Source organism: Hypomesus nipponensis, chromosome 11, assembly GCF_054491055.1.
Source record: "Hypomesus nipponensis isolate SF chromosome 11, ASM5449105v1, whole genome shotgun sequence".
Taxonomy (NCBI): Eukaryota; Metazoa; Chordata; class Actinopteri; order Osmeriformes; family Osmeridae; genus Hypomesus; species Hypomesus nipponensis.
The window spans coordinates 16826655-17099260 of NC_140371.1; the positions used below are offsets into that span (position 1 = coordinate 16826655).

General features: G+C 42.6%; 36 protein-coding genes and 1 long non-coding RNA gene across 60 annotated transcripts; 19 read left to right on the plus strand and 18 right to left on the minus strand.

Annotated features, from left to right (window-relative positions):
* The first annotated feature begins 1139 nt into the window (after positions 1–1139).
* On the plus strand, positions 1140–17532 carry ret (ret proto-oncogene receptor tyrosine kinase). 2 transcript variants are annotated; one of them, XM_084709547.1, is made up of 20 exons: positions 1140–1527; positions 9883–10122; positions 10500–10805; positions 10910–11148; positions 11251–11437; positions 11550–11749; positions 11948–12230; positions 12434–12565; positions 12657–12767; positions 12927–13040; positions 13142–13398; positions 13495–13642; positions 13824–13931; positions 14016–14230; positions 14312–14434; positions 14525–14595; positions 14699–14836; positions 14996–15095; positions 15456–15603; positions 16655–17532. In XM_084709547.1, exons 1-20 carry the CDS (start codon positions 1464–1466, stop codon positions 16810–16812), a joined length of 3342 nt encoding a protein of 1113 aa, XP_084565673.1. In that variant the 5' UTR covers positions 1140–1463; the 3' UTR covers positions 16813–17532. The 2 variants fall into 2 exon arrangements, with proteins under 2 accessions (XP_084565673.1, XP_084565674.1); XM_084709548.1 differs by having other exon boundaries at positions 12437–12565.
* A 441-nt stretch (positions 17533–17973) lies between these two features.
* csgalnact2 (chondroitin sulfate N-acetylgalactosaminyltransferase 2) lies at positions 17974–23180 on the plus strand. 2 transcript variants are annotated; one of them, XM_084709784.1, is made up of 8 exons: positions 17974–18167; positions 18809–19785; positions 20041–20257; positions 20697–20798; positions 20971–21149; positions 21284–21378; positions 21469–21550; positions 21686–23180. In XM_084709784.1, the coding sequence occupies exons 2-8, from the start codon at positions 19134–19136 to the stop codon at positions 21976–21978; spliced, it is 1620 nt and encodes a 539-aa protein (XP_084565910.1). In that variant the 5' UTR covers positions 17974–18167; positions 18809–19133; the 3' UTR covers positions 21979–23180. The 2 variants fall into 2 exon arrangements, with proteins under 2 accessions (XP_084565910.1, XP_084565912.1); XM_084709786.1 differs by having other exon boundaries at positions 18981–19785.
* On the minus strand, positions 22906–29087 carry sec23ip (SEC23 interacting protein). The gene is made up of 18 exons (XM_084709783.1): positions 28817–29087; positions 27929–28422; positions 27596–27803; positions 27244–27437; positions 26988–27077; positions 26774–26894; positions 26567–26656; positions 26297–26438; positions 25977–26185; positions 25777–25886; positions 25489–25659; positions 25280–25375; positions 25005–25166; positions 24699–24854; positions 24453–24555; positions 24139–24324; positions 23806–23980; positions 22906–23676 (listed from the first exon to the last, which is right to left on the minus strand). Exons 1-18 carry the CDS (start codon positions 28947–28949, stop codon positions 23598–23600), a joined length of 2919 nt encoding a protein of 972 aa, XP_084565909.1. The 5' UTR covers positions 28950–29087; the 3' UTR covers positions 22906–23597.
* A 474-nt stretch (positions 29088–29561) lies between these two features.
* Positions 29562–34903, plus strand: mcmbp (minichromosome maintenance complex binding protein). Of its 2 annotated transcripts, XM_084709681.1 has the most exons (17): positions 29562–29748; positions 30285–30370; positions 30520–30660; positions 31058–31099; positions 31455–31544; positions 31668–31797; positions 31902–32041; positions 32151–32248; positions 32356–32528; positions 32644–32767; positions 32882–32999; positions 33101–33266; positions 33489–33622; positions 33901–33981; positions 34203–34367; positions 34467–34555; positions 34702–34903. In XM_084709681.1, exons 1-17 carry the CDS (start codon positions 29688–29690, stop codon positions 34826–34828), a joined length of 1965 nt encoding a protein of 654 aa, XP_084565807.1. In that variant the 5' UTR covers positions 29562–29687; the 3' UTR covers positions 34829–34903. The 2 variants fall into 2 exon arrangements, with proteins under 2 accessions (XP_084565807.1, XP_084565808.1); XM_084709682.1 differs by lacking the exon at positions 33901–33981.
* A 357-nt stretch (positions 34904–35260) lies between these two features.
* On the minus strand, positions 35261–46485 carry inpp5f (inositol polyphosphate-5-phosphatase F). Its single transcript, XM_084709680.1, has 20 exons — positions 45986–46485; positions 44665–44745; positions 44174–44310; positions 43290–43418; positions 42930–43097; positions 42775–42831; positions 42115–42313; positions 41735–41914; positions 41536–41603; positions 41318–41442; positions 41078–41155; positions 40874–40994; positions 40640–40768; positions 40339–40456; positions 39841–40039; positions 39660–39731; positions 39497–39570; positions 39191–39319; positions 39002–39089; positions 35261–38876 (listed from the first exon to the last, which is right to left on the minus strand). The coding sequence occupies exons 1-20, from the start codon at positions 46080–46082 to the stop codon at positions 37748–37750; spliced, it is 3378 nt and encodes a 1125-aa protein (XP_084565806.1). The 5' UTR covers positions 46083–46485; the 3' UTR covers positions 35261–37747.
* Positions 46486–46737: 252 nt separating this feature from the next.
* bag3 (BCL2 associated athanogene 3) lies at positions 46738–52190 on the minus strand. Its single transcript, XM_084709216.1, has 4 exons — positions 51993–52190; positions 49856–50194; positions 49386–49727; positions 46738–48796 (listed from the first exon to the last, which is right to left on the minus strand). The coding sequence occupies exons 1-4, from the start codon at positions 52155–52157 to the stop codon at positions 47771–47773; spliced, it is 1872 nt and encodes a 623-aa protein (XP_084565342.1). The 5' UTR covers positions 52158–52190; the 3' UTR covers positions 46738–47770.
* Positions 52191–52312: 122 nt separating this feature from the next.
* Positions 52313–59075, plus strand: tial1 (TIA1 cytotoxic granule-associated RNA binding protein-like 1). 2 transcript variants are annotated; one of them, XM_084709217.1, is made up of 13 exons: positions 52325–52859; positions 53377–53473; positions 53680–53829; positions 53965–54019; positions 54224–54311; positions 55431–55506; positions 55805–55913; positions 56000–56095; positions 56436–56520; positions 56718–56841; positions 56948–57090; positions 57462–57500; positions 57665–59075. In XM_084709217.1, the coding sequence occupies exons 1-13, from the start codon at positions 52825–52827 to the stop codon at positions 57780–57782; spliced, it is 1215 nt and encodes a 404-aa protein (XP_084565343.1). In that variant the 5' UTR covers positions 52325–52824; the 3' UTR covers positions 57783–59075. The 2 variants fall into 2 exon arrangements, with proteins under 2 accessions (XP_084565344.1, XP_084565343.1); XM_084709218.1 differs by lacking the exon at positions 57462–57500 and having other exon boundaries at positions 52313–52859.
* A 602-nt stretch (positions 59076–59677) lies between these two features.
* pkd2l1 (polycystic kidney disease 2-like 1) lies at positions 59678–65134 on the minus strand. Its single transcript, XM_084710020.1, has 15 exons — positions 64855–65134; positions 64443–64556; positions 63586–63713; positions 63120–63373; positions 62784–63008; positions 62466–62694; positions 62200–62370; positions 61930–62111; positions 61719–61839; positions 61537–61635; positions 61234–61355; positions 61036–61153; positions 60806–60918; positions 60253–60373; positions 59678–60154 (listed from the first exon to the last, which is right to left on the minus strand). The coding sequence occupies exons 1-15, from the start codon at positions 65132–65134 to the stop codon at positions 59993–59995; spliced, it is 2439 nt and encodes an 812-aa protein (XP_084566146.1). The 3' UTR covers positions 59678–59992.
* Positions 65135–68048: 2914 nt separating this feature from the next.
* Positions 68049–68477, minus strand: atoh7 (atonal bHLH transcription factor 7). The gene has a single exon (XM_084666985.1). The coding sequence runs from the start codon at positions 68475–68477 to the stop codon at positions 68049–68051; it is 429 nt and encodes a 142-aa protein (XP_084523111.1).
* Positions 68478–71142: 2665 nt separating this feature from the next.
* On the minus strand, positions 71143–86174 carry mypn (myopalladin). Its single transcript, XM_084709731.1, is given in 22 exon segments — positions 71143–72590; positions 72701–72834; positions 72924–73089; positions 73217–73424; positions 73507–73636; positions 73821–73903; positions 73994–74143; positions 74269–74490; positions 75636–75713; positions 76245–76386; positions 76489–76774; positions 76777–77975; positions 78649–79357; positions 79457–79573; positions 80003–80026; positions 80297–80438; positions 80578–80652; positions 80754–81207; positions 81328–81379; positions 81466–81641; positions 83835–84995; positions 85946–86174. Coding segments are annotated over 21 exon segments (5886 nt in total). The 5' UTR covers position 84995; positions 85946–86174; the 3' UTR covers positions 71143–72411.
* Positions 86175–86562: 388 nt separating this feature from the next.
* Positions 86563–90532, minus strand: cacul1 (CDK2 associated cullin domain 1). The gene is made up of 8 exons (XM_084708773.1): positions 90095–90532; positions 89759–89885; positions 89195–89297; positions 88992–89087; positions 88668–88770; positions 88473–88562; positions 88238–88376; positions 86563–88071 (listed from the first exon to the last, which is right to left on the minus strand). Exons 1-8 carry the CDS (start codon positions 90393–90395, stop codon positions 88029–88031), a joined length of 1002 nt encoding a protein of 333 aa, XP_084564899.1. The 5' UTR covers positions 90396–90532; the 3' UTR covers positions 86563–88028.
* A 169-nt stretch (positions 90533–90701) lies between these two features.
* On the minus strand, positions 90702–96054 carry sirt1 (sirtuin 1). The gene is given in 10 exon segments (XM_084667026.1): positions 90702–91934; positions 92170–92700; positions 93171–93354; positions 93454–93533; positions 93622–93769; positions 93870–94022; positions 94118–94356; positions 94487–94609; positions 95018–95232; positions 95234–96054. Coding segments are annotated over 10 exon segments (2181 nt in total). The 5' UTR covers positions 95425–96054; the 3' UTR covers positions 90702–91617.
* Positions 96055–96129: 75 nt separating this feature from the next.
* On the plus strand, positions 96130–97858 carry dnajc12 (DnaJ (Hsp40) homolog, subfamily C, member 12). Its single transcript, XM_084667030.1, has 5 exons — positions 96130–96342; positions 96524–96602; positions 96786–96925; positions 97049–97187; positions 97354–97858. Exons 1-5 carry the CDS (start codon positions 96268–96270, stop codon positions 97434–97436), a joined length of 516 nt encoding a protein of 171 aa, XP_084523156.1. The 5' UTR covers positions 96130–96267; the 3' UTR covers positions 97437–97858.
* Positions 97859–98031: 173 nt separating this feature from the next.
* On the plus strand, positions 98032–99373 carry cox5b2 (cytochrome c oxidase subunit 5B2). The gene is made up of 4 exons (XM_084667031.1): positions 98032–98205; positions 98678–98748; positions 98944–99043; positions 99158–99373. Exons 1-4 carry the CDS (start codon positions 98109–98111, stop codon positions 99268–99270), a joined length of 381 nt encoding a protein of 126 aa, XP_084523157.1. The 5' UTR covers positions 98032–98108; the 3' UTR covers positions 99271–99373.
* A 61-nt stretch (positions 99374–99434) lies between these two features.
* On the minus strand, positions 99435–107618 carry herc4 (HECT and RLD domain containing E3 ubiquitin protein ligase 4). The gene is made up of 24 exons (XM_084667025.1): positions 107387–107618; positions 106299–106566; positions 106012–106171; positions 105788–105864; positions 105471–105692; positions 105174–105265; positions 104929–105059; positions 104687–104847; positions 104505–104581; positions 104195–104310; positions 104048–104107; positions 103734–103845; positions 103460–103649; positions 102579–102751; positions 102362–102481; positions 102066–102164; positions 101803–101970; positions 101562–101705; positions 101261–101427; positions 101068–101134; positions 100893–100975; positions 100516–100699; positions 100273–100375; positions 99435–100182 (listed from the first exon to the last, which is right to left on the minus strand). Exons 2-24 carry the CDS (start codon positions 106522–106524, stop codon positions 99974–99976), a joined length of 3141 nt encoding a protein of 1046 aa, XP_084523151.1. The 5' UTR covers positions 106525–106566; positions 107387–107618; the 3' UTR covers positions 99435–99973.
* LOC146268415 (uncharacterized) lies at positions 106773–109562 on the plus strand. Its single transcript, XR_014724654.1, has 5 exons — positions 106773–107410; positions 107986–108106; positions 108338–108391; positions 108723–108803; positions 108903–109562. It is a non-coding gene; the product is annotated as an uncharacterized LOC146268415 (long non-coding RNA).
* Positions 109563–109919: 357 nt separating this feature from the next.
* Positions 109920–111190, minus strand: LOC146268416 (androgen-dependent TFPI-regulating protein). Its single transcript, XM_084667028.1, is given in 7 exon segments — positions 109920–110079; positions 110178–110293; positions 110432–110453; positions 110455–110518; positions 110521–110530; positions 110624–110743; positions 111002–111190. Coding segments are annotated over 7 exon segments (645 nt in total). The 5' UTR covers positions 111155–111190.
* An 84-nt stretch (positions 111191–111274) lies between these two features.
* LOC146268417 (amine sulfotransferase-like) lies at positions 111275–113248 on the minus strand. Its single transcript, XM_084667027.1, has 6 exons — positions 113049–113248; positions 112699–112904; positions 112474–112600; positions 112270–112364; positions 111941–112121; positions 111275–111794 (listed from the first exon to the last, which is right to left on the minus strand). Exons 1-6 carry the CDS (start codon positions 113200–113202, stop codon positions 111682–111684), a joined length of 876 nt encoding a protein of 291 aa, XP_084523153.1. The 5' UTR covers positions 113203–113248; the 3' UTR covers positions 111275–111681.
* Positions 113249–114763: 1515 nt separating this feature from the next.
* On the minus strand, positions 114764–122454 carry sack1ha (scaffolding CK1 anchoring protein Ha). The gene is made up of 6 exons (XM_084709903.1): positions 121974–122454; positions 120704–121165; positions 120298–120462; positions 119908–120032; positions 115456–119815; positions 114764–115346 (listed from the first exon to the last, which is right to left on the minus strand). Exons 2-6 carry the CDS (start codon positions 121157–121159, stop codon positions 115335–115337), a joined length of 5118 nt encoding a protein of 1705 aa, XP_084566029.1. The 5' UTR covers positions 121160–121165; positions 121974–122454; the 3' UTR covers positions 114764–115334.
* A 128-nt stretch (positions 122455–122582) lies between these two features.
* LOC146268419 (IQ motif and ankyrin repeat domain-containing protein 1-like) lies at positions 122583–127294 on the plus strand. Of its 4 annotated transcripts, none has more exons than XM_084709904.1 (14): positions 122585–122717; positions 123013–123138; positions 123921–124060; positions 124172–124336; positions 124419–124610; positions 124700–124825; positions 124921–125060; positions 125325–125421; positions 125519–125611; positions 125707–125815; positions 125957–126053; positions 126351–126485; positions 126594–126722; positions 126982–127294. In XM_084709904.1, exons 1-14 carry the CDS (start codon positions 122636–122638, stop codon positions 127154–127156), a joined length of 1806 nt encoding a protein of 601 aa, XP_084566030.1. In that variant the 5' UTR covers positions 122585–122635; the 3' UTR covers positions 127157–127294. The 4 variants fall into 4 exon arrangements, with proteins under 4 accessions (XP_084566033.1, XP_084566030.1, XP_084566031.1 ...); XM_084709905.1 differs by having other exon boundaries at positions 125367–125421; XM_084709906.1 differs by having other exon boundaries at positions 123013–123090.
* Positions 127295–127559: 265 nt separating this feature from the next.
* Positions 127560–132266, plus strand: mlh1 (mutL homolog 1, colon cancer, nonpolyposis type 2 (E. coli)). The gene is made up of 19 exons (XM_084708902.1): positions 127560–127893; positions 128173–128263; positions 128357–128455; positions 128556–128629; positions 128716–128788; positions 128900–128991; positions 129078–129120; positions 129236–129324; positions 129427–129539; positions 129638–129731; positions 129815–129968; positions 130104–130429; positions 130542–130672; positions 130780–130888; positions 130986–131049; positions 131147–131311; positions 131402–131494; positions 131588–131701; positions 131866–132266. The coding sequence occupies exons 1-19, from the start codon at positions 127787–127789 to the stop codon at positions 132019–132021; spliced, it is 2187 nt and encodes a 728-aa protein (XP_084565028.1). The 5' UTR covers positions 127560–127786; the 3' UTR covers positions 132022–132266.
* Positions 132263–149960, minus strand: lrrfip2 (leucine rich repeat (in FLII) interacting protein 2). Of its 9 annotated transcripts, XM_084708900.1 has the most exons (28): positions 149548–149956; positions 148209–148363; positions 143857–143943; positions 143390–143440; positions 142707–142769; positions 142542–142589; positions 142326–142403; positions 141885–142037; positions 141667–141738; positions 141474–141557; positions 140727–140783; positions 140245–140295; positions 140032–140088; positions 139485–139556; positions 139165–139278; positions 138690–138731; positions 138303–138434; positions 137704–137775; positions 136479–136649; positions 136276–136368; positions 135753–135845; positions 134844–134945; positions 134383–134515; positions 134223–134272; positions 133981–134101; positions 133761–133840; positions 133466–133570; positions 132263–133271 (listed from the first exon to the last, which is right to left on the minus strand). In XM_084708900.1, the coding sequence occupies exons 2-28, from the start codon at positions 148296–148298 to the stop codon at positions 133161–133163; spliced, it is 2382 nt and encodes a 793-aa protein (XP_084565026.1). In that variant the 5' UTR covers positions 148299–148363; positions 149548–149956; the 3' UTR covers positions 132263–133160. The 9 variants fall into 9 exon arrangements, with proteins under 9 accessions (XP_084565026.1, XP_084565020.1, XP_084565019.1 ...); XM_084708894.1 differs by having other exon boundaries at positions 140032–140295; positions 149553–149957; XM_084708893.1 differs by having other exon boundaries at positions 140032–140295; positions 149548–149957.
* Positions 149961–150445: 485 nt separating this feature from the next.
* kifbp (kinesin family binding protein) lies at positions 150446–154169 on the plus strand. Its single transcript, XM_084708772.1, has 8 exons — positions 150446–151133; positions 151261–151359; positions 151481–151560; positions 151847–152030; positions 152119–152212; positions 152318–152430; positions 152553–153106; positions 153259–154169. Exons 1-8 carry the CDS (start codon positions 150681–150683, stop codon positions 153578–153580), a joined length of 1899 nt encoding a protein of 632 aa, XP_084564898.1. The 5' UTR covers positions 150446–150680; the 3' UTR covers positions 153581–154169.
* Positions 154170–158071: 3902 nt separating this feature from the next.
* srgn (serglycin) lies at positions 158072–162119 on the plus strand. Its single transcript, XM_084709751.1, has 3 exons — positions 158072–158271; positions 159032–159182; positions 160278–162119. The coding sequence occupies exons 1-3, from the start codon at positions 158199–158201 to the stop codon at positions 160690–160692; spliced, it is 639 nt and encodes a 212-aa protein (XP_084565877.1). The 5' UTR covers positions 158072–158198; the 3' UTR covers positions 160693–162119.
* A 156-nt stretch (positions 162120–162275) lies between these two features.
* Positions 162276–166661, plus strand: vps26a (VPS26, retromer complex component A). Its single transcript, XM_084709750.1, has 9 exons — positions 162276–162424; positions 163074–163223; positions 163482–163557; positions 164016–164172; positions 164279–164443; positions 164586–164692; positions 164793–164861; positions 165071–165213; positions 165430–166661. Exons 1-9 carry the CDS (start codon positions 162422–162424, stop codon positions 165541–165543), a joined length of 984 nt encoding a protein of 327 aa, XP_084565876.1. The 5' UTR covers positions 162276–162421; the 3' UTR covers positions 165544–166661.
* Positions 166662–167149: 488 nt separating this feature from the next.
* supv3l1 (SUV3-like helicase) lies at positions 167150–172678 on the plus strand. Its single transcript, XM_084709287.1, has 15 exons — positions 167150–167562; positions 167746–167823; positions 167919–168026; positions 168129–168243; positions 168406–168574; positions 168897–169008; positions 169197–169274; positions 169574–169665; positions 169779–169959; positions 170054–170147; positions 170317–170536; positions 170773–170853; positions 170975–171151; positions 171604–171752; positions 171952–172678. The coding sequence occupies exons 1-15, from the start codon at positions 167280–167282 to the stop codon at positions 172331–172333; spliced, it is 2319 nt and encodes a 772-aa protein (XP_084565413.1). The 5' UTR covers positions 167150–167279; the 3' UTR covers positions 172334–172678.
* A 597-nt stretch (positions 172679–173275) lies between these two features.
* hkdc1 (hexokinase domain containing 1) lies at positions 173276–180764 on the plus strand. Of its 2 annotated transcripts, XM_084709285.1 has the most exons (18): positions 173277–173582; positions 174566–174728; positions 174846–174997; positions 175123–175242; positions 175514–175609; positions 175732–175831; positions 176123–176306; positions 176451–176606; positions 176765–176998; positions 177220–177527; positions 177752–177900; positions 178018–178137; positions 178238–178333; positions 178419–178518; positions 178824–179007; positions 179119–179274; positions 179405–179638; positions 179854–180764. In XM_084709285.1, the coding sequence occupies exons 1-18, from the start codon at positions 173520–173522 to the stop codon at positions 179990–179992; spliced, it is 2754 nt and encodes a 917-aa protein (XP_084565411.1). In that variant the 5' UTR covers positions 173277–173519; the 3' UTR covers positions 179993–180764. The 2 variants fall into 2 exon arrangements, with proteins under 2 accessions (XP_084565410.1, XP_084565411.1); XM_084709284.1 differs by having other exon boundaries at positions 173276–173582; positions 176123–176606.
* A 2635-nt stretch (positions 180765–183399) lies between these two features.
* Positions 183400–193604, plus strand: LOC146268427 (hexokinase-1-like). Its single transcript, XM_084709286.1, has 18 exons — positions 183400–183645; positions 185920–186082; positions 187759–187907; positions 188055–188174; positions 188326–188421; positions 188623–188722; positions 188840–189023; positions 189156–189311; positions 189432–189665; positions 189933–190237; positions 190807–190955; positions 191147–191266; positions 191424–191519; positions 191604–191703; positions 191969–192152; positions 192280–192435; positions 192563–192796; positions 193030–193604. Exons 1-18 carry the CDS (start codon positions 183583–183585, stop codon positions 193175–193177), a joined length of 2757 nt encoding a protein of 918 aa, XP_084565412.1. The 5' UTR covers positions 183400–183582; the 3' UTR covers positions 193178–193604.
* Positions 193605–195669: 2065 nt separating this feature from the next.
* Positions 195670–198687, minus strand: tacr2 (tachykinin receptor 2). The gene is made up of 5 exons (XM_084709446.1): positions 198293–198687; positions 197006–197200; positions 196372–196522; positions 196014–196210; positions 195670–195868 (listed from the first exon to the last, which is right to left on the minus strand). Exons 1-5 carry the CDS (start codon positions 198685–198687, stop codon positions 195670–195672), a joined length of 1137 nt encoding a protein of 378 aa, XP_084565572.1.
* Positions 198688–199529: 842 nt separating this feature from the next.
* tspan15 (tetraspanin 15) lies at positions 199530–211117 on the plus strand. Its single transcript, XM_084709727.1, has 8 exons — positions 199530–199669; positions 202998–203183; positions 203701–203775; positions 204279–204374; positions 207211–207324; positions 208931–208981; positions 209150–209266; positions 209518–211117. Exons 1-8 carry the CDS (start codon positions 199586–199588, stop codon positions 209674–209676), a joined length of 882 nt encoding a protein of 293 aa, XP_084565853.1. The 5' UTR covers positions 199530–199585; the 3' UTR covers positions 209677–211117.
* Positions 211118–216709: 5592 nt separating this feature from the next.
* rufy2 (RUN and FYVE domain containing 2) lies at positions 216710–227586 on the plus strand. Of its 2 annotated transcripts, XM_084709596.1 has the most exons (19): positions 216710–216979; positions 217559–217700; positions 219387–219560; positions 219741–219858; positions 220477–220578; positions 220735–220858; positions 221154–221218; positions 221352–221417; positions 221512–221581; positions 221744–221845; positions 222007–222123; positions 222756–222923; positions 223307–223404; positions 224765–224884; positions 225105–225234; positions 225490–225584; positions 225700–225748; positions 225917–225997; positions 226107–227586. In XM_084709596.1, exons 2-19 carry the CDS (start codon positions 217625–217627, stop codon positions 226248–226250), a joined length of 1899 nt encoding a protein of 632 aa, XP_084565722.1. In that variant the 5' UTR covers positions 216710–216979; positions 217559–217624; the 3' UTR covers positions 226251–227586. The 2 variants fall into 2 exon arrangements, with proteins under 2 accessions (XP_084565722.1, XP_084565721.1); XM_084709595.1 differs by lacking the exons at positions 216710–216979; positions 217559–217700 and adding an exon at positions 217924–218502 and having other exon boundaries at positions 226107–227579.
* Positions 227587–227645: 59 nt separating this feature from the next.
* hnrnph3 (heterogeneous nuclear ribonucleoprotein H3 (2H9)) lies at positions 227646–231938 on the minus strand. Of its 3 annotated transcripts, none has more exons than XM_084709601.1 (11): positions 231852–231938; positions 231025–231132; positions 230756–230911; positions 230412–230555; positions 229441–229579; positions 228812–229002; positions 228620–228712; positions 228379–228491; positions 228155–228290; positions 227996–228052; positions 227646–227919 (listed from the first exon to the last, which is right to left on the minus strand). In XM_084709601.1, the coding sequence occupies exons 2-11, from the start codon at positions 231110–231112 to the stop codon at positions 227843–227845; spliced, it is 1194 nt and encodes a 397-aa protein (XP_084565727.1). In that variant the 5' UTR covers positions 231113–231132; positions 231852–231938; the 3' UTR covers positions 227646–227842. The 3 variants fall into 3 exon arrangements, with proteins under 3 accessions (XP_084565727.1, XP_084565729.1, XP_084565728.1); XM_084709603.1 differs by having other exon boundaries at positions 231025–231128; positions 231852–231930; XM_084709602.1 differs by having other exon boundaries at positions 231811–231912.
* Positions 231939–232166: 228 nt separating this feature from the next.
* On the plus strand, positions 232167–234736 carry LOC146268432 (phenazine biosynthesis-like domain-containing protein). The gene is made up of 9 exons (XM_084709604.1): positions 232167–232327; positions 232526–232625; positions 232797–232895; positions 233094–233203; positions 233294–233323; positions 233401–233489; positions 233567–233742; positions 233910–233972; positions 234155–234736. The coding sequence occupies exons 1-9, from the start codon at positions 232244–232246 to the stop codon at positions 234265–234267; spliced, it is 864 nt and encodes a 287-aa protein (XP_084565730.1). The 5' UTR covers positions 232167–232243; the 3' UTR covers positions 234268–234736.
* On the minus strand, positions 234722–242564 carry dna2 (DNA replication helicase/nuclease 2). Of its 2 annotated transcripts, XM_084709591.1 has the most exons (24): positions 242421–242564; positions 241945–242004; positions 240727–241826; positions 240452–240625; positions 240157–240340; positions 239851–239999; positions 239635–239766; positions 239261–239489; positions 239035–239152; positions 238753–238909; positions 238444–238638; positions 238057–238293; positions 237851–237964; positions 237518–237627; positions 237213–237322; positions 236853–237074; positions 236572–236765; positions 236386–236475; positions 236065–236272; positions 235752–235841; positions 235480–235662; positions 235154–235300; positions 234976–235049; positions 234722–234861 (listed from the first exon to the last, which is right to left on the minus strand). In XM_084709591.1, the coding sequence occupies exons 1-23, from the start codon at positions 242448–242450 to the stop codon at positions 234996–234998; spliced, it is 4287 nt and encodes a 1428-aa protein (XP_084565717.1). In that variant the 5' UTR covers positions 242451–242564; the 3' UTR covers positions 234722–234861; positions 234976–234995. The 2 variants fall into 2 exon arrangements, with proteins under 2 accessions (XP_084565717.1, XP_084565718.1); XM_084709592.1 differs by lacking the exons at positions 241945–242004; positions 242421–242564 and having other exon boundaries at positions 240727–241170; positions 241308–241565.
* Positions 242565–242727: 163 nt separating this feature from the next.
* LOC146268434 (uncharacterized) lies at positions 242728–244996 on the plus strand. Its single transcript, XM_084709605.1, has 9 exons — positions 242728–242886; positions 243446–243513; positions 243623–243670; positions 243878–243942; positions 244043–244080; positions 244179–244258; positions 244375–244437; positions 244542–244592; positions 244691–244996. The coding sequence occupies exons 1-9, from the start codon at positions 242811–242813 to the stop codon at positions 244742–244744; spliced, it is 543 nt and encodes a 180-aa protein (XP_084565731.1). The 5' UTR covers positions 242728–242810; the 3' UTR covers positions 244745–244996.
* Positions 244997–245537: 541 nt separating this feature from the next.
* ppm1g (protein phosphatase, Mg2+/Mn2+ dependent, 1G) lies at positions 245538–249764 on the minus strand. Of its 3 annotated transcripts, none has more exons than XM_084709600.1 (11): positions 249575–249764; positions 249054–249187; positions 248655–248724; positions 248443–248528; positions 248224–248353; positions 247556–248067; positions 247304–247426; positions 246891–247125; positions 246546–246675; positions 246361–246460; positions 245538–246154 (listed from the first exon to the last, which is right to left on the minus strand). In XM_084709600.1, the coding sequence occupies exons 2-11, from the start codon at positions 249162–249164 to the stop codon at positions 245966–245968; spliced, it is 1686 nt and encodes a 561-aa protein (XP_084565726.1). In that variant the 5' UTR covers positions 249165–249187; positions 249575–249764; the 3' UTR covers positions 245538–245965. The 3 variants fall into 3 exon arrangements, with proteins under 3 accessions (XP_084565726.1, XP_084565725.1, XP_084565723.1); XM_084709599.1 differs by lacking the exon at positions 249575–249764 and adding an exon at positions 249514–249573; XM_084709597.1 differs by lacking the exon at positions 249575–249764 and having other exon boundaries at positions 249054–249485.
* Positions 249765–261619: 11855 nt separating this feature from the next.
* fam120b (family with sequence similarity 120 member B) lies at positions 261620–269646 on the minus strand. Of its 2 annotated transcripts, XM_084709593.1 has the most exons (9): positions 268249–269646; positions 267922–268102; positions 267617–267721; positions 267279–267451; positions 266581–266673; positions 264161–264367; positions 263947–264055; positions 262324–262609; positions 261620–262187 (listed from the first exon to the last, which is right to left on the minus strand). In XM_084709593.1, exons 1-9 carry the CDS (start codon positions 269263–269265, stop codon positions 262139–262141), a joined length of 2220 nt encoding a protein of 739 aa, XP_084565719.1. In that variant the 5' UTR covers positions 269266–269646; the 3' UTR covers positions 261620–262138. The 2 variants fall into 2 exon arrangements, with proteins under 2 accessions (XP_084565719.1, XP_084565720.1); XM_084709594.1 differs by lacking the exon at positions 261620–262187 and having other exon boundaries at positions 262462–262604.
* Positions 269647–272606: the final 2960 nt, after the last annotated feature.

A 272606-nucleotide genomic window follows, 5' to 3' on the forward strand; every position in this document is an offset into this window, starting at 1 on the left:
GAATGTGGGTTTGACAACCCAGTGCCCCAATGGAGATGGGGCCCTCGAAAAGCTTGGAATGAAAATGTGTTGAATGAAAAAACAGAAAAAAACAAAATGGGGGAGGGGCAAAGTCCAATATCTTCATGGGGCCACCCATTCTTAGCGGCGCCCCAGTGTGCAACTTCTGTGTAAGGAATATATATTGGTCCCTTTCAACTCGATACAGTACCTCCAATTATCTAAGACCTTTACACATGAGAGCAAACCATCAATGTTTCTTAAATCTGAAATATTGATATGCTAACAAAGAATATCTGGTTGATTGTATGTCTTATAGTTGTAATAGTTGTTGATTGCTCTAACTTCCCATGAGTGCTCTGGTGTTTCGCTACCCACACTGACATTGATTGTAGTGATTGTTGTGTGATTGACTGGTGCTCTGCCCTGAGGGCAGAGTAATGCATCACTCCAAAGAAGCCAAGATAATCAGCCGGCCTGGGAGGGTTCCCACACTTAGAGGCAGCCTTCAACCCTGCGAGCACTCCCCAGTCTGAGGATAACCACTGGTCTTGGTCACACACACTGCAGACAAAGCACAGCTTCTAGTCACAAGCACAGGCTAGAAAAGAAGAGTCATTTTGGGTTTCATTAAAGTTGTTGCTCTACATGGTAGTTATAATAATTTGATACTAGAGTGACAATATGCCTCTTGGTTGTGAGAGATTAGGTCTACACCCCTATCTTTTGGAACACCAGTATTCACCAACTGAGTTGGACATTGCACCCTATGGCTAGCCATAGCTGCTGCCTAGATCTTGGCGTCAGTTCAGTTGTGCCAGTTGGAGTACACGGTGGATGTGGTGCTTTAATATCAGTTCTTTATTGATGCAACATTGTTTCATAAGATCTATTACATGAAATCTAAATTGCCTTGACTTGAAACGAAGTATTACTTTTTGAATTATACATTTCAGTGCTATTGGCCAATGTTATTTTTTAATACTGTAGAACATTCTATCGTTGTAAGGAATTGTCCCAATAAAGTAGGAGGTACAATAAAGTCTATTGGCCACAGGATTACTGAGAACGACGAAATATTGACTATCTTTTAAATAGTTACGATGTCCAGAAATTGCAATCCGTAAATCTCTGTCAAATGATAACGATGTGACTCTTTATATTAAATACTTTTTAGTTTTTTTGTTTCCTGGAGATGGTATCGTGCTTGTACTGCTCCAGGTGGACCGGAAAATACATCGCAGCATATTAGCCTGATTTGATCCTCCCCCAGAACATCGCTACAGTCGGTCAAGCAGCAAAAGCTGCAGAGACCAGCCCATCAATGGGACGCTCTCAGTGAGTACTTCATCGGCTGCTCTGAGCTGCGTACGGGGAACTGATCGTTTACTCTGGCTGTATTTTGTATCTATAGGGACGGTTTTGCTTATTCAAACTGAAACTTTTACTTATGGTTGGTGATTATGGGGCCAACGTGTGGTTTCTTACTGGGAAACATCGTTTTCATCTTCCTGTTGGGATGTAAAGGTAAGGGGCAATTAACTTCAATTAAGCTTTATAGCGTTTATTAGGCTACATACCCCTCCCATATTACTATTATAGCAGAAACAACGTTTAAACGATTGCTGAAAGTCTGCAGTAGTCTATTTGAAGAACACAATGTCTAAATTATCTTTAAATTAACTGAATCTGTTCGTAATCGACTTATTTATCGTTGATCAATTGCAAGACGTGCGCAAAAGTTGATGTATTTAAAAAGTTTAAATTAGAACCCGATATGTGCTTCTATTTATATATTATTTTGATCTATATAATTTGTTGCTATTGCCGTCAAGGACTGTAACCTGTGGGCTGTGTGTAAATGAACTTTTGAAACAATTTTTCACCCATGTTTCTGTTTTCATCTTTTGAGCGATAGCCTACTAGACTAATTTTCCCATGCAGTGTGATCCCACTTAAATCGCTGTATAGCCGTAGTTACAAAAGTTCTGAAGATTTAAGCAAATGAAGTCATCCCTTTAGCCTATTTTGTCATCACGATTTGCTTCAAACATTTATTGTTTACATTTTGGGGGTTCTGAAAAGCCCTGCGTGGTGTAGCCTAAATACAATGGTAAATACTAGGCCCATATAGTACGAAAACGTTGCCCTCATACATCATGCTATGCATGGCATGGCGCATGGTCTCCCAGAGTGAAATGCATGCAGCTATATCATAATATTATAATCCCATTTTCAATCCTGCTACCCAACTGAACCAACACTCTCGCCTCAAACAGACTATATTTAAAGCTTAACTCATGGCCTACGTGTGAGTGAATCTCAATGTGAGGTCTGTGAAACGGGATGGCCGTTCAAATATAGACCATTGTGTAAAATGTTGGGATTCTTGACACCCTATATCTATTTCTAGTCAGGCTATTACAGTTAGAAGCACAGGTATAGGCTACTCTGGCTATTCAATTTGTTTTCGTGTTTTGACGTCCGTGTCCGTTAATCGTTACAGTGTTTTGAATTGAATACATATTTGGTCATTGGAAGGTCAAGCACCTAGAGTCTATCAGTAAATAATGATGTACAGTGCACATTTTAATACTTTTGGTATGTTCTTTGGTTGGTTTTAATTGTAAAATCAGTAGGCATTTTGAGTGTTGTTTTATCAAAAAAAATTGTAGTTGCCTTAATCAGCAGATTAACATGCGATGGTAAATCGTGGCAAAATGATTTTAAGGAGCTGGATTTTGCCTATTTACTATAGTCCAAATGCATCGTCATAAAATTGTCACAAATAGTAGTTCCCAACCGGAAGACGTCCACAAATGTATCTCAATTTGCGTGTATATTGATTTATTGTTTATTGATGTTGAGCACCATCTTGATCATGGTGTAATACAGAGGTGCTGAAATCCATGTCCGGTATTAGTACGATGGTATTAGTACGATGGATGCATGTTCTTCACCTGCGGATCTGTGGAAAACAAAAGCTCTTCGCGCTCTGCAAGTCTGGGGGCAGGTGTGCGGCAGGTGGGTCTGTCTCTGAGCAAACATACAGTGTTTGTTTTCTTGTAGGGAAATATTGCCTGTTAAACAACAGAAGGCACTGTTCTGGCAACACATTAAGCTTTAACCCCTCTCTCAAAAGACAATCAATTCATTTTTTTTGTGTAAAATTGGTGCTGTACAATACAGTTTGATGATATTCATATCTAAGTGAGTTTGCATTTCTTTTAGTTTGTCAATATATAATGCTTTCTCTATCTTGAGAATTTTTTCTTTCTCTGATGACCGAATTTGTATATGACAAATGATGATGTAACAGACCAATATATCTTCCCAAGCAAACTTTGGAAACGTTCCCTTTTCCTCAAAATATAACCAGCCATCATTAGTTACCACCATTATGGTTATGTTACCAAACAACAATGACCTTAAAAGACATTCACCATAACACCTTCACAAAATATTCTACCCTCTTGTATGAGGTTAATTGAATATTACTTGACCCAAAAGTACTTATTGTAAAATCTATCTGTTTGGATTTCTCAGTAATTCTCAATAAGTTGTAAGTTCTCACTCAGAATCTTCTGTGGAACTTGTATACAATTTATACAAATAAAAAACACGTTCTAAGTATTGTTTTGATACACTGAAGAATCTAGTGGTCCCACATAGCAAATTACTGGTAATCTACATGGTGAGTCCTGCTGAGGTAATCACACAAAGGAAATTGAAGATCAATGCTTGTGTAACGCCCATCTGTGTTGAAATGGTGCCTGCACGGAAGTACATGCTCAGCAGAGTGCAGGGGGAGATGTCAGTGAAGATACCTCATAAAAAAAATTCTGTAACACAGCTTGAATAAAGAGTAAATAGTATGTGTTAAATGTCCGATCATGATTGGGAAGGATCCATATCGTGTGAATTTGTGTAAATGCAAGCATATAGGTTAAGTCAAATCAACCATGTCGATACAATGAAGGATGCATCTTAATCTGTTTATGATCAGATGTCATATGCAAAGATTGTATAACCGGTTTTGTGTGCTACTATTAACGTGCTCTCCCTTTTCTAACCATAGTAAAGACCTATAGCTGTTTTATTGTTTTATATGAAATGAAATCCCAGTATTTGCTCAACGTAAATAAGGATCCTTGTTGTGACATTTAAATTTAAAGTAACACTAGCTATCTAGGGCACCAAAGTCAAACGGTTGAGTTTGGAATTTGGGATTCCTATGTTTAGTTCTTCAGTAACTCATATTGCGTGTTCAGATTTTAATACTACAATTTCAAGATGAAACCAATATTTTGATGTTCATTCAAAATGCACATGAGGTTCAAAGTTCAGCTAGGGTTACCTCAGTTGACCCTTCCTTTTGCTATGATGAATATAGCCTATTCCATTTAGGACACCTACTATGCACATGTCCTTAGCACTACATGAATATATATGGATCTGTCCTTGTATCCATTTATTTTGTATCTACTTTATCATCTGCAGGAGCACAAGGAGAAAAGGATGTTTTTATGTAAAAGCATTGATCTGTGGACATGCTACCATGACCCTGTTTTTGTATTGATGACCCTGTCATGCCCTCTGACCTTGGAAACCTTAACCTGATTGGTAATTGCCAGTGATCGCCTTCACATCCTTGAGGATGCTGTGTTAGCAATCGCTTTAGCTGGCTCTCTTCCTTGCATTAGCGCAATCATTTTCATCAGCATCCATTGCTTTTGAGAAGGACCAGACCAATAAATCTCATTTGATACATGGTGCTATTTGATTTAAGCCCTTATTACATTATATGATTTAGTTAAGCTTGTGTCTTGGGTTGCTCACAGTTATATTATAAATCTTCTCAATTCTCCACTCTTGCTGTCACTAAGTTTCTTTTAGTGTAATTGAAAACACCACAGGCATACAGTTATTTCTAAGAGTGTTTACCGTTTCTGTTTTATTTTACTTGTGTAGCTTAGTCTATATATTTCACATGGGATCATTTGTTAAAGTAGGGCACTATAGCAACAACTAAAATATTCTAAATTTCCACTTGTTACGGTTTTACTGATGATTTCTAGATCCAGGTCTTGCCTGTTCAGCCTTAGGGTCAGTAAGTCCAGAACATCCATATGTTGAACCTTATCACACAGGCACACCAGAAACTTAATGTGATTCCACTTTTTGCTGTTGTAAAATGGATAAGCTTATAGCCATGAGCAAATACATCCAAAAAGCCTGAGTAATTCAGAGGGACTAAATGACTCCTTTGTCTCAAGGACGGACACCTTGGAGGATATTTAATTGGCTGACTGACTGTCCTCTAAGCCCAGCCTCAGAGTCTGTAAAGCTGTTTCTCCTCTATATGTTGCCATACAAGAGCAACAGTAGAAAATTACCTTCCCAACCGTCTTCTCTGATCCCCTTGTCAGGAAAGGGTCACATTCCCCTTCCATGCATGGGCAGAATCTAATTTGCTTTGGTGGAAGGACAAGGAGACATTGATTGAAATTGTGTCCTCAGGGCATTTAGTGCTCTTTTTTTCACGTGGGTCTTGACAAGTTATTTTCCAGTGGCCAGTGATGCATGCTGTGTTTGACCGATCATTTACAGCAATGAACAATACAAAGACTCGGCTCGTTATGCCTCTCTCACGTTCAGACTGCAAGTCAGAGATGGGTGTTGGAAGGTCTTGATGTCATCATGTCCTTACAGTGGCTGTTTGACCCTTTGGACTATTGAGATTGCTGTAAATGTGGTGTTTACTTATTTAGGGGGAAATGCAGTTATATGAGTAAAAAATAATCATAAATTATTGTAACTTTTTACTGTTAACCTCTAAGAAAGATAATACATTCAGAAGCTTAATTATAAAGGTCAGATTGTCAGGAATATGGAAGCGGTGTCTCTGTGTTTATCCTGACACAAAATCTGGGAGAAGATAAGTTATTTAGGAAAAGGTTAATCAGCAGAAATGATCTTTGCTTAACTCTGATCATGCATACTTCCTGTTTGAATTCACCAAGTTTACGGCAGCAGTGATGTGTATCAGAACATTTAACGACAGTGGTCTAATGATTATGACATCAAACTCCATCTGCTGTGCTGTGTGATGTGTTGTTCAATTTTTTATGTCCAAGTCGTTCCCATGTGAATTCTTAAACTGAATTTGCAGTTCCACCGAACCCCTAAGGAGATGTTATATTAGATTTCTTGATGACTAATGAACATGGTACATTGCTTTTCGGCTCTTGTAATCTCTGAAAGATAATTGGATTACATTATGGGAATAATTGATTATTATGTTACGGTATGTATCATGGTTTGAGTGATCCACCTGGAGTCCATCTTCATACAGTATTCCAAGCAAACACATTCTATGTAAGGAACCAACTTACTAACTACTTATTGTTATTAGAATTAGGAAGTATTAATATTTGTATTATTATTATTAGTAGTAGTTGATGTTAACATGATTACTATTTAAATGAGTATTAGTAATATTATAGTTTCTATCATATTAAGGATTTGTTTGATTGGTTTTATTTGTTTGATTTTGTCATTATTTATCATGCCACAGACGCTCAACTCTTAACCATTTTTATTAACAATAAAACCAAAAAGCATCATCATTGCATGACAAAGCAATCTTGCACGCTGACAATTCAAACTAGCAATGCAAGATTTAAAAACAAGGTAATCAATAATAACTTGCATCAATTGATTTGCAGCCTTTTAGTTAATTGAATCATTGCAGAGAGCCTTAGTAATGATTCTCATAACTATTTCATCTTTGGGAACAGAGTGATCATTGCAGCTTTCAGAGTGATTATGACAGTTTCATTTGAACTTGATATGAGTGGCAAAAATGTCCCTTACTTGTGTTTGTTCACTGTGTGTGAATGGATTAATTATTCTTGTGAACCATAATAAAGTAAATAGAGTTGAGTTCCTGGTTATTTCTGTACTGTGCACAATGTAAAGTAAGCCCTATTTTCTGTGCTCATTAATGATTGTACATGTGCAAGGGTTAGGGTAAGGGTGCGTCTAGTCTATCTCATCAATTAAAAACAATCAGCCTGACTGTTGATTAGAACTGATATTGATTGGTCAGCTGCCAGATATTCCCCTGCCCAACCGGTCGTTACTGGGGACAGATGCATGAAGCATTAACCTTGAAAGGGCACAGGCTTTGTCCTCCCTCAGAACTCATTCCCAATCTCAAGACCACTGCCAGCTGCCAGCCACAACAAGGCTACTGCAGCAGTGAGGTCGGGTATCGTTGCCATTGAAGGACTTGTTGTGGATTTTCAATAAGGAATTCTAGGTGGGAGATCTGGCTCCAGTGTTTGTCTCCAGTTGTGTTGTCAGACAGATTAGTAAATAGGGAAGAGAAACTACTGAGGCTCACTCCAGGACATGAGCTCATAGATGGTAAATCTCTCCAGTGATGTGCATGGTGAGCTAATTGAGTTCCAGTCTTTGTCCTCCTGGATGGCGGATAGGACGTCCCACTCAGTCAGCTCAGACAAATCCTAAGGCCCTCTAAATAACAACACGCAGCCATGTTTTCTGGTTTTGTTTATATCCTGGATTATTTTCTTTCCACTTTGTTTTCAAAGGATTTTTTTTAAAGTTTATAAGACTTCAAAAATGTCAAGGAATCCTCCCACATACTCTTCCCTCGTCTCTTTAAACTGAAATCAATAAACAGATTTCATTAGACTTTGGCAGCCATTGCCCTTGACATGGTTATAAGAGGTCACAGTCATGATCACATCTGTCACTATATGAGTAACATTTAACATTTCTTAAGTTCAGTTATCAAAGTGCTGCATTTAGGAGAAGTCATGAGTCATTCAAGAAAGACCTTCATAGAATTACAGAGCAAAGACTGGTTTGCTTAGAGTCTTGCTTAATCCATTCGATTAATTTGTTTAGATATAAACTGCTTACCCTCTGTTGGCTTGAGTCCTGGAAATAAATTGAATTTTGAATTATACAAATGAATTGTATAGCATACAATTCACTGTGGCAAGCTTGAAGGCAAAGTCAGGCTTTACTTGTAATACCACCGGTACCACAGATTTAAAGTGTCACACTAGATCCTAGTCCAGATACAGTGGTCATCTACACTCTGCTAAAGCTTTGAATTAACATGAATGTATGCTAAGAATGTTTAGAGGTAATACTAGCACTGAGTCCAAATGTTTTAAGACCTTAATACAATCTGTGGGAAATGGTATTTAGTCATCATTGTTTTATCGTACTGACAGTATCATGTGTCCTGAACTGGATCCTTTCCTGGTGGTCTGCTTCATATCATTGATCTGGTGATAGAGATATGTCTCCCTCTGATGGTCACTGAATGTTGCTGGGAGCAAGCAGGATGATAATTGATTATTAATGCATCTAAGCAGTTAATGAAGGTAACATCTTGTCATACATTTTGCTTACATTTAACTGCAATGATATTGTGCTTTACGATGGATTTACTGAAGACCTTGCAAGATATCAATTTATATTAACAATTTTAAACTAAGATATATCTAAAAATTTTGTTTTGTTGAATTGCAAAGCAAGGCATCTTAAACTCTCTGAGCAGTGTTCTGTATCTTGATCCATTAGTCTATTTTCAAGCACACAGGATGTAATGAAATAGCTATGTTTATGCAAAGATTTAGGAAGTGGATAGTGTTCACCTATCTAATTTGAGAGAATGAAATAGAATCCATTTGCCTGAATGGAATTTTGAATGGATTTAGCAAACTAACTGAGTTCTGTTTTTGTCTCAGAAAGGTTTTAATAAAGGGGGTTATAACTTTTTTGAGTGTATATCCTTCAGGAAGACAGGTCACATTTTATCCATCCATCCAACCTCCTGTCATCCATGAGCAACTAAATTAAATCAATGTCTGAAACCAGAGCCGGGGCTTCAACTGCACCAACAGAAATAGAAAATCTAGTTTCACTGTCTGCTAATAACATTAGTACATTCCCTAAATGGCCAACCACCGACGACGGACAGGAACACAACAGGGATATAATTACAACACACACATCTCCATTTTCCTGTAAAACATGCAGCCTTCTTTTGCGCTTCATAGATTAGCTCCCACCCCCATAACCCCATCAGGTAATGATTCATTCTTCACAGTATCATGTTTTACCCCATAATTAAACATCCCAAGGTGAAGCCAAGGAGAAATGGAAACCACATCTCATTGACCATATGAGAAATTCATTAAAAGTGCTGTGTTGGTGTCATTTGAGACCATTTTCAATTTCCGTGGACTGGCAAGTGTCATATATTTCAATAAACCAAATTCTAAACCTGCTGTTTGTTTTGTATAAGTAACTGGAATCCAGTCACCTGATTGCATCAACGTTTTTGTCATATGACAGGTATTGTTGCCTAATTAGAAAATCTAAATAGAGACTCCAGATAATGAATATGCACACCATCGGTCAGCTCAGCATAATGTAACAATGAAAGCTTCTAGCAAGGCTCAAACAATTATTAGAAGTATGGATGGCATGATGTGAATTAAATCAGGATGTGTGAGCGGAGGTAAAGAAGGACTTGTGATGTGAGGCAACAAGTTCCCAATCTGATTTGTTTCCTTCATCAGACAGCAAGTTTCAATCTACAGAGGAAAAAACTTTGTAAAAAGCATTGTACCATTGTTTATTTACTACAGTCTGCACTGTACTTTCTACCATAGCTCCATTCTTGAATAGTTCCAGAGATCTTTAGAGCAAACTATGTTTAGTTATGTGAAATAACATGTGTTTACTCTCTCTTGGAAAGCACTTTGAATAAATGCGTCTGCTAAATGCATAAATGTAAATGTTTACCTGTGTACTTTCTTAATCTCTTTACAGGATCTGCAGGTCTATACTTCCCGCAGAAATCATATTCAGAGACCATTTACGTAGGGCAGGCTGCAGGGACACCTGTACTCCAGGTCCACTCCATGCCGGAAAGTGACTCTGAGAGGCCCCACTTCCACTTGTGCCGGACCATGAAGGCTCCATACTATAGCACATGGTTCCACATGGATGAGACCACAGGAGTTCTGTCCATGAATAAAACCCTGGAATGGAATGATTTTGACTCTCACTGTAAGTTAAAGATAGAATCTTAGAAAATCTTCTTTCTCATGGATTGTCGATCATTTTGATAAGTGTCATTGTGTGACTATGTAGACTACTCAATACCATTGTGCATGCTGTCTTTCGGTTGTTTATTTAACTGCTTAGTGTTTCAGTACTATTAACAAGTCTCTATTAAAATATGACATATACGCTAGAATTGATAAGCTGCTTTACCTTTGGCATACAAATAATGCTGTTGCGTGAAAGTGATATGTCATTTTAAGAAATCTGCATTCTGGGCAATAATGTAATTGAAAAGAGTAGGAAGGGCTTTGTCATCAAGAAAAGCACTGTGTGAGATTAAAATTGGGCTTTGGTCTTGTTATGGCTGTGTCTCTCATCAGATAAGAGCTCTGTGTCAGTGAGGAAGCTGACCCTGAGTGTCGCAACCCCCAAACCCATAGCAACCCCCAAACCTGACCATGGGCTCCGTTGTTACGGTCAGTTAACTGTCAAGATCATCCTGACCTTTGTCAACGCCACAGTGCCCCTTTGTGGCCAAACCAAGATGGAAAAGCTGTGCTTCCCTGACCACAACCTAAACCTCCACATCAAAGAGAACAGATTCCCAGGGGCTCTTCTTCAACTCAGGCCCCTTTCCAGGCTCAACATCTGCCCCAACTACACCATCTCCTACAGCGTTGAATCAGGTCAGCCATGCTTCTATCTACATTGTTTACGAGTCATTATTAGTCATCCTGCTGTTACAATGCTGATTCTCAGGTTGGAATCCCTCTCCCTTTTTGGGCTGCAGAGGTCCCAGCACCGTTTGCTGTCAATGACAACACCACTGAGTTGTTGGTGACCGCTCCGTTGGACCGTGAGGAGAGGGAGATGTATCGTCTGGTGCTCGTCTGCGTGGTCCAGACCGAGGAGAACCTCAGCAAGCATTTTGTTCCACTTCTGGTTAGCATCTACGACGAAGATGACAATGCACCATATTTAAATGGCACAGACACAGATGATATCGTGATCGAATTCAATCGCATTGAGGTGAGTTTGTATGCTGCACTTTGGAACGTTTAAGAAACATCCTATTCGAATTGTATCTCTTATATGTCTTAAAAATTTTGCATTTTCACTTTGGTTTTGCAGGGAGGAGTTTTCGGCAACTTAACTGTATATGATCGAGACACAACGGCTAGTTACCCGAAAGACCATAATCAAAATTGGTTGGTTGGTACTATGTTGACAAATGACGCAGAAGCATTCACTGTAGAACATACCTTCAGAGAAGAAAAGAGCATTTTTGGCAACGTTCGAGGGACCGTTCATGAGTACAGTGAGTAATTCCAATAAATTCCATAGTGACACGATGTGATAAAATGATATCAACCGTGCATTAGTGTGATATTGAATAAACCACACTTGCTCCTTTTTCTGTCGGTATCCAGGGCTTAAACTCAATCGGAGCTTGTCTGTGACAGAGAATCGTACCTTCCAGCTTCTCTATCTGGTCAATGACACCACCTACCCTGGTCCTGATGGAACAGTGATGCTGCATTACAACATCACCATCATACCCGTTCCAATCCGCTTCACCAATGTCACCTATCTTTTCCCACTGACACGCAGATCCTCTGTTTATGCCCAGGTATCTGATGTTCCACACCACAACTATGGAAATATATTTAGCATTCGAGGCTAGAATTAATTTTTACGTTTTGAGGGTTTCTTTTTGACATTACAGTAGCCACCCCCAAAATAATTTGAATTTTCCAAGATATTAAATTAACCCTTTCAATCTGATCGTTTCTCTTTCTCTAACAATTTATGTTACATCTCTTTTCAGGTTGGTAGAGTGTGTGTGGACAACTGCCTGAAGTTTCAGGGCATCAATGTCACGTACCGGCTAGAGATAGCAGAGAAGAATGTTTCTGCTGACATGCAGGCCTGTTATGCCGCCATTAACATAGCCCAAAGCCTGAGGGATGTGTCGGGAGTGCTGTATGTGAATGACTCTGAGGCACTGCGCCGACCAGAGTGCCAGGACCTCCAATACACTGTGGTTGCCCAGGAGCAGCAGAAACAACTGCAGGCCAGCACTCAAATACTTATAGTACTCGATGGAGAAGGTACGTGTACAGGATGGCAATAATAAAGACTGCAGCTGTTGTGAGTTGCCAATTACATTACACTTAAAGGATGAGAATATCTGTTTTCGGTTGCTGTGTTTGTATTTATGCCTTTTGATAGCCGAGTTGAACGCTTCAGTGATGGTGATTCACACAGTACACACATTCACTGTACAGTCTGTAATGAGGTTTGTATTTTGTAGCAGACAGGCAGTCTCTACAGGACCAGCGCTCACTGTCTTGTGCAGAAGGAAGACAGCGAGGGGACTGCGAGGCAATCAGAGGTCTGGGCGCCACCACAGGGAGGTGCCAGTGGAGACAGGGCACAGAAAAAGGTATATCATACGTGGTTCAAGAAAGCTCCTGATAGCTTTTCCACTGGTTAATGTCAAAAACTAAATCAAATCATTTTTGCCTTTACCTCAGGAATATCAGAGAGTTATTCCACCTGCTCTCCAGACCTTCATACCTGTCCTGATGGCTTATGTGATGCTATTGAGAGCAAGGACATGTCGATATGTCCACAGGACTGCACTGGTAAGAAACAACTGAAGGCCATGAATAAATGTCTTCTAATTTGACTTTTTGTGAGATAAGTATTTCTTGTTCGTGCCTATAGACATCTTAAGTAAAGCCAAGAAGAAAATAATGTAAACCATGAATTTGAATTCTGTGCATGTTTGTGTCTTCACAAAGGTGAACCTGTAATCGGAGGTCATGAAAAAGGCTTGATGTTTGGCATCAAAGCTGGCTATGGAACCTGCTACTGCTACTCTGAGAAATGCTATTGTGAGAAAGACGATGTTGAAGGTAAGTTCACCACATTCAAACCCCGTCTTCTTTTACAGTCCACACAGCCTATCCCAAAACTCCTCTTCCTGATACTCCTCTCTCTGCCTTGTCTTTCTCAGAGGCCATATGTGACGATATGTGTAAGACCATCATCGCCACTGCCGTGCTGCTCTCCTTCATAGTCTCCATCCTCCTCTCCTCCTACTTCATCCATCGTTACCATAAGAACTCTCCCAAGCCGCCTATAGCCTCAGCTGAGATGACCTTCCGTCGGCCGGCCCAGTCTTACCCTATCAGTTACTCTGCTAACAATGTACGACGCGGCTCTCTGGACTCCATGGAGAACCAAGTGGCCATTGACACATTCAAAATACCTGTAAGCTTTAAACAAATGGGTCAGTTCTAAAACTAGGTGGACAATACAAGGAATGAGAACTAGGCTCTAAAACGTGTTTCTCTATTGTTTTAACAGGAGGATCCCAAGTGGGAATTCCCTCGTAAAAACCTGGTGCTGGGTAAAACCTTAGGAGAAGGGGAGTTTGGGAAAGTTGTCAAGGCGACTGCTTTCCGTCTCAAAGGAAAGGCTGGTTACACCACAGTGGCTGTGAAAATGCTTAAAGGTAAAATGAAGCAGACAGAGTGCAGACAGACTGGGAAGTAATAATATGGCTGACTTTTTGTACACTGAGTACAATAGCAACTGCACATGCTGCAATACCTTATATTCATCACTTTTTGCCCCCCAAAAATTAACACTGTATATTTCCATGTATATTTGTCAATCCTTCCTGTTTTTCACAGAACATGCCTCACATAGCGAGCTCCGTGATCTGCTGTCAGAATTCACTTTACTGAAGCAAGTTAACCATCCACACGTCATAAAGATGTATGGCGCTTGCAGTCAGGATGGTAAGGCATAATTTTCCTCCTCTATGACTACCTGCGTGTTTTTCATCTGAGTGTATTCTGAAAAGGCTGTGATTCCCCACCCAGGACCGTTGTACCTGATTGTGGAGTATGCAAAGTATGGATCCCTACGCAACTTCCTCCGTGAGAGTAGAAAAGTCGGGCCCAGCTACATGAGCGGCGATGCCAACCGCAACTCCAGCTACCTGGAGAACCCAGACGAGAGGGCACTTACTATGGGCGACCTGATCTCCTTCGCCTGGCAGATTTCCAGGGGTATGCAGTACTTGGCGGAGATGAAGGTATAGTCACTACCTTAATTGAAAATTAACCTGAAAATCCTTTGGCTCCAAAAAATGTAATTGAGTACTGTTGTCCTACAGCTTGTCCACAGGGACCTCGCTGCAAGAAACGTCTTGGTTGCAGAGGGGCGTAAGATGAAGATTTCCGACTTTGGCTTGTCCCGAGATGTCTATGAAGAAGACTCATATGTTAAGAGGAGCAAGGTAAGGCAAAAAATGCTCAGAAAGCCATTCTGAAATCGGAATTGTAATCTATGTACTAGGAACAAAGCTGATTTGTTATATTCTTTTTAGGGTCGAATCCCAGTCAAATGGATGGCAATAGAGTCCTTGTTTGATCACATTTACACAACACAAAGTGATGTGTAAGTAGTTTGTACCATCCACTTAAACTTGGGAATGCACACTTTATCCCTAACCTTAACCGTTAAAAGTCATACTTATATGAGTTCCTTTACCTCCTCCAAGCTGGTCCTTTGGTGTGCTGCTGTGGGAGATAGTAACACTGGGTGGAAACCCTTACCCAGGTATTGCCCCTGAACGCCTCTTTAACCTCCTCAAAACGGGCTACAGGATGGAGAAACCAGAGAACTGCACAGATGAAATGTAAGTTTACTTTCATTTTGCCCATTTTTTTGTAGCATGCGTTCCTGTTTACTCTTGCACTAATTTTATTGAAAATGTGGACAATACAATATTTGGAGGTTATGATGATGATTATAAAACGATTCCATCTTCAACCATGGGCTGCATGTGTCTTTGCAGGTATAATCTGATGCTCCGATGCTGGAAACAAGAGTCAGACAAGAGGCCAGTGTTTTCAGACATCAGCAAAGAACTTGAAAAGATGATGGTGAAAAGCCGGGTAGGTTCAAACAAAAAAAGATAATTGATCTTGTTCTGTCGTCAATAGTAATTCACTAATTATACGGCACTTACAGACTCTTATTCTTAATTACATACACTCTCTCATACTCTGTATGTCCAACATAATTCATGTATAGACAACATTCTCATGTTCCCATGTCCTTAGACTGCACACACATATAATTAGCAAGGATGGGCTTGTGTTACGGTTTTGAATAAGGGCCAATTGAAGTACCGTGTGTCATATAATTAGAAATCCAATCAAAGCTATCTCTTGTGGTTATTTTTGTCTGTACTTGCCACACCTCTCTCTTTGTCTGGTGATTAGCTTAATCAGATGTTGATCTCCTGTTGCCAGGATTACCTGGACCTGGCAGCATCAACACCAGCTGATGCCCTGCTGTACGACGACGCCCTCTCTGAAGAGGACACGCCTCTAGTGGACTGTAATAACGCCCCTCTCCCTCGAACCCTTCCCTCCACATGGATTGAAAACAAGCTATATGGTAGAATTTCCCATGCATTTACTAGATTTTAGAGACAGGACACAAAAGCTCTCTTTTTGGCAAGCTGTGATTGGCTTTCCTTAGACAAATGTGTGTGTGTCTGTGATCTAGGCATGATTCTCTGACATCTGAAAATCTCACATTTCTTAGAAAATGAGAGAATCAGTGAAAAAGAGGATCTTGTGTTTGAATTTATTTGGACCTGCTTCTGATGTACAGTACCCGAAAGATGACAAAAAAAACATACATCTGTAAATATAAAACATTCCTATACTTATATTTTATTCTATATAGCCAGTTGGATAACTCATTTAGGAATGAAGTTCGCTTTTCATTACACATTTCAACAGTCCCAACTTTTTATTTTAAAAATAATGCAACATTTGAAACAGGTCCTTGCTGAATAAATTACTATTTATAATTTGGTTTGGATTCCAAACTTCTTACTTATCTGAATTTGATGTGAAATGATCTGATTCCTCAATGTTGAACAGAGAAACAGTAAGGCTTTTGAATCAAACTCTCTGGTGATATTGATAATAGAGAGAATCAACTTTGTAAATATGTTTCCCCTGGGCCTTCCTACCAAATATTCGAGCTCTTGATAACATAAAACGTATTTAGCAATATGATGGCTGTCAGTGACGTAGTTAATTACCAGGTAAAAACTGTGACACATTGTCCATGTTGTTTATTGTTTGATGCAATCTACATCTGCTTCAACAACATTGATGGTGCATAAGCCAAGGATACCATTGACAGATCACAACATTCAGTAATGTACCAGTTGTTGTTGTTGTTGTTTTCATTTTTGACACCTCATAGCTCATATAATTTTCATAGCAGGAATAATCAGCATCTGTCTCATCTGCAAAACGGATTGATCATCGCTACTTACAATTTTCCATTGGTATCACATTAGTCTGGAGTTCCATTATAAAATGGTCTTTTGGCAAACATGACCAAAACAGAGTTTCTTTTGAGAGCCTTACTGTCTGCACTCTACATTTCATTTACTCCGTGCAGAAAAATGATATGTTCTCATTTTTAGGCATGTCATACCCGAACTGGCCTGAGAAGAGCCCGGTACCTCTCAACAGACTTGATGCCACTAACCCAGTCTTTACAAGATATGCCAATGATAGTGTTTATGCAAACTGGATGGCGTTGCCTTCACCCGCAAAAAATGTGGACAAGCTTGATAGTTAAAAGCAAATCAACATTGTAGAAAATATTCCTAATTGGGTAGATGTGTATATTTATATAAAAACTGTACATACACAATCTGATGCTAAAGTTGGTTACCTTTTATTTCTGTTGCACGGGTAATTCAAATCCAAGAAAACTGGGGATAATAAAGTCTTTTTGCTGCAAAATGGCTATACAGCATTGACCATGCTTCAAGCAGCTATTTGGTATGTTGATCATTACCTCAAGGTCATGTTGGCCAAATTGTATCATTGCATGACTATATACTGTACCAGGTTGTATGTCAATGTAATTGTCTTTCAAGTGCCTGTGCTGCTTCTAATAGCCTCCAATTATTAGTGTACGACTGTGAAGATCTTGTACCATCCTCGGAATTAAAGGGCACATCTTTACCATCACCAGTCGTAGATCTCTGGAGATGATTGACAAAGAGACAACATTGAGTTTAAACATCTGAACATCTGTAAAGTTTCTACTTAATATAATATTGTTCTTTAAAATGTAAACATTGCATTTGTTGTGTTACCCAACAGTTCCAACTATACTTGCCAAAGAAAATAAGACAACCATGTTGAATTAAATAATTCTCAACACAAAAATATCAAATAGTGTTACTGTACGAAGGACATAATACTAAATGTAGAATGTGGCATGTCCAGTGTAAAACTGCAGTTCACCTTATGATTCAATGTAATGGCAATCTTTGTGCAAAAATTATAGTTCAGCAAATACATTTGTGTTAAAAATTGTTATGATTTTGTTGCAGTCAATAAACAATGAAATATATACAGTCTGTTTACACATAACAGGCTTAATTGCATTTTTCTTCCTCAATGATTACATTGGTTTACACAAGCAAGCAAAAAATTGCAAATTACTCTTAGAATATTGAGCTATGGGAAAGTAGAGCACTAAACCTTAAATCTACCTTAAACCTTAAATTTTAACATTGACAAAGCACCAAAATATTCGTGGGAAGTGTGTTCAATAGTTTTTATAAACACGGACTGGGGAGCCAAAATGAACTTTAGGTATTGGATCAGTTATCTTTCATCTCAGTAGCCTTGACTGCTCATATTTGAGTGCGGCACTTGCTGGTATTTAAATCCAATGTACACACAGTACGAGAGTCTGCTCAAAGATATATAAAGAGCTATGGCGCTTTTATAAAACTGTTTTTAAATACTGTCTTATACACACAATGTCAAAAGAAAAAGGTATTTCTAGTTGTTGCTTCTTTTTTGTACTAACTAAACAAACAGTACGGGGTTTTTTCATCTGGGTAAAGTGGATCTAGATACAGTCTGTACTCCGTGGCATTTACATGAAGATGAGAGAAGGGGCATCTCTTCCTGGTGAGTTAGCCTGCTAGCTATGGCAAAATAATTTAAACCAACCGATTGAAACATATCGAGACAAATACAAAACTTTCATAATTGTAGCTCTGGCTGTGTTTCTGTCACTCCTCAGTTATTTCGCCTAACGTTTGCACATTTTCGCACTCGATAATTTAATCAACAGAAGAGTAGAGCTAGTTAGGTGGCTAGCTTCGGGCACAAAGCCGGCTGGCTAGTGTTTATCGCTAGGCTAGCTAGGGACTGTAGCTGGGTATTTTTCTGGAATTGAGCTGGCGATGAACCACCATAGTATTTGCAGGCTAACTAGCTAAAATAGTGACAATGTATATGATTCCACATTAGACAGCATCCCTAATCTGTAAACCCTAAAGATAGCTAGCTATAAAAGAGTCTCCGATTTTGGAGTGTTAGCCTAGGCTAGCAAAGCTATCTGACAGAAGTTGTTGTCATTGGGTCTGATTCAGTTCATGCAGCGCATCACTTGAGCCGAGTTAACTAAGTTACTGACCTGTATTTAAGTTAAATGTATTGCTGTATTGCACTGTATTGCATTAACATTTTTGTAGTATTTGAATGAGTCAGTGTCTTGCATCGTACAACTCATTGCCAACTATTTCGCCTTTGTTTTCTGTTCCTAGTCAAATTTTATAGGGTGTCAATCCTAACTAAGTAAGGCAAAGAATGTTTGCTTCTGTAAACGACATTTGATCAACAACTCACTCGAATTGCTTCTCACCAACCAAAATGGGCAGAATGAAATGAAATGACATTCACTTTTTATAGTGATCAATCTGGCTTTCTCTGTTCAAGGATATATTGTCTGCCACATTAGTATGTTTGGCTAAACATACTATTTATGAGGACTTGATGCATTACAACAAGGGTGAACTGTCATTCTTGGGGAGGTTTAGCAGAATTTGAAGAAAATGAAGACGTCCCACACTTAGATCTGATGAAAGCGTGATGCCCAGGCGAAGGTTAACTCTGCAGGGCCGGGCACGCTGGCTGCTCCTTGGTCTCTTCCTGCTCCTGGTGCTGTTGTTGTTTGCCTACCTGCTTGAGTGCACCCCCCCAGCAGACGTCAGCCTGATGCTACCTGGCCTGGGTGCCGAGCCCTATAGTAAGGAGTACTGCCAAGCTCTGCTGCAGGAGCAAGAGGAGCACCATGTCAGCCGCACCACCAGCCTCAAGCGTCAGATTGCCCAGCTCAAGCAGGAGCTCCAGGAGATGAGTGAGAAGCTGAAGGTGCTGCAGGACAGGAAGGAGCTCCCTGGGATACAGGGGTTGGCTGACAACAAGGACCAAGAGCCTGGAGACCTCCTGGAATACCTCCATTCTCAAATTGACAAGGCAGAGGTGAACACGGGTGCGCGCTTGCCCAGTGAGTACGCTCTTGTCCCTTTTGAGAGCTTCACCTCCACCAAGGTGTATCAGCTGGAGATGGGGCTGACGCGGCACCCAGAGGAGAAGCCTGTTCGTAAGGATCGCAGAGATGAGCTAGTTGAGGTCATAGAAGCAGCTCTGGATGTCATTAACAACCCAGATGAGGAGGATGGCCAGGAGGATGAAGCACCCATGCAGAGGCAGACCTACACAGAGAACCACTTCACCGAGGGTAAGAAGGACCCTGACCATGTGTGAATCTGTTACTGAAAAGTAGCTGTTATAAGGGCATATTTGTGGAATGCTTGACGTTCAAGTTCAAGTAGCTTTATTGTCAATTTCTTCACGCCAAGACATAAAAAGGAATCGATAGAACGTTGCCCACTCTCCCACAGTGAAACATATAAAGTGCACCGGCACCACAGATAAGACAAGACGACCAGACGTAATCTTTTGTCCATTTTGACTTATTCTGATATTCGTGCAGGGCTATACAGGACTGAACGGGACAAAGGCACGCTCTATGAACTCTACTTTGCAAAAGAGGATTCCAGCAGCTTCCGGCACATCACTCTTTTCCGTCCATTTGGTCCTTTGATGAAGGTCAGGAGCACATCTGTGGAGACATCAGGGATCATAATCAACATAATTGTGCCACTGGCAGGCAGAACAGAAACCTTCTCACAGTTCCTACACAACTTCAGGTGTGATTGATATATCATTTTCATTATATTTTAAAAATATGTATGTATTCCATAAATTATACTATTGATTATTTTCATATATTTACCAAGCCTGATTGGTTAATAGGTTGACATATATTGTATTGCCTGTTAAAAATAGATAGAATAGATGTACCTAAAGATACATTGAAGGCAGAATTGGCAAGTTTTTGGACCAACATCATTGTATTTGGTCTGAATAGTGTCCAATCATTTTTGCCGGTCCGACCTTAATTATTGGTCATGTTTATTACAGTCTTGCGACACCAACAGATTTGTGTAATTTTAGTTTCAATAGTTTCTATCAGGATGTGAAGTTATTTTAGTATTTTAGCAAATGTGACAAAAAGTGCTTCTCAACAACATTGCCTACCCTGCCTTTAAGTATGACTTTTTTAAAGGCTACTCTTTTTTTTTGCAGGGAAGTTTGTATCCAACATGATAGACAAGTGCATCTGACCGTGGTTTACTTTGGACGGGAGGGCTTACAAGAGGTTAAGTCCTCTTTAGAAAAGATGTCCAGGTTTGTTCTCATATTCTGAATTATTTCACATCCAAACACATTCTACCTGCTCTTTCAATTTATCACATTGTACAAATGGTTCTCAAAAATCTCTGTATCCATAGTCTCCTGGATATATGTGACAGCTGTTCCTCCTTGATTTGTTAACATTGTTATTTCATTTCTTCACCAGGGAGGAGGACTTCTCTAACTACACCCTCATCCCAGTGGACGAGGAGTTTTCCAGGGGCAGAGGTCTTGACATTGGAGCCCATGCCTGGAAGAAGGGTGATGTGTTGATGTTCTTCTGTGACGTGGATATCTACTTCACACTGGAGTTCCTCAACACTTGCCGTCTGAACTCTGCTCCAAGTAGGTCTATGAAATTATGTGTATATATATTTTTTTTAATATAGTGGTCTTCTGATGCTTGTACAATATTGGTTGTGATGGTATATGTGTTATGACAAACTAAACTTTCTTTTTTCTCTTGTTTTATTTTGTAGACAAGAAAGTATTTTATCCAGTGGTTTTCAGTTTGTACAATCCTGCCATAGTTTATGGAAATTTGGAACTAGCCCCCCCTATTGAAAACCAGCTTGTGAGTACAAAATACACTTTTTAATGTATAAGTATTTGTTTTTTTTGCCTGGTGTTTATGTATCCAATGACAAGCTGCCTTTTTATGCAGATTCATAAGAAAGATGCTGGTTTCTGGAGAGACTTTGGCTTTGGAATGACATGCCAATACCGCTCAGACTTCCTCAACATTGGTAAGCCATGTTGATAAGCTCAGTAAAGCTCAGACAGTTTCATAATATACAGTAGGTAGTATTGAATATTTCATCTGAGAAAGCAATTAGTCAGGCAGCTACAATAGAGAACTTGATGTGTGATTTGCTTTCCAGGCGGTTTTGATCTTGAAGTGAAAGGTTGGGGTGTGGAAGACGTCCACTTGTACAGGAAATACCTTCGAAGCGACTTAATTGTGATGCGAACACCGGTATCAGGTCTATTTCACTTGTGGCATGAGAAGCAGTGTGCAGATGAGTTGACACCAGAGCAGTATCGCATGTGCATTCAGTCCAAAGCCATGAACGAGGCCTCACACTCCCACCTGGGCATGCTGGTGTTCCGAGAGGAGATTGAGAATCACCTTCGCAAGCAGGCCTTCAAGACTCAGATCAAAGCAGATGACTGAACCGGTTTGTTTCCAACGTGGATGTCTTTGTCCCTTTGTGCAACTTACAGTCCAGTCGCTGATGTTTTAGAAGACATCAGAATGGCAGTACTAAATATGGTTAATTATTAAAATGCACTATAGAAAAAAGCTGTTTACACAAAAACCTCCAGTTATTTGTTATAGTTTAGCTGAAGACACAGATGAATGTACTAAAATGTACAGTTACATTGATAAATGTGAAAAATCTAAGTGATAGACCTGAATAGCACTATCTGCATTAACATCAAAAGACTAAACATCTGTAAAGTTTGGACTAAACTATCAGGCGGTGGTCCAACCAAACTAAGGATTGGGTCCCTGTAAAAAATGTTTTAAAAAAGTTTGTTGTCCCATGCCAGTCTCAAGCCATATTTTATTTTTTATTCACAGGAAACCTGGGTTTAAATGATGATAAAAAGGGATCTTTTTTATATTAGCACAGGCTTTATGGAAAGGGACAATCAGTCAATGTTTTCTGCTACTGCTTGGAATGTGATAAAATAAATAGAAATCTGCTAAAAAGCATACAGTCCATAAATATTCCTAATTTATATTCATCTCCAAAGAAAATGATTCCTAGAGCTGGGTTGAACCATTCATGATTGAGCCATTAAATGACAATTGCGCTGTGGTAAATCCAGGATTATTAACACATGTACATAACTTTTCTGTGTACATAATTCTAATGGTTTATGTTTTTATAATACAATACGTGTGCCTACTAGCTGGGTGTGGGGATATGAAAGATGAGATTATACTCTATACCTCTTTGAGGTTGATGTCATTGATTAAAATTAATGACAATACATAGAGCAGCATTCACAACTGAAAATAGTACATGTTGGTCCTGATCATTTCTGCTAAGAAAAACATTGCTGGAAAGAGATATTTACACTTGCAAGAATGTGACCTTACCAGATAGCTCTTTATTTTGTTAAATGTCTTCAAAAACTAAAGATGAACATTATTACAAATGGATAAGTTACGGTTGCATTTTTTTGTACACAAATATGCCAGTTTTGTTGCATTTCTGTTCCTTGTTCTGTTAAACATTGCCCTTCCAACTATTTTACCCTGCTGCATGGTTCTGTAGTCTAGATTTTATTTTTTTATTTTTTAAGAATTCTGTTTTTAACTGAGCTCTACTCAACACCAATACAATAAAAAGACTTAACAACTGATGTGAAAGTAAACTATTTATTTTGACTTATTTCACCATAAAATGTATAGTAGTATTTGAATTCCTTCTGTCACACAATTGTTTAAATTCTCTCAATGTCTCAGTTGGATCCATATACTGTACATTGCAGTAAATCTCAAGCAAGCTTCACCAGTTCGATAATTTAATTCTATAAAATGTAACTAGTGGTCTTAGAATCCACTAATCTGCCAAAAGAAATTCTTAATTTAAGACAAATGGCATAATACAAGTGTATTTATCATAATACAATTGACTACAAGAAATATATAGAAAATAAAAGAATACTAACAGAAAAGGTATGTATCAAATCAAAGAGCTGACAATGCTGATAGGGGCTGTAGGGGGGCTTCTGATTAATATTTGCAGGTTTCTTTTCCACTCCAGCCAGTCCATTTCCTCAGTGCATATGTTCTGGCTGTATTCCCATGGTCTTGTAGATCTCTTTGAGAATAAGAAGAGCTGTGTCCTCTGACTCCCTGGAAGAATATAAATATCATATATCATTAATTTGGGGTTACATTTACAAGTACTTTATGTTGAGAAAGATCTTCGCTAAAAGCCAAATTGAAGGACAATGGCAAAGGAAAATGGAACTGCCCACATACCAGTAGCACAGATGACTCTGAAGGGCGAACAGGTACTCGTTGAAGCTTTCAATTGGCTTCTCCTGTAGAACGTAGTCAATGCGATTTCCTGCGTTCAACATTCCTATCTTCACCTGTGGCTCCTCCTCCCGCAGGGGCTCAGGACTCTCCACCATCTTGGATTCTGTGACAAACCCTAAGGGGGTATTTACAGTTTCACAATCATATACATTAACATTTATACTTCAACAATAAATGCCAACAAGGGGGTATTTTTGGTTCCAGTTCAATTCAATAAAGTATATGCCATTGTATCAATGACACTCCACCTCAAGTGTCAATGAGAAAACTCACCCTGCTGCACCTGCTTCTCCTCCTCCTCTTTGATCTGATTGGCCACCATGGCTAGTTCAGCCTGTAGCTGGGCAGAAGATGTGTGAGCCCGGGCAAAGTCATTAAGCGTCTGCCAGGCACTCTTCAGGGAGCTAATGAAGCCGTGCTTCAAATCTGAGCCCATACGAGTCAGGCTTTCCTTCAGCTCTGCAACAGACAACAGACCCCCCTTGTTAGACCCTCCTGTAACATGATGCAATGCACCTTCTGATCAGGACATGGGTCAGGAAATTCACATTCAGCAGGATTAAAGTCTTTATTGTAGATGCCCATACCAAGATGAAGTCTCTTTCTCCCTTTGTGATGTGGGATGAGAACAGGCTTCAAATCCAAGTCTGGCATTATCATGGGCTCCATCCTGTATGCAACTGGGTCCAACTAAAGCAGAGGACAACTTTGTTGTTATATCAAATGTTTTTGTGATTTAGAAATACAAGTAAATGCTTTTTGACTTGGGCATGTCATGAATAAGCACAATCACATTCCTCCAAGGGCAAATAGAGTCAGATGGGTTCACAAACCGGATGGTAGATGTTGAAGAAGCCTTTGCAGGTGGGCAGCTGGTAAGTCTCTTCGATCTTCTCCAGCCCTCGGACTGTCAGGAACATTCCTATTGGAGATCCCAAAGCAAAGAAATTCTCTGGCTCAAAGTCCAGAGAGTGGTACACCACAGATACCTAAGCAGTGGAAGGGTGACAACGATATTGTTATTGTCATTGCAAAGGTATAATACCATTTTACAACAATGTAAAATGTTTAAAGTGATTATTTATGTAATAAGTTGCATCAGTTTCCACTGATGTGCCCAAAAATGGGAGGTGGTTTACCTGTCCAGTGCCAACTTCAAAGTAGTTGTAATCCACATGGATAGAGGAGACAGTACCGCCTACAGGAAGTTTCATAGCGCTTGGTTCTGGGAGGGGCCCCGATACTTGAGTGGCAACAACCTCCTGACTGGCTACCTTTACTTCCTCCTTCTCTTGTGCTGCCTGGTGTGTGGCCAACAAATAGGTGACAAACAAGAGAGGAGACATCTTCATGTTAAACTGGTTTTGGTTTGGCGGCTTCACTGAGGAGTTTTCAGAGAAGGCTGTTAACTAACCTGCTTATTCGCCTTTTCCTTCACAAATTTGGCTATTTTCTTCCGTGGTCCCAGGGGAATGCCCATCTCTTTAAGATCATCAACTGTACACATCAGCTTGATATGAGGGAGAAAAAGATGATAAGTCAATAAATCCCTGGTGCCTTGACATTCAGTGTCCTATCAATGTTCAATATAGGCCATGTGATTACAAGCAAGGGGGTTCTTACAAAAGACTCAATGTCTATCTTCTCCTGTTCAAAGGTACTCTGGTAGTCACATAACCCCAGGTGCTCCAGCACAGTGGAGAGATCTTCAAGCTCTTCTGACTCTTCTTTAGGCACCTCCTCCACAACAGGTGGGATAGCAGCACTATTAGCCTGGGAGATGGGGCCAGACACCTGATTTGAGAGTAAGATTGGAAATTAAAGTTGTACTTTAATTGAAACAAACTTTTTTTATCACAATTTATGAAGGTGATTGTTTTCCGTTGTTGAGTGATGGCTATGAACTCTCACCTGTTGTCTGTCTGCCAGGATGCCTCCATTAGAGGTGGGCATGGTTGTCATCCCTTGCAGGGGTGAGCAATTCTTCTGATTAGAGAGCAAGTCAAATAGTATAAGAGAACCTGGACATAACAAGGACATAAAACAATATTCAATACAAATGATTCTCATTCATTTTCAAAGCCTGAATAAAGGTTGACACCAAGACTAACCCAAGCTGTGTCCAGACACTGAAACACCTCCTTTGAAATCTGGATTTCTCTGCATGAACAGGGCATAAATCCTATTAATCTCCTGGGCAACTGTGTCCATTATGGTCTGGCAGTAGGTTGGGCTGTTGTAGAACAATACGTCTAACAGGGTCTCATTAGTAAAATGACGCAAGCGTCCTGTACTGGGCAGGGTGATCTTCTTTATCCTCCTGAAAAAGGAAGAATAATCATGTAGAGGGTCAAAACATTAGTAAATCTGCCAATCCTGAAAGAGAATTGGTTTCACACAGTCATGAACCATGGCTCTGTGTGTCCGTCACCTGTCCACCCCTGTGGCGTCTCCATGCAGCGCTGTATGCCACTGGACAGGAAGGAACTCCACCCTGCTGATGACATGCTCATCCTGGGCTTTCTTAAAGTGACTCTGCAACAACTTCAGGGACACACTACGGAAATCGTCCACTGACGAGACAAGAATGAATGACAATGGATTTCAGAACATGATTCAATCCTACTTGACAGATAAGACATCTATAAGTATGATTTGGCTCTTGGGAATTTAAGACAACAGGTGAAAACAAGCTACATACCACACTCCACCATGCTCCTGAACCTCAGATCACACACTGGACCGATACCATGGACCATGAAGACAAGATGATCCACCTGTGGCATCTCTCCTGGAGTTGGCAAACATAGATGTAGAAGTACTTTAATAGGATGTATTTTATTCATTTTTTTATGTGTGCTTTAATTCATAACATTAAATTAGTGAGAGAAATAATATTATGAGTTACCATCAGGTACTTCATCATGGTCATCATCGATGCCCCTCTTGACCACTCTAGGTCTGGTCTGTCCATCCTGGGTCGTGCCCCACTCATCCGGCATGGCGGAGGGTTGAAACTGAACTATAACCTAAGAGACAGAAAGATAGGGAACCACTGGTAACTATGGACACACAGTACTCCACTAAATTAACACATAAATGTCAAGAACAACGCCAGTTACCTTAGGATTGTGCATGACAATGGTTTCCCCAGATGGGAACTCCAGCCGTCGATGCCACTGGTTGGTGGACACAGCTTTCTTATATTCTCCCTGGATAGAAGACAGATTATCACTCAAAGAAAATCACAGCAATCACCAAGTCAGGTCAGTCATCTCTCAGGACAAACTTCCCCCACGTACAGCAAAGCGTTCACCAGCACTGTCTGCATTTGCTTAGTACTGACAGCTTATCAGAGGTAATGTTGACGGGACAAACCTCTAGCTTGTCGCTGAACTCCTCTGAGTAAGGAATGAAGCGGCTGTCCGTGTCTCCCTTGTAGAACCAGGTGCAGCGCCGGACCTCGGTCGGCTCCTCCTCCCAGTAGACAGCGGTCCGGATGCGGTCATACAGCTGTACGTCATAGCGACCGCCGTCTGTGCACACCATCACGCTCTCAGGGTCTGGTTGGACTGGAAGAAAAATAAATAACTTTTACACATTAAGTAACATCAAATCAATCAAATTAAACATTTTGGCTACTTTAGACCGGTTTCATTTGATAGGAATCCTGATGAATGCAAATGATCCAAGTCAGATTGCAGTAATATGTCATCATGTGCCTCCAAACCTGAGTTATAAATCTCCTCCAGCTGAATAGAGTCGAGGATACTAAAGGGAAGCCAAACACTTTTAGATTCCACTTGTTTGCAGAAGAACCAATGAGGCTGGACAGGCTCGTAGACGTTGTAGTTGTATTGCATCATGGGGTTGGCAGGGACTAATGCTCCAGAAGTGGTAGGGGCAAGAGGGGGTGTCTGCATCAGTGTGGTAGGAGGCTAGAAGAAAAATAACACAGATTTAGACTCAACTTGACTACAAGCATCTTCCTCAGAGCTATTTACCATGCACGGCGTCAAATAGATAAACAATGCCAACAGCTCAAAAGAGATGGATTGTCTACCTTAGAATATGTGGAGGGCATCGTTTGGAACGTTTGAGCTGGAGAGCCAATAGAGTAGGGATTTTGTTGTGGTGGAAAAGGCTGGGACTGAACCTCTGGCCCTGCAACATAGGGCTTCGCCCTGCTACTGATGGGGTTGTGGCGGTAAGGATTGTAGCTTTGTTGACTGGGCTGGGGAGGAGGAGGGGTCACTGTACTAGGGGGAGGAGTGTATCGTCCCATTGGGTTCTGGTAAACCCCACCACCAAACTGTGGCACCGGGTTGGTTTGAGGTGCAGGAGTTGGAACCATGGAACCACTGGGTACAGAGATTGGACCTGATGTTGATGGGGCTACTGAGAGTGCCGGGGGTGGGCATGGCTGATGCCCAATTGAGGCAAATGGGTCGCTGTTGGTGACAGTATTAGAGAAGTAGTTAAAAGTGGCGGGGGCAGGGGCATTTCCAGAGGTCTGTCCAAGAAAGCTGTCTTCTTCTCCTACATCTGTTGAGTCATCTAGAAAAGAAAGACATCAGACAAACGTGACATACATTAGTTAGCTGCATGTATTTTTATTTGTCATCTCAGCACTTACATTTAACATGCACTCATAAGTTGCTCACATGTATTCTTATTACGTACAAATATTTTTCCTGCTACTGGGCTACTATAATTCACACATTTCTCGGCCCTGTTCACTATCTAAGGTTACAAAGGTATTTGGATAATTAGATATGGTGAAATGACACCAAAACAGAGACACGGTCTACTCGGAGTTAATGATAAGCCAGCCATAAGCGACAACTGACATGTCAAATGAACTGTTTTGGTTGTTCAACTAGCAAGCTGACTTAGCTGCAAGCTAGGTTGCTAACTTTGGCCAATGAATACCCTATTTGCCTTATCTTACCTCCCGATAACACGACTGGACCAGAGGCCTGGCTGACAGGTATAAACGGCAGATTAAAATTAAACTCTGGTGCCGTAGTAAACAGTAAATTTGAGCTGGAATTGGCCACATTGTTGGTTTTCCTATCAGCCATTTTCAGCCAAATTACACGTAGCCAAGCTTATCCCACTGCCGGAGCAGTCATTAGTTCACAACCCGGATATGGGAGGAAAGTTTCGTTCCTGCGTTCAAGAGTATCCACTGATTTGTAAACATGATGATAGCTCTGCTGAACTAGTACTAGTACGTGGCTTAGGCCTACTGTACACCGGTTGTGTTGAAACATACGAAAAAGCACAGTGCTGCTGCCCCTGCTGGTGTGGAGAACTATTAGCAAAAAAGTAGCAGAAAAAATCTACTAAAAGCAAATTGTCGTAGAACTTTATTAAGTTGGTAATATTACATATGATACAATCTCACAAAAAATCTGGTCTAGTTCAAAAGAATCACACCCCGACTGTGCAAGATATAAAGCAGTTTCTCAGCCGGGGTAGTCAGGGTACATTTGACTTTGGTGCTTTCCCTTCAAATATATTTTTATTGGTACAACGTTCATGTTAAATATATTGAATATTTGAATCTAACAACATGACACAACCAAGGACACATAATCTTCTTTGTTATTGTGTGCACATTTTCCTGAGCTTTTCGTGTTGAATATGATGACGTACAGTGAAAGTTTCGCCTAAGTTCTCATGACGTAATTTTCCCGCCACAGAGTGGTCCTGCCTTGACAGTCAAATTGGACAAAGTTGGTGTCTGACTAGCTAACTCTATAATTTTACGTTGTTGTGACACTTATTTTACCGATTAATCATACTGATTCTGCCTAATGATGCCTTCTACTCATGACTGGATAAACAACCCAATGGGTGTTGTCGAAGGCATGTTTGGTAAGAAACAAACGAAACGCTGAAAGCTAAAATTGATAGTTAGCTAGCTAGCTAGAACAGCATGCGCTGGCTGGCTGTGCTACTCTTCCTCTTCTCGGCTAGATTAGGGTCTGGTTCAGAAACTTTGTTCGATATGATGATTTCAAACCATCAAAACGTACATTATTTTAGAACAATACAACTTTATTGTTCACACATGTTGTTAGACTAGTTCTTTTTATCACAATGCCCAGTTAGCAAGCTAGCTGACCCACCAACACAGCAATGTTTTAAGACTGTTATTTGGATAATTGTAGATCGTACTGTAAACGTTTGCAAACTCTTGTCACGTTATGAAGCCAGATTGGAAAACGTTAACCTTTTTATTTGGAGTGACCCTGTTCGCGTCCAGAGTGACAATGACACTTCAAATGTTTCACTTTCCATTTAATCTGAATGCAGCTAGTGAGTGTTACTGTCAGTCAGCTTCACCCACGGTGAGATACCACAGATCCTATGTTTCTATATTTGTGACTATATCATTTGTTACTTTACAGCCCAGAGAAACTCAAACCCCCAATGGGGTTCAAAAGTTGTGGAGTATTTCAAAGACAAGCTGAAAGAAAAAGAGGCCCATACCTGGGTAAGGTCATGCCCTAACACAAATGTTATTGTTTTCAACCAGATTAACATGCCATTGAATTTGCTGTGCATTACAAATATGTAATGGCTATGCCTCCCTTTTTGAACTATTGTAACATGTTACTATCCATTTCTTATTCCTCCATATAGGTTCCCTCATTGAATGATGTCCCTCTGCATTACCTGAAACCTGACAGTCTGGTGAAATTCCGTTGTTTAATCCAAGACATGTTTGACCCAGAGTTCTATATGGGGGTGTATGAGACTGTTGAGCCCTCTAACAATGCCAAAGTAAGTATTTCTGACAGTTCTATTTCTAGAGTAAATACATTTACATCACATTCACATTTATGCATTTAGCAGGCGCTTTTATCCAAAGCGACTTCCAAGAGAGAGCTTTACAAAAGAGCATAGGTCACTGATCATAACAATGAGGTAGCCCCAAACATTGCAAGCAGCCAAAACATGAAAAGTGCAACAGTGAACCTGTAGAAGAACAATCAACAGTAAAATATTTCACAGCGAGTTCAAAAAGTTTAAATCCGTTATAACGAGCCAACAAGAACAACAAGTCTCTCAATAATACGTCAACATGAAATGCATTGCTGACAAAAAAGGACTTGCATTACTGTAGATAATTGAAATGAACATGCAAGACATATTTTACATGAAAAATGTTTTACTTCAGGTTTTGAAATGTGGAAAGTATAAAGATGTTACAGAGTGTGGGGTAAGTCCATTATACTTTTATTTTGTTGATTTGTTAATTTTACAATTACAATTTGTTAATTGTACTGCTTTGTTCTACTATTGAATGTAATACAACAATGTGATGCTATTATATTATATATTATTATATCAGTATATATTATATAATCAGGAGAGCTCCTGTGTGCACGGCATTGCTGTTTGTGGCATTTCAGTTATTGGCACTATCCTCCTGTTTCCCCTCACCACTGTGCGGCCTTGGGCAGTTGCGCGCTCCTCCTTTCCTGAGCCATTGGAGGGGGCGTAACAACGACATAGTACCTGTTGACTTAAAATACTAAAATGACTTTCTTAACCTGTGCTGTGTGTTTTTAAAGGTGGATTTGAATTCCAGAAACAATGTGACTTCCGAGAGACAGACCTTCTATTGTGTCCCTGTCCCAGGAGAAAGCCAATGGGCAAAAGATATATCCTTTCGATTTGATGTAATCAAAACACTTCCTAAACTGTGTTTTTATTTTACAGGTGATTGATTATTTGGTACGAATTGCTAGGTGGCCATTATATTGAGTTTCCCTTAACTGTCACACAGTTATGCCTGCTCTAGCCAAGCAAGAGTGGTCCCTTCCACCTCTTACGTCCCCAGCAGACAAAAGCGCAGCTACGAAGAGGATGATGACATGGACACACAACCCCAGAAGCAAAGGGAATCACACATTGGTACAGAAGATTTTCAAGCATACATTGAGATGAAGATTTACTAGGTACTTGGCACCGAAGAAGACCGTTTGACTTGTGTGAACGCGTCTCCATTCCTTCTGCAGAGCACCATGGCAACGGGGATTCCAAAAGGCAGGAGACGGAGGCCCCCGCCAACCAGACCACAACCCCGTCAGACTGCTCCTCTCATCTGGATCTCAACTTCCCGTTGCCAGGGGAGAGGGGCCCAGCCTGTCTAGTGAAGGTAGTACATCTTCCTGTAGGGTCCTGTCGACGCTTTCTCCCCAGTGTTTCTGTGGCCCAGGCAACCGATTCACATCGGTATTTATGTGGTACTACTCATGGATTTCCAGGTCTACGAGGAGTCGGACAGCTTCAAACTGAATGACACGATTGAGGTTTATGGGATCCTCTCCATGAGTCCTGTCCTGAGCGGGGTGCCAGAGGAAAAGTAAGGGTCTTCTTTTAGAATACATCCCTGTCCCACACAGTTGTCCTGTCGTGTGTATATTTTTTATGTTTGTTGGATTGATGTTGCACGTCGCTGTTTATAAAAAGAGACCTGGCCTCATCGTTGCTGGACCCTGTGGAGAGTATGGAGACCGTAGAGGAGCAGCGAGCCCACAGCCCACCTGCATCACTGGTGCCTCGCCTCCACATGCTCTTTGCCAAACGTCTGCAACACAACAACCCTCTGCTGCCCTCTGCACCTCTGGAAGACAACAGCACAGGTAAGACCACCCACCTAGTTAGCATATACATTGTCTATTTTTATTGCTATAGTGTAAAAGCGTAGATGTATATAGCCGTAATGTGTCGGGTCTAATTTAGGCCTCTCTCTTTCAGTTTTCTCATCGTTCCTAAGCGAGATGACCTCGGTGAGAGCTGAGCTGCAGGCATACTTGACTCACATCCTCCTGGGAGATGGACTGGCCGCAGAGTACCTTATACTGCATCTCATATCCAGTGTGTGAGTGGACCAGGCCATCTTTAATCCTTAGCCATGTGTATCCTCCACAACCATAGACTTTGTATATTCTTTTTACCCCAAAGCTAAATGTTCTTCATATTGGTTTCTTATTAGGTATAGCAGGAGGGATGTTCTTCCTCTGGGCAAATTCAGCTTGAATCTGAGTGGCTGTCCAACCACCTCTCCGTACACAGAGAAACTGTATACAATCATCCAACAGCTCGTCCCTTGTGTGAGTCAACATCCGTTGTGTCTTCTGTTGTTTTGAGTTAGTTTGGTCTTCCAAATCAGTGTGCTAACGTATTTTGTTTTTCCATTCCATCCCCTCGGCAGTCGTATCGTTTATGTATGAGCCTACAGAACATGAACAGACTGCGACTGGTGCCTAGGAAAGACTATGTGGCCAACAGGCTGGTGAGTGGAGCGCTGCAGTTGTCAAACAACACCTCCCTCTACCTTGATGAGACGCAGCTGGAGCAGGGGCAACTAGACACCTCAGGTGAGCGCTCCAGGACCCGTGGGTCGGCACTGTGGAGCAGACGCCTTGAAATCTTTCTGAAACGGACTCCGATTTACATCATATAGATGTGGCATTAGGAATGCACATGGTGGGCCTTTTTTTGTTTTGCTTGTTTGCTAATGGCAGTGGTTGAACATTAACTTCAGTGTCATTTAAACATTGCTAATAATTTTATATTGACTTTTGTATGTCCTGCTGTAGGTGTACGCAACGTCACTGCCCTAGGGAACCTAATATCCTGGCAGAAGGTTGATTATGACTTCAACTACCACCAGATGGAATTCCCCTGCAATATTAACGTGCTCATCTCGTCAGAAGGCCGCTCACTGCTACCGGTGAGAACATGGGGCCCTGTGAACACAAGAGGGCGCAGGATTGCGACACCCCTGCAAAGTAGAGGCCGTGTTTGGTTTCAGCCAGGGCCCTCAGGAGACGGACACTCACAGTGGGTTGTTTCCATTCAGTGTCATGCTGCTGTCTCACTTCCCATTGGTCCCTGGTAGCTGTCCGCGTGGTCTGGCTTTAGACTTGCCTTCACTTTGTTGCGAACAGCCTGAGGAATGCGGCGTGTGCTATTCCTGTGTGCTGGTCTAATGTGTTGCCATGGGCGCAGCTGTGCCGTAGGGACAATCCAGGGAGAGGCGTCAGAATAGGCCGCCTGTTTGGCTGCAGTGAAGGACAGTGTGGAATAAAGGTCTCAGGGCAGATCAAAAGTTCAGTTCCCCTTTGCATAAGTATATGAAACAGGATCCAAATCTTATACAGACACATTGTTGACAGAGTAGCTGCCATAGTTAGTAACTCAATTTAGGAAACGTACTTCTGAAACGAGACAGACTGGACCACTATGTTGCCTGAGTTTATTTATATTTCTCTTTTTCTCCTCTGGTTGCCATGTAAACCCCCCTCCAACAGTCGGACTGCCAGGTGCATCTACAACCCCAGGTGACCCCATCCAACATGGAGGAGTACTTCAGTACCTTCCTGTTGGCTCAGATGTCATCTCAGCTCAACAGGTACCGTGTGTACCTGACTGTGGCACGAACCCTGGACTACAGCATCTCTGATGAGGTCACCAAGGTGAGACACTGTGCATAGTGATCTAGAAGGAGTAACATGGTCACTACTCGGTACATATGCATGTTGGTGAAATCTTTCTACTGATCTTGTGTTGCCCAGGCAGTCGAGGATGACTTTGTAGACATGCGCAAAGATGACCCTCAGAGTATCTCAGCTGAAGACCTGCACAGGCTGCTTGTTGTGGCAAGGTGGGATTACTCAACATTTGTCAAATGTTTGGTTTTAGAATAGTAATGGTAATGATACCAATGAAAAATCACAATCAAAGGATTGTTGCAGCTTTTAATTGGAAGTTTTTGTTTTAAAGTAGCTCACTCTGGTCAATGTTCTTCAGGTTGCTGTCTCTCAGTTTGGGACAGACCACCCTTTCAAGAGACTGCTGGATGAGAGCCAAGCACTTAGAGGTGCTCCGAACAAGTAGGACTGAACAGCAGAAGAGTGTCAATGGCAATGAGCCTTAATCTGGAAACCTGGAGTAACATTTTGATACAAAGAACAAAATCTTGCAATAAACTTGTTTTTTTTTCCATGTATAAGATGGTTATTGGTCTCTTTAAAAATATATGTATTTTGCTGTACCTGTGATGATTTGATGATTAACATGGTCTTTGTAGAGGTAGAGCTGGGAAAAGGAAAGTGAAAGAAAAATTATTACCTAGCCAGTGATAACTTGATATCTCAATGCTTCTGCATATCAGAGAATGGTTTATGGTGCTGTGTTTTACATTGGTCTCCTGGAGGTTATAATACATAGTGATGTGTCTCTAACTGATGTAAAACCATAACAGGATGTGGACAGTAAAATAGGAAGCTCGTCATTGCAACCTCCTAGACCATAACATGCACTTACATTCTATTTGTTTTGGAAAGGAAACAAGCTTCACAGGTGTGAATAAGAATAAATAGTATTTTATTATTCAATAAAAGTTTAGTACAACATGAGAACATGACGATAGTTATTTGGTAGGTGAACTACAACCACAGACGTTTAGACAACATGATACTATGTTGGAAAATGTGCTTAAATGCTGTGCAATCATGTATAGAGGTTAATCACATGAGAATGACAAACATAACTGTACATATAAGAGCAGGATCCACATTGGTAAAAGGTGAGGTAAACCATTGATGCAAAATGAGATGTGGTTTCAAAAGCACTTGGTGTAAAAACAAAAGACGCAAACCAAAACCCTCTGAGAATATGTAAGAACATACTGTATAAAAGGCCTTTTGCATATGGAAAAAAAAAGAAATATACCCCTCTACCAACATCACAATCCCTATCTTAAAAGGAATGTTTTATACTTAAGACTTTATTTATTTTTTACAGTATGTACCTAATTCTAGTAACAATAGTTTATACTCTGTTTGAGAACTGACCCAGTGCATTTATTCCTGAATAGAATAAAACAAGAACTCTTTCCCAAGTAATGTAACTATTGCGCTATACCCATCATATTAAACCTTTGGCAGTGCCAGACAAGTTCAGCAGGTTTCAGAAACTGAGGAGCCAGACAATGTGCAATTTAGCACCATACCGGACATGCTACAGTCTCACTCTAACGTCTACCTCCAGAACAGTTTAGAATGCAGCTATCCCAGCCTCAACATGGTGGTACAATAGCTACTGTACACAATTAACTGTTGAAAAGAGAGGCATTATCTGTATATAAAAACAAAAAAAGTGCAGAGTAGTTAGACTTTATCTTGGGATATTCCTGATTAGATATTAGGACAACTCTGATGCACACAATCTTATTATATTCTTTTTAGGGCATCATCAGTATATGGACACAACAAGAGGTCTTGTTAAAAGTTTCATGAAATTAGCACTTACCTTAACTCAATCCTGCTGGTGTGAACCTTTAACAACCCTGAATTTGCCTCTAAATCTGACCAACCACCAAAAGGTTCAGTTCTTCAACAACTAGACAGAGCAAAGCAATGTTTTTGGGAGTCAAAAAGTCATGTTACATCTTACATGTACAGTTTCGTTTTTACAGTTGCAGACCTATTAGAAAGGACTCACACCAAATCCCCTCCACTCAACAAACATGTTCACACCACACAACACCCCACCACACCACACACGCACCTTGTATTCCTTACAGTCTTGATCATTTTTGAGCATGTCATTTACATGTATGGCTGGAGGACGGAATATCCCAAGTTAAAGCACACAATACTATGAACAGGAACTTGTGTACAGTACATATGCAGATGAAACAAACAATATAACTATTTTTAAAAGGTGAATTCCTTTTAAAAAGGTAGATTTGCCATACTGCAAATACCTGATATACAACATCTCCCGCTTAGATTTCCTGTTAAGGCAAGTATGCTTCAGAATCAGGGAGTGTATAAAGCATCGAACAGTGTTAGGACGGGCTAATTGCATATATTTAATATGCGACTGTCTCCTCTTCCTTAAACACATGACTGTATAATTCTGGACTATTTGAGTGCTTGACGGTCAAATATAGCATCAGAAACAGTGCAAACATTTGTAGGAGAATCATATAGGTTCCATGAACAAAGCCAACAAGGATTTCTGTGGTTATCGAGATAGAGCTGACATTGAGAGTATTGGGGTTAGAACTGGGGTTTTGTATCAATAAAAAGGAATCATACCCCTTTACCTTAAGCACAAATACAGCATCCACTCATGTCGCATCACTACGATCAAAAACCAAAGCATAAGATCACCCATGTCCATAAATATGTTTGTCAATGGATATATGCTACTCAGGGAACAGATATAGATACTTACAATACATACAATACTTACTGTACATATCAAACAGTATACCTATCTTACTGAACTTCTAATGTTGTAATTCATTCTTAAATGGTATGTTTCCTACATTGGGAAGGATTACACCTGACAATATCCATTCTACTATTCAGTATCCTGTTTGTTTTCTTATTAGGGTAATATCAAACATTAAGCTGCCCTTCTGAAATATAGATACGAATTTGGTCAGACTTTTCCACTAGTTTTAACAGAGCTATAACAATGCCTATATCACAAAAGCCAATAGGTGCATTGCACATAATGTGATTGCATACTTTACATGTAAATTAAGAACTTGTCTCTCAACATATGCTTGAAATAATCTGCCTCGACTAACTCAGTTCAAACTGACAGGCTAGCATGCAAATGTATTGGGGAAACCAATTCAAAAGACTTTGAATGACATTGTCATATTAAACTATGGGACTTATTCACACAAGACTCTGTAAACATTGGTCAGATGTACTACAGGGGAATTGGGGTTCTTAGCATACCGGTGGGCCCCTTGTGCAAGCATATGCTACTGCTACTGTACTATAAATCACATACAACAAAAAAAGAACTGCTAGAGGCTACAAGGGAAGAGCTAGATCTGGATGATCCGGGTCTGGCACTGTGTAAACATTGCCTTCAGCTCATTTTCTTGGGTCTCATTGACAGCCTCCGGCTCAGGGCTCTTCTGGACCTTTGCCACGGCAAAGTTGATGCCTTGGGTTAGTCCAGCCTGGGTAAGGCTGGCCACCTGCACCATGGAGCTCTTAATCTTGGCGAAGGGGGACACCACCCGACTGCCATTGCTGTCAGCAGGCGAAGGACCCAAGCTGCCTTCCACATGTGAGCCCAGGCTCCTCTGGGAGCCACCCGAGGCAGCAGAGTAGGGCTTCTGGACAGTCAGGTGGTTTGGGCCAGAAGCAGGGGGCTGCACGTCAAGTTGGGACGGCCTGGGAAGCTGGGGCTCCTGCTGCTGGTTGTGGCCTGGCTGCCCTTGTGGGGCTCCAGGGCCCTTCCTGTGCGGAGGCACCAGTGGGTTCTGCGTAGGTGCCACGACTACATGTTCCTCTCCAAATACCTCGACAGGTTTGGTCTGAGCATCCTGTACAAACTGGTGGCAGTAGGCATCGATTGGGGTTCCAAAGTCAATGAGAATAGCCTCCTCAGCTTCTGAAGCAGCTCCGGGGGACTGGTCGTCAGGACTGGTTTTAGCCTCCTGCTTATTGTCACAACCAGTGACCCTGATAACGGAGGGGACATTGAGCTCCACACTGCCAATGGACTGGGAGCGGCTGCCTAAGCGTGGGGCTGATGCTACAATGCCACAGCTGGGCAACACATAGTCCACGTTCTCCAAGGAGCCGAGGGGCGGAGGGTGCTCCGGGTCCGAGTTATAAGAGTCGGAGTCTGAGGAGATCTCAGAGTGGTCGTCACACAGGTTCTTGAGCGCTCCAGTACCAGGGTTGCTGTCTGATGTCTCCAGACTACTGTCGGACTTCCAAAGGTTCACATGCATAGTAGGCTTCAAGAAGTTGACTTTGACATCAGGCTTGGAGAACGTGCCCAGCTTGCCAAGGGCCCTGGTCTGCTTCACCTTCTGGTTGAGGGAGGAGAACTTGTTGAGCAGGAAGCTTTTGCCCTGAGCTAGACCAGAGCTGCCCAGGACTTGGTCGGTAGTTTTTGTCTGCATACCCATGATGTCCTCATGAGGTTTACTGTGCCGCCTGAAACAAATCAAGTTTTAAGCTAGCATTATAGACCCAACTTGTGAAAAAGATTAAATGAGCCAATGGAGATCAATATGCAGTGTACTGTAGGTATGACGTGATTATATAACCATTACAATCACCTCTCCAGTTTCTTTTCAACCACCTGCAGGTCAAGTCCGATTGCTTCTTTAGTTATACGAAGCATCTCAGCTATGCACTGCAATGTGTCTGAAAAAGAACCAAAAGGAAAGCGACAATGAGTCAAAACTGAATCTTTATCATGCATGTTACTCATCCTAGTCCGGTGTCTAAAATCATCTCCACTTTACCTTTCCCGTCGTCCTCAGGGTTCCGTGTGACTGCCCTCAGTGTATGGAAGTACCCGCTTGTCTCTTCGTTCCTGTAGTGCAGGCGCATACAGCAGAACTTTGGCTTTCCAAACAGAGTGGGCTCTGGGCCTGCAAGAAAATACGGGACGCAAAGTTGTAATGGCTGTATCAATAGTCCGAAAAATAAAACCATAACAAAAAATTGAGTGACGTAGTCTGAATGTCCTGGTCTCCAGAACACTGGAGCCTAGGCTCCTCTCTTCCTCTCCTCTCGCTCATTTCTAGGTATCATGGCACCATCTTTACCTATTTCAATCTTTTCCAATCCTTCTAAGTTGAGGCGCTGGTACTGGTTCACTTTGTCTGCTTCATCATCATAGCTGTAATGAAGCAAATTAACCAAAATCGAAGTCACTAAGAAAGTCAACAATGGTTGACAATAGTACATTTATTAATACATTTAACTTACTAAGCGACATAATAAGCATTGTTGGATAGCAGAAGAAGAACATCCTGATCTTTGTTGGTGGCATCAATGAGGCTGAAAAACAGAGGAAAATAAGTCAACACTTTGAATGCAGATTCTACATCGTCGCTCACAGATGCAGTGGAGGTGAGCTATCATGTTGCTGACGGACAGCTACACTGACCTCATGTCACAGTCGACGAGGGCCCAGCCCCCATGAAATTTCTCGTCGTCAGGTAGCAGCAGCTGCATATAGGTCTGCAGCAGGAGGCTGACCTGCTCCTGAGCTCCCCTCTGGTTCTCCTTCTCCTTCTCCTCGTGCTCCTTCTCCTTGCTGAAGATGGAGTACAGGTCCTCGGTTACTGGTAATCCCATCATCAGATCTGTAGGCAGAGAAGCACAAGACAGGTTAATGAGAAGGTGTTTTGTTGAGGAGGGTTAATCGAGTTGTTACACAGTGGGAGTTGTATGTGAGTCAGATGGCTGAGCGGTTAGGGAATCGGGCTAGTAATCAGAAGGGTGCCGGATTGATTCCCGGCCGTGCAAAATGACGTTGTGTCCTTGGGCAAGGCACTTCACCGTACTTGCCTCGGGGGGAATGTCCCTGTACTTACTGTAAGTCGCTCTGGATAAGAGCATCGGCTAAATGACTAAATGTAAATGTATGTATATTTGCCCTTACCAATGACTGCTTGTCTGTATGCATCCCTGAAGCGGTTTAGATAGTAGCGGTTAGCCGAGTTCACCCCATCTTTCATCACACCAGCTAGCTTTCTCTCCCCCGTCCTGGTAAAGTCCCCCTTTAGAGGATTACAGAAATTATGTTGATGAGCATCCTTGGAATTTTGGAAGACTTTGAGAAGCAACTCCCTCTATATCTGACCCTGTTAAAATGGATCATTTCCAAGGTGTCAATAAAACATTCCACATTATCTGTACAGGTTCCACTATATTTAAATCAGATTACTTCCTAATCCTGTTACCTTGAGGGCAGCAGTACCGGCATACTGTCTGCTGATGGTGTCTCCGTTGTTGGCCCACATGACCTGGTAAATCCTGTAACACTTGAGGGGCAGGGGCTGCTCTGGAGGCATCACACCCAGTTTCTTGAGCTAATTGGACCAAGAGAAACATACAGAGGCACAGTGTCAAAGGCACAGAATTAAATATTTCACTTAGAACATCCCTCCTGTCTTAAATGTCTGATAGAACCTCACCTGTTGTTCCATCACTGCACGGGCAATTGCCGCCTGGACCACATTGGTCCTGTCCAGGCAATCCATACAGTTGACCCTGAAGATGCCCTCTTGCTTGCAGATGACTCCTGCCTGGTCCACCCTAGGAGAGGAATAAGAACTTTCACTTAGATGAGTGAATTATCATCTCATCTTTCTATGGAGTGATGTTTCTAATACACTTACCAGCCCCATTTCATGTCTATGATTAAATCAGAGATGGCATCTGTCAATGTTTGCACGTTTTCAAACTTCATACCTCGACTGAGTAGAAAAAAAAACACAAGAAAACAGCTCACTAAAGGAGTTCACACAACATTCATAGTGAAATTCATACTTTACATTTAGAATTATAACTTCCTTTTTCAAGGCATCGTTACTGCAGTCCAGAGTTGTTTTAGTGTGAATGTGCTGGGTATTACTTACCAGTGCTCATGGAAGTCAAAAGAGACGTATGTGAGGTTAGGGTTGTTGTATAGCAGAACTTGTTTGAGATATGCATCGCCAATTATCTTCTCACGTCCGCTTTGGTCCACTAAATTAACTATGACCTGCAAAGATCAAGAAATAAATACAGTTATCAAACTATCTTTACATCATTAGCGAGTGCAATTGCCAAATCAATTTCCTCAGACGCATCTCACCTGCTTCTGGTAAAGTCTGAGCTGTTCGTCAAAGTGAGCAGCAAAGAAAGGAATGGTCTCCTTCTCTCCTGAAAGGTCAGACAAACTTTGTAAGCATCACTTGCAGACAAAATGACCAAGCAACTGTGTGTATAACCTCGGGAGTCATGTTTCATGCCGAGGACAGTAAGGTGTAGAGGATCATGTAGGTCATATTGACCTTTCTCCAGTCGAGGCCTGGGGTTATAGCGGTAGCCTGCTTGGCTCCAGAACACAGGCACAGATCCACGGCTCTGGACGAAGGACAGAGTGTGACTGTGCACATGGATCAGCTGCTCCGTCTCCACGAAATTAGCCACGTGACCGTCTGTGTCCACACCTCTCCGTTTGTAGCGCATCCCTGTGGGAGAAGTAACAGATATTACTGTGGACCGTACAGAACAAGTTACACTTTTACTTTAAGTAAGCTTAAGAGAAAATAGATTTGATCCGTTATATAATGGATCAAACTCTTTCATCAGGGAAATCATATTTTTTTCAAACCAAATTAGATTCACTTCCAAGACCATGCTGACATGCTGTGTGTCCATGAGACTTTACCTGCGCGATGGCGGCTACGTCGGGAGATGAGAGCGACAGTGAATCGAGGATGAATGTCGTCCACGCAGGTGAGCTCTTGAGGCGGGGTCTCCGGGCTGCTCCTCTCCTCGTCTGAACTGTCATTGTAGTTCACCACCAGCTCCTCCACCTGCACAAACCCCTGGATGATGGGCATCACCCAGAAGTCCACTTCTGGGACCTGCAACACCATAAATATTTCATAGTAATAAACTCAAAAAAACGATTTTAAAACTTTACATTTTTTATATACAATAGTTTCCCCCAATTACATTTTTCCTACAACACAAAAAATATGGGTAAATCAATAAAATAATGTAATTTGACATAGATTCGGGAGGACAAGTCTATCAATATGTGGCCAGAAACTGGTCAATAATGCAATGTGAAAGCACAGTCATTTGTCTGTGATGGTTGTGTCCCAGGGCATTTTCAAAATGTTCAGATAGATATTTCTAGATTGGCAGGAGCTCTAACTGCCACCGTAACTCATCATGACCATCTGTCATCACGTGCCTGACTGTTTTCACACATTTCTGTTTACAAACCAAGCAAAATCATTTGTCCATACTGGCAACTCAGAAACAAATGTTACTATACAACGTATCAATACCATGAACATTTTTGTGAAAAGTCAATTACCTGGAGGTCGATAAGCTCCTGGATCATGTGTTTGTTCCAGAAAAATCGGTCATCCACCTAGCAGAAGAGAATAAATAGAATCAGCTAGACATGTTTGATGAGTCATTGGGGCGGGGTTTCATTTTGTGCTACTTCTCTTTTCAGCAATCCCTGACCTGTTTCCATAATGGCAGGTTGGATTTGTCTGAGTCTCCCTGTCGCTGTACAGTGTTTGTAAGGTCATAGGTCCTGCTGTAGTAAAAGGAGTCGGAGTCCATGAAGACCTTGTAGAGCTCATCCAGGAGCCGCCTCTCCAGACGCTCCTTCTCCTTGTTTTCCTTCACCTGTAAGGCAGGGGAATACTGGGTGGGAAAGGGTGGGCCAAAATTTGGCAGGATGGGCAATGTTCAAAAAGAAAAGCCGGTAATTTCGAAAAGCAACTTACACAGGAAAAGAAAAAAAGGTAGACTGAACATATTTTACCAAACAAAAGACATAATACATATATTATATATAATATTGGAAACTACAGGTACCTTTTTCTTAATGGGCTGACCAACATTGGATTTGATTTGACTCAGAGTTTTCATCAGGAACTTGGACTCATCTGGAGACTGGGCAAGCTTTTCTGACTTGTCGATTCCAAAATGATGCTTCTTGCAAAGCTAAAAGACAAGTTCGCATTTTCCAAGAAAATGTCAGCATGTATGTTGCCTCATGGGAAATAAAGGTAATCTGTAACTAATATCCAAGTTTGACTTTTGATTTATTACAAATATATTCCTCTATATAGTGTGAACTATATAAAAAACGTATAGAGAATTCCAAGAGGGACATGCCTGTGAATTCACAATGCATAAGCTAGTCTATGAATGCTACATGAATTGGATTCATTTATTGCTACACGCAACATAAATACAGTAAAAACATTAGTACATTGATACATGTTTTACTATCTACCACATTGGCTACTCGACACCTATCCAAGACAGCGATATCATTTAATGTTGAGAGGAGAACGTGTTGGTTCTAAAACATACCCGAATATGACTAGGCTACACTACACATCTTTTCTCTGGAATAGCATTACTTACTTGAAAATCACTTCTTAATCCATGAAGCTCACCTGTAAGACTGACATCTTAGTCATACTCTGATTCCTATCAGATCATTTGGCAAAACATGGACTAGTCCCTGACAATTCTCCCAGATAAAGGGACTGAAGGAAATGGGAAACAATTCTGAAGCCAAATTCATTCACACCAGTCTATTATCAGAGACAATTCGCTGTTAATATAACTGACATGGTCTACAAGGGTTAGGACCAATCAAGACAGTACAAGCTGATCAATGTTTAAACTATGTATTCTACTCCATAAATCTCCCACATATAGTTGGAGATATAAACACTTTGGCTCACCTCAAGTTCAAGATCCAGGGGCTCTTCCTCAGACAGAGGAATGACAGCTATCTTTAAGATCTTGTAGACTTTGTGGTTTCCTGGCAATTGGCCAACCAGGGCTTTCTGGCGGATTAGTACCAGACCCAGAGGAAGATCTGACAACAGGATTTGGGAGAAAAATGAGTCGTGGTCCCACACATGAAGTTCCATGCATTCCACAGGGTGACTTCACCAGCTGCTTACTTAGATTCCGTTTGGCAAGTTGTGCACTCAAAACCTGGGTCAGTTACATTGTCTACCAAAAACAATTTATTTCAAAATTAACACTCTGTTAGAATAACAACTACAACAGGAACCACATGAAACAATCACAACAATTAACATAGATTCTAGCTTAAAAACTAGACTCTGACTGCTGTCTCCAGCTATAGTCCTACACTGATCTGAAAATAGGCTTATATCACTCACTGGCACATCCGTGTTCCATACAGTTAGAGTATCTCACATACCTGTGTGAAGCTGTATTTTTCCAATGATGCCCTCCACCAGGCCCAAGCAAACCGGGTTCCAGGCTAACAACAGGTCTGTTGCTAAAATTAAGAAATAGAACCATCTTTTTAATTTAAGAACAATAACGGAATAACTTTTCTAATTACTATTCATGTGGGAAGAAACCCGCTAATGACAAATGATTGATGGTTAATTGAGTAGTATTATAAATTGAGTCAACAGGATAGACTGGACTTTGACAACCCATCTGATGCTCACATGCTCAGTACCTTGCTTATGAAAATGTTGATTCAAAATGTGTTTAAAGAAACAATGTCAGGGGTGTGTACCAACATGCAGGAGTGGGAAACTATGTGAGTGAGGGTGTAGAGCATTTCTGTAGGCAACCTCAGACAATAGGCTAACTCTTCCTGTTCCATGGAACAAGAGAACTGAATGTACAAGACAGGTCTTGGCTTTGGAACCCTATCAGGGAGGGGGCTCAGGGACTGGGAGTACATGGTCTGAGAAAATACCCCACATAACCCACTTTGTTTATGTTACAGATACAGCTGGGGACAACATAGCGACATAGTTGCCTGTTGAATAAGGGGATAATATAGTGGAAATTCCTCAAGTGCTACTTAGGCCCAGTGTGAGGGAGTAGTGGAAATCCTTTTCCAATTAAATAATGGAACAGTGGTGCAACCCAAACCTGTTCAGGCTGGCTGCACACCCATGTGACTCCAGCCCACAGCTAGCCAACAGGATAGCTCATTCATACAGTCCGAGACAGCTCCCTAACCAACTGCTTTTGCTCACAACAAAAATACTAGAGCTAGCTTTACTAGGACAGTTGGCTGTGCCCAGAATTTCTCAAGCTTAGTGCCTGGTACAGTCAGGAAAGTGGGAAGGCCTTTCAAGCACTGATTTCTCCTCTTTGTCAGCAGCACAAGAAAACATTTATCCTTACACGATCACCAGCAAGACATGGGTTGACTTACTTGACGGTTATATGACAGCCTAGTTATTGTTTACAGGAAACTGATATAGATCTACTGAAACATATACAAAGCAGCTACTGTAAACGAGCTAAGATGGGAAATCTACCCTCAGTCCTAACCTGTAACGTTACACTTCATCTTCTTAGCTACAACTTATCAATTACACTGTTACTATAGCTGCTAGTAGCGGATAAGTATGTTCGTGGATAATTTCTGCATGAAACCACAAAAAGAAAGGGAGTGCTAACACTTCCAGTAAACGGCAACATAATTTCTCGATGGTCGCATGTTATCAACGGTATTTGAATACAGTTAGATGGCAGCAAGTTGCACTTACCCGGTCTGACGTTCATGGTCCCATCTTTTCGGCTACACCACAGAGCATGATCACCACTTTGAAGAATGTAATGGTCTTTAGCCTGAAACAACTCCATTATGTCATAGAACGGTAATTATTTGCTAAAGCAAACGTTAGCTAGCCAGCTAGCTAGCTAGTCCAACTCGTGTAGCGAGGAAATATTTGAGAAATAGTCCCAGCCACCAGGTGAGGTCTCAATACCAACAAGAAGCTAGCTGTCTAGCTTTATGTTATTGTTATCCTGCCACTGAGTATCTACAACTATCTGGCTCCGTTAGCTTTCGTTCTTTATATATCAGATTTAGTATTCCATTCCAATGACATGTCGTTGTAAGTACATGACTCCAGTTCTTAAATGTGCGAAAATGTCAGTCGCTAGCTAACCATTTCCAAGTCGACCGACCGACTGTCAATTTCCTGCAGAAACAATCACACGTGACCACAGTCGTCATTCATGGTAATGTTCCACTTCCAGACGATCCAAGCTCCTTTCTCACGCTGACTCTCAGACACACTGCTACATACATCGAGACATATCCAGAATTCAGAACATTTGCAGTATGCATATTTCAGTTTCTCGCTGAACAGCCAGAACTGTCAGCCAATATAGGTAAAATAATCAAATGTCTAGATAGGTTGTGTCATAACAGAGGGAAAATTATGTGCAATTAGTAAGCTATGTTATGTAGATGAACTTCATGAATGCAGTGCTTTATAATTCACTCGAAAGACAATGTCAAATAAATTTTATTTGCAACCAACGTGACTTCAACAATCTGTGACACTGAAACAACCTGCAACTCACAAGCTGTGATATAACAAATATATTTCATTTTACATTCTCAAACCTTTTTAACTGTGACTCGTAATTAGCAGCAGTTGCTGGTATAATCTCACATTTTGTGAGATATACAGCTCACATCCATTTCTGTCATTATTGTAACCTTCATAACTCTCGATTTCAAAATACAACCATTGACTAGAAATAAACATATAACTATCATGGCTTGTTAAAACAAGTTAACAAAGCAATAATCATTCCAATAATAATGTAAATTATTTTAAACAGAGTAGAGATACTTTGAATTTGTTTGAAATATTATTGGAATAGTTATTTACTTTTAAGAATGGCAAAATAAGTCCCAACACCGTAAAGCTGTAACTGATTAGCAATTACAAATTTGTTAGGAATTGAAACAGGCAATTTAAAAGAATGGAGTGGAAATTATACTTTTTTGGCACTTGCCATCTGAGGCATAATGGCTTTCCCTGTTTGACCTACCTATTAGTCTTAATGTATTTGAGATAAATACTGCAAGTACAGCAATCAATTTAAAATAAGAGGGCAATATTTGACATCATGTATAAGCCCTTTCTTGAACAGATTACAGACCAGTATCTTTCTCAAATAATGTTAAAAAGCTTTACACATTACATGGTTGAAAGGCAACTACATCATACACATACAAAATATCGACTGTTATTATCACTTCATCAATCAAGGCCTCTTGTTTAATGTTCTTTCTGGGTGACCTCTGTCTCTAACAACTTGAAGACAAAGATCATGTAGCAAGGACATTGGTGCACAGCACAAAAATGGTAGAAACACTGGCTTAACATCACTTAATACATGATTTCACTCAGTTATCACATAAGGGGTGAATGCCAGAAAATACAAATACTGTTAATTAACATGCAAAATTCACTGATATCTGCAGTAAAATTGATGACTGTGGGGTTGTTATGGTCTATTTCATAATGTCACTATGATACTCCCTGGCCATCCCTAGACATCTCCACATTGGCTTGGCTGATCATGCTAGGCTCCCTTTTCTGCAGTGGGTTGTCACCCTCCGTTGAAGACTCACTGGTTGGCACAGCTGGCCGCTCATCCAGTTGCTCAAGTTCGTCCAAGATGTTTTGGACCTTCCGGACTCCATCACGTCGAGCTTGCCGCACATCTAGCCGTCCCTCTGGGTCTACTGAGTCCAATGCTAAAAGCTCTTTGGTCAACATCTCCTCCAACAGTAAGTACTTTTTATCATTCTTCTTCCCTTCGAAACATCTCACATCTTGCTCCAGTTTTGCCACTCTTTCTACTATCTGCTGTACCTTAGCCAAACCTGGGTGCCTTGGAGCTTGAGCGTCTGCCTCATCAGCTTTAGAACCAGGATCCTCTTGTACAGAATCCTCGGGTTCGGATTTTGGAGGAATCTGCACTGTGATGTTTGATGTTTGCTGTGACTGCTGAGGTTGTGTTTGTTGGGGTTGTTCCTGTTGCTGAGGTTGGGACACCTGCTGTGGTTGTTGAGGCTGCTGTGGCAGTGGGTATTGTTGGGACTGTGGAGGCTGTTGGGACTGTGGAGGCTGTTGGGACTGTGGAGGCTGTTGGGACTGTGGAGGCTGTTGGGACTGTGGAGGCTGTTGGGACTGTGGAGGCTGTTGGGACTGTGGAGGCTGTTGGGACTGTGGAGGCTGTTGGGGCTGTTGGAACTGTGGAGGCTGTTGGAACTGTGGAGGCTGTTGGAACTGTGGAGGCTGTTGGAACTGTGGAGGCTGTTGGAACTGTGGAGGCTGTTGGAACTGTGGAGACTGTTGGAACTGTGGAGACTGTTGGAACTGTGGAGACTGTTGGAACTGTGGAAGCTGTTGAGGTTGCTGTGGCTTTGGTGCATCAGGCTCTCTCTGCACATGCTGTGAAAAAATAAGGTTCTCGGGTCTTGGCATGTTGCTTTGCTCCTCCTGCTCCACTTTGTGAGGTGATTCCCTCTGTTGGACATGGTGTTGCACCTGGGGATCATAAGAGGAATGCATTTAAAATGACTGGTTCTCCACGTACGCATCTTTCACACACTAAGGCAGAAAATACTTTGAGTTAAGTTGCATTAAGCCATTATCTGTTCATACGCTTTTGAACTAGGTCAAAGTGGGGCCTCTGATTCACTATTTCAGTAGGGCCTTCCATGCTCCGAGCTTCACTGTAGCCTCTGGGGGTCAGTTTTATATACTGTGATGGTGGACACCTCCATAGTATTGGCTGTTTAGTAAATATGCTTGTATTGAGTTTGGTGTCCTGTTTAAAGCATAGAAACTATTCTCAATTATGTTGGAGATTTGTTATTAACCGTTTAGCAATCAAGGTTACAGGTAAAGTATATGCACTTTTGTAGTTGGAATCAGATATTATCAAGTCAATTTCTCTACCATCAAATCAAACAGTCCTTCAGTCGGGGACGAGCAAACTCAATTGTCCACCTACACTATAAACTTGTATTTAGCAGTTAGGTCATAGTTGTAACACCCTATTAAATTAAACCAGGCCAAAGTATAGCAACCAGTATTATCATCAATTAACAGATGTAATAATGAGATTAATTACCTGTGGCCTTTCTCCCATAAACTGTGCTATAATTGGAGACTGACTTCTCATGTGGGGAGGGAGGTGGATTGGGGCAGCCTCACGGTGCTGGGACACTATACTTGGAGAGGCCCGATCCCGTGGGGGGGGTGTAGACCCACGATGACCGCTCCACTCCTCTGGTTGTAGGCGGTGGAAAGGTGTCTGGTGCTCAGAGAAAGGCAAGCGTTGGGAGTAGATTGAGGAGTTGACTGGGGATTGTTGACCAACAGCTCCCTCGTGGATCACTGGGATGGGGATATAACCTGTCTGAAGGCTGGTGCTGCTGGGCCTCGAAGACTGGTGGAAGGGGGCATTATGAATCTGTGGGGAAAAAAAAGACATATTGCTACTGAGGAATTGCAGCTACAGTTTTAGAAATAGGCTAAATTATGGTTTGAAGCACTAAATTCCAAATATGAATACTCCCATTTTCTGCTCTGAAATCTCACCTCAGGTCCTTGTGAAACAGGAGAACATGCTTTGCAGGGCTCTGGGGGGCAGCTCTCTGAAGGGCCCAACAATGGAGATCTAGGTCGGCAGTGAAGTGTAGGAGCAGGGGAAGGTGTCTGTCCTTCTGCCCGAACATTCTGTGAAGAGGCTGGTTGGATGTAGGAATAACATGATGGCTGATGTTGCTGTCGGAGATCTACACCCTCATGGAAGATAGGGATGGGTATATAACCCTGGCGAAGTGTGGGGTGCTTCATCTCCCTTAAATATGTTTTCTGTGTCTCCTGGGGACTTGGCTCTTGAGGAACAGAGGGGCCATTCTGAGATAACTGGCTGACCTGAAAAATACATGGAAAAGAGCTGGTTAGGGAATTGATTATACAGGACGAAACAGTAGCCTAAGCAATGTTGCAAGGCTGTAATTCCCTGACAGGAGCTCTAAAAAAATGAAAGGAAAGAACTGCTTTCACATCTGTCTTAAAACTAAGGAGCTGATTCACATCCAGGGATACTGCAAAATTAAATGGTTCACAAAACGCTGAAGCAAATTGTTTCAGTCTATTCTGGCAGCCTGAAAGCATTAGTTAGATATGTGAAATATCCCTGAGAGATGTTAAAAACATCACCTCTCTGACCACTTGAGGGAGGAAACTACTCAGTACAATTCAAAAATAAAGCTGTTTTATAATTCTAATTATTCAAATTCTAATTATTAACATAGTGTAAGGGACAGAACTAAATTCAAATGTAGGAAACCACTTTTTGTCCATCTTATCTGCATCTCTATATTTATTGATCTAGTGTTACAGGTTGCTGTAAAATCAAAAGTAAGCTGGACAAGTCACTGGCACCAAAATATCACCTAATTCAGTGAAGCCTACATCCAATATAGGCATATACTTGCAACACTAATATACCAATTAATTAGTTAACAGGTGAATTAATGTAACTGGAAAGACTGCCCTTACACTGACTTCCTTTGTTGTCTTGTGTTTTCACACAGTTCAAGTGTTGATTGTAGCAGTAACAGAGTAGCACAACTGGGATAACGTGAAGTTACGTTTAAGAAACCAGACTACATGAAAAAAGCAGCTTCGACAGATACAAATACATAAATCACCTATCCTCATCATTCTAGCGGAGTTTTCCAAATATATGTCATAAATAAATGAGAATACAGCATAAACGTATAGCCTAATCCATGGTAACCATATAAAAAAATAGAGAGAATAGCCTAATATATACAATTAGGTTGTAAAATAATTAATTAATTATTATAACTCATTAAGGTGTTCTTCATTCAAACTTTTTAAGCAAATATAACAACTTGAACGACCCTTTGCCCTCTACCATTTTAGCATGGACGCTTCACTGCCAGCATTGCACCAATTTTATCCCCCGACAGCTGTCTTTCCAGCAGATTCTCCGTTACACCAAGTTTGGACAACAGCAACCATGTTGATCTTTCTAAAGGGAGATGCCAACTGGCAGACTCACCTACCCCCTCAAGATTTAGCCTACGTTTTACAGTATTTCAAAGAAAATACTAAATCACACCAATATGACTCATATCTAACTCAACTAATATCCTTAGCGCAGCCCCCCCCCCCCCCCCCCCCGCTGAAACCCCTTGTAAGGAAAAGTTTTAGCAACGAGGTATAAAGATGAGATGAACAAACATGGTTGGCGTGGCCTAAAGGCTTTAAATAAACCTTATGAAGGTGTCCAAATCTCACAGGCATGGCAATACATGACTGCAGTGCGTCAACTACAATCCAGTAACGGTTAGATCATAACACAAGAATCTAACTGGCAAGCTATTAGTTAACCATTATTATAAAGTGGGGCGGGGGTGCTCGGAAAACATACCATTGCGTTGGAAGATCAACTGGCAATAGTTTGTTCAAATATAATAAAAATACACAGTTTTCTATCAAAAAGGCTACACTGTGTAGCTGCAAGTAAGGCAATAACATTAGGCTACCGTTACCTACTTGGTCGTAGTGTGAGATATCATAACCAGCACTATCAGACCACTGGCTGTCAAACGCTGTCATAACATTAGCAGGTTTCACAGTCTTACATTAAACATTGATACAGTTAAAGCTAGATTACTTGAGTGAGGGGCTACTTTACCTTTTTGAGATCGTGTCTTGGGTCATTCCATGTTGTTTTGCGATTATTGTGATCCACAAAAAAAGGCCACCCTGTCTGTGGGTCAATTTTTATTTCCCATCCAAGCGGTAGAGGGTCGTCATTTGACATTGTTGCCAGCGGTGAGTGCGTCTTCATGCTGTTCATTCTACCCGCTCCTTAGTACTGTGCCATTTTATACAGAAGGGGACCCTTTAAAGATTCCTTGCGGTGACGTATGAAAAGGGGCTGGAAGTTTCTCGAAATAGCACGGTCAACGTGGAAAAAGCTCTAAGTGACATGTGTTTCACCCTATACATGGAAAGTTCCAGGTCCTTCTTGTAACATGTTACAATGTTTCACAAAATAACTCTTTGGAATGCAGCTAAACTACAATTTAATTAATGTATTATTGTATTATGAATGTATTATTAAGCTATTTCGCAAATGGCCATGGTATTTTGTGGTGGTCCGTAAAAATCTTGTATCGTGTCAACAGACGTTTCGTTTATAAGACGTGCACCAAAACCGCTTCGAATCTAAGGCCACAATATCGTCCTGCACAATACCTACACGCTTTACCCATTTCATAACTTGTATATCCGATGTTACTGGAATGTGTTTTGTAGACTTATTATAATAGTAATAGTGTAGTAACTCCAAATTCCAGACATTGTACATGCGCAATGGCACTTTCACGTTCGTCATATCTTCCCTACCTGATTTGCGCCATTTTCTACTAGCTGGCTGGACTAGCTTCTAAGAAATAATTAATACCAGGATCACCTAGCTAGTTGTTATTAGCAGAATAGTCGACACAGCTGAATATCTCTGCATGAGCATGGAAGACGAAAGCCATCCCAAAACTCTGTAAGTAATGCTTACAAAACTGTTGTCAGTGTCACGGAACCAGCTGGCTAGCTAGCTAGCAAACTAGCTAGTATATCACCCTGCAATGTTCTTGGAATATTAGTAGCTAACCCAAGTAACTAGCTAGCTAATCTAGCAAGCTAGGTTGCCATGCGAGTCAAACGAACCAGTCAGAGCCACACACGCTAGCCTGCTACTATCGGAATTATATATTTATAGGGAAATGTACCCCTAGCCTCAGCTTTACCTATCTAACCAGCTACTAGGGTAATTTCGAACAAAGCATCACTCGTTCTCTTGTTACAAATGCCAACGACATTAGCTTGTCATCTTGGTCTTGTTGCTGGAACTAGCCAGTGTGGCTAGCACCAAGACAGACGGCCACTACAATAGCGGAACAAAGTACACCTCACTTAGCATATATTTATTGCTACCCTACCTGTACGTACTTTCTATGTCATAAACTGATCAAAAAATCACACCTAATTCATTCCACCCGCTTTTGTTTCTCTCTTAGATATGTTGGCAACCTTTCCAGAGATGTAACAGAAATTCTGATACTCCAACTCTTCACTCAGATAGGCCCTTGCAAAAGTTGTAAAATGATCACTGAGGTAAGAAAATCAGTTTGTCATGTCAAATATGTAAACTAACTGCCTTTTGTTTTGGATTTCACGGTCATTAAAAACCATTATCTTGCACTACTGTAATTGTATGTTGTTTCTTACATTTGATCAAGACCTGGGACATGATAAAATTGAACACGCAGAAGTGATCATGTTTTGGGCTATAATATATTTTCCTGGCTTTTTTTTCTCAGCAACCCGATAGCAGGAGGATGAATTCTTCTGTCGGGTTTTCCGTTTTGCAGCAAACAAGTAACGATCCGTATTGTTTTGTGGAGTTCTACGAACATAGAGACGCTGCTGCTGCTCTGGCAGCCATGAATGGGAGGAAAATATTAGGAAAGGTAATATATATATATATATTTATTATGAAATACAAATGTAAGAAGGTGTTACACTTTCTAACACCTGCCTCATTACTCCTAAAATATCTATTGGCCATAGACTTTGATTATGTGAAATATTTTTTCTTCTTCCAGGAAGTGAAGGTCAATTGGGCCACCACTCCAAGTAGCCAAAAGAAGGACACATCCAGTAAGTGTCCTATGCCCTAGTCATTGTTGGCCAGTACTAAACCTCCAGACCTATTCATACAACTTATGGAGGCCGTTAGTTATATAGATTTGCCAAATGCAAGCAAGTGTTATTAAGTGCCATTACTGTAATTTGTCAAATTCACTCAGAAATGCAAGTGTGCTTTAGCACTAATGGTTAACAAATTTGTATTGGTCATTTCAGATCATTTCCATGTTTTTGTGGGTGATCTGAGCCCTGAGATCACCACGGAGGATGTCAAAGCCGCATTTGCACCTTTTGGGAAAATCTCGTAAGTTTTAAATGGGAAGACTTAACTTGAATTTGCTCATTAATATGTTTTTCTACCTACAGTAATGCAGGACTTTTTACAAGATGTACAGGAGAATATAAAAGCAGTTTTGGTAAAGAGAAATTAGGCATTAGATGACACATTTGGATAAATCACATTGTAATTTTTTCACCAGACATCTTTATTTTGCTATTGATATATTTAGGAAATGGTAAGTACTTTTTAATGTGCAATTTGCAGTGGCAGAACAAGCTTGTGTGTAAATGAAAAGCTTTCAGCTTCTGAAGTTTTGAGTAAGTAAAGTAATAGCACTCTGGTTATTTTACAGAAATGCTCATAGGATTGGACAGGAGCTTGAAGGCTAACAGCAAGGAACAGTGCACACCTGAAACTCAGATGTAGTTTTTTTTTCCTCATCTATTTATTCTGTTTCTTCCATTTATTGCAGATAATTTGTGATGACATAACTTATTAATACACTCCAGTTTCCGAGTATTCCTTTCAAGATTTAGCCAATGTAAATTGTCTCATTTTGGTTTGCTTAGTATTGTTGATAGCTTAATGCTCCTTTCCTAAAGTTCTGAAAATTTTCAATTTTTCAAAATTTGCAGCTCCCCAAACTCCATATTGGTGGTAAAGAATTGACCAGGAAAAATAACGAAATCTGTTAACAGGCCATGTATGCCTTTTTAATTCCTTTTTCTCTTTGATATTTTAATATATTTCTATTGGTAGGATACCATCAGTAACTGCTAGGAATGCATGGTAATACATAAAAATTGTTGCTTTCTGACTTGCTGATTTCAGACTGTAAAATAAGTGAATATTGATTTTAATGAACTATTTAATGGCAGGGATCCCTTTTATTGAAAATGAATATGAAAACAGCTAACTCAGCAGTGTAGGTTGCATGTCTTTGTAATGGTGTTTTAAAATGCTGCTTTGCTTTCAAGTTGCCAGTATAGGTTTTACGGTAGATTTTAACATAGGAGAATACATGTATAGGTGATCGTCTGTGTGTGTGTGTGCCTCTGTGTGGGTGTTTGTGCGTGTGGTTCTTTTAGTTTGACGTGTGTAATGCAGCAAGTGTTCTGAAGCTACTTTGATGTTTTCTTGCAGGGATGCCCGTGTTGTGAAGGACATGACTACAGGGAAATCTAAGGGGTATGGATTTGTGTCCTTCTATAACAAACTGGTAAGGCTCCAGTACAGGAACACGAAATGAAGGTTATTTCTGTTTACTATCCTACTTTTAGTACATCACATGTCATTTAATACACTACCATAGATTCACAAACAAATTTGACTTTAGTTATGTTTATCAGATAATATCAAATATGATTTGTTATATGCAAACAATTAAGCATTAACTATTGAAATGGAAATATCGATGTAATATTGATGTATTACTGTAGAATACAGATCAGAGGTCTCTAGTACGTTTTGTGATTCATAGTTTTGGAAAAGAAACATTGTCTTTTGTGTTTTAATAGGATGCTGAAAATGCCATAGTGCACATGGGAGGACAGTGGTTAGGAGGGCGTCAGATCAGGACTAATTGGGCCACCCGCAAGCCACCAGCGCCCAAAAGTGTGCCTGATAGTAAGTTACAAGGAAAAGTCTACCACTCTCAAAGTGTTGCCAGAAGTAAGTTTGTCATCCATTTTTCTTCCATTTTTGATTGTCAGATGGCTCGAAGCAGCTGAGGTTTGAAGATGTGGTCAATCTGTCTAGTCCACAGAACTGCACTGTGTATTGTGGAGGAATCCAGTCAGGACTATCAGGTAAGTGTTTCCTTTTGTCATTTTGAAATTTAGTTACATTCAGGGGTATAATGCGCTGAATAAGTACATTGATTATGTAATTTTTTGGGAGAAACCTATATTTTTTTTATATAATCCTTTTCACTTGGACACCCTTTTCATTTGGACACTGATAATGAAGTACATTTTGTCTACTTAACAATGTAAGAATAATGCTGCGGCAATTGTATTTAGTGTGCTAACAGTGCTGTTTTACAAAAGGTAAAACAAAATAATTTGATAAAAAATGTATATGTTATACTAATAACCTTTCTACACTCGCAATGACCTTACCTATTTATTTATTTTTGTTTTTTTAAAGAACATCTCATGCGACAGACATTCTCGCCCTTTGGTCAGATAATGGAAATCAGAGTTTTCCCAGAGAAAGGTTACTCATTCATCAGGTAATTATCTTCCAAAGCATGTAGAGTCATTTTTTGCCCCTAGGTGGCAACAGCTTAGGACTCAATGATTAATAATCAGCAAATACTTTTCATGGGCTAAAGTTGCCGGATATATATAGTTTGCATGTAGTCTCCTTTTTTGTGCTGATGGTATACTGCGATTACAGAACCCTGCTGAAAGCATATTTCTTTTTAAGGTTTTCGTCACACGAAAGTGCTGCCCATGCAATTGTTTCAGTGAATGGAACAACCATCGAAGGTCACATTGTTAAATGCTACTGGGGCAAAGAATCTCCTGACATGTCCAAGAATGTACAGCAGGTAGTGTGAAGCACCTACAAAAGGGGTCTTAAAGTTACTTAAGCTATTAATTTTTAATTTGCTTCAGTTTTATTCTTGTTGACAAAACGTTTTTGTCTTTGTGCAGATGGAATATGGTCAGTGGGGACAGTGGAATCAAATGTATGGGAACCCCCAGCAGTACAGCCAACAGTATGTTACAAATGGGTGGCAGGTGCCCTCTTATGGTGTGTACGGCCAGACATGGAATCAACAAGGATTTGGTGTAGAGTGAGTTGGAGCATTTATTTAATCATACACAGTGATTATACCAGACTTGATTATACACCACAAGTTGACTCATTCAAGTTCGACCAAGTTCCTGACCAGGGTTTCTGCTAGTGTAGAGAAGAGAAATGTATGCAATTACCAATATATTTTGGTAAACTTTTCTAGTATAAAGCTTGAACAACCTAAACCATGTAGAAATATAATAACAAAAAATTGATTGGATTGCATGTCCCCAAATTTTCATTGGGGAATATTTTTTACATTTAGCTTCCTATACCTCACCTACAGTATACAATACGATCAAGGCCCAATTTTAGTACTGTACAATGGTTTGATGTCAGGGCCACACTAAAATGCTATATCATTCACAGGGACTCCATTCTGGCAGCAGCCGCACAAAATATTTCAAGGTGACAACTTTATTTATCTCAGCTTTCCAGCAAATCTTTCACCCTCTCGCTCTCTCTTTCTCTGTCTGTCTGTCTCTTTCTGTCTGTCTCTCTCTCTCTGTATTGTGTTCTGATGTGTGTGTGTGTGTGTGTGTGTGTGTGTTTGCACATATTCTCCCTATCAGGCAGTCTCAGTCTCCAGGCTGGATGGGAGGTTTTGGATCCCCACAGTCGCAACCCCAGCCTGGTCCTGTGATGCCCAATCAGGCCAACTTCAGCATGACTGGCTACCAGACACAGTGAGCAGGCTCTCACATCAGTCACAGTCTTTCTGCTCCAGGGAATCAGTGGACAACCCATCGTATGTAAATCTGGAACCGCCTCCCACCCAGTAAAGATCAGAGGCAGTGTCTTATCTCTAATATGTGAGGGAAACAAAGTTATTTATATGGATGGGTAGTGTAGAGGGGGTGGGGGGTTTCCTGGCTAATGTTTTGGCTAGATTTCAACAAATCGTAAGTTCAAGAACTTGGACTAACTTAATGTGTTTTATAGGAGAGATCATCATGTTTTTGATGAGTTACGTTTACCACTTAATGTAGCCTAAAACAGATTTAAAAGTATTTGTACCCTCAGTGTGAAATAGCACTGTAAACATTTTAGAAACTTTCTTAAAGTGTTTGGTAAATTATTTTAATAATGAACAATCGCTCTCCTTCCCAATTGAGGGTGTTTTATCAGATGTATTAAGGTGCAATATGCTTTATTAAAACATGTCCCTATATGACATATGATGCAAGTGAGGAAGTCGATATTTTCCATGTCTTCATCCTCAGAAAACAGGAGCCAATTGTGAGCTGGAAAATGCTCTAATGTGTAAATTGTTTTTAGTATAAAGTTTAGTTCAAGCATTTTGTTCTGCTGAGTGAATTTTTAAAAATGTCTCTTTTGGGGTTGATCTTCTTTTGTAAATAATAAGGCAAATTATGCCATCATGTATAGCCTAATAATCAATCAGTTGCTTTGCGCTCCTTTTTGACATGCAAATACTAGTATAATTCTTTAATCATCTTATATCTACAAATGTCACTTCTGGGACAGGTCAAGAAGGCCAACTATGTATATAACCCCTGCTGCGTACTGTATGTAGAAAGAGTTTTTAAGCATGTGCTCTTTTATAGAATCACAAGTTTCACAAACCCAACGCTGTACATACTGTACTTAGACGGTAGATTGGTGTAAACAGGCTTATAAAATATGTTCTGTATGATTTATAATGAAGCCTTAACTTAAGTCAGTTACAGCCACCTTTTTTTTTCATTATTTTTTTTTTTTACCTCAAGCTCTTTAGAAGACAAGATTCTATATTCCAATAAGGGTTGTCCCAACTATGAGGTTGTGTGCCATTTCCATATAATAGCTTGAGATAAGTGGGTTTTGAGTTTGAATTGCACGTTTTTGAATTGTATTATCTTGGTTGCTTAAAGCATTGAATGTAATTGGGTAAGTTTGCTTTTAAGAAAGGTGTAAGTAAATTCTTTTCAATAAAAATGGAAATTGATCTGAAATAAAACAATGATTTGAAACTATGTCTAACCAAGTGTCTGTGTGTGTGTGTGTGTGTAGGTTTTATATTCTGCAATTCTAGAAGTCTGTTGACAGATCTTGATACTCATGTGACGATTAAAAAAATATACGCTTTTAATTCCATGTATCACACACAATCATTGATCAGACTTATTTTATTAACAACACGTGCTACAAAAGACAGTGTCTTAATTAGGCTTCACCACGCACTATATAGTAACAGCAATTTAGATCTTAACTGCATGTTCCAATGTTAATATTATTTTCTCAAACCTGGCCTCATTTAAACCTAATGTACTAGTACATTAAACACGTCTATTGAGTCAGATTTTCGGTTGAACCACTGATAATATTGTACTTAATTTGACCTAACATCAACCACAGAGATCAATGCCTGAATTGACAATAATAATTATTTAAAAGCCCAACACGGATTAGCAATAGCAACATAAATAAAATACACAGATGTAATTTATAATAATTTGTTAAGTGCTGCAAACTATCTGTTAAGAAAATTATATTGACAATGTTGTCGACACTTAATATACATGAGTATGCAAATATTTTATCTTATTCTAACAGTACATCATAATTCATAGTATTCCCATTGCCCAAGTATATGATGCAAGTATTGTGCAATTTCTATCTGGACTAATATAATTGCTTGGATTTATGTATGATTTTCTGTTGAATTTTATGTATTGTTATTAGTTATCGAGGGTATTCTCGAATTTTAATTCTATGTAAATATTTGTTACTTTAACAGTGATACTAAACTAACTAAAATTTGTCTCGTTACAACAGTAATCGGTGTAAGAGTACAGCATACGAGTTTAATACTGCTCACCTTAGTATGCCACCGTTGTTCCTAAGTGTTATTGGTTATGTTGTGCTTTTCTTCTCACAATTGTTGTTCTGGCACTAAGCTACATATGGCTGTTTGCCTTGGGCCAGCCTTTGACAGGATTCTGACCATCATATGTGGTCTGGCCAACAGGAATAGTGGCACTCCATGGTGATGATGTCTCTGCGCGTATTCCTCTGTTGAGTTGTACCTGAATTTTACCATCTGAAGCAGTCTTTTCACTCTAGAAATTGACACAAAGTCTTAGAAGTTTGATACTCAATTGTGAGGTTGCGCAACACAATGTATACGTATACACACATCCTGTATTTTAACACCTACCTTAATCACTGTTTCTGTGCCTTTTTTCCACCCATGCAGTTCCAGTTTCTCCACAACCAAGTCAAGCTTCCCCATAATGGCTGCTACAAATCCTTCAAGATGAAGAACCTGTCTGACCAATCTACAATAGGAGAAGAAAGAAATGATGGTCCCTAGAAAGGATTTTACACACATGTACATTGCCATTATGTACAATTACAGCGTGACGTATACAGTACTACATCATAGCATCCAACTCTTTATACATTTTTTCCATAGGTATTAAATTGCCTATTCAGTAACTTTACTATCATGCAAACTGTATGGGTCACCACAAAATGTATCCACAGGTGAATGTGCATCCAGTGCTAAAAGAGATTGGTTGTTGTTTGTCTATATGGCAATCAGAAAGCTGGTCTGGTCTGAGAAAACTGATGATATTTGGTGCTAAAAGGTCAAAGCAGCTGCTGCATGATACTATGTCAAACTTGCTGCCAAACTCTTGATGGTCAAATGTGTCTAGAGCCTTTTCTTTAAATAAGAAGAAATGTTTAAAATGTTCAACTCATCGCACTTTTGGAAATCCTCCTGCTCCACTGTTTTTGTTTTCTGCTCATTGTCAGGTTTCTCCAGGGAACCATTAACATAGTTTTGTCCAAGATTGTTAAGCTCAGCACTAAGAGCATCCTGCGTGTGACAAGAGGAATATGTATGTATTTGGTTCATCAAACATTCATGATCTTTTTACATGATCCAGAATTTACCTTTTATTATTGTATTCTGTAGTGTTCTCTGTGCACTTACCCTTTTATCTTCTAGTTCTCTTTTCATTTTCTCTTGCTCTTCTTGGTCCAGAATTTTGTTTCCATCACAGTCAAATTTGGAGAAAGCGTCAGATATTTCATGATCATCATGTCCCATCCTGAGGGGTTAACATAGTAGTATCAAATTGAATACCATAATTGAAAGGTTAGTGTTAGTTCACTCAGGGTGAAGACTTACTCTTTAAGAGTCTCTCTAAAGTTTTTGAATTCTATTTCTTTGGATCCAGAATTCAGGGCTTTTTGGACATCTGATATCTTCTCATTTTTCAGTTTTAGTTTCATAAATGTCTTTGCATAACTCTGAAAAACAGATATAATGTAAAAATATTTTCTGTCAAATATTTCTGTAAAATATTGATATTTAACATGTATGTGTGTATATATGTATATATACATTTATACATACATATATACACATACATATATATACATTTATAGTTTTTATATATATATATATATATATATATATATTACAATTTACCTGTTTGATTATGTCAGTAATTTGCAGCTCATCTTTTTGGGATGAAAGCTCTTCCTTTACCTCAGAATAGGTGTCATTAATGATGGCCAAAAACATGTTCTGGGGAACAAATCAATAGCATATACATAAACGCTGTTCACTTTTTTCTGTAGCTAAATAGAAAGTGTATTAATGTAACTTACAAGTAACACAAAGAAGACAAAGAACACATAAGTGACAAAATAGATGGGCCCAAGGACTCTGTTGGCTCGCTCAATTGCATCGTAATCGAAATCTCCAAGAATGATCCTGAACTGGGTAAAACTACAGATTGAAAATAACAAAGCATCAATTATTTTAATGTTATCTTGCTGAAGACATTTTTCAAATATGTTGTCAGAAAACTTCTCTTACATGCACTTGACAAAGGTACTGAAGGATTCCACCTCTGTTCCGAAGAGCAGATAACCCAACTGAGCATAGGCAAAGAACACAATAAAGAACATGATAGCAAAGCCCATGATGTCTTTTGCACAACGCCCCAGTGTAGAGGACAGTTGAGTCATGGTCTTATTGAAACTGATGTACTTGAAAACCTACAGGAACAAGAGAGGACATTTAGTTTTTTGGACACGACTTTTGTAACACAATATAACATCTTTATGCATCTTTTTTCAGACCTACCTTTATCCAAGCAAAGAACAAGTTCATTGCATTCATGTTATTATATTGTGTTTGCCAGAATGCTAAAAATTCAAAATCTGCATAGATATCCGGATTCTGCAATAGTGTGCCAAGTAATTTATCCACTTTAATGGTGCGAAAAACATTGAAGACAATAGCAACAATTGCTAGCTGTAAAAAGAAAAAATATATATTTTATTATTTTTATAGAGAACATGAAATGTCAGTTTGTCCCTCATTTGCAATTCCTTATCTACTCAATTTACCATGATGACAACCACATCGAGAGTGTTCCAGATGCTTTTGAAGTAGGAAAACTTGTGGATCCGCAGCTCAAGAATCTCTTCCACAATATAGTAGAAAATGAACAAACAGAACACCATCTCACAGCCAATTATAAAATAATCCCAGTAGGTGATGTAGCGAATCAGTTTGACTGTTCTTATCTGATAAGAGGGTATCGCTCCACCAGTGGCTGGAAATTCAACCACTAATCTGCAGAAAAAAAATTCAACACTGTTTAGACCATTCTGAACAATTAAGAAAATATCTGAAATGATGTAACTGTTCATTCTTCCATTTACCTGATGACACAGAACAAGTTAATATTAGCGTTGTATGTGGAAAAGTCAACGAACACTGCCCGAGTCCCATGGTCCAACCACAGGTTGCTCATCATCTCTGCCAGGACTGCAGCCGTGTCCTCCTTGGTTCTGCCAAGGTCCTGGTAGTAGCCCGCCCCACTGTAGGTGGTCAGCAGCCCCCAGTGAGCCGACCCCTTAATCTCTTTTTCGGTGTGATACTGCCAACTGCAAAACCAGGAATGCAATACTAGACATGGCTTCTGATAAAGATACAATTCCCACCAAACATTCAAAACAATAAACAAAACATAAAAACGATTAAAATGTTAAACTCACGCTGTGCCATTAATCAGGCCAAAGTCCAGGCTGTCCTCTTTCTTCTCATTGTAGACATCAAAGCATCCTGTGATTTCGTTCTGGAAGTCACTGTGGACTTTGCAGGAGTTGTTCTTTACCTTGATTTGTCTCATCCTGGGCACTCCTAGCAACAGGTTCTCATAGTAGATAAAGGACTGGTCTCCATTCTCTAGGGACTGGTTGTTGTACCACTTGGTCCAGTAGAGTCCATCCAGTAAAGGGCCCTGGGCATACTGTTTTATTCAAAGAGGTTATGGAAAAACTGAAGCTGTGAAACTGATTATGAAAAATTAATGGACTCACGGTGTTGTGCTTTATAGTTGTCTTGAAAAATAACAATGAATATTACATTTTATGCAGACACTGATTGATTAATTGATAATTGATCGATTGTGAAACACTGTTATTTTAGTCATACGTATAAGCAACGAGAATTACTACTCACAGTCCAAAAGTCAGCCATGCTGCTAATGGATTGAAATTGAACCCCGCTGTCGCTGGGTGTATTCACAAACAGGCCTGTCATGACTTTAGTATAGTAGTAGGTACTGGAGCTGGTCATACCATATGTCACTGAAAGACAACACAACTACATTGTTATTATCAGCCAGTGATGCATATCAACCTTTGCACAGGCTCTGGCTAAAATGTTGTCCATTCAAATGTTCAAGATAAGAAAAGGAAGAATGAGACACGCTCCTCATTCAGCACTTGTCCTTTAGCCTTGTTCACATCACAGGAGTCAAAGAGGCCAGATTTACCTGGTAATTTGTTTGAAGAGAGAGCACACTGGCTGACACAAATACCCTCATCAAACAATGTAAATCTAACACAGACAAAGAAACAATGGCTTGAGCCAATGCTCTTATCAGTGAAAGGCAGGGGCAGTGCGTGTGTTCCTTTTAGAGAAAATGTTTAGCAGGACAATGGTTTTCAGCCAGCGAGGATGTTGTGGGCATTTTATAATGAGCACTAAAGCATAAACCGATCATGATAAATGAACATTTCGCATGACAGTAACAGTTTGAGAAAACACAAAAAGGTCATGGTGATGTATATTTCTCGTGTATTTACGAATAGTCTACATTAAGGAAAAAATGTTACCTGATCTGTGCATTATAACAACATGAATTAAAATCATAAATTTCCAAAATCTACTGGCGTTTCAACATTTTCATCTCATATTACATTGCCTTGTAATTGTACTCAAGCTATACATTATCCAAAGTAAACATAACAGGACAATAATTGCATACAAATACATTTCTCAACTTGGTTAAAACACATTGCTGATATACTTACAGAGACACATATCCACAAGAAAAAACACATAGACCAGTAACTCCCTCAGGGTCGTCCTAATAAACAGCTCTCTGTTGCCTGAAGTGTTCTCAGTCAGAGCTGTACCCCACAATCCTACATCAAACAGAACAGTGGTCAAACAAAATATAGGAATGGAGATAAACAAGAGGCTGTATCAAAGTCTGAGAAGTGATAGAAGGTCAATTACCCCTTTCAAATATAAATACAAATTACATACAAGAGTAAGTTATTCAGTTTGCATATTGATAATTGTCCTTTTTAAGTTAAATGGTGTAATGTGATGATGTCAGGTGTTTAAAAGACATCCCATTACAAACCTGATCCCTATAACATCACACTACACAGGGATTTAACAAACGCAAATGAAAACAACCATTGAACCAGTTCCTACCTTTGAAGAAAGAGCAGCAGCCAGGCCTTGTCTTATCCACCCCCACGTCCAGCGGATCAGGCTTGACTGGGAAAGAGTCTGGGGTGTTCAGCTTGCTCATGCTGTTGAAGGAGCCCTGGAAGTGGGGTTGAGGATTGTAGACAGTGCTGATGACACGAGGCAGGGGTGGAGGAGAGCCACAGTAGCCCTGGTTTACCCAGGAACCTTTCCCTAGACTATCCAGTTCACACTCCACCTGGCCACTCAGGTGGCTCTCTGCCCGGTTATTTAGTCGCTTCATGCTAGGAATGAACTTGAAATCAGGGAAAGAGAATGTTGATACACTAATAAAGATCCCAGTGCGGCAGACGCAGATTTGAACATCACCTGTTGGCGAGATGGCTTTAAAGGGATGGTGACAAAAAGGGAGGAGGACATAAACAGTGATGAGGGAGGAGCGGTGTATTTCTATTGAGCACCATCTGCACGTTAATGCATTGTGTAATGAAAACGAATGTGTGATAAGGGTCGTAATAAAAAGGCAGAAAAGTGGCCTATATCATTCATAACATTTTTGGTACAGTTATATGGCCGTTGTGTATTGTTTTATATTTTGCATCTAGATTATATTATTTATTACTGTATTATGAAGTCGACATATGTTACTGTGCCACATCCTAAAATTGAATTAAAATATCTTCTTTGAGAAGAGGCTCAAAGAAATATGTTCTTTATGAGGACACATTTCTCTTTGTCTCAGATATATCCTCTCAAATATATCCTTAAATTGACCCAGATACAAAACATGCAACAGAGTTATCACAAGCATTGTCTCAAAACGAAACATAGCGTTTGGTAGGTTGAATATTTAAATTGTAAGGTCTAAACTAACCATTGTGGCAATTTCCCCTTGAACAGGTATGCTTAGCCAGCCAACATAATCTATCAATCTTCACTCACAGCATTTTCAGTGAACAGCCTGAAGTTTGTCATTACACTTTCTAAGCGTAGGTGCAAAAAATATTTTACGTTTTTTTTTTTGCGTCAAGTTTGCTTTTGTAAACCGTGTTTGTCTGTTTAAGATGACATGTGCAATCATAAAATGATTGCACATGTTAGCTACCAAAAAGCTACCAAAAATTGCGACACGATTAAAATGTCTCTTGTAGACAACACATTCAGACCAATTTTATGTCTTCTGTAGAGAAATATATACCTATGTAATACAATCTGCTGACACGAGGTAGGCCCACAGTCTACAAGCAGTGTTACATTGTATAACCACTCATTCAATACAAAAATTATCCTGCAGAGAAGATTAATTAACTACATTTCAATTCCATCCTAGACCTAACTCTTGACTGCATGTGACTGTAGTGGCTAAACCAGAGGGAAGGTTAAGTGTCTCTGATGTCCTTCCCAAAGACCAATATAATAGGCCCCATCTCATTAGTATACATATTTTGACTAGTTCTGACCTAGCTTTGCATACATTGATGATGAGCCAATTGTCAAAAAGCATACATTAAGTATGCAAACAATCAACACAGCATATAACTACGGATGGCCATCTGTAGGATATATAATGTAGCAGGTTTGGCACACCTCATTATTTTTTGTTGGGGAAAACTTGTGAAACAACTCATTTTGGGGACTATTGACTGTACTATACAAAACACGTGCCTTACTAAAACACAAAATATGAAGTGCTAAAGGTACAGTAGCGAGGAGGTTTGTTGTAGATTGTCGCTTTGATGGAGATGTCTTATCCTCGATGCATCTTGTCCAGCTATGGAAATTCACGCTTCAGTTCCTCTGAACAGAGATATTATGTACACCCCCTGCTCAACAATAGAGTATAATTCCTCCTTCTTCACTGAAGCATTGGCAGGGTCTGGAACAAATACTTTTTTTTTAATTAACTGCAGCTTGTGCCACAATGGCAACCTTTTCTAATTTGCCTACAAACACTTGTCCACACATCAGTATTCGATGTTGAAGTGGCATTATATCTTCTTTTTGTTGCTGTAATGTACTGTCAGATTGTTTTATGACCTAATGCAGGGTTACGTGACATCAGAATGATCATACAGCCCAAATTTAAGTGTGGTCAGATAGTAGTAGTAGTAGTAGTGATAATATCAAATGATATAACATTACGTTAAGAAAAAGTTTTCTGTGTCCAATTCATTCGTGTTCCATAAACTAGTGCCAGCAGCTTTCTCATCTAGTGCACCACTTGGGTCCATATATTTTGGTCCACAGTTGACGTAATTCCTTCTTATCTCACAACACAGGTGCTTAGGACAAAAGGGAAGCACACCCATTAGGGTGCAGGGCAAGACAGAGCAACATATTTGACTTGGCATCACGCTTACTAAGAATATGACACATCAAAACAAAAGACAAGCATAACACCTCTAGTTTTCCTAGATCACCCTTTGGGTGACAACCATGCCCATGGTTACAGTTTTTTCTGGGAGCCCATTTATTGAACTGAAAACTTGAATCATTGATGATTACCCTTTGGGGGATTCTTGAAGGATGTCCTCGCACAATTTATGATGTTATTTATTTCATACATTGGAACAATCCACACTTGCAGTATGTGTGAGATGTTGGAGTTGATAAACAAGCACAAAAGTTTTTAGTTTTTTCATTAAAAAATTATGTTTATTTCAGTTCTAAAACTATACTGAACAAAATAGAGTTTTATTTAGGTCACTGTACAAAAATCATTATTTTCATGCTTAGGTATTTCAAACTATACAAATGAATGTTGAATACTCATTGACAATATGTTTTTCCTGGTTCAACAGTAGATAAAAAATAACAACAATCAAACTATTTTTCAAATGCATTGTGAAAACAATGACTTGCCATCCATCTAAAATTGCACCACATCTTTTCAAGGCCTGATTGGAAGGGTTCATACAAATATGGAATATATACACAAAGTTTAAATTATGAGCACAATAAATTATGTATACAAGTTGACACAAACTTTGAAAGTTTAAAAGTAAGACAAAATCCAACTGTTTTTTCAAAAAGTAAAAAACAACTAAAAGTTTTCAGAAAATATATCTATAAATAAAATCAATACAGATGTATTTACTAACCCCAATATTGGAGCAAAGCCTGTATCATTAACAAGCATACATGGTCATTCACCTCAAAGAGCTTGACAGATTTGTTTTCCAATGTATCCATCCAGTTCAGGATGGCACTTGGAGGCCATCACACTGGTAGGGAAATGAAGAGTGCATATATTCATTTTCATCTGGAGAGCTGTACCTCATAAGGCAAGGATAGTTCTCAGGCTGGACACAGTCAAACTGGAGATCCAGCCACTGCCTGTGGGGGGCAGTGTGCCTGCTTGCATCCGTCAGGATCCGATTGAGGGCCATGATATAGCTGAGGGCCATCTGCAGCGTCTCATACTTGGATAGTTTCTTGTCCTCACCCCATTGAGGGACCACTTTACGGAGCCGATCGAAGGCTGTGTTCAAGCCCTGCATCCTCTTTCTCTCACGGGCGTTGGCTGCCATCCTTCTCCTTGTGGTGTTCTCATACTTTTCTGGGCTCTTGACATCAGACTCAGATCCAGATCCAGAGTCAGAACAACTTTGCTGACAGGACATCATACTTTTGAGTCACAATTCCAATGTTTTCTTTCCACAGTTGTTTTCTTTCAAACTATAAAAGAAAGTGCTTCAATTGAGCTATGCGATATTTTCAAATTGATGGTAAATCCAGGTGTGGTTGTTCTGTTTAGATGGAGAGGCTTCAGTGTCTCTGCTCCTGGGGAGACTGAGGAGTCGTCTTTTATAGGAACAAGGAGATGAACAGGTGGTGGCAGGTGCAGTATATCCCCTCCCCCAAGCCCCCCTCTTCAATGTTGCTTGCTGGAGAACACACCCATGCTGACACACAAACATACACACATACTCTCCCTCTATACACACACATGCAAACAACCCTTAATGAAATTCCAATTAACTTTGGCTGGTCTATCTAGCCCTGGCTTCACTGAGAACCATGTGTTGCAAACACAGAAATTGTACCATCTGTCTAAGGCAGTTTGTTGATAATGATGATGATGCTTGAAACTCACAGAACTAAACAAGAGGACATTTCTGAATCACACTCTGTTTAACACAATATTTAAAAACACATGTTTTAAACAGCATAAGTAATATATTTCTTTATTAGTTATTAATTTGATATCATGACAGGTCCTTATCACAAAAGACATTGCTTAATTCCGTGTTTTAATGACTAATTATCTTGTATTTGGACAGCAGGTTACGGAAAAAGTTGTGGATTGTGGACCAAAGTAGGCATATGCCAAGCAGGTCCTCAGCCACACATTTGTGATGGAAAGTTTTACCATAATCCACTGGCTCTTTTATTATCTTCTCATCTGCTAATTATGATAATCTGAGATTAGCCTGAGGGAAAATAAGTGTAAGTGCGGCTCATAACCCCAGGGACTTGAAGAGAACGTCAGCCTGCTGGGTACTCCTTTCATTAGCTTGGATTATTGTTTTTTTAATCTGAGATGTTGAGCTCAATATGGTAGACACATGGAATATTTTATAATCTCATGTAAAACATGGGGTCGACACAATTCTCAATTTTATTGAAAAATAGAATGAGATCCATCAGATTTTGATAGATATTAAGATACAAGAAGTGGCTCTATTTTCTTCTCAGCAGTTTATCTGTTCTGGTTGCACAGTATGTGGTACACATTAATGTACCAAACATACTGGTGACCACATGTGAAATAAATAATTGATCTGTCTAGTGGTCCGAGGAAATGAGACAGACAGAATAATTTGTTTGACTGTCTGTCCTTTCCATCTGGTACCAGTGAATTCAGTAATCAGGGGGGCCCAATCAGAGCAGGTCAATAACCCATCCCCCCTCCTTCCACACAGTTTTAGCGCCCCCCTCTCTCCCCTCTCCAAAAGATCCACAACTTCACATAGACCCTGACATGCACCTAACATGTAAACATCTTCCAATGCACTCATCTAATAGTTCAATCCCAATGTTTATATATTTGTAATTTTGTGTTAACAATAGTATCACATTCTACAACACTTTATTGACTTGTATTAGTTATGGGTCTCATTACAGCATTTAATTCCTGGAGTAATATGATCTAACTTTTTGCAGCAATTTTGTGAATTTTATTCCACAAATGTCATCGTAAAGTATTAAGTATGTAATAGCCTACAGCACATAAATCATTAATCACTACTAGATGCTCAAGATAATGCCTGGCCTCAATATTGGGTCATGGACACAAACTAGAGCTGTCTGGTCATTTTGAGATGGTCTGTGCAATTAGGCATATAATCCCATCTACCAGTTTGGTTCATTGATTACAGATTGGCGTAGGTGGCCAGCTGCTGCTTGTGGTGTCTGTGGGCACTGTCTCAGACAGTGCCCTGGCCCTGGACCTACCACATCCTCCAGCCTTGCTTTTCCACTGACACAAATGATTGGCTTGTCTGGTGGTGAGGCAACCCTCTCTGCTAAAAGCCATATGTCACGCTAAAGCAGTGACCCTTCTACTCTGATGGTGTCAAGTATCATACAATGTCCTGATGGATGATAGATCTGTTTAGAGATTAGGAATGAAGCGTATGGTATACAAAAGGGGAAAGTGTACTACGTACTGTTTCGATGATTTGTCTAGGTTTGAGTGAATGTCATTCTACCCCTTTAGTGGGGTACATTTTCAAATTATGATCTGTGACTGTCAAGATTGAGCTTGACTCAAATATTACATTACATTCACCTTGTAGAGACAGTTTTCTCACCTACACTAAATGGAAACCGATCACTTCTGGCTAATCACACTTGATGTATTATGGTGCAGAAAATGGGGCAGAGACCTAAGGGCCTAAGTCATAAAAACCTCCATGAGAATAACACTGGGCTTCCTACATTACCTACTACTCTTATAAACATAAACTCTGGACCTTCATTATGATATTATGATTGGATATATTTCTAAAATGTTCAAATATGTCTTAGAACCTTCCTACAATCAAATAGAAATCTATCAGTCTGCAACACGTTCATCTAACAACAAGTAGCAGCTGGTGAAATGAGGCTTAGCAGTGTAAATAGGTCAAGTAAGGTGAATGTGATTTCATGCCTGTTTGAACTTTGCTGTTCTTAATTGGACAGTCAACATTTTGTAATTTTTATGTATCATGAAAATACTAAATAAATAATAATCCATGTACAATTTCAAAGGGCAAAGTAACACTGTAATTCTGCAAAGCTGAATTGTTTTAATAAATACAACTTTATTCTCATGTTATATATATTTTACATATCATAACTATTTTACATGGTGCAACTTATTTGAACAGAAGCTTTTAAACATTTAATTTATTATTTATTAGTTGTTAGCCTAACAAAAAATACCAAATCAGTAGACAAATTGTAAAACACATGTATATCTTTAAAAAGAAAAACGATATTACTGTAAAGACATAACAGAGCAGCCAAAGTTCCTCACTTTAAAAACTCAACTCTGTAAAGTAAACATTATGTTTGTGTTTGAATGTTTAAAATGCAAAACCTTGAATGAGGCTCTAGATGTGCAGTAAGGAGAACTACTATGACCAGAACTTTGTGCTTGTATGGCTGTGAGAAGTAACAGAGCCTGTCTTCAGTGGGCTTGTTTTCATTTACTTAAGCATGCAACAATGGGGTGTAAAGGTGTGTGACGTTTTAACAATAATGTTTCTTGAATTGAATATAAAAGGGAATCTAGATATAGTATAGTCAAAGTATAGTTAAATTCAAATAACTGTAAATATATTTTCACAATCTACTCTTTAGCAAACATAGAATTGGTGAATCAGCCCACAAATTGTTCATACTACTACATAATACTAACTTCAATACACTGTAATTTAATATACTCTAAGTTTACAGTAAAAATAAGTGGTCTGAAACCCATATAAATAGTAAAACTATGTATTTAAAACGATGCCATAAAAACAGGTTGAAGTGCTTAATGAAAGTCTGTACTCATTGTTAATCTATAATCTCACGATGATGCTACAAGGAAGTAGAAAACCTGAACTATCTATTATTCAAAACTTTTAGAGGACCCCAGAGGTGACTCATGAACTAAGACTTTGCACTTGCTTTGTGAGACAGTGTGAATAAGACAGTACAAATGATGCAGTTCAGTAGGAATGGCCACACCATTAGGTTGACAGTTTAACAAATAGGATTCTTGATTCGGTGAAACAAAAATTCTCTGTTATTCTAATGTCTATATATCACATCTGACAACCACACAAATCACAGGACATTCTTCTCATATGGTAATCCTCTCTCTGTATTCCCTCTCACCTCCCCAGATATATGATGTATAGTTATGTAATTCCAGATGTAGAAGATAACAGCTCATGCCACAGTACACACTGGGTGAGAAGGCTACAGATGATTGTGGTTTAGATTGATGGAGCCAGTGCTGGTAGGGATAGTGTGTGTGGTGTCTTTGTCTCTATGGTTGCAGTAAGATGTCTCCTGTCCGGATTACAGCTCCTCACTTTCCAGTGTGGCCTCCACAGGGGAGCTGGAGAACAGGATAGGGCTGTTGTCTGTGGTGGGGAAGGCAGACCTGATGTCCAGGCCTTGACCTGTCAGAACAGCATAGCGGCTTCCAGGGCGTTGAGACTTCTTCATGAGCACTGGGACCTGCTGGTGCCACTGGGCTACAGATTTGAAAAAAGCGGTTTGAGTGAACGTGTTTAGACGTTCTGTCATCTCAATACTTTGCAGCAAGAACATGGGATGAGGGAGGGGATACGTACATAAAACTTACCATAGATGTCTAGCCTAGCTGTGCATGATACGATACCAGCCTCGTTTTTAGCTGACACCGTGTACCAACCAGCATCCTCTTTCCTGGTTGGTTGAATTAAAAGGCACACATAACCAGTGGCATCCTGGTGCATGCTGTAAGGAGACATAACAATGTCAGAACACCAAAGTTATCATTTGTCCTATAGTGACTATACTGAGTATAGTAGCAGTAATTGACTGACTTGACTCTGTCCTTTGTGCAAGGGATGCTGTCATTGTCCTTCTTCCAGAAGATGACAGGAGGGGGCAGGCCCACCACCCTGCACTCCAGTCTGACCGGAGTTCCCTCGGGGATACCAGTGTTCTGGAGCTTCTCAACAAACTGGGGTGGTTGTTTCATTTCTTTCTCTGAAGGAAAAAGAGAACAACAGCACTTTAGACCAAACTATCATGTGATTTTTATGCCATTTTTGAAAGGTCTTCATTATGAAATAGAATCAAATCAACCTCTTAACCCTTTATATGGACAACATACCAACAACCTTTAGCTCCAGACAGAATGAGCTCTGTCCCGCTTTGTTGCTGGCAATGCAGGTGTATGTCCCTGCGTCGTTCTGTGTCAGGGGGTCCATGACCAGTGAATGAACACCGTTCTCCCTCACCAGCATACGGTGGTAGAAGTCTGGATAGATGGGCCTTCCATTAATCAACCACATCAGCTCTGGGTTTGGAAGGCCACTCACCTAAAAATAAAAATAAAAAAGGATTTCAACAGCACTTCCTGATTATCTTCTTTCAATTACTAATGTCTGTTATCTTACCTACCTTACAGTCTAACCTACACAGCTTGCCCTCATGGGCCAGCATATCTCCTGGAGCCTGGAGGAAGTGAGGTCGGAAAAAGCGTTCCTGGGTTTGCTCACCCTCCTCCACTTCCTGTACACGCGCCCGTACTCTGTAGCCATGAGAGAAGAACGAGAAGAACATGTTACGCACGTTATAAATTAAAAATAAATCCTGTTGTTGGTGCAGCCATTATTAGTAACAAACAGTATGAGCTGCAGACATGCCTGCTCTTCATGGTGCAGAGGGATCATTCTTACCCCTGCTGATCACACTGCACACTCACTCCTGCTCACCTCTGAGAGTGAATCATGGGTGTCAGACGGTTTCGTACGGGACTGGTTTGGACGATCAAGTGACCGGAACAGCTGATTCGTCCCTGGTGGGTTTTAAACAGCATGCCAGAATAAGCTTTGGGATCCAAGTGAAACAGGTGGCTTGCTAAGCATGAGTCGTACATGTGCTATACCTGGGGGTTAGCTGCCATGACAGTGTAGTTGCCGTCGTCATCATTGATGGTGGTCTCTATGTGGAGGGCACAAGTTCCATCCCCCTCTCTGATCTTCTTAAAGTGATCATTTTTACTCAGGATCTGCTTTCCATCCTTGAACCAATAAACCTTGAACAGACGGATGAAGAACAAGAGTAAATTTGTGTTTAACATTACTGGCTGTCATTTGTAAAATCTATATAAAATACTGCCTACTATACGCAGTGCTACTCTGTGATGTATCACTCCCTCACCTTAGGTACAGGGATGCCAACGACTTTACATGAGAACGTGACTGGGACACCCTCCATGGCCCTAAAGTTCTTCAGCTTCTTGTCGAATATGGGGGCGATGCACTTCCCTGTGGGGATCTCATCGTGTTGCACCTCGTCGTCTGACTCCTCCACTGGTGTACGCTCCAGACGGAACTCTATCTCACTCATCAGTCTATGCTCAAAGTTGGACACTTTGTACTCCTAGAACGAGGAAGTCCATGCTGTCAACATAATATTCACGGTCATGCTGATATTGTTAGTTGAGATAACTAAGAGATACATGCATGAATGGAAATCACATGAATGATTTCAGATTTGGTTTAAAGGATCCCCAATCAATAATGGCAGATATGTGATTTGACAAAAAAAATATGGTAACACCATCACAGTGAAATCTTACATTCACTGTGTCAAAAAATAAAATTTCAATTGATAATGAGGTCTGAACAAGAATCACCAGGACACCGTCACATCGTAAAAATAACTTATTGGGGCGGTTTTCACTGAACTGATCCTAGAACCAAATACTCATATAGTGTTTGTCAGACTGTAGGGAGAGTCATTATCAGTCTAGGAAAACACCCATTAGTGTTAAAGCCACAGCCTGTAGGTTCTGTAATAGCCCAAATGGTCGATGCCGACTGGACATTATTACAGATTGTGGCTTTAAACCTTCACAATAGCCATGCAGCAGCATTCCTACTATCATTCTTTGAGGGATGGAACAGTTAACAGAGAGGACATTGAAAAATGTAAATATTTGCCAGAACAGGATTCCATAGAACTAGAGACTTACAAACTCAAACCCAATTGTGTTAGCATTGGCCAGTTTTTTATAACGCAAGGAAACACCAAACTATAGAAAATTGTTTGGGACATTTACACATTACAGGTTCCTATTTACAGTGAAGACTCCAAATAAAAAGTACTATTGTTCTTAAGTACTTGGGTTGATTTTGATTTAAGTACAGAAATACATGAAGATATTGAGGTGTTTCTAAATGTAGGAGCATTATGAGAAATGAAATGAACAGGGAATATGATTGGCTTCTAATGTAGTAAACGGGAAATCAGCAGGTGGCCTGGTAAACTGGACATGACTTGAAATGAAATAATCTGCTGAAATGTCTTCGATGTATATAATAACTAAATGTAAGATTTGTTTCTGATACACTAACAATATACTTACTCTCTATTTTTTTTTTATACTACATGCGATTTATTGACAAAAGGTTAAATGTGCAATTAGAATGATTAACCATATATCAACTGAAAGTCGAGTATCCATACTTTATGACTGCTTGTTAAGCAAAGCAATGCTAGTGAGGGAGAGTAGTTCATTGTACCTCATCATAGTTAAAGACAGTAGCGGGAATGTTTGGTCCAAGGGGTCTGCTTGCTGTTTTCCCCTCATTAGTCGGCTTCTATGAGAGGATAGGGATGAATGATGAACACCAATGTAGACACACATACACGCACGCGCAGATGAACACTGTGATGCATACAGATCACACTCACACATGATCACTTATTAGTGACTAGGTACCACTAATGAGTGATGTGTGATTGAAACGCATGAAGTTACAGGGACACACAGGTGATGAATGATTATGGGAATTTAATGATCTGGAGAGGAGTGATTGCCTATACTCTGCTATTGTTGGGTGTAGGTTAGCTAATCCAGATATTCCCTCACGATTTTCTCAGTTTCACTGAGATTTCTGAATTAAACTAAAAAAGTCCTTGTTTAAGAAAACAAAATAATAAAAACAGAGAATGCATCATGCTGTTTCTCCTTGATGCCTTGTACAATTCAAACACTTGTTTTGTTCATTCATTGGTTACACTCCAAGCCACATCCGCAATGTATGCAATAGATGCATATTGCGAGATCACAACTATTCTAGAGATACGATGTGCTTGAATAACTATACTGTTCCAGAGATCTTCACTACCTGTTGTACAAAACGCGTGGCGTCATCTTTGAACCGAAGCTTTTTCTCTATATCTTGAAAGAGGGATTCTCTGCTGTCTCGAATTTCATCGTCTGACAATAAACGAGTCCTGGGAACCTTCTTCAGTATGCCTTGAGGAGGCCTGTGGACAACAAGTTTGTACGTACAATCAACCACTATGACATTGTGACATTTTAGGGAATACTCAGTTGATGATTGTTGGCTAAAAGGTAAGAGAACTTACCCTGCTGGAGCGCTTCTGGGCAGGCCCATGGAGTTGGTGGGTTGTGAAGTGTGCAGAGAGGGCAACACGGAGCTGAGGAAGGCTACGGGGTTCTGAATGGGGCTGGGGGTGGAGCTGCTGGAGGTGGGGGAAGAGGCCTGGGGGGGCGACTGTGACCGTAGAGCAAATACAGAGTTGAGGAAGGGTACCAGGGTGGGAGAGGACATGAAGCTGAGGGGGCTGGTGGGGCTGGTTGGGCTGGTGGGGGACTTCAGCACCCTGGTAGGGAAGACTCTAGGCGGGGGGAGAAGGGAGTGGAGGTGGGGGACTTGGCTGTGGAAGATAGGAGCTTAGCGGCAAGCTCATTGAGCAGGGGAACAGGGGACTCTGTCGGAGAGGGACTCCTGACTGGAGAGAGGCTCTGGGCAGCGATGAACTCCTTGGGCCTAGCGTAGTTGAAGCTCTGGGATGTGGGGGCCAAGTTCATTAGGGAAGCATGGGTGCTTCTCAGCATGGGATAGGGGGAGGTATCCTGAAGGGAGGTGGGGACTTTGTTAAGAGAAGCAGGGATGGAGCTGAGTGATGCTGCGGGGGCTGTGCTCAGATGTGGGGTGGAGGGGGAGCTAAACTGGGGGGTGGTGGGTAGGGTCCTAGGCAGGGACGAAGGGGCTAGATTCAGATGAGATGCGTGAATTGTGTTCATCTGGGTAACAGCTGCTACACTGAAGGGGTGTGTGTATGTTGTGTTCATGTAGTGTGCAGGAGTTGTTGTCAGTTGAGGGGCAGGGGGAGGGGATGTCACGAGAGGAGCTGTTTTCAGAAGGGGAGGGGATGGCAGGGTGCTCTTAGGTGGAGCAGGGGCGGAGTTCAAGTGAGGTGCAAATGTGATGCTTTGCAGTGGTGCAGGCATAGTGCTCACTAGCGGTGCAGTGGTGGTGTGTAGTCTGGTCACAGGAATGGAGGTCAGTGAAGATGTGGGGGCTGTGGTAAATACAGGTGCATTAGATGTCTGCATGAATGTGGGGATGGGTGGAGGATGTAGGCTTGGTTCAGACTGGGACTTAGGCTGAAATGGGGACTGAGGCTGGAACTGGGGTTGGAACTGTGTTGTGGGCTGAGGCTGGGGCTGAGACTGAGGCTGGAACTGGGGCTGGGCCTGGAATTGGGCCTGGAACTGGGGCTGAGGCTGGGGCTGAGGCTGGAACTGGGGCTGGGGCTGGACAAGGGGCTGAGGTTGAGGCTGGAATTGGGGCTGGGGCTGGACAAGGGGCTGAGGTTGGACCAGGGGCTGAGGCTGAGGCTGGGGCTGGGATGGCAATTTGACCTGGATCTGAGACTGGGGTTCTGCTTGGGGCAGAGGCTGAACCTGGGACTTTGATTGTGGGTGGGGGTGGTGGTGGTGTGCCTTTGCTGGCCAGTTTGAGGCCTCCTTCTGGTTCGAGGGTTCACCCTCCTGTTGCTGCTCCATCAGGACCTGATTGTGGAGGAGCTGGAGCTGGACCGGGTCCCTGAGTAATGGTCAAAATAAGGATGGAAAACAAAGGTATCAGATATGTAAATGAGCATTGCAGGCTGAGCACAAAGTTTTAAATTCAGTGTGATCTTCACACAGTTGAAAAGCACACAACAATTTCCTGCCCATTTATGGGATAACAGTAGGCAACACGCAACATTGTTTGATTTGTCAATCCACAACAGTACCATACTGATAAACATGCTGCAAATCCAGTTTGAATTACATTACTTACCACTTGCATGCCATGTAAAACATCCGATAGTAACTGTTGCACCAAACTTTCAAATATTAAAATTTGTGTAGATATTGAAATATCGACACAAAATCATAACACTGCACTTACATATAATATGTCCCATCTATTCTTTTATGCAGTTGAAAACTCCACATAGTCAAGCCGAGATGTGTTCAGTAGTATTCAAACTATAGCTGCTCCACCAGTGATACAGAGTATAGCTGCTCTAACAAAATTCTCAAGAAGTTTCCTCCCACATTCAGTGTTTACTTTTCTAAAAACAACCCACCAAACCCTACCTACCGTATTTCAAAATAAGAACCACAAGACCAAGACAACCTATGCTCACACAGACATAAACAGTAGAAGAGCAAATAGTTTGATGTCTGTTCGCTCACTTCATCATTTTATACACTTTGGTCACACTCACAGCTTTGGTTTGGCCAGTACTGGTGGTGGTTCTTTGTTGGCTGATGCCTGATCCATATCCTCATTTGATTGGCTGTTGGATCGGTCACTATCCTCATCCTCCTCATCCTCTGGCAGTTTGAAGTGAACACGTAGTCCCACCCTGGAGCCGGACCGAGGCTCTTTGTGGTTTACCAGGACCCCAGACTTCAGGCAGGATGAGGTTGGGGGGTCTGGCAGCGGCACAACAGTCGGGGTAACATTCTGGTGGTTGACTATCCCCTCCCCTTTAGATGACCCAACAGTGGCTGCCTTAGGTCTAGAATCTTCCTGACCATTTTTAAAGCTTGTGCTTTGGGATTCGGTCGTCAGTGGGCTTGTGAGAGGTTTGTAAAATGAGGCCCCCTCGTGAGTCTTTTGGGCGTCTGGACGCACCATCGTGGAGCCTGGCAGGTCTTGGTGGAGGGAGTTGAGGTTAAGGGGGTCCAGGTTGGGGAGACTGGTGCTGAGAGGGTCCTGCCGCAGCATGCTGGAGCGGTGAGGGTCTAGACGCAGGGTACTGGTGCTCAGAGGGTCCAGGCGTAGGCTACTGGAGTTGAGAGGGTCCAAGCGGATGGTGCTGGAGTGTGGCTTGATGCTCATAGAGCTCTCAGACTGAGATTTCAGGAGTTCAGATAGTGAAGGCTCTGCGAGTTGACTGGCTTGCACATGATTGCTGTTATTACCATTGCCTAGTGAAGTGCAGGCAGATAGATAAATAAATTGCAACAAATACTGAGAGATATTGTCTAACAAATACTATCATTTTCAGTGTATATTAGAGACATTACCTTTTAATCTCAGTGAAGCAATACTGGACACAGTTCCATACTTGTTGCTTGCAGTGCAAGTAAATGTTCCAGAATCTTCAGGGAAAACTTCAGAAATGACCAAAGTGCATATCTCCTCTAGAATGAATGCAAATGAGATATACACATTTGACATCATACAATTAGCAGAGAGACATTTTAGATAACATTTTGATACTGGCCTTTAAAAAACATTAATAAACAGTGGAATTTTAACACTCAGAGGAAGTTAAACATAAAATGTCAGAGCCGCTACAGAGCAGTTCTTTCCAATCACAAGATCTTGCCGTTAGCTAAGACCCCGTTTGACAAGCTGCCTTATATGGTCCAAAGTCAGGACAAACAACTCTGGCGTATGTTTGGGGGGGTTAGAAAAGAGACAGGCCACACCAGACTCTCTATAAACATCTCAGGAGAGTGAGGGTGTGCACTGTTGTAAAGTGCACTTTTACATGTACTGCAAATGAGCTGCTTTTTCTGAGAGGTGCACAAATCATGTTCAAGAGAAATAATTCATGCTATATTTACCTGACTCTGCCATGGATCTAGGCTCTGAAAATAAGAAAACAGGATACAACTTTTACATTCATGGGTATTAATAAGAGATAATATGTTTTTTAAGTAGCGCAAGTCAAACAAGGAAAATATTAGATATCCACAAGAATTACTAAGTGTCAGCAATTTAAGCATTTAGATATGGATTAAGTACTATGTATAATTATTCACAGGTATTAACTATGGTTTATTCCCCCACAAATGGAAGGATTTTTTAAATATAAGGTAGTAGTGTCTCATAGGCACCTAAACACATTGTAAACTTACTCTTCTGTAAGATTCTGAAGTCAGGGGAGTCTTCCAGAGCAATTCCATCTCTGTACCAGCTGACTTTGGGGGAGGGCACCCCCTTTACACGGCACTCTAGCACCACCAGCTGGCCCTCCAACGACAACAGGTCCTGCAGAGACTGGGGGTACAAAACTGTTGGTTAAACCTCACTTTCAGATCGATATTGTGAATACATTTTATATAATTGTAACTCCTTATATATGATCTGTTGTATTATATCTCTGAAAACAATCTGGAGATTATTGGTGGAGGTTTACCTTTGTGAATACAGGAGCAGCCATAATAGGTCTCAAGTCTAATTCTTGAAGGTGAATCTCGCTGGAATTCTGACTCTGGATGCAGGAATAAAACAAATAGGTTACACTAATACATTATAACAGACATTTTTTGAATGTGTTTGGTCAAATACTATAAGAACTTGAGAAGAAATTACCTCAGGGGGAGTTGTTTGTGAGGAAGCCACTTGGATGGGCAGTGCAGTGGAGACCACCTGGGTCAGTGGTAGAGTTGTAGCAGTAAGCACAGGTAGCAGTATGGACGTTGCCAAAGCAGCTAAAGGTCTCGGCTTGTCGTGTGCCAGTGTAGATTCTGTATTTAGAGATGACAGTGTCGGAATCTCCTGGACAGGTGCTGTCACTTCTGGGGCGTCTGGCAGTGCAAAGCCCTCCTGATCAGGAATTGCAGGTGGTATCTCCAGAACAGGAATCACAGTGGTTGTTGTCTGAAGAGGTAGAGAGGATGTGGTCATGAGACCAGATGGCTTTGAAGAGACTTCCTGTTGAGGCTCCTCAGGATTCTCTGAGTGGTGGTCTTCCACATCAGCAGACACCCCTGTATTGGCCACCACAGGTACAAATGGGGCCAGTTGGGCTGTTTTGCTCTTCAGTCTTTGGGTTTACAAAGGAAAAAACACATCTTCATTATAATAGTATTCTAAATGCATCAGTATAATTTTATCTTAAAATTTAATCTTTCAATAATATTTTATAGTGAGAAAAAGTATTCACTGTGCTGCGTGTTCAAAACGTTGTTCCCCATCAGAGTCTGTGGAGGAGGCTCCTGCAAACATCAACAAAAGCTTATGTCACTTAACAGGGGACAGCACTTTTGAAACAAGGTGTCTTGAAGGTCACAACAGTGGTCACCTTCTATGTAGATCTCTGCAGAGGTGGAGTCTGTGCCGTAGAAGTTTGAGGCGAAGCAGGAGTAACGCCCAGTGTCTTCCTCAAACGCCTCTGCAATGATCAGAGAGTGTAGCTCGCCGTTGTTGATGATTTGAATATCCGGGCTGTTCTCCAGCTCCTTCCCCTCACAAAACCATCTGCGCAACACAATACAAATATGCTTGACAAGTCCACCTCGCACTGCACTTTCCTCTATTGGGTGATGATGAGCGTCTTGCAGTATGCTCACTGTTTCCCTGGCTGACTGCCAGTAAGTAAAACTATACCCAGTTCAGGGGAACAGCTATGCCTTTCCCTGTAAAAGAAGCCACACCAGTCTGTAGTGCCAGTAAATGTCCACTAATCATGCACTATGGTGAGCATAATTGATGTGAATGGGAACACTTGTTTGATAAGAACCACTCAATTGTTATGACTGAATCAATAGTTAAGCTTTCACTCTCAGGGGTGTCTTCCCAGCCTCTCTGGATCTATGACTCTATTCTAGGTGGGTGAGGTTATCATGCTGTCAAAGAATCCCCTATAAACATGTGGATAGGAGTTCATATGTTACCCTCTCGTCAACATATACTGTATCATGTCAGTTAAAGTTGAATTTTGTATGTTTTATTTGACCTTGAAATAAGTGAGCAAATGTAATCCATGGTACACCAGATACTGTAGGTGTTTTCAGTGAGATATTCATAGGTCAGGATATCTGGGCTCATTCCAAGTCTTCTGGTCTAGTTTTCAAAATGACCTCAACCCAACCAGGCCCTCTGCTGTGCCACTCTGCAGGTCTGAGTTTGATCCCTGGGTGCAATGTAGGCGACATTACTGGAATGTACTGCCCGTGTTCCATCTGGCAGTGCGTGTCATTTCTAATGTGTAAGGCTCTAATTTGAAAGTATGAGTAGCAGAGGAATTGGCTTGTATTTGCAGACGCCGTCCTCTGCACCTGTCAGACCTATTTTGTCTCTGGACTCCAACACTACTGAGGAAAGCCCCCCCAGCAGAGCCTTGTGGTGCCTACCACTGTGACTGGGTGTCCCAACAACGTACGCACAAAACTAAACATAGACTAAGATTATGTACAATACTATCTCCTGACACCACAGACACTAAACCCTGTGATACAAAGATATGATATCAAGCAGGCTGATGGCACAAATTCACATCACAGCAACTCAAATGACTTCAAAACTACATTCAGTACCATATTACAAACGTTTCATATGACTAAAAACATTACAGGACCATTCAATTTGTAGTGAACATGAGTGTCCTAGTTAAGTAAAAATAAGTTAAAACTGCACACAAATACACACTTACCATCATATCAGTGGTTTTACCGAATAACTTGTCCATGTTTCCATCAACAATGTTGTCAATTCCATTATCAAACCCAAGTGATGTGCTCAGTGCCAGTGCCATCTAAAAATGGCAGGGCGCTAAATTTTCACTGACAAGAACATGTCAGTAGGTGAATCGTTACCAGTGGGACCAGCAGCCTTACACTGACCACTCTGCTCATACAACTGTGTTTGTCTTTCTGTTCAAGCAAGAATTCATTCTCAACCCAGACAACTGTTCAACCTTTCACATTCCTCTGATGTTTTGAGCAAATAGGTCACATTGGGGGTTATGAAGACTACGTGTAGTTACACCTCAAGTAGTATTTGACAGTTTAAAGAATCTCTTATCCAAATTAATTTTTACGCTGCAGGACTTTGACAAGACACTAGGATGATCTAATGTTCCAGGCACAACCTAGAACACACATACACAGGGTTCAGTGTCAGCTGTTTGCTGGTGTCACCTGTCAGACTGCACTCTTAGTGACTCAGAAAAAAGCAACATTTACCTGAACAAAAATAATACCTCATAACTTTTCACAATTAATGTATCTGACTAAACTAAAATGGCCTTTTTAGAAGTTCTCTTATGTCTGTTTAACTCTATTTCCTATTGATGTTAGGGATGTTCGGTACGCATAAAGTATTCTGTTAAGCATCAGGGATGTTCGGAGCTATATTTGCCATATTGAAATGAAAACCAACATCTAAGTTAATCTTGGTTGATGATAACAACACACACATGGCTCATCTTGATATCCAGAAACCTTAGTGAAGTTCTAACCAAGCACATTTTATACCAATGAGCTCAGTGTCCTGAGGTCATTTAAAAAAACAAACAAATCTAAGAGAAGCTGTAACATTTCAAACTGTCGTGAATAATTATAGCTACCGTGGTGTAGAAGGTACAATGTAAAATTTCTAATCCAAATAGCTTGGCTATAACAAGTAGTTTGTGGTTTTGCAGACTTTTTGTTTTGTTTTGTTTTGCCTTACCGGACTTCAGGCATGGGAAGTCCTCTTACGATGCAGTCCAACTGGACCTTGATGCCTTCTGCAACTTCCCTGCTTTTCAGTTTTTGGATGAAGCAAGGCGGTTCACAGACAGGTTCTGCTCTGTAGGTGTTCTCTGAAAGGACAGGGCTCTCGGTCTCCTCCACCTCCGTCCCCCCAGACTCATACTGATCCTCTGTAGTCCTGCAGTCCTGCATGGAGAGCTCCCCGGGCGATGCATGGTCAAACTCAGCTGGGTCCATCTGGTTCTCAGGCTGGCAGCCGAAGGCAGGAGCAGGCCTCTCCATCTCTTGAGGTAGAATAGGTCTCTCCCTGTCCTCTGTGTTGAGGGCGAACACAGCCCCTTCCGAATGGCTCTTGTTCTGATGCCTGCTCCTGTGGGCCTTGCACGTTCTCGGCCGTATCCTCTTGGAGCTGTTGGCCTTGAAGAGAGACGAGAGCTCTTCAATGAAGTCTGCAGCCTTGTTGAGGAACTCCTTTTTGGACTGTGTCTCCGGGCCGTAAGGTGTGTTCCTGGCTGACACGTTGAAGTCTTGAAAGCCCTCCTTGGGGGCCTTGTTATTCCTCATTATACTGTCCTGCATTGGGGGCAGTTGTGTCTGTCTCTCTGCTGACAATGTAGATTGTGTCAGTGGATGCTCTTTTCTTTCTGGGGCTAACTGTGTGGTTGGCAAGACTGAGGGGAGAGTAAAGGGGGTGGAAGAAGGGGCAGCAAAGGGGGTGGAGTGGGCACCAAGAGGAGTGGAGGGGGGAGCGGTTATAGGGGTGGTGGAGGAGGTGGCAGAGGAAGTGGCAGAGGAAGTGGCAGAGCAGGTGGCGGAATTGGTGGCAGAGGCGGTGAGGGACTTGACCTCTGCCCTCTCCGGATAGGACTCATGTCCGATGGCCTGGCGAGCCAGGTTGACACTTTTGTCCAGCTCCTCCTGACTCAGGAAGGCTGAGAGGTCTGGGAGCTGGGGGTCTTCATGCCCCACTGAATCCTCAGCCTTGCCTTTGAGAGGCCCATAGACGAGGCGCCGTGAGGAGGAGGAGTCAGAGCGACTCATCTCGCTGTGTCTTTGGTGTGCTCGTGCTTCCGCTAGGTAGTTCTCTCTTAAGAGCTGAGATACTGAAGTTGGCTGGTCCACGTTGTTCTCAGTCATGCTGTGGGAGAAAAACAGTCATCTGTAATTACTTTATTGATATGTATATATGTATTTATATACATATATAACATAGCCTTTTGTACATTCTGAAAAGTATGTTGAATTAAAATGACTAACGTGAAAACTAAATATTTTTTTTAAATGAGCCTATGATCTCATAAAAAATACTAATGCATTTTCATAACAAAAAACTAAATTTTTGTTAAATGAACATCAACATTACTTATTATTGACTATTATGACTTGTCTATTTTATATTTGACAGCTTTAATGCAACCCAAGACATACATTTTATATTTTTTGTTAATTGAAGTAATGAATACTAATAAAAGTTCAGTTTGGTGTATTTATTCCAGAACACCCAGCTTGAATTCAGCTTTTTGACACTAGCTTTTGGTAGTTATTGAATCCAGAAATGGGATAGGACACCCAGATGCTACTGACACTCAAATCAGCGCAATTAAGAGAAGCAGCAATGCCCTTCTCACAGACCTGCAGCTGCAGCTGTTGTGTACATTAATCCTTTGCAAACAGCCTCTCTGGCCCCCCGCCCCCCACACCCTTTCTACCCCCCCAAGTCATATCTAATATTAGCAAGGAGTCAGTTTACATGAAGAAAACCAAGAAAAAGTAGTCCCCACTCATCCTTCCAAGTTCTCAACAACATTTTATCAATCATATTTTGATGTTTTTGGGGGCAGACACTGACACTAAGATAACACGAGGTAATGCCCCTTCCAGATTAGAAATAGACAATCCCTAATAAAAGTCAATGCCTCCCAACAAAAATGAATTATTGTAACTGTAGTTGAAAAAGAGAGGATATATATGCACATAATGAACCACTCGTCATGGATCATTGAGAGACTGGGCTGCAGTGGGCCGTTTCTGTGACTAATACGAGCCAGTAAAATACAATTAAAACCAGGTAACAGGCGGGTGCTTTACCTTCAAATATACCCAGCTGGCCCCGTTCGGATCTGTCAATCCTCGGAGCGCACCTGTGCTCAAAGAGGGAGATTCCGGTCTTGTGGTGGTGGCCACCTGGGACAATCTGGACACAGGCAGCCGCCCAGGTTTCCTAGTTTTCTAGTTAACCTTGGATTTTACAGGGAAATACAGAGGGAAGCAGCTAGGGCAACCTGTCACCCGTAAAAGTAGTAACATTTGTCAGCCCACTGGTAGCAGGTTATTTTGGGGTTGCCTGGCCCATCTCATTGGCCATGGGGGGCGTTCTGTAAAGGGATTCCTCCTCCAGCGGAGAAACACTTACGGTCGTCTGTCAAAACCCACCATTCTAGAATTAGAAGCCTTTCGTTGAGCCTCCTGAACACTTATGTTAACACAGCAAATGACTGTAGCAGATAAACCTCAGGGTGAGTCCTTGCTTACAGTTCACCAGGACATTCACACACCCCTGCAAATATGGTTGTGTATAGTACTTGACCTCTACAATGAGTGGCTTCCCATCAAAAAGCTATCATTAGTTGCAGTACATAGTGAGCTAGCAACCAAGAATAACAAAGCACTCCAGAAGATGGTGTGCACAAAATAATGGATTTACAGGGATTTCCAAGATTGTTTATTGAAATGAGTCAATATGTACATAAGACAATGCAGTGAGCCATCAATAAATTGCCAGAGGCAATCAATAACGACAATCAAGTCTGAGCATCAGATTACATTTAAAACAGTGCAAAAAGCTGTATCAAACATTTTCATTCAAGTTAAACATGTAACAATGATTGTTTACAGTAGCTAGCCTACTGTATGATTATACTGCTATGACAAGAACCATTTACATCAACCAACTGTACAAGCTTACACACAGTTTTTCTCAAACTCAGGATGTACCAAAAATGTTCATCAATATGGATCATTAATTGGCTCAGTGACTACAATAGATAGAGCAGCAACAAAGGGAATTTGATATTAAAAAATATACTACCATTCATCCCAATGCATTAAGTAAACAAAAGCACTGTGAATAATCTTTGGCATGCTTTGAATGTACAACCTAGTTAAAATAGTAAAGAAAAACAATTTACACAACATTTTCAGACCAAGAGAACAAACAGGCTTATACAATTTAGTATAGGATTGGGCAGGATTAGAAAGTGCCAATTTTGGAATATCCACATTCAACCATTTTTCTCACACAATGTTTCAGTTTCAAGCAAAAACACTTGTTGTTATGGCCATCATTTAAGCCAGCACAGGGAGATACCCAAAACTCTTTGCATTCACTATCTATAGCACAGGACCAGCATGTATGAAAATCAGGTTGTAAAAGTTACGTAAATAATAACCAGATTACTTGGCATGTTAGATTTCTGGCAATTAAGACTTAGCTAGCACAAGTAAGATTCATAGTATGCCATCATGGCAAAATCTTGCAAATCAATTGAATGATCAATACAACTAAATTTCAATCAATGTTTATGTCTCCTTACTCAGAAAGTGAAATCCAGATCTGTACAATAAAATGTTAGAAACTATTTAGCAGCAATGAAAAGTCTTGATGACATCACAACTAGACATCAGGACTCCTGGTTAGAAATCAGGAATTAGACCTCAGGATGGTTGTCATCCATGTTCATGTTGTTACGCAGGCTACTTGAAAAACCTAACAGAGGAGAGCTGAAGGCACATACACAGACCCATCTCAAGTAGCACCTCACTAATGATCATGGTGCATGCATCTATCAACAAATGGATAAAAGCACCGTTGTGAAATCACTGTGCTTTTTAGAGGAGGCAAAAAGAACTGTCCACCACCACAACTATGGCTCAACAGACCTTGGGCTCACCCAAATAGCTCATCCAATCAGCTAATGAATTCCTAGTCACAGTGTTTTACGTTTGGGTTGAGCCAGGCCACCCCTGTGATGACAGAGCCATAGTAAAACAATACATTGCTATTTTACTCATCATTCAGCAAATTAATTTAAATGTGTAAGTAAAAAAAGCAGCAAAGGGACTGGATATTGTTTTTCTGTGTATGACGAGATGAGTACACCTTAGCCTTATTCTACGGCGAATCCTCACTGGTCCTCTTGCGAGACTGGTCACCTCTGGAACAGGGGAAAAAGCACACTCAAAAAGCCATCCCGAAGTCATCCAATACCTTCATAGCATACATAATTAATGAATGTGCTGGGATTCAAACATGATCTGGCCACCATACATTGTGGTCATGACCATTACGTGCAGTACTAAAATCAATCTTGAAACACCGACCTGGAAAAGCCCTTAAGAGAGAGCTCCATCTGCAATTTCTGGTCATGAGCTGCATAGTCAGAGAGTTGAGACTCCACTGCTGGAGGGTTGATCTGAGGGATGAATCCAGAGAACAGGGCAGGAGCTGACTGGGCCCACTCTGAAACAGTAAGACTCAGCAGTCATTATAACATGACAACATCCGGTACATTTAAATACCATCTCAAAACCACATTTTACTAAATAAATGGCTGACCTGGTTTGAGACAATACAAGCCTTTAACCACACTAGCCATAGTTGATGGTCTGACTTGAAAGGGCATGGAATGGGCTTTGATCAGAAGAGCTAAGAAAGCAAAAACAACATATTGTAACCGCAAGTAATACGCAGCACAGTCATGTTTAGTGGTTAATACTACAAGGTGTTATAAAAGTAGAGCAAAGTACTCACGAATCAATGTGTTCACATGTTTTTCTGCAACATGATCAGTAAACAGCTTCATAAGATCTTCTTTCAAGTCTCTATTTAGCTTTGTTTCAATGTAGAACTTATTCTGAAAGAGCAAATTTAAGGAAGATGGAGTTTAACCTGTCAGAAAGCAACCAACTGCTTTGGAGAAAGAGTATGCCATCAACACTGGTCTTGCCCTCAAGAGCTGCCAAGAACTGTGGCAGAAGCAAAGTAGCTTATTGATTTTTAAAAGAACATCACATTAACAAATGTGTAATGTAACAAAGGAACATGCATTAAAATGTTTAATATTTTGATATTTACCATGTATATGAATACAGGAACTATGCATTGAAGAGCAGCTGTGTATTGAGTTAGAGCAAGGTTGAAACTTTCAATAAAATTCTCTGGTGGACAAATCTAAAGACAGACAATAAATAACAGTTATATTCTTTGTTCATCACCCAACAGGTCATTCAAGAATCCAAAACAAACATTACTTCTAGAACCACACCCTTGTTTCTTACCTGTAAGTCTGAAGATACTTGCTGGAGGTGGATAGTAATCTTCGACATCAAGTCTTTGTACAGCAACTCTGAGTGTTGTTGACACACACACTTGTACACATAACTGAAAAAGTTAAAGGGACACAGTCACCCTTAGCCTATAACATGGTTCCATCAAACATGGAATAGCTTTTCTTTCTATTTTGAGGGCATTTCTGCTTTAATGGTACAGATACAGTGAAGAGATACAAGAAATGGAAGGGTTAGATAGATTGGAGGACACCCAAGCTGGATTGGAACCAAGGGCCCTGCAGAAGCCCTTAACATACATTTTCAAAAGACTTTTTACCATAGCTTTTGACTACTTTTATCTCTGATGGCTTTTATTATTAATATATTATTATTACTTGTATTATTGATTTTATGTAAAGCACCTTGAACTGCAATTATTGTATGAAATGTGCTATAAAAATAAAGTCTAATTATTATTATTATTATTATATTAACCTACGCGGTACATGACTTGACTGGTAAGCCACCAGGGTACCCCGAGAATGGATTTATTTTTTGCAAAAAAATGCCCACCTGTATATTTGCTCATATGAAATAGAGATGTGGTCCGAGGGATTTTGGATGAGTAGGTGGTCAATGGCTTTCTCCAGGTTTGGCCAGTATGTGCTCCTATAATCCTCCTCCGTCATAGCATTCATTACTGAACCACACAATGACAAAATAGAATCAGTCAAACAACCAAGACCATGGTCCAAGGTGGGCCTGCAGTGGTATAGCAATGTTAACACCATGGTTACTGGGTCAAAGTGTATGAGCCATAGCGGCAGGTCTTAGCAGTCTTTCCTACTCATATTGGAAAAGACGTGGTTTTGGATGCAATTCCGTCGTCTGTGCTAGCTACAAACTTACGAAACTTTGAGGCTGAGTTCAGAGTCAGTGCTCCAGCAAGAGCTGACGAAGCGTGGCTGTCAATGTCGCTGATCTCACTGCTGCTCTCGCTGCTCGAATCTAAGTCCATTAACTTTGAATTACTGGTGCTGCTGGAACAGACCTTTTCATGGTCCCTTAGCATGAGAGGCACCGGTGAGACAGGTTGTGGCAGGGGAGCATCTGACATTTTGGTCCTGAGATACAAGTGGGTTCCGTTCTCACAGTAGTTATGGTTGTGGTCATCAAGTAGGTTAAAGCTGTCTTCTTCCATATCCTCCATGCTGTAGACTTACAGGATATACACAGAAAATCCACATAGAGATGGCTACCAATGCTGGGGAAAGCGACGAATTTATGAGTATTCTCACCCGCTTGTCAGGTTCGTAGTATTGTGGTTTTCTCACAAGTTTGTGCGACACTTCTCAACACTGCTTTACGTTAGAATGAAGTGCAGGGAAACATCGGTCGTTTTGTATTCTGGTGCTGCCCCAATGGCGGACCGGGATTTCAAACAAAACGGTGTGTTTTGATGTTTACATATATTTTTTCTCCTACCTAAAAATGATGTTCTTCAAGAGAATCTGAATTTTTGTGTAACTTAATATTTTTTAATAATGAAATGCAAACCAATGGTGTTGCAATTACTTAATTTTACTTACAAATAGACTTTGAGACACACACACACACCCGAAAGTAGTCGTCTCTAATTCCATTACAACACAGACAAAGATCACTTATAATATTTCAATTAAATGTCATTTAAATGTGTTCTGATGTAAATGATTAAAACACTAAATTTAGCTCACCCTAAAACACAGAGATGAGTTCTAAATCTTATTACGCTTAAGATACTAGGGCCAGAAAGCTCCTCTCAATATGGTGGATGGTAAATAATCTTAGATCAGTCACACCCAGCTCGCTAGAAAGTTAGACAACTAAAACTCTGCCATGCAGTCTAGGGGTGTGAAAAGAAAAAAGTGCAATTTCTTAAACAATAAATTCATCAGTATAGTTCTAAGGCTTATTTTGATTTAGAAAACCCTCACTTACTCCTCAGTGAATATGTCCCACAGGTTACAAAGTATAAAAAAAACAAGACATTACTGTAAAAAGTAGCTGCCAATGTCATAAAGAAAACAATGCCACTGTTAAATATATTTTTTACAATTATGTGTTTAAGTGACTGAAAGACAGTCAGATTATTTAAGAGAATAATGTTCTTTCTGTATAGATGGTGTTCTTTGGTTTTGGTTGGCGTTCTTAACATGAATTGGCCAGGCTCATTGAGTTGAACTTGAGCTCATTTCCTGGTAAAACAAGGACCTTTACCAATCAAACCATCAGGAGACAACAGAATTTATCCAAGCAATTACTTTCTGCCCATGGGGAGTGTTGTCACTCAATTTCATCTTTATGAAAAATGAAAAGGAGGGATGGGGGTTCAAAAAGCATACAAAACATATAAAAAGACAATTAGTGCTTTGTGGACATGGTATTTCCATTTAAAGGTTTGTGGTGCTCTTAACGTTTTCAGCTGTACTGTTTGTCTGCACACTTAAGGTGTCCTTATTGGCTTGCTTGTGTGGCAGTGTGTCTCTGTGGCAGCCCTCTCCCTCCACTGCTGGCATACTTGGCTCCTCAGCCTCACTGTCCTCATCCTCTTCCTCATCCTCTTCCTCATCCTCCATCCCATCAGCACTGCAGCAGGAATCCTCACTATCACTTCCACAGGAACTAGATGTCTCATCTTCTGAGTCGGAGCACACTTCAGCCCCGTGGAAGATGTAGTGATTTGGTGCTTGAAATAAATATTGACTTTCTGAATGGGAAAAGACAAGAATTTGGGGTTGAACATCAACTAACAATTTGGCCAAAAATTCATCCATTCATCCATCATATTTTAATGGATTAAAAGGAGAATGAAAATGTAATGAAGATGTATTACGTCTAATGGAAACAAGATGGGAACTATAACAGCCTTATATTTTATCTTTTAAGTTTAAAACAACATTGCTAAAGGTTACAAGTTTTTAATATTACTGAGAAAATCTTACTCTCAAGGCGCTTGCTGATTGGACTGCGACTGACTCGACTCATCCAGCATCGTCTGTGAATTTCACGGTTAAGGTTTTGGTCATTTAGTCCTTCTTGTTGTTCCACTTCTTCTGGTTGTGGATCGACTGTCTGTGACTCTGACCTGCCTAGCGTGTCAGCCTTAAGACTCTGGGTTTTTGGACAAGGTCCTGGTGATCGTTCAAGAACGTCTTTGCCACTCTGTGTTCCACTGTCTTCTGAGGACTTGATGTCTGTATTTTGTTGCTTCTGTTCCTCTATCTGCTCACTGTGTGTAGAAGGCAAGGCCTCACAAAGTGGTTGCTCTGTGGAGGTGGGTAATCGAGGGGGTTTCTCCGTAATCTCATTGAGTCTTAAGGTGTTGTAGCACAGTTGTTCAAAGTCTCCTGCTAGTCGGTGACAGAGCTCATTGATGATGACATCACAGTCGCCAAGAAGCTCCACATCGAAGTTGAGGTGAGGCAGCTGCTCCCTATTGATCAGGATTTGAGGCACTTCATGAGGAATGGAGTCTGAATGGAGACAGAAACAAGAAATGGTCTGTTACAGGCACATGGTTTTAAATACAGGAAAATATACTTTTTAAACTCTGACTTTAATAAATCATTAGATGTACAGTTCACATAAAAATGTAAACAATTTAATGTAGGAACACACTTCTTTCTACCTAACTTCCTACATGAAACTGCTCACAACAAGGTATGTGGATTATCTTGAGTAACCAAGTCATGCTTTCTGAAAGGAGACATAGCTATACCGTTTTTCAACTGTATATTCGGGCCCTTTGAGCACCAAAAGATGGATAAAGAGCACTAAAAGGTAAGAGAAATGTGTATTGTGTATTTCTTATTTCTTGGTTAAACTTAAGTTTCAGTTTGTTTGATTAAAATGTTCTTCATTAACTTCTTCCATGAATTTAATTGCCACAAATAAAATCAAAATAATTTCTCCAAACCTTAAGGTTAATACCAATAATACTTACTTGGGATGAGTGCAACTGGTCGCACTTTAAGTGAGGACCCTATCACAATAAGGAGGTCTACTTCATCTTTGTCTTGCTTCATTGCTCTGTGAAAGAACTCTGGAAGATTCTCTCCAAAGAAGACAATATCAGGTTTCATGATTGCCAGAGGGATGTCAGGACACCGTGGACAATGAGGGACAACCTGGAAGAAGATTTCAACAATCAGTGATGATTTAGTGGGATGAATACCACCATACACAGAATATATGTATTTCTTCAGAAATATTTATTGGGCCAGTACCTGATTAAAGATGTCTTCTCTTACGGCCTCACAATCAACTTTGTGTTTACAAACTAGACAGGATGCTGTTGCAAAAGACCCTGAAAACAGTTGTGGGGGGGGGGGGGGTCAAAAAGATGGTCCATAGAACATTAATAAAGTAAACCAATTTAAGGCCACATAACTAACCATGACACTGAATAATTCTTTGAACGCCAGCTACTTGTTCCAGGGTGTCAATGTTCTGGGTGTAGTTTCGTAGAAGCTTCCCCTGCTTATCCAGCATAGATATAAACTTGTGACAGGGTGATGGCTGGAACAGTCCAGGATAGATCTCCTGCAATAACAAATTTTAATCATCTCAAATTAACCAGTATAGAAGTAAATGTATTATTTGCTGGTTACAGATTTAATGTGTCTACGTAAAGTCCGCAAACCTTGGCAAACTTAAAGAAAGGTCTTGGGTCTCTTCTGAAGTACTCAATATCAAACATTGCTTGAGGGTCTGGAAGATCAGGGAAGTCAACGGCAAGTCTTGCATAGATACCATCCCTTGACCGGAAGTCTGGTATTCCACATGAAACAGACACCTGAGACAAAACAAATAATAAACCTCAACATCATGGCATACATCGTATTGTATCCTCATTCAAAAAATCCCATGAGACAAGATTAGACTACCTACCCCAGCTCCAGTAAGCACTAGGATCTTTTTGCTTTCGTGAAGTAACCTGACCACGTCCTCCAGTGTGTTAATATCTTTGCGCTTCTTTCTTTTAGGAGGTTCTGAGATGTTGATGATGATTTGCCATAGAGTCATGTCATCCAGGTCGGGAGGAAGCACGGTCTCAGGAAGCAGGTCTTTGAGAATGGTTCTTGGATCAGTCTCTCTCATGATGTGTTGCTGAATAAAACTGTAGGACCCTGATGAAAACAACATCACATACACATTTTTCACTCAAACCAAAATTATCCATGAGCCAAATATGACACATTTCAACAAGGAAATTAATGTTACAAGTAATATTTGGTTGTCTACTTAACAGACGTCTACCTATTTGAGGTTGCGGGGTCCAATCACTGGAGCTTGCATGGGAGGACCTGTCATCATCCTCGTTAGCACAGTCGGAGGTGGCATGCCCGTTGGGGGAAAGAGTCCCGTCTTGACCAAGAGGTTCTGCTCCCAGAATGAAGATATCTGTTATTGAAACTGTGACAAGTGCAATGGTGCATTGGCGTTTTATAGATCCTATCCATCTAACTAGTTCAGTGTGTGATTACAGTAGAAAATGTGGCAAGATGCTCCGTCCCAGGAAGCTTGCTTGCTAGCCTACATCAAGACAAGCTATTAGTACACCAGCAATAGCGTAACCGGAAAATGCCATTAAATGAGTTAAGTAGGAGAAACTGATCAAAGATGAAACTTCAGCCAAATTCTAGTTTATTTAACTTCAGTCAACATACATGCGTTTCTAGTACAAATCTTAACTAACATTAGATCAATTTAGTTAGTGCTACATGCTAGCTCAATTATTGTAATGCTAACGAATTCGCAGAAATAAGTAAGTAAAAAACCTGGACTTGCCTGCTTGCTCCTCAGCTAGACCATCTACTGATGTTTTGTCCACTTTTGCAACTCTTCCGTGAGGCTCCAGGACCATTTGCCCATTGTCTGCGCCTAGTAATGCTGCTGGGGCCTGCTCTACCGCCATCACCGGCTCAACCCCCCTCTCCTCTGGACGCGCAAGAGCCACCTCCGCCCGACGCTCACCAGTCTCTGCTCCGCAAATCACTTGTTCTGATTTTAAGCCCACATTCAATTGCCATGCTTATTTTCGATCTTTTAGAGGCTGGTTCGTCCATATCAGGAGTGCTAGAACAGGCTCCAACAAGAATATTCTCCCCGTCCGCCATCTTCAGCTCATAAAGCCGCTGTGGACCGTGGTGAAAAATTCTTCCGCGGTCGACAGCTGGATGATTTAAATGGCGCATGTGATTCGCTCTCCATGAGTAAAGTCATTCGTTTTGGATCAAGGGGGCAAGAGTTAATCACATGCTTGACAAAACCGGCACGGGTGGGCGGCGAAGTAAAAAAGTGTTGGTGGTACATTGTAATGGATCCCATGGGAAGATTGAATCCAATTAACAAATAACATCACTTCAGGTAGCATCATACTAATAACTGTAAATATATTTGGCCACGTACTTTCAATAATGATTGCAATAATATAGGCTACTAATAATTTGAAGTGGAAATCTCTGATACTAAAGAATTAAAGGTATTAACTTGCAGATGTTAGCCTACCCGTCCATACTTATAATCATTAACTGAACAAAAGCGGACACCAACCTTTCCTAACTCCTGAAATTCACTGGCAACCATGTGCACCGCGGGGCACCCCGGTAATTCACTTGTCTTTTTCGACTTGTGCTCACTGCTCGAGTCGCGCTCATGTAGCCTACGCAGATGACGTCAACCATAACAATATAATGTCATGTGGTGATAATTCACATTTTGTGTGTGTTTTTTTTGTGTGCAAAACTCTTAGTATTTGAATTGCAGGCACAACTAGCATACTAAAATGTGAACTGTGACAGCTTTCACACATAATAGAGTAGATATAGTCGATATCCCAATTATAGATTCCAAATGCTGGGAGGAAAAAGGTTCACATGTGTTGGACACTTGGGTAGCCCCGACAGGCGGAGCTTTTCAATTTTTTTCTATTCAATTGGTCAAAAGATGAAAATACCGCCCAATCAGTAAGACCAGCCGAGTTTCCAGCTACGTACTTTGGGAATCTAGACGGATTCATTTGGACCCATATTTCTGAAATGGATAACATTTTGAATAACAAGCCTGAAAACGAGGATTATTACGGGTTATTAGGGTGTGATGAGTTATCGTCGGTAAGATTTGCTTGCCTGTTTGCTTTTAGCTAGCAGACCTGTTGATCTGTCTGGCTAGCTAGCGATTGCTGGCACTGTAAATTAGACGAACTGCTAGTTATGCAGCTAAAGTCGGCTGCTTAGCATGCATTCTAATGCAGCGATGGCTGACACTTAGATTAAAAAAAGTTTTGTCTTTCAGATGGAACAGATAGTCAATGAATACAGGGTCAGAGCCTTGACATGTCATCCAGACAAGCACCCTGATAATCCAAGAGCAGGTAGGCCTAACTAATAATTTGTGTGTATGGTTTTGTTTGATCTTGTCCTGTCTGTGCCATTTTGAGTGAGTTTGTGGGTAATCCGTTTTTAATAGATCTGCTAGTATGACCTGTGTTTTTTGTGTGTCAACGTAAATACGGTTCTTAAAGCATTAACAAACAACTTTGTGTCACTTTATTTAGTTGAAGATTTTCAGAAGCTGACGGAAGCCAAAGAGATTTTGTGTAATGAGAGCAGCAGAAAAATGTATGACTTGTGGAGCAGAAGTGGAGTTACTATATCGTTCCATGACTGGCAATCTCTGAAAGACTCTGTAAAAACGGTAGGAAACTGCATACAGGGGCCCCTTACAAAGAAATATGGTGAATTCAATTCATTCATTATCAGTGATGCTCTAAAAATACTTAATTGATTAATAGTATGTTTTTGATAACTGTGTTTTCAGTCAATGCATTGGGCTGTTAGGTCCAAAAAGGAACCAATGTTACAGGACTCCAAGTCAACCTTTCCTGTTTCTTCAGATGAGGCAGACACACACTTTGTATCATCAGAGATACCCTCACCTGGTGCCTTGCCATCCCAAAGTGAGTAGACAAAATAGTGAAAATAAATGTTATTTTGAATTATTCATATTCTCATATATATATATATATATATATATATATATATATATATGGATATATCATCTCCCATTAATTCTGGAAATGTATAGAACAGTTATTGTACCTGTAACACATGTCTTATATTTAGGTAATTGCTGCCATCGCCGTTTCCGCTGGGCCGCTGATTCACCTTCCAGTCTTCTACAGAAGTTCAGAAATTATGAAATCTAACACTGACAACAAATGTTACATTCTCATAGCCAGAGTTGAAGATTAAATGTCTATTCAATTATTGGTTTGTGGTTCCCTAGATACAGATCCTGACCATGGAAGTGCATAGCCTGCACAAACATTACCATTTATTTTTGTATGGTATTTAGGGTTCATCATATAATATATTGGTTTTAAATCTGTATATTGTGTAACTGTTCAGTACTATGGTCTTTTAATTACACAATAGGCTAATTGGTTGTTGTAGCCATGTTTATAAAGTAAATAAGTTTAATTTAAAACGCAAATATATCTGGCCCAGGGATATAGTGTTTTTCATAATTTTGTGCCATGCTGTATTATTTGTTCAGTATTTTGTATTCGGTGTGCATATTGCGTTGAATGTTTTGTCAATAATGTAATAAATGTAATGTGATATGCTCCTCCTGATTGTGCTTTATATTTCCTTAGTAAAGCATCGTCGAATTTATTTTTGTTTTAATTCCGGATGCGACGTAAAGTGCGGACATATCTTCCACCACTGCCATTTCATTGGTCAATATATCCGTCTTGTAAGTAACGAGTGGACCATTTGATACGTCAGTCAGTTCACAAACAAAATATAGACTACTGGGTAGTTTAAGGCCAGCAGGTTGTATCAGGACACAAGCAGTAAGCGAAAGTGAATTCATAATGGCAGGCCGACTATTTCTTCGTACCGCAACATTGCAACTAACAAGATACAATGTTGTGGCCAGACCACTGCCCCGCACCATGGGCACTCTGAAAGGTGAGTGGGTATTAGAAGTTGATGGGAAACATTTTCTTAGGCTTAGATTTATCTTAAATCTTTCACTAACTTGTACACACAACACTGAAAATATCTATGATTGTACATTTTGCGACAAAGTAGCTATTGTCGCTGTCCCCAACCACTGCTTTGTTAGTAGCCTCGTTAAAAAATATTAATATATATATATATATATATGTATATATTTGTAGTTACATACGCCTAATCAAGGTCATTTGGATTTTAATTCGTTGAAGGCCCGTTCAATAGACCCACCTCTTTTGGCACTTCGCATGTTCGCTTGTGCCAAAGGTTCTCAACAGAGGGCATGAGTATATGTGCAGCTTATACCAACACTGTACTTGACTCTGGAGTTTTGCAAAAACGTGCATAATATGTAAAGTGCATAATGTGGTTTAAAATGCGTAATTACCAAGAACATTTGTAAAATCACAGTGTCATGTCCTTTCAGGGATTCCAACCGATGAGGAGCAGGCGACTGGTCTGGAGAGACGCGCCCTACAGGCACTAAAAAAAGGAAATGTAATAAAACGAATCATGCTAAACATATAATGTAGTTTGATATAAATAATGTAATGGATTTATATAGTACTGTGCTTATGCTGTAGTAACAAGTTTTTACAAAATATATGTTTTTACAAAATGTAAACTTTTCCCAGGAAACTTTTCCTAATAGAAAGGCTTTGCAACTTAATTCCAAAATGTGTCAAAACGCAGGATCCATACAGCATCCTAAAACCTAAAGTGTATGCTGGAACTAAAGAAGACCCTCATATTGTTCCAAGCATTGGCAACAAAAGGATGGTTGGCTGCTTATGTAAGTATCACTGACAAGCAGCATGTAGTTTGAAAAAGGATTCCATATCAAAGTAGATATTTCACAATAAGTCTGACAGTTAGATTACATAAATGATTACCCCCTGATCAACAGGTGAAGAAGACAACACCGCTATTGTGTGGTTCTGGCTTCACGAAGGCAATGCCCAGCGCTGTCCCTCCTGTGGGTCCCACTACCAGCTGATTCACCACGAGTTGCCCCACTGAGACAAAGCTTGTTGTCACCAGACCAGGACAAAACTGCTTCATGTACTACACCCCAAATATTGTGTGTTCATTGATGAACATAATTAAAACACTATTTACCTGAGTGGTCTGGTCTGGCAATTGTTACTCATGAGAACACATACAAATTAAGTCTGCTATGAAAATAAATGTTACCACTACACTATGGCACAATAGTGCATAGCTGTAATTAAGGTTTATTTGTGGCTAGTTTAAGGCTTACAGCCAAGTAAAATCACTCAACATCTAAGTCAACTCTCATACATATTCATATTGTATTTTCATTAAGAAATACAGACTGATGTTGATCATGAAGAACGCTAGCTTTCATCATCTGAGCTCAAAGGTTTAAAGTATCAACCAGTGCTTTGGCTTATTTACACTAGTTTATATTCAAACATGAATACAAGTATAAATATAAAATAATGTGATTGTTGTTGGTTGATCTTGGGACCAGCTCTGTGTTAAATACTGTGATGGTGTGAAAAGTACTTGGATATCAAACCCAATACGTCTTCAAATCAAAATCTGCATCAGTACAGCACTATTACTGTAGGTTTGTTCCTTTACACACCTCTTGGACTGCTACTGTCTCAAAACGGTTTAAGATCAGTCAGCAATGACAACTGTGCATGTGATCATCACAATAAGTCAGTGGGAAGAGCTACAGGCATTTTCTTTGCCATTAGGCGAGGTTGAAACCTTGATTGTGATCTATTGCCTGGAGAAGCTTCTCAGATAGCGTCTCCCGTTGGCTGTACTTGGGAAGGTCCAGCAGGTTGAAGCAGGTGTGTGCCACTGGCAGGTATTGCTCCCCTCCTCCCGTGGGCTGAATCACAAGCTTCAAACTTTTCATGCCAAGGATTGGGATGCGATCACTTCCTGTGAGAAACACTGAAGACAATTCAAATTACAGTTACAATTAAGCCAGATCTTAAAATAACTAATAGTGTCCACATGTAGGTACTGTACTACAGTACTTACAGAGAAACTGCTTTTTCTTTTCCAAAGGAAGGTCATGGAACACCTCCCAGAAGAACTTGATGGTAGGGTGCTCAGCCCAGTACTCTCCCTTATACTCTGTGCTCTGCAGAACAAGGGAGACATGAATCCTTCGTAATACAAACTCATAAAAAAACGGTTTTGTTTAGTCTTTGTTAGCGTACCATCTTACAAAAGGCTGTAAAACTTAAGATAAAGAGTAATATTCAAAATCTTTGTTGACACCTTTTCAAGTTCTTTCCAGTCGTAGTTGGTGTTACCAATGACCATGGCCTGCAGTTCATTAGGCTGGAACAGCTCCAGAACCTTCCCTCCACACACTTTGTGGAACCCCGCAAAGAATGACTCAAAAAGTGAAGCCACAGACCGGTTAAAGATGTAGTCCACGTATGCATTCACAAACTCCGGCCTGAGGGGAAACATTTCTTCAACATGAACATATTCACAAGAAAAGGACCATGACAACGAAGTAGCCTGGGGGGGGGGTTAAATATATATATGGTCTTGTCTATCTATTTTTTCATGGCAAGTCATTACAGCCCCCATTCATATCCGCATAGATGTATAAAAAATACACGTGTATTAAGAGATGTGAAATATACCTGTTTGTGTTGTTCACACAGATATCTATGCCATTAGGAATGAGTTCCAACACCTCAGTGGCACCAAAGTTTTCCTCAGTAACCTGAATCAAGTTACAAACAAAGGTGTACCATCAACAAATCCCAACACCTAATTTCTACTAAAGCGATTCTTTGTTAATAATTATACACTCACAGTGAAATTCAAGCAGAATGCGTCTTCCACATCATCTTCTGCGTAGTCCAGTAACTGTTGTAGACTCCTAATTTTCAGGGGAGAAGGCATCATATTTAGAAAGTAAACAATGCACACTACTGAATGATCACTCTTATTTGTGGTGGGTTCACTTAGTTGTGGAACAAAGCTACATATTGACGTTGGGACTAACCTTCCTACATCTGGCATTAGCTCTTTAAGATCATCCAAAGTTGGGTTCCTCTTTAAGAGCTTCTTATAAAGGGCCACTGGAAAGTGGAGCTCCACAATTGTGAGGTTGTATATGGCCAAACCACAGATGACACCGATGAGGTGGAACAAGTCAATGTCCTCAAAAGTCTGAAACCATAATCAGTGTATGGATGAGAATTAGAAACACCCTTTCAATTAAGCACACAATAAATACTTTGAATCATGCTTTCATTTGACTTGGAATCCTGTCAACATTCAAAGCAAAGTGAATATGTACATACCTTGTTTGCGAACCATATCAAACGGGACTCTTCATAGTATCTGAACATTCCGTACTTGGGGTCCAGAAGCTCCCTCATGATCATAAGGAAGAACTCTTTCCGCACACCACCAGCATCAACAGCCTCCTCTCCAACAAAGATCACCTAAGAAAAGCACAAAGTACCGTTCTGTAGCTTCAACTGAGAGCTCTCTTCTGATCTTTAGTTTTGCGATGTGACAACAAAAGCAAAACTAGCAAACCTTAAGGGGTTTCTTATAGTCAACATTTTTGGACTTCCTCAGGACCTCCATAGTGTCTCCAACAATGTTCTCCCGGCGCACAATAAGGATGAGGCACGGGTTGACAGACTCCACCACTGGCAGAAACATGGAGCTGAAGTTCTGTCGCTGAGCCTGGTCTACTGCCATCTAGTAACACACCAAAAGAAGAGAAAGAAACAGATGATACATAACTGCGTATTTTAAATAAACATGGATTCCACTCTTTATTCAATGCTCTTTACCTGCATCTGTATAACAGCGTCAGTCTGAAGCAGGGTGGTCTTTGCCTGGGCATCAAACACAAACGGGTACCTGCACAGGGTGACAGCACTATCCTGAGCCTGAGGACGGAGAAGCAAAAATTTAGTGGACAGAATCATTTAGATGTCGTAGCATTATCAATGTATACACCAAAACAACATTTCAGTTAATGATTAAAAAAATCTGTATGGACAGATTGTAGAACCTTTACCCTTCCTGTGGATCATTATCGCTTGCCTTAGTAAGAATTTACAACACACAATGCAAGACCACTCACCACGGAATACATCTGCTGCTGCACCCATGTGATGTAGTCGTTTCTGATGTCTATAAGGTCATCCAACTCATGAATGTAGAACTTGTCATATTGTATGATATGGCCAGCCTTCTCATTTACCTACAATATAAATAAAAAACTGTTTAAAACTGTACTTCTGACGATATCTGACACACTACATGAGCACTAGATACATTTGATTGGTCTAGATACTCACAGCATGTAAGACCTCTAGGAGTTTGAGGGATGTGTCCAGAAAGCAGGTGAGGACCCTCTGCTCTGAGTGTGGGATCCCAACCTTGTGCATTCTGAGCAGGTACACCACCACATCTTTGTACAGTTCCACAAGCCTCTGGAAGTCTGGACACTCAAACTTGGACCACCAATTACCTGGACCAAAAAATAAATAAATTCAAAATAAATTAGAATAGTGATATTTTTTGTACAATGAATAATGTCTCATTATGTGTAATGTCTAAACTGCAAGCTATTTTTATATAGCGGTGGCCAAAAGTATTGGGAGCGACATACATTTTATGTTTGCAAAGGTTGCTGGGCCTTGGCTTAAAATGACTGCTAACATAATTTCAGTAAGTCATATCATCAGCACAGGGGAAAGTGTGAACTAGTTCAAGCAAGGCGAAATCACTATCATTCTGATCATTTTAAGAGCAGAGTGACTGCTGTAAAAGAGGGGACTATTTGCATCTATTGAAAATATTTGCCCCAAAAAAGCTTTAAAAAACAGCAAACTTTGAAAAAACACATTTGTCAGCTGTTAAGAGTCTTTAGTCACTTTGTCACTGGTTTTAGTTATTATTGGTTAACAAAAATTCCAGAGGTGTCCAAATTGGCCACAGGTGGGGCTAATGGCCTGCTTGTTTAGAAAATCCAGATTTTGAGTTTCTGCACATGGCATGCATTACTATGTTTGGACCTCTAACATAGCTCTCTGACTATCCATTAGTCTTTTGTTTATGAATTTATTCTTTGTGAAGTAAAATTTAAAAGGGATACATTTTCTTCTTTAAAATGTGTCATCTCATATGTTATAGTTATCACCGATGACAATAGGAAGAATTTCGAGGGTAACCTCACCTAGCACTTTCAAAGGAGCCTCTTTAAGACTGATGAGGGCTTTGGCAAAGGGGATTGCGAGGGTCACATATGTGCTCGGGTCACTGAAGAGAGGACATTCAGGCAGTGTGAGGTAGAGCCTCAGAGCTTCTATGTCTGGAGGACAGTTACTCAGTTTGGGAATCAGATTCTTCTCCAGGCTGGCTGCAATCTGACAAGGGGAGACATAACCATTACAATGTAAAAGGTTAAAGGTTATGTGTTAAGCTGGTATTGTATGGTCTTAAACACTAACCTGCTGAGTTATTTCTGGGTAATCATGTTGAACAACTCTGTGAAATAAGAGGCGTGCCAAGTTCATGTCCACCCCTGAACATTTACCGTTTGTGCAGTAGTGATCTGGATGGCTGTACAGAACACACATTCATTATGGTTATGCAAAGATAATTTTATTAAGCTAAAAACTTTGATAAAAAAATAAATACTGAAAATATGAGTACAAAACACTCCTCAGCAAACTCTATGAAAACTATTTTTTCCCCACCAAAAAGTAGAGGTATGACATTAAAACTATTTATAATGAACCTTCAACTGACACAAGATCCTAACCTTGTAGCCAAGAAACTCCCGTTGAAGCAACTTGCTGAGGAGAAAACAAGGTCGATCTCACTGCAAGAAATGTTAAGTAGACAACATTAGAATCTTTCAATTCTACTTATGCAAATATAAACATATTTAACGTAAGGAGAACTCTACTTGGAGATCTCTGGTTGGAGTCTTCCTTGTGTTTGGCTCAGCCACTTCTGGATGAGATCTGGAGTCAAGGTGTAGATGTGCCTGCGAGGGTCCTCTGTCCTTACATCATTAGGGCCCTACAAATAATTACAATAAAAATGAAATGCTGTCCTCAAACATGTTGATGTTATTTTTTATTAACCCCAACACAGTTTTCTATACATATAGTATGCATGTACTGTATATCAAAATTAATATTCTAACACCTGGTAGTGTGTCTGAGTTGACAAAGATACACAGATTTTACACAGTCACATGGTGTGATCCTTACATTTAGAGTGCTATAGTGGGCAAAGCTCTGGTCCCCTCCTGCATAGATCCTTACCACATAACAATCCCGCTCAATGTCTGCAACACAAGGATTGGGTTCGTTTTACTAATGCTTTATAACCACATTCATATACATTGTAGAGGTAAATGAAATATTTTGTGGTAATCTATGCTAAATCAAACCTGTGTCTGAAGGTGTTGGGCTATTGCAAGTCACCCATGGGCCTTTAACAGTTGCAGGGCTCTTTCTATTGCATGAAGAACGTGTACCCAGCTGCCCATTTCCTCCAAGGCCAAACGAATCTATCTTTCCAGATGCAGGGATGAAAGCCAACGTGTGCTGCCTTAGAAGGATACAAAAAAGAAAAGATTACTTAAGTTTATATAAGTTAATAAAAGATTCCTAAAACAAATAAAGAAATTACCTTCCACAGGCTATCTGTGTGACTACATTTCCCATGAGCTCAAACACCTTCCTGGGGTTGATCTCATGATTTGTAGTGTTGTGTCCCAGTTGGCCATACCCGCCTGCTCCAAATGTAAACACGCCTCCTTCCTACAAACAATATCAAAGACACTTTATTTTCTTTACTAAAATTGTTGCAGAGCATGAATGGTGCTAGCCAGTTGCAGAATCAGAAATCATCATCGACATGAAACCTTTAGTTACCTTGGTTAGTGCTGCTGTGTGGTCCTCGCCACAGCAGATATAAATGACTCTCTGTGACCTAAGGGACTTAAGAAGGGCTGGAAAATGTCGATCTGAAAAATGGATTTTATAACTGTCAATTATGTCCTTAAAAGGGACAGTGTCCTCTAAATACTGTGTCTGTGCACATTTTGGTAGTTAGAAAGTTTTGGGCCCCGTGGTAAATCAAATACATTCAGCGCAACAAATGCATTCAAGATATTATGACATGATGGTGAATAAATTGTGACGTATGGGTTGTCACTTAATCTGCCTTACCGTTGTTATCATTGAGACCAAGTTGACCAAACTTGTTACGACCCCAACCAAAAACAGCTCCTGAGAGAGTGAGGGCAAAGCTGTGAGCACCCCCTGCTGATATCTGAGCAAATGGAATTCCCTGTAAAGACTGAATGATTTGGGGACTGGAAATGCCTTGACCATCCATTCCCAGTCCTAGTTGTCCAAATCGATTTTGTCCCCAAGAGTAAATTTGACCTCCTAAGCAAAGAAAAATGTTTTAGTTGGTAATAAAATATTTTGGGGAATATGAAGGAACTGATGAAAAAGGCATTTATCATATTTATCTTACTTACCTCTGGACAAAGCATGAGAGTGTCTATATCCACAAACTACCTGAGCAATTTGTACATCTGATAAACTCTTGATGTTTCTGATGTTATAGGGCAAGGAAGAAAATAAAGGGAAGTTATGTTGCTGCTTCAATTTGAGTGGTAGAAGAAAAAAAAAATGTCTATCATGCTGATACATGTTGTGCTCTCACCATCACGCACATATGCTTCTTTTTTTTTTTACTTACCTAGGCACACGGACACATTCCTCAAAGTTGTTAAGGCCCAATTGTCCATCCAATCCCGAGCCCCATGCAAATATTTGTCCTTTGTCGTTTAATGCAAGGGTATGAGACTCGCCACATGACACTGCAACAATGTTTTGTGCATCTAGCGACACAACTTGCTCTATGGGAGTAAAAAAAAAACAGGTGTTTAAGTCATTCCTACTGCACTGTTTGTCAAACAAAGAACCTTTAACACAAATGTGTTTATGAGAGTGTAGGCAGTGTCAAATATGTGTATGGTATTTTACCTGGTTTCTTTCGAGACTTTTCATGTCCCAGCTGCCCTAGGTCATTGCAGCCACAGGTGTACACTGTCCCATCACCAAGCAGAAATGTGGTGTGCCTTCTGCCACACCCTACGTCGCAAACATGCTTTCCATGAAAAAAGTCACATCTTCTTGGCTCCACCACAATTTCCTCATCGATTCCTCCTAAACCTAGCTGACCAAAGGAAGCATTTCCCCAACACAACATTGTAGTTGCCCCCTCCTGGCCAGGTCACCAGGATTGCAGTTCCTGTAGAAGTTGCATATGAGTCAAAACTCTAGCCGAAACAGTAATGGGCTGAATGCTGACATCAGCAAATAGTATTAAGGAAAACAGCGTCCGTACTTAAAATATACAGAAATTTCGATAATATACCTAGTTTGAACAAAAATCGTTCGATGTGCTAAACTGCTACTGTATAAGGAACATGAACTCAAATAAATATCCTCTTAAACCACACTAACACATTAACACTCACACATGACTGTCCTTTACAAAATCACGTAAACACGTCAGTTTTCTTTCAAAACCTAGAGCTAATTACTTGCACACGTAAGCTAAGTAGAGGAATATAACTGATAACTATCTTTAATCACCCTAGCTAGTAGCTAGGATGAAAGTATTATTCGTCACGATATAGCTACTAAGCTGTCAGTAGCTAGCTAGCTACTTGTCAGACTGTCAATAGATACACATCAGACAGACACACTTGGTATTTATAGCTAATTAGCTAGATACAGTAGTCTTCCCTGGTTTCAAAACTAGCTAGTACCGATGCTAACCATCTACGTTATCAAGATCGAGCTAACCAGCAAGCTATACTCAGTAGCTGTATCTACAATCAGAAGGTGCTAGCTATGTCCAGTCACGTAGACTAGCCTAGTTATAAATACCTCAGGTAACTAGAAATACAATTGGCTACGCTAGGTCGCTACTTAGCTAGCGACCTAGCATTGAGCTACATAACTACTGAGGTAGCATGACTAGCTATTGCTACATCACTGCTAGTACTAGTAAGAGATCTAGTGCTAGCCCTCCTACAACATGTGTAAGAATGGATCACATTTACCTGTTGCTGCAAGCCAGTAAAAAGGTAACCAACGTCAGATATTTATCCACATAAAATGTATCCACATTAACAAGCTAGATTACGCTTTTAACAAGCTTTTACGCTAACGTTAGCTACTCTAGCTGTTGTGAACACTGACTGTGAGTTGGAACTGGCAACTGCTTGCACCAAAATAGAGACAGTCGTGCACGGTCATCTTAAAAGGAACACACACGAATTGACTGTAATTTTCTAGACTACAGTTCCTCGATTTTCTACGGTGTAGCCCTATGGATAACGCTCACAGGGGCGGAGTTCCCCCGTTCATTCATAATAAATGTCACTTGATCACACTTGAGCACGCTTGATCGTGCTCTTCTTGAGTTTTTAGAGGGCTATCCCAAATCCTATAGAGAAAACATTAGCCTAATTCTATGGTGTAATTACCATAATCTGTCATAATGATCTATCTTATTTGAACTGTTACTTCTTGTGGTATTTTGGCAAACATAAACCCTCATATACAGTAGACGTACTTCATCGATTCTATTATTTTTGTGACATGTGACTTTGGCATTGTTGCAGTTTTGGTTACCACTCCTGATAAACCTGTATTGCAGGTTCTGTTCAGCGTCAGTAGGCCTAATGATCTCTCAGTAGACTTTACCACATACAAAAAAAAAGGAACACACGTACAAGAGAAGAACACGTAGAAAGAGACCTATGTTGTACATGTTTGGGGTAAGAAAATATTTCCTAAAACAGAAGAGTCGGTGTGGAATCAAAATACTTTGGGAAGATACTTTTTCAGTTCAAATCTTAATGTGTGTCAGGGACATCTTAAGACTTGATCAGTAAGGGGACTATCATATTAGTTTCATCAGTTTTGTACGTAATCTATTTTGATTCTTGTATTCAGTTTTTTACAAATTCATTTTATAGCAGCATAATTGTGTATTTGTATGTCTTCAGATTATCATTGGCCTAATCTTTATAATCTACTGCTTTTCAAATGGCCTGAAAGAGGTGAGTAAACCTCCTAATAGTTTACTTAATGATTTGAATATTGTTGTGTTGTGATACTGTGTTGTCATGAATTAGAAATATATTAATAAACAAAATAGTATAAGTTGTCAGTAAATGGAAGGACTAAATATAGTCCTAAACATATGAATATTTATGACAAAACCATAGAGGGTGTCTTTCCGAAAGAAAAAAAAAGTCCTGAGCATTTTACCATGAAACATAACATATGTCCATAAGTTTACTTTAAACTTGGGACCTTAAACTTGCCCACTCATGGCAACAAGTAGATCATCAGAACAGTCTGATAAACCTCCTGACCTTTGTTTTTTAGCAGAAAAATGCCTTGGTGGGGAAATGTCAAGGCAGAGGTGGTCTTCCTCAATCATCTGAAAGTCTGTCCAACAAGAAAAAGGTGGAGTTTTGTTGTTGTTGATTTTCTATCTTTTTAAAGTGTGGTTGCTCACATTGCACCTGTATAAACTGGATAATGACAGTATGATATTTTCTTTAGCAGAAAGACTTGAGTGATGAAGATTTTCACTTGCTGGCCAAAATCTTGTCAGTTGGATTGGTGGATGCAGATCCCAATTACCTCCACCATCTCAAGGGGTACCGAGACCTGCGCGGAGCCTCTACCTGAGCGAGGGTTCTGCAAGATGGAGTTCTCTACAAAAATCAGTTTTTGTTGAAATCTTTATAAAAAATCAGCACCAAAATATGTATTATTTCTGATTTCATGTTAACTATTAAGATGATAAAATATATAACATTATGTGATTGCGCAAGGAGGCACTTGTGGTATACTGCAGGTCTATCAAATAATTTTTAAATGTATTTATTTAATTATATTTTACTATGAGGATACAGATAATACAAATGTAGAAGACTATGGTATATTTCGTTAGAAAGAAATTAACATGATTACTATAAGATTGAGATCGAGATAACATGCATTCACTGTACAGTAGTTCTCAGCAAGCGGTTTTGCACAAGGACCCTCCCAAGACAAAAAACCCAAGATCATCGAACAAGCCTTTTCCCCATGTTTGCATTTACTTTGTTTCTTATAAACGTCTATTGACTTTGCTATGATTATGCAATTGTACCCTGATATTCCTCTCATTTATTCTGATATTGATTTGGGTACTATAATTAAATTAATTTAAATCATCATGGACTTCTGTATTTATTTATCGTAGTAAAATACCTTTGGTCAAGTGTCAGACCATCACTGTTTCCCACAATTTAGTGACACATAGTTGTTACATTACAGTACATGAATAGTAGCAAACAAAGTTATGCTTAATCATATTTTTCTCTGAATTCTTAGTTACTGTGGGAATCTGAAACACACAATCCCATTCATACGTCTGAATTCGGATGAAAAAGATTACACAGTGAAAATGTTCATGCTGTCTTAAGCATCATCTTATCTTTACCTATGAAGAAGAAAGAAAGTGAAATAAGTGGGGGTGGGTTCATAAAAATATTATTTTTTGTGTCTGACTGTTTTGCTGATCCTGCCATATCACTTACCCCAGACTCTGCTGTTCACTTTTTGTCCGAGCAGATAGAAGAGTGTCACTATGCACATGTTGAAGAAGAAGAGACCTGCAATACCAGTAGTGCTAAAGAGTCCAAGAAGAGGGTACACCCAAATCCCAACTGACAAGTACACCCATATCACCCTGAAAAACAAGTTTGGGGACAGAGGTGTAACTTCAGTTTAATAACTGACCAGTTTTATATTGTTTATCAGTTGTTCTACATGCTGATGATTACTTACCAGCTCAAGTAAGCCACACCCACAATTCCTAATGCAGCTAGGCCATTTTTTGTCTTTGGGTATGTGTGGGGTTGTACCAGTATCTCTCCAAGAAGAATCGGCAGAACAAATGAGTGCTGAAAACATAATTTTTAAGTAGTTACGTTGATGTTTTGCAACACCTACTGTGTATTTTCAAAGTTTTGGGGATATACTGTACACTAGGCACTGCATTTATGTGAAATTACTGAGGATTATGGTCAGAGGATACCGACCATAGCATGGTTCATCCAGGGGGAAAAAGGCATCCAATGAAGCTGGGTAGACCAGCTGCCTGTCATAGGCAAAGATCACCCAAAAAGAAGCACTACAAACTGAGTACAGTGGAAAAAAGAGAAAACAATATTTGTGTGTGTTGAAGATATCTTTCTGATCATTTTCATTTAAAAGTCATAGAGTTTGCTCACCATGCCTACAGGGAAGGCAAAGACAGAGAAGAGGAGGTCTTTACATCTGGTAAGACCATTGCGCGCAGAAGACTGAAGGTCACTTATAGTAGCTAACCCAAAGAACACCATCTGCAATATCTGAAATTTTGTTTACAGAACATAAAGTTTAAAGAATTTCTCTAATTAATGACATTAATGACCAGTGCCACAAACCTCAACATCTAAATGTCGATTAACAAGAGGAATTAGTTTTTTTTTGTCTGTGATATCTATTGTATTTGTTTTATATATTATTTGAACCAACTGAAAAACACAGGAAGCTGCCAAGATAAATAGTTAATATTAAATAAAATAGAATAACAATTTCAGCCTCTGAAACTAAATGAAAGATCTTACCAAATTTAAGAAAGTAAGGTACTTCCATGGCCCACCATAAACAAATATTCCAGCTGGTAGTTCTTCTCCATCCTTGGCAGCGAGGGACTGAATGACAAATGCATACCAACTGAAAGCCAAAATGTGGTAAACTGCTCTCAACATTGCGCTCATGTTAATCTATGGTTATATTAATGTATTTATTAAAATGTAATATTTTGAATTTATGCAAGCTGTTATTATACAATGTCTTCACTACTCCTACATGTGCCAGTAAAAGTGAATGGGAATGAGTTGTCTAAGAAAGACCCTTTATTGAAAGATTAGTGTGATGTAGCATGGATTTAGAAAGACATTCGCCAGCAGCAGGGTTACAAAAGCACATTCCAAGACAAGAGGCCCACTGTTCCTGATGACGTATGGGGCTTTCAACTTTCACAACCAGTCAAGATTGGCATGTGATTAGGAGTCATGTTCACACACTGCAAACTGTTTGGTAAGACAGTACGGAATATCTTATGTAGAAGAGGTGCTTGCTTCAATTCATGAGCCATGAAACCAGCTAGCACAGTTTTTCATGCATTCAATCCAATGTTGTTGACAAAAAGTTACATTTAATCAACAAATAACTGCAGAATCCATCATTTTCATCGCATTGTCTTTGTTTAGCTTTGGGTTTGGCACTATTGATTGAAAACTGTTCATAGGTCCCAAACAAACTCCAGAGAGAGACCTTTCATCTTTTCTTTGTATATCTTGTCAAACTTCTCACTCTGGGCGACAGTGAACATGGTTTTCCAGTCTCCAACTTTTCCTGGGAAGACAGAACAGTGATGAGAATAAATATTTAGAATTTAACAATCTAGTCATGCAAAAACTGTATGGGCAGGTCACGTTTGCATATTTCAACTGCATTAAAATTAACTTAAGGGAGGAATGTCAATTTCTGTGTGCAGTCACCTTTTCTCAACATCCGACCTTTACTACTGTCAAACATGTCTGGAGACACTGTGTCCAAATTGGCATTTGGAGTTAGTTGCATGTTACTGAAAGAACTCTTTTCAACAATCAAGTTCAGCGTTTCTTCGTCAAAAGACTTCTTCAGAAAGGTTGAAACCTTTACAATTGTTCCTTTGAGGTCCTGTTTCAAATTTTGAAATTAAATAGTCAAGAAGCACTGTTTACATTTTGTACAATATTCAAAGTTAATATTTTTTCTCATCAAATCTTTGAAATTCATAAATCAAATAACATTGATGTTTTTGAAGAATGCTTTGTATGTGTCTTGCCTTCTTCATTTCTTCATAAGTGAGAAATAACACGTCAAAGTTGTCCATTTGGCTATACCAGTCCTTTACATGGTCAAACCAAGAACTGCCAAAAACTATATTCAGGATGAGAACAAGTGATAAACTGCTGGTAAATTATTTATTAATGTATTTTTGTGGATTATTACTGACCAATAATATGTGTGCAGGGCCAAATAAACCCACCATTTCCCTCCACAAATTCTTCCAGAAATGTGTTGAAATCTTCTTTGTCTTCCAGGAGTCTACTGACATTGTGGAAGTGGTAAAATGATACTGCCACATCTTTGGGGTTTCTTGCAAAGTAGATAATCTAAGACACAGAGTAAGCATTTGTCAGTCATGACAAAAAGGCAATGAAGGACTAATCATAGGGTATATAAACACGTTTATAACTACTGTATCACGTACCTTTCCCCTCTTTCTTAACCCCTGGGGTAGAAGACTAGGTAAAAGGTGAGAGGCAAACAGTCTTGGTAAACGTGTTGTACTGTGATCCATTTCTTTCATTTCAACCTCTATCCATGGTACAATACTCATGGTGTGTTTATTGTGAACTCCCTCCAATTCATCACTGTGGAACATTAATGCAAGAACATACTGCATCCATGTTGTCCCTGTTGAATGTTACAGGGACACACAATGACATTTTTTATTGGAATTTGGTTAGCATGATGCACATGTAACACACATGTATAGGCCCTATCAAATATTTAATGAAGTCAAGAATCTTAAGATAACAAGTAAAAATACAGGTTTACCTGACTTTGGATAGGTAATGACAAAAATGTCACTGTCCTGGATTTCTATTTCCTGCAGAGAATCAAGATAACTTTCCTTGTGAACATTCCTAATAAGATTTAAGCCTTTATAAGACAGTAATCCAGGTTTAAACTTAAGTGGTTCCTCTTCCATTTCTGGAAAAAACACTGACTGGAGTGGTGACTGATAGATGAATGGTCAACTTTAGTTAATGTGAGTCAAGAACAACAGAGCAAAGGTTGAAAATGCAAAGGTTGGTTGTGAATTGCTACACAAGTCAATGCGCAAGTTTAGCCCAGATTTACAAAAGAAATCCATTCATCCAAACCATCTCAGCATGTTAAAATATCAAGTTTGTTTAAGAAGAAGCCCCCTCCCATTAAGAAAATGTGCATATTCATTAAACAAACTGTCACGTAAGATGCAATAAGGTAGAAACAAGCATGGATAGACAATCTGTCATGGCAGGATTTTCAAGAAACAAAGTATTTATTTCTCAAACAGGTTCACAGTGGAAATACTCACAACACAACAAGGAACCAACAGGGATTGACAAACGGAGCAAACATACAGTACAAGGTAATCACACATGGACAAGAGCTGGTTGATTGGAACGAAAATCAGGAGGTGTAGGCCAGGGAGCCATGAGAGAGTGAGACAAGACCAGGACAGGAACACACCCAGGAAGTTCCTAGTGTACTTTTAATGTAATTGGACATTGTCTTAAATTGACATTGTCCAGGGACTCTCTGTTCAGGAAGTGTCACCTTCACCGTGTTCACCACCAGAGGTCATAATCTGCCAAAGTCTAATCACACCCCTACTTCTCACACACCTGCTTTAAGTTGATATCACCACCTGTATGTAGATCACCTCATGTCCCTGGATTTACCTTAGCCAGTGTTCCAGTTCCTGACTCTTTTCTATGCATCACGACCCAGTTACCTGGATCATCCTTTCTGCTTCTGTGTGCTGTAGCCTGCTCCCGAACACTCTCCTATGGATTTCCTTTGCCCCTCTTTTCTTGATGATATTGACCACAAAGTTGGATAACCCCGTTGTACTTTTGTAACCTGCTTATCAAAAATCTGTTCTACACTTTGATCCGACTCTTGATATCTGTCCCACTTTACAGATATGGCAATCATATGGCCAAAAGCAGCACACCATGGGGGAAGGCACCAGTATACTGCAGTAAGGGCTGTGTTAACATCAGCTGCATCAGAATGGCTGCCTCGTCAAATAAAGCTAATATGATTCAGAATGGGAAATTGCCTCAACGCTGGTGCTTCACTTTAAAACAAATACTTTAAAGGGCAAGAGGGTAACAAGTTACGGTAGTCAATGAGCTTAGTGTCTGCTGATTTCTACCACGAGGTTGCCAGATCTGGGAGACATTATTACAGTGTGTTTTGAATGATTTTCACACAATCGGAAGGTGCATCCTAAATCAAGAGATTGCACACATTACCGGTCCTAGCACATCTGGCGCCCTCGGCGAAATGTATAAACAGCCCCCCCCCCCCCCCCCCCCGGGCCGCCTCCCCAAACGCAACACGGAGATATGACGTGGCGCGGTTGGCGCCCTCTGCTGCTTGTGCGGGAGGGTTAATTCATGGATGCACTTGGGAAAATGCCGCCCCCCCCTAGGCGGCTGCCTATGTCGCCTGTAGGAAGGACCGGCCCTGATTGCACAAAGAAGGCTTAAAACAGCTTCTATAATAAACATTCACTTTATTTTGAGCAAAGAAGACAGCAGTAAGTTTTATAGACAAGTCAGCACCTATAGATACTAAAGGGCACTTTAACACTTTCCTAGTACACTTTCCCTTATATTTGAGTTGATACTAAAATGTTACAAACAGTAGATATTTTGTTGTCAAAATCTAGATGTGAATACTCAAGAATAACTCTTGGTTTGAGCACACTTCACATGGTCAAAATATTATGTCACATTTTATTCATACCACACCCACAACCATAATACTCCCCCACAGACAATAACAAGTAATCATTGATTACAACGATGCATATTTTATAAGAGTGGTTGTCATTCATTCAGCTGAATAGGAATCGCTGTGTCAGGCCCACAATGTGTGAGATCCTTTGGAGCAGCAGAGCCTGGACCTCTCTGAATCATTTATTTTTGTCCATCTTTCCAAATGCTTTCAACAAATGTCACAGTTGCTTTTAAATCAACTGATAGTCATAGGATGCCTATTAAACTGCATAAACAGTTTTCTTCAGCCCAGTGTGATGGCCTTTGTCTGTGCTCTCTTCACCCATTAAGGTGCCATCTATCACATACAACAAAAAAGAAGACATGAGTTGACACAAGGAGGCAGGCATTCAACTACATTTGGTCAATTTATACCAAGTATTTTTTTTAACAGAGAAAATAGATACCTCAAACCGGCTGTAGACTTTCTTCTCCTTTCGCATGCTTCTGATCCTCTGAAGCAGATTCTGTCGCTCCTGATCAGTCCTACACTGCCCACTGGACTGTGATAGTTCAAGAGTCCCTTCTTCTACACTCCCCACCCTGTGAGCCTCATCTTCTTTTGCATCATCTGTGACAGCGGTTTCTTTGGTGAGCTCTGCTCGGCTTTGGCTGTTTGCAGATATCTGTTCTAACAAAATCTTTGTATCATCTCTGAGGTTACTACTTGAAAGTACCTTGCAAGTAGATGAATGGTAGCGGGACTGGCTTACTTTTGAATTCTTTGACTGAGGTGAAATTGGAATGACTTGATCGGATGCATTCTCTGAAGCTGATGCGGTAACGTTTGCTTGATGAATTTGTGATTCATGGAAAACAGATTCCTCAGGAGATGTTTCAGGTTTTGACTCCCCACAAAGTTTATTTAAAGGCTCCTTATTCAGGCAACTGTTTTCAACAACAATAGATAGATTTGGGGTATTGGATTCACCTGAAGTAGAGTTGGGATTTGGGTTGAACTCTGTTAGAACTGGATTGAATGAGGAAGTAGAATTAGTCTGCGTAGATGAAGAGCATGATTCTATGTCTGTGGGGAAGGGAGATTCACTTGATTCTGTTGAGGTGGGGTCTGAACGGGAGCTGGATTTGTCTGGGGTTGGGCTGATCTTGGGAGTGGTGACTTCTATTTTGTCATTCTCAGAAGACGCAACTAAGACAGTGTCAGAGTGAGATTCAGGGGAAGAACATGATTCTGTTGCAGTATAGCAAGAAACATCTGTCATTATTGGAGAGAGAGATTCAATCTGAGTCGTTTCTGACAGAGAGCTATGTTGTGTTTGTGATTCAGGGGTATTTTTTTGACATGGGGTAGTGGAGCTGGTTGAAAAGAGAACAGGATGAGGAGTGGAGCTGTTTGCTGAGGCAACAGGATGTAGAGTGGAGCTAGCTTTTGGGGAATCAGGATGTGGATTGGAGCTAGTGGAAGAGGAAACAGAGTGGAAAGTTGAGCTGGTTCCTGTGGTAACAGGATGAGGAGTTGAACTTGCTGCTGAAGTAGCATGAGTACAACTTGTTTCTGGGGTAACGGGATAAGGAGTTGAACTTGTTTCTGGGGTAACAGGATGAGGAGTAGAACTTGATCCTGGGGTATTGTGGTGAGCAGTAGAACTTGTTCCTGGTGTAACAGGATGATGAGTAGAACTTGTTTCTGGGGTAACAGGATGAAGAGTCAAACTTTCTGCTGATGGAGCAGGATGAGGAGTAGAGCTTGTTCCTGGGGTAACAGGATGGGCGGTAGAACAAGTTTCTGAGGGAGCAGGATGAAGAGTAGAACTTGTTGATGAGGGAGCAGGATGAGGAGTAGAACTGGTTTCTAATGTTCCTAAACTGGGCTGTGGAGCAGAGATGTGTTCTATATGGGGTGGTGTAGGGGAGCTGGATTCTCCTTTTTTGGTTTTAAATGGTGGTTTGACTGGAAGGGAACTTTGAGATTCATTGGCTTCAGTTTCTTCAGGGTTGATTGGCAAAACAGACTCATCGGGACTAGCCGACTGACTGGACTCCAAAGGAATGGAAAGGGTTGAGGTGCCAGATTCAGATTGAATAGTTGGTGGACATGGTTTTGTTGCTGGGACACACTGAGGAGATGAATTAGATGGAAATAAGTGGTCTGTTTGGGGTGAAACTGATGAACTGGGCTCATTCAAAGCTGGTGTATCATCTACGATTGTCCCTTTAGTGAGACTTTCGCTGCATTTTGTTGAGGTTAAAGTTTTAGCTGAGTCACTTGAAACTGGAGAGGGGTGAATAGATGATAGCATATTGGATTGTGTGGGTGGATGAGATGAGGACATTTCAATTTGTGTTGATTGATTAGGAGAGGGTGATGATACTAAAGAGACAGGGTTAATTGAAGAGCCTGTTGAACTGCTGTCAGGTGGTCTACACTCCTTTTCAACTGTGTTTGAGCCCACCAATGCACTATTTGAGGTAGTAGGATCATTTTCCTTTATTTCTCTTACAATCTGGTTTCTCTTCAATTCAATCTTCTCAGCATCAGTAGAACCTGGAAGTACTCCCTCATTACTAGAGATGCCCTCTCTGTTAAGGGGTTGAGAGACATTTTGGGGAAGATTTGGATCCTGCTCCTGAAGTTTAAATGCCTCTTTGGGATTAAGATGTGATTGTCCACATGTTACTGTTGACATCTCGCTCTTTATCTCCTGATAAAATGGTGTTGTCTCAGGTGTTCTATCTATTTCTGCTGGCTTGGCTGATATATTGATGGCAGCTTCTACTGTTTTTTGGGGAACTTCAGAGAGTCCAGGCTCTACCTTTTGGGATGTGGTTTCGATTCTTTGGTCACTTGAGGTTACTGAGTGATCAGTCTTTATACAAGCTTTTTTGGCGATGTTCACCAGTAGTGCATTCTTTTCAGCTTTTCGCTTGGCAGCTAACTCTTTGAAAAACATAAGTCTACTATCTGGATCACTCATGTCTACATAGGTCATACTGCTTGAAAATGGCTTGGTTGAGTGTGTTAGTTGTTCGGTTTTCATTTCTATTTCCACCGTTTTCAGTTGCTCATCTTGAGAGCGCTTGGGTGGCTCTACTGACGGTAAAACAGTTTGCTCTCCTTCAGTAGGTTTTGGTTGTTTCTTTATCTCTTTGTCATCAGGAAGAACTTTAGGTAATTGTGTTACACCTGTATCATGGACTAAGTCATCAGATTTGGAAGACTTGATTGTGCTGTCAGTACCTAGTGACTTTACGTAATGGCTCCATTCAAAAGGTTCCCGGGTAAAGGATCTCCGTTTTACCAGCATCGGAGAGGCAAAGGGTAATTTGGATTGGTCATTGTCATTCTTGGTTTTTTCCTCATCATTCTGTTCAGAGGTAGTTTGCGTGTCTTGGGAGAAATGCTGCTCGAGTTGAGAACTAAATATTAGTGAGGATCTCAGCCTAGAACTCCTCTGGACTGCTGCATTGTAACTCTTGCGGAAAGACTCTTCCCTTTTAACACAGATCTCTTTGGGTTCCTTAACCTCCACCTCCTCTGTCTTGTCCCCTTCTGTAGTTGATGATGACTCTGATGGTGTTGTATCGGCCTCTGATGACATAGTGACAATAATATTGGGCACTTTCTTAAACTCTGGGAGGACTGATTTGGTGTAATATGGGAGTTTACTTACTCTAGGTGCTGTTTGAAACTTAGGTATTTCTTTACAAAACATGGAGTCTGACAGCACTGTACCGGAGGGCCCGACTTGTACATGTTTAAGAGGCTCTTCAAAAGGGTCAATCCCAATGGGTGGTTGTATTGACACATCTTCATCTGTATCATCAAAAGCACTGAGATATGAGCTGATCCTCCAATCTCGCATACCCTGTTTGGCATTAAGGTCTGGTGTTTCGTGATCTATGTTGGGCCCCTGGTAGAACTCATTTTGTCCAGAAGGAATTTTCTGTGTTGGGGAGCGCTGACAGGCATATGGCTGTCCAATACTTATTCTTTTTGGATGTGGTAGACCAAGTGAAATCTCTCCTGAAGCTGCTTTGACTGAGTCGTCTTTCATCGCTACAGAACTAGTGGATGACAAATAATTGAGTACTGGGTCATAGGGCTCAGGCTCCATTTCTGGTGGGTATTCAGCTTGTGTATACTGATCCATCGAAGGATACCCATAACCCCTGAACTTATCATAGCCAGCATAACCTGGTTCTGGTCCTGCTCTCTGGTACATAGGGTGTTCCCTTTGTTGTTCTCTGTGCATCTGCCTCCCCTGTGTCTCAAAGCCCTGCACGGTCTGGTGCTGCATGAATTGATATGATGGGGCTCTGCCATGAGCGCCCTCAGCAAAACTGTGCCTTTTAAATTCATTTGAGTCCATTGTGTTGGGAGAGGGGACCATAGGGTAAACTTGCTCAATAAGAGATGGATCCATTCTCAAATGCTGGGAAGAGTTGTACATTTCCAACTGGCCTTGGTCTAGTGACCTGTGGACACTGAACTTGTGCTTCCTAAGAGCCATCTGTTTCTGATCTACATACAATCGCTCATCAAAGGAATGTCTGGCCCATTCCATAGAGCCAGTGCTTCCTATGGGCAGGACTTTCCTAGGATCTCTGAATAATGGTGTCTGATCAGTGCTGCTTAGCCTGTCAGACAAGCAGCTGAAGTCTGGCATTGGAGCTAGCACATTTTCATATATCAAAGGTTGGGACTGGGCAAAGAGAATACGAAATTCTTCATCAAAAGTAGTCACGAGCTGTCCAAGGAAAAGGTGAGCTATGCAGCGGTGAATCTTTTCAAATGACCACATAAAGCTGAAAAATAAAATATTTGATTGTAATGCAATTAAAACAAAATTAAATATCCTTTCTACTCAGATTTTTTTTTTCTTTTTCTGAGGCCTCACCTGTAGTTTCCACTCAGCACTGCCCTACAGTCTGTCAGCAAGAATCTATTCATCATCTGGCCCTTGAAGGATTTCCCAGTTTGACAATAATAGGTCAAGCCAGACACTGTTCTCACTCGCATAAACTGTAATAAAAAAAGAGGTATAAAAACAATCCCAGGAACAATGACTATTAAAAATAGCCCTTAATTTCCACAAATGCATCATTTTTTCAGATCATTTTCGGGGCATTTTAGTGCTAAATATAAGAACATGGGCCTCTATTTTCTCTAGGTGGCAGCAACACACCCTAATAAATTCCATAAAATGTCCATGCATTTATCCTTTAAATAGTAACATTTTAGGAGTTTAACTGACAAAAACAAGAAATCATTATATACACAGACTCACCGGAATATTCTCCAAATTTACCCGGCAATTGGAAACCATGTTAGTAAAATGGTGCACATTATGTTCATCCAGAAGGATATAGACTGTAACATTTCGCCCAGCAGCGTCCAGAATATCAGCAAAGATGTCAACATCAGTAAACATGTCCATTACCACGGCTACCAGCTGCAGAGAACCAATGAGCATTTAATTAGAAACCAGTATAATATAGGCACACAGTTTGTAGTAAAAAGCTGACGACACTGATCTGACCTGTCATGTCTTAAACACAATGCAGTCCACTCATTAATCAGCCCCACACATTCATTTCATTTCAGACTTATCTATATCAGATCAGACTGAAATGTTGCCTTTCCTTTGAGGAATAAGTTGCATAAGCATGTTATAATTTTTTTTAAACACTTACTTGTTGAGCATTCTTAATAAGTCGACGAGCATGTTCTTTGATACTGGGCATATCAGGCTCAGATGGGTTCACCAGTGTGGTGACTTCTGTGGGGCCGATGAAGCGATGTTGTTGGGGCCAGCCGAGGTCAAGGCCAGGTGCATCCAAGTCAGAGTGCATGGGCCAGTATGTGTCTGAAGATCCCTCACCCCCAGGGCCCAGGTACAGCTCATGTGCACACAGCTTAGGCTGTGTGCTCTGATATGGCATCTGTGTTGAGTGCTTAATGTACTCAACCTCCTGTCTGGAGAGGAAGTCAACCACATTTGCACTCTTGAGAAAGCCATAATAGCCCTCCAAGTCCTTCTCTACAAGTGCATCAATAGCCAGGCGATACTCCTCTCGATAGTGGGGAGGCAGATAATGAGGGTCCAGAGGGTTATCTCCAGCTGATGAGCATTGAGAGCGGTGGGCCATAGTGATCTAAGGATACAAATACACATAACAATGTAAATAAAAAACGTTTCACTACATGGATATACACTTTGACATAGGCGGAAATCCTGGGGGGGTGTCCCCACGACCCCCCCCCCCCCCCCATCTTAGGAAAAATATGATCAATAATAATAATAATAACATACATTTAACATGTAGGATATGTGTGACAGCAGTCATTTTGGTGTCCCCCTCAGGAATTGCTCTTGAGAAAATGTCATAGTCCTCCCCAAAATGTATCGCAGATTTTCGCCACTGCACTTGGAACATCATCTCTTGCATGCCATGGGCCAATATACCACATTAAACACGATATTGAGTTGGTCACAGACGGGCATACTGAAATAACACGTTTAAAATCACTTTCTGAACCCTGTCCCTAAGTAACCCATGACCCAAAATCTTGAAAAGATTGTGTCACAAGGTTAAAACAATAATACCAACGAATGCACCTCCCCTTGTCCAAACTGAATCAAATTCACCAGTAAGTTAATATTTTAGTATGGGGGAAAACACAAAATAGTTTACCCAGAAGTCTGTAATGTATGGAACAACATAAGATAACATTTGGTACAATAAGCTGGGTAGGCCTACTATACGGACAAAAAATATATCATTTAATCCATACAAACTGTCTAAATGCTATCTTGAAGCTACAGTCTGACAACATTATGGCTAGCCTAACCCTTACTGTATTGAACACGTCTTTCGGTTGAAAAAACTAAGTGCTATTCGTCTTGTACAAAAACTTGCCATGTTTGTTTTAGTTTTCCTCAAAAGTGTAAATAGTACTCACCTCTGAGTTCGATGTAAAGATTATTTTCGTTTAAGTTTCTCACGTCAGTTAATTTTCTACAGCCACATCCTCAGCCTAGCGGTGAACGACTTGTGAAAGAGCTCTATTGCGTAGTTTTATCATCTTCGCAGGCCAAACCAGTTTATGTTCATGCTTAAGGCAAGAATGAAGACTCTGTGGCCAAGACACTGTCGTCAATCTTGCCCCGCCTTGCGCACTGTTGTCCAAGTTAGATGTCCCCAAGGCTTCCCGAAATGAGCGAGTCCCTGACCGAGTCGAGTGCGAACTATAGCGCTAGACTGTAGGCTAGGGAAATACAGAAAATATGTTTTTTGTACAGTTCTTTAATCATTAGCAAACGTTTTGACTCATGTCATGTGATACCGGCCTTTACTGTGGCACAATGCAATATCACATTTTCAGAAGTCCACAAAATGCCCATATTCCAGAGCCGTTCTCTTATCCATATTTTCAGATGATTTGGCAGTGTGCGAGAGAGGGAGGATTGTTGTGTTACCACGGCGACCAGTGAGCGTCAGTGTTCCTGTATGCCAAGCAACAAGTTCTGGCTCTTCTTATTATGCAAGTTAACTAGCTAGCTTGGGTAGCCTAAAAACATTTCCCCCATTCCCAGAACCCACCCTCTTTCTAATTACCTAAACATGAGCTCCCGAAAAATGACATCTTCTGGGAAGGCTGGAGCCAAGGCACCCTTTAAGAGAGCAACTCAAACCTCAAAGACAGGTACAGTATGCAAGCACTGCTCTGAATACAGTGAGATGGGTGCCTACTGGATTGGGTGGGTGACCAATTAAACAATTTTTGTGAACTTTTAGGCCTATAAATAATCAGTAGGAGGCCATGTCATATGGATTACTGTAATTTGTATTTACACTATATGTCTATCTGGATACGTTTCTTCCTTGTGAGTTTCTTATAGGCCTACTCTCAAGGAAATTTCATGACAACATGTAGCAAACATCCCGTTTGTCATACAGTCATGATGTTCAATATGTCTCTTTGTGTACCCCTGAAAAAGGAACATCTCCACAAAGCAGAATGAGCACAAAGGTGGCACAAGGTGGCCAGTCCAAAAGCACAGCTGACAAGTCCAGAGGTGTTACCCCCATAACAGAGACAGTGCTCACAGCACTGTCAAAGAAAAGTACAGTTTTGCATCACTCCGTCTATATGATGTATTCACCATCTTCCATTATTAACAAAACACGTGATCTATTTTAATTGAGGTGGATTCTATTCAGATAGTAGATCTTCACCCAGTGTTATCTTACAACATTAGATTAGATTTGTGTTTATACCGTATTTCTCTGTCTCTGTAAACATCCCTCCTACCTCTTTACTGGCACTGTGTGTACATTTTGGACATTACTTAGCTCATAAACCTTAGTTACACTTTGCAAGAAACAAGGAGGAGTCTGGTGTAACTAGGTAAAGGACATGATGTAATTCAAGTGAGGGCCTGAAAACAATCCCTCATTGTTTCCCCCTAGGCAACACCCATCCAGTGCACATAGAGAAGTAAAAACTGTAGCAGCATGAAAAATGGCATACACTTGTTCATATGTTGACTCACAACATACCATAGGGCCAAAGGGGAAGGTACACCTTTGCCTTCTTGCTTTTTTATTAGATCAACAAGAAAGTTCCTTCCCTACTCTTTCTGTATCACACTAAAACATGTTTAAATAAATAAATGTTTTGGCTGTGCAAGTATTGGTATGTAGTTGAATCTAAAATCACTGTAATAAACAAACTCCTCAGGGCAAGCAAAACACCAGGCTGGAATGAGTGTTACAAGACATATAGCCTATCTTAGACATTGGTAAACTATTCAAAGAATCTGCACTGAGGTTACACTAGATACTGTAGTGTTGAATTATACTGCACAATGGTTTGGCCACAATTACACACCTACTCTTTTGGTAGATGTGGAGCTGAGGCGAGAGGAGCAAGCTGCAGTGACCATTCAGTGTGCTGTAAGGAGGTTGCTGGCCAAGAGGAAACTAGTACGGAAACAGAAAAAGAAGCAGGACTATGAGGATCTAATGGAACGCTTGGAGAAAGAGGTTAGTATAATATAATAGAGTCATGGAAAGTCATTGCTGATTACGATAAACATAACGTTTTGTTTAACTTTGTGTGAACCCTAAATTCAATGTTTTTTTATTTTTCTGAAGGCTTTTGTGGCAATAGTGCGAAGGAAACAAGAGGAGGCACAGCAAGAGAGGAGGAAGGAGGAGGAGGAGAGAAAGAAGAAGAAGGAAGAGCAGCTCCTTCAAACACGCCTTCTGGAAGCAGCTTTTGATGGGGAGACAGAAGTGGTCTTAACAGTTCTCAAGGAGGTGAGTTTAACCTACTTCTGAACAGTAGGTGACAGTTGTTGAATCTGACAAGATGATTATCCTTTTCTTTGACTTGCTATAGGCATCTGAGAGGGACACACAGCGTGGCCTTGGGGTTGAGAAAACAAGCAAACGCCAACAGCTGCTCAATCAGCTCCACATGACAAATATCACGGATGCCAATGGCAACACGGCTGTGTCAGAGGCAGGAGCAGGGGGTCAGCCTGAGGTCATCACTCTATTGGTAGAGAGAGGTGCAGATGTTAACACACAGGTGAGAGCACCCAGACACACTTTCACACGTGGAGAGGGGCAGGTGTGGAATTGTTTCAGGCAATGATGTATGGGTATGGATGTATGTAGGGTGCGTTTGGACGGACACCCATCTTTAGAGCTGCCTTTGGGGGTCACCTTGCGGCAGTGCAAACCCTTTTGCAGTTGGGGGCGGACCCAAGAATCCACGCAGATGATGGCAGCACCCCAGTGCAGGTGAGCATTAATGTGTCCCGTGTGTGTGGCCTATTTTACTTTATTTTGTGCGTTGACTGTGTGTTTTAGGCTAAATCTCTGTGTTTATATTGAAGGTGGCATCTGGTGAGGCCTTGGTATCAATCCTAGAAGGCTGGGACCTGAGCATCACTGATTGCATGCTAAAAAAGATGAGGGCAAAACAACAGAGGAGCACTGAAGAGGAGCAAAAGTTGAAGGAGGCAGAGACTGACTGGTGAGAGACAACACATTTCCACCACAACTCCACCCATGCAGATCCTTTTAGAATCTAGATGAGCAATTGCAAACAAAACATATATTTAGAAATACATAAGTGTCCAAGCATGTCCAGCTCCCAAGCATGTCCATCTAGCTTAATCTCCTGGCATTCCTATTTAGTATTTTCTGAACGTCTTCTTCTCTCTTTGCTGTCAAATGTCCTGGAAAGATAAAGCAGTGGAGGATAGCTGACTTTTCTGCCCCTACTGTTCACTGATAGGGAGTTTTGTGCAAAGGAACAATGGCCTGTGTTTTCCCCCAGTTTGAAAGAAGAGGTGGAGCAGCTCCAGAAAAAGTATGAGCGATCCCAGAGAGAGGTAACATATGAAGCCAATGATTCCAAGTTAACACAATAATGAATCTGTCATCACTCTTTTACTGTCTTTTTTTTTGCATGTTAATTTGCATGTTAAGGCGCAGAAGGCTTATGTAGAGCTGAATAAGCGGATTACAGAGCATGATAAATGTCAGAGGAAGGGTATGGAACAAGCAAAAGTCACATTGCAGGTAACTCTAAAACTTGAGTAAATAGCTCTTATCTCATTGCCTTTGGACTGACTCATGTTGAGTATGTGTGTGTGTGTGTGTGTGTCTGTGAACAGGTGGTTCATGACACAGAGGATGTATTTATGAAGACTCAAATTGCTGCTCAGTTGGCTGCTGATCAACTATGCCTCGCTAAACTGACACTGAGAGAGCAGTCAGGTGGAGGTGTGTACTGTCACACATCTTTCTCTCTTCCAATCTTGATCTCTGTCTCAAAGACATGCACATACATGTACATGCAAACACTTCTCTTTTGAGTCATTTTCAAAGACCGTTTCCCAGAGTTGTGTGATATTTTGAGTTCAGATGCTGTTGTTGCCCGTGGGAGGACTTGTTGCTTGGTTCGTGATCTTAATGACGTTCTTCTCAAAGACGTGGGAGACAAGATCAAACAGGATGGCAGGTTATGGATCATTGTCAAACTGTTATTATGGGATTCAGACTTGACCTTTACCTGTACCTGCATTGTCTGTATTGCCCTGTGCATCTAACATGAGTTTAAAATAGTTTTTTAACTCCTCCTACAACTAACGTTGTGTCCTTGGGCAAGGCACTTACACTAAGTATAGGAATGTCACTGTACTTAGTGTAAGTCGCTCTGGATAAGAGTGTCTGCTAAATGACTAAATGTAATGTAAATGTAACATTATACACCTGCATGTTTTAGTAATTAAAAAAATCTTTCTGTTTGGGAGGAAAGGTGGCCTCTGCTCGTGGATCCTTCTGGTCAGGCTGCCACATTTCTGAGGTACCGAGACACTAACTACCTGGATGCCATGAACCCTGAAAACATGCAGCCTGAGAAACTGAGGCTGGCTCTGTTAGGGGCCATCAGGTAATAGAGAGAGAGAGAGCAAGAAAGAGAGATAGGTAGAGGGAGATAAATGTCTGGAGGTATGTAGATGAAGAGGCTAATAAGATATATGGTGGTTATGTCTTACAGGTTTGGAAAGCACCTGGTCATAAATATGATGGACGTGGACTTGTTTGAAACTGTGAAGAGCCAGTTGGAGGGTGTGAAGCCAGGGCTCAGTGCACAGCTAATGAACAAGGAGCTTTTACAGGAAGAGAGGTAGACAAGTGCAAGTCCAGCCTCTACCATAACTTAAAATGCAACTATGTAATCCAAGTGCAACTTTTGCTCAACTCTTCAATAATAAAACCGGTCATGAACATGAAATATACATCTCCACAAGACAGACATCTCTGCAAAATTAAATTAATAATCAAATGCAGATATATTTCCGACTCAGTCTTGGTTCTCATGTTATTTCTGTCACAAACTTGTCTTTACTTGTCATGATAACTGTCTCTTCAAATTGTCTCTGCAGGTACCTGAGTCTAGTACAGTCCTCAGACGGACCCCGGTATGCAAAAACTGAGTTCAGGTTAGACTGGATTGAGAAGTTCAGGCTTGTTCTGGTGACAAAACAGCGCCACCCCTCGGACTTCTTGCTCACAGCTTTCTATCCTATTGAGGTTATGTTGCCTGAGTCAAGACTGTAATATAATTGTCAATTTCATACAGCACACTGCAGTAAATTGTATTTTTAAATGCATTTTTTATCATAACATGTCTAAACGTGTGTACATCAGTTATATTAATAAAACGCACATTTCACTCATTGTTGGATTGATGACAAACTATTCTAATGATTCAGTGGCTTGAAAAGTTACATGAAGAGTGTATAACCTATATCAAATAGCCTATTTCTTTTTAACTTTCTGGCAAACCTGTGCTGTGAATTTGTTGTCAAGAAGCCCCAGGAGTTTTTATGTCTGCTCTGCAAAAAAAGGATACATTTAAGTAGCATGTTTTGGGAGTGTGTCTGTCACTACGTGTTCCTTTCTACCGACCTATGACGATTTCCCTTGTTAGAGGAATAGCCAATCATGTACCTGTACTATCAACCCGCGCTTTAGTTTTACACTTAGCTAGTGGCCACTGGACAAATCCATTCCACACTAGCACTGTCTTCCTTTGCAGCCAGCTAGCAAGTTTTCTACAGTTCCAAACAAATACATATACTGGGATCCAGTAGCTACTAGCTACGCTCAACAACTTGCGAGATATGCTAGTTGATTTAGCTTCAAAAGCGTGGAACAAGTCAGGAATTACCAGTACCTAAAGTAAACATGGCCGGAGTTATTCGAAGACTGGATGAGACAGTTGTCAATCGGATTGCTGCAGGAGAGGTGATTCAACGTCCAGCTAATGCAATCAAAGAAATGCTGGAGAACTGGTAAGTTAACCACAAATAAAGATGGATAGCTACTGTAACTACCGCTTCAGATGGGTTGTATCTAGCTTGCTAGCTAGCTAACAACAGTAAGATTGCTAGCGACCTCGTTAGCCTATCAAAATAGTCTACAGACTTTACTGTACACGTTTGCTACACAAGTCTACGCCCCACTTGTCAGTAACTAACAATACTACTAGGTCCAAACGTAAACTTGTAAAAACGGACACATTTACACAATGGCTATCTTTTTAATCGAATCTGTTTTACATCATGTTTCAGTCTGGATGCAAAATCCACCAACATACAGGTTGCTGTCAAGGAGGGAGGACTGAAACTGATCCAGATTCAGGATAATGGCACTGGCATCAGGGTGTGTTTTTTGAGATGTTGACCCAGGATTAGCAACACAACCAATTATTTTTCATGTGTGTTATGGCCTGGTTCAATGTGTCTTATGTTGCAGAAAGACGACATGGACATAGTTTGCGAACGGTTTACAACAAGCAAGCTCCAGACATTTGAAGACCTCACAGGTATCTCAACGTATGGCTTCAGAGGAGAGGTAGGGACAGTGATAAGTACTTGACTTTTAATTTCTTGAATATTGTATTATCAACGTTAGCTATCACATACAAACTTTTTGATATGTTTTGTTTTTTCAGGCCCTGGCCAGTATAAGTCATGTGGCCCATGTGACAATAACAACCAAAACTGCTGACGCCAAATGCGCTTACAGGTAAGTCAATTAGTATGGCTCTACTACATTGTAGTACATTGTAGTACTCTACTACAGTCTCAGGGTATTTTCTTTTCTTTCTCCAGAGCAACTTACTGTGATGGGAAACTTAAGACTCAACCCAAACCCTGTGCTGGTAACCAGGGAACACAAATCATTGTGAGTTAATCGGTTATTATTCAGCCCTTAATTGTGAGTTGTGACCAGCCACTGAAAGCGAACAGACTAACTAATTACATTTATAATATTGGTGTTTTTCTGCATTATCAGGTGGAGGATCTGTTTTACAATGTGTCTACCAGAAGGAAAGCCCTGAAGAGCCCCAGTGAGGAGTACGCCAGGATTGTAGAGGTGGTGAGCAGGTCTGTAGCCATGTTCTGTGTTATTGTACCTCTTGGGTTAAGGTTAGTTTAGTATGTTTTGTCATATTCATAACTATGTTTTGCAGGTATGCCATACATAACTCTGGAAAAAGTTTATCTGTCAAAAAGGTAAGACATGGCTGGCAACCATAAATCTATGGTAGTTGGAGGGTTGATTTGAGTGATCTGGGGCTGATTGTGGCCATTTGGATGTTTCACATAATTCATCTGTGTGTTTTTCCAGCAAGGGGAAACCATGGCTGATGTCAGGACCCTACCAAATGCCTCCATACTGGACAACATCCGGGTAGTGTTTGGTAATGCAGTCAGCAGGTAGTACCCATTCAAAGACAGAGATGTGACATCTCTTAATGCCAGATTTGATGATTATAGTGTTTTTCAACTGAATGTGGGACTCTTGTTGTGTGTTCACAGGGAGCTTTTAGAAGTAGGCTGTGAGGATCAGAAGCTTACCTTCAAGCTGAATGGCTACATCTCAAATGCCAACTACTCAGTCAAGAAATGCATCCTCATCCTCTTCATTAACCGTATGTACCACAGAAAGCTAAACTCTTTTAATTTGATCCCTTTTAATTTATTCTACCAATACTAAATACTGCTAATAATTCAAGTCAATTCTTATCAGATCGTCTGGTAGAATCAAATGCCTTGAAAAAAGCAGTAGAAACGGTTTATGCTGCCTACCTTCCCAAGAATACTCATCCTTTCCTCTATCTCAGGTATGTACATTTAATTGAATAAGAACTGGAAAGTAGCTTGGGTGGATGTTGGTTTCACGTAAAGTTCTTTGTCATTGCCATAGCCTGGAGATAGCACCACACAATATAGATGTGAACGTTCATCCCACCAAACATGAGGTGCACTTTCTCCATGAAGACTGCATCATCGAGAGTGTCCAGAAACACATAGAGAGTAAATTGCTGGGCTCCAACTCCTCACGTACATATTTTACACAGGTAATGCACCCCTGTTGCCTATTGTGAAAGTCCAAGCATGAAAATGATTGATATTTTTTAATGTCCAAGCGAGGCTTTACAGCCTATGATGTTAACGTGAGCTAAACTCAGTTGTTTGATGTTTCCCCTCTGTAGACCTTGCTGCCCAGGCCATCTGTCTCTAGTGACGTGAAGCCCTCTACCAGCTCCACTGCAGAATCCAGCGAGCGAACGTACGCCCATCAGATGGTGAGGACTGACTGTCGAGCCCAGAAACTGGATGCCTTCCTGCTGCCTAAAGAGAAGCCAACCTCTAGTGGTCAGGCCAGTGTGGAGCCCGTGTCCAGACCGCAGCCTCCTGCACAAGACACAGATGAGATGGACGATGCAGATATGCTGGAAGCCTTGGAGGAACAAGAGACCAGTGACCCCTCAGAGGCCCGTCCAGGAACTAGCTCAGACACACTAGATGATTACTCCAGGTAAGGGTGTGAGGTTGGAGTTTGATCAAGATTCGGTGATATACTTTATATATAAGTTATAAATATACATCTCTGAAATGTGTATTTAGTTGTGTGTGTGTGTGTGGACTAGGAAGAGGCCTCGTGTCGTCCAAAAAGAGAAGCAGGAGGACCTAACAGCTGCAGCCACTCCCAGAAGACGAGTCATCAAGCTAACCAGTGTGAGGGAGCTAAGAGACGAGATTACTGAACGGGCACATACAGGTATTCAACTCACTTGACTGATTGTGCAGTAGTGCGTAGAAGAACAAGTTTGATGTATGAGTGTTTCCAAAGGCTGGCTCAAACCATACCTCTTGGGGTGTTCTCAGGTCTTCAAGAGATGCTTCAGAACCTCTCGTTTGTTGGCTGTGTCAACCCCCAGTGGACTCTTATCCAGCACCACACCAAGTTGTACCTCCTCAATACCACTAAACTCAGGTCAGAAACACACATACAGGTGTCACAGCATTTACCAATGTGAAGCTATGAAGCCCTGGGCCTGTTAGACTGAGTTGTAACATTTCCTGTGTTCCAGCCAGGAACTTTTCTACCAGATATTGATCTACGACTTTGGGAACTTTGGTGTGTTGAGACTGTCTGTGAGTATCACCACATAACTGGGAAATGAAAAAGGGTGGACAAATAGAAAGAGGAGTTTCTGATTGCCGGTTTTGTGGGGTGTGTTCTTTATTACAGACTCCAGCGCCGCTGTATGAGTTGGCTATGCTGGCACTGGACTCTGAGGAGAGTGGCTGGACAGAGGAGGATGGGCCTAAGGAGGGCCTGGCCCAGTACATAGTGGACTTCCTGAAGAAGAAGGCAGAGATGCTGGAGGATTACTTCTCCTTTGAGATTGACGAGGTCTGTCTCACTATTTTATCTCGGTACAGTGAGTTGGTACATGCAGACCTTGTCATCACATTGTGACGTTTAGCATGCTCTCCATCACAGGAGGGGAACCTAACTGGGCTGCCGCTGCTGCTAGACAAGTACACTCCTATCATGGAGGGTCTGCCCATGTTTGTCCTACGTTTAGCCACTGAGGTAAAAACAAATGCTCTAAATATGAGAGAACTTCAGAGGGAAATCCTCTTGGGTTGGAGGCTTATTATGGAGATGTGTGCGGTGCCTTTTTAGGTGAACTGGGATGATGAGAAGGAGTTCTTCCGAGATTTCAGCCGGGAGTGCAGCCAGTTCTACTCCATCAGAAAGCAGTATATCCTGGAGCCAGAGCCAGAAGAGGAGGAGCAGGTACAATATGGCCCTCAGAGATGGTTTGAGACAACTGCAGAATATCTTGTCATCACAGAAGACCTTGTAGCAAATGACCCCTTGTTTCAAAAGTTATGCAGATGCTAAACATATCCCCTCGAGGACTAAAATAATGATTTGTTAGTTTCTGCTTTGTGTTGCAGGATACAGAGCTGAACTCATGGCGTTGGAAGGTTGAGCACATCATTTTTAAAGCATTCCGCAACCTTTTCAGCCCCCCTAAGCACTTCAGTGAAGATGGCAGTGTGCTCCAGATAGCCAACTTGCCAGACCTCTACAAAGTGTTTGAGAGGTGCTGAAACTAGATGGAAAATACTGGTAAATGAATACCGGAGTAAGGTGTATCTGCTGCTATGACTTTCAGACACATTTATTGTTTGTGTTGTAAATAATGTCTGCCACAAACATTGATTTTTGTACAAGTTTGCAATATATAGAAAGAACACTTCCGGAAGGATGTTACAAATCATTTTTGTACATGGTAAAGGTGAAGTGTCATTCTGTGTTTGTGTTAAATAAAAAGTAATGAAAAAGGCAGTGTAAATCTGGTAAAGTTTATTAATATATCAATGCAGTAGCTGCCCCAGTCACAATTGTTGTGTGGTCCTGAGACTTGTAATGCTTTCTAAGCAGCAAACACAGTTTGAAGAAGTGGTATGTAGTGCTGTTTCTGTGGATGTACTTTTGTTGCAAAAAATACCTCTCAGGAAATGTGCCATAACCCATGCAAAAAACATTCTAGTATTTACAGTTCATGTCATTACACATTTATTTCCAAGAAATCTCTTAAATATCATTTTCCAAAAATTCTCAATAAAACCTCAGCAGACAATGGTTCGTTTATATTTTCAAATCATGACCGCACCTTTAAATACATTATTCTGTACCTGTTTTTGTTATTATTATAGGACGTTAAAAATCCCTCAGAATACAGGTGAGAAGGCACTTCACTGTGTGAGGGTTCATGAACAGGTGCAGGGCTACAGCAGCCGTGAGGGCTTAACAGTTTAAAAGCGCTATTACACTCATTCATGCAACTTATCAAAAATAAACAAAACAATGAATAGCTAAGCACCCAGCCAGAGAAATAAAACCTTATGAATGACATGATATAGTACAAAGCTTTGAAAAATAAGGTAATGGGTAGAGAAGTAACCTTAGAATCTCCCCAAGCAACTCTTAATGTTATAGATGTTTTGCGGCTCCCTTCCAAAGACACTGGCGTGCACACACACCATGACAAACCAATGCTCATAGTCCAAAAAAAAAAAAAAAAGTACAGCTTTGCCTGGGCTACCAGTGTTTTTTTTTTCCTCCATAAGTGTTTTTGGTTTTGCTACACAACACAAGTGTTAACAAGGAAGAATGGAAATGTGCTCCAGACACAATATGGCAGTCTGAGGTGCGAGTTTAAGGGCGTTTGTGGCAATCCATCGCCTCACTGCTGAGAGAGAAGAGCATTCCTGTTAGCCTTCATCTTCTCAAGGCGCTTTACTAGGTGGTTGTTGGTCATCTCCATCTCCTCAATCTTATCCAGGGCTGTTCGCAGCTGTGGGAGAGGATGAGATAGAGAGGCTGAAGGTTGGATCTTTTTATGCGGGCAGCTCATGGATCTCTCATTTGGCCTGTTTCAATACTCTAAATAGACATCAAGACCCTCTATGTAGATTCCTCAAGGCAGGGAAAACAGACAAGGATAAACCTTGAGCATATTCACAGAGGGACTTTGACTTGTCCTCTTACCTCTCTTTGAATTTTCCTTTTTTCAACCTTTAGTTCATCCTCAATTTTCTCTGAGTTATCTGCAGATGCCTTGTAACGAGACACCTGTCCTTCTAGTCTGTTAATCTGGACAGGAGAATAATACAGTAGTAACATCATTACACGCGCACACACTAAGATCTCTCCGTCATGATTTATTTTCCTTTTTTAGATTCTAGTATTATTATTATTAATGTGGCCCGTGGTTAGCTTGGCAAGCTGTCAGCCAGAACTCATAAACAGCCTGGAAAGAACCGCACCACTTTCCATGACTTACGTTTTGTTCCATTGTGCCCATTTCCTGTTCTGCCTTTGAGAGCTTGAACTTGTATTCACTGATCTGTCTGTTGGCATCTCCTGCAATGCCGGAAAAAGTTTTATTACAAGTCCAAGTGATAACTGAAACCAGATCCGGGACTACTGAAACAAAGCAAGTGAGGTAGTTTGTGTGTACTATGTTGTACTTGTCACTGAATGAGAGAACTAAAAAAGCTTACTCTGCATTTCAATAAAGTGCAGGTCAGTGCCGTTTTCCATCTTCTCTCCGTCCATATACACAGCATCCATCTTGGAGGGTTTCTGCCTCTCCTCTTCCAGCTGCATCTTCAGCTTCCTGATCTGAGAGGACACAGAACGCACCTCAACATTACTGACGAAGGAAGGGCGCTCGTCCAAGCACGGAAACATTTATATGATGCTTTATAAAAAAATTAAAAAAAGAATCAAAAGCAACAACTACCTGGGCTAAGAGTTCATCCTTTTCATCCGCAAGCTTTCGTAGCCTAACATCTACAAACGAAACAAGAGGTACGGCTGTTAATGTGAAACACTGCGAACAGACCAACGGCGCTGACCCAGAAAGGGTGCCCTCATCAGGCCCGGTGGGCCTGTCCACTCACCCAGTGGCCCTTCTCCTGCTGACTCCAGCACCTGGGCGGACTCCTGGGTAACCACGGTGATCCCCGAGGCTGGCGGCTCGTGGCTGATGTCTCCGTTGGGCGTGCCCTCCGGGATGATGACGAGGCCATGTTTCTGGGGGCGGGGAGGCAGAGGAGCAGAACTAAGGAGCCGCACAACGTGTACATCTGTGACTCTGGACATGTATTAGCGTATAGGAATTACATCCTTGTGTTTGTCAAAGAGCTTTGGGTACTCAAAATACCGGGAAGTCCGTAGATTCCATCTATACTTAACACACCCAACATGTTTTCAAGACGTTTGGCGAGGAGAGAGAAACAGCAGAAACAGGTGTGGATGTACGATCATACCAACCACTTTGCTTGTCTTCACTTTCATGTCACACATGAAAAGCTCATTCCTGTAACCCTGCAGTGTGCCAAAATGTTCCCCAGTAACCTACCTCTCCATTTTTGGACTTCCCCTTGATGTCAGCCAGCTCATCCCTGAGCTCATCTCTCTCATTCCTAATGCAACCAAAGTACTCTTTCTGTCTCTCTAGTGCCTGGCCACACAGGGGAGGAGAAACAAGAGGAGAAAACAAGAAGTGAAACAAGAAGCAAGGAGCAAACGTCGGAGAGAGCGAACCAGCAGACGTGCACAGTGACGCATGCCTTCCATGCACAGTGAGCTATGCAGACAGCACATTATGACTGACCAGGAGGACTTGGGATACTGCATTATGCATTTGGACACGGGAATACCAAGTCACGACACACACACAAACGAAACACGACGCAAGACTACGCTAACAAAGGGGAATGCTAGAGGGACGAATAATCAACATCAACTGCCATCACACAGGCAGTACTCGGGAGCTCCAGCAGATGGCGTGAGAACGGATGTCATGCTGCCATCTAAGTGTAGTGGAGTCTTTTCTAATACCTTTCATAAGCTCTCATTTTGTGGTGCGCACGCGAAAAGGCAGTGCAAATCTCTCCCTCTTGGACCAGCGTGGTTATTCTATGGCTAGCACGTTCATATTCTATGAGCACAGCATTCCGTCTTCAAATCAAGTTAGCGAACGCACGATGGCAATATTACATGCACATTTTGTGAGAGTGCGAAATCAGAATGGATCCAACGACAAGCTTTTAAGGCTCTCTGTCATGCAGTTACTGTATGAGAGGCAACAGACTTGGTGTTTATCTGATTGCTTTCGCTGACCTTTTCCACTGAACTTTCAGTTCATTAAAAACATTTGCATAAGGCTTTTCCATGAAGTCAAGCCCACAAATCAAGAGTATTCGCTGCCTGAACGTGACTCCATCTATTGCCTCTTATAACCAGAGCCCTCTGTGAGACCTCCTACCCCAATCTTTTTGTCCTTCCAGTTTATGGTTTCCTGCAGGTCAAACACCTCTCTCGTCAGGGTATCTAACTTAGTCTGCATTCGCTGGCTCTCCTGGAGAGATATCCCCGAGTGGAAAGGGAAAGAAGCAGGAGAAGCAGAATGAAACAGATGAAATTACAAGAGAAATAACTTTACGTATATGAACTGTGAGAGATGGTTCAGAGACCCTCGCCAGGAGATGAACACAATGATGGAAGAGACACAATGAAGACAGGATCAAATCAGATGAGGACAGAGACAGCAGAGTGAAGGAGCAGGGGAACTGACACAGTGTCTCAGGAGGACACATAGACCAGACGCACACTGTGAAAGAGGACTCCTTGGGGGCCCATCCATTCAATCGTCATCGGGTTACTGCAGTACAGAGCAACCCCCTAGACCTCTTGCAGCCCACTCAGTGTTTGGAGAGCAACAAGTGTTGAAAGAATGCAGGTGTGAACTGGTGGAGTCCAGTCGACGTGTTTTGCTAGTGCGGCCGTACCTCTATGAGCTCATCTCTCTGGCGGATCCCCTCTTTCAACTCCTCTTGTTTGTGTTGCAGGACCGTGCAGGTATGCTTTTGTCTTTCTAGTTCCTGAAACCACACAGGACCTTTGTCACACCAACAATGAATCACGCTGTGCAAACTGTTCAGAGGTTTTCCAACCCAAAACGAGACGACCACAGAAGGTAAAACCCTTTTACCTTTGACTTGTCGTCCACTTCCCTCCGCATCTCGGCCATCTGCTCCTCCATCTCCTCGATCACGTCTTTGAGCGTGTCCACCTGGTAGATGAGGTTGGCTTTGTCGTTGTCCAGCTGTGCGTTTGACACCATGGCTTTCTTGTACTTCTCCTCCACTTCCGAGAGAGACTCCTGGCAGGCATGGGGCAAACACACGCTCGTCTTTACGAACATGGAACACCATGCTGACCCGGCCCTGCAGACTGCTTACACTGCTGGATGACGATCAGTATACCAACCAGTTTACCATGACTTGTGTGAGATCCTCTGTGAAATTGCAGTTTCGTCTACTAATGGGTTCTGTATAACTCTGGAACGTTTTACTGAAATATACAAATAACTTTCATACTCACAATAACAAGCAATAGATAACAAGCAATAGTTAACAAGCAATAACAAGCAATTCTTCATTGGTCCATCTCAGGAAGTTACCTACTGTATATATGTCATGTCCTAATGAGGGTCTTGCATGGTAAATATAAGAGTATAGATACTTCATAAATTCACAATGGATTCCACTGAGATTGACAAGTGGTGAAACCAATACTTAAAATATTAAGTGCACTGATCAGGAGGAATGAAGGAACACAATTGATACAATTCAGACAAACTGAATTCAGTATTGGACCAAAATACTATTGACCAGCAACTGTTGAGTGTTTTTGTTAGGCCACAGTGTAGACATGCCAGGCGCCAGGTGTGTTAGTAAGCTATCCTTGCGGACTGTGACTCCTCAGACTCCTCAGAACAGTGAGCTAATCATGTTCACTTCAAAAGAGTAACCTGAGGGCCATCCAGCATCTGTGGATGACAGCTCGGGGTGGAAAACTATACAATACAAACCACAAGGATCGAATCTGGGAGCATAGAGCAGGAAAACAACTGATGGTTGTCTGATGCTCTTTCCCCTGGGGCACTACACGTGGAGGCAGCGCCATGGTCCTACGCCACCATCACCACTGTCATAAGTGTGTTTGCTCGAGTTTAAAAGGAAGCAGGGTACGGTCATAGGAAGGTCGTGCAAGGATCATGCCATCTGACTGGGAGCCCACAAAAGTAGTGACTGGAGGGTTAGGCTATTATAGGTGGACTGGGGGAGGGAGGGGGGGGGGGGGTTAGTGCTGCCACAAGGCTCCCAGGAAAGGACGAAGAAGAGAAGGCATGCTGCGAGCTCAGGCCCCTCTACCTTCAACTCTTTAAGCCCCTGCATGTATCGCCCCTCTACATCCTGAATCTGGTCCTTTAGATCATAGATATCCTGTAGAGCAGACGGGAGGAATGGTCGGGGTGAATTGAAGGACAGGCAATGGAGAATGAAGGACAGACTTGTGAGCCCCGCGTGCTGCTGCCAGCTCAAACCCGTTCACCTGGCAGAAACATGACCGGTAGGCCCAGACACACAAGGAGGACGACAGCTTTACAGGAAGTTCATCCCCAAAAACGACATCACATCCAGAATTCCCGTGCACACACATGAATATATTATTTTACAAGAGACCCCAAGAAAAGGTAGGCAGCCAAGGAAGACCGAGATGGTTCACAGTAAAAGAAGAAATCAAGATAAAGCACACACACACAAACAAAAAAAAACGTTCACTATGATTTGAAATAGTATATCAGGAAATTATAATATCTTTATATATTTAATAAAACTGCTCATAGTATTACAAAATCTAACCTCAAAGCAAAAAATGTGTAAATGACCTGCTGTAACATTTAGTCATTTTAGGCAGACACCGTGTGTGCGCGACTGCACGCGCATGAGAGTGTGCGCAAACAGCTCACCCTCAGTTCACTCAGACTGGAGTCTGGGTCGACGATGCTCCCAGTGTCGGCGCTGCCACGTCGTGAAGAGGTGCCTCCCAGGGAGGCCAGGGTAGCCGCCGACAGGCCCGGGGTGGTGCAGCGCGACGACGGCTAGACACACAGAAGAGTCGGTGGACTCCAGTCAGCACACAGCACGTCGGGCCTGTCATTCAACACTGCCATCTGACACCACACAGCTCCACTCACCTAGCTCTTGTGTGTCATTTGACTGACAGAACCAAAGGTATAGGTTGTAGATACTCGCATATCAGACTTATGCAACGTTCAGCACACAGATAAGGAGGACTTTCATTGATCTAATCAGCAGCTAATATGACAGCATAAAAAACTGCGATGTGCACTCACCCGGCTGAAATCTGAGTACTGCTTGTTGCATTTTTCATCCAGCTGAGAAAAAGGAAACATTCAGTCAATATTAATATGCACGCATTAGAATCAACTGAAGGCTTATCCTCTTTGGTCCATGCATGGGGTTGATCCTGTTAATTAAGAAGTTAGTCAGCAACATTTGAAACTACTGCACGTTCACAGATCAAGTCCCATTGGCTAGTAAACACACACTCAAAACACACAGACACAATCAGTAAGTAAAAACACCAAACACAAATGTCATTTTATTGTCTTTTCAACTTCACACCATGCGCTTCGACTTCAGACATCAGACGTAACCACTCGACGTCATCCATAAACAACATCTCCCACACAAAACGCAGGCGGTGAGACTGTCAAACCCAAGCCTGGACGACTCGCAAAAAAAACGCTGTGCGTTAGAGGAGGCCAGACCAGCTTCCACTGACCCAGCCAGTGTGGAGCCACTTACAGAGTCCAGGTCTGGGATGCTCAGGTCATCTAGGTCGGACACGATGCTGCCCCGCCGGTTGGAGCGGCTGAAATAGTCAGCGGCCGTCTCACTGATGTCTGAGAAGTCAGACGACTGACCGGCGGATCAGAGCAGAGGGCACAGGGACGGAGACGAAAGAGACATTCAGTAAGGACAGGGACAGACGACAGGACAGGTCAGAAGGACAACACGGAGGAGGAGCGTGTGGGATGAGTAGTGTCGAGAGACGTAGTAATGGAGTGACAGAGGAGGATTCTGGGTGGTGTTAAATGTCAGAGGGTGCCAGCCCAGGAGCTCACCACGCTGTCCCTCCTGCCCCGGTTGAAGCGGTCCTGGGACACGGTGCTGACGGTGTCGTCATCAGAGGAGGACTGGCAGGGAGGGCCACACACGCGTCAACGCACACGTCAACACACGCGCACACAGTGAGGACGCATTCTTAGTAAGAGGAAAGTCCACATGCACAGGACAAGGCACGCCCTCACCGATATAGTTCTCTAGCAGCACTTTCTGCCAACGAATTATTGAATTACTGGACTAACCATGAGTTTCCAAATTCAGCAGCACCATGCAATTATCTGATCCAAGATATCACCAAAATAGCCCTACATCTGTAACTTAAAACACAGCATTGATGGAACCCTGTAAACTGCCTCACACACTTAAATAAATCAAGACAGGATACTGCTGTACAGTCATCTAGTGGCTTACTACTATGTCCTACTGTATCCCTAAGTGAAGAGGGGAGGCTGTTAGGGAAAGGGGTAACATTTTAGTAATGGCTGTGTGACTGAAGTTGACGACATGCAGAATGGGGTGCATTGGTTTGGGGTATGGAGATCTCACCGCTGGGCTGCTGCGGGTGGAGCTAGCTCCAGAGGAGTACCAGCTGCACTCAGAGGGCTGCAGAGTGGAATGGGACAGACAGATTGTTGACATGGGGACAGAGAGCAGACAGGCCACACACACAAGACAGTGGGCTGCTGCTGCTGCTGTTGTTGGCCTTGCCACATGGTGACATAATTTCCCACCGCTCCAGCAAACACTATGAACACTTACAGCTTTGGTACTGTGAGAGCCATAGAGACCAGGGTCGTCATGTATAGAGGCCTAAAGACGCAAGGGGAAGAGAATCCACAACTCAGCATAGCACGCACAGGGAGGCATCCCAGTCAGTCAGTCAGTCAGTCAGTCAGTCAGTCAGTCAGTCAGTGAGTGTGACAAGCTCAGCAGCATGTGTTGACACAAGATGTGTCGTCCTCAGACTGACTGAACATGACGTGAACTGACAAGATCCATCCCCATACATCCTCCTCAGACTATTTCTTGTATCATGCCATTTCTCTTACTGCTCTGGGCTGTTTTGTCTTATCCAATGTCCAGAGCATATTCTTGGCCCCACCAAGTGCCCACTTAGACCTAAATATAGCTCTCCCAGGAAGCCTCTGGCCACCCAATCACATACATCCATGGGGACCTGGACTACACTGAAGGTGGAGTGAAGGCACGCAGAAAGAGGGGTGCTGGTGAGTATAACTGACCATGCTGTAGCTGCGCGCCAGCCCCGAACCAGTAGTGGTGGAGGCCGAGGATGTGGCCTGTAGCGGAAGGAAGGAAGGAAGGAAGGAAGGAAGGGGGATAAAGGAGGAGTGAAGGACAGTTAAAGGACAACCACAGCCACAACAAGGTGGAGGTGTGGGTGTTGCAAGAAGCCCTGAATTGTATCTTGCATATCATGTGAAGCCCGTTTCTCTGAGGGATCTTGGGGCCTTGAACACCAGAAGAGGCCAGTGAAGGGAAGGGAGTGGTGCTGGGAAGTGAAGGGAGCATGTTCCTGATGTCTGGACAGAGTTGGTTAGATAAGAGTTGACAGAGTAGACACTTTGCATGTGCCCAGCTAGTCATAACCATGCCTACAATTTGTATATCAAGATCCTTCCACAGAATGCCTCTTATTGTAACCTGACACATGGAGTAAAATGCTGACTGTATGTGAGTATAGTTTCTAAACTGCTGTACAAACATAGTTGGTACAGCAGGTAAATGGAAGGAATCACTGTGCTTACTCACTAAGCTTCCAAGCCAAAACCCTCATTGTAGTTAACAATTCACAAAGGGATCTTCTCAAATGAGGTTTACACCTCCAATAAACCTGAGCTCAGATAAGAATTTAGCTCCTTAACTAGTTTCAGTTCAACAGTAACTTGTCATAGCTCTGTTTGAATGAGAGCAGGTGAGAAAGAGAGGGAGAGAGAGAGGGGAGAAAGGGAGGGGAGAGCGACACCAACCCGAGGCTGATAGGAGGAAGTAGAGGGAGGAGGCTTGATGCTCTGCAGACTGCTGTAGTTCCTCTGATCATGGTAGAGCCCAGTCTGGAGGGGGGATATGGGATCATGACCACATACAATAAGACACAGAGCAGCTTAAGCTGTGAGGTGAAAACGGTGCACGTCTTCCCTGATTTCAGGGTCTAAAACTGACCAGCAGGTCCTTCCTGGAGCTGCTGGATGTCGGAGCCTTCTTATAGCCTTGCAGGTCATTGTACACAGAGCTCTGTGAGTCCCACGATACACAGAAACACCAAAAGCAGAAAAAGACACCAACATTATGGGCCCGTCTATGGACGAACACACAGCTGAGACCAAAACTGTCCAGTATCTGTATGCATATGCATGCCATCACACAAGTGGACTACGTACAGTGGAGCGGGAGCTCTTGAGGGAGGAGCTACTGTTCTTGAGGGAGGAGCTACTGTTCTTGAGGGAGGAGCTACTGTTCTTGAGGGAGGAGCTACTGTTCCTCAGGGAGGAGCTACTGTTCCTCAGGGAGGAGCTACTGGCGAGAATGTCAGACTGAGGAAAGAACAGGATTCGCGGGAATTACGACGATAGAAGACTGTCATGCTGTGAGTTAGTGTGCACAACACTTATAGTATATAAGAACTTCAAGCCAAAGTTAATAAACTAATATAGTGCTGTTTTAACACCTCATAAGTGTTATATAATTTATATGAACTATTTATAATCTGCAATAGCCTAGTGTCATCCCAATGCCCTGCTTTGAATACACCAGTCTAATATAGTCAATAAACATTTATCTGCACAAAACACACACGCTGGCACATGCGCGCGCACACGTACTGCCAAGTCTCTTCTACGAGAAGTGCTTGCCCGGCTATTGTGAGAACTGCCCAGGTCTCTCAATGTGGAACTTGTGGACTTGAAAACCAGGAAAAAAAATCAAATTACCCACAGGAGTCATGGACATTTCAGTGCCAACAGTTAGGCCTTTAAAAAGCACCTTCTACAGCAAGCCAAAAGTAGGCATGTCGTCATCAGACAGAGCTGTGTACACACCCTATAGCTTGCACTGCTGCGGACTGACAGGGCATCATCCTCCAGCCCCTGCTCATGTCAAGAAGGAGAAACAAAAAGCCGCAAACAGAACACACCAGGTCAAGAGAGAAAAGCGTGGATGAGAGAGGGATAGGATAGAGAGAGAATGGGGGGGGGGATACGGACCCGACGCTGATGGCTGCTGGATCTACTGCTCGAGCCAGAGTGCCTGGCCTTCTCTGCGTCAGCCTGGAGCACAGGAGTGGAGAAACAGGAAAGGGGAGGAGGTGATACACCACCATAGTCACAGCAACGCAAAATCAAACATCCCGCCAACACGCTGTGTGGCTCAAACACAACCGACCGCATATACACCTGGACACACCATGCTTCACCTAACCATGTTATTCCTTTGAAGAATTAGTCAAACTAGTCAACTGTTTGCAAAAAAAAGGCACAAAAATGTAAGTATATCATGTTCATAGAACATACTCTAAATACCATGATGCAACAATCTCATTATTGTTATAAACAATAAAACGCTGAGTCGGTTAAAATAATTAATAAAACCGCCGAGATGCATTACACCAAGTTTCCGTAGGCCTATTTATGGCAAGAGGTCAAGTCCCAGGCCAAAAAACACAGTCACAGATTAAGGTGTCTCCAAAGCAAATACATCGAACCAACATTTTTCTGCAGTGAGGTAACAACCGTCCAATAAGGGAGCTACACACCACAGCACACACCAGGCTGTAAGTTAGTGTGCTGAGCGAGAGAGTGAGAGAGAGGAAGAGTGAGAGAGGAAGAGTGAGAAGCAGAGAGGGGGAAAGAGAAACCCATGCAGTCTGATGTGGTCTACAGTACTGTACCATCCACTGGTGGATCGACCCCCATTTCTTGCTGGTTGAGTGGTGAGAGAGCTGAACATTGGGAGGGAGGGAGGGAGGAGTACCACAGAAAACACACAGACACACTCTCATCAGAGGCCACTGTGACGATGAGGCGCGTAGGTAGGTATTGAAATGCCCTGTATTAGTATAAGAAGAGAGACAGTAGAAGGGAGGACAGCGTTCTTCTTTCAAATGTGATTATCCAGCCAAGTGTGTACAATGGTGTCAAAGGGGGGCTATATGGAGTCTGGGTTAGACCTGTGAACACGCGGCACTTGAGCAGGCACTGAAGAAGGAACAACCCCTCATCAAAACACGACAAGTGTCATGATGAAGTGGATAAATGACGGACACCTTTCCAAATTGTCTGGGAAGACTCCAGTTCATGATTCACTGTGGGGTTTGCTGTAGTTTGGTAGACATGAGACATGGTACATATCTTATACCTCTTTCTGTTGCCGCTCCAGTTCCCTCATTCTGATATCCCTAGCTTCGGCGCGTGCTGCCCTCTTCGCTGCCAGCCTGGCCTCCGCCTGTGGAACACAAAACACACACAGTCATGAGGAGTGAACGCCAACTGGCAGGTACTGTACCCAGGGGACACACCCGACGTGTGAGAGGAACAAAAACATAACCAAGAGGACGGAAATACAACACACAATGGCACTTTTATACTTGAAGTTACAGATTGACATCATTGTTAATAGGAAAAAGGAGGGAGCGGTTTATGTAATCCAGTGGGATGTTTACTTTAGCTGAACACAAGCACTCAAAATTGGCCTTAAACTGTCTGCAATCTGAACCCGAGGCACTTTACAACTGATGATGAGAGGCAAGGCATGTGTTGGCTTAAAAGTAACATTACAATTATGCTAAGAACATGTAAATCTTACAGCTGACATCACACATCAAACTGAATACCATCTGTACAACGTGGCTGTTGCTATGTCAACATGGGGTTGTCTGCACCATAATGGAGACCAGTTCAAAACAAATCAACAGATCCAAATGAGATGAATGACACTGGTGGGTGACCTATGGTTAAGTCTGCTGTGAGCTCAATGGGACAGAGCTACAGCACATCTTGGACTGGTTGACCACTTTACCCATGAGTCACAGCTCATTAATACTGTTCTGTGGGAGTTCTTGGGATTCCATATCACCAACAACATGTGCTAACCATCAGTTTCAGGAAGGCTAATTTAAGGACCTTAAATTACAGAGACGTCAGTGGTGAACAAACATTCTGACACAGAGGAAACGGAATATAAACCGGCTTCAACTGATTAGTTTAGTTTTGATACTTTTTAAACATTTGTAAACTTTTTTTACATGTTGCTGCTAAGTGTGACTCATTTAATTCAATAAAAGGTATAAGTAAATAAGTTCTATAACTTAATGACAGAACATGATGGTAAATTATACATATGACCTACAATGGAAAGTAGATGGTGAACAACCACACATTTCTCTTTGAAAGCCACCAAATGAATACATTTCCAATCAAAAAGTACCAATGTTCACTAGTCTAATATGATGTACCCCTAACAGTACGGAGTGTGAAATATGGGCTAATTTAGCTGGGTGCCTCAGCAGCAGTGGCTAATTTAAGCAGACCACACCTCCCCCCACACTCCCCTTAAGAGGAACATGACTGACACACACACACACACACACACACACCTTCCAACTCCTGACTGGCAGGAATTAAACAAACGGAATCATGCAAAAACTTATAGCATTAGCCCTCATTCTTAAATAGACAGGCCTCAGCCGTTTATCTCCCCGTATACACAGTGTCACCGCAAACAAATAGTCAACATTCCAGTACATGCTTATCATGTAGTCAGAAAGGGCTGCCTTCTGGGTCTGCTCCTCTCCACGGTACAAAATAGCACTGCAGGGGTAAAAAAGCCTTTTGTTGTGCAAACATGTATGCCATGTCCCTCCTGTTCCTAACTGATTATATCTTGGGTGTTGCTGCCTGTACCTCCCGGCGTGGTATCTTTCAGAAGTCATGAGCAGCCCTGTGAGGGCTGTCGCTATCATTAGTAAACAGAGGTTGTGTGTGTAAGACCTGTCGACGTTGTTATTGGTTGATTCCTGGTCAATGAGGGAGAAAAGTTACCATGAGCCAGGGAAACCTTGAGGGGTTAAAGGAAGCACGTAAAAAGAGATCCTCTTCAGGTCAAATATCTGCATACCTCCCCCGTATACATGCATGGACACGTCACTAACTGAGGCAGACAAAGTTTACTGATGTATTGAAGAGAAAACTATTTCAAATGTATACAACCCTGTACAATGCTGATCAAGGTCATTGTAAATCAGGTAAAGTTATGACTGTGAAACCATGGTCTAACCAATGACAAACTTTCTATAATGTCTAATAGGGCATCGGCTGTAGGATTATAACATAGATGTAGATTTGACATTGGCTTTGTTTGCCCATTGAGATCGAGTGGGAGCATGTGGAGACACACATCCGCAGGCTAGCCCCTGTGCTCTGCACCTGTTGGTCCGTCTGACAGAATGACCTGCACAGCAGCACAGCTGAGGTCTGTGTCTCTGGCCTATCTATAGCAGTGCCCGCCCAGCCCCAGGCCTCCAGCAGCACCCACATCATGAGACGAGAGGAGGGCAGGGGGAATCTGAGCAGGGAGGAGAAGTGCACTATCATACACACCTCCTACAGTCTCATCAGTATGGGTTACGTCAAACTGTCTGACAACTTACACACGTCAAGGAACGAATCTTCGAGACCAGGCAAAGTGCGGGGTGTTGCAACATTACATTAAATCATTTAGCAGACGCTCTTGTGACAGTGTTTGTTTGTGTGTGTGTTGCTTGACCGGTCTTGTGGAATCAGCTTCCATGTTTTTGTTGATCTATTTTATACATTGTCTCTATCATTATTGGCCTTGCTCTGTTATTTTACTTTGCCCAGGGACTACAGGTGGAAAATAGCAATCTGCTAGAACCTGGCACAATGCATATTCTCTTGCTGTACAAGATTAATGTATTATTGTGCGCTGTCCCTGTCTTGAAATAAATAAAATTCAATAAAATTCTTATCAAGAGCAACACCTTAAACCTTTGTTTGATTATATAAGCACAGTTAGAATCATAGTTTGTTAACCAGCCATTTTTGCGTGTATCTATGCTGCATGATATATTAAGATGAGGCTAATTATACTGTATAACAATCATTTTTGAAAATAAGGTGTGAAATAGTTATAATTAAATTATTAACATACATACAATGTGTTTATTGTGGTTGTTTTATTCAATGAGGCCATAGCTACATGTCAACACACGTGCAAACATGTTTACGCAGCAGCAGTCCATGAGCACTGATCACTTATTGACAATTTATTGACTGTAGCAGCATTAATGTCACCCATCTCTTAAGCTACTGGCCAGCCTCTATACAGTATAGAAACTAGAAAGTGTGCCTGTGCCATAGTCCTACTTGCAGCACAGCTATCATTAACCAGCATGGCATAGAAACAGCATGGACTATGAACTAGGATGACTCGCCCCCCTGCTTCCATCCAATGTCCATTAATGTCAAAGTTAGCAACATGACAGCCTTGATCAGACATGCCCATATTCTCCCTCAGACCCAAAGCATTACTAGTCAACTGTATGTTAGGTGATCATCTAATGCTTGGCTGATGTCACGACTTGCAAGCAAGCTGCTGATATTTAGTGACTGTCTGCCCAGTAATGCAAGTGGCCTCCAAAATGGGCCGGAGAAAGTGCAGGCTCAAATTCACAGTCCCTCTCAGCAGTGCTCTGTGCCAAGCACAGGTTGGCTGGCTCTCCTTCCCAGGCAGGCACAGTTGCCATGTGGCCGAGGGAGACTGCTGCTTTAGAGCTTTGTCTGGGAGGGTGGTGATGTGTGACAGGTTGGAGATTGGCCTTGTGAACTTAACTGACTGAGTGACAAACTGCACACAGGCTTTGCCTCTGTTTGCATGTTTCATTCAGTCAAGAAAGACTGTGATTCATTTAGGACCTGGCTGGGTGGGTCAGATGACTCATGTTTCTATGACAGGCTTGCATGACTATAAAGAGAGAAAATGTAGCCTTGTGCATTTGGGTAGTGCCATGAGGCTCTCTGCAGACTACACAGGGCTCAGACACAACAAGCCTGACTACTGAATCAAATCATCAATTTTATGAGGTATTTACTTCTAAAGAAAATGAACACATCTTCCTTTTTTGTTAAGAATTAAGGTGAAATTAGTCAGAAGTTTCCCTTCTGTAAATATTCTTGAGCTTTATGTTAGGCTTCCCTTTTGGTCTAGTATAAAGAACCACACAGGAATGAAAACTGTAGCTGAGAGAAAATTGAATAATCCCAGGACAAGTCAATGCAGGCCAGGCTGTCTGATTCTCTCCTCTGCCCTCCATTTTACTAAATAGCTACAAGTCAAGCCTTCTGCAACCCAAACCAGCTGTCTCTACACGCTGCAGCTGAGACATGATTTGACTGGTGGAACCTGTAGATCCACATAGACCCATTTCATACAAAGTAAAGCTATGTGTGAACATGTGTCAGTTTATGCCTCAGAGGGATGTTTGCTGCATTAACCTCTATTGGTCTTCAGCCTTGTAAAAATGATATTAGCCACACATTTAAAACTGTAAAATCAAGATGGCTTGTATCCTTTCTGAAATCATAACATTTCCATTATCTTGACCTTTTTTGACTGTAATCTGGAAGATATAGGTCAACGCTGTAAAAGATACATCAAAAGTGAACACAGAGAGGGTTGTGCAGTTAACTTACCTCACGGGCAATGCTACTCAAAGCCTCATCTTCTGCTGAGAACCGGTCCTTGATAGGGGCACGCTTTCTACCAGACCCTGGTGTCCCCATGACTTCAGCACAACCGCAACTCCACCAAGACGCTTAGGGGCAGACGACAGCAACGGGGCAGTAGGCTGATAATAAACAACAAGTAAGAAACAAATTATTCCTAAAAATTACATAGATATATAACATTCAAAAAATAGAGACACCATTCATGAATATGATTCTGGACTGTGACATGCATTTCTACAAACAGGCTAGTATCGTGGTCAGTCACTGATGTCTGGCTCCTAATAGACAGCATAAGATAAACACTTGAGGCTGACATAGGCCAGCTGTGACATTCACTGCCTGACAGGCCCAGCATACACTGAGGTACCAGCAAAATATCACTGCAAAATTACAAGGAAAATCAAGGGGTTGAGCATGAAAGAATTATGATAGTTAAACTCAGTCACAGTTAAACTTTTAAATAAAGATGGCTTTCTTTGACTACAAATTGGGGTTTCAAGGACACTGTCAATACTCTTACACATACATTTATTGATATTTGTAAGAGAGAGAAAAAAAAAACTCAAATAGATTATTCAATTGGCAAATTCTAGGACAGAAAAACAATTGATAAGGAAGATTCAACATCATATTTTGAGGGCACACAACGCCTCAGGCAAAGCACTGAAGTTGGACTGGAACCAGTCAACATTTCATAAAGCCATTTTCTTTCATCAACAAAAACGTTGTGTTCTGTATGGGCTCCAATCTCTGTTGGATCCGATCTCTGTCCATACTCTACGGATGTTTCTCACTGTAAGAGTGGCCAGAACTGATCACAGAATATTCATTTGAATGCACTGTCAGCTTGAGGAAGCGAGCAGAAAAGGTTCCAACCCAGCGATGATGGACTTGAGGCTTCTCTGTTCTCTTGTTGTAGGGGACAAAACGCCCTATGCTGGTGTTATTTCACCTTAAAACTATTTGGTACTTAATACTATAATAAATATATAATGAACGTTAGCGAACAATGAGACATGCATGGTAGTGTTATGGTCAGAAACGCCCCGGATTTGACACAGCCTGGGACAACAGTTTGGACGAGTGCACTGCTGTCTGGGAAGCTAACGTTAGTTAGCTATCACAGTCAACTGGACTGACGTTAGTAAACCGTAGCGGTAAAGTTAGCATGTTCATATGCCCATTTTAATTAGCTAGCCTGTAATGCTAGCGAGGTCGAGCAGGCTTCGCATGTTTACTTTGGGATATGGAGCTAGATGAGCTAGTAGCTAACACAAGCTAAAGCTAACGTAATATCACTGACCTTACCCTTCCTTTGGATAAAAAAAAAAACTTTACAACGAAGTTTAGTCCAGAAGCGCCCTTTTGTTTGCTGTTGTCCCAAATTAAGCACACAGCAAAAAGGCCAGTCCTTGTTAATTTAGAAAGCTAGCCGGTAAGTCAGCTAGCTAACTAGGCGATTCCCAATGTGTGACAGCGCAAACTGACACTGCTCTTCACGTCACGCTCCCAATGAAATGTGTCTCCTCTTCGAAGCTTCCAATAGTGACCTTAATATTTCCAATAATGTGATCTATTTTGTTCTATGTTGTTTGGAAAACTATAATAAAGGGTTCATTTTCACAACAGACTACATTATTTCTCTTCAGCTGCAGCTGCCTTGTCCTTCTTTTTCCTCCACTCTCACTTTCCCTCCCCAGTGCCCTCTTTACCTAGTTTAGTCGGGGACTGGGAGTGATGTGAAAATTGAGAACGATTCTCGTTTTACTGAACCGTGTGGACTGAATCAGTTCTCTAACGATTCGGGCATGTTATTTATAAACATTCTATGAAAACGAGTTGTTCACTATAGCTTATATTTGGACTTTGCAGTGTATATTATTTGTTATTTGATGTTATTTTATTATTATATTAGTACGGGTTGTGTATTAATGCGCTGAACGAGTCATTCAAATTAATCATTCAAATCCAAAGATGCAACACCCAGACCTAGCCTGAATCGAACGGCAGGATCATTTTCATTTTCTTACTGAATGTCAGAGAGGCTTCTTGTGAATAATCTTTTTTTCATATATGCTTAGAATAATAACAAATTATGTTTTGTTGGTTCTAACACTGCCCCTGTGCGTGTCACGTTTGGTAGTAAAATAAATAGTTTCATTTTCATGAGACTAATTTTACGTCATTGACTAGAAAACTCGCGAAAGCCGACCAGCGCCTTCAGCTGGAGTGGAGTGTGCTCTACTCTTATCATTTCAGTCACTAACAAAAAAGGGTTATTGGTGGGTTTCAAGTAACACATGTGTTTATGAGAAGAAAAATATTTTATGGTCGGAATTTGTCAGAAATAATTCATTTCAAGAACATTTGATCGGAGGGATATTTCGACGACCTGGCAACCTTGTCTAGTCATCGGCGACCAGTTTGTTTTCCAACATGGCTACAGCATCTAGTTCAGAGTGGAGAGCTATCTGCGATAAATTCACATCTGCTCAACATCTTTCGGATGTAGAATCTCGAAAAGACCCCGAGAATGATCCCTTTCGTTCAAAGTATAACGCAAGGGAATTACTGAAGGAAATACACTGCTCCTTAAAAAACTTCTATATCGAACATGACAACGAGAGTAACGCCAATGAAGCCGACCACCTCCCCACAGAACAACCTATTGACGGAGCAAAGGACGATGCTTTTGGGCGAGGCCACTGTGGTGATTCCCCTGTTGGGATTCAAGCAGCTCAACTCGGGGCAATAGAGTTTTATTTGGGGGTAAACCATGTAGAAACAGAGGAGTTGTCTGCCGGAGAGGAACATCTGATGAACTGCATGAAATTGCTGGAGAAGTGCAATATGTCACCAGACAACGTGTCGCTGTTCGTCCAAGTCAGGGTAATGCCTTTCTGCAGTAACCCTACTGTACTGTAGTTATGTTGTTTCCCGAAACCCCCAATAAGGGGGTGCAAGAACACTGATGTAAAACCAGATATTTGTTTTGTAACTGTTTTATTCCTTACAGAATCAACTGGGAATTTTGTGGGCTGGCCGAGATGAAATCGAGAAAGCCCAAGGGTATCTAGAGACGGCTGAAGCCATGTACAAACGTTTCATGAAAGAGGTTAGAGTGCACACCGTTGACAGTCATGACAAATGTAATGGATTAATTATGTACAACCCCTTTTGACAGTTGTCTAATGTGTTAAAGCATTGGTTTAATCGTGTTTTTTATTATGATATAGGATGGATTGCCTCCAACAGACATTACTGAGTACTTTGCAGCAGAGGAGGAGAAGTTGTCACAGCAAGAAAGAACCAAACGGTACTCTATCATGATCACAGCCGAAAAGCTACTTTCTCAAAAGGAGCATACACTCTTAAACTGTGCTTCAGTTGTACATAATGTATGTTTATACACCAGTGATTGGTAAGAAGTGAGCACTTTCTATGGATAAATAATTGGACATGCCTCTTTATTAATTACTAACCCACTTAAAACATAACAAACATCTAGGCTATTTATTGACCTATCTGTCAGTGTGGGGATCACATCAAGTAGCTAATGTATGAGGTTTTGATGATGCCATTGTTGTGGTCTCTTGAAACAGGTTTGAGATGGTTTACACACACACTCTGTACTACCTGGCCCAGGTATATAAGAACCTTGAGCAGTTTGATAAGGCAGGCTCCTACTGCCACTGCACTCTGCAGAGACAGTTGCAGTACAACCAGTTCTCTCCTCTGGAGTGGGCCATCAATGCTGCCACCCTGTCACAGTACTACATCACCAAGGTAAACACACTCACCCAGCACTGAAACATAACCAGGATAGAGTTTTGTGTGTTACTGTATTTTGACATGTGTGTGTGCGCATGACCAGAATCACTACATGGAGGGCAGACATTGCCTGGCAGCAGCCAGTGTCATTGCAGGTTTGGCTGGAGAAGTCCCTTCGGAGGCTGCTGCTTTGGAAAGTAGGTTTTTAATGTGCTGCTCATAGATGCATTTTTCCATACATTACTGTCCATCAAAACGTCCTGACTACTTACCTGGTCTTGCCTGCTCCCCATTGTGTCCAGGTGAAGCAGAGAGTGAGCGACGAGAGCAGCTGAGACAAAAGAGGGCTGAGATTGCTAGGTGTTGGATCAAATACTGCCTTAACTTGCTACAAGATGCCAAAAAGCCTTTAGAGGTAACATACATTGATACATCGTTTCTGGCGATTCGTACTCTGGGATGACATGGCCATTGACTGTATGTACCATTAAAATATCCCTGTGTGTGTTTGACTCTATCTGGATCGTTCATCTTCAGGACAACATCGGCGAGCTGGATGTGGATCATCAGGAGGAGTTGAGGAGGGCCAGGCAGGGAGAAGAGGAGGAGAAGGAGAGGGGGAGGAAGAGTGCCATCCTCTTTGACTCCAGTGACACCTTCGACTCCATCTGCGGCCTGGAAGAAAAGGTCAGCTGCACCTTTCCGCTGGACTTCCAGGAGGCCCGAGCGGTCTTCCTGGTTGGCCAGAGCTACGTGAACGAGGCCAAGGACTACTTTGAGATGGATGGACACGTGACGGACCACATCGAGATCCTGCAGGACCACAGCGCCCTGTTCAAGGCCCTTGCTTTCTTTGAGGAGGACCTCGAGCGGCGCTGTAAGATGCACAAGCGTCGCGTGGACCTGCTGGAGCCCATCTGCAAGGAGTTGAATGCCCAGTATTACCTGCTCATCTGCCGCCAGCTGCAGTTTGAGCTGGCTGAGACCCACTATGAAATGATGGACCTGAAGCTGGCCGTGGCCAACCGCCAGGACCAGCTGGATGCTCACACCGTCAAAAAGTTTAACCATCTCTGTTCCTCTTCTATCAGGTAAGAAGGACCTTTTATGAAGTAAAATTGTCTCCCCTTTCACCATGATGATGTTAAAACAACAGCAGCCAACTGGCCAGATGCATGTTTGTGTGTACCTAAATCCTCCATCTTGTTGGTGACTTGTTACAATTGTGACCATATGACCCCAGGTACTACCAGATGTTCCTGGACTCCCTCCGTAGCCCTGAGGGAAAGGTTCCTGATCGCCTGGAAGATGATGTCCTGCGGCCAGCTCTGGTTGCCAGGTTCAGGGTGGCACGCCTTAATAGCCGTTTGATAAGTGCGAGCCCTTCCGGCCAGCTGGAGAACCTGAATGTCTCTCTGGAGGGCTACCAGTCGGTGGTGCAGTACTGTAAGGACCACCCCGAGGCATGTGCTGCTGTGGAGACAGAGCTGGAGCTCAGTCAAGAGATGGTCAACCTGCTACCGCTCAAAATCAATAGGATTAAAGCCAAGACGGCAACTAACTAACTGACTGACTGAATGGTTTATTTGCTGAGAAACATGTATTCCCCTGATTGAAATGCTCCTTGAAATGTTTCCTCCCTCAATCCCATCCTTGTGGGAAGCCCTGATTTAATGGGATTCCATTGTTCCAAGGTAAAGTTGCGTACTGTCAGGAGTTACTGAGGAGGAAGGTGAAGGAGGTTGGAAGCATTTTTAAAACATTTAGGCAGGATTTTAGAGCCTAATGTCTGTTCACAGCTTGCTTCAAACCCCTGTTATGTCTGAAGACTCATGAAGTGTACTCAGCAGAACTAAACACCAAGTCTTTTGGATGTTTCTTGATATATATTGTATATATGCAAATCTTTGCTTTGATATTTGCGTTTAACTTTGGACCAATGCAATGTAAAAACTAAGACTAACCACTAATATGCATGGCAATTTCATTAGTTCACATTTATTTATTTTCTGATTGTTTAGTCTGCACTGTCATGTGTAGATATGTAATAATTCTAAATGTTGTGAAAAATGCTACATGACACTGGTATTTGGCACTGTGTTTGTTTGACTTCTATCAAGTGATGAACTCAAGTAAAGATTACATTTAAAGATTCCTCTGTGCACTCTAATCAAGTTGTTGTGTCAGTGGTGAGATCCATGTAAGTGCGTAAAGTGGACTGAAGAGGTCACTGTTGGCATCAGGGAAGTGACTGCCATGATGAACCTTTACTGGGTTTGATATAATGGGAGGTTGTTTTCTAGAACCAAAGTAGGAATTTAGCATGATTACTCAAGAATAAGGTGTTGGACTGAAAGCTGCTGGAAATGGGGGAATGTCTAGATTTGATCAATCATTTACATTACATTTACATTTATGCATTTAGCAGACTCTTTTATCCAAAGCGACTTCCAAGAGAGAGCTTTACAAAAGAGCATTGGTCACTGATCATAACAACGAGGTAGCCCCAAACATTGCAAGCAGCAAAAACATGAAGCATACATTGTGAAAAACCAAATAAATGCCAAAGGAAAGAACCATAAGAGCATGCCATGCAGTTAAACAAGTCTCAGTTCCGAGATGGCCAGGTGCTGACTTGTCTTACGTAGATGTGGTCCATGTTATCATGAAAGATGAGTTTGAGAGTTTATGTTACAATTAAACAACATGAAACATGAAAAAGTGCAAGTACAATTAAACAGCTTGAAACCCAAAAAGTGCTTAGTTAATAGTTGTTGCTAAATTCAATAAATTTGAGGGGATGGAGCTTCAGCTCCTTCCGGCGACATGCCCCCCCCACCCCCCCCCAGTCTCAGAGAAGACTGCTGATTTTCTCACAATTTCAAATCCAAATTTAACATACTTGTCTGTGGGTTTTTTTTTTCATTCAAATTTCGATGGGTAGTTAACAACAGTCTCCTGTGGTGTGATGAACTTGAAAATAATTTTCAGTTCTGCTTTACAGCCACTTTAAACCTCTTTAGGATTGAAAACAATCAATCCTGAGGAGGTCTAAGAAAGTGTTGTAGATGTTTTTTCGTGCTCAGAGGTCCACACCACAACCCAGTTCTAAATGAGAGGAAAGTGAGTAAGTTCAGCACACTTTCGTCATAGGGAATTCTCAGTTCCAAGAAGGCCATGTGCTGACTTGTCTTACGTAGATGTGGTCCATGTTATCATGAAAGATGAGTTTATGAGCCAAGATTGAACACGTTTACACAATGACTGCATCATGTCATCAATTCTTAAGAAAATGGTCCTGACAGGACAGATATACACCTTAACGCAGCCATAAATAATATAGTATAGCGTCTGATAAATGACTAAATGTAAATATGGGCCTTTGCCAACCCACATCTGAAGATGGAAAGCCAGTCAGAAAGGCAAGCCTGTTCTTATCAACCACAAACACATCAATGAAACTAAAAACAAATTAATTTTTACTCAACCCGAGTTAAATAGTATTTCAACAGCACATTTCCCATGTCCTAATCATGAGTGTGATACAAGTTTTAACAGGCAGTATCTCACTTCCTCTTTAGATGTTGGTGAGATAGACGATATGTGAAAGTATCATCTGAAGTATGTTTACTGTTTAGGCCACAGCCTTTATGTTTGTGTTTTTGAAAATACATGATTCAAGTTTGAAAGGTTGTTTAAAAATGTGGTTAGTTTGATGCTTTGATGTACTGCCTCATTTGTGAGTGACAACTGATCTTAATTTAGACTTGACGTGGGAGAGAATAAAACAATCATCCAACCGTTTGTAACAGAGGTAGGGCCAGTTGCACACCAAACAGATAGAACAAAAGAAAGTTAATGACAGACCTCTACTGTTTCAGATCAGATAAGTGTGATTTGATATCAGTCTTGACCATGCAATGAGGTTCTGGTCAAACGCTCCGCCCATATACTTTAGATCTATTATGTGGTTCTCACCACAGAACAACGTAGTCTGTGTGTACGCTGGGCCAACTCTGCTGTTCAGAATCCCTCACACTCACACAGCAACCCAGTTCTCCTCCCCATCTTTCTCCCTCTCCTAGCCTATATAACATCCTTGCTTTCCCCTGACTTATGTCCTTATTCCCTCCTCTGTTGAGCTTAAAAGGATCTTGGATGGGTGTAGGATCCTTCTATGCTCCTAAACCCATAATAGAGGAGCAGAACAATGGACATATCAAGGGAGACACTCCTGACTGTGACTTGAACTTAACTCTAATGTGACAGTGGTTAGTGAAGAAACCTCAGGCTGACAATTACAGTTCAGCCTGTCACCTCTAAAGTCCCATAAAACTATATTTACTTCTCTTGTCAAAATGTATGAGTATAGACACGGACACGTGTGAATATTCTTTCGGCATTTTGTTGTAGTCCAAGGATAAGGCTTTGTCTAACTTTTGACCCCTTTCATGATGTACAGCATACCAATATGCACACATTGCATAGTTACAGACTTTTGACCTCACATACATAAGTCTGACAGACTGTCTTTAAAACAGTACATTTACTAAGTCACAAATCTTCACATCAAACACTTTGTTTCCTCATCAAATTGAATGTGGTAAGGAACTGCGCTTCAGGCTGTTATCACACTCTCACTCTCTGGTACCTCGGACAGACAGTCAGTCACTGTGTGACTGTGAGTGACCTTGTTTCCAGCAACAGTTCATGGTAAAAAAAAAAGTGCAGATGAGTAAGTTTTCTCAGCCACATGGTTTAACAAGAGTACACTTTTAGATAGGTATACATTTTCTTTTATGTATTATCTCAATGTCGAGTGAATTCAGCTTCTATCCAAAGAAACAACAAGAGAGAAATGTGAATCAGAATTGAAGTAACTAGTTGCTCTAGTGGGTACTCAGAAGTGTTAAGCATGTGTGTGTGTGTTTTCCGTGTCTGTGAGTGGGGGGGGGGTGGAGTGGAGATAGTGTAGAAATGTGTCATTTCCTGTTGGCACAAACGATAACAGACAATTACGACCGCTTCCTGTTTCATTTGACAATTCTGCATCAGTTGGAAATAAAAAAACATTAAACTTGTGCTACTGTAAACAGAAGCTCCACGCATCAACAACAGTTTGAACTTCTGTCAAAACAATAATTATTACCGTCGAGAATAATTAACTCTAGGTTGTTTCCCATCATCCAATCTGAGATTATAGTTTGGGAAGACTTGGATTGGTGCCTTACCCCAATTTTTCTTGATGTGGGAGCTGTACAGCAGATTTGACAGTCTCATCTAGACTTGTCCAGTCTGTACACCACCTCTCATCCAAATATTTGGCAAGTTCTTGTCAGACGGCTGTATAACATTTTGCTTAGTTGGTTACATGGTGGCCCGGCATGTTCCCTTTTCTAATGTTGTCCAATCTGTTAGATCTGAATAATTAGCATTTATTCTACAGATTATACTAAACTTCACTCTTTCCATGTACTTTAACAGTTCACTTTAATTTTCTTGTGTTTTCCTTGACATTGGTTATGTTGTTTTGCGTTCTGGTTTAGCTGTTTGTATACGCCTGCTCAAGCTCCTGACCACACACCTCAAAATACCAGTATGCAAGAATCACCAAGGCAATAACATCCCCATTATGCCCATTTTTCATTTCAACATAATGGTTAAATATTTCAAATGTGATTGAGTCAAGGTTACATTACATGTTAGACTCACACAACATTCCTCTCCATGTCCAGGTCTCTAACAAGGTATATGCTGGTCACATGAAGAGTTCATGTGACAGATAGACAATACTATGGAGGCTATGTACGCCACATGTGTATATGAAACCACGGTCATAGGGTCATTAAAAGATACATCAAAAAAAGAATAAAGACTTTGTAAGTCTACTGACAGTAAGATGGTTTTCAACCATCCATATTTGTTACAAATGTTTTTTTTTCTCAATAGTGTCTCTTCGGTGTGAAAAGCACAAAAGAGCTATGCCAGATATGGTAGTGTAAAGTCTCCAGTGCGGATGTTAAACTTCTTGCCGAAGACGTCTTATTTCAGGAAACAATGACGCATAAATGGGCAGGGTTTTAAAGTATTTCGCCATTAAGTTGATATATAATATCCACACACCACAGGAGCAGTCAATATTTTGAATATATCGTACTATTTTGTTTTCGTCTATCGAAAACAATGACGAGCTTACTGAAAATGAAGATGTTCGTATCACTGATCGTCCTGTACGTTCTTTTGGATAACGGACTTGGTGAGTCAATATACTGCCCACTTTTATGCGCTTTCCGCTTTACAGATTCGTTATTGACAGAGCAACAGAGATAACCCATGAGACAATATATTGGTTAAACTGTGAAGAATATGTTTAAACGTTGATGTTTAAGCCTATAAGTAAAACATAAAGTACTAGTAGCCTATACATCACAAACTAATATCTGCACGCATCTTTCTCGTTCGTCGTCGCTAAGAATACTTATAGCCAAAATCTGTCTAGTAAGACATTAGAAGTAGGCCTAATGAAACCGAAAATTAAATAACAAAACAGAAATGCAACATTGCAACGTTAACATGTTGCAATTGTTTTCTTAGAGGACTTTGAGGTAGTTGTTAACTGGCCACAAAACATCAAGTTAGCCTATAGTGACCTAGGTGTTTTATAATAAAATAACAATTTGACCCATATCCATAGTTCATTTCAATTCATCAAGTTCTGGACAGGATATAACTGTCCACTGTGTCCAGTCGTGATGAACATCAGCAGGCATGTCCTTAACAACCTTATCATACAGGCCACTACGACAGTGATGACCAGGCAGATATCATCATACTCACTTCAACGACCTAACCCAATTTAAAAACAGACAAAATACATGAGCCAATCCCAGCCTAATAAAGATTATCCTTAATTTCAAGACAACTTGTATATTTATGATGTACTTTGACAGAGTGAAAGACTGGTATGTGGTCCTCCAGTAATGTAATGGTTACTCACCTTTTTCTATGCTGTACAGGTGCCCCAGCCTCTGGCCCAGGCAAAGGCAGGTACATGTGGGTAAAGTGTCGTCCCAATGGTCAGAATGCCAACTGCATCAAACAGAGAGGACCATTGCAGGATCTACCAGGACTCCCAGACAGACTTCCAGCATCTGCTGTCAAGGACCTGTATGTATAAACTTCTGTTGACAAGTTTCACTTTTGAATATTGTTGATTCACATTGTTGTGAGTAACAGTACAGTTAGCTACTGTAGCATCACTGTTGATTGTATGTAGCCTACCACTGTTTATACCAGTCAGGATTGTCAGTAGTGACAATAGGATCCTATATCAGTGATGAATGAACATGTGGTGTGTGCCCGATGAACATGCATATTCTCAACCTCCAGGGCATTACACTGTAGGCCTTATGTTCCTCTTGGCCTGCTCTGTGAAGGTATGCAGCCAGGGATTAAAGTACATTATTATTAGCAGTTACTGTAATTTATCAAGCAGAGTTAAGTATTCTGTTGTGTTTTTACACATCATCATTGAGGTGTAAAAGGCCAAAGTCCAATTGATTGCAGTTACAAAAGTTACTGAAAAGTGGACAGAACTTGTTAACCACATTGATGCTAACCCCCTACAATGGTTTTGTTGGTTTTTGTTATGTCAACATCTCTGGATGTTTGCACAAAACCTGAATATCCTCCTGCATTTCTGCACTTGTCTCTGGCCTGTCTTGTCTGTGGGACTGTGCTATGATACAGGCCATTAACCAAATGGTCCCATGACGTGACTTCAGCTGGAGATCTTTCCACCATTATTATCCTATTTTCTACAACATTGTCATGACTCATGCAGAGTTTAGATTATGGATGATCATCTCAGTCTCACTATGGATAATGATCAGTCAGTTTCACAAGTACGGCACTACTACACAGTAGATGCTGGAACAGTATGTTCTAGAAAGTTTCACCACTGAGGAAACTTGTTATCATCACAGCTTCCTCTTCACTGTTTCAAGCGGTTACATTCATGAATTGGAGTGTCAGCTCATGCTTTTTAGCTGTGTTGGATGTTGTTTATCAAGACTAAATCAAACTCAGTCATATAAAGAGATTCCAGACAAATCAGAGTCAAAGAGGATGGATGTAGGAAGGGGGGTTCCTACTCCTTGTAGCCTGCTGCTTGAATTCTTTGCTACAGGGAGAATCACAGGAAGGGCTTGGAGGATGTGGAGGCTAGTGGCTAATAGCTCTGTGCTTCTGTTATTGTTCCAGACTGAATAAGAACCCTGCGCTTGACGAGCAGGAGGCAACCGGCCTCGAATGGAAAGATCAGCAGGAGGAGGATCAGAAGGTGGAGGAGGCAGTGCAGGAGGAACCAGAAGAGAATGTGGAGGAGGAAGTGCAGGAGGAACCAGAAGAGGAGGCAAAGGAGGAGGAACAGGAAGACGTGTATGAGGACGAGTTAGGAGAGGATGTTGATGAGGAAGAATACCAGTATGAGGTAGACCCAGTTCTGGTGGAGCCTGTGGAGGAGCAATCTGGGGAGGGCTCAGCCGCTGGACCTTTCCTCAATGACCAGGGCTCTGGGGAGTTAGACTACTCCAGCTTTGTCTTCCCTGAAAAGGTCATGATAGATCAGGTCATACCTCCAGTTCAGGAGATGAAAGAAGACCTCCTTCTCCTGTAAAGTTATTGCAGAGAACAGCAATGCTTCTGATATGGCTTGTACTGTTTTAAGTGATTCCTTATCTGGCAACATATCTAAACATTATATGAACAAGGGTAAATGCCCGATTTGATACATTTACTGTATATAAAACTGTCCTATAGAAGGGCTGTTCTATGTAGGATAAGCTTAATTTGCACCTCATTTTCTAAAATTCGATAAGAATATCTGTTTTTTTATATCGTCATTTGTATTCATTTGATTAAACCAGTGACCTTTATATACATAAACTCTGCACACATAAACGGATTAGAAGGGATTTTCTTCTTGTTTGTTCTTTGCTTGCTGTATTGAGACAGTTACAGTAATCAATGTAGCACCTTTGCGTCCCCAAAAAGCCTATAAGTAATACCTTATTTAAAAGTTTCAATGTAGATCTCAGTTAAAACATTTTTTAAACCAGGCTTAATTTCTGTCCTGACACCTAGCCTATCATATTATTAGGTGCATGACTGCATAGCTACTACTAAATATCTGTAGTGGTCACAATTAGACATGTTATCACTCTTTTCTTGTCTTATTTCTATCAATGGGATAAAAAAAACAAGTGTATGGAGGATTAAATAAAGAAACATTTTGAACCAAACAACTGTTCAATCAATGTTTTTTACACTTTGAAGGGCTGTAAAAATTGTTACGTAAGAAAGAATAATTATGCAACATCTTCTAAATTAAATACATGTACCCTTTAGGTTAAGTTACATTATGTAAGGTAAACTGTATTTGATAGTAAAAATAAATAATAAAATACTAATTCACAGTTACACTGGTGGAGCCCATGTCACGCCCCTGTCCTTCAAACAGCCTGAGTGCGCCACTCACAGATAGAGAATCAGTAAGATGTTGTGTAGCCTACGTTATAGCAGGTAGGCTGTTATAGGTGATTAAGTGTGATGGCTAATTCAAATTAAACAAACAAACGTAAATACCTTTAAACCATTAGGCTTATGAGCACCTAGGCTACACTCCATGTCCGACCCAATAAACAAACTAAACATTTGTTTAAGGCCCCGCGATTGGTATATATATATATATATATATATATATATATATATATATATATATATATATATATATATATTTAAAAAAGGGCAATCAAACGGCCCCTTACACAATTTTTGTTTAGGATCCCCAAAACCATGTGATCGGCCATAGAGTTAGGGATCGGCCTTGGCTACACACATTAACGAACGCTTTATTTTAGTTGTTAAATTCTTCTAATTTCGCTAAAAATCGCTTACAGTAGGAATGAGGAATGGACCGCCCAAGAGTCTTAGCAAGACTTCTCATTAGAGTCACATGACGACAGGGATTATGGAAGTATGAAGTTGGCAACAATAATGCACCGATTAATGTAAATGTATATCCAAATAAAAGTTAGCAAAACACCGGAGTATTTGCTTCTTTGTCTTCGAATACTTCTCCAGACAAAATAAACCTAGGCTATGCTAAATATACCGAAATACATGACAAATAATATTTAACAAAATATAAACAGTATAAACGTTTCCTTTCTATCATATCAAGTTGGTCAGTGGCCTTTATTGTGAAATGCCCATCCAGTTTGAAGATTGCTGGAGCTCTGACTGAGGGATTCCCAACCCAGAGACTCGGAATAGTATTTTTCATCAAAGCAACACAGGGCTTGGTGAAACGGAGATTGTCTTAACTGTGTCAGTAAACAGCTGAAATGGTGAGTCTGCTAGAAACCTACGTTTGTTTGCTCGAAACATAAACAGAGACACAGCTAGCCTGCAATCTCTAAAACTGTATTAGCTAGCTAGCTAATCCCAGTAGCCTACTGAAAAATAGGCTGGCTAACCGTATGCTACCTAGGCTAACCAAGTTAGCTAGCCTAACTGCAACGGTACGTTAGCTGCGGAGGCCTTGGTTTATTGGACAGCAGCTGCAAGTTAATCATTTGGTTCATTGCCACATCAAGGTTTTAGAGCCAAATAGTATCATAACACATTGCCTCAGAACCAACCATTTACATCGCTAGAAAGCCGTCAATAGATTTAGAGCTAGCCAATTATTTGTCGGCCTCCTTGATTAAGACGGCATACTGTAGCATATCTAGTCAGTTAGCCGACTAGTACTAAGCTAGTTAACTAGCGTTACAGTAGTAGACTGGTTTCCTTAGGACAGTATACTACAGTGGCTACCCATCCGTCTTCAAGTATCCCTGCCTGCGTTGATTGATAGTCAACAACTGAAGGGTCAATTGTCCCTGACAGATGTAGAGCTAGCTGTAATATGCAATTGATATGTAGCTGGCATTATATAGGAAGGTTACTCTTGGCATGCACACGAGAATGTAATCGTGTGCATCTGTCTTTCAGAGTTTCCTTGGTGGATTGTTTGGCCCTGTGTGTGAAATTGATGTCTTATTAAATGATGCTGAGTCTAGAAAGACAGCAGAACTCAAAACAGAAGAGGGGAAGATCGAAAAGAACTATTTATTTTATGATGGAGAGTCCGTGTCCGGGAAGGTAAGCTCCGTTTCAGCTTGTTTGGAATTTCAAGCTGGATGAAACTGAAGACGGTCCACTATCATTGCATGAACAATGCAAGTGCTTTCAACCCAGTGATTATTGTGCTATAAATGTTTTCATACATATACGTTCATTGTTTAAATATATATGAGTTAATTGGATATTGAGTTAAGTTAGGGATTATTCTGTTTACAATGTTATTATTGCTTTTAGTCAAATTTGTGTCTGAATTGCTAATGACTGTCGTTTCTTCAGGTCAATCTGAATGTGAAGCAAACTGGGAAAAGACTTGAACATCAGGGGATCCGCATTGAGTTTGTGGGACAGATAGGTTTGTTCACTGAAGAGCCTTACAGCTGTTCTGAATTCTAAACTCCAAACATAAATTATGTGGAACTGTTGGTTCTAAACCCCAGTGCTCTGTATTGTACAGACTGAAAGGCTTAGAGCATGTGCTAGTCATGTGAGCACTGCTGAAGTAGACCATAGCCAATTCTAGTTAAGAAACAGGTTTTTCTCACGATGATCGTATGGCCATTGATCCAATATTGGTAGAGTCGATCTTGTTTTTGTGTCCTTATTTCATATGAATCAAAATGTTTGAAATACTGGTTCCTTCTCTCATTGAAAGAAGGAACAGTGAAATGGCAAAATCTCCATATCTTAAAAGTCTGTTTGAGACACAGGCATAGGCATATAAAGTTAGGATTATTTCTGTAGTCTGTGTCCAGAAGGTACTATTGCTTCTACTATCAATACTTCCTTACACTGTGCAATACTGTGTTGCAGAGCTGTTCAGTGACAAAAGCAACACCCATGAGTTTGTGAACTTGGTGAAGGAGCTGGCACTGCCTGGGGAACTGACCCAGAACAGAAGCTACGACTTTGAGTTCATGCAGGTGGAGAAGCCTTATGAATCCTACGTAGGAGCCAATGTGAGACTGAGGTAGGCTTACAACCCCTTCTCTCCAACACCCACTTCTTGATTGTACTTCTATGTCTTTAGCCACCCTAATGATTCTTTCTGTGGGTTTCTGCATGTTTTCCTCCAGATATTTCCTGAAGGTGACGATAGTGAGGCGCCTCTCTGACCTGATCAAGGAGTATGACCTGATTGTCCACCAGCTGGCTACTTACCCTGATGTAAACAACTCCATCAAAATGGAGGTTGGCATTGAGGACTGCTTACACATAGAGTTTGAATACAACAAGTCAAAGTAAGTTTTCATATTCCATCACAGGCATGGGATTCATAAAATTATTATGTCATTTTTGGGCTCTATTTAGAACCCGTCAGAGAGAAAATGGATCTAGACTGGGCCTCTGTCATTGAGTGAATGCTTCTGTTTGTGTGCTCAGGTACCATTTGAAGGATGTGATTGTAGGAAAAATCTACTTCCTCCTGGTCAGGATCAAGATCCAACACATGGAGCTACAGCTAATCAAGAAGGAGATTACTGGAATAGGTGAGATCATCAGAGATGACAGAGGATATGTTAGTAATTCATAAATGGACCCACTTAGAATAATAACTAACAAAAGGTTGATCATATTTCATGCCCACAGGGCCCAGCACAACCACGGAAACAGAGACGGTTGCCAAGTATGAGATTATGGACGGAGCCCCAGTAAAAGGTAAAATGGCACAAGTCGATAGCAGCTGGGACCCTATTGAATATCCAATATATTAAATGACACTTAATGCATCACATTTTCATCTCGAACTTTCATCTCCTTTGGTCCTGTTTGTGTTCTGTTGAGGTTAAGAGAGACTAGAGTAGTGGTCTCAATGCCTGTTGATGTTTTCGATTTACCCCCAAACCCTAATGCTTGTGTTTCTTCAGGAGAGTCAATTCCCATCCGTCTCTTCCTGGCTGGTTATGACCTTACAGCCACAATGAGAGATGTCAACAAGAAGTTTTCTGTTCGCTACTTCCTCAACCTGGTGCTGGTTGATGAGGAGGACAGGAGATACTTCAAACAGCAGGTATACACACAGAGGTCCAGCATGTACACTGACTAACCCCAACACTGAAACATCATGTAGCCCTATGTTCTGATTGCGGTACTTTCATATGGTCATGCCAAAAATCCACAGTCTGTAGCAGAGAAATATACCACGAGTCGACATCAATCACCATAATCGAAATGTCAACATGCAAGGTCAACTTGTTAATGATCAAACCTCTCTCTGTCTCTTCAGGAGGTTGTCTTGTGGAGGAAGGCCCCTGAAAAAATGAAGAAACGCAACTTCCACCAACGCTACGAGTCCCCTGAGCCCAGACCCACTGTCCCCGCAGAGCAGCCCGAGATGTAAGCATCCCCAGGGTCACCGGGCAGGAACACAGACACTGAGAACCATGCTGAACCATGCTGATTCTGCTGAACGCTAAGCCAGAAGAGACGGGGGAACAACTCTACACGCCAGGATAGATAAAAGGCCCGCTGTATGTTTTCCCTACCTTCCACAATTCCACAGGTGTCGGTGTTGCTACCTGCCACACCTGAATGGATTACGGGTCCTCTGATGGCCATTGCTATCTCACTTATAGCAGAATGGATGGACTCCTCTCTTCCTCTTACACAGCCGTTGGACAAGAGATTGCATTTATTTTATATTATAGCACTAATTTTTGGCCCTACTCTTCCTGTAATTGATGCACTTGTTTCAGCCAAGCACTGGGAGAATAGTCATACACTAGTAGATTTTAAGGATGTTTCCCAGTGTGTGTGAACAGGTTCACCAGAATGTGATGAGTTGATATTAGATCAAGTACATCCTTTGTTGGCTGTAGGATCCGTCTCTAAGGTCAAGCTGTAAGAAAATAGGCATTCTTTGAGCTTCAGAGGTGCCATATTTATAATCCACTGAAATATGTAAAAGATTTATATATCTTAAGTTATTTAGTATTGAAGCTGTAGTTTCACTCATTTCACTTTTCTTATCATGCAGCAATGTGACAATGTATTTGTTATGTTTGTTTTCATTTTCAAAGATAAATATACTGTATAATAAATAATTGCTTTTACATTATGCATTGGCTGGAGGCACTATGAATGATCTTGAATAAAATGGTGGAACAGTTTTTATTATTTTATTTAATTATCAAATAATTAGTTCATGTACTATCACTACCTGTAAGTCATGATGCCCTAAGATTGTGCTGCACCATGTAATTCATGTTACAAGGACAATTCCCAAACCTGTCACAATGATTTTTCTCTTTAGTTATTTCTGAACTATACAGGCATTGTTGTTTGTTTGCTTTCAGTTAAGTGCCTGTTAATTATGAAACCTTTTGCCAAATGCTTCCACCCCAACTACATGTTCACCAACTTTATACTGTACTATCATTGATTTATGGGTGTGAAAAAAAACCCATTTATATCTACCCTGCTTCAGTATCCATTACCAATAAACGATGCAAATTGTTACTGCGTTGGAGTGGTGTTAAAATTTACTGTCTGATGTAGTTGTAGTTGCAATGAACGGCCATGGTGCTTTTGTAAAACATTTTTCATAGGCATGGTTGTCGAAATTGTATGAAACCTGTCTAGTTACTGGCATTTTAGGCCGAGGTGAAGACACGTCTGTCCAAAGCGGTATGAAGAAGAGCGACCAGTGCAAATTACTTTCCTGTCTGATGCCAATTACGCACTTTGACCCTTGGGGTCCTTTCCCAGAGTTAGTTAAATATGCCTATAGATATGCCAGTCTATACAATTACATTTTCTTTCTACGTATAAAATGTAACGCTATGTTATGGTAAACAATTGACTTTGTCTCCCAATAAAAAACGTATAATGTTTAACTAAATAAAGCAAGTTCGCTTTTATTTCAGATTTTGTGCACAAAAATTATCAGGCAAAGTTTAGACTTCTATCTATACCTGGGTCCTCCTGCACGTTGTGTTGCAGCTAGGAGCGAAAGGATGTTGACCGTCCTCTGAGAGTGTTTGTAACAGACTGTAATGAACAATAATATAACATGAGTCAAAATTAAGTGTCAGTTCGCACTCCCCGAATGAAGAAATAATAACGAAACTGTCCATCATGTCAGTCAACAGATGCGTGTTTATTTTCTCACGGGTGCCGCACAGAATTCGTGCGATATCTGTGCCTAACAGAAATGTACTTGACAGTCGTGCTAGGCATGTTGCTTCTATATCGTTATTAAAACATCCTTCGACGGGCCATCTGTCCCCAAGAAGACACGTTTCTTCCAACAGCTCTTCACGACCACCGGACACCTCGCTTTTTGTCCCACTGAGTGTCAAAAGCGACCTTACCGCGGATGCTAGTGTAGGAGCGGAGCTTACGCAGCCTCTGGATAAAAGTATGTAATTAGAGTTGTGATCTAATAACGAATAACTGAGAGCATTGTTGAGCTATATGTAAATATGAACCTATTAGCCAGCACACCACAAGCTAGTAGTCAATAGGAAATGAGGGATGTGGCCGATGAGTTAGCCACAGAGTTGCTGGTTTTGTCAGTTGTTAATATTATGTATCTGGACAGGTGAACTTCTAAAAGTGTTGAATAAATTCTACAAGAGGCCAGAGATCCAAAAATTAGCAGCAGACCATGGTCTCGATGGTAAGAAAACTAATCATTGGCTAACATTGCAACCCAGCCATCCTGTATTGGTTGAAGCCTTCCTCAAATCTGTCTGCCATTCTGTTTATCTTCAGCACGTCTCTTTCATCAAGCCTTCATCAGTTTTAGGAAGCATGTTTTGGAGATGTCTGCCATCTCTGCTGATCTTCACATCATTCTCAATGACATCTGCTGTGGAGCAGGTAAGAGAAGGAACTACTTCAGAATCGGATCAGATATGGCTCCGCCCTTTTATCAGTTCACTGACCTTGTATCCATGTTTGTGTGGTGTTTTTGTTCCCCAGGGCACATTGATGACATCTATCCTTACTTCATGAGACACGCCAAGCAGATATTTCCTATGTTGGACTGCATGGACGATCTTCGCAAAATTAGTGATCTGCGTGTTCCCCCCAACTGGTATATTTGCTGCACAATCTTATCATTCTCAACATGTCATGAGGGTTTAATCTACCTGTTGGAAAGCCCCCTCAAGCTGGTCCGTCCGCAAATAAGTAAAGTTATGGTTGCTGGACAGGCTGTGATGTGTGATGGTCTTTGATTTGTGTTGATGCTTGACAGGTACCCAGAGGCTAGGGCCATTCAAAGAAAGATCATATTTCATGCCGGGCCCACAAACAGTGGGAAGACCTACCATGCCATCCAGAGGTACCTGGCAGCCAAGTCCGGTGTCTACTGTGGACCGCTGAAGCTGCTGGCCCATGAAATCTTTGAGAAGAGCAACAACTCAGTGCGTATTTTTGTTCTCTATCTAAAGTATGCCGGGACAAGTTTTCTCAAAGTAGGAACGCTTATCTACATTTAGATTTAGTCATTTAGCAGACGCTCTAGTCCAGAGCGACTTACAGTAAGTACAGGGACATTCCCCCCCAAGGCAAGTAGGGTGAAGTCCCTTGACACAACGTCATTTTGTCACCTTCTGATTACTAGCCCGATTCCCTCACCACTCAGCCATCTGACTCCCTATTATTCCTATTATCTAACTGTCTAGTAGTAGTTATTAGAATCTAAAAGGCAACTGTAACAATGTGATATTTGTGTCATGATGTCAGGAAGTGGCTTGTGACTTGGTGACGGGAGAAGAAAGGACGTTTGTGGATCCAGAGGGGAGGCAAGCTTGTCATGTGGCCTGTACCATCGAGATGTGCAGCGTCAACACACCTTGTAAGTTGTTATCCTAAAATGTATAATGTATGAGGGTAACTCATACACACCTGTAGACATTACAGTACTACTGTATTACCTCAGCAGCTGTAATCACAACAACATGAGTAATAAACAGTTACGCATATTTGTACCAGATAATACATTGCATGGCAATTATTGTGTGTGTGTGTGTTTTTGACATGCAGACGAGGTTGCAGTGATAGATGAGATCCAGATGATCAGAGACTCGTCAAGGGGCTGGGCCTGGACCAGGGCACTACTAGGTCAGTAACCACAGCAGCTATACTGTATAACCTCAGAGTATATGCTGGTGGTAGGTGCTATTCTGCAATCGTATTAGCTTCACAGTTCGCAGTTACTACACTGATCAAACCAGAACTGCTGACTAGAAGAAATTACCCAGACAAGAGTCATCAGTAAGAATGCTCCAGTGATGAGGAAGTCTGGTCTATGAAGCTTCTCCTAGCCAGCAGTGTTGGTTTTAGTCTGTGTGTAGAGTGGCTGAATATAGCCCTACTCAGACTTGGTGGCAGTTTCTAGTCCTTTCTTTCTGTGCGTGTAGGACTGTGTGCAGAGGAGATCCATGTTTGTGGCGAGCCTGCTGCTATTAACTTTGTCACCGAGCTCATGTACACTACAGGAGAGGAGGTAGAGGTGAGTCTGGGTAGTCATAGAGTAGGTACACCCTCAATCTTTCTGGAAATCTGACGGGTATTAAAAGTGACTGGAGAGCAGCTTTCATTCAGGGCTTTAATGTGTCACGCTAGGTGCGTAACTACCAGCGCCTGACACCTTTCTCCATCATGGACCATGCTGTGGAGTCTCTGGACAACCTCCACCCTGGAGACTGCATCGTGTGCTTCAGTAAAAACGACATCTATTCCATCAGTCGCCAGATTGAGATCCGTGGACTGGAGTGTGCGGTCATCTACGGCAGTCTGCCCCCTGGTAAGACCCCTCACCCTGAATGGTATAGATGCAAGCATGTTGGCAGTAAGCCTAGTATCTCTCTAGAACTGTGGTCTCTCTCTGGTTTCTCAAGGCACCAAGCTTTCTCAGGCAAAGAAGTTCAATGACCCCGACGATCCCTGCAAGATTCTGGTGGCCACAGACGCCATTGGCATGGGCCTGAACCTGTGAGTGGAGCCGAAACCGTTTCCTCCTTCATTTGTCTCGTAAACGGACTCTATATCTTTATTAGTTTGCACTATTTCCTTTAGAATCTCATATCCTGTGCCCTGTCATGACGATGTCAGCCCTATTTCCAGTGTCTTACCTTATGCTGTGTCATGTGCCCCTTGTCAGGAGCATCAAGCGCATCATCTTCAACTCTCTGGTGAAGCCCAACGTTAACGAGAAGGGGGAGAAGCAGATGGAAACCATCTCCACCTCCCAGGCCCTGCAAATTGCAGGCAGGGCTGGCCGCTTCAGCTCAATCTTCAAAGAGGGACAGGTCACCACCATGTATCGAGACGACCTTGTTGTCCTCAAGGATCTCCTCAGTCACAGTGTTGAGCCCATCAAGGTCAGGACTGGATCCAGATTCTTCCTTTCTATTCGGTTCTAGAAGTGGCCTTGATTTAGCTTTCCTCATGGCGAGGAACCAGAAGCTAACGTTTCAAAAAATGTTTTGCTTAACATGCAGGAAAGTGTATCAAATGCACTTATTAAAAAAAACATTAATATTTGTGGTGTGTTCTATTAATGTCCTTAGTAGTGTTATGGCTTATGGCTTCGTCCTGTATTATTTTTCGGTCACAGACAGCAGGTCTCCATCCTACAGCTGAGCAGATTGAGATGTTTGCCTACCACCTACCAGAAGCCACTCTCTCCAACCTCATAGTGAGTATGCATCCTCACAGTTCTTGAGCTGCCACGTAAGAACTCTCACAATTTTCCCCATAACTTCTCATTTTTGAATGGTTTCAAATGTAGTTCAAATCTACTGTCTGGATCTCCTCAGGATATCTTTGTGAGTCTCTCTCAAGTGGACGGCCTCTACTTCGTCTGCAACATTGACGACTTCAAGTTCCTGGCCGACATGATTCAGCACATCCCTCTGAACCTGCGCTCGCGCTATGTCTTCTGCACAGCACCCATCAACAAGAAACAGCCCTTCGTCTGCACCTCCTTCCTCAAGGTAGGGCTTCGGTCAGACAAACTGACAGAGAGGCAGGTTGGTATGTAGACTGACCCACAGGTAGGTAGCAGGTTAAGCAGTCACGGGAAGTGCTCTCCACCTCATAATATGTCAAACTATTTCACAGACAGCCTTTAACTGGTGACATGACTTGAAACCTGCCTAAGTACTATCTTATGATTAATGTCCTGATAATACATAATCACCAGCTTTTTAGCTTTTTATGGTACAGTTTATGATAATCTGGGATTGGTATGACTGTTAATTGCACAGTAACTATATTGATACAATTTGTCACATGTCATGGGGACTTTGATTCTACTTTTCTAAGTATTGATAACAGTTATTATAGTCTGTATATGCTATTACAATGATAAGGACTAGGGTGTGTTTGTCTAGGTTTTTTGGTCTGGGCTGTGAGGTCTTTGTGATAGGATGTCCTTTGTTTCCAGTTCGCCAGACAGTTCAGTCGAGATGAGCCCCTGACCTTTGAGTGGGTGTGTCGTCAAATCAACTGGCCGCTGGTCCCACCCAAAAACATCAAAGACCTGGTGCATCTGGAGGCTGTGCATGATGTTCTAGATCTCTACCTCTGGCTAAGGTATGTTGTAGACCTTTTCAGTATTCTAGACCTCAATCTCTAGCTGAGGTGTCAGTTCTGTTCTTGATATCGAAGATAAAAAGGACAGGCCAGAGTTGCTAATTCTCAAATAAAATGTTTACGTTGTCACTTTTCTTTGGTTTTACATAGTCTATAATGCAAGGAGATGTTAGCGATAATTTACTGTTGTTGCGTGCAGCTACCGGTTCATGGACATGTTCCCAGACGCGAACCATGTGAGGGTGATCCAGCAGGAACTGGACAACATCATCCAGCTGGGCGTCCGGAACATCACCCGCCTCATCAGAGCCACCGAGGCTGCAGACCCCTTGGCTGGCCAGCAGCAGAAGCACGCTGTCCCCCTCAGACGGAGCCGCAAGCTTGCAGGGAGCGGAGGCACGGGCAAGGACATCTCGCTGGGGTCTCGCCTGGTCAAGGATGGCTTGCTGACCTCTGACCTCCTGAGACAGCTGCAGAGGGAGTGGTCTAAAGAACACACCTCCGTTGGAGAGATGGCTAACCCAATAACGACAGCCGGGACAGGAAAAGACAAAAAAAACGTGAAGAAGAAGAAGAAATGAGTGTGCGTCTGACAGAAGGATTCAGAGAAGGTTTTAGTTTTATAAATGGAGGATTTTGTCACCTCTTCATCGAACTGAACTAAAAATATAATATCTGAGACAGTACTATGGAGAAAGTTAGTTCCTTTTACATACCTAAAAAAACTACATGGTTACAGAAGACTTTGGTCAATTTCAGCATCAAACACTGGTACACACCAATGTCCTGTACTGTATGTGCTGTAAAATACTGATTGGATACTGCAATGAGTTAATAAACTCAATGTTGTCATATTTGTAGAGTAGACACCTGTAGTGGATCATTTAACAGAAACTGTTGTAAAATAAAAAACAATTTGACTGGGACTCAGGTGATGCAACAAAGTAGGGGAAAGATAAAGTCCCTAAATCGGGATACCATGAATTCCTTTTATTTTTCTCTTTCTCCACCTCTTATCAGACTCCAGTTTCTTCTCTTCTTTCTCGCTCTCTCCCCCTACCTCCCATTGCCCCCACCGATCTCTCTGCATTCCTCTCCTGTGAGGATTAGACCTCCAGACCACTGCCAGTAGGAGAGATGCCAGAGCTTTGACCAACACAATACCCTGATATACCCTGATACTAAACAACCAAAACACCACTGAGCTGAATCAAGTTGTGTTTTATTTAGGTGGGAATCATTTCTACTTTCCTAAAATTGTACCCTTGATGTCTGCACAGCCATACCAGTGAATGACCAGGCTGTGGCCTCTATGTCACGTCTGTTGTTTAACCCCTGCTGATCTTATGGTCTGGGGGAGACCCCGTGGCGCCCCAGGAAGTGCTCCCTGGGCTAGTATCAAGGCATTGCTAAGAGAAACTCAAGTATGAATGAGAGAGGAAGGAGAGAGGGAGGGGCTTATAGCAACTTTGTATGTGAGAGGGAGAAGGAGGGATCTAGAGAGAGAGAGAGAGGCCTTTTAATTATTGAGCCAGTGGAACCTTAACTTGTCCCAGGATAAGACAAAAAAACAGTAACAAGACCTGCTATAGTCAAACACCCAGCCAACAAGAGAGAGAGAGAGGAAAGGAAGACCAATCTTTCAAGGGGGGACGAGCGAAAACACGCTTAAGAGGAGAACTTGTGGCAACAGCTCAGATATTACTCCCACCTAACTGGTGTGGTGCCACTGACCAAGAAAATATACCACTGCATGCAAGAGTCAAGATGTTTGCTGTCCACTTGCTCTCCTTCTATTTCTCCAAACTACAGGAGGACCAAATAAAAAAGGTGACCAGATGCGTTTTTAAAAGTGAACCTAATGAACACAAATATATATTTGACTGTATTTTATGCTGATTTGAAAGTGTTAAAGGTAATTACTAAGGCCTGATTTTAATGACAACTGGTTGGTGGGAATTAAGATTGTGTGATTGTGGACTCCCTAGTTAGTTCAGAATATACTGATTTGCGTGTCTTTGTTTCCTTCTGTTACCTGAGTAATCATTAACACAGTGTGTGGGCCTGTGTCATACTCCTCAAATCAAACTAGTAACAGAGGGACCTTGTCCTCTTGATCAAGCTTTGCATCAATGTTGACACCTTCACTGATACAGAGGACAGGGAGTGTCCTGGCTGGAATGACTGGTCCTGAATGTACAAATTGTGTTGGCTTATAGCAAAGGATGAAGGGTATATCAAAAAAAAAAAACTTCCTTCTCTATCTTCTGAAACATCTTTTATATGGGTGGGGTTTTCAATCAATTAATATGGATGGAATTGATCATGTGATACTCAGTAACTCAGTTATTTTGTATATGTCAGATGAGATTTACCATCACAGACTACTTTTTAGAGATAGAAATGTCTGCATGCATGTAGTTTGTCCCTCCCTGCGTGGTCTCACATGCTGTTGTCTGCCACCACAATGGATGAAGCGTCAGCTAAACCCGTGTGACCGTGGTGAAATTCTTTGTTCTTTGACTCTGACCTCTACTGTTTGTTTGGTTTGGTTTGAAGTTTGCTTCTGGGGAACTGGGAGAAAACGAGACACAACCTTTAATATAGAGTGTGAAGCTGCAGACACAGGAAGTGTCCTTTTTGTAACCTCCTGATTCTTCATTTCCCACAAACCTAAAAATAATATGGAAGTTTGGAATAAAAGATAGGGTGACAATTCCCATAAAGCCTAAGATCCCCTAAAGACACCAACTAACTTCCTCTTTGTCCCATATGAATAGCTTTCTGACCACACTGTCCTCTGGCGCCCCCAGGTGGACAGGTTCCTGTATGCCATGCGTCTGTCAGACGAGCAGCTGAAGGACATCTCAGCTCGCTTCATGGTGGAGATGGAGAAAGGGCTGTCCAACGAGAGCAACGCTACGTCCACTGTCAAGATGCTTCCAACGCATGTCCGCTGTACTCCCGACGGATCAGGTGTGCTGTGGGCCTTTTCTGTGGTTGTCTGTCCAACCTTCAGTGGTGGGTGTTGAACCTAAGCAGGTGCTACAGTGAGCTTACAAAAGCTAACAGTGTGTGTCTTCTGCACCGTAGAGAAGGGGGAGTTTCTGGCTCTGGACCTGGGGGGCTCCAAGTTCAAGGTGCTGCAGGTGAAGGTGCGTGAGGATGGCAGGGGTGGGAAGGTGGAGATGGACAGTGAGACCTATCCACTCCCAGCAGAGCTACGCAGCGGCCGGGGCAGTGAGGTGAGACCCAGAGGGTTGACCGGAGTCACTTCCTAGTATCTCTGGATCCCCCGTAGTGAATATCAATCTTTTGGAATATATCCATCTGTTTGACTCCTCCATCCCTCTGTCCCTCCCTTCTGCAGTTTTTTGACCATGTTGCTGAATCTCTGAAGGACTTCATTCAAAAGAAAAATATCATGCAGAAGAAGAAACCTCTGGGCCTTACCTTCTCCTTCCCCTGTCTGCAGTCCGCAGTTGACCAGGTAGGGGACAGGACATAACACGCCACAATGTCTGAATGGAAGATAACACACATCCTGGATGACTCATTCTCCCTGAGAATCGTAATGGATGACTTATCTGTCAGGCGACTGAAATAGTAACCAATTGGTCTTTAAAACGATATCATGCATTTCCTTCTGCCATGATGTCAAGGATTTGTATTGCTGTGCAATAGCTCATTGCATCATGGTGGAGGATCATGTGACTGCATGCAGACCACAGACCCTGCTCTTCTGTCTGGCCTTGCCCTAGGGAGTGCTGCTGTCCTGGTCCAAGAACTTTAAGGCTAAGGGAGTCCAGGGGACCAACGTGATGGAGAGTCTCAGACAGGCTATCCAAAGAGCCGGGGTTAGATCAATTCCTCCACAAACTACACTGCCAGACAGTCACTGCTCACAGCAAGTGTATTTTGATCTGTGCTTATTGGTGAAACAGGCCGCATGAATTAAGTGTGTATGTTTGTGATTTAGGTCATTGATGTCGACGTCCTTGCGCTGGTCAACGACACTGTGGGAGCCATGATGACTTGTGGTTACGATGATCCGCGCTGTGAAGTGGGAGTTATCGTAGGTTAGAAAATAAACACACACACTAGTACACACTATTACACACACAGATAGACACACATATACTGGAAATAAATGCATTACAAACATAGATGACTTTGCATAGAAACCATTGACTAAATCCAGTCTTTATATAAATAATGCCTGCACCGTGCAATTTATGGTGACACCACATTTTAAAACGGCCTATTGTGTTTGCTTTGCTTACTGCATGAGTGAACTGTGTGCTTCCAGCATGTGTGGTGCCACTGTCAATATTGCCTGTTAGCTTAAGACAAATAACCCTTTCTCCCAGGCACGGGCACTAACGCGTGCTACATGGAGGAGCTGAGGCACATTGACCTGGTGGAGGGGGATGAGGGGAGGATGTGCATCAACACAGAGTGGGGTGCCTTCGGGGAGGATGGGAGACTGGATGATTTCATCACAAAGTTTGACAGAGAGATTGACGCCGCCTCCGTCAATCCTGGAAAACAGCTGTACGCATCTCCTCTCCTCTTCTTTCCTCTCCTCTCAGTTTCTCCCTTTCCTCTCTTCCATTTTAAAATAACATTCCCCCATTTATGCTTGTCTGTGTGTTTTGTGTGTGTGATGTGTACTGGATGTGTATCTGGTTGTGTCAGGTTTGAGAAGATGGTGAGTGGGTTGTACCTGGGGGAGCTGGTGAGGTTAATCTTGTTGAAGATGGCCAAGGAAGGACTGCTGTTTGGAGGAAGGCTGTCGGATGCTCTCCGGACCAAAGGCAAACTGGAGACCAGACATATATGCATGATGGAAGAGTAAGACCACTCTCATCTCTGTCTCATCTACACTGCTCAGTCACTCAGTTAACACATTTAGCCCGGAACACTCTTTTTAAACAGCTCTGTGAAGCAGACATTTAGAACACATGATGTACATCACCGTGTGTGATGTATGTGTGTGTGTCCTCGTGCAGGTATAAGGATGGCCTGAGGAACACCAGAGAGGTGCTGGTCGACCTGGGCTTGAGCCCCTCTGATGACGACTGTCTGGCTGTGCAGCATGTCTGTACCCTGGTCTCCTTCAGGTCCTCCAACCTCTGTGCAGCTACACTCGCTGCCATTCTCACACGCATACGGACCAACAGAAAGCTAAAAACACTCCGTATCACAGTGGGAATGGACGGGACTGTCTACAAGACACACCCCCAGTACGTAAACGCACCCCCAGTGTCATGGTAACCCCCTGCCACGGCGCACCACAGTATGAACAGAATCGTTTTAAAAGCCTGCAACATAGTTTAGAGATGAATTGCATGGACAGGGAAGTGTTTATAGCAGTCTGTTGATGGCTAGAAGCAGCTGTCCTTAATTGACTCTGAACAGAGTTGGTACCTCGATGCTTCCTAATAGCAGGCTCCTCCCCTAACAGGTATGCCAGGAGGCTTCACAAGGTGGTGCGTCGCCTCGTACCCGATTGTCACGTCCGCTTCCTGCTCTCCGAGAGCGGCAGCGGGAAGGGGGCTGCCATGGTAACGGCGGTGGCGCAGTGGCTGGCGGAGCAGCACGCTCAGATGGAGGCCACCCTGGAGCCATTCAGGCTGACCCCAGAGCAGCTGGGGCTGGTCAGGGACAGGATGAGGGCCAGTCTAGAGCAAGGACTGAAAAGGGAGAGCCAGGACTCAGTGAAGCCAGTGAAGATGCTGCCCTCATACGTGTTCAAGACCCCCGACGGAACAGGTGAGATCAGGGATGCTGGGTTTACCTCATAGTTTTAATACAGAGCCCCAGGTTTATTTGGAATGTCTATGTTAAATATGTATGGTCATCAGGACTGGTCTTATTTCTACAAAACTGGGTACTGTCAATCCTGCTGTTTGTACTGTATGTACACGTGTATGATTGATTAGGTGCTTTAAAGCTGTTCCAAACCGTTGGTCACAAGCATGGCGTTGGTGTTTCAGAGAGAGGGAAATTCCTGGCGTTAGATCTCGGAGGAACCAATTTCCGGGTGTTGGTGGTGAAGATCCGGAGCGGGATCCGGCGCTCGGTCCGCATGTATAACAAGATCTACGCCATCCCCCAGGAGATCATGCAGGGCACAGGAGAGGAGGTGAGAGACATTACAACACACGTTCATACACACTCACACACACACTCTTGATACAACATACAATATACAGTATATCAACTCTAAACCTGTCCCTGTTCTTACCCTTGGTGTGTGCAGCTGTTTGACCACATAGTTCAGTGTATTTCGGACTTCCTGGACTACATGGGGATGAAGAACACTCGTCTTCCTCTGGGCTTCACCTTCTCCTTCCCCTGTCAGCAGGCAGGAATAGACAAGGTGATCAGTCTACACAACGAGCCTCCGATTGACTTGACGTTGAGTCAGGGAGTGACTGTATTGGTTGTAATGGTTCCCATTGTGACGTATGCTCCCTCAGGGTACCTTGGTGAGCTGGACCAAGGGTTTCAAGGCCACCGACTGTGAAGGATATGATGTCGTGGACATGCTTAGGGAGGCCATCAAGAGACGGAACGTGAGTGGAAGAGACCTTATGACGCCTTGTCCCCAGCCAGCTGATTGGTTGACTGATCTCTACTGTGTTTCCATGCTTCCTGCAGGAGTTCGACTTGGACATTGTTGCCGTGGTCAACGACACGGTGGGAACTATGATGACGTGTGCATACGAGGATTCGCGGTGTGAGGTTGGACTCATCGCTGGTATGTGTCCAGTTACTAGGGCATTTGTAGACTTTATATATATGTATTTATATATATATATATATATATATATATATATAGTTTTAAAATAAACACACAAAAATAACAGTTGAATTCAGTTTCCAAACCCTCAAACCTTACCCACCCAAATCCAAGCCCTAGGATCCTAATAAAAAATCAAGAAAAGAAAGTCCTGGAAAAAAAGGACACTACAAAACATACATCGCAATAATGTATAGTATATTTTTCATAATAATGTCTAGGCATGCATCTGCTGACAGTGTTTGTGTGGTGCTGTCTTACAGGAACGGGCAGTAACGTGTGCTACATGGAGGAGATGAGGAACATTGAGACGGTGGAGGGGGACGAGGGCCAGATGTGCATCAACACTGAGTGGGGGGGTTTCGGGGAGGACGGCTGCATCGACGACATCAGGACCAGGTTTGACGGAGAGGTGGACAAGGGGTCCCTCAACATCGGGAAGCAACAGTAAGACACCACTTTGTTCCCTGTCTTTCCTTTTTCCTCTGATCTCTTCTTTTTAAAGTGTCGCATCTTGGTGTCGGTTTAAGAAGTATGTGTGTGTGTGTGTCCATCCAGGTTTGAAAAGATGACCAGTGGGATGTATCTGGGGGAGATTGTCCGACAGATCCTGATTGACCTGACTAGGAGAGGCCTGCTATTCAGAGGACATGTTACTGAGACTCTGAAGACTAGGGGCATTTTTGAAACCAAGTTCCTGTCTCAAATAGAAAGGTAGACTTGCTGACCACTGAATGTGCTACACCCCACCTCAGCAATTCAGCAACTCAATCTAATGTAAAAGATGTGATAAATTCACGCTGGCTTTGGCTTAAAAGAGTGACCGTAATCTGTCTCCCCCTAGTGACCGCCTGGCGCTCCTGCAGGTCAGGTCCATCCTGCAGCACCTGGGGCTGGACAGCACGTGTGATGACAGTATCATAGTCAAGGAGGTGTGTGGTGTCGTGTCTCACCGCGCAGCTCAGCTCTGCGGAGCCGGAATGGCCGCCGTCGTTGACAAGATCCGAGAGAACCGCGGGCTGGCCAACATGGACATCACCGTGGGGGTTGATGGAACACTCTACAAGCTCCACCCACAGTGAGTAGACAGGTCTCAGTCACATCCTGACTCCACACAGACACAAGCTCCACCCACAGTGAGTAGACAGGTTTCAGTCACATCCTGACTCCACACAGACACAGAGTTATTCAAAAGACTCAGCGTGTAATTCATGACACACAAAAAAGCAGCATAGAGGATTCATGTTGAAAAGGTTCTCCTTTTTCCTAATGATAACTTCTGTTCTTCTGTAGTTTCTCCAGAGTGCTCCAGGAGACCGTCAAGGCCCTGGCACCACAGTGTGAGGTCAACTTTGTCCTATCCGAGGATGGCAGTGGGAAAGGTGCTGCCCTCATCACCGCAGTAGCGCGTCAGTCCTGTCGGGAGACATAGCACAAAACAAAAGACTGCATTATGTGACTGTGTTACACCACATAGTTACCAGCAAAATACAACTTGTGACTGCAAATAATCTGTTCAATTATGACTGGATACAGGTGTGACGTGGGATCAATATTCTCTGTCAAAGGGCTGTCCAGGACTGTCTAGTTGATTATTTAATATGTATTCTGATCACTTGTTATATTTCCTTCAAATATCATTGATTTTGACTGGACACATACTGTAGATACGAAGGGAGGATACAAAGAGGCTGAGTGAGAGAAGAGAGAGAGAAAAGTGGATGCAGTCAGGAGCTGTGGGGGAAGATGTGGAGGAATGGAATGGATCAGAGCTGGTCAGATTAGAATGTCCTGATAACACTGTTGAGCTTTTGTCACAGTATGGTGGGAGGAATTGGACGAACTCATTCCTGTCAAAGATGTTTTCGAAATGATTATCCAAAAAAAAACAGAAAATTGTTTGATAAGTTGTTTCGAAAATGTTATTTTAGTTATAAAATTGTTATGGATGTCAAAATCAAGCGCTCCATCCCATCCAGGAAATATTATTTGGGGAAAACCACTTATTGAACAATTGTCCATTCTTCAGTACAAACATTTCATAGGCTAGTTCATAGGCTGTGTAAGTGTGTTGAGTATGAGTGCCAGTTTCATAAAAGGAACTCTTTTTATATTTACTATTTGAATATTTTGTAAATTGTCATACACTACAGTATTTTTCAAACCAGCAGACGTTCCAGCCTATTAAAATACCTGTGAAAGAACATTATCCTCAGTGTTCCTTTTTTGGCTGGTCTTACTTCTGATAGCAACATTTACACTACGCTTCATCCAGTCCAGCAGCATTTAGGAAGCAGGCTAATCTGAGTCAGGGGGATTATGGGTAGCCAAGCAGACCAGATGGAGGTGACGTCACCAGGACAACAGCAGGCACACTGTGGTAGGCTGACTCATCTCCATAATCCCCCTTAGATGAAGCAGCAGCGACCCAGCCTGCACACGCACACATGTAAGCACACACATACATGCAAACACCCACACGAACACACATCCTCCAGTGCTGCTATTGCCCATGCTGGAGAGGCTGGGTTGACCTGTCTGTACACATACACACATACACACACAAATACACGACATTCTAACCAACTTGTGGTATTTTGTCATTTTTCTTTACTCATCTATTTCTTCGAATGAGCCAGTACTTTTCCAAGGTGTACAACAAAAATGCCAATCTCTCCCATTCATTTGGAATTCAAGCTCCTTGTTTGTTATGTGGCAACAATACAAGCTTTGAGTCAGAGATATCACAATGGCATGAGCATAACTGGTTCTGACGGCCTGCAGAAAGGGACCTGTACTGCTCCGATGCTGTGGTCAGCATTGGTCACAGTCAGCTTACGTAAGAACCGTTTCTTAAACCTTGATCAAGCCTAAACTGGAGAAGTGAGTGAGTGTGCGCCACTGGCTGTGGGATTACCTCATATTCAGGAGGAGGAGCAGGTTGCCTGCCCAGCTATGGAGGGAGAGGAGGACACAGTACCACAAGCTACTGTACGTACTGTACCACTGTATCTGTATGGACACTGCGTTTAGAAGTGTTTTGTTCAATTACATTGAATTCATCGGAAGTAGTGCTAGCTGCTTCATTTGATTAATTACTATTGTTTAAGTATTTTGTAGCATTGTGCAACAATGAGATTTATTCAGCACTAATATAAGTGTAATGTGACATAGAACTGTACTATTTCTTCACGCCAAAAGTTGAGTAGAAAATACTCTTGTGAGAAACATGTAATTTCTGATTAGGTATCCAGAATAACAGATAGTCGAATACACCCAACGACATCTGGCTACAACATCCAAGCCACTGGTTATCCCTAAATATCTTAGATAAAGTGCAGAACAATATTCCTCCTACTATAATCCACCCGTGTCAACATAATGCATATGGTCTCTATGGTGACTGTAACTACAACATACAGAACGTTATCGCTATGCAAATGTTATTGCCTGGGATGCAACATTGGTGAGGGAACAGCTGGTCATTATAATGGACTATATCCATACTCCCTCTGGGGGTGACATACTTTCACCTTGAATCTAAAACAGTGTGATGGATTAAGTATTTAATATGTTGACTGACCTGATTTGCTTAACTTTTTAGAAAGGTCTGACCAGACCTAGAGACTCGGGTTGCAAATTAGCCTATTGGCTAAAAACCTTTCATGCAACACATTTACAACGTTATTTATGTATGTAATAATGTGCGCCGGCTGAATTGTCCCTGACAAATAAACAAAAACACATTTTTTTTTTGTATTTAGTATGTTTCTGCATCTGAACATCTGAACACTGGCAGGACCTATCCTTTTATAAATGTCTTGATTGTTTTTAATGATAATTAATGGTAGTTTAAACCAACCTATAGCCAATACCACAAGTATGTACTGAAGCCTCCTTAGGCTGTGTGGAATGGGGAGAGGATTCTGGTGAATGTTTTATTCATGGGTGATGATGATAGACAGCTGCTGTGTTCTGGCCAGCTGAGGTAACGTCTATCACGATTCCTCTCACACAGACTGCCTTACACTGTACGCTGTACACCAGAGCCACTTTCACGCATGCAGACAGCCTATCTTAATCAGGGACATGAGGGTGTTGCTATGCTACCATTACTCAGCAACATTTGCGGTGACCCTGGGAGATAAAGCTGAGAAGGGGGGAAAGAAGGAGGAGAAATATGTGTGTGGGTTTGTGTGTGTGTGAGAGAGAGAGAGAGAGAGAGAAAGAGAGGGAGAGAGAGTCTTACAGAGGTGACATAAGGACATACGAGCCCCAGTTAGCATGAGCAGCAGTTTCTAAGCTGACCTCTCAGTGTCTCTTCCGCTCCCTAACACGCCCTCATTCCAAGAACCTGAGACTCATCACTGCTCACAGGGGACATGATGAAACTGTGTGCTTCCCTGTCAAAACCATTGTAAAATAAGGCACCACACAGGATTGTCTAAACTACTCCTCTTTCACTCTCCTTAACATCACTTCCTCCCTCCTAGTCTCCCTCCCTCCTCTTCCTGAGCTCAGTGGGGTAGCTCTCCTGGGAGACCACAGCTCTAAGCTACTAGCCTATCACACCAGGGCTCGGCCCAGCCCCTGGCAAGCTGTCCAATCAGAGCTGAGAAAGAGGGCAGGGCTTAGCTACAGTTCCCCCATCCAGTCCTCCAACCACTCCCCCTTTCTCCACCCTACCCCGCTCTTACTGCCGTCTCTCTCTCTCTCTCTCTCTCTCTCTCTCTCTCTCTCTCTCTCTCTCTCTCTCTCTCTCTCTCTGTCTCTCTCTCTCGCTCTCTGACTCAACTTACTGCCTCTCCTACTTCCTGGCCTCACACAAACACACATACACACACAGAGAGAGAGGCTACAGAAGCGCAGAGTTCGCAACATCTCTCTAGGCCTTGTTTGGATTAAACCCAGAAGCTTTTTATACATCATCGAAGACAGAGAGAACTATACACATCAGTATATCTTTTTTTTTTCTTTCTTTTTCTTGTTCTTCACTTGTGTGTGGTACCTGGGTGGGACAGGATGATAGCTGCTCAGCTGCTGGCCTACTATTTTACTGAGCTGAAAGATGATCAGGTCAAAAGGGTGAGTAGTTGTAGAGTGAGAGCTGCCAGAGGAACAACCTCCCAGAGCCAGGGACTGACACAGAACCTTTCTTCCTGGTTATATGCCTGCCTAACTGCCATCCTCTTTTCCAAAAATAGTCCGGCTTTGAGCCTTGAAACGCTGGACATGTGACCACAGATAACGGGTTAAGGCTTAGCTAAAAGTATAGACATTATACTCGTGGAGATAATTTAGCCGTAGATGTCTTGAACCAATGGATATATTAGGACTAAATGATGTACCAGCAGCTTTGTGGGGAAGCTCAAGTCCTCTGGCCCAGCCTGTGGCCTTTCTACCCAGTCTGTCCTGCCTCCACTGCAGTGTCCTTGAGAGCAGGATGCGTGTGTGAAACTGTGATAGTGACAGGGAGCACAGCCCGGGAACATCAACACTGGGACGAGGTAGAGTTTTAATCTCCATGGCTCAGTGGAACCAGGTTGTGTGTTCATAACACAAAGAAAGCCCCAGACAATAACGCCCCCCCCCCCCCCCAGATATAGCCAGCAGCATGTGTTGAGCGAGTCAGGTTTCAGCCTTTAAATGACATTGTACCTCACCCACTCTCCCCTTGCGTGCTTCCAGGGCCTGTGTTGCTGTTTTAATTTCAGTCTGTCATTGTTGAGGGGAGAAGGAATGCAAACAGAGATGAGGTTGAAACTACCCCAGAGCAGAGCTTTTATCTTCTCTTCTGCTTGACTTTGACGGTCAGGACAGAGCCCTTTGGAATACTCGGAAAAATGTACAAGGACATTTACTTTTACGTTACTTACTGACAACATTCCCCCGTGTACTATAACACTATTGTAGATTATCAAGAATGAACTCAAGAGTTAAAGAAGATTTTAAAAATGGTTAACCCAGGCCAAATAAAATGGATGTACGCAGTATACATGTTAGTGATCCTCCTTTCAGCTGGCTGACTGTGTGTCCTGGTCAGTCCTATCAGAAATAGGAGCTATGCTTTCGAGACTAGGAATTCTCAAAGTCAAATTATCACGTCTGGCTGGGCTATGTAATGCATCCAGGTCACAAATCCTGTCATGTTTGGAGTGTGTTTGTTCACCAACAAAAGCTTAGTGCTTGGTACCGGCTTGTGACATTGGAGGTAACCTTGAAAAGATTTCTGAAACTGGTTTTACACAATACCCCGTTCCTCATGTGAGTTTGATGCAGTCTCAGTGGCACACACGGAAAAGAAGAAGGTGTATAGAGAAAAGGTGTGTGTGTGTGTGTTTGCATGGTGGCTTGCCCACCTGCCTGCATTCGTCTATTTGCACTAATTAGAATGACACATGAGTAAGGGACATCAGCATTGAGGACGTGCTGATAGGCCACACTCGTGCAGTCAAACAGGAAGTGCAGCAGACAGGAACTAGCAGGGAGATTTAGCTTAGCTGCTCCATGATAGTTATGTTATATATCCTTCTTCCACTCTAGGGGGGGGGGGCAGGTTTTTATCGCCATCAAATCAATTGGTGATTCTTTCCACTCCAGCAACCACGTTACAGAACCTTATGAAACATATAATGTAGAAGATATGTGAGGGTCTTACAGGGGACACATAAACCCACTAGTCAGCTCTATGTGTCTATTTCTATTCAACAGTCATTACGTTATGAATGTTTCACCTCACCGAGCAGCCTCTTCTCGTGAAGGCTAGAGACAGAGACGCACCCAGCTCTGTAGCTGCTGCTACTAGTTTACACACGTAATACAAAGACAGAAGGGCAATATCCCTGTAATAACTCTTTACGCCTGTCTTTATTGCTTTTAGTGTACTAAGACATGGTTTTAGTAAGACAAGTGTTTGGAAGACATTGATTCAATGGTGTGTAATATGACTCAAACAGGATGTCAGGTTGATGTGTAACCAATGGAGGAGGAAGTGCCCAAATTCCTCTGTGGTAAATGTTGACAGCGAATTGATGTTGAGTAATGGTGGATTACTGCGTGTGTGGTGAGTAATGTGTGTTAAAGTTGCAGACGGTACAGGACATCTTAACATTACTGTTGGCTGTTGGTCAAATTTCAAATGTTTTCCAGAGGGCAGTCTCAGTCTTCAGTCTGGAAGGCCACGGGGTCCGGGGACCCTGATGGTCTAAGCTGTCTGACATGACTTGACACTACCATGACAACTGCAGCCAACTGCTGTAGACAACTATGACCAAGATCTTGCATAATCTCTTGAATAATAATTGTGTGCATGTCATGCTATTGTTGATGCTGAGATGCATGTGTGTGTGTGTGTTTCAGATTGACAAGTATCTGTACTCCATGCGGTTCTCAGATGAGACTCTTCTGGACATCATGGCTCGGTTCAAGAGGCAGCTGCAGAACGGACTGGGGGGGGACACCAACCCCACAGCCACCGTCAAGATGCTGCCCACCTTCGTCAGGTCCATACCCGACGGCTCAGGTCAGAACCCGGACCCCCGTGGTCCACCAGCTGCCTCGTTCTTGTGACGTGACATATTTTATATCCAGATTGAGGCCGAGCACTGTTACCATAGAAACACGTTCTCTATCAAGTTACAGCAGTCAGTACTTTATTATGCCAGCATGTGGGTATGTCAGCAGCAATCAAATGATCAACAGTCATTTGAGGCCCCCGTTCTTTAGATTGTGTTACCTGTCTAATTTTAACTGTGTTGAGAGTTGACCTGTCACCACCTACGATTAAGAAAGACACTCTCCCAAATCTCTGTTCATTTCTGATGAGGGTGCACAGAACCTTTCTTCTTGCCTTTGCTGTCTTTGCTTGTGTTAACATGTTCTCCTGTAGGAGGTGTTTCCTGTTCAGGAATGTTAGTCCTCCCGCTGCAGTTCTGCCCTAACACACTTGGCTAGCAGCCTATCAATCAACAGTACAGTGGATTTATGAGATGTGAAACAGAAAAACAGAGCTCTGTCTGTGAACACAGTGTATTCTATGAATGGAGTTTTTCCAGTTGGCTCCTTACAGACAGTATGTCAGCTATCTGCCTTCTTCAGTGTTTCACAAGTCTATATTCTGTCTTTCGAACCTCAGTAACAGACATGCATCAATGCCAGTGCTCTTCTAATCCTGCAAGCCACCCCCCCCCCCCCCCTCAACATACACACAGAAATACAAGCAGTCCTGTTCACACCCACAAAGATAAATCAGTACCAGTCACTGTTGGCTGGGTTAATATGAGTTTATAGCTGTACCTAAATAACCCTTAGAGAGACGGAATTACCCCTCTGTGCTCTGTTGCTGTCCTGGAGCTCCTTATATACAGTTGTGTTAATCCCATATCACAGTTAATAACATGCTACGAACACAACTATGGTGTTTTACATACTTGATAAACTGCAAGAATGAGAATTTAGACATTTACATCCCAGAGGTGCAGATCAGAGCCAGCATAGTCATGAGACTTTTCAGACTGCAGCTGCCAAGGCACACAGGAGCTGTGACAGTGTGGATTAATCAATGCCTGCTAATGGGCAAATCTTATCTCCTTTGGACCAAACACAATCCATTATCAGGCCTATCAAGGAATTCCTCAAAGTGTGTGTTTGTGTGTGTGCGAGAGAGAGTGAGTGAGTGAGTGAGACCGTGTGTGTGAGATAAATATAAATGTGATTTATTTGGTAAAAGGCGTTGACTTAAATATTATTGACCTCCTAAGTCTAACAAGATAACTGGTTCCACACTTAAATTATGGCTTTAATTGCGTCCTCATTCTAGAGAAATAAAAATGTATTCACAGAGAAGTTCATGTTTTTACACTGAAGCTGCCAGAAGGGTTTTCCAACTGACACCTGACACACTACACATAGCTAACAGAACAAAGGGAACCTTATTCAAACAAGACTGTGAAAAGGACTATGCAGAGTTCATCAGGTTTGTTTGCAGCTCCATGGCTGTTGTCCTTGTACTATCGGTCAATATTGAACACCATTATTACTTTTAGAAAGATATACATTCTAGCATAGTAGGGTTGGTTTGACCAGACACCATTCCACCTCTATGGGCAAAAGTCTCTCTTACGACTCTGCCCCCATTTGTGTAGCCTCACAGTATAATTTCACTGTTGAATAACTGGAAGTACTATGTGTGTGTGACAGAGAAGGGAGACTTCATTGCTCTGGATCTGGGGGGGTCCAATTTCCGCATCCTGAGGGTGAAGGTGTCCGATGAGAAGAAGCAGACGGTGCAGATGGAGAGCCAGATCTACGACACGCCTGAAGACATCATGCATGGCAGCGGCACGCGGGTACACACATGCACTCAAACACACACAGACTCAGACTCACACACTCATTACACTGGTCATACAGCGTTCGTTTTTAATGAGTCCGAGTTTTTAATGTCACATCCAAACAAACACTAACGCGTTGTTATGAATCTTTTCACTCAAAAGCTGTTTGACCACGTAGCAGAGTGTCTTGGGGATTTCATGGAGAAACAGAAGATCAAAGACAAGAAGCTTCCTGTTGGCTTCACCTTCTCGTTCCCATGTCAACAGACCAAACTGAATGAGGTAGAACAACTCACCCACTTGTGGATTATTCTCACTGTACATGTGTTTCTGCATTGGCAACCTCTTTCCATTTACTCATTTCTGTCTGTCTGTCTGTCTGTCTGTCTGTCTGTCGGTCTGTCTGTCTGTCTGTCGGTTTGTCTGTCTACAGGGATATCTGTTGTCCTGGACCAAGCGTTTCAAAGCCAGTGGTGTGGAGGGGATGGATGTTGTCAAGCTGCTGAATAGAGCCATCAAAAAACGAGGGGTAGGGTAGGGTTTGTCTCTTTCTGCTCTCCATGACAATGACTGTCATTGAAAAGAAAGAGCCGATCCTATTAGTCCCTCTATTATTTAACAACCTCCTTCTTGTGGCATGACAGTGCTCGTTAGCTTGTTTTGTCTTTGATTTGCAATGGTGAACATGTATAGCCTAGCTTTGGTGTGACGACCAGTGTGTGTGTTCTAGGACTATGATGCAGACATCATGGCCGTGGTGAACGACACGGTGGGAACCATGATGACGTGTGGCTTCGACGACCAGCGTTGTGAAGTTGGGATGATCATCGGTACGAAACACACCTAACCTCAGACTGTCCATGAATAGAAGACACAAATGAGCAAACGACTAGGCAGGCACAGTGAACACAGTACCCAAGTGTGTTTGTGTGTGTGTGTTTGCCCAGGTACGGGCACCAATGCATGCTACATGGAGGAGCTGAGGCACATTGACCTGGTGGAGGGGGATGAGGGGAGGATGTGCATCAACACAGAGTGGGGTGCCTTTGGGGATGATGGGATGTTGGAGGACATAAGGACAGAGTTTGACAGAGAGATCGACAGGGGCTCCCTCAACCCTGGAAAACAACTGTATGTTCCGCAGCATATAGGTTACTGTAAATACAGTGTGTGACATGACTTGTACGCCGTGATGCGGAGACATCCCTAAACACCACGGGAAAGAGTGACACGGTGCCTGTGTGTGTGTGTGTGGTGTTTGAGGTTTGAGAAGATGGTGAGTGGGATGTACCTGGGGGAGCTGGTGAGACTGATCCTGGTGAAGATGGCCAAGGAAGGACTGCTGTTTGAAGGGAGGATAACCCCAGAGCTGCTCACCAAGGACAAGATTGAAACCAAGCACGTCTCTGCCATCGAAAAGTACGTTCCAACCTTCCTCCTTTGCAGTGGTCTGATCTAGATATGTAGCTGGTTTGGATTCTGGTTTGCATACTTCACGAGATGTCTAACGGTAGCTGATCTGCGTCTCTGTCCCTGCAGGACTAAGGAGGGCTTGACCAAGGCCAAGGAGATCCTGACACGCCTAGGGGTGGAGCCATCCTCCGACGACTGCATTGCCGTCCAGCACGTCTGCGCCATCGTCTCCTTCCGCTCCGCCAGCCTGATCGCCGCCACCCTGGGCGCCATCCTAACCCGGCTGAAGGAAAACAGGGGTGTGGGTCGCCTCCGCACCACTGTGGGCATTGACGGATCCCTGTACAAGATGCACCCACAGTGAGTGGTACCCAGAGCGATCTGGAGGATCCTTGTTTGGGTCTTATCTCCCATGCAGAACCAGACTAAAGTTACTTAGTGTTGCTTTGCTTTTAGTCATTTGTCGATGTATGAACATCAATCTCACAGGTAAAGCCAGTTTCACGAAAATATCAATAGTTTGAGTATTTACAACTCTGTGAGAGTACATGAGACCTGTCCTGTGAGTTGTTGAGAAGCTGCAATGATTAAGGCCTAACCCCCACCCACAATCCCCCTCCCCTTCAGGTACTCTCGCCGACTCCACAAAACGGTCCGCCGACTGATCCCAGACACCGACGTGCGTTTCCTGCTCTCTGAAAGCGGCAGTAGCAAAGGGGCTGCCATGGTAACAGCAGTGGCCTACCGATTAGCTGACCAGTCTCGTCAGATAGCCCAGACGCTGTTGGAGTTCCAACTGACCACAGAGCAGCTGCTGGAGGTGAAGAAGAGGATGAGGACGGAGATGGATATTGGCCTGGGCAAGAACACGCAGGACAAGGCCACAGTCAAGATGCTACCCAGTTTTGTACGCAGCACACCTGATGGCTCAGGTAATAACCTAAGTACCTGATCAATAGTAGACCTGTGCTCCGAAACTCAGCCCACAATCAGCCAATGCTGACATCTCCTGCCTGGGAGAGACTCTGGCAACTTCCGGCAAGATATGAACCGAGTACCTGGCCTATTTGCTTTGATTGATCTGTAGTCTGATAGCAACTGAGGTCTCTATCTGTAGTGCAGGGATGTGCCTGGTCCTTACACCTGGCTGGATGCGGCTATATCACCTGAGTCTTAGAAGTAGATGAGGCCCAGGATCACCTCCACCTGCAGAGCAGGTCCTTACCTAGTTTCTTGCGAGAAAGCTTCTTAGCTGTCCGCAGTGAGGTGGTGTAATCCTGGCCTCTGTCCATAGAGGCACATGACATGATGCATTCAACAGGCTTAACTCACATTGCCCTAATTAAGGTCAGAGAGTTTTTAAGGAGACAGGACCACAGGACCTACCTCCCTCGCTCATCCATTTATTTTAATTTATTAACATAGACAACCTTAGAGTGATTGACAGTATTCTCCACCAATCGCAAACCCCCCTAATTCTGTTTCTGATGGTGTTATATAGAGAATGGGGACTTCCTGGCGTTGGATCTGGGTGGCACCAACTTCCGGGTATTGTTGGTGAAGATCCGCAGTGGAAAGAGGAGGACAGTGGAGATGCACAACAAGATCTATGCCATCCCCATGGAGGTGATGCAGGGCACTGGAGAAGAGGTGAGAGGTCACTGAATCCTGAACACACAAAACCATATTGAAATGTTTAATTTCCTGACACTACATGAAGTCTGTAAGCACCCAATGGTGAATATTTTGCTAAACCTACAGTCATTCTTATAGCAGCTATTGAATGTGTTACTTCAACCTCAGTATAATTTTTTAAAATCTTTGTGATTATTTCCTTGCAGCTATTTGACCACATAGTTCAGTGTATTTCTGACTTCCTGGACTACATGGGGATGAAGAACACTCGTCTTCCTCTGGGCTTCACCTTCTCCTTTCCCTGTCAGCAGACCCGTTTGGACGCTGTAAGAACCATCACTTCCTGTCTGATACTCATTTCTGATACTAATTTCCCGTGACTTGTGCAGGGTAAAGAGGGAATCTTGACATGTTGTTACAGTGTGTGTGTGTTTGTGTCTCACACATCACAACATACAGTAACTGGTTCATTTGTTTGCACAGGGCGTCCTGTTAACATGGACCAAGGGTTTCAAAGCAACAGACTGTGAAGGAGAGGATGTGGTGGGTCTGCTAAGGGAAGGTATCAAGAGGAGAGAGGTAAGAGAAGTGGCTCCGTCAGAACACACTGAGGTACTCGCCCTGGACAAAGAAGTATCCATCTATGTGTGTGTGTTTCTCTAGGAGTTTGACCTGGATGTTGTGGCCATAGTGAATGACACAGTGGGTACCATGATGACATGCGCTTACGAGGAGCCCACCTGTGAGGTCGGACTGATTGCAGGTCAGTAAATATCCTAGCAACATCTTGGTAAATACAAGCCGCTTCATAAAACTGTGAACTTCTTATCCCTGATACCGTGCTATCTATATGCACTATTTGTTTGTCAATTTGGATGAAAGCGTCAAATGAATCAAATGTAAAATGTAGCCGACTATATCTACTGTCTGATCTGGCAATTAGACTTGATAATCTCTTGTAGAAGTAAAGTAATAGAACTCCCGCTGCTGTTGTCACTCAAACCGTGTCTGTTGCGTGTGTGTTTCAGGGACGGGCAGCAATGCCTGCTACATGGAAGAGATGAGGAACATTGAGACGGTGGAGGGCAACGAGGGGAGGATGTGTATCAACATGGAGTGGGGCGCGTTCGGGGACAACGGCTGTCTGGATGACATGAGGACGGAGTATGACAGGGCAGTGGACGAACTCTCTCTCAACCCCGGCAAACAAAGGTGAGAGCCTTTGTGCCTACGTCACATCCTTATCCTTCATCTCCCACCACCCCATCTACCTGATGGTTGATAAGTATGATTCATGAACAAAGGTGAATCCTCCCCACGTCCTCTCTTTGCGGGTCAGGTATGAGAAGATGTGCAGTGGGATGTACCTGGGGGAGATCGTCAGGAACATCCTGATCGACCTGACCAAACGGGGCTTCCTGTTCAGAGGACAGATATCAGAGACCCTGAAGACTAGGGGCATCTTTGAGACCAAGTTTCTTTCTCAGATAGAGAGGTATCATATATATATATACATTGATTGATTGATTGAGTGATGATGTGCTCTTATTTATTTTCTCATAGTTATGGATTAAGACGCACATTGGTTTTTATTTTAACATCGGCTATCTGTCTTCCTCTAGTGACCGTCTGGCGCTCCTGCAGGTCAGGTCCATCCTGCAGCACCTGGGGCTGGACAGCACGTGTGATGACAGTATCATAGTCAAGGAGGTGTGTGGCGCCGTGTCTCACCGCGCAGCTCAAATCTGCGGAGCCGGAATGGCCGCCGTCGTCGACAAGATCCGAGAGAACCGCGGGCTGGCCAACATGGACATCACCGTGGGGGTTGATGGAACACTCTACAAGCTCCACCCACAGTGAGTAGACAGGTCTCAGTCACATCCTGACTCCACACAGACACAAGCTCCACCCACAGTGAGTAGACAGGTCTCAGTCACATCCTGACTCCACACAGACACAAGCTCCACCTACAGTGAGTAGACAGGTCCATTAAGGCAGAAGTGAGAGTTCCTCTGTCACATGGAACATGTCACGTCAGGGATGTGAGAAGTGAGAGTTATTGAGAGTGTTTTTTTGTGTGCACCTGCAGCTTCTCCAAGATCATGCACCAGACAGTGAAGGAACTGGCTCCTCAGTGCAATGTGAACTTCCTGTTGTCAGAGGATGGGAGTGGGAAGGGAGCTGCCTTGATCACTGCTGTGGGCTGTCGCATGAGGGAGCAGGAACAGCGAAGCTGAAGGCGTTGAACGCACACTCAACACAAACTCACAAACACGCACACGTGCAAACACGTCACATATTCTCACCCTATGCCAGACTGTCGACCATCAATCAGCACACCCTAGACGCCTCTGATCAAAACATATATATTACCTCGGGGTGTGTGCCTCCATGGATGTGTGTATTTGTACTGATCAAGCTTTAACTACTGTCGCTTCTTCTGCTGCTCCTGACGGTCTTCTGCGTTGTTTGTTTATATGTTAGTATTTTAGTAAGTGTGTGTGTGTGTGTGTATGTATGGTTGTATGTGTGTGTAATATGCATTGTAACAAGGGAACCAGAGGGTTCTGCGTTTTAGTTTTGAATTTAAGACATAAAACTTCTATTTTCTGTATGTATATTAGCAAAAAAGGGAATATTGTTAATTAAAGTTTCTAATTCCTTGCCCAAGTATATACGTACACAAACAGTATGTAATTTATCTTTTTTTTTAATCACATTAATGTCTTGTCATCATGACAGCTAGATAAGGTTGGATATGTCACTGAATCTCACCGAACTGTGAGATATGTTCTCAACAAGGGGTCCCCATGTATATTTTTTCATGATGTTGAATTTATGTGCTTAATCGCTACTGGGGTAGTTACGAAAACACCTTTAAATGTCAAAAACAGGCTTTCTGCAGTCTTGCAAAACTGGCTCAACAACTCCTGCAAGTCTATATCTTTAAAGCAGGAGTTAGGATGCAAACATGGAACCAATCAAATTGTCCACAAAAGTGCACCTTGAGTATTCCAAATATAAAATTATTAAGCTTCTTCATGGTTTCACAGTGGCATCTAGCGAAACCAAAAGTTATATAATAATTATATGTGTTTATCAACCAAAAATAAAATGTCAACCAGACACAAGTGTGTAATGCATCGAGCATCCGTTAGCTTTCCCGAGCCCATAACCATTACAGGACTGAGAGCTACAACCTGCTGTTGTAGTTGATGATGTCACAGGATGAATGCATGCCTTATATGGTGTCATAAAATGTAAACTATAAAGTTTTTTAAGTGCACTACACGTGGTCCAGGAACCATAAAAATGATACCAAGGAATTTAATACATTTTATTTTGATGTGAGACTTAATATATGGGTGTTGCTACTCATCATTGAGTACCTACATTTTTACCCTGGTAATATTAAATTCCACCTCTTCTCTTAACATTTAAGTGGTAATGATTATTTTTTAGAGTGTTGTGCACAAACAATATACTCTTGACAAGGTTGTTTGCCAGTACAGTACAATTTACACATAACCAGCTTTTTATACTACAGTAGTTCACAGTAATTTACAACACTATATCTTACTCTGTATGAACATATTATTAACCAACACTTGATTTGAATGACTTTCAAAGTTATGTTAACTGTACAACTGCCCTATATATAAAAAAGACAGCAATATTTAATGTACACAACCTACACAACAGCAATGCCCTGTATTGTAGCAATACAGAAATAACAGTGTATATTCTTCTAAGCACATGTATTGTTACTATGGCACACACATAGATGTTCAAATGTTTCGTAACACTGCACAATCCTGCCAATTCACTGTATTAGTAGACCTGAACTGTGTTTTCTTATCATCTCCATACAAACACTTAAAGGAATGCCTTCTTAGACACTACCCCCCCCCCCCACCCCTTGCTAACAACCAACCCCTCCCCGCCCCCCCCTCCTAAACCCCCCAACCCCCACACACCTACACATACAACTACATAACAAAGAAACACACATACTGTTTACTGTTTACTGATTACTGTAAGATCCAATAGTTCCCTATTACCATGTAGGTGCTGCTGGGGCTCACTAGTTGACAGAACTATGAATTCCCCATCTCAAACAGGTTTATCTCTCTCCTATGTCAGTTGCTTTTGTGAAGAGGTCATACAGGTTAGTGTTACCCAGCACAAATTCAATCTTAACAGTTTTTAAATTTGATCTCGACACTTTAGAAGGAGGTGTTGTCAGTGGAGACAAACCAGGAGAATTTCCCTTAGGAGATTCGGTAAGGGAGGCTGTTCAACTCACAGTGGAGGCTAACTGTAATATTGTGGTGTGGTACAGCTCAGAATGTGCAGCAGCTTTCAGACTCTATCTATATCTCAGTGATCTAATGGAACCTGAACCACAGTTCGCCCTGCTAGTTCATACATTATATTTTACAAAGCCTAATCACACACAACAGCACCACAACATTACTGCAGCTGCAAGGCTAATAAGGGTGGGTGCTCATGCCATGGGACAGTTCTATATACCCCAGTTCCTATCGATTTCCATTAACCACTGTTCAGTGCTCTCTGTGAGGTATATCTTGTCAGCTTGACTGTGTTTGAGCATTCATGTTTGGACAATTTGACAACAAAGATAAAGTAGTGGTCAAGGATTTTTGATGACTGAGAACATTTGGACTTCCCGAATGTTAAGCCCTGATGTGTTTTCCGACTGCTAACCTCAGGTCTTGATGAGTTTGTATTGGCTGTCCTCTTGCCCTGCAGTGCTGGGGGGGACAACAGTGCAGGGAGTGTCAGTGCGGTAACTGCGTGTCATGGTCATCCTGAAGGTGTGCGTGTGCTGCAGCTCCATCTTGTCCTCTTCCGACACGGTGACGAAAGGACACCAGCTGAACGCATGGCGAAAGCCTGAACGGAACCTGGAAAAGCACACCAGTGGTGAGCCTTGAATGTACTGTATGTCTGTCTTTCTTTTACTCAAAGTGTTGGAGTACATGCAATGGGGATGTGTATGCCAATGCTTTCAGCCCTGTGCACTGTGTGCATGTGTCTGTGACCACCTACCTCTGGTTGAGGCAGCAGTAAATGATGGGGTTGTACATAGTGGAGCTCATAGCCAGCCAGAAAATGGACAGATAGACCTGCTGGATATACTGCTGCTTGTAAATATCTTTGTTGAAGATGGCCAGGATAAAGTAGAGGTGGTAAGGCAGCCAGCAGAGTGCAAAGGTCACCACCACCACCATCATCATCTTTACAACCTTAAGACAAACAAATCACCAACACAACACATCGTCAATATATTTTAATGGTCCCTGATAATGGGGTGGCTGTGCAGCCACTGAATGAACAAACAACCTGTGTGTGTGTGTGTGTGTGTGTGTGTGTGTGTGTGTGTGTGTTTGTGTGTGTGTGTGTGTACCTTGCGTTTGGCCTGGATCTGGTTTTGGTAGTGGTCAGATGCTTCTCCAGGGATCTTGCTTCCCCACAGCGTCTGACCTATTAGACTGTAGGTCACCAGCATCACCAATAGGGGGAGCAAGTAGATCAGGATGATAACAGCAATCTGGTATCTAAGTGGACAGGGATACATGATATTAATGCACATAGAAGCACACAGGCAAGGCGGATCACTACAAATTCTCACTGTAGTAAGAAAGTGTTATGTTTGTTTACATATGTTTGTAGTTCTTTATGTCGGTGGGTTCATTTATGGGCCTGCACCTTCCTGACTACAGTATTTGTGTTCATGTTTATGTATGTGTGTATAGGTTTTTGGGGTTTGGGAGGATCCCACAATGTGACATTTTTCATAATGAAAAAAATCCATATGCCTTGATATCATTTAGCGTTAAATTTAAGTTCAACAATTTCACATTTCAAACATTACAAAAATAATATATATATGGATGATAGCAAAACAAATCTTCAGAATCTAACATGGATTTTGACATTTTAGGGAAACCCAGAGAACTACAGGTAATTTCAAACACTCATGTTTGCAGATGTTTGTGTCTTTGTGCCCATGGTGGAGTGTATGTGTGTGTATATCTTACGTCAGGTGGTGTTTGCCTCCGTAGTCATCAGGCCAATCCACCATACAGACAGTGCGGGGGTAGTAGAACCTGGTGATGGAGTAGAAGCACTGGGGAAACGCCAGTGAGAATGCCACAAGCCAGATCAGACCAATCACCACTTTGGTGGAAGTGGAGGAGAGACGAGGCTTCAGGGGATGGATAATGGCCATATATCTACAGGGTGGAGAAGCAAGAAGAAGTCAGGATGAAAGAAAGGGGTCAGATTGAATGGGTCATGGGGGGTTAGAGAGATGGAAGGGTGTTACTCCTTCTCCAACAAAAGACACGTGTAAGGTACTCTAGACCAAAAAAAGTGCTGGAAACAACAGTCAAAGCTATGTGTGCTGGAAACCCACTCAATGCAAGATGGTTGCCATAAACTTTTAATTGATTAAATCATTTACAGCTGTATGCTGAGTGTACCAGATTATACATTTGAGCAGAATGGACTGATAGGAAATGATACAGTACACGTTTGTGACTAAATCCTTTTAATGTATTGAGAAGTAAAGTTTTTGTATTGAGCACTGTGTTCAGGATTCTGAGAACGATTGCTGTTCAGTTCGAGTGGATTGATTACTGAGATATTCTAATCCTCTGGTGACCAAGAGTGAGCACAAGAGGACATTGGAGGGGACAAGCAAGATAATGATAATATAACTGTATGGTTACTAAACCCTTTCATAAACTCAATCTCACAAGGAGCAGGTCAATGTTTCCAAATTCAAACTTCATTGTAGATTCTTGTAATCGTTTTTATTGTGTTTTATTGTCATTTTGAATTATACATGTCATATGCTATTAAACATAATCAAGGATTCTTCATCATCAATTAATAAAACATTTATTGTGAGGGACTGGCCGCCCTTTTCCACGCACTTAGTCTGAGAGCGCTCCCACCAGGGAAACAGGGAGACTAAAATGTGATGATGCGTAAAGTTATGGCATCATATAAAGACGCAAAATATTGCAGAGTGTGGAAATCGTGCCAATAAATAAAACAGGTTGAAAACGATATTGATTACTCCCTTAGCTGACATAGAGCAATGACTGCAACAGAAATAGATTTGCCAGACCTTTAAATGTAAAGACGTGTGCCATGCTTACATGCAATTAATGTTAAACCAAGGCTTTATCTCATTGCAGCACAATGACATCATGGAAATGTGAGCATGTCAATTAAGTGAATAATCTGTTTAGTCAGTTTCATAATGTCCTAATGCATAAATTACCATTATAAATTCCAACCATGCAAAATGCGCTTACCTGTCAACGGCAATAGCTGCCATGGAATATATACTCGAAAACATTGCTGTAATAGGAAAGAAGTTCTGAAACTTGCAATACCCTAACCCAAAATACCAGTCGTTGTGTAATGCATACACGAAGTTGAAAACGGTGTTGAATATAGCCATAGATGCATCCGAAAAAGCGAGATTCACTATGAAATAGTTGGTTACTGTCCTCATTCTCTTGTGTGCCAAAATAATCCAAATAACGGTGACATTTCCCGTAACGGACACAATGACTATTAACGAATATGCAATGGCCCAGAGAGCAACTTGCCAGTCTGGTTGTTCAAATAGATTTATGGTCGTCTCGTTACCCTCATCCTCTAAAGAAAATGTGGTTGCAAAATGCGGTTGCGAAGTTGTATCCATGTCTTTTTCGCTCCGCAAAAATATTTATAAAATACACCAATGAAAACAATTCAGTAGCATTTCTATGCATCGACACACACCATCCGTTTGTTTCTGGACGCCAGCTCTTATGGAATGTTCATAACGGCTTACGGTAACGGTAAGTGCACTCCAGTGGCGCGTGCGTAAAACGGAGCTTCCACCTCAGCTCCATTCGCACAACTATGAGAGCTGCGCGCTTCTAACTTTGTCCGTAAACTAGGGACGTGTGTGTGTTTGACGGTATTTGTGTGTCCCCATCACATGGACTACCAAATGGATGTTGAATGTAGGCCTATTAGCCGAGTGCATAAGTGTTCTTACTTTCAGGCTGAATATTCATTCGGCCTTTGAAAAGCCTAGTGCAACCACGTACTACTTAGACAAAACAAAATCCTTAGAACCACCAATGTTAAGGTTCAGTAATAGTATGGGAAAGAAAATCTCCTTACAGTTATCAAAAAACATAGTATTTTACATTGCACGCTTTAATTCCTAAGAGGAGTTTGAAACATAATGGGTCTATTGCATTAAATTACTGAAGACTAAACAACACCGTGGAGCTTAAAGTTGAACTTCGCATGTCGATGAAGCTATGAAAACAACAACGGGTATAGGCTACAGCATGTAAAATGAGTTAACTACACTGTCATGTCCTACCCATGGAAATACTGACCCATGGCATGCTACCCATTTTTTTTTTTACAATCTTAGTGTATTTTTTAGAGCTCCATTCAGTATTAAATCCCAATATCCTAATTTATGCATCTGTCAAAACAAATGCCGTTGCGTGTGGGACAGCCCGCAGTGCGTTCCAGGTGTGACGAATGACAAACAGGAAGTTCGTGTTGGAGTGTGAGTAGCGAAGATTCTATCAAACATGTCCAGTGATGTCAGATATTGCGAGAAGTTTTCCTATGTAGTCCTGAAGTTCACGCTTATTGGCTATGCTATGGTGTGGTGGGTAAGTAGCCAATTTCCAGTCTGTGTTTCGCTGTTTTAGTTTTTTTGTGTACTGGTTTGTAACAGGCTACGGTGACAACGCTCTCAACGCTGGGAGGCTTGAGAGAGCAGCCGGGAGTTATGTTTGCGCACGCTCACACACTGTGTTTATGAAACCGAAAAAGCATACTTAAACGACATCGTCTTATGTATAATCGATGTCCACTTTTTTGACAAACTCTGTTTGACCGACAGGTGTCTCGACTTGTTCTTGTAGATTGCCCGTGAACAGTCCTTGTTACGTGATGCCATACGCAGTGTATCTGACTGGAATATCCTGTAGCCACACCCTTTGGAGGTTACATTAAGCCAAGGCTCCAAAGTTGAGGTTATTCATCTCAATGAATGAAAAATCAGCCGGTTTTAGGCAGGAATCCTTTTTAATGCAAATGAAAAACTCTCAAGAAATACAAGTAAATCTCATTCTTAACAGTTCAATATAGCAGATGTTCTGCTTTATTCAAAATAATACCAATATAACATGTTTGACTCATTCAAGGGATGTTTATGTGATCATAGCACCACCAAGTAGTCTCTGTTGATGAATGGAATTAAATAAGATTCTTAAAGGATCAAACACAAGGATTGTTCAATGGCCAATCATCATTTAGGTTCTCAATGTAATACCCAAACCCTCTCTCAGTTGGCATTCTGTCAAATCAAAATCAAACCCCCTGTCTGCAAAGAAACGTGCGTCTCACTTTAATGTGGATCCTCAATACATGGAGTTATGCCCCGCCACAACAAAGAGCTAGCTGCCTATCTTGTAGACTAGCCCTCAATCATCAACTGTACTATTTGTATATATTAAATTGCTTGAATGTTTGACAACCTTGAGCACATGGCAGCTCCTTTTGTGTCAAGGAGACATGCTTGATGGTGCAGGGAACTGTAGGTGTTAAAATGGGACTGTGCTCTCCCCAAGTGCTGGATAAGGAGAAAGCAGAGATCCAGGAGGGTAGAACCAACTACTCTAGACTTCAGTTGGTGACACAGACGTGGTCAAGTCAGACTTCACATTATATTCCCGCTGTGCACTTGCTTTTGCTAATTTGTAGTTTTTCCTCCAAACTTAATCCTTGTTGCTGTTTTTTGAGTGAGTTTCATTTTGAAAGTGGAACTTGTCAAAGAGGCAAACAAGGAACTTTTTTCAGTTAGTTGATTTGTTTGACTTTGTACGCTGTTATCTGAGGTCACATGCTTTTGTGCCCCTGTCGTTAATGTGTGTGACTAGTCTTTTTGTTTTCAGTCTCACGGCAACACTTATCTGCACACTTGTCCTATCAGTGTGCACTATAGTTTTAATAGAAACATTTTTGTAGTAACAGAGCAAAGTTTTCATTTTTTAGCTAAGTCTGTAGCCTCTGGCATCCACATCAAGTCAGCAACATAAGCTGGGTTTAGAGCTCTAGTAGAGTATGTAGTGGTATGGAGTTTGGGCTTTCTCTTTAACAGGCCCACACATGTAAGGAAGAGCCGGCATGGGAAATGGAAACAAAGGAGCAAAGATGACCTTTCACCTCCAACTCTCCTGCCGTGGAGCCTGAGTGCCTTTCTGGTAACTCTGTCTGGGGAAGAAGCACAGGCTCTGTCACTGTCAGTCAGGACTTTTAATGCACTACCACAGTGGTTCTCAACCCTGGTCCTCAGGACAGGACCCCTGTCCTGCTTGTTTTAGATGTTTCCCTGCTCCAACACACCTGATTCAAATGAATGCGTCGTTATCTAGCTCTGTAGAAGCCTGGTAACAAACATGCATTTGAATCAGGTGTGTTGGAGCAGGGAAACATCTAAAACATGCAGGACAGGGGGTCCCTGAGGACAGGGTTGAGAACCACTGCACTACCACATTGGGGTGGTTGGCCTGGTTAAAAAAGGTGGATTAGACAATATAAACCAACAACCCATTGCATACACACAATTTCTCACAATTCTATCTATAAGGGGTGAACTTTGATGTTTCTATTTCCAACCAATACTCTTGTCACCTCACGGTTTGTGAGATTAGCCTTACGAAATAAGCCATGCAAGAAAACTGGACCTTTTACCATAGGGCTGTGGTGAATGCATGGTTCATGGTTCAAACCTTGCCTAGGGAACTAAATGTGCTAGGACCGGAACTGCCTGCAGGGCAGGGTTGATGCATAGTTTTGGACACATCTTCATAGACACATACACACATTGACAGGTTTTTCAATGGTGAAGCGATGTATTCAACTGTACGGAATAAGCCATAGCAAAAACTATAAATATTAAATAATTTAAGAATTATAATTTGTATTTGTCTGGAGATGTATCGGAGATAAGTTGGTGAATTACACTTACACATTAATGCCAACGCTTTAGGCATTATATTGTACAGGAAACCTTGATTTGTAACAGAGATGTCAAACCATTATATAAGTAATCATTTTGTTCTATAAGTATAATATAAGTAATCACTTTGTTCTATATGCATACAGAAATGGGGAATCGATGTGGTGCTTCTATTTGGCTCATCAAAGGGGTTGAATGTTAAGCATGATTATCTGTTCAATATGCAAGACAAGCAGCAATTAATTTTATTAGTCCCAAGCATTTATGCCAATTTATGAGTTATGGGATTCTTCAGGGTATGAACAGCTTTGCGGTGGTTATATCAATACCCATTACACAATGGATGCATGTTTGAAGTGTTATTAACAGGTAACATACCATTAGTGTTGACAGGAAGTATTTAGTCAATTTTAATAGCTGATTTTGAAATACGGGGCAGGAAACGGCATAGTATGTGACTCGATTTGTTTTTTCAAGACCACAGCAACAAGCTAAGTTTTTTGCGCATGAGGAAGGCTTTATCCCTTTTGGTTGGAGAGCTTTCACTAATAGCCCTTTGTGTGTGTGTTTGAATGTATTGAGAATGTGAGGTTAGAAGGTAGGAGCAAGGTCACACACTGGTCTCTCTGCAGTCGTCATGGTATCACGATGATAGTTCCGAATATATTAGTGGCTAAATGTATCGTACATTTACTGCAAAAGTGGTAATGGTCTCAGTAGTGTTCCAAGTTGAAATCCTGTACCAAGGGCAAAGTTATACTGTACACTGTGATTCCTTTATAAAGTGGAAAGAGGCAATCATCCAGGCCATTGGCTAAATTATGTAACTTCCGGTTTGTCCTCTATCTCTATTTCAATATACCAGAGCTCACAAACTGGCAATCATATTCAAAATGTGTCGCATGCAGACAACAATCTGGTGTTTTGTAACACAAGTCTTGGTCATCTCTAAGTCAAAATCCTGTTCTCTACAGCTAATAGGAGCCTTTGTCCTGGCCATCGGCATCTATGCAGAGGTAGAGCGTCAACGCTACAAAACCCTGGATGGGGTATTCCTGGCACCAGCCATCATCCTTATCCTCCTGGGCGTGGTGATGTCCCTCGTCTCCTTCATTGGCATGCTGGCCGCCCTCAGAGACAACCTGCTGCTGCTCAAGGTGGTGAGTAACCCTGTCACCTGACCCTGTCACCTGACCCTGTCACCTGACCCTGTCACCTGACCCTGTCACCTGACCCTGTCACCTGACCCTGTCACCTGACCCTGTCACCTGACCCTGTCACCTGACCTGGGAGCTCAGGAGCCTGGCAGAGGTGGCTCAGAGGCGTGTGTGCATGTCCGAGTCAGTCAAAAGGTAATTACTGCAACACCTCTGATGAATGCCTGCCGGATAATTAAACCCTGATTACTCTCAGGCCAGGTCAGCCTCATAAAGATGACAGCAACGGCAAGATCACAGGAAGTTCTATTCATTACAGAAATATCAGTACGGTCCCAGGAATTAATCATCAAATGAATATGAATCACATTTTAGGTGTTGGTCTCCATTGCTAATGAGTTGCCACTTGCAGGTGCAAGTGATGATTTGATAACCCTGTATGCGAAGGTTTTGTTTGCCTAGAATGTGTAAATATGATTTGGCAACCTTGTGTAAGCCTTTGTGTTTGGTTGGTTTGCAGTTCATGTACACGCTGACCATTTGTTTGATCCTGGAGCTGCTGGGTGGAATTCTGGCACTGGTGTTCCAAAATCAGGTACCTGTTTATCATTCAAAATCTATCCCCAGGATTGCATGCATGGAAGGATGAATGAATTAACCTGTACAGATCAACATAGGGAAAACGACTCTAAATGAAAACTATATTGTGTGTGTAATTTATAAAGATGTCAGCCTCTTCAGTGAGCTCATTAGACTCATTGTTACTGTAAGACTCTTGTGGTCTCTGATAGGATTAATTTACTGTTCCTGGAACTATATATTTCTATGATGGAAGCTGCTGACTGGTTTAGTGAAGAGTATAAGTTACATTATCATCACAGTAGACCAGCATAATAAGGGTGAATCGGGGATGAATGAGATATTAATTGTATTGACACTAGTAAATTGTATGAAAACTGATATTCTCAGTCCTCACATTCTGCCGGGAAATCAGATAGAGCCACCATTGTGAGCCTAAATGTATGGAGCTTTCGGATATGTTTGCATTAGACTGTGAAGTGTAAACCTGTTTCCCTCTAACCTACTGTTACTCCTCAGACTGTGAACCTGTTAAACAAGAACATCCGCAAAGGCATGTTCAATTACTACGATGATCTGGACTTCAAAAACCTCATGGACTTTGTACAGAGGAAGGTAAATTACACTTGTTTTGGGAAACTGCAGGATTTACGGGTGTCCTTTAAAGTCCACGCTGGGATTCAAATGTATTCCCTGTTCCTTTGTTGTTAGCTGTTAATTAATGAAATGACTTAAATGACAGAGTAATCTTCAACCTGGTCTAAAGGGTAAAATCTTTAACTGAGAATAGTACCTCTGTGAAAAGCTTTTTTACATTAGTTCAGAATAACTGTGGTACCCATAGAAGATCAGTCATTCTTAGACTGGTGACTAATGGCCTGGTATCACTGCTAATGTCCTTACTGGATGATTGAACAACATGAATTAGGTGGTGGACATTGTACTGATAACAAAAACAGTTTCAGACCGTTCTGTAGCTTATGCTAATTACTGAGGTGTTGTGTGTATGTGCATGTGTTTGACATAGGAGCAGAAATGACAATTGGCAATTATTATGTGGGGAATGACCAGCTTTCTAGACACCCAGAGAGCCTAGTTTCAGAACTAAGATGCCTTGTCAATGTAGAATCCGGTTGTTCTCTGACATCCAAGATTAATCTGTGTCTGGGTTTTAGGAGCTAAAATAACTGTTGGCTGCCGCTCAGTGTCTAGCCCAGTGACAGATGTTGGTTGGGGAGTTCGGCCAGGCTCAAGTGACCTTTGTAGTTCCACACAGCATGCGCATTTGACTTGGAGATGTGGCATTTCAGCTGTATTTGTCAATACAAGCATTTGTCTTATGCAAAAAGTGGCACATGCAAATGACATTTTAACCCACCACTGTGGACAATATATGTGCTGTTTTACGTACTGAATAAGTACTGAATCACTTATTCATTTAGTATTTTTATTAATAACAATAACATTATCCTCCCCTGGCAAAAACAGGTGTCTGTGTGAAGATGGACAAACATTCTTAAAATCTGAGATTATTCTGTATTTCTCCCTCTGTCAGCCTGTGTGTCTGCCAATCTTTGTCTGACTCTGTCATACTGTCAGTCATGACAGTATGACAGAGCTTGTCATCTCTCAGTGAGACATACAGTATCTGAAGCAACATCCAACACTGGGGTGTCTTGACAACCCAGCCTGGGGAAGAGATGTTGGGTAAACATCTTGATTTGCACTGTTCAGTACAACCCATTTTTACAAACCAAGAAGACAAGAGATGAGGTAGTGTCTTAACAAAACAGGACAACCCAAGTCGCCCAGACACGCAAAACGCCTCCAATGTTTCTTACTCTGGATGTGATCTGAAAATGAATTCCTGACACTTCAATTGTGTGTCTGTAGCCATGGTCCTACGGGTGCAAAGATTCTTTCAGATCAATACAGTTAGATGGTCTCTCCATCACAGGCGAGAGCCCTGCAGCACCAAGACATCATTAAAACCCCCAGGTGCCTCAGTGTCGTAGTCTCTCTACGCCTTCTCTCACCAAGTTATGTTCGCATTCACAGCAGGTGATCAACTATGCCTCACACTGTATGTGCTTTTCAGAGACTTTTTGTCTTCCGTGGTCTTCATGTCTTCCAGGGGGGCGGACGGACGTGGGGGTGTGGACGGGGGGGGGGGGAGTGTTGGTGGTCATGTGTCCTTATCTCTGCTTCATTAGCTGTCTGCTCCATGGCACCATCCATAACCTCGCAGAGCCAGACGATATGTTGGGTGAAGGGGCAATGCTTGGTAGGGTGGAATGGGCAGTGGTGAACAGGATGATGACACACACACTTCTGCCTGTTAAGAACAAAGGCTTGGGATTGGCTTGCTTTAAAGCTTTTAGTGACGGTTCTGTGAGTCGGGCTGGACGAAATAGTACTTTTTAAGTGATTTATTTTTAAGTCACTTAGAGGTTACAGACCTCCACTTAGACCAGGCACCACAGGGAAGATAAACAACTTAAAGGCTACTAGCTGTACGTCCACCTGCATACAGTATGTCTATTTATGTTTAATTTCTCACTGCGAGGAGGGCTTTTTCTACTGTTTAACGTCTACCACACTCAAAGCAGGCCTGCCATTTAGGTACATGTCTCTGCCCGTTTGAGTCATTATGCTGATGCTTCTGTGTATGTAATGACAGTAATTACGGCAGAGCCATTTTAGTAATGGACAATCAGGTGTTTCTGTCAGAAAACTCTCTATACTGAATTAGTTTTACGATGTGGGTGTCGGGGAATCCAAGGTTCTTACACCTCATCGTGTAATATGCAGTGCAGTGCTCTGTGATTCCTAAAGTTAAGTTACATATTCTGTTAGTTTGAAAATGTCCCTGTGTATTGAGCTTTCTAATGATGTACTGACTCGTGGTGGGACTGCATGCACCTGTCAGTCCTGTGGCAGCATTCCAAACCTAACAGGCTCTGATTGGATTGGTGTGTGTGTGTGTGTGTGTGCCAAACTAACTATTTCCCTCATCACTCCCTCACTCTTTCTCAGTCTTGCACTCTTACTCACTCAATCTCACCCCATCATCTCCCTGTTCAACTTATTAGTAATTAGCCAGACTTCACCAGATACAGACAGCTGTGGCATGCGCCCTGTCTGGTTAAATAGGAGAAGCCTGGTGTTTATTTATGACTTTTACTCCCTTGAATGCACACCCTAATGACTGAATACCAAAGCAGATCAACTACCCTGCTACGTTATGTAAATGGTTCTATTGCTCAAATAGCTTATTGAACAGTCACATAACAATTAAATTATAGCTATTGTAAAAACACGAGATAAGATGTGAGTAGGTGCGCTGAAGTGATTGGTTACCTGCATGTCGACGCCCTTGCGACTGTGAGCTTGTGTAGCGCGTGTCCTGCTTCTTGACAGTGGTCTTTTGTGGTTTGTTGTTGTTTTCCAGTTCAAGTGCTGCGGCGGGATGGAGCACAAGGACTGGGAGGTGAACATGTATCACAACTGCAGCGCTCCAGGCCCCCTGGCGTGTGGTGTTCCCCACACCTGCTGCCTCACCAAGGTGGGTTCCCACTACACCACCCTCCCTGGTCTACAGCACCATGCTGTCGGCTCCCCCTGTTCCGGTTCCCTTAAGGAGAAAAGGAAAAAACATGCTTGGCTTAATCACATCGCCAACACAGTGGGTATGAAGCGAGGATAAGATAAAAATACACCACAAGGAGAGTATTTTGGGAGTTTGACGAAAGCGAAGCAGAATGTTGGGGGGGTCCAAGTGTGGTTTTATTTTGTTTTGTATACCATTCAGAATGAATATTCATTGTGCCCAGTGACTTTTTCCAAAATAAGCTCAAAATAAGTATCTACATGCAAGCGCCAGCAGCTTCGCTGGAGACAAGGACGAGGCTATCAGTATATTGCACATGTTCCAGCTTATCTCTCTGTTTTTACACTAGTAAGTACACAAGACAGAGAAGCACCTTGTGTACTTTCTGGTCATTCTCACTGCAGCAGCAAGCAGCGGGAGTTTGTCTTGGTTTTATTTTGGAAGTCATCTTTCTTTGTCTGAAAAGCCTCTGTCTGAGAGCTCAGCGGTGACATCAATACTATAAATAATAAGAGATGAATGACAATGATGTCATAGTTTGTAAGTGACTTTTGTGTTCTCTGTTTGTGTGCGTGTCTCTATATTCACTTTCGTTCTCTCTTGTTAGAAGTCAGAGCAGGATCTCAGTTAGTAGACCCCTGTCCTCTCCAAACCTTTAGAGATTAAAGTAGCTTCCACTGGCAACACGATGGCATCACATGTTGTGAAGACTAGCATCAGCATGTCATGGCTGCAGGAGTTCCAGTGCAGGTCATGTGTCTTAAACCTTAATTCAGGTTCATACCAGAAGAGGGTCATTATTCTGTCAAGACCCGCAGTTATGCTCGTGAATCAGAGGTGTTTGCGATGGTAGGATTTGTGTCCTTTACTAGGAGGTTGTTTATGGCCTTAGATGATTTTGACAGAGTTCGCTCTCTACACATCTCTGTCACAGAGAGAACTGTTAGAATGCTTATTACTGGCTGTTGATAGTACAGGTGGCCACACTCAACCACTGCAGTCCCATTCTAGTTATTTTGAAAGCACTGTAATTATCCTCCTTCATCCAGCCTCTCTGTCAGTCTGTAGATTCTGATGTTGGTAATGAAGCAGCAGATTGAAAGAAGATTGGGAAAGGAAAAGACTATTACAACTAATTGTGAACCTTGCATTTGAACCAAGACACCAATGGTACTTGGCCTGCAGAAATAAATAGCTGAAGTTGCATTCACAAACACGCACACTTCCAAATGATCATTTATACACCCACACACACACACACAATTTCCCCTATGCCATACTCCGGTTGCACTGGGGAAGGCTTGAATATACCTGCTGTCCCTTATTGGATGTCTGCCCATCCGTGCTACCACACTGCAGCTTTGGTAATGTGTTTGTGGGGGTGACACACTGTCCACATCGGAGACAGATTCCATGGATGCCCTGGGGCTGCAGTGAATTCTGTTACCCTTCTAGATAATGAGCTACAAATGGTACTGTTATACAGTGTGTTAGTAATATAATGTTCCTTTTCTTTTGTATTATTTTTTTTCCTCTCTCTTTACCCGTTACCCTACTACAGCCTAATGAAGTGGTGAACACAATGTGTGGATACAAGGTCTTGAATAAAGAGGTAAGATTCTCCCCAGTCTAACCTCAGTGGGATCATTCTGGCTCATTAAAAGTATGAATGGATCATGTGTCACCTCATTGCATTCCTGTCTGTCATACAATCAAGAATTTGTTTCATACAATCAAGAAGTACCTGCTGGTGTGTGTGTGTGTGTGTCTTGCCCCACAGAGACTGGACCTACAGGATATCATCTATATCAGAGGCTGCACTGATGCTTTCTTCATCTGGTTACTAGACAACTACAAAATCATGGCTGGGCTGCTGCTGGGAATTCTGCTGCCTCAGGTAACTGCAAGCACTGCCACTCTGGAGCATATCTGTCTCAGTCCCATGAACACTCTGCAGCGGTCGTTTTCTATATCTTTAGTCAACTATAACTCGTCTGTTAAGGTCAGACAAAAATGACAAAACACAATCTGATCTTAAATGATGCAACACAGACCTAAGCAAATAGCTTCTGAAAAACCCCTAGTGCATGGGCACTAGGGGTTTGGTGTTAATTCGGTGTGACTGTTGCGGTCTTCGTTTGTATGCAGTTTTTCGGCGTGATCATCAGTTGGCTCTACATCACGCGAGTGGAAGACGCCATCAACGAGTACGGTAACTACCAGGATGGCTTGCTAGACGAATCCCACACCACCAAGGAGCATGGCAGGGTAGCCAAGTGGTACAACTGTATGCCAGACATTGACTGAGTCAGTTGGGAACATGGCTGCTAAAAACATAATATTGAGAGGTGGGTGTCTTAATATATTTACCGCAAAAGCCACAGATATTGGTTGTCTCCAAACCTACCATACCCCTAAACCACTACTACTGAAAGGTGCCTTGAAAGGTTTTGCACTGAAGATCTTATTATTATTTTTTTTCAGAGGGGCTTGAAACCCTCCTGTTGTTCTGCTATCCTAGTACAGTACTGTGCCTATTCTAGTACTGTGCTGTGCCTACCTTTCTACTGTGCCTACTCTAGTACAGTACTATGTCTACTCTTCTAGTGTGCCTATTCTAGTACAGTACTATGTCTGCTGTGACTACTAGTACTGTGTCTTCTCGTATAATGAAAGCTTAATAAGAAACAGTAATCAGGCATTGTTCATGCTGTTTCAAAATAGAGTTGGTATTTTATGCTTTTTAAAAACAGCTGAAGTTATAAATGTTGCGAATTGAAATAGCTCAGTTTGTTTTGTTTAAAATGTTTTCTTTATTTACACAAAAATGGTGAATCCTTAAAGAACAACCAAAACCTACCAGCCTCTCCATCAGACAATCTACACACGGTGCCATTGGCTATCAATACATTTTCTGTTGAACTGAAGTGCATGTGAAACTCTGTGCTTTTTCATTGATATCATTACTTATCTTCTTGTTTTTGTATTAATGCTCACTATCCATTAAAAACAAAATGTCTTTACGCTGGCCTCGTCAGCAAGCTGCAGGCATTCATGCATTTGAAAACATTGACGTCAGTTAGCTGATTTTATCATAATTTAAAGTGTCGTTTTGGAACCTCGACAGTTGAGGAGGGGAAAGGAATGCATCACATTTCAGTCTTAAATAGTATACAAAATCTGTTAAAAAAATTCCATCTTCCATGGACAGAATTAATTGAGATTTTTTTAATATGCCTCCTTAAGCATGGTGCTCGTCTTCTTTTAACTTTGACTCAAGTGTGTCTTCCTGATCCAGGGGGTTTGTGTAGTGTTGAGGGATGTGGTCACGCTGTTGTCAAGATGTTATCAAGATGTTATCAAGATGTTATCAAGAGGGCCTTAAGTTATTTCAGTTCGACATGAGTCTGGCCATCCTGCTCAAACTAGCTTTGACTTTGCCATCTAAACTGAGAGGACCTACTTCACCCAGCCGACATGATGAATACTGACTGAACCCTGATTGGCTTGCTCTCTGCAGCTCGAAGATTATCAACTGATTTGACAGATAACATCTTGACTCATCTAGAAAAACTAGGATTACTGATTGCGACTTTGTGAAGTGCTTTCTGTTTCAAGAAATATTCTGTTAAATTATGACCGAGGCCATGGGCTTGGATTGTTTTTCATGGAAATGTCCCACATTCTGTCATACCTAGAGCATAGGAGAGTGATGTGATTAAATAATAAAGTCTGTTTACAAACCTTGGAGCATCTGTATAGTGTTTTTTCTCATTCTTCTTCATGTCCTGCTGCTTGTTGTGTACATGCAGATGGATGTCTTGCTGTGACCCTGTAAATATTTCACTCCCCCATGCACCAATTCTAAAATAACCATTGTATGTCATCATGCTCTTCCTCCAAGACCATTACCGTTAAGAAAGAATCTCTGCAGACGTGGGCAGATGTGTTTATGATATAATAGATATGTGAAGTACACTTGACTTAACCGTACTCTTAATTAAATCCTGAGTATGCACTATACCCTTTGGAAAAACTTGCTTAGTGCCATAGTGAAAATATTTGGTGTAGGATAGTGACCTAGGTCAGATACCCTTCAGTCTATGTCATCGGCATTACCGACAGCAACATCATATTTCCATGAGCCCTCATTCCCATGATGCCCTCATATTTCTTTAGTGCCTCTCTAACTGCCCTGACAACTAGGGTATACTGTGTAGCTCACAAGGTCTCCGGCAGGCATGTTTGTGGCAAAGCACATTTGTTTAGTTTTTTATGTTTTTGTTGTGACTTTCCTCCTGCCCTCATTATCTGTATAACTCACATGCACAAGTTTACTAGCCCCCAATCTCTTTCTGTGTTGCTCTTTCACTTCAGTTTATACCAACAGAACAGGGTTGGGAAATGAACACAAATGTCATAGCTGAACTGAAAGTGTCTCACATGGTGAAAGCCTGAACAGTAGGTCCCAAGGTCTGCTCAACATGTTTTCGCTCCCGCTCCCTTCGTCTCTCTCATTTGCCTTTCACTTCTCTAACCCTCCATTCTCCGTCTCTCGTATGATAGCTTAATGTGAGCTACTGATAAAAACACCCAAATGAGGCGTGAAGTATTGTGTAAATCCAAAGCACTCAAAGCTAAGTGCACTATACCTCCCTCAAATACAGAAGAACTGGCCAAATTGGGTAACAGCTGTACAGTTAAGGAAAGGGTCTTTCAGCATAGGAGCCATAGCCTCCCACCTGTGTCACTGCAGTGCAGCTGTAGAGGACCCTACAAGTCAAGGACACCATGGTTGTAGTAAGCTACAGGTAAGGGATGGTTTTACATTTAGTCAATTAGCAGACACTCAGAGCGACTTACAGTAAGTACAGGGACTTTCCCCCGAGGCAAGTAGGGTGAAGTGCTTTGCCCAAGGACACAACCATTTGGCATGGCCCTGGGAATCATACTGGCAACCTTCAGATTACTAGCCCGATTCCCTGACCGCTCTGCCACCTGACTCCGACAGACTGAAGCTTCTAGAAACACTCCTGTTACCCATTAGTGAGTAGACCAGTTTTGTTGAGTGTCACTAACAGCCTATTGGTTCTTCATCCACACAGTAATGACAAATGGCACACTCCATTGGCCTAAGGCTTGCATTCAATAAAACATTTTGCTCAAAGGCATTTGGTTCAACTTCTGCCACAGCATCTGTATTAACAGTCTTATCACATCAATGTAAACACAGTTGCTCTGAAATCACAGATGGTAGTGAGTGACTCAAAACCAAACTGAGATGTCCTTTGACTGTCAAATGGACCAAGATGCGTATCAAAACAATGCACTGGAAATGGAGATATTGGTTTGTCATTGGTGTTGGTCTAATATCTGTGAAGTGTCCGTCTTGACCAATGATCTCTCACTCTTAAACCGATGTGGATCTGAAGTATGCAGGTTCTGGATGATGAAACATGGTTTCCAGGCAATTGCTGCACTGCAAGTGTCTGGTGTTTTAGATTAAGCTAATTTGTTCATCTGACTCAACTGACACCTATCTATTTTTGTCCTGTTTTTCTGTTTTTTACATTTACAGCTAATTTACCATTCATCAGTTTTCCATCTATTTAGATTTGTCAAATAAGAAATGTGTTGAATCTCATTGTGCTTCTTCTTAGTTATCCTACAGCAGCATAGTACATGATGATGTATCTACCATGTGTCATGTTTTCAGTCAATACTGATATTGTGTGATATGTCAAGGAATCTTTTTCACATAAAAAGGTTGTAACATCTACATTTGGTCTAATTTCCAGAGGTGACTGAATTGACCTATCATGAACATATAACAGTGTTCATCGTCACACAAAATGTGAAGTACAACTATTGTTTTTAAACATGGTGTAAGAATTCTGGGTGGAGTTAACACAATAAAGGACAGCATGATACAAGCAAATGTAAACGTGTTTACATTCTACTCGGTAGAGAAATAACACAGGAGGTAGAGGATTTTCTGAACAGGCTTTTTCACAAGTTAAGGGCCTTGTACAAGAAGCCAGATGCCTCACAACCCCGACACAAGCTACTCAAGATATCTCCTCGAGGCCTGTATGCGTCATAATCACTTGACTACTGTGTTTGTTTGCACATTTCACCAAATGGATTATGGAAAGATTAAAATAAATAACCTAAAATTACAGAAATATAATTGAGCAAACAGTTTATTTTGAATGACCAGCTTGTAAGAAATCAAGCTTCTATTGTTCCCTTCATGCACGTGTGTTTCTGTCTGTGTGGATAAGGACGGAGAAAATTAGAAAGATGGAGAAAAAGAGTGTCCTCAGAGGGTCCCTGTGTGCTTCGATGCAACATTCTCATTAGCAGGGTTTCAACAGCCCAGTGTTGGCAGGGTCCTATTTGCCACGCAGGCCCCCCCACTCTGTCAGTCTCCTTAATAACACTTTTCTCACCAGGGGACAGGATGTAAACTTGATGGTCTCCCTGGCGCAGTGGGTCTTCTGAAACAGGAGGTCACCTCACCCAGCTCGACATTGCGGCCTCTCTCACATCGCCATGCACACAGTGCCCCCTGGAGCAGTCTGCCCTGGGGGCTCCACCTCATAGGAAGTCATTAACCTACATGCTGATTGGTTATCCTGCCCCCTCTCCAGGAAGACATCTTGATGGAGTCTCACACTGTGTGTGACGCCAGGGGCTGAAGAAACTACTCATGTCTGGTGATCAGACTGTCACGGACCCATGCTGTTTAAACTAGCAGATTAAAATCCTGGAGTGCATGTGCTGTTTGATAGAAGGCAAAACAGACATGTGTAATCAAAATGCCCTTGAAAACACCAACAGTAGAACATTTGATAAGATCTGGTAGATTCATTCTGTAGGCAACTTCGCAAGGTTGAGTGGCGGTCAAAAAACATTTGGGTTTCACATGACACTACTACAAATAATGATGGACAGGCAGTTAAATTATTAGATTAGATTATAAGAGGACTACACTGGACAAATAATATATATTAACACAGATAATATCTGTATGGTATTGATTACTGTATGATACAAGGATAGGATAAGCAATAAAAAAAGGCTTGAAACTACAATAAAAATGGGATCAAAAATGATTGAATTAATAAGGAATGTTTGTGGATGCTATAAACAGCAACTGCACCTTTAGGTTCGTAACACTATCAGGGTTTTAGTGTCGCTGCGTAGGCGGCCAAGCAAACAGACATATTTCTTCTTGTCAGAGAAGGACAAGGAGCTGGCTAATGTAATCAGAAAAAAACTCCCCCTTCTATCCCCTGATAGCTTGAGGAAGGACAAACTGTCATGTTAGTCTCTCTCCAGGAAGTCTCTGAGTGGCTCAGTCAATAAACATTTCATTACTGTTTATTGAGCATGTATGCATTAAGAGAACAACACAGAGAGACAAAAAATGAGAGTAAGATCTTTGACAATGCCGTAAAACTCAAAAAAACACATTTGTAGACATGACAAGAGAAATGTGGACTCATTCAGATGCCAAATCATATCTATCCACAGACCAAATAAAGCTCTGTCTGATCTATCCTCATTCAATGGCAGTAAGGAGAGCCAGTGTTTTTAGATTTAAATGATTGGCTGGATGCTGGAGATCAGTATAGGATGACTGCACAGCTGTAAATAACCTGCTAGATACCAGATAACAGAGCTGTTTTGTTCCCAAATCTGTGCAGTTCATAAACACACTCACACACACATATAGTGTAAATGGACGCACAGAATGTGTGCTTTTCATTCATTTTTGTTCAAAAGCATGTAATTTATTTATAAATTCTATCCTATGAATGTTACAACAAATATGTCACTTTAAAGGCAAAATGACTTTGTACAATGATGAGCAATATCTTCATGAATAGATCAAAACACAACTTATTTGTATTATCGAATTTACTAAATTCAAGTCAAATGTTTTCAATGACTTAAACAAGACATACTAGTTATGTATGTAACATATGGTACTTTTGCTATGGGTCTGCATTACAGGCACTACTTAAAAGGATAACAAATGTAGGATGATTTAGTTCCTGACAGGTATTTAGTGTATGGTTTGACTCTCTATTCTGTCATCCTGGGCCTCACCATGGCAAAGGTCACTGGAAATATCTGCATGACTGTAGAAACAATACCATATATGACCGACAACCACACTTCAGGAGAGAGAATTTCAGACCCAAACATACCCATAACCCCCACACATATCTATACAATGTTCTATAAACACATACAGGTCCTAAACCTATCCCACCACACACACCTACACAGACACACAATCACAGCCACATACAATCAAACCCTTCTCTTACTCACACAGACCCACTCCACAGGCTGCATTGACCATTTGACAGGTGGCTTTTATGACAAAGGTTTTTGATTAATCAGAGCAGACAGTGAGAGGATCATAGATAATTTCCATGCAACTAATTACCTTCAAGGTTAATAGATAACTAATATAGAAGATTCATATTAAGACTCAAATACATTTGACCTTAAAGGTACTTAACCTGGATGCATACAACAGATTTCCAGGTAACTTCTTTAAGAATCTATTGTAAAGGGAACAATACAATTTTAAAAACCAGCATTTTCTATATTCTTTGTCAATCCAATCTGATTTGGATTTCTCCAGAACAAAATCAGACCTTGAACCAATTAATCTTACTTTGGTATCTGCTGCCACCCATTGGCAGTACACAACAAAACCATGAAATAGTAAAATTGACCAATCAGACAGTTATCTGAGATGTGGTTACTTTGCACTGTGCCTGGATACACCATTCCTTGACTGAAACTATTAGAACTATGCATCTTTTTCTGCTGTGCTTTCTATAAGCACTATGTCACTTTATGTCACTTTGGATAAAACCATTAATGAAAATGTTAAATTGTAAAATAATGTTTAGGTTTATGAAGAAGCATTATAGGCAAAAAAAAAGTGATCGAAAGACAGCCTTTATTGTTAAAGGTTATTATCAGTTTCACGCCCAGATCAACTGTTGCAATAAACGACGGGCAGAATTTCAGAAGCAATTCATTCATGTGAAAGGCTGCGCTGCCACAAAAAAAGCCTCTTCCTGAATGGCTTTACATTCCATCTGCTGCATGAGAACAGGGATTGGCCAGTGTGTACAAGCCTGCGCCATCCCCTTCATCTTCTCGTTTAGGGATTGGCCAGTGTTTGCAGACTTCCTCTGTCCACCCCACTCCCTCCAGTGGCAGTGGAGGCTCCTCCCTACCCTTGTCGACCCTCCCCGGCCCCTCCCCCTCTCTGTGCCTCAGCTATGTGAGTGTGTGTGTATTGGTGTGTGTGTATTGGTGTGTGTGTGTGTGTGTGTGTGGCGTGTGGTCTGATCCGTTCCCTGGAGCGACATCACCCCCTGCTCTCTGCTCCGGCCGGGACTGCTGAGGGATGAGACCCATCCAGAAACACGGCCCAGAGCATCAACAAACCTTTCTCCTGGTAGCTAGATCAACTACCAGCACTGTTGGACTACACCTGGACTGGGAACCACAGAACCAAGTAGAACCAAGCCTTGTCAACCACAGCAGTAACACTACTGCCGCTCCCTCTGAGGTGAGTCAGTAGAACTAGCTTCATGTGTGCATGTGTGTGTGTTCTACAAGACAAGAGGCTTGTGATGGGGGCGGCTGTGGGCATAACATGACAATGCATCTCCATTCTGTTTGGGCTCGAAAGACAAACAAACTGACACGTGTGACATGCAGTTGGGAAGACAAAGCGATCGTAGTTGCAGACAGACTATTAAAAACACAGGCCGACAGATCTGAGAGACAAGGAGACAGAAGGCCCATTGGAGGGTGCAGCAGGAAATCAGAGTCATATGATCCTGGCTCACTACTTGCCAACTGGAGGGACTGCAGCATACTACATGGTTGAGAGTTAGCTCCTTAGTGTAGCTGTGGTCAGGGTGTGGAGAGGACACTGAACTAAGAGCAAAGTCCTTTACGTTCCTCATGGTCAATCTTGCCTTTACAGAAGGTTTATGATGTTGTCATGTTCCACAAGGATACTTTCCTGTGATTGCTCAAAGCACAGACCAATAAATATCTTTACGAAGAGAATATTACATAATAGAATAACTACAATGCCATGTGAATGCACAGTCATTTCTCATACCCGGCTATGTTGCAGATCTTTCTCTGGTGAAGCCCATCCACATCAGTGTGACCAAGGACAGACTCTAATCACCTCTTCATCATGTACTCTCCCCAAAGTCTTCATCGCTGGGGTATCACACACAGTGAGAGCATGGAGCGACTGGCGTACAACCATGGTAGGACAATAACAACAGTAACAACTACTTTATACGTCATCACAGTCTGCATTACATGTTTTTGTATAGAACTACATGTGATTTCTAGTGCATCTGGAAATACTTTGCAAATAACTGCATGGTACAATTACATTATATAGATACAGTGCAGGTGTAATGCTAGTAGTTGACAGTAGATGGTAGCAAACAAACATCTCTGGTACGAAACCATTACGTAGTGCTTTTGTGTCTTCTGAGCATTTGACACCACCCCTCCGGTGCAACGGAGATTCGGCTCAGTACTCGGTGTAAACAGAACTCTTCAGCGCTGTAACAAATCCGATACTCTCATTTATTAATTTACAAAAGGGCTGTTAGCATTCAGCATGTAAGCACAACTTGATGGGCAGATTAGCAACCCAAAGTGGGTTAGCGAACCGGTCATTGTTTCCTAAATGCTATTCCAGACATTTTTGTGCCATGGTTGTCAGGTGAACTGGCCGTAACCGTTTCATTTTGACTTTGACGATGGCGACACCTGCAGAACACGACCTTGCATTAGCAGACGCAGAAACTAGTAAGGAGAAAACACAGGTATTCGGAATTCTGAGGCTACAAGAAGAAAAATCGACTTGTGAAAAAGCTAACGTTAGCAACAGCAGTAGCAGTGGCAGCACGACCATGAGAGCAGGGGATGGGAGATGGCAGGCTCCCATATTTGCTCTCGCAAGGAAAGCATCGGAGACCTTTTCAGGAAGCATTCACGTTCTGCCAAAGGTAGCAGAACACAGAACGTCACTCTCCGATGAGTGGAGTGTCAAAGGTAATTAGAGCTAGCAACATTGACCGTGAAACTCACTTTAGAACTAACCGCATGAACACTCTTGCAATTTATGTGTTATTGTATCAGATTGCTCAATCACGTTATTTGTGCAAATAAACGGTAGCGTAAAGCTTGTCATCAAGTCGCATTCAAAGACTGTTGTCAGATTTAGTAAAGAAGCGTACATTCTTAACATGTGGTTTATCTACGAACCAATAGCTGTCTAGAACCACACCCGTGCCCCCTGTGATGATGTGATGCTTGCTAGTGTTACTATGGTGCCATAGGCTTTGAGGAATAGAGAGATGCGCCATGTTACGGAAATGCAACTACAGAATCCGACTGTGGGGCAGGAAAAGTCTCCTGTCTGGGGGGGGGGGGGGATCCTTAAGGTAACATGAACAAAAGCCCATAATGACTTGAGTGACCTCAAACATACTGTAGCTGTTAGAGTTTACATAGACCATGTCAGTGCATGGTTGTTGTGTAGCCTACTCCAAACACTTCTGTGTGAATGAGTAACAACAGTGGAGCTGAGACGTTAACTGAAGCAGGGCCTAGGTTACTATCAGAAATTCTAATGAAAAGCTGTGAAGCAGGCTTGTTTAACCAGTGACTGACCCCAGAGGGGGTTTCCAGAGCAACCAAATAATGTTTGTCATTCAGTTGACAAGAAATTATTGTTAATTGGTCAGGATGTAACCTTGTAGTAGACTGTGTACAGAACAGGCATCAGGTGTGTACACCAGTTCAGGGAACCAAGAAAAAGGAGCTGGTTTGTCTTGTTCTCAATAACTTTTTATTGATATGCTAGCAGTGTACAACATTTATAATGTCTGTGTGTGTCTGTGTACTTTTGCGTGTGTGTGTGTGTGTCGCCCTAGCCCTGCGGGACCCCATGGCAATGGAGAGAGCCAACTTGTTGAACATGGCGAAGCTAAGCATCAAAGGCCTTATTGAGTCAGCACTGAGCTTTGGACGCACTCTGGACTCTGACTACCCACCGCTTCAACAGTTCTTCGTTGTCATGGAGCACTGCTTGAAGCATGGCCTCAGAGGTACCTGCATTAACACAACAAACAACAAAACCTTTCTCATTGTTATCTTCATTGCAGACACTATATGGAAAGAAACATACTTTTCATCATCACATAAATCACAGAAAACTATTGCGTGATTGCATTTGTTACAGATGTTGCTGAGTGTGGTTGTGTGTGTGTTTCCATGACTTTCTGCAGTAAAGAAGTCATTCCTGGGGTTTAACAAGTCCCTGTGGGGTCCGTTGGAACTGGTGGAGAAGCTGTGTCCAGAGGCAGGAGAGATCTCAGCCAGTGTCCGAGACCTGCCTGGACTCAAGTACGGACCGCAGCACCACCACCACAACAGAACACACTTTTATATCACTTAAGTACCAGGATGCCATACAGGGATACCAATCCCTTGGATTAACATTTAAAGATAGTCAATTTTTAAACGTCTCTTTGTATAAAAGCATCTGCTAAATTAATCAAATGTGACGTAATGTAAAAGACTGATTAGTAAAGACTCAGTATATGTGTGTATAAAAGTGTTTAAAGTTCTTGTTTCACCCACGTAGCAACTAAATATTTAAAAGTGGATGTCTTCCTCTGGTAACTGATACCCTTAAGAAATCTGAGAAAGACAGATGGAGATGGACTTTCACTTCAGCTTTCCCCACTGAAGGGGAATGGGTGAATAGCTTTCGAGACTGCAGACAGTTTCCTCTGAGCACTGTGACCATATGATGACTCATCATGGTAGTTAAAGTGGAAACCTGCTCTCAGTAGAACTTGTTGGTGCCACATGTACAAAACAGTGTTCATGTTTAAGCGACGCCGTCGGAACAGTAGTACTCACTTTTGATCAAGTTTTCTCTCTCGACCCTCTCACCCCCCTTTATCTATCCTTTCTATTTCTCTATCTCTCTTTCGTCATCTGTCTCTATCTCCCCAGGACTCCTTTGGGAAGAGCAAGAGCTTGGCTGCGTCTGGCTCTGATGCAGAAGCGCCTGGCAGACTACCTCCGTCTCCTCATCACCAGGAAGGATCTGCTCAGGTACACACCCCTCACACACTCATGCTGAATACACACCTACTGTACAGACCCACACCTACACTACATACAGTATACAGACACAGGGATAACACATGATTACAGTCATACACACAAGCGCAGATACACAAGCAAACGTGTGTGTGTGTGTGTCATCAGTGACTTCTATGAGAGCTCTGCAGTCATGCTGGAAGAGGAGGGAGCGGTCATTGTGGGCCTGCTGGTGGGCCTCAATGTGATCGACGCCAACCTGTGTGTGAAGGGAGAGGATCTGGACACCCAGGTGAGGAGGGAGAGGCAGAGTACTAGAACTGGGGATACACAACAACAGGTTCATGTTGGGTTTACTGGGTGGTTTATCATTGATCGCACCATGATGGCTCACCCGGTTGATCGCGTCCCATATTGGCTGAGGCCTGATTCCGGCTCTATGTCTTCCTCTCTTTCTCCCCTACATCTCGTCTATTTCTTAACTGTCTCTGTCCCAAAAAAGGCCAACAATTGATATTTTAAATAGACAGGTCAATATTTGGTCCTTATGTTCATCGAGCTGATGTTGATTGTTCTTCACCTTCCAGGTGGGGGTCATTGATTTCTCCATGTACCTGAAGAATGACATAGATGACTATAGAAGCGAAGAGAGGTACGGTGGAGGCAATGTTTCCACATACTCCTCTACTGAGATTCTACGTGTCCTCTGATTGTTTGTCACCTTGCAGACAAATAGAACTAAGCAAAAACATTTTTTTAAATACTTTTACGTCTTTTCTCAACAGAAACAGTCAAATAGCTGCCATTTTAGACCAAAAGAACTACGTTGAAGAATTAAACAGACAAATGAAGTAAGTCTCGAGAAGTGTCTCAGAGTTGGTGAGGGTATGTGTGAGTGGTTGACTTTGAAATGTAGCTAAAGAGCTGTATATTTTTCTCTCTCAGTTCTACAGTGCACGGTTTGCAGGGCAGGGTGGACTCTCTTGAGAAATCCAACTCTAAACTCATAGAGGAGGTAGGACAGTGTATCCTTCTTCATTACCAGTCTACCTAGTAACACCTATAACATTAGTTAAACACTGTAACCTTTGGCCTGTTGTGATTGGTCTTTGACATGTGGACTGAGTTGTGATTGGTCTCTTACGTGTGGACGGATGGTGATTGGTTTGATTTGCAGCTGGCCATAGCCAAGAACAACATCATCAAGCTGCAGGAGGAGAACCACCAGCTGAGAAACGAGAACACTATCATCCTGATGAAGACCCAGCAGCACCTGGAGGTACTGTACCTGTTGGACGTTCCTCTGATTTCACCCACAACTCAACCTGACGCTCACACTTTGCTTTCCTCGTGAAATCAGACCTGCTGTGTTCCCACGTACGCCTTCGCTCAGCCCATGTGACATGTTGCAACTGTGTGTGGTCCTGTGTGATTGGCCAGGTGACACAGGGGGATGTTGATGTGGAGAGAGACACGTATAAGCAGTCTCGCCAGGGGCTGGACCAGATGTATAACGAGGCCCAGCGACAGCTGAAGGAGGAGTGTCAGCTACGGCAGGTATGTCTGTGTCTGTCTGTGTCTGTCAGCGCAGGCCTGTCTTTCTGTCTGTCTGTCTGTCTGTCTGTCTGTCTGTCTGTCTGTCTGTCTGTCTGTCTGTCTGTCTGTCAGTGCAGGTATGTCTGTCTGTCTGTCTGTCAGTGCAGGCCTGTCTGTCTGTCTGTCTGTCAGTGCAGGCCTGTCTGTCTGTCTGTCTGTCAGCGAAGGCCTGTCTGTCTGTCTGTCTGTCAGTGCAGGCCTGTCTGTCTGTCTGTCAGTGAAGGCCTGTCTGTCTGTCTGTCTGTCAGTGCAGGCCTGTCTGTCTGTCTGTCTGTCTGTCAGCGAAGGTCTGTCTGTCTGTCAGCACAGGCCTGTCTGTCTGTCTGTAACTGTTCCTTTTTAGCTAGACTGAAGAGAGTTGAGAACTGGGGAAAGTTTAGGGGAGATGCATGGTTTGTTCCTACTGTGTTTTGTTTTTCTCCAGGATGTGGGGAAAAAACTGATGGCACAGGTTTGTAACGGCCAAGTAGAATTATTTTGTAATAGTTGGGTATTTAGTTAGCCGTGCCATACGTTTAGTTAACAATATACTTAGTTGGGTTATCTTGGTAAGACAAGGAATGGTTAGTTACCAGAGTGTTCTGTCCTGTCAGGATGTAGAGAATGAACTGGTGGTTCAGGTGAGCATGAAGCAGGAGATGGAGCTGGCCATGAAGCTGCTGGAGAAAGACATCCACGAGAAACAGGACACTCTGATTGGTCTACGGCATCAGCTAGACGAGGTCAAGGCCATTAACGTGGAAATGTACCAGAAGATGCAGGTAAGGGCCCTGCCTCTCTCTCTCTCTCTCTCTCTCTCTCTCTCTCTCTCTCTCTCTCTCTCTCTCTCTCTCTCTCTCTCTCTCTTACTCTCTCTCTCTCTCTCTCTGTCTCTCTCTCTCTCTCTCTCTCTCTCTATTCGCAGCACATTCTGCTCTATACCTTTCTCAATAATTTGACTTTCGTTTGCCCTCGGTCAAACCTGTTTTCTGATCAGGTTCATTTACTGTAACTGGTTTTACAGATTAGATCTGATGTGGTGTATTGTGTCTGATCCCTTATCCTCAGTGTCTTTAGCTTGATGTTAGGAAATGTCATGTAATAAAATGTAAAGTTATGCAAAGGGGTCTCAGTCGTGTTGACGTGGCTGGTTGCCGTTTGACAGACATCTGATGATGGGATGAAGCAGAAGAACGACATGATCACCCGACTGGAGGAGAAGACCAATCAGATCACGGCGACAATGAAACAGCTGGAGCAGAGGTAAGACCTAACATCATTCATCTCAAACGCTGATGATGCCTGATTAGTCGACATGATGTAGCCAGACCTAATGCATCAGATTCACACAGCTTCTTGGTGTGTTTTGACTGGCGATTGGTAGGCCATTAAACTCATCCATGCTGGCATGTACACCACCTTCTCTTTCTGCACGTCAGTATTTGTTATGAGTGTTTGTTTTACCTTTTGGCCATCATTTCAGGTCATTTTAATTGGCTTTCAGCTGGCTTTAGGCTAGTTGGTTGATGTGATGCACCCATAGCTTTGTCATGGCCCAATCAACAGCCACCTCCCTTTCTCTTTCTCTGTCTCCTTCTCCCATTGGTTGACTGCCATCTAGTTTGGGATACTTAAGGAATGCTTTGTTTAACAGTTTCTTCAGGCTTTTTGGTGACATGAAGATTCACTGATATTGACATCCTTGTTTCCCCTTTGTTTTCTTCTTTGCCCGTCATCGTCACCACATTTTGCCCTTCATCTATTCATTTGTCCATCGTTTCTACATCACTGCACAACTCTTCTTCTGTGTCCCCTGTTCTGTCCTTGCACTGATCTACTTTTTGTCATGTGACCAGTGATAAGGACTTGTTAAGCCAGACACGGACGCTAGCCATGTCCTTTGTAAAGTGTGCCAGCACTGACACAGAGCATCAGTACAAGCTAGTCAAGGACATCTCGTTCTGAACACTGACACTAAGTGCACACCTTCTCTTCTCTTCTCTGTCTCTCTCTCTCTCTCTCTCTCTCTCTCTCTCTCTCTCTCTCTCTCTCTCTCTCGCTCCCTTGCTCCCTCTCTAAACAGGGGTTAGTTTACATGCAGTATGGTTTACTCCCTGTGGAGATGGCTCTTTGATAAGTACTGTAGTCCTTTGGTTTTGTATCAGTTCAAGGCTTTGCTCACCGGGGAGTTTTGTGGTGAATTCTGTTATACTGTTACTGTTACTATGCTACTGTAATAATGATAATAATCCACTCAGTCATATTTGTTAGAGCAAATATAGCCAACAAAACATAGTATAAAAGTTGTCTTTTATCACTTGAAACAATAAAGTTAGATGTTTTGAAATGTTGGTTGTGGCTCAAATTTATTGTGGAATCATTGGATTTGTCACATTCGTCAAAGAGTGGTAGTGAAGTTAAGAGAGATCCATTCCATAAACAAATGCTACACACTTCCTGTTTTCTTATTTTGGCCGTACCTTCTTCCTCTATCAGTTTGCCTGAGAGGTGCTTGGCCCTCCCCTTTTTTCGTTGCCAGTTTGTGCCATAGCATTCCCCCTTCCTGCCCCCCGGCCATGTGGCCTGGAGCCTGAGTTTTACCCGGTTGGTTTAATTACACCAGATTACAGGAGGCGGAACGCGACCGCTGGACGGCCGAGGACGGAGCTCGTAAATTCAAGCAGGACTTTGCAAACAAGGCGGACATGCTGCAGAGACAAATTGCCCAGAGAGAGAAGCAGCTGTGAGTAATGTTGTCAAATGCAATGACAATTTTGAAAATCTACATACATTTTGTGGCTGCTATGTCCTTCACTTTCTTCTTAGATAAAAGTATCTGCATGTCGTTCTTGTTCTTACCTTTGTTAACTACATATATTGTGTATAACTGCTGTAACTTTGGGTTCTTATTCATTCCTAATTGTGAAGTGGCCTAAAGTTGGTGTCGTTTTCTGTTCCCGTAGGCAACAGCTGGAGACAGACCTGAAGATTGAGAAGGAGTGGCGCCAGACGTTACAGAATGATCTGGAAAGAGAAAAAGACTCAGTCAACCAGCTTAGTGCCGAGGCCTTGCAGATCAATGGACTCAAAAAGGTGTGTGTGAGAGTGAGAGACAGAAAGTTAGAGACAGAGAGTGGGAGACAGAGAGTGAGATACAGAGAGTGGGAGACAGAGAGTGAGAGACAGAGAGTGAGAGACAGAGAGTGAGAGACAGAGAGTGAGAGACAGAGAGTGAGTGAGAGAGACAGAGAGAGACAGATAGACAGAGAGACTGCGTTGAGGAGAGCATTGTGTCTGGATCCATCCAGTATGTGGGATGTATCATCTAGTGCGTGTTTGGTTTTGCAGGAGTTCCACCGTCTGCAGGATGAGAACCAGCAGCTGAAGGGGATCTGTGAGGAACAGGAGCAGGCCCTGGAGGAGCTGGGCTGCAAACTCAGCGAGTACTGACATCCAAATGATCCAGTCCAGCTCAACTTTAATATCATGTATGATATGGTCTATGATGCTGACTTGATGGAGGAATTAATTCCTCTGTTGTGGTTTTTATGATCATAGATCGAAGCTCAAAATTGAAGACATAAAAGAAGCAAATAAAGCTCTTCAGGTGAGTGACTCCACATCTACTGTATGCTTGTTATGGAAGATGATATTCATCACCTGACATGACAGGACAGAATAGAGGGAATTGTGCCAGAGAGAGAAGCCTGTAGCCTGTAGCCTGTAGTTAATGTGCAGAACTGTTTGTGAGTTATGTAAAGAGTATTTGTTTCAGGGGGGACAGGTTTGGCTGAAAGACAAGGAAGCCACACACTGTAAGCTGTGTGAGAAGGAGTTCTCCATCTCCAGAAGAAAGGTAGGGGGAACACAAAGGTTATCACAGTAGCATACAATCTCAGCTCGCAATGCTGTACTGAGAAGTCACAGATATTGTACGTGTGCTTGTCTGTCTGGTTCGTGTGCAGCACCACTGCAGGAATTGCGGGGAGATTTTCTGTAACGCCTGCTCCGACAACGAGCTTCCTCTTCCTGCTTCTCCCAAACCGGTCCGAGTCTGCGACACATGCCACGCCCTCCTCCTGCAGCGCTGCTCCTCCAATGCCACGTGAGACACTACCCCCCCCCCCCCTCCCTGTCCCGAACACACACCCTCACAGCTTTAACTCCACCTACTTACCCGAGACTGACACCTCGGCGCAGGCAGGACTGTTATAAGGATGGATCGTTTACATTCTACGTGTTGTCTCTGGCCTTTAACCTGACCTCAATAGAAATGTTTAGGGACACTAAGGTTTCAATGATTAACCTTCTCCAGTCTCCTAATGTAGATTACAAATGCCAGTCGTCCTCTGACCTTGCTATTCCATAGGTTCCCTTAATCTGATGTTGAATCTGTTGTTCAGTGACTGTTAGGGCCAGCAGCTGTGTTCCAGGTAGCTTACCCACATAGCTGCATTTAAAATGCAATACAATTCAACAAACATTGATAAAGGTATTCACAACATGTTTACAATACAACTCATTGAGGAGTGTTTGGTTGGATGAGGACCCACATTTGTACGTTGTGTTTATGTTGGTCAAGGACGTAGTAATCGACCTGGAGCGCACCTGTAGTTTCCCTGTCCTCTTGAGGTTTCATGTCCTGTGATTTCTGGTGATGACTGGTCTTAACTGGCTTTCTACAAATGTGCCTCTAACAAGCCAAACTATAGTTGTTGCTTGAACAGGTTTGTCTCTGCATGGTACAATAGACACATGTATGTTTATCAAAAGCACTAACCTTCCACTGCTGCTCTGAGATGTTAGATGGGATGTACAAGCCACAGCACACAATCTTTTCTGCTGACTTTGGATTACTGACTGAAAAATACTAAACTGACTCATGAAGTCTTGCAGTGGTTGAGCAGTGATTATAACTCTTCTTATGCTAAAATAGCAACAAGTATATGTGGAATAATGCCAATTTCTTGTCAATTGGACAAAGATATTAATTTCAGAGTATTTATGTTTTATGTTATTTTAATGCTTATTATTTGAATATTTTCCTGAGTGTTACTCAGACTTGGCCAATAATTGTATGTACAGCACATGTTTGATTTGTATGTAACCACTTAAACACAAGCTGTATATTTTGTTTTGTATTCAATCAACAAAACCATGTTTACAATTTATAATATTCCAGAAGTGGAATTAAGGGTTTTCATGAAATACAAACTGTGATGTAATACATCTCACTCATATAAATGATTGTCAAAGTATTGATATCATTTGCACAGTATTGACATACTGTATATCAAATAGTTGAACTATTGTCTTCACTAAATGTTATTTACATGGCATTAATTTAAAGGTGGCGCAAACTAGCTATCTTTCTTGCCTTTAAATCTGTTTTTATTATACATCCTGACACGTGAAAATGTTTTTTTTTCCCCAAGAAATATTTGGCAGGAGGACAACTCATTTAATTGAAATACACCTGTCAAGATTTGTAGCCATGACTCAAATTGAGAATTAAATATAAAATTTATTAGGCAAAATGTACAATAGCTGCTGTTTCACCTATGCAACAGCTTAAATATATTTTGATTCCACTCTTTGAGACTGGAAACTATTCTACCTTAGTACTTTTCATGAACAAGTGAAAACATTCAAATACAAAACAAATCTCCAACAATGTTTGGTTGGAACACACAGTTCCCCTTCAGAATACCCCTCGAAGTCCACTTCCCCTTGAGCCTACGCCACCAGAGTTACCATAGAAACCACCACCGCCACGGCCTGAAAGAGAGTCAGTCAGAATCAGAAATGGCCACAGCTTCCAGACATGTATGTCTCTGATAAAGAATACACTCACCCATATCTGATGACCCACTTGCTGTTGAGTTGAGGAAGAGTTCTATATACCGGTGTTCTGTACAAAGAGATAAACATTAGGACAAGACGGGAGGATGTAGCTTCCTACTAAACCGAGCAGACTTATTCCACCTTGGTTGTGGACAGTGGCTGTACGTACGCATGTGGTTCTTGTCTTTAGTCATGGCTGACACGGCGTCTTCATGGGACCTGAACTCGACGTCAGCCTCCCCGGTGGACTTCCCGTTTGGACCAACGTCGATGTGCACCCGCAGAGGACTTAAAGGGGAGAAGAACTGCACGCACACACACACACATCTTTTAACAAGATACACACAGTATTCCTAGGTTCAGGGGAGGGGTGACAGACTGAGGTCCTCTTACATTGGCAATGTCTCCCTCGGTGGCACGGAAGGGCAGACCTCTCATGTGCACAAAATGTCCACTGTGAAACCCAGAGCTGGTATCTCCTGCACTGTAGCCATGGCCTCCCATACCTACGCACACACATTTAAAGGTTCACAGAAAAATGCTACTTCATGATTTGTAAACTTCTCAAACCGGTATGGACTGGTGGCCACCATAGACACTAGAGAGACGAGTGCCAGGCAGCAGCAAAACTCACCTCTCCCCCTCTCGCCTCTCACCCGCTCATCAAACATCCCGTTGCCAAAGCAATAGTTATTAAAACCATTGTAGTTGTCAAAACCTCCGTAGCCTTGATGGGAGAGAGAAGGAGAGACAATAAGACAGGGAGAAACTTAACAAATAAGAGAGCTAGGTGAGATTGAAAAAAACCAGAACCGAACCCGCTTACCACCACTGTAGCCTCCTCCGCTGCGCATCTGGTCCAGCAGGGCCCCACCCCGGCCGGGCCCTGGCCCAAAGAACCCACCCCGGGTCATCATGGGCCTGTCGTAGGGGCCGGGTCTCTGGCCGACTCCCCTGCGTGGCAGCTCATAATAGGCCCTGATCTCATTCCTGCTGCTTTTAAAGATCTCTATGTACCTGTGGAGGTCAACAGGCGAGGTGGGGGAGAGGTGGGTTAGGACAGGAGCGTAGTGGCGCTCCAACATAGGGTGGAGGGGGCATCAGCTGACAGGACACACAGCATGATGCTGTACAGAGGGGTGGTTAAGGTTCGGCACAGAGGCAATAGACTGTGGAGGTCTACTATCAACAGTAGCTCTACATAAACCCCTTCCCCCCCAGTGTACTATTGACACATACACACATGAATGACAGCTAGATGTCCAGAATAAGAAAGATTAAGTAACTGTAACAATAGCTATGGAACTGCCCCACTCAGTCTTCCTGATACAGTATTTATCTAATTCATGATCATACCATCTTTAGCTAAAGAGGAAAGATGCATGATCCCCCATACCCGTACCCCCCTTACCAACCAGAGGAACCCAGTTATCCCAGTCTGCAGTCTGTCCCCACCTGTGCCCTATTCTTTCCTTGTGTTTCCCCAGTGCCTTTTCTGCTATCTCCTTTGAGGCAAACTGCACGAAGGCTTCCCCTGTGCTCCTCCCCTGGTAGTCCATCGGCAATGTTATCCCATTTGGCACGATTCTCAACCCTTTAACCCAAGGACAGATAACCCCACAGAGGGGGGGCAAAGTTAACAAAGCTGACACATAACCCATCTGGACAAAACAACAACGCCTTAGAACTCTCTCCCTGAGGGCTCAAGTTGTCCCCAGGCCCTGGTCTAGCACCAGTATTACTGGCCCACATGTTGACCATGACCACCAGGAAGAAAATAACCTCCATCTGACCCTAGATCAGAGTCCTGGGGCAACTTCACCCTCCTCCGAGACCTCCCTGCCCCCCAACTCCCCTCCATAGGACTATGTCAGTGTGATATCTGTCGGTCTTATCAAGTTGGGGCATACACAGCTCACTTCAAATACAATAATATGTATATATAAGTACAGTAAGCACTGAGACATTGTAGTTAACACAAGTTATACTCAGGGCACACACAGACATTGAAAGCAGGATTGGACCGGAACATGGAGCGACTTTAAATGGGTTAAATTACACTCGTGGACAGGAAATTGTAAATAATAACCAAATAAATAACATGGCAAAGTGTTATATAATCAGACATTTAAAAAATGTATTTTGCTCATTGCATTTAGTCAGCAAGTCAATTTCCAGGCAGATTAAGTCGCCACATGTTCTTCAAAGCCAAAAATGTATTAGTATACATTTGTAACATTTCATACAATTTGCATGTATCCTTTGTCACAACTAATTCTACAACATCAATCAATAATCATCAATGATCTACCTGCAGTGGTTGAAACCAATATAACCCCTGAGTCTACCCTGGAGGAAAACCCTCTCTGTCTATCTGCCTGTTTGCTAACTGACAGGACACTGAGGTTTAATGGAGCAGCATCTACCTGAGAAGAATTGCACTATCTCCTCCTTACTGCAACCAAAAGGCAGCCCTCGCAGCCGCAGCATGCAGCCGCTGCAGCTGTCATAGTCTGCAGGCCCACTGCGCTTCAACACCCAGTCCATCTCACTGCGGTTGGACTTGAACACTGTAGGGCAGAAACAGGAACATCCAATAAAGATCAATAAATGGGACAAGGTAAAAACAGGGAGAGCGAGAGGACAACTACAGGGACATAATATTTCATAATACGTTGGTCAAATGATGAAATAATGACCTCTCTGCGCACAGAACTCAGTACTGCCATGGAAAATACAAAGACAGAAATTCAAGACAATTCAAGTGCACCTTCTATGTAGCGGTGTCCCATATATTTACGGTCCTTGGCTATGGCATTCTTGAAGTCTTCTGCTGTTTTCAGTTCAACAAACGCTTCTCCACTGGGCCTGCCTTCTTTGGAGAAGGTAAAACACACCCCATTCACCTTTCCAACGATGTCACAGTCTGACAGAGGACCACAGACAAAGATAAACACAGTTAGCACATTTGTATATGGTAAGTAGCACAGTTAAAAATGGTAGAATGTAGATATTGTGTAGTCCATTTCTTTTACTAACCAGAAAAGAAGCTGGCCACCTCTTCTTGGGTGCAGGACCACGGCAAGCCCCGGATCCTCACCACATAGCCCTCGTCATTCATTGACATCCTCCCTTACACTGACCTAGCTAGGACATAAGAACAAGGACATTCCTCGTAAGCCGACACACGACTGAGTAAAATAACTTTAAAACACAATTTCTAAATATATGCATTTGTCAGTGTGACAGTCTGACTAGCTAGATAGGCCTGTAAGAGCTGTCATACACCAGGTATTACTATGGACATGCTAATAGCAGAGTGTTAAGTTTCAGGTGTACACTTCAACAGCTGGCTTTCATAACAACTGGCCAACGGTATCTAACCTGCTTTACCTATGCTGTGAGATGTGATGTGGTTTGATAGCTCTCTAGTGCAGTTATCCATTTCAAGTTAGCCAGCTACACTTGCACTGTCATGTAGCGTACCTACAGTGTAAGCTTATTAGCTAGTTACATAAAGTAGAATTGGAGGCTACTGGTTGGTGCCGGTTGCTAATACATTTTATTTATTGAACATACCAGCCACCAATTTAATGCCTACATTCCATTAAGTTACTGACTAGCTAACGTTAACTAACTATCTTAGCTAACTCGAAGTGCTATCGTTAGCAAAGGTTAGCTACTGTACCCTAGATAGCTGTACAGCTAGTTCAGTGAGACACCACTTAGCGGTCAAATGTGGGAGCTAGCAAGGCAAGTAAATGCATAATTTTATTTTATAAATGAAGATTTTTATAACAACACGTTTAACTAGCCATCACTTACAAATATTCGCTCGATAATGGAAATAAATAAAATAGTCTCACAATTGCGTCCTCTTTCTGGTCTCTCCTTTCGTTCAGGTGACACTGACAAGTTGATTCACATCACAAGTTGCCAGGTTAAGAATAACCTCCTACATGAGTGTCTAAAACCCCCGTACACATTTGTTTTTATCTCCGATTTCTCCAAAGTAAAATTACTAACCATCACTTTAATACAAGGTTTAGCAGGTTTATGTACGTCTTAACCGTTAAAGGTATTCTCCTTCATATCAAAATATTTCATATTCTTCATATTTTTTAAGCAGAAAGAAGAACAGGAGTCAATGCGAGGTGTAATGAACTGAGTATTTGTACAGGGCACTATGGTCTAAAGTCCATTGAAATTAGTTTGGGGCTTACACTGGTCATCCGGGAGGTAATCTATAGTAAGAATAATGAAGATTCCAGTGTTCACCGTTGATGCATTTACTAATCTACCCTTCAAAGGGAATCCTGCAGCTGTTTGTCCACTTTTATGTGTAAGTATGTCTGTATATTTGATCAACTATTACATGGACATTCCATCCAAACGTTTTTCAACATTGCTTCTGTGTTGGGTTACTATTAAGCATTGAAAATCAGTATCTAAACATAATGCTTAATTTTCTCAATCAATTCCCCTTTCTAAGACTATTGCACAGAAATGACAACAATTTCTAATTTTTTCACCCATGCAGGAGCTGCAGGATGAGTTGTACCAGAAGATAGCAGCTGAGATGAATCTGTCTGAGACAGCCTTCATTACACGACTCAACCCAGCAGATGACTTCAGCTCAGGTAGGCTCACACTTCCTAGTCTTTTTTTATCCATGGTACATGTTCAATAATGTAACAGGGCAACAAACAATAATGTTTGTGGCTTTCTAGTCTATGTTAGACCTGGAGACTGTTTATTGTTGTGATCACTTGTGAAGACTTTGCACTAGTAAAAATGTCTACGTCTATCAGGAGCCCGTTTTCATCTGCGGTGGTTCAGCCCAACCAATGAGGTTCCCCTGTGTGGCCATGCCACCTTGGCCTCTGCTGCTGTACTCTTCTATAAGAAAAGTAAAAAGCTTTATATTCACTGTTTTCACTGTGATAAAGGCAACTGGGACAAATGACATACAATTACCAATGTACCCTTGCAAAGGATAGACTAGCAAAGAACAGAACAGGACGGAACATTAATTGCAATAGATGGGTGCAGGATTCACCTATTAGTATTGTGCACATTGTAACTCTTTCACTTATTTCCTAACCCAGAAAATATTAACTCCACTTTGGTGTTTGAGACTATGAGTGGAGAACTACATGTCCGCCAGAAGGGAGACTCCTTTGTCATGGACTTCCCCCTTAATAAGCCCGTACCCCAGGTACGCAATAAAAATAAAGGTTTTGCCTATATTTGCCTATATATTTTGACATATTTGCCAATATGTCTTTCTGACAACTTTGTTCTTCAGGTGGCAGATGATTTCAAAGAAGTCATTAAAGTAAGTTAAAATGCATTTAAAAAAAGTTGTCATAACAGAAAGGTCATATTTTAATGAATGGTATGCAACGTCTGAAGGCTGCTGTAGGAGACCATCCAGTTCAAGAAGTGTGTCTTTGTCCCACAACCAAGAAGCTGATGATTCGTCTAGATGATACTTGCGACAGGTCAGTGTGTTTATGTTGTGTTTGTGTGTGTACAGTATGTATTCAGTACTATTTAATTTACAGTATGTTTCTCTCAGGTCAGTGCTGACCAGCCTGCAGCCTAATGCTGCAGCCCTGCTGGCCAGTGAGAGCAGTGGCAGGGTGAAAGGGGTGATAGTCACCATGCTGGGAGCCCCTCAGTGCCAGCCGGGCTATGACTTCTATTCCAGAAACTTTTCCCCCTGGAACGGCATTCCGGAAGACCCCGTCACTGGTACTTGCAGGGATTAAACCTCATTCAAAACATCTATTATGTCAAGAGTGACTTCTCGTCTCTGGAAGGAGAATCTCATTAAAATTGTGTGGTTCAGAATTACTACAAGGAGTGGGTGGACTTCTTGGTCAGTGGCAGATTAGATACACCTTGTTCTATCTTTGCAGGTTCCTCACATACTGTGCTGGCGAGCTACTGGTCTGAGAAATTAGGCAAAAAGATGATGCTGGGTAAGTTTAACATGAAATAGTTAAGTTACAGAGCAGTCATCATGGGTGCATATCTCTGTATTTCACCTGGTACAAACATGTTCATATTTATACAATGTTGAAACTATGTTGTGAACATTTTAGTCATCAAAGTTTGATAATGGCATGTAAAATGTCACTAATGTACTTCTTGTACCTGCCAGCCTATCAGTGCTCAAGTCGTGGTGGGGAACTGCAGCTGGAAGTGAGGGATGATGGGAGATTGGACATCACAGGCCAGGCAGTCACCATCCTCGAAGGAACTCTGTGTTTATAGTTGTCTATATACAGTGTAACTGGATTTAAACAAAGTCTAAATAATTTGGGATGCATAACACCTGTGAATAATATGACTGAAAAATTGTAAATAATTAAAATAATTTATTCACAGAAAATACAAAATGACACAATAAAAAAATCTTATTATTACACATAATAAAAGACAGATGATATCAAAGACAATTAATAATCATAATGAAGTTTGGAACATTTCTAGTGAAACACAAGTAGCCTGCTTCTTTGTGAGGTCAGTACTGGTTTTCAGTCAAGGTTAGGTAAAAAGAGTGAACAAATTACTGTTATGAATCATCAACTGAGGTAAGTTTGTAGAATTATGTAGAAATTAGACATGGTCCCTTCCAGTTAACCCTTCACTGAGCAGCATGTATATTAAATACTGTATTCAAGAGTGTAATGAATCACATCCTGTTAAATCAAACAGTCTATAATTAAAACAAGAGGCACCATTGCTGTTTTGGTTCAGTGCTTAACATCAATATCCAGTTATCTAAAAGATTCAGGTCACAGAGTGAGCACCATTTCAAGTACAAAGTTGATGAACAATTACAGCTTAATCATCTGGATGAAATTTCTGAAAAGGTTTTGATCACAAAAATGTATATCAGGAGAGCATTTAAAGTAGCAGATGAGGTAGTGCATTTTCTGTTCTATATATTGCATGTCAATGTTTTGAACGTCAACTCACAGTGTATAGCAGTCCTTCCATCACAGATGCATGATGGGTAACACCTCATGAGCTGCCAGAGGGAGCTGGAAGACGTGGCTTGTGGTTAAGAAAAACTTTAATAGACTGCACAATCCACAGTAATCTAGAAGTATTGTAATAAACAAAAGTGTGTGTGTGTGGAGGTGATAAAGGATATCATGTTCTCCTGCTGCAGGTGGTTGAGGAGTTTCTCCAGGGGGGCGTAGCGTCTCAGGGTGGGGATGGAGCCCAGCATCAGCAGCTTGTGTTTGGCTCTGGTGATGGCCACGTTCAGCCTGCGCCAGTCCTTAAGAAGCTCCCCCAGCTGACACACGCACACACACACATTCCACAATGGCGAGGCATATAAGCTTACCACTGACTCATTTAAAAACACAAGTTAGACACAAAGCTACCTTTCAATTATAAAGCCCTTTGGATCTTTCTGTGCTTGTATCAGTTCACCCTCCAGACTGAGGTTAGTCAGCTCTTCTCATGACTCACGTTGCCGTCAGGGTGGCTCCTGACAAAGGACACGATAATGAGGCTCTTGTCTCTGCCTTGGTACTTGTCCACTGTGTTGACCTCCACGCCTTTGAACTCCGACCCCACCAGCAGCCCTGAAATAGTCTTTAGCTGCTGCCTGTAAGGGGCAATCACCCCTATGTCACTGGCCCTGCAGCCTGCCTGGAACGGAACAGGCAAGGGGACTGTTAGTTATCTAGCAGCCGAATGGCACTCTCCACCAATCACAAGCTCCAAACCCTGAGGCCTACCTTGAGCACCAGGCTGAGCAGACGGTGGACCAGGACCGCCTCCGTATGGTTGCTGACGCCTCCATGCTCCACCGTCTCTCCTGCTGGCACCTGCAGGGGGCGGTAGAGACCGTGCTCAGACATAAGAGCCCAATCATTTCAGTCATAGAGGATGGTGGGTTTGTAGTGCATTATATATGGGGTGTCGTGCAAATTATGTTGCGTATTGGGTAGGGAGATGTTGTGAGGTATGTCTAATTTGTGCAGTGCTAAATAATAAATAGGGTGTTTTACAGTACTTTGTGTACAGTGTGTAGATTTCTTTTTTACTGACCAGGGTAGTGTCCAGGAAGCAGACAGGGTTGTTTGGCAGCAGGGCAGCTTGTATCCAGGCCAGGTCCTCTGGGCGGGTAAGGCGGAGCTCCAGCTCTGATTGGACAGTTTCTAGGTGGGGCAGGGCGAGGAGTCCGCTGGCGGTGCGCTCTGAGCCACACTCCAACCTCCCCTCGTACATTAGCGTGTTACTGAGGGACATGATCTTACTGGAGGGACACAGCACAAGACAGGGTGAGTTTCTGAGAGAGAACCGAAAGACTTTGTGTTTGTGAGAGAGTGATTTGGAGTATATGTGCTTGAGGGAGATTCTTAGCCATACCTGTTCATCCTGTACTGAACAGTCAGCTGGACCACCGCTTCCTTGTGATGCTCCAGTCGTTTGAACAGGCTCTCGTCCATCCCCAGAGACCTAGAGACACGGGAGAAGCCACACATAAACGCACGTTTTAGGGGTGAACTGGCGTAGGTTACCGAGGTTTGGGAGGGCGGGACAGTAGTGTCTGACCTGGCCTCCTGGTTCTGGACGATGGGGGGCAGCTGCTGGTGGTCTCCCACCAGGACAAAGCGCTCGGCGTAGATCAGCGGCCCCAAGCACACGGGCTGGCAGATCTGAGACGCCTCGTCCACGATGCAGAAGTCGAATCGACGGCGGGTAAAGATGGGGTGTTTGACTCCCATACAGGTGGTGGCCACTACGAGCTGCACAGACATGTGGAAGAGAAAAACTGTTATAAAGTACCCTGTGAAGCGAGCTGTCAAAATGTGTGTGCGTGTGTGTGCACGCACTTCCTTGTTGTAGAACTGCTCCAGTTCAGCGAGGGTGTGTATGCCGTCGGCCCGCCCCCTCTCCTCGGTATAGGCCAGGATGTCTGGGTGGACCTTCTGACTCCGCCCCAGGCGCAGGAAGCCCACCTTGAACCTGCGCAGCTTCAACAGGATGTTGTCCACAGCAGAGTGAGTGTAGCTGGTCAGTAGCACACTGAAGCCACATGCATACAAGATGCGTACCTGTGGGACAGAGGAGTGTCAAAGCACTTCAACACACTTCTCCATCCAGGATTCAGATTAGAAAAGAGAAACAGGAAGGAGAGGTGAACAAGGGAAGGAAGAGAGGAGGAGATGAGGGAGGAGAGGCCCAAGTCTCACCAGGGTACAGATTGTGGTGGTTTTGCCCGTGCCAGGCATACCCACTATCAGGGTGTAGTCTTTACACAGTAGCACCTTCTTCATGGCCTGCTTCTGAGGCTTGTTGAGCCCTAGAACACACACAGGACAGACACACACACGCACACACACAGGACACACACACACACAGACAGACAGCATGGTTAGAGGGAGACAACAGGATACTGACTGTTGGATGTAATCTATGATGATCAGTCATGGAATTAGAGATTAAGAGGATGGTGGAGGGGTGTTTCATGAAGGGGGATGGAAGAGAGAGACTTCACCTTTGAGGATGTTAGCGACCGTATCCTTGGCCTCGTGGGGTAGTACGCTGCTCAGACTGGAAATGAACTGGGGGGGACGGAAGTCCACAATCAGCTCCCTCAGTCTCAGACTGTGACCACACACACACACACACACACACACACACACACACAGACAGGAGGGAAATATTGAGTGAGTGAGTGAGTGACTGGTTTTCCAACGTCTTTGTTTTCCTCTTTCACATCTACACTTCCTGTAGATTTGGCTAAGATCATTTCAAAGATGATCCTCAAGTTTCTCATGCTCTCCTCCTATTCTCCTCTGAGGCATACTGAAGACCAGGGACATCAAACCTGGGAGGGCAGTTCTCCATGAGCTTAGAGAGGTTGACCAGATGTGTGGACAGTCCTGTCACTCCTTCATCATGGTCCACACGGAACACCACCCCACTGTGCCTGGACAGATCCCTAGAGAGGAGAGGAACGCCAGCTCTTAGACAAGTCCCTGAACCAGACTGAGCTGCCCACGATGCTCGAGTACGAGTGTGTGCCTGTCTCACCTGTCCAGAATGCAGCTGACTGTCCTACTAGCGACATCACACAGGTATCCGGTCGCCACGGCGACCAGCTGCAACTTTTCGTCGCTCACAACGACCCGGTCACCAACGGCCAGTCCGCTCACAGTTTGGTCGGCAGCTCCACTTCGCCGCTCAAAGCGGTGGATGAACACCCCATCGGATTGGGTTTTCACCTCCCCAATCAGCTGAAGGTTCCCAACACACCCTCCTCTCTTCTCCCTTACAACACAGAGCAGAACAGCCAATCAAAAATAAAGGATCTTTTCAACATCTTCCTAAAAGCAGAAAGTCACAAGTGTGTTCTCAAAACACATAGTGTTTGGTTAGTATAGTGTGTGTGTGTGTGTGTGTGTGTGTATGGTGCCCCACCTCTCCTCTGCTGTCTGCAGCCAGACACGTTTGCGCCCATTCTTGGTCTCCATAGTGACCGCCTCCAGGCTGCAGAGGAGAAGCCAGTGGCTGAAGTACTGCAGGTGAGACTCCATCACATGACCACTCTCCTGCTCCAGGAAGGCCTGCACGGCATCATGGGAGGCGTAGTCCGGCAATCTACTCTCAACAGCCCTGAAGAGACAGAAACAACACAACCATTTAAAAAGTCTATATTGAGACATTTTCCAATATTGTCCAAGATTAGCTTACTCCCTCTCAAAGATCAGTAATAATAACCATTCTCACCGGTCATAGAGCGCACAGTTCCTGCTCTGGGGGCAGTACTTGCAAGTCTGTCTGTCTGTGATGATGTCAGGAAGGGCGGAGAGCCGAGTCTGTCCTGCCCCCTTCACTACAGTGTTTCCCAGGTGATGAGCCAGTGTGTTCCGCAGCTTCAACAGTTCTAAAAGTTCATCAAAATAATATAGTACAGTATAGTATAGTATAGTATATAGTATACATGAGAAGGGGCATGTGTCAGTTGAACGGATCCAGGTGGTGTGATGTTAAGGGGGGGGTGTAGCCTACCTCTTCGGTCCATGTGGTTGCCCACTATGGGGAGCAGGCTGCCAGTCTTCAGGTAGAGCAGGAGGCCTGCCTCCGCATCACAACGCCTCTCCAGACTCATCAGAGTGTACAGGATAACCTGCAAAATCCCACCAGAGGGTCAACCACCGGCTACGAGTATGTGTGTGTGTTTGTGTGTGTATATGAGTGTGTGCGAGAGAGAGAGAGAGAGACTACACTCCAGTACCTGGCTGCGGTGCTCTATAGAATTGGACTCCTTTCCAGTCTTCAGCTCCAGGGGCATGATCCGCTCCACTGGGGCTCGGCCACGGCGTTGGATCCGGACCCGGGCCGTCACGTCGATCTTCCCCTTCAGACCGAACCTGGGTGACCACACGTTCTCCTCGATGTCCACCACCTCAGCTACCGTGACGCTGCACGCAGAGTCCTGCCTGCTCATAGCCCCATCACTGGGCCTGGTTAGAGGAGGAGGTGGTGGGGGGGGGGTGGGACACATAAAAAAGCGTTCACCTTTATCTCTTGGTGGGGATATTTCTTTTTTTTCTTCTCATCTAACAGTCTGCAGAGATAATTACATGTGTGTATCTGTGTGGTACCTACAGTTTGAGGGTGATCTGTTTCTGTCCGGCCTGAGGGGAGGTGTGGAGGTAGTCCCTAGCCCAGTCGGCCAGGGCAGGCAGGTAATCCCACACCTCCTGCCTCATGTCTTCCTGCCTCAGATTCAGACTGTACCTGCAGACACACGCACACAGGTAAACTTGACAACAAACATACTAACAAAGATAGGTAGGAGGTAAAAGTTTGTCTGCCTCTTACATGTCTCCAAGGTAGTTAGGGCTCAGCAATGCTTGATTGGCTAGTTGCTGCAAAGTCGTTATGGAAAAGTCTCCCCTCATAGCAGCCTTCTGGAAAATCTCATGAACCATGGTTCCATTCAGCATTTGTTTAGAGCCGCCGTCAAAACTCTGGACAGGGGAGAAAAAGCATATTCCATGAAAAATAAATGAATGCGAAGGGACCTGGGATGGCAGACTAAATAATAAGATACAAGTAATTGTGACTGGCAATACTGACAGTGTATTTAAGGCACTAGTCTGAGGAACACAGCAACTGAACTAGTACCTTGAACATCTCCCCCAGCACGGCACGCCTCATGCAGCGGATCCCGCTGGAAATGCTGGTGCCAGAGACCAGCAGGTCGGGGAGTAGGACCAGGAAGCCAGAGTTACTGTCCACCAACCAGGTGCCAGAATCACAACTGCCTTCAAGGTGAACCACGTCCCTCCGTGACACAGGGCTTGACACCCTGCCAACAAAATACATCAAATATTTCTTTGGGGTTCTGATTATTACCCACATATGCTGTGGGTGGTGTTACCATAACACCATATCAATATCTGGTAAGGAAGCCTCTTACCATCCGTCTCGGAGGATGCAGGTGTGTGTGGGTTGGAGGGTGTTGGAGCAGGTGATGGTAAGGTGTTTCTCCAGAGCTCCTCTACATCCAGGGACTTCCTGGACATCTAGAACCCAGTACCGGTTGTTCTCACCTGGGCTCAGGATCACATGGTCTGGGATGATGTTCTTTTTCCTGGGTGCAACAAGACAACTTGGATAAAAACAATTACATAATGAAAGGTATTTTAGAGCAATCAAGCAACTTACATCTATTAACTTGTATCAGTGTCATACCCCGTTCTGGATTTGTCCTGGTCGTCTTTGATATTATTGAAACTTTGTTCCATCTGGTCATCCAGCCAGCCATCTACCAGACCCTCAAGATGGTCTTCTGACGGTGTCATAGCCTTCCCATCAGCACCCTCTGTCCTCACCTGTCCTTTTTCTGAGGATTTCACACCTGTCCCATCAGGTTCCTCTCCATCCGCTTGCTTGTTTACTTCCTGTTTGTTACTCGGGTGTGCAGGTGGCCAAGGAGAAGCTAACCTTTCCCTTCGTGGCAGCTTTCCAATATGCTGATCAGTCCTCTTGGAAATCACATGACTGCCTTTGTCTTTAAGATGAGTGGGGCTGTTCGCTTTCACAGTAGCTGTCGGCTCTGTGATAACAGTGAACACACTCTCCTCTTTCTGTGCTGCAACCTGTCTCATGGACCCAGAGTTGCTCTTGGATGACACACTGGAGGATGATACAGACAGTGGCTTTAATGATGTCATTTCCTTTTTAATCTTCCCTTTGTCTGTCAATACAATCTGACCAGACTTTTTCAGAGCACCTTTACTTAAAATGCCTGAACTTTCTGACCGACCAATCACCTGCAGGCATTCCTCCAGAAAGCCATCACCAGGGACACGAGTGTGCTGCAGCGTGCTAAGGGAAGGCCTTGTGACTGGCTTGCTGCTGGTCCTTGCTCGCTTGGCTGTCTGAACATCCTCGGGACCGAAAAGCCTCTTCACAGACCCAGAGCCCTTAAACATGTCAGCCTTTCTCCTGCCTGTTTGGCCCCGGGCTGGAACTAGGTCTGGAGATACCGGGGCTGGAGCTATGGTTGTGGCTGGTGAGCTTGTTTTATGTCTCATTGATGATCTACAAGTTGCCTTTAATGAGAAGATCCCTCTAGAGCCTGGCATGCGGCTGACAGGAGACTGGGAAAGTTGATCTTCAGGGAGCTTGCTAGATTGCTTTTGGGGTCTGATTTGGCTGTCAGGAGTCTCAGGAACAGTCATGAAGTCCGGGGTGGAGAGGATATTCTCCAAGATTCCAAGAGGACTGCGCTCGGAGGAGATGGCGACGTCTGACTTCTCTGGCTCAGTGATCTTTTGAGGGGATGAGTTCTGAAAGTCAAACATTTAGTCAATTATTCTTTAGCTAATGTACATTGAAAAGGAATCCAGCATTTTCTACTTTTGTGTCAACTACTAGACGATAACATTGGAAAGGGATCAGCTGTACCTCTAGCTTCTTTGAAGAGAAAAATGAGGAGATGTTACTTTGTTGGCCTCGGATCACAGTCTGTGGGATTAGATCAAATAGCAATGACATTTTTTACATTTTACATTACATGTATTCATTTAGCATTTTATCCAAAGCGACTTCCAAGAGAGAGCTTTACAAAGTGCATGGGTCACTGATAATAACAGCTAGCCCCAAAAACATTGCGGGTAGCCAAAACATGAAGCACATATTGTGAACAACCAAAAAATAGGTGCCAAAGGGAAAAAACCATAAGAGCATGTAGTTAAACAATTTACAATTAAACAACATGAATCCCTATAAGTGCAAGTGTACCTGTAGAAAAGCAAACAACAGTAAAACAAATAAAATAAAGTTAGTTTTCTTGATTTTTAGTTAGTTTTCTTAAAAAGAAAGCTAAAAGCAAGCAGATATTACCTAAACACTTCCACATAAGGGCGTCAGACAAAACTCACCGAGGTTTTCTGAACCTTGCTCCTATTCATGGTCGATAGACTGACGTTAGTAGACCAAATCAGATAACAGCTTGGCTACAGTAGCCTAGATACTGTTCTAGCAAGTCGGTAAAAGGCTCAAAGTTTGAACAGTTGTGGTCCAAGTCACGACTGTACCAGCCCAAAATGTTATGTTTGGTAATCAATCAATTAATGAATATGGCTTGAACCCGATCATTTCGATAATGTTGAAACTGCAGCTAAAAGCTGTAACAATTAACAGCCTGTTCATTCAACTTTCTATATGGCGCGTCTTTTTCCTAAACATCTCAAAGCGGAAGCTAGACGCAGACTTCCGTCAAGCTGTTTTGCGTTTTTTCGATTTAGAACCTCCAGACAGCCTAAGAAACCATGTCAAATTTAGTTTATGATGATCCGCATTGTTTATTAAAGACTTGGATAGCACTGAAGAGACTAGACCAAAATGGTACGTTCTTCCTTCCTTGTGGCTTATTTATTTTCAAGTAGATATTTAACTTGGCTCTTTCAGCGCTTACTACTGCTTGTAACCATGGTAACTGATGTTCACTAAACATTTTATTTGCTCTTGCCATAGCCATAGATAGAGAGAAATAAATGTATCTGTATGGCTCTGGCTCTTGCCAACTAATATTTATATATATATATATATTTATATAGTAATATGTATCAAACTAGCTAGCGAAAAGAGTGTAAAGATCAAAATTATATGAACAAACTCAGTCGACTAGCTAGTATGCTAACAGGTGCATTTGACTGGTGACAGGCAAAGTCCTCGTTTGTATTGTGGCTTTGACTGGCTGCTTGTACTAGCTGTAGTTATACAGCTAAAAGTAACTGGGCTTTGTAGCACCGTGGTACTTCTGTAGCAAGCAAGTAGCAGGAAGTTAATCGATAACTAGATAAACTCTTAAAGCATTTGTAGGAATAATCTTTTAGACATCTTTTAGAGTATTGAATGACTATTTTGTTATTCAGTCCATGACTTTAGCTTTACGTCCAAGTAGATGAGCGAGTCATTGCCCTGAGGGAGGTGTCCATTCCTAAGGGGACAGATGCCACTTCTGTTAAACAGGTAGACGATCTCTATTAATACAGCATTAAAAAAAACATTAATGATTGACTTATTTTTCAGGTCTTCGTAGGCCTATTTATCAATTATTTTTTCCCTCTCTTTCTCTTAGATTGTAGCCAGTCATTTTGGATTCAGTTCAGAAAATAGGGCACTGAAGGTAACGTAAAATGAAAAAATATAAGAACTTGGATTCAAACTTGAGTTGTCTTTGCATGCCCAATGGATGTATGAAGCATATTTGTAAAATTGCATTAAGCCTACACTAACTCACCCTAATATTTCAGACTGCCCACCCATACACATCACCCTGACTAGATCTGGTGTTGTTGTGTTACTGTTGAAAGTCCTTCTTTCTTTATCTTAGTTGAGGAACCACAGGGGCTGTCTGATTCCACTCAACAGCTCTATCTCTGCAAACAGCAAGCACATGTGAGCACTTGCGGTAGGCTATACCTCAAGCCATACTAAGTATATAGGTTAATGGTCTTACAACAGTAAAACATCTATTGCATTATCTTTGTCTCCACAGGCCCTATGTGCTGGAGGTGACAAAGATATTCCAGCATGGTATAGATTCACATCAATTAGATTTAGTTGGTTTCTGAAGGTCTTTCTCTAATGAGAATGATGTTGAGGGTTTTGAGTGGTTTGTGTTTGGTTTTCAGTTTCTCCAAAACCAAGAACAACTGCCACTACAGTGATCAATAAAAGCATGAAGACAAGACTACAGAGTATTGTCAGGAAGGTACAATATAAAGCTTACACGCGTGTGTAATGTACACTTTGTTGTACATTACACAATTGTACAATTGTTTTAGTGGTAAAAATACTTTACAATTCCATTCCTTTTTTCATTTATAGATTGAAAGACTTGACGAGCTTCTTCCTCAAATCCAATTAAGACGTCATGACAAATTCAACCAGGTACTTTTGATCTATATATTTCAGAATTCGGATATTTAAAATTGGCTGCCAAAATGTAGACTCACTACCAGTACAAACTATATTGAAAAGTTGTCTCTTTTCAGGAGATTGAGTTGTTGACCCAGAAGCTGAGATTCCTTCATAAGAGAATGCAGGTATACATGGCTACCACATGGCTACCCAACCTCATCAGCAGGTTGTACTTTATCACCAGGTAACAGTGCTGTGATAGTTCTGTATTACTGTATTGCAGGTGGCAGAGGCTCATGGCTGGAGGGGCATGCTTGTCAGAACACCTATGTGGTGAATTGAAGAACACATTGAACCCACATATCAGGTTCTCACCACACATCCATGCCTTCGTATGAATAGTGATGTAGTGGCAAAGTAACCACAGGGTGGATTTATGTGTCAGTTATGATTATCAGCTGTAACTTGCCATTTTTGTAGATAAATGATATACTTAATTTCATAGATCATGGTTATGAAATGTTACTATAAACATTATTTTAGTTTGTAATATTGTCACAATAGTTTAAATAAAAACAGATGACAGGTTTGCTTTATTCCTCTCAATAAGGAAAACTGAAAATTTAATTGGGAGCATTTTTTGTTCTGTGCAGCTCACAGAATTTTGAGACGTAACAAAATATATTTGCAAAAATACATCATAGTAGCCATTATAGAGCAAAATTGTCAATTTTGCATCCTTCAGAGAACCATGAAGTGAGTTTCCGTACTATTTCTTTGTCTAACCTGACCGAGTATGATCTACACTTGAACTGCACATTAATTATGTAAAATGTTAGACAATGTTTTCACCTTAAACTTTTTGTGCAAACTAGACATCCAAAGTCCAGTGGCCATTAATGAACAGCTGACATTTTCTAAAAAAAAAAAAAAAAAAAGATTCAAAAAAGGAATGCGAACTGTATTTACCAAACACAGCAAGTAGAAAGTGCTGAGCTTAATGTGAATGTTTTACATAGAATTCATCAACCCTTCTAGAATAGCAGTTTTTCTAGAAAGTAGTCTTCACCTGAAAGACATTTCCTTCATTTAAACAATCTGAATTTAAAAAGAAGTAGACAGGGCTTCAGTTGTCACGTTATTTAAAAAAATGTATTTGTAATTAATTACATACTGATGTCAAAGTAGTATGCACCAAAATGTCACATTGATCCACAATTACAAAGAAAAAATGCATTTGATCAATTACAAGTATTGAAAACTATATACATAAACAAGGGCATGGTGACAAGATAGTTCACGCTAGGACACAGAACATGGTTTCAATTGGCCTTAAGCAAAATAATAAAAGAAAAAAAGGACTGTTATACAGTTATACTGTCTCATATCTCTGGACAAACTAATAGATATCCTGTCCAAGAGATCAGTCTTTAAAAAGGTTCCACAGAAAGGGTTGGGGGGGAGGTGGGAGTTCCTGTGTCAGGCTACTGAACCAGGCCAGGCCAGGGCTGAGTCAGACCAAACTAGGATGTGCACAGAACAGCTGGTCAGATCAGCTCTATTCACTCTTGGCCTTTTTGCAGTCATTTCCATTCTTCTCAGATACAATCTCTTCTGGCTTTCTCTTTTTAGTGCCCTCAGCCTGGCCTGAGCAGGGGTGGGGGCCGAAGGTTACGATCATGCAGGTCATGTTGTCACATCCTGTCCCATCTCCTGAGGTGTCAGGGGCCAGACAGTGGTCCAGCAGCTGGGGGAGAGGACATACTGGGTTAGGGGAACCCATCACAATCTAGCAGAACTGACATGTATGTTAGCACAGCCTTAGAGTAGAGAACCACTTTCAAAGATCCATCTTTAACCAAACCCAATATAATTTTGTTTCCCTCTCGACTTTAAGTGCACACTGGAGAAATATGGGGGAGGGGGGGGGCTTGGGGGGGGGGGGTGTCTTACCTCTTCCACTATGGAAGACAGGGGTCTGACCACTCCTTTGTCATTGGGTTTGATTCTCTGACTGACAAAGTCCACCACTTCCTGACTGCTCAGAACGTTCCTGTGGACAACACAATTTGATACGGATGGGGTTAAAGTGCACTCCATATTAAAATATGCTTAGCCAAGACGGGGGGTGAGCTTACCAGATGCCGTCACAGGCAATGACCATGAAGTCATTCTCCTCGTTGAGTGTGAGGACCTTGACGTCAGGCATGGCTGAGATCATCTGCTCCTCTGCTGGCAAGGCCTTGTTTCTCTTATAGAAGTGATCACCTAGCAGGACACAATACAGTACAAGCGGTTATTCATCATGCCAATTCAAGACAAGTAACCTTGAATTGTTCCTTTGAGGCAGGTTGCTTGATTAAGACAGCCTTTACTACTGATGATGACCGCGTCTGTTCCAAGTGTGACGAATCTCATTGGCTCTCCAGACAGTGAAACAACGTCTGATCTTACTGCAAAGCAGGCAAGAGCATTTCCCGTACCGACAGCTCTGGAGAGGTTCAGTCCGCCGTTGACGCGTCCGTCCATGGTGACCTTCCCGCCCGCGTTTTTGATCCTGGCCAGCTCCAGCTCGTCCTCCGGCTTGTGGTCGTAGGACATGTCCACAGCCTTGCCCTTCTCAGACACCACGCAGCGGGAGTCCCCGGCATTGGCCACAATCAGCTGCTTCCCCCGGATCAGAGCCACCACCGCCGTGGTCCCACTATCTGAGCCCGGCTGAGGAGACACACAACGCACACACGAATGAGAACAGGCAGGTGTTAGGGACAGTACAGTTGTCAGCTACATAAGCAAAGGATCGAAGGGAATCTGAATATTTACTGATTTTGTCACAGAATAATGAGATATGGACCTAATAAAGTGCAGGTGGCCGTGAAAAGCTCGCTGGCTTTACCTCTTCCTTCCCATCCATTCCTGGTAGGCACATCTCCTCTTCCTCTTCGTCAGAATCCTCCCCCTCCTCGGTGTCCTCTTCATTGTCACTGCTGTACTCACCCTCGTCTTCCTCACTGCCATCCTAGAGGAGAGGGGGATAGAAAGATGAGGGGAGAGTATAAGAAGATGAATCCAATGAATTTTTGGGCAGAAGTCGTGACCAGTGACAATAACAAGAATAAACCTGATGGGGTGTTCCCTTCCCTCTCACCTCCTCATCACTCCCCTCTTCCTCCTCCTCCTCTTCCCCTGACTCATCGCTATCCTCAAAGAACTTGGACTTGGTGTCTCCAGGAGCTTGGGGCTGGGCCGAAGAAGAACAGGAGGGACCCGCATCTCCCTCTACCTTACTGGGCTTCTCTCCTCCACTGGCACCCCTAGAGGAGTCACTGCTGCCCCCTCCTCCACCTGCACCTGCAGAGGACTTGCCATCGCCTGGTCCCCCTGATGCTGCCGCCGCCGCTCCTCTCCTGCAGGCTCTCAGCTTAGAGGCCCCAGACCCGGCTTTGCCATTGCTGTCCGTCTCTCCCTCCAGCTCTCCGTTCAGGACCTTGTCCCCAGTGTGGCAGCCATCAGGGGCATCCCCATCCCCAGACTCTCTCTTGGCTTCGGAACAGGCCTTCTTGTGTTTAAGGGCATTCAGGTTCTGGCCGTAGCGCACCAACAACTCTTCGATGGTCATGGTGGCCTCCTCATGGAGCAAAGCTGCCTCCTCGTTCTCCACTGGTAAGACAGGTAGTGGGTAAGAAAAGACAAGGGAAGTTGGATGACAGCCAATGAACCTTCATTGAGGTTAAATCTATTCTTTGTAATCAAAAGGAAACTAGACTAGACAGTTATCTAAGAGAAGAGTTGACACTGTTGCTGCCATCTACTCACAGTCATCCTCTTCAGCCACTTTCTCATTGGGCGCCTCCTCTGTGGGTCGGCCTGCGATCTGCACCAGCTCCTTGATTACTTCCTCAGTGGTAATTTTACTGTCTATGGCCATAAATGCATCCTCCAGGGCCTATAACAAACAAATCAATACAGGTTTAAAAAAACACTCCATATTCAAGGGGTCTCAATGGCCACTACATTTATCAAACACCAACTGACCTTCTGCAGTTTTCCATCTTTATATGTTTTCTGCTCCTTGATAACGTCAGGCAAGTACTTAGAACAGTACAATGCGACCTCCTCACCTAAAAGAGAAAATACAACTATTGTAAATACTGATATACTAGCAGAAATGTCCTCAACTGTCTGCACAGTATTGACATTGTTCTCAACTAAAGACGTTACTTGTGTGGGATGGGAAAGAGTTGTACCTCCATGTCCATCATACACAGCAAACATGGCCGTTTCTTCGTCCAGCTCTGGGATGCAGTTGTGGGCATCCTGGAAGACATGACAACAGGTTAGATAAGCACATGAAAGCTGCGCACATTTAACATTGAACTGTATCCAAAAAAAGAGTTAAATAACAATAGCAGATTGAAAAATACGCTTTAACAAACAATTAGTTGCATACACAACAATTTTGACCAAATCAGATGATTCCGTTCAAGCAACATGACAATAATTAATTAGCTAGCTACTAAATTAGCTATGTTAGCAGCTAGTAAGCTAGCATGCGTTGCCAAATAACTGGAGCAGAGTTCATAAACCTGAGGTAACATTCCAGCGTGACAAAACATCCATCTATGAACCCATTGCGTTTTCATTACCTCCATAGAAACCCGCCAGCCCTGCATGGCCGAGAAGCCGTAGCTCATATTTTTGTTGCCGCCATCGGACGAGGTCTTGGCCGTGTTAGGTTGAGACAGGTAAGCTCCCATAATGGCCAACTCAGGAGTTCAGTCTAAAAGAAGAAAACATGATGAAAAAAATATTTTCTAAATACAAATTCCATAACCAATAAAGATGTTAGTCTAGCAAGAAAGAAGATATAACCAATGACGTTTAATAATAATGGGAATTTTCAGCTAACTGGAGCTAGTTGCTAGCCGGTTTGTTGCAACTCAAGTCGAGGACACGGGTGCTAGTACTGACTGTTAGCCTTAAAGCTAAAGTTCTTAATCACCAACTATTGCCATTTACTAAAATAAAACGATACATATAACATCCAGATGTCATAAAATGGTAGCCTAATTCATCTTTAAAACCAGTTAAGAGTTCAAAGTGTACCCCAATGTTCAGTTTTTCATAAAAATGCCACCACGTGCAAATGCAAACATTAACAACATACCTCTCAATGTGAAACAGAGACTTAAAGGAAACGGAAATGCCGTGAGTCGAATAAAGTTCGTCATGCGTTAAGCAGTCACGAGGGGGCGACAAACGCCATGTTGTTGTTGCTTGCGTTCCTGTAAGCCAGGCACAGGTTGACTTGGACATCTTCGTTTGTCTCCAAACGTCAAAAAAAGTCCGATAATAAAAGAGGAAAGGGGGGCATCTTATGTCATTTAAATGGTGTTTTAATGTCAAATACAGTTCTTTCTTGACTAAGTTACCTTTCCATTGTAAAACAAAGGAAAGGACATGAGGTCCGTGGCTTCTTTTTCTGTAAGTACGGAAGATTTTATGTACAAGAGAAGGGTCTTTGATAGGTTTTTGAGAGAGAAAGTCACAATATAACCTCTACCACAACAACAACAATCCCCCCCCCCCTTCCCCCAAACAATCAACATTTTGATAACCCAGAAGTTCTTTGAAGCAGAAAGCAGGGCATCCTGCTGTGATTGACATGTGGAGGGGGTGGGGCCTGACCAGATGGAGAGGTGTGAGTACCACTCTCTCAAAGGGGGAAGGGTGTATGTGTAAAGGGTTTAGGGGCTAGGAGGGTTTAATCCTTGGACTGCTGAGTCATAGTAGCTCTCTAGTGGTTGTACTGGTGCAGCTGGTCAAAGCACCAACAATACAACCACATCCACCTTCATGCAGCCACCCCCCTCATCCACACACTCACTCTCAAACTCTTATTGGCTGTCTGGTATGATTCCCATGCAGTCCTGTCTCTCTACAGTTGATAACACTGGGAGTGTCCTAGGACCCTTTGTTTAACATATGTAAATTTAAACTCCTCGATTTATTTACTCAATTTGGGGGATTAAAGGCTGACAAGAAGTCGTGCTGTCTCACTCTCCCATCCTCTCTCATTCCTGCTCTCTTGTTTTGCTTCTCTCTCTCTCTCTCTCTCTCTCTCTCTCTCTCTCTCTCTCTCTTTTCTCTCCCATCTTCTCTCACTCTAGGGTGCGAGTGACTGATGACCCATGGTTGGTTGATCCCGGGGGATTAGGCCTAAATCTCAGCTGGAGAAGCAGCCATCTGCCACTGCTTACATCCATACACTGACTCAACAGAGGTCGTAGCCAGCATTCGCTGTTTTAGATGGAGAACTTAACTTTCCCAGGGCTGCTGTGACCTCCACAGCCCCCAACAAACAACTACTGTCTACATGTGCACCAGCTCAGCCCAGCCAAGCCACCTATGCCATCCCTCCCCAAGTCAGTCCGTCAGTAATGTTCAGCAGACCCACGCAATAGGCCACGTTCTACCTCTTACCCAGCCTGTTCCATAACTGAGGTGTCTCTAGGGGACTCATAGACTTAAAGAGATGCGATGGTAATAAGCCTGAGATTAGAGACCAGACTCCCAGACCACCAGTAGACACCTGTGACTCCTTCCTCCGCCGCCCCGGCCAGCTGCCTCTTGCCTGGGAGAATCAGTCTGAGAACACAACCACTCGGAGACACATACAGACACACATACGCGTGAGCATGTGATTTACATACAACCCACACACACAGATTATAATCTAAAGATGAAATAAAGACATGCAAAATAATATTCCATTAAAAAGCCAGTTGATTTGATTGTTCGGGTCATGACTTGGTTTTATTATCTTGTCAGTGCTTCAACTGCTGGTTGCTTTGACTTTCATCTCGGATGGTGTCACTGTCGTGAAACCCTGGCTGCTTGGGCATCTGTTTGCTGAGGTATTTTAGCAGTTAAAGAGTGTGGAAAAAACTCTTTAGAGACATCCTCCTGTCAACAGTGACCAAATGGACTCTATCCCAGAGCTGCTGCCTCCCGGTCTAGCACCTGAGGTCACACACACGCACACACACACACACACAGCCATGTGTGGGTGTGAGTGAAAGGAGGCTGTCGTGCGAAGGGGATCTTGGGGGGATTACAGCATGGCAGGTCTGAGGGTCTTGCTATCAGTCTGAGGTCTTGTGAGGTATTCCAGTGTGGAAGGTGATGGTGATGATGGTAGCCTCTCTCCTCCTGTTCTCTCTTCTGTGTGGGCTTGCATAGGCCACCTTACGCAACATGGACAAGTGGGTTTCACCCCTATTTTGAGCCTAATGAATGATTGGGCCTGTTCTCGTGGTTCTTTCTTTCTCCCAAGTTTCAAGGTTTTTTTACACCTATCAGTCTGTGTTGTTGTAGTGTTGCCAAGTCAGTCAGACACAAGGCTGGGTGTGTTTGTGTCTTCTGTTTTTGTTTTTACGGAGGCAGAGGAGATAAAATGACTGAGTAGAAGATTTATGAAGGAAGTCAGAGGGAAGAGTCCTTCTCTCTCGCCCAGCCTGTTGTTGTTGATTTCCTTTCGTTTTTTTGTTTGTGTAGAGGGGGTCAGTCTAAATGGAGTCTGCTGTGTGTGTGTTTACATTTGTTGGTGCATATGCGTGCATGTGTGCGTGCATGTGTGCATGACTCAATTGTGTGTGTGTTTGTGCTTGTGTGTGTGGAGGGGGTCAGAAGGCTGAAAAGGGTCTGCAGCAGGAGGACAAGCAGACATGGGCTTGGGGGACTGGAGGAGTCTGGGAACCCCTCTGCTGATCCATCTAAATCAGTTATACAGCCTCTGGGACCTGCTCTCTCCTCTGGGAAATAATATAATAACTGCCATCCACCTCGGCCCTCTCTATTCTCTATTCAAACACACTTTTCACACGGGCTCCGGCCTCATTGATTCAATCAACGCTTAAGACGTCCACCCTTTTTTTCAATGGATTGTTTGCTTTCTCATTCTCTCTTTCACAAACACAACCACACACACACAGAGAAACACAACCACACACAGAACCACATTTGCACTGCCTGCATATTTTCACCTAAGTGTGGCCACAGAACATCAACATGATGACACAAATTATTTTTTGTCACAAAAATTCTACATGGGTTTAAAATGTTAAATAAATAACAAATGCTACATATATTCATATTAGGCACCAAGATAGAAAAACAATGGGTACCAAAATAGCAGTAGCCTTTTTAGGTCTTCTATAATAATAAGTGGAAGTGGAAGGTGGCAGCTGGCTGTTAGCCTGATACTTCTCTTGATAAAGAGATAAGAACCAACTCAGAACTGACAGTCTGCTCTTTCCCGTCTCCCACTTTCACACAGAGCCACACTGCTATCTATCACCTATTGGCAGACTGAAGGACTGAGCTTCTAATGGTGTCAGAAGAACATAAAAGCCTAAGATAATCCTTCACACTCTCTTTTCAGGGCTTTACACTGAACTGAGTGACAGACAAACATTTGAAGAAGGAGATACTTCAACAGGCATCCCTCTGCAGTTAACCTTTAATTCATTCTACACCCTCAGAAGTGGAGATACCGTGTCCTCAATTCACTGTAAAAGGATATTCCATTCAGGGCCTTAAGATAGAAACTGCTCATGTATTTGGACCTGATACACCTTTCCCTCCTGTTGATATGTTTGGAGGCAGGATCTCAATTCACATAAGACTCCTACTGTAGGCTTTGATCTACAAACACCTCCGCAACACACACACACACACACACACACACACACACACACACACACACACACACACACACACACACACACACACACACACACACACACACACAGACACAGAAGAGCACACCAACAGTATACACAAAATGGTATTCTATTCATCAGAGCAAACAATGATCGGGTTAGACACTCAGTTCCTAATAAAAAAATATATGAAGTTTTACAACCTATCATGTACTGCCAATGACGTTCCATGACCAATAGGTGGCGTGTAAGCTGTTTGTGTGTCTGTCTCTCTCCAGCTGACTTTCTACACTTCTTTCTCTTCTCTTGCTCTATCTCTTATTCTCTCTCCTCTTTGCGATGAAGTCAAATTGAATTACCCATTTGAATGCTCTCTCTTTGGTTGTTCCCACCACTCCAGAGAAAGGAGGAGAAGGAGGAGGACAAGAGGAGGCAGACAACAGCTTGTGGGAAACGGATATAATTTAATCACAACTGAAACACAACTTCTCTCTTTCATGGAGTCTTTACAATAATGCTCTACATATAAATACAAACAGATGTGTGCTAGATTCAGTTTGGAGAAATATTGTATCCAGTCAACTTTTTAGGAAAACTGTAGAAATACAGAAAATAGTCCCCTGTGTCTCTTCATATGTATTCAGTCCCTACCACTGCAATAAAGGAAAGCAGTCTGGAAAACAGTATCATCCTGCTATAAGGACACATTACTTTGTCCCTCCCAATGTTATCTCCTGCCCTGGTGTTATCATCTGTATAGAGGCTCATTACAGCCTCCTCATCCCTGCTCCTCATCCCCCATGGGGCCGCAAGACTGACAGAGTTATCAGCAGAGGAAAGGAGGGGGGCACAGCGCAGGATACACACAGGCTAAAAACAGTACTATGACGGGAGATAGGTGTGTGTGTGACACGACGCGGACGACAGAGTGTGTGTGGTAAATTGTGGGTGTGTGTGTGATGTGGTGCTTTCCCTCTGACCCAGTAGCTGAGACAGCCACTCCCTCACCCTGCCTCTTTGTCTCAGGCCTGTGTGTTGTTGTCTCTGTCTCGACCCGGTTCATTCCCAGGCCGGTGTGAAGTGGTTTCCCAGCAGGTTGCTGGCACCTGGGGCAGTTGGAGGTGACAACCCTGGTCATTCACACCTGGCTGGCAGCAGGGTGGCTCCTATAGTAGTTCGCACACACACGTACAGACACACCAGGCTGTTTGTAGGTCTATTAGGGTAAGAATGGCTAATTAGAGCATATATATTATGAGGAAGGGGCATCCTGAAGGACAGTGGGCAGTCAGAGCTCGTCTCCCGGATGCAAAAGGTGTGTGAGTGCAAGGCGGGCCGGGAGGCTGCCTGACGGCACTGTGCTAAGGGAAGCTGTTCCTCGTATCAAAGAGCGCAGGGGATGACAGGTAGCTGTGGGGTCAGTTATGTGTCTGTTTACTGCTCAATTAAGCATCTCATCTACAGGACGACCACCCCCCCCCACCCCCACCCCCCACCACCACCACCCCCCCTCACTGGACTTGTTTTGGTTAGTTGCTGTCATGTTCCAGAAGGAATGCTCCAGATTTTGGTTTTAACTGACAAAAAAGTACTGTTACTAGAACTAGTCACAACAAAATTACGTTTGATATGTAGATGTATCTCACCAAAAGTGTCATTATACAGCCAAATCCTGAATTAACTGTTAAGCAGTTACATAGTGTCTCAGTATCCCTCTCTTATCTACAAAGGCACCTCATTATCCTACTATCAGAAAGGGAAATGTACTCAGTTGTTAAAATTAGCACTGGTCTCTCAGGTTTGCATAAATGAGCTAGTGTTTGAAGTGCTAAAGCCCACCTTAGCACCTAACCATGGCCACTGTTGAGTACGAGGAGTTGTGTTTCCTGTAAGGAGAGCTTATGAGAGCCAAACTGGATGCCACCATCATTAGCACAACTATGCAGAGACAGGAGAGACATGGGGTTGATCTGTAGACACCTCTGAAGCTGGCTCTGACTCTCCAACACCTCTCTGAAGAACAGAGCACTACACTTTCTTCGACACTTTCTATACTTCATGGCTTGTGCCCAGAAATAAAATGGTGGGCCATGGCTAGCCTTACCCAGGTTAGCAACAAGGTCTCTCTACCCCAGTGAAAGATAGTTGGGTCTAAAGCACATTCAAAGCTGTTCGCAGCCTGCAGGGCAGGATCAAAAGGATTCCCTTCAGGATGGAGGCCTCTGTCCTCGCAAAAAGTGATTTATCCTGAGGAAGACAAGGTAGCAACACCTGAGACAGAGAGAAATGGAGAGAGAGAGAGGGGGAGAGGATGCATTTCTTCCCATTGCGAGGCATAAATCAGTCTGATGAGACCTTAACCAATTTCCTCTTGCCCTCTCCGGTGTAATGGTTAACACATTTACCCCTTAAAATTCGGAGCAGGTCGATCACATGGCATCATACCTGACAGAGACAGTCCTGACATCCTACGACATCATACACACATGTCAAAGATCACATTAGACCAGAGGAACCTGTCGGTGACCCTGCCCCTGTAGTTGTTAACCTCAGGCGTGCCATGACCTGTCATGCCTCACAGTTGACCCCACTCTCCACGCATGTGACTGACATCACTTCAGAGGAAGTGGCTGCCTGGAATCCCCCTGGAGCCATCTGTGAAAGGTTAGAGCGTATAGTGTACAGCCCACTGTACCCAGAATTGGAGCTGAGGGGGAAAAGATAGGGGGTCGAAGGTAGGGGTAGGGGTGGTGGGGGGTCAGGAGTTTCCATGGGGGAAGAGAAAACCTCCCAGCACTAATAGAGTTATGCGTAGCGGACGTGGTTTGGAAGGATGATGAGGAGGTGTACCCTCCTGAGAACAAACCTTTCAAATAGGTTTGAAACCTGGTTGGTCAGATATGCTCTCTTTATTGGTCATAAAACGTCTGGGCAATTATCTGGGATGGTGTGACAGAGGTCCAGAACGTACAGAAGTCTGCCATAACGATGATGCCATCTGCTAATGACAGCTCAACTGCTCAGGTCAGAGCAGGGATCTAAACCTGTGAAGGTCATCTCCAGAGAAATACCTGAGATACTTCTGTCGATCCATCTTCGGACCTGTGTGTGTGTGTGTCTGTGTGTGTGTGTGTGTGTGTGTATGCAAGCATCTGTAAGCCTCGTCCTGAGAAGGAGACTATCATGTCTCCAGAAGCCTGCAAGGGCCTGAGAAGAGGCTGGCGGGATGGCAGCCCGAATCAACACTTCTTTGATGGGACATGACTCATAAACACAAAACTCTAAATACAGACTCGCAGAACCGAGACTTCAGCCAAACATTCCTGTTAGAAGTACAAGATATTTAGATGTCTTGTGAAAAGAAACAAAAGCTGAGAACCAGAGAATTTGTCACAACAAACCAAGAGGGCAGAGGAGAAGAGGGAGAAATGGAAGAGAGAGGGGACTGTGAGAGGCTTGGATCAGCTCTAAGCACTGTTCTCCCCTCTACGTTATATTCTCTTGTATTGTCGTGCTAGCTGACTCAGTGTGTCACATCAAAATACCCAGAACCTTCAGTATCAAGAACTGTCTCTACTGAGGGGAGGGCTGTGCGGTTTGGGAACGTTCAACCACCAGATCCCCAGTGGAGGACAGAAGGGGTTGGGGGAAGAAACCACGACATGCAACAGCGTCTGCGAGAACCTGTCTCCTGCTCTGTTCCCTTGTTGTGTGGGAGCTCCTCTAGGTTTGATGGACTGGACTCTCTGGCTCCAGTAAATCACAGCTCTGCCAAGCCTAATACCCAGCCTGTGTGTCTGAGCCACGCGCTAGCCTGGTAGTCCTGGCACCAAGTGACCAGCACAGTGGTCAGGTGGTTTGTGGCAGGATAAAGTCCATGACGAGCAGTTTAAAAACACTCTCAAACTCACACGCATATTTAATACAATTTAAAATGACAACACACACATGGAACCATGCATCTCTGGGCACAATACCGGATAGTATACTAAAATGGGAACAAAAACAGAACAAATTATTCTTTATTTTGGCACAGTCAGCAAAGCTATGTTTTATAAAGAAAACTGAACAGGCTTGTTGTTTTTCAGTGGTAGGGGATCTAAGGCAAGGTTGGTAGAGTTTCCGAAGGTCATTCTTGTCCTAAGACATTAAAAACACCTATAACAAACCATTACCCCCATGGCTAACTATGTAGGTGACACGGAATGCCAGTGTAGATATCCACAGATATACATAGAGTATCTTAAAAAACATCCTCACCACAGCAGGACAGGACAGCATCCCCTTGAAGCCTGACAGAAGTCCACATCCCAGCATGCACCGTCAGGCCTCCTCACAATGGGAAGCTGTTGCACGGAGACCGCTCTCCCATGGATGCACGGTCGACAGGAAATCCCCTCCCACCGCGCCCCGTCTCTCACATCTCAGAGACATGACTTCAGAGGCTGCCGTTCTCTCCCCTGTGATGCTTCCCCCCTATGCCGCTCGGCCTTCTAGGTGGCACCTCAAGCTAGTTGTGCTCAGTGCTTTGATTAACCAGGTCATTGTTCTGACACGCGAGGAAGGAACTTCCCCTAACAGGCAGTCGTTTTAATGACATCATCTTCCTGGTTATTACTACTGGTTGACCCTCCATCAACTATTCCCCCCCGCCTGACACGTGTACACATGTGCAAACACGCACGCACAAACATCCGTAGAAAACAAACAACAACAGCAACTCTGTTCCTCCATTCGCCATCCTTCTAGTGGCAGTTGAACTTTGAACGTCAGAATTTGACAGTTACAGGTCCACCAAACACAACAGCAGTTGGACGGCGCTACAATCCATTCATTCAGTTGCCCTTCACTCTTCAGCTTTCTTTCAATTCCAGAACCATGCTCTGACACGGTATCTCTCCAACCATCCTCTGTTTTGTTTTTCTTGGGCCCTCTGGCTTGTCTCTGGTTTCTACTGCTGGGCAACTGTGTATCCTGTTGTTCAGCGAGGGCCCAGAGACCTGGAGGTCCCCGCAGCAGCTCCCAGCCGTGTGGCCGTTCACCCAAACAGAACCATACTCTCCCAGGGGGTTCTGGGTAGTGCTGCTACAGTAGCGGAGGAGAGGGGCTGACATATGGCTGGCAGGCGGCCGGGGTAGGGTGGGGTGAGGGCGGGGTAGGCGAGTGGAACAGAGGCTCCCTTAAATCCTTAAAGTGAGCTTGTGAATGAATGGAGCAGCGGTTAGTTACAGTCGACCGGAGAGGAGAAAGAGAAAACAGCGGAGATGCAGAGGATTCAGTTTCAGGTGCTTGACTGCTCCCCTGCTGCTGCCTTTGTGTGTGTGTCTGTGCACGCGTGTATATAGTGTGTGTGTGTGTGTGTGTGTAGTGTGTGTGTAGTATTGCTCTTGTCTCTTTTGTGTCTCAGGTTCAGAGGAGGGGCAACATTGGAAAGGAAATCAGATACTGGCAGACTCCCGGCCACACCAGAACGTGTGGTCTGTGTAGTACAACTCTCACTGCTCTCTTTGGGAGTTCCTTCCTCTGGGAAATACACCTGAGGTCCATCCCCTAGAGGCACACACACACACACAACCACCATGTCAAAAACAGATAAGTAGTGAAGGGGTGGAGAAGAGGGATTACTGTGTTGTGACTCAAGCAAGTTTTGAACCTCTGCCATATGGCGCACATGTATTGTATTGTTTGATTCTATGTTGTTTTGTTAGGAAAACAGACCGAAGTTAACGTAACAACCCAGTGTATGTGCTAAGATCTGAGTGGCTGACTGTAATAATTCACTTCAACTGGACTGAACTGGGAATTCCTACAGTGGGGATGTTGTGGAATAGACTGCAACTCTGATGCTTGCACACACATTCTCTCTGTAACACGCTCACACACAAACACAAAACCTGAGCAGGGAGTGTTTGTAAGGTTATTTGACTGAATGGCCCCATCACCAAGGCAACGGGATCACTCCATCAGTTCATTCAAGGAACAGATGGTGGATGTGCAACAGGCAGCATATGTTTCAATGAACACACGCACACACAGCTACACACACACTCACACACACATACATACATGTGCACTCTTACATACAAAGACTCACACATGGATACGCACATACACATGCACTGATCTTTACACAGTTACACACACACACACAAACACTGAGTGTGTATTGAGGAACAAGCAGCATATGTTCCAGTAGTCAGTGCCTATTCATACAGTGCAAGGGGTGGGGAAAGCAGGGTTGGGGGGAGGGAGGGGGGCATAGGGGAGGAGGGAAGGAAAGAGGGAGGAGCTGAGGAGGTGTCTCAGTAACATAACCTTACATCCTTTTCATCCGCTGCGGCATTGTTCCACACCACGAAGGGGTAAGAAAGGCCCTCGGAGGTGACCGGGGCAGGGGGATCTGTTTGAAGACACATTAACACATTAAGACACAGTCCCTTTACTGACAGACCATCACACCTCCTCTCCCTGGAGGGTAGGGGGTGGGGCGGCTGTGGAAGAGAGGAGAGATTGTTATAGGCTGAGTTAGCCAGTATGAGTGTGTGTGGGTCACCGTGGGCACACTGACCAGAGCATGGTACGACTGTTTACTTGGTCTGCGCAGAACTCACTCTCCCTTTTAACTCAACCCACTAAGTATATGCCAACAGTCAGCCAGCATTCTGTGCTGCACGCCACTCTGGGGTCTGTTCTCTGTCTTTTTCCTTTTTTGGGTTTTGACTCTGTGGAAGTGGGTCCATAAATACACCATCAACAATCTGGAACCGGTTCCTGATTTCTCTCTCTGAAGAAAAACACTATTTATAGTCTGAGCCATATTTACCCTGAGCTATAAGTGGACAATACAGTTTGCAAGTATTTTAGGCATCCCAGATATGTAACTATTATACTAATGTGAAGTTTCTAACCCCAACACTACAGTACGTTTGTGCTACAAGAAGCAACATATGTTTTAATGAAACACTACTACTGATTATACACAAACCAGGACCAAGGTACACTCAACCAGTCAGTCCAAAACTGTTGTCCTCCTCCATATAAAACTGAGATTACATTGTTGCCCTGGGTATGGTGTGCAGGAGGGCCAATGTCTTCACCCAGCCTCATACTCTAGGGAAACAGACACGATAACCTGCCAAGTCCTGGGTTTTGATGCCAGAGAGACATGCTGCACTGCTCTCCCCAGCCTCCCCCTTTTACCCGTAATCCCTCCTATTTACCCCCTTTTGCCTCTCTTCCACACCATTTTCCTTCTTTGTCCACCTCCCTTTTTACTTATCCACCCTTTCACCAATCCTCCATCAAGCCCTCCACCCATTTTCCCTCCTCCTCCCCTAACCCAATGTCTGTACAGTTATGGCCCTGAAGATGGATGTGCCCCACCCCTGTGCCGCCACTCCCCCCGCCCGTCAGTCACCACATCCCCCTACCCCCCTCCCTCCCACCACATCCCTTCTTCCCTCCCTTAACCCACCCACCCACCCACCGACCCACCCCCCACCCCTCGGCCAGGACCACAGCCACTGTGGGCCAGAGGGAGGCCAGAGAGAGAGAGAGAGACCAGAGAGAGAGAGAGAGAGAGAGAGAGAGAGAGAGAGAGAGAGAGTGAGAGACCAGAGAGAGAGAGAGAGTGAGAGACCAGAGAGAGAGGGCCTATATTTACCATTAGCACACAGGCAGCCAGGCCGTAATTAACCAGGATAATTGGGGGCCTGTGGAAGCCGGGGAGCCATCGCGCCGCCGCGTCTCTTGTTGTTGTTGATGCCATTTATCCATGTCTCTTTATAGACTAACATGCTAACACGGCTTGTTTAGCTTCACTGTGCCGCCAAGGTATGCCAACAGACCCACCGCATGGTTCAGTTTCCAGCCACCAGCATTGTGACTGAGGCCTTATGTGACACTGAGACACTAAAGCTACTCTTTACAACTTCGTAGTGGGGAAGCAGTATCTCCAAGCCCCTTCGCCAGCCAGAGCACCATGATCTCACCATTGCTTGATCAACAACCTTCTTGTCATCTTCCTCCTGTCATAAATCACGCTGTGTCTTTCCTGCTCGGTCTATAGTGTGACACACATGTGAACGTGGGTGTTCTCACACACACAGCCTGTGTTTTTCATTCCAGTGTGTGAGGCTGGGAGGGGACTCTCTCCAAAGGAAGGAGCTGCTGCTCTCTGACCACTGGCTCTGTGGAACTTTCTCCATATCCTCTTTCCTCTCTGGCTGCTTTTGTGATGTCCCTGTGGAACAATGCATAGGCAGACACACTGGCATAACTCCACGCAGCAGTCACTGCATTTCTGCAGTCTGTAGTGCAAGGCATTCGTATTACATGATGTCAAATTGAGTCGTTATTTTGGAAGGTTTCCAATCCTAACTGTTCTGCCTGATGAATGTAGGAAGCAGCGTCTACATCCACCACAACAGAGCGGAGAGTTGAAATGTAACTCTCAGGAGAGATCTGAACAAATCCGATGACAACTAAGCTCACGTGACATGTTTCTCTTTTATTTAACCAGTTAAATAAACAGATCAAGAAACAGGTAAATCCACTGAGCAGTGCATGTTTGAAGTGGCACACGTCAAGCTTGATTTGGCTAGAGTAACTGCAGCCCCACCTCTCAACTATCCCTCCTGTTTGCAAACACTCCATAGGAGAATGCAGCCAATCTGATTCCGCTGAGTCAATACGTCCTAGGATTTGAAATGCTTAATCCCACTGGTTTGCTCTCTCAGACACTTCTATAATCATCTTCTCCTCTTCTCCTTTGTTTTATCAACTGATCTCTACTTCTCCTTTCCTCTCATCTCAGTCACATTCCAATTGACATTCAGATCTCATTTTTCACCTACTCTACATCTCCTGTAGTTGGCTTGCCAGAGGGCTGACCGGATGGATCAGTGCCCAGGAGTTGTCTAACCCCGCCTGTCAGAGAGATGAATCACAAAGTAGAAATCCCTCTCACCCTCCGATCCCTTGTCCCTCCCTCCAACCCTGACCATAACTCAGGGCAGACCTGAGCCAGGGTCCAGAAAGTGATTGTACTGGGTCCACCTGGGATAGGAGAAAAACACGAAAAGCGTGTGAAAAGGACCGGATGGACATTAAAAGCAGCTGGCAATGACGGTGTGCGACAGAAGCAGATGACACTGTTCCGTGGCCTTAGTCTAACTCTAACCACGAGGCTTACCTGGGGGCTAGCTGGTATCTCTGTCGGTTGGGGGGTCTGGATCTGGATCCTCTGTGCTGCTGGGTGTCTCTGTGCTGCTGGGTGTCTCTGTGCTGCTGGGTGTCTCTGTGCTGCTGGGTGTCTCTGTGCTGCTGGGTGTCTCTGTGCTGCTGGGTGTCTCTGTGCTGCTGGGTGTCTCTGTGCTGCTGGGTGTCTCTGTGCTGCTGGGTGTCTCTGTGCTGCTGGGTGTCTCTGTGCTGCTGGGGGTTTCTCTCCCCCCACTGTCGTCTGTCAGTGACCGGCTGCCCTGAGGACAACATAGAGACATGCAGCATCTGAATGCAGATTTAATAACATAGTCCAGACTCTCTGGATAAATATTCGCTGAGGAGACAAAACATGAAATATTCTTCCAAACACAAACCATGCAGTTCTATCCCTGTGACCATCAGCGCCACCGCCATGAAGCCACAAGACACACACAAGAAACACACAACCACGCACACACATGCACACGCGTAAACACAAACAGAAAGCCCTGCCTGTGCCCTACAGCACAACTCTGGGGTAATCATTACTGGCAAGGGCTAGGACATTAAACAAAAAAACGTAGCAGTGCAAAGTCGACAAAGTGTAACGGCTACATAGCAGAGAAAACCATGTGCAATCAAAGTGTGATCAAAGTGTGTCAACATCCATCAGATGGTGCCCCAGCCGTGGCCAAGGGCTTCTTTGTTTGCCTTCCTCTAAACAGTTGTGACAGCCCTACGTTGATCCCAAAGCATGGACTCTTGTTTCGTCTAGATGTAGACTCCTGTTATACAGGGATGCCTCAATGTATCTAGGACAGGGGGCATTTCACCATCTAGTTAGCAATGTTACTGAAAACAGAGGAAAGAAATGTTTCCCCTCTCACTCAAAACTGCACTCCGGCTTGTGGAATCAATTGTATTTGATCAATCTATGATGTTATCGTGTTTTCCATGAATGTATGTGCGCAGAATGTTTATCCACTATAAGGATAACCTTATGTACCTTTGCAGCTTTGAATGTATTCATTCATTTATTTACGATAGCAAAAAGGTCATTTGGCAGATGAGCTCAAAGTACAACAGTCTGAGCATGAGGCAGCTACATTGCGCATTTAGGCATGTTGCTCAATGTCAGAAATACAAACACATGGATACAATTTAGCTGGTGGGTCTGTCTTTTCATCTACGTAGCAACCACAGGACGCGGGGAGCCATTGCGGAGCAGCGGTCTCGAGGGGCCTTTGTATCGGCCTCGCCATATAGTAATTTTGTTGTCTTGTTATGTTACTTAATATAGAGCCCCAGCATATAAAAAGACAGAACCAGAACCATTCCTGTATGACAAAGCAGAGTAAAGAGCCAAGAAGAGCTCTGGGCCTGCTGCCGGACACCCACATGGATTAAATTAACACACTGGCTGCTGGGTATTGTAGTCCCAGATGTTGAAACTCCATATAGCCACACCCTCAAAACTACAGCGTCATTTTTTGCGGTTAGGCCACTGTGGGTTTTTATCCAGTATTTTGCCTTTATAGACAGAAGATTGAGCTCCATCATTCTGTTATCCTTTCTGTTTGTATACTCGTTGCAGCCCCGGCATGTTGAATCTCACCTGGGCGTGTTGTCCTGGGTCTGGGGATGGACTGGACGATTCTACCCTTCTGTCTGCAGGCCTCTAGAACCTTCTGTCTCAGGCTGTCAAACGTGGAGAGCCAGGAGGCCTGGAGTGAGACAATGAGAATAAGAAAAGAAAACCAACAGCAACGACACATGAGGTCTCCTTTTTCTGAAACACAAAAACACACACACACACACAACCCCCTCACATTGTCCTCCAGCAGCAGGTGGTGGGGTGTGCCAGTGTGTGCCATCAGGTACTTGGAGTGAAAGAGCAGGCCGTCAAAGGTGTGCCAGGGCATCAGCTCCTCCATGGCCAGGGGCTGACCGCAGGCACTGTTAGCATCCAGCAGATGGGTCAGGCCGCGCACAAACAGAGAGCCCAGCTGGATCGCCCGAGAGTCCACATGAGGAACCTTACAGAGAGGGAGGTGGGGAGGGACAGTGAGAGGGGGGAGAGGAGGAGGGGGGGAGAGGGGGAGAGGAGAGGAGGAGGGGGGAGAGGAGAAGAGGAGGGGGGGGGGAGAGGGGGTTTGATAGCACAGAGAAATGACTGATAGGGCGCCTGCAGGAGCAGGTGACTACAGACGCAGTAGCAGCAGGCAGATGTGTGTGTGTGTGTGTACCGGCTATCAGGCAGCTGCTGCTCTGAGATTAGAGATTACATTGATCACTGATTTACTGTATATTAAATGCCTGTCATGGATCAGGATGTGTGTGTGTGTATGTGTACGCCCGCATATATGTCTGTGTGTGTGCATATATGTCTGTGATTGTGTGTTTAAGGAAACACACACACACAAACAAACACACGCTCAACCAGTCTCCTTGCATACCAGTCTTTCTATCTCGGCTTGGCCTGCCCACCACCTGCTCCAACTCAAACAGAGCCTAAACTATTACAAACAAAAAGACTGCTTCACCTACAACAAACAAAGAAACACCAGCCCCTTAGGCCCTGCAGGCACACTGGCCAAGACAAAGACCGCTCATCTCATCTGACACAAACAGCAGTACGCTAACACACACACAAGTCTGTCTTTCGGACTACATCCAGGTTAGTGTGGTAAATAGTGTGTATGACTGTTCACACATGGATAGAAGCAGTTCAATCTCAGTGCCTGTACTCATGGGGGACTCCTGGCTCAGTCGAGGGCCAGTTTGGAGCCTGAGTGGGCACATTCTCTCAGTGTGACTGTGCATAGAGGCAACAGCCAGGAAGATGTCCCTGGAGAGACCTCTACCATCTGGCTACCACTCTTAACCACCCTAACCCCCCCCCCCGCACACACATTCAGCCCCCCCCACTCCTCTTTTCTCCTCTCCTGACACACCCTGTTGTCAGACCTCCCCCTCCCCTTCTCCCCGTTTCAGGCAGATGTGACAGTATCTGTCCTGGTGGGAGCCAAACAATGGTTTGAGGCAACAGGTGTGTGTGTGTGTGTGTGTGTGTGGAGTGCTGGAGTGCACACACACACACACACTTTTCTAATGACCTGTTTCAGTCCAGCCATTCAACACCTGCTGCCAGAGTACCCTTTAACGTGACATCTGTCAACCGCAAACACACTTTTATTACCACACATACTCCAGCGTCTACTGTTTCACTGTGAATGTTCTTAATCCTGGAACATAAACAAACACACCCTCACAACAAACACAACTTGGGGTGAGCACAAAGTTAGCACCAAACTAAGACAATGAAGTTGAAGGTTACTGACGTAGTTGAACATGATATATTTGGTTAACTTCCATGACGTCGAGGTTCATTAAAGTTCTCAAAGTGTTACAGACAACCCTGGGTGAACCTTTTTATCAAACTTCCATTCAGTTGGAAGAGGAGGGGGTCGTAGACAACAGTTAGTGTCTCCACTAGGAGTAGCGGGCGTAGCAGCGTTTAAATCGGGCAGCCCGGAGCGTAAATAGCCCTGTGGTTGTTGTCAAGGACAGCTTGGAGGCTGTCGCCAGGCAAAGCAGCACATCGTTCTGAGGATCTGACCACAATCACAGTCATTTAAGGAGGAATGTCGCAAAATGTCTCCCCCCTCAGCACTTTCCACTGCCAGGCCTTCATATATTGTGAAATAATTCTTCTTTTTGTGGGTTTGTCAGTATGTCACTAGAACCCTCCCCTCATTTTGACCTCCTGAGAGGACATTATCTAAAGGGTCTTTTTGTTTACTAAAGCTCACTGATGGAAAAAGGAATCCTCTTACTTGTATAAATACAGCTTCGTATCCCAGACACACTTCATCTCTGGAAGACTTTTAAAGAAAAATCCCTCAATGAATGCTCAATTTGAGGCCTAGACCTAATTATTGTGTACCAATGAGCAGTAGAAAATGCTAATTAGTCAAACTAAATGCCATAATTAAGAAGTAAAAATAAACAGCTAAAGGACTGGCGGTTACACTGAAATCAGATTCAGGGAAAAGAGTCGGCCATGTATGTGCAGAGCACCAAAAATGACACAAAGACTTGTGACATTTGGTGAAGATATAACGACACAGGCACAGAGCAGTGGACCTCTGCAGGCCCATCCAGACTGCGGATGTCCACTAGTGACACAATTATTGGGCGAGCAAGCAGACACGACCACGGCCGGTAGATATCAGCCATTTGAACTCACTGCAGTTTGTCGTAGCTGCGTGAGGCTCTTGGACCTGAGACAGACGGCCTGGCTCAGATAGGCGTCTACATCCTCCAGACTGAGGCGCTCCACCTGACAGACACACACACACACACACACAGATGGACAGACATGAGGAGAGAGGACTGTTCACTAGACTAACCACAAACACAAGGCCTTGCGTTCCAAACAAACAGCTGTGAATGAGAAAGCACTGGAGGTGCATGAATAATGTATTATGGCCTTGGAGAGCAGAGAAGAGTACCACTATTGTCCTCTATCAGACACTGATAGCCTTCATTGTCTGGAGAGAACCCCAAATAAGACCTGGGTCATAGCGCTACTACTGTCCCCCCATCAAGAGTTCATATCTGGCAGCAGAAGCCAACAATGCCATCTTGTCCTAACAATGGACAGCAATATAAACCAATACAAACATCAGCACTGTTTAATGACTTTGGGGAACGGTGAATATAAACTAGCCATTATGATACCTGGTTGAGAGTTGATGACGTTTGGTTAAAAAAGACCGGCCTATACTCCAGACATCAATACAGGCTAGCTTTCCTTGATGTATATCAAGCCTTTTGAGTAAAAGCCATATTGAAATTACAGGTGCACTTGGAAGTGACATTGCAAGGCTCAGGGTTTGTTTAGGTCTGTGTTGAGGGAAAGACAGGCCTAAACCCAGCCCTCACCTGTTTGGTGATGTAGGTGACCAGACAGAGTACCGCCAGGAGAGAACCTTCTAGTTGGCCCTGCTCCACTGACAGCTCCTCACAGCCAAACACTGACAAGAAGCAAGTCAGGCGGAGACTAGATGATTCAGAGTCCTGCCCAAACCACAACACCTTCAGATCTGGTTGTCCACCTAGATGGTAGGAAAGCATAACAGAGAGCACAAGATATGATCACACTGTAGGATGAAAACAATTTGTATTCCTGAAAGCCATCATTGAGTAAAAGACTGAGTTGTCACAGGTGGTCAGTAGTCTCTTTTGTTGGTCTTCCAGATCTACGCTGGGTGATGCTGTACCTGAGTGTGTGAGGGGAGCAGGAAAGACTATGTTGGGCTGCTTCAGTAGGCTGTTGGGCGACACAAACCACTCTTTGACTGTTGGGACATCTCCATTGCTGTCTGCTTAAAAAAAAAAAAATGTATTACAAGATATAACGACTCACATAGTACACACTAGTTGTTCAACAGCAGCATGTGAGTAATGCAGTTGCTTTTGTATCTCCATAAAATTGCCTACAAATATTCAACTCTCTGTATCCAGCACAAGGCAACGAGAAAAAGCCTCCATAAGCAACATTTCCCAGTGGGTTAGCAACAGGCACCTGGGTGTGTTGGGAGCAGGATTCCGTAGATGTGCTCCCTGCATGGCTGAAACACCAGAGCCTGGGGAGCCAGATCCTCATCCTCCTTATCTTCCAGGGTGTTACTGCACTCCACCATGCCGTTGTACAGCACGTTGTACACCATGAAACCCTCGCATCGCGCGTGCTTCTCTCTGGCTGCCTGTCAGCGAGAGAGAATGGTGCAGTTGAGTCACTACAACAGTCATACATACATGATTGATTTTGGTGATGATAGACAAATGTGTACGCCACATTGAGGAGTAATGGTTTATGCGTGCCACATGGTTAGCTGGTTATACTGTTTACCTGGAGGACTTCCGGGCAAACGTATCTTTCCATTGCACACACAGGACTAGGAGGAAAGGAGGAAACTAGACCCTCCCACAGTGACTGCTGCCCTGGCAGTAGGTAGTACTGCAGTCCCATCTGCAGCACCTGCCTGTCTGAGTCTGATAGATCCAGACCTGCAGGACCCAGGCATCCCCGGGAGGAGAATATGAGCTGGGCTACAGCCAGGACCTTCTCCCTCAGTGGCAGATCCGAGCACGGATGCGTCTTCCGGTAGATCGCCAGGGCTCTGCTACGCACATGCTGCATCCGTGCTTCTGGCACCACATCGTTTCCAAGGAGACACGCCAGGAGCGGGAGCTCTGCCATGTGCAGTTGGAGGGTGTGGCAGAGGCCGTCTCTGGAGTACATCATCGTGGTCATGCGGTCAAGACGCAGCTGGTTGACTGACAAGTAGGGGGCACTGTCATAGATGAGAAAGTCCGAGTCCTGGCCCAGTATGCCAATGCAATTCTGCTGATGGGCGAAGGTAGCAATCTCATAGTCAGCCTCTCGTACAGAGCAGTGGACCTGTTGGCCCAGGGAGCGCAGAGCAAAGAGGGAGAAGGTGGACAGTGCTGAGGGCAGACAGAACAAGTCCCGGCCTGGCTGCTGCCCCTGCCTCTTCACATGGGTGAACAGTCTAGAAATGTCCTTGTTTACCCTCTGCCTCCGCTTTATCCACTCTGCCCTCTTCTGTTCCTCCACAACACCATCAAAGAAGAATACAAGGCGGATCCCTGCAGACGTGAAGGCCCCCACCCACTCCTTCAGCAGATGGAGAAAATGCTTCCACTGGCCCCCATGGACCCAGGCTGGACAGCTGTACCACTGCCTCACACAGGCCATACCGTCCACCACTAGTGTAGGAGGATCGGGGTCCCTTGTTGAGGGTTGATTCCTTACATGCTGGCTGGCCAGTTCTCGGAGGTGCACTGGCATACAGCCCTCTTGACAGCACTGTTCAGTGAAAGACTGCAAACCCTTCACACCCATCTCTGCTCTGAAATACGATATACAGTAATCCAATAATGTTCAGGATACATGCATGATGCTGTCACTCCCAGTTCTGAACATGTCTGACAATCACGGAATTACAGTATATTCGTTCAAACAATCCAAGCAACCACACAAATCCATGGCATGCCTGTGTTGCATGCTAAGCGGAATGCTAACAGACCTTCCGATATGTGAAAATCCCTGCCTCACTATCCTATAGTGAGTCAGATGAGAGAGTTTGGGTAAAAAGTTTAGATGAAAAATACACCACTAATTGTTCTCAAAGGAAAGCCTAATTTCTAATACACATACTATTATTGATAATAATACTTGCTTGAGACTTCAACGACGATGCTAGCTAGTCAGCCTACGATTTCCTGTTTTGGCACGCTGTACTACGTCACCACGCAGCAGCTCAGCAGCTTTTGTAAACAAAATACACGTGCGGACTCAACTCTGCTAAAATGTTTAATGTAGACCAGAGTGGTCATTGGTCACCAGACTTAATATTTGTATCACTTTATATTATAATTCAGTACATTTTGTTAAGCATTTAGGGTTTTCATTTTCTCATAAGGAAATGTGGCATTTCGAAAATAAATGTTCCTATGTAGGCCCAGAAAGGCTCCTCAATGAACGCTACAATGTGATTCTGAATGTTGTAGCCTATCTATTAATTTCGCATTTTTAAAAATCAATTGGTGAACTATACTTTATTGGTAAGTATAACTTTATGGACACAACTGTGTTGTTGAGATGAGAGAGATCACACAGGATTTATATTGCAGCGCACACAAAGCCTATTGTCGCGCTCTCTTGCAAAGTGTGAATGGGTAAGAACATATGCGCGCTGTCACTGCAGGTGACTACATCTGTTCATCACTGGGCAGATGCTCGGCAGGACACGGGGAGTCTTTCTAAAGGGGCACCGCCCCGTACAAATCCGCCATTCAGAGAGACGGCTCAGTGTCGTAATTCAGATTGCCTTGCCGGAATTGGGGGTGAAGAGCTCATTTAACGACGACCTGATGGCATCCTCCAAAAAGACACAGCTCCCTCGTCCCAAGAGTGCAATACTTTAGGGAATGGGGAGGTCTTCAGTGTAATGCATGAACAGTTTTACAATTGACAAAAGGTAAAATACTTGTAGCCTAACGGGGTGTGGATCCAACATAATAAAATTCCCAACCTGCTGCCTTATTTTCCCAAAGGAGCGACTGTTTTGATTTCCAGGCCCACTCACTATTGATCGGCTCATCCCCTCTCCCCTTGGATCTGTTCCTTCCCTCTTCTCCTCCCCCAGGAGCGGGGTTGACTCAGGGAAAAACAAAACGTACAGAACAGAGGAGGCAGATGCTCTTCGGAAAGCACGCGACTGCCCTCAAGTCTGCAGAAGAATTCATGAGTGGTTCAGCAGTTAACCCCATCCGTCCGGAAAGAATGCACACACACACACCACAAACAACGGTTCTAACCTCCCACCCCCTGACCCCAGAGACACATGAGGGCAGAATGGTCACTGCACCGATCCCTTGTCCATGGAGCAGCTGGCCGAGTTAATCCCACTTGTTGTGGACAAACGGGCCCAGGGATCACAGGTAAGCACATGGGTTTTGTCATTAAAATAGGGGTAAAGGCTTAAAGCCAACAGATGATTCGCTATCAGGTTTCTGATATTAGGGCGTCAATGATGCTGCACGAGCTTATCCATCATCTGCGAGTTGGCGGAGCCACGCGACACATTCTTTATTATTCTAATCAGCGCGAGCCTCCGCAGCATCACACAGGATGCCGACACCAACCCCTTTGTCTCGTAAGAAATCTATAGAGGGCAGAATGTTCAACACCACTAAGCAAGTACCGTCCTCTTTGCGCTCAACTCATTGTAATAAAATGCCCAGTCACGACCTCACCTGTTGCCTCACAGATATTGGACACAAAAAAAGATTGAAAGGCTTATCCCAATTCAAAAATAATTCATATTGTAGCTATTCTCAATATTGTATATAAAACTGTATATTTCTCTTTAACTTTAAAACGGGAAACTGACGTGTAGCCTATGCTATTCCATTTAAATGTAGCCTACAATGTGATTATAGTCTCATTAAGACCATGACTTCCGATTAATCGATTTACCCCCGTTGCTATCCCTTCGTTATGGTGTGATGTCCTCTGTGTTTATGTTCCCACGAGCGATCTATCCGCAAAACTGCAGTTCTGGCTTCCCTAACCATATGGCCAGCATCATACCGTTGCACACTCTTCAAAATGCTTCCACTTCAATTTGGATGAAGACTGTGGAATATGTAGGGAGACAGTAGAGACATGCAGTTGAGATTGGGGGGGTAAAAACGCCATTTGGTGAGGAGCAGATGGCTGGCTTGGGGGGCTGTCCGCGTCCAAAGGCGTGTCGTGCCCTTCAGATGGAATCCCCAAGGGCTCTCCCTTGTATTCCAAATCAATGAAAATTAAAGCGCAAAGAAAAGATGAATGGTCAGAGCTCGAGTCCCTCCTTTGTTCCTTGGAGCTACTGGTGGGCAGGAGTTAAAGTACAACAGCCTCCCATAGAAACACTTAGGTTAAACAGTCTCTCCATAGTCCACGTTCAGAAAGAAGGGGGAGTGCGAAAAGGGAGCTTTCTGCTTGATTTAACCAAGACAGAATCGCGTGGCATAAATTATATTTGAAAAGAATAAGTGTAGTGCGCATGATTCTGAGGATTTTTACCATGCCTTTCAGTTACGCTTTGCCGGCGTAATCGGGAAATGTGTGCCACGTCAATATAATAAATGCCCCATGGTATACGAGGATAGAAGAGAGGGTTGACCGGGGAAGTGTCAGACGCGTAAAACCTCAAACATGCGGATTTAATGCAGGCTGTAAAGGCCCGCAAAACTGCAACATTAACAGCGCCATGGATTACTGAACGCGAAGAGGGGTTGACTCATCCATTAAATAAACCAGAATTATATTAAGCACTGTGATTAAACACCTGAGCAATACTATATACATATACATATATGCCATGACAACAACCCCTCCTCTCACCCCCACCCCCTCCCTCCCTCCCTCCCCCACCCCCCCTCCCTCCCTCACCCCCACCCCCTCCCTCACCCCCACCCCCACCCACCCGCTGCACACACTTCTTTTTTTTGTTGTTGCATGGGATACAAATGCACTCCTTGTTTAGGAACGCGTTACGTGCTCAAATGCCGTTGCTGCCGCGCGCCAAATATTGAAATGTCGTTTCAATTAGCGTCCTAATTAAGACCACCCTGATTTTCTCTGTCTTTCTCTTCCTCCTTTCTCTTATCTTTCATTTCTCCTGTCATTCGCTT

Excerpts from the sequence above, each read along its gene's own strand:
- ret (XM_084709547.1), top strand. The coding sequence starts at position 1,464 with ATGGGGCCAACGTGTGGTTTCTTACTGGGAAACATCGTTTTCATCTTC. Across the intron at positions 10,806-10,909 it reads CTCCTACAGCGTTGAATCAG|AGGTCCCAGCACCGTTTGCT; the intron begins GTCAGCCATGCT and ends TTTGGGCTGCAG. Across the intron at positions 13,932-14,015 it reads TGGCGCTTGCAGTCAGGATG|GACCGTTGTACCTGATTGTG; the intron begins GTAAGGCATAAT and ends TTCCCCACCCAG.
- csgalnact2 (XM_084709784.1), top strand. The coding sequence starts at position 19,134 with ATGCCCAGGCGAAGGTTAACTCTGCAGGGCCGGGCACGCTGGCTGCTC. Across the intron at positions 21,379-21,468 it reads CCCCTATTGAAAACCAGCTT|ATTCATAAGAAAGATGCTGG; the intron begins GTGAGTACAAAA and ends CTTTTTATGCAG. Across the intron at positions 21,551-21,685 it reads CTCAGACTTCCTCAACATTG|GCGGTTTTGATCTTGAAGTG; the intron begins GTAAGCCATGTT and ends TTTGCTTTCCAG.
- sec23ip (XM_084709783.1), bottom strand. The coding sequence starts at position 28,949 with ATGGCTGATAGGAAAACCAACAATGTGGCCAATTCCAGCTCAAATTTA. Across the intron at positions 25,376-25,488 it reads AGATAGACATTGAGTCTTTT|CTGATGTGTACAGTTGATGA; the intron begins GTAAGAACCCCC and ends CCTCATATCAAG. Across the intron at positions 23,677-23,805 it reads CAGAGTCATCTGTGCTACTG|GGAGTCAGAGGACACAGCTC; the intron begins GTATGTGGGCAG and ends ATATTCTTCCAG.
- mcmbp (XM_084709681.1), top strand. The coding sequence starts at position 29,688 with ATGATGCCTTCTACTCATGACTGGATAAACAACCCAATGGGTGTTGTC. Across the intron at positions 30,371-30,519 it reads AAAAAGAGGCCCATACCTGG|GTTCCCTCATTGAATGATGT; the intron begins GTAAGGTCATGC and ends TCCTCCATATAG. Across the intron at positions 34,368-34,466 it reads TCTCTGATGAGGTCACCAAG|GCAGTCGAGGATGACTTTGT; the intron begins GTGAGACACTGT and ends TGTGTTGCCCAG.
- inpp5f (XM_084709680.1), bottom strand. The coding sequence starts at position 46,082 with ATGGAGTTGTTTCAGGCTAAAGACCATTACATTCTTCAAAGTGGTGAT. Across the intron at positions 41,604-41,734 it reads CAGGCCTCGACTGGAGAAAG|GAGAGAAGGAGACCATTCCT; the intron begins GTCAATATGACC and ends CTGACCTTTCAG. Across the intron at positions 40,040-40,338 it reads ATACAGACAAGCAGTCATTG|ATCTGATGATGGGATTACCA; the intron begins GTAAGGGCAAAT and ends CTCTGCCTACAG.
- bag3 (XM_084709216.1), bottom strand. The coding sequence starts at position 52,157 with ATGAACAGCATGAAGACGCACTCACCGCTGGCAACAATGTCAAATGAC. Across the intron at positions 50,195-51,992 it reads CAAGACACGATCTCAAAAAG|GTCAGCCAGTTATCTCAGAA; the intron begins GTAAAGTAGCCC and ends TGTATTTTTCAG. Across the intron at positions 48,797-49,385 it reads TTATGGGAGAAAGGCCACAG|GTGCAACACCATGTCCAACA; the intron begins GTAATTAATCTC and ends TATGATCCCCAG.
- tial1 (XM_084709217.1), top strand. The coding sequence starts at position 52,825 with ATGAGCATGGAAGACGAAAGCCATCCCAAAACTCT. Across the intron at positions 56,842-56,947 it reads TGTCCAAGAATGTACAGCAG|ATGGAATATGGTCAGTGGGG; the intron begins GTAGTGTGAAGC and ends GTCTTTGTGCAG. Across the intron at positions 57,501-57,664 it reads GCCGCACAAAATATTTCAAG|GCAGTCTCAGTCTCCAGGCT; the intron begins GTGACAACTTTA and ends TCTCCCTATCAG.
- pkd2l1 (XM_084710020.1), bottom strand. The coding sequence starts at position 65,134 with ATGAAGCGACTAAATAACCGGGCAGAGAGCCACCTGAGTGGCCAGGTG. Across the intron at positions 62,695-62,783 it reads AACTTGTTCTGTGTCATCAG|ATTAGTGGTTGAATTTCCAG; the intron begins GTAAATGGAAGA and ends TTTTTTCTGCAG. Across the intron at positions 62,112-62,199 it reads TGTTCTTTGCTTGGATAAAG|GTTTTCAAGTACATCAGTTT; the intron begins GTAGGTCTGAAA and ends TTGTTCCTGTAG.
- atoh7 (XM_084666985.1), bottom strand. The coding sequence starts at position 68,477 with ATGATGTCCTGTCAGCAAAGTTGTTCTGACTCTGGATCTGGATCTGAG.
- cacul1 (XM_084708773.1), bottom strand. The coding sequence starts at position 90,395 with ATGGAGGATATGGAAGAAGACAGCTTTAACCTACTTGATGACCACAAC. Across the intron at positions 88,771-88,991 it reads TTCCTGTATTCATATACATG|AATAAGTTCTACATTGAAAC; the intron begins GTAAATATCAAA and ends TTGCTCTTTCAG. Across the intron at positions 88,377-88,472 it reads CTTGTATTGTCTCAAACCAG|AGTGGGCCCAGTCAGCTCCT; the intron begins GTCAGCCATTTA and ends TTACTGTTTCAG.
- dnajc12 (XM_084667030.1), top strand. The coding sequence starts at position 96,268 with ATGGATAACATTTTGAATAACAAGCCTGAAAACGAGGATTATTACGGG. Across the intron at positions 96,343-96,523 it reads GGTGTGATGAGTTATCGTCG|ATGGAACAGATAGTCAATGA; the intron begins GTAAGATTTGCT and ends TTTGTCTTTCAG. Across the intron at positions 97,188-97,353 it reads TGGTGCCTTGCCATCCCAAA|GTAATTGCTGCCATCGCCGT; the intron begins GTGAGTAGACAA and ends TCTTATATTTAG.
- cox5b2 (XM_084667031.1), top strand. The coding sequence starts at position 98,109 with ATGGCAGGCCGACTATTTCTTCGTACCGCAACATTGCAACTAACAAGA. Across the intron at positions 98,749-98,943 it reads AGGCACTAAAAAAAGGAAAT|GATCCATACAGCATCCTAAA; the intron begins GTAATAAAACGA and ends GTCAAAACGCAG. Across the intron at positions 99,044-99,157 it reads AAGGATGGTTGGCTGCTTAT|GTGAAGAAGACAACACCGCT; the intron begins GTAAGTATCACT and ends CCTGATCAACAG.
- herc4 (XM_084667025.1), bottom strand. The coding sequence starts at position 106,524 with ATGTTGTGTTGGGGAAATGCTTCCTTTGGTCAGCTAGGTTTAGGAGGA. Across the intron at positions 101,706-101,802 it reads ACTATAAGAAACCCCTTAAG|GTGATCTTTGTTGGAGAGGA; the intron begins GTTTGCTAGTTT and ends TGCTTTTCTTAG. Across the intron at positions 100,183-100,272 it reads AAAGAAAAAGCAGTTTCTCT|TGTTTCTCACAGGAAGTGAT; the intron begins GTAAGTACTGTA and ends AATTGTCTTCAG.
- LOC146268417 (XM_084667027.1), bottom strand. The coding sequence starts at position 113,202 with ATGGAAGAGGAACCACTTAAGTTTAAACCTGGATTACTGTCTTATAAA. Across the intron at positions 112,122-112,269 it reads CTTATGAAGAAATGAAGAAG|GACCTCAAAGGAACAATTGT; the intron begins GCAAGACACATA and ends AATTTGAAACAG. Across the intron at positions 111,795-111,940 it reads AGGTCGGATGTTGAGAAAAG|GAAAAGTTGGAGACTGGAAA; the intron begins GTGACTGCACAC and ends CTGTCTTCCCAG.
- sack1ha (XM_084709903.1), bottom strand. The coding sequence starts at position 121,159 with ATGGCCCACCGCTCTCAATGCTCATCAGCTGGAGATAACCCTCTGGAC. Across the intron at positions 120,033-120,297 it reads TAAATTTGGAGAATATTCCG|TTTATGCGAGTGAGAACAGT; the intron begins GTGAGTCTGTGT and ends TTTTTATTACAG. Across the intron at positions 119,816-119,907 it reads GTGCTGAGTGGAAACTACAG|CTTTATGTGGTCATTTGAAA; the intron begins GTGAGGCCTCAG and ends TTTATTTTTCAG.
- LOC146268419 (XM_084709904.1), top strand. The coding sequence starts at position 122,636 with ATGAGCTCCCGAAAAATGACATCTTCTGGGAAGGCTGGAGCCAAGGCA. Across the intron at positions 123,139-123,920 it reads CACAGCACTGTCAAAGAAAA|ATGTGGAGCTGAGGCGAGAG; the intron begins GTACAGTTTTGC and ends CTCTTTTGGTAG. Across the intron at positions 124,061-124,171 it reads TGGAACGCTTGGAGAAAGAG|GCTTTTGTGGCAATAGTGCG; the intron begins GTTAGTATAATA and ends ATTTTTCTGAAG.
- mlh1 (XM_084708902.1), top strand. The coding sequence starts at position 127,787 with ATGGCCGGAGTTATTCGAAGACTGGATGAGACAGTTGTCAATCGGATT. Across the intron at positions 128,630-128,715 it reads GACGCCAAATGCGCTTACAG|AGCAACTTACTGTGATGGGA; the intron begins GTAAGTCAATTA and ends TTCTTTCTCCAG. Across the intron at positions 130,430-130,541 it reads ACACTAGATGATTACTCCAG|GAAGAGGCCTCGTGTCGTCC; the intron begins GTAAGGGTGTGA and ends TGTGTGGACTAG.
- lrrfip2 (XM_084708894.1), bottom strand. The coding sequence starts at position 148,298 with ATGGGGACACCAGGGTCTGGTAGAAAGCGTGCCCCTATCAAGGACCGG. Across the intron at positions 142,038-142,325 it reads CTCGTAGAAGAGACTTGGCA|TCTGACATTCTCGCCAGTAG; the intron begins GTACGTGTGCGC and ends TTCTTTCCTCAG. Across the intron at positions 139,557-140,031 it reads CCACCCGCAGCAGCCCAGCG|TCCTCCTCTGATGACGACAC; the intron begins GTGAGATCTCCA and ends CCTCCCTGCCAG.
- kifbp (XM_084708772.1), top strand. The coding sequence starts at position 150,681 with ATGGCTACAGCATCTAGTTCAGAGTGGAGAGCTATCTGCGATAAATTC. Across the intron at positions 151,134-151,260 it reads CGCTGTTCGTCCAAGTCAGG|AATCAACTGGGAATTTTGTG; the intron begins GTAATGCCTTTC and ends TATTCCTTACAG. Across the intron at positions 152,213-152,317 it reads GGAGGCTGCTGCTTTGGAAA|GTGAAGCAGAGAGTGAGCGA; the intron begins GTAGGTTTTTAA and ends CATTGTGTCCAG.
- srgn (XM_084709751.1), top strand. The coding sequence starts at position 158,199 with ATGACGAGCTTACTGAAAATGAAGATGTTCGTATCACTGATCGTCCTG. Across the intron at positions 158,272-159,031 it reads TCTTTTGGATAACGGACTTG|GTGCCCCAGCCTCTGGCCCA; the intron begins GTGAGTCAATAT and ends TATGCTGTACAG. Across the intron at positions 159,183-160,277 it reads GCATCTGCTGTCAAGGACCT|ACTGAATAAGAACCCTGCGC; the intron begins GTATGTATAAAC and ends TTATTGTTCCAG.
- vps26a (XM_084709750.1), top strand. Across the intron at positions 163,224-163,481 it reads GAGAGTCCGTGTCCGGGAAG|GTCAATCTGAATGTGAAGCA; the intron begins GTAAGCTCCGTT and ends TCGTTTCTTCAG. Across the intron at positions 164,862-165,070 it reads GGACGGAGCCCCAGTAAAAG|GAGAGTCAATTCCCATCCGT; the intron begins GTAAAATGGCAC and ends GTGTTTCTTCAG.
- supv3l1 (XM_084709287.1), top strand. The coding sequence starts at position 167,280 with ATGTCAGTCAACAGATGCGTGTTTATTTTCTCACGGGTGCCGCACAGA. Across the intron at positions 167,563-167,745 it reads TACGCAGCCTCTGGATAAAA|GTGAACTTCTAAAAGTGTTG; the intron begins GTATGTAATTAG and ends GTATCTGGACAG. Across the intron at positions 168,027-168,128 it reads TGACATCTGCTGTGGAGCAG|GGCACATTGATGACATCTAT; the intron begins GTAAGAGAAGGA and ends TTTGTTCCCCAG.
- hkdc1 (XM_084709284.1), top strand. The coding sequence starts at position 173,520 with ATGTTTGCTGTCCACTTGCTCTCCTTCTATTTCTCCAAACTACAGGAG. Across the intron at positions 176,607-176,764 it reads CATATATGCATGATGGAAGA|GTATAAGGATGGCCTGAGGA; the intron begins GTAAGACCACTC and ends GTCCTCGTGCAG. Across the intron at positions 179,008-179,118 it reads CTCAACATCGGGAAGCAACA|GTTTGAAAAGATGACCAGTG; the intron begins GTAAGACACCAC and ends GTGTCCATCCAG.
- LOC146268427 (XM_084709286.1), top strand. The coding sequence starts at position 183,583 with ATGATAGCTGCTCAGCTGCTGGCCTACTATTTTACTGAGCTGAAAGAT. Across the intron at positions 183,646-185,919 it reads AAGATGATCAGGTCAAAAGG|ATTGACAAGTATCTGTACTC; the intron begins GTGAGTAGTTGT and ends TGTGTGTTTCAG. Across the intron at positions 189,312-189,431 it reads CACGTCTCTGCCATCGAAAA|GACTAAGGAGGGCTTGACCA; the intron begins GTACGTTCCAAC and ends CTGTCCCTGCAG.
- tacr2 (XM_084709446.1), bottom strand. The coding sequence starts at position 198,687 with ATGGATACAACTTCGCAACCGCATTTTGCAACCACATTTTCTTTAGAG. Across the intron at positions 196,523-197,005 it reads GGAGGCAAACACCACCTGAC|ATACCAGATTGCTGTTATCA; the intron begins GTAAGATATACA and ends CTGTCCACTTAG. Across the intron at positions 195,869-196,013 it reads TACTGCTGCCTCAACCAGAG|GTTCCGTTCAGGCTTTCGCC; the intron begins GTAGGTGGTCAC and ends GTGCTTTTCCAG.
- tspan15 (XM_084709727.1), top strand. The coding sequence starts at position 199,586 with ATGTCCAGTGATGTCAGATATTGCGAGAAGTTTTCCTATGTAGTCCTG. Across the intron at positions 203,776-204,278 it reads CACTGGTGTTCCAAAATCAG|ACTGTGAACCTGTTAAACAA; the intron begins GTACCTGTTTAT and ends GTTACTCCTCAG. Across the intron at positions 208,982-209,149 it reads ACAAGGTCTTGAATAAAGAG|AGACTGGACCTACAGGATAT; the intron begins GTAAGATTCTCC and ends CTTGCCCCACAG.
- rufy2 (XM_084709595.1), top strand. The coding sequence starts at position 218,208 with ATGGCGACACCTGCAGAACACGACCTTGCATTAGCAGACGCAGAAACT. Across the intron at positions 220,579-220,734 it reads ACCAGGAAGGATCTGCTCAG|TGACTTCTATGAGAGCTCTG; the intron begins GTACACACCCCT and ends GTGTGTCATCAG. Across the intron at positions 225,749-225,916 it reads AAGCAAATAAAGCTCTTCAG|GGGGGACAGGTTTGGCTGAA; the intron begins GTGAGTGACTCC and ends TATTTGTTTCAG.
- hnrnph3 (XM_084709601.1), bottom strand. The coding sequence starts at position 231,112 with ATGTCAATGAATGACGAGGGCTATGTGGTGAGGATCCGGGGCTTGCCG. Across the intron at positions 229,003-229,440 it reads AAGGAAAGAATAGGGCACAG|GTACATAGAGATCTTTAAAA; the intron begins GTGGGGACAGAC and ends TGACCTCCACAG. Across the intron at positions 228,713-228,811 it reads CGGAGGAGGCTACAGTGGTG|GCTACGGAGGTTTTGACAAC; the intron begins GTAAGCGGGTTC and ends TCTCCCATCAAG.
- LOC146268432 (XM_084709604.1), top strand. The coding sequence starts at position 232,244 with ATGAAGATTCCAGTGTTCACCGTTGATGCATTTACTAATCTACCCTTC. Across the intron at positions 232,896-233,093 it reads TGTACTCTTCTATAAGAAAA|AAAATATTAACTCCACTTTG; the intron begins GTAAAAAGCTTT and ends TTCCTAACCCAG. Across the intron at positions 233,204-233,293 it reads TTAATAAGCCCGTACCCCAG|GTGGCAGATGATTTCAAAGA; the intron begins GTACGCAATAAA and ends TTTGTTCTTCAG.
- dna2 (XM_084709591.1), bottom strand. The coding sequence starts at position 242,450 with ATGAATAGGAGCAAGGTTCAGAAAACCTCG. Across the intron at positions 239,490-239,634 it reads AAACAGATCACCCTCAAACT|GCCCAGTGATGGGGCTATGA; the intron begins GTAGGTACCACA and ends TCCTCTAACCAG. Across the intron at positions 235,663-235,751 it reads TGCTCAGCCTGGTGCTCAAG|GCAGGCTGCAGGGCCAGTGA; the intron begins GTAGGCCTCAGG and ends GTTCCGTTCCAG.
- LOC146268434 (XM_084709605.1), top strand. The coding sequence starts at position 242,811 with ATGTCAAATTTAGTTTATGATGATCCGCATTGTTTATTAAAGACTTGG. Across the intron at positions 244,081-244,178 it reads GACAAAGATATTCCAGCATG|TTTCTCCAAAACCAAGAACA; the intron begins GTATAGATTCAC and ends TTTGGTTTTCAG. Across the intron at positions 244,593-244,690 it reads TCCTTCATAAGAGAATGCAG|GTGGCAGAGGCTCATGGCTG; the intron begins GTATACATGGCT and ends ACTGTATTGCAG.
- ppm1g (XM_084709600.1), bottom strand. The coding sequence starts at position 249,164 with ATGGGAGCTTACCTGTCTCAACCTAACACGGCCAAGACCTCGTCCGAT. Across the intron at positions 246,676-246,890 it reads GAACCTCTCCAGAGCTGTCG|GTGATCACTTCTATAAGAGA; the intron begins GTACGGGAAATG and ends GTGTCCTGCTAG. Across the intron at positions 246,155-246,360 it reads TGTCTTCCATAGTGGAAGAG|CTGCTGGACCACTGTCTGGC; the intron begins GTAAGACACCCC and ends CCTCTCCCCCAG.
- fam120b (XM_084709593.1), bottom strand. The coding sequence starts at position 269,265 with ATGGGTGTGAAGGGTTTGCAGTCTTTCACTGAACAGTGCTGTCAAGAG. Across the intron at positions 267,722-267,921 it reads CCTGCTCCCAACACACCCAG|CAGACAGCAATGGAGATGTC; the intron begins GTGCCTGTTGCT and ends TTTTTTTTTAAG. Across the intron at positions 262,188-262,323 it reads AGATACCAGCTAGCCCCCAG|GTGGACCCAGTACAATCACT; the intron begins GTAAGCCTCGTG and ends CTCCTATCCCAG.